The sequence below is a fragment of the Ursus arctos genome, unplaced genomic scaffold (genome assembly GCF_023065955.2).
Source record: "Ursus arctos isolate Adak ecotype North America unplaced genomic scaffold, UrsArc2.0 scaffold_4, whole genome shotgun sequence".
Classification (NCBI taxonomy): domain Eukaryota; kingdom Metazoa; phylum Chordata; class Mammalia; order Carnivora; family Ursidae; genus Ursus; species Ursus arctos.
In genome coordinates this window covers 2,092,425-2,344,437 of record NW_026623056.1, presented here as the reverse complement: position 1 = coordinate 2,344,437, position 252,013 = coordinate 2,092,425, and the positions used below count along the sequence as shown (strand labels likewise).

General features: G+C 38.3%; 2 protein-coding genes and 1 long non-coding RNA gene across 4 annotated transcripts; all 3 read left to right on the top strand.

The window, feature by feature from the left end:
* The first annotated feature begins 29,188 nt into the window (after positions 1-29,188).
* WDR49 (WD repeat domain 49) lies at positions 29,189-153,442 on the top strand. Its single transcript, XM_026499147.4, has 19 exons — positions 29,189-29,265; positions 29,587-29,810; positions 49,717-50,157; positions 57,142-57,318; positions 58,493-58,667; positions 68,740-68,907; positions 70,560-70,708; positions 82,519-82,752; positions 98,685-98,849; positions 102,080-102,195; positions 113,051-113,181; positions 115,490-115,588; positions 117,220-117,384; positions 119,461-119,648; positions 120,665-120,862; positions 124,434-124,615; positions 132,702-132,811; positions 135,470-135,616; positions 151,506-153,442. The coding sequence occupies exons 2-19, from the start codon at positions 29,652-29,654 to the stop codon at positions 151,634-151,636; spliced, it is 3,135 nt and encodes a 1,044-aa protein (XP_026354932.2). The 5' UTR covers positions 29,189-29,265; positions 29,587-29,651; the 3' UTR covers positions 151,637-153,442.
* A 490-nt stretch (positions 153,443-153,932) lies between these two features.
* On the top strand, positions 153,933-189,726 carry SERPINI2 (serpin family I member 2). The gene is made up of 9 exons (XM_026499157.4): positions 153,933-157,696; positions 159,461-159,715; positions 164,822-165,052; positions 166,415-166,609; positions 166,692-166,884; positions 178,570-178,667; positions 182,548-182,634; positions 185,634-185,723; positions 189,463-189,726. The coding sequence occupies exons 2-9, from the start codon at positions 159,469-159,471 to the stop codon at positions 189,537-189,539; spliced, it is 1,218 nt and encodes a 405-aa protein (XP_026354942.1). The 5' UTR covers positions 153,933-157,696; positions 159,461-159,468; the 3' UTR covers positions 189,540-189,726.
* Positions 189,727-189,777: 51 nt separating this feature from the next.
* Positions 189,778-210,361, top strand: LOC123001076 (uncharacterized). 2 transcript variants are annotated; one of them, XR_006409605.3, is made up of 4 exons: positions 189,778-192,127; positions 193,889-194,042; positions 203,233-203,323; positions 210,139-210,361. It is a non-coding gene; the product is annotated as an uncharacterized LOC123001076 (long non-coding RNA). The 2 variants fall into 2 exon arrangements; XR_008957307.1 differs by lacking the exon at positions 189,778-192,127 and having other exon boundaries at positions 192,665-194,042.
* Positions 210,362-252,013: the final 41,652 nt, after the last annotated feature.

Here is a 252,013-nt window from a genome sequence, read left to right as displayed (position 1 = left end):
ATACAGACTAATACTATCTTCCCTCCGATTGTCTTGACCTCTTTAACAGAACTCACCAGTTAACCAGCCATATCCCAAATCATCTGTTTTTATAAGCCATCTATCTTTCCATTTCACTCCAGTATCTCTGGCTTCCGTTTTTATGAAGTTTACCAGAAAGTTTACTCCGAAGGAAGGTTTGTTCTCAGGATAATGCTGTTTCTTACATAATCCTAATGGGTCCACGTTTGGATCAGTGAGGAGAAGGCGAGTATGGTCCCAGTCAGATGCATCTCCAGAGAACAGAAAGAAAAGGAAGAGGAGACATTTGTTGAGCACCCTTCTCTGTGTCAAGTGCTAGATACGTTTATTTAATTTAATTCTCTTAACAGTCCCATGAATAAACTATCTGCCTTACAAGTGAGGAAACTGGCTAAGGGAACTTAGGTTACGAAGCTGGTAACTTCTGGCACCAGGATTTGAATTCTGTGTTTACCTCCATGCTCTTTCCACTGATCTGTACTTCATCCATTGCTGAAAACACACCTTGTTTAGAATTCTAATTCCCTAACACCAAACTGACAAAACTCCCCTTGTCCAGAGGGAAATGAGAAGAATTAGGACAATGTGATGAGTTTTTTCTTAAATATAAATTTATACATTTTATTTTATTTTTAAATAATTTATTTATTTGACAGGGAGACAGAGAGCCAGTGAGAGAGGGAACACAAGCAAGGGGAGTGGGAGAGGAAGAAGCAGGCTTCCAGTGGCGCAGGGAGCCCAATGTGGGGCTCGATCCCGGGACCCTGGGATCATGCCCTGAGCTGAAGGCAGACGCTTAATGACTGAGCCACCCAGGTGCCCCCTAAATTTATGCATTTTAAAGGACCATTATTTTTTGGGGTATGACTACTAAATTTTGGATATTTAAAATGCTGCTTCTCGCACTTTTTTTTTTAAGTAAAATGATATAATAGTTGATGGAATTTTTTTTTAATGATTGCAGTTTAATAAGCTTGTTAGCAAAACATGAGGTTCACAAACCAATATCAGTTCCTCCTAATTTTTTTTTAACTTTCTATGTGGAAATGATTTAAAATTTACTGAAAATTGGCAAGAATTAAGACTAATACAAAGAACACTAATAAATCTTTTACCCAGATTTCCCTGTTTTTTAAACCTTACCATTTTTGTTTTTATCATTTGGTTGTTCATTTGCCCTCAAGTCCCCTCTACTCTGGATCATTTCCATGACCCCCTTTGTCTTTTATGGCATTGATATGACATGTTTTTGGAGAATGCAGTCTTTTGTTCCCCTCCCCTCTTTAATAGAAAGTTCCTCATTTGGGGTTTTTGCATTAGATTCAGATTAGGCATTCTTGGAATACTGCATCGGTGATACTGTCATCAGAGCATCACATCTGGAGGCACAGAGTGTCTGCTCCTCATTGGTGATGTTAATTTTGGTCACCTGGTCAAGGTGTTTTTCAGTTTCTCCAATATATAGTTATTGTTTTTTACTTTGTGTCTAATAAACAATCTGAAGAAGACTCTTTAAGTCCACGCTATAACATCAAAATTTTCCACCAGGATTTAGCAGCCTTTGGTGATTTTTGCTTCTCAGTCTTTGCTAGTTGCAAAATGCTGGTATTTCTGACTCCGGCGTTGCATCCTCCTCTGTTTGACACTCAGCATTCTACTGTCAGCAGGAACCCTTTCTCCCCCAGCCCTCCATTCATTCGTCTACACCTGTGTGTGTACAGTTTTATATTTACTATTGTTTTGGACTCTTGGTTGTCTATTTTTTCAGTGGCTTATAATTCATTACTTCGGTGCTTAAATGGTCTTAAATTTGCTCAGTAGGAGCTCCTTCAATCTGGCTCCTATGTCCTTGTGGCATCCGTTTTAGTTTTATTTATTTATTTATTTATTTAGCACATTCTCTTAAAGATGTTCCAGGATCTGGAATCAGCAGTTTCTCCAAGAAACCCTGGTGAATGATATTAGACCCACAGATCTGGTTGCTGATGTCATCTGCTTCTAGGCCTGTTCAGCAGACAGAATTAGGAAATGTGCATGTACGTCCGTAAACACATAAATATGCATGTGCCGTGTACATTTTACATGTGCTTATATACACATTGTGTTTGATTTCAGAAGTTCACACTAACACCTGCAATTTCAGTCCATCCTCAGGGGTCTTTTCTTGACTTCCACATTCCATATTTCTATGTCTCTTGTTTTTTCAGAATTCTGGCACAAGTCAGTTTTCTCACTTGGTCAATCCTGTATTACATCTAAAATAGTTCTTAGATTTGCTTTTGCCCATGTCACTGTAAAAAACACCTAACGGCTTGTTTGCAGTCTGTCCCTACCTGTACTCTGCCCCATAATAAGGATATATAATTACATTCTGTGTTCATAAACTACTTGGGTTAATTCTTTTTTCTCTCACTGTGATTATGTTATTTATTTGAAATAAATTGGATTCATTTGTTTCAGTTTTTTTCCAAGTTGAAGGTCCCCCCTACACACATACCTCACATCCTTGTTGATTTAATTTTTAAAATACATGAAATACTACATGTTTCTAAATACATGTTTTTAAAAGTCATATAACTATACCAAAGGTTTACTGCGAAGTGTTACTCTCTCATATCCCTTTTGCCCCATTCCCTTCATAGGTATCCAACTTCAGTTTCCCCCCCGCCCCAATGCTTCTTTTCATGAAGAAACATAATAAAGGTATTTTCTTACCTCCTCTCCCCCCTTTTCTTAAAATAAAGGTAGCATACATATAGAGAGATCAGCCCTTTTGCCCGAGACTGAAGTTTCTCGGGGTATGGAACTTTTAGTGCTGAAACTGGGATAGTTGGGCAAACTGGGAGGGCTGGCCATTCCATATATTTGCCTTCTAAAAAAACACAACTCATTGATGCATATTGTACATATTATAAAATTCACATATATCCGTAAAATTACTGAGGTACAATTTCACAAAATTCACTCATTTTAAAGAATTGTGCAACTTGACCAAAATCCAGTTTTAGAACATTTTCATCATTCCAGTAAACTTTCTCATGCCTGGTTACAGTTAATGTGTGTTCCCACCACACCCTGCCTCCTCCCCTGTTCCAGGCAACTACTAGTTAGTTTCTGTCTCTATAGATTTTCCTTTTCTGGACATTTCATATAAATAGAATCATACAGTAGGATCTTTTGAGTCTGGCTTCTTTTGCTTAGTATGTTTTTATGTTCATCCATGTCCTTGCATGTGTCAGCATTTCTATCAGTATTCTTACTGCTTAATAGTATTCCATTATATGAACTCCTGTTTTACTTATTCATTTAATGGCTAATGGACATCTGGGTTGCTTCCTTTTCGGCCCTGAGGCGTAATGCTGCCAAGATCATTCATGTGCAAGTCTTTTTGTTGACATGGGTTTTCATTTCTTTTGGGTAAATACCTAACAGTGGAATTGTTGGGTTGTGGGATTAATTTGTATTTAACTTTTTAAGAAACTGTCTTACTGTTTACCGAGTGACTGTACCACTTTACATTCCCACCAGCAATATATGAAGGTTCCTGTTTTTCCACATCCTAACATTTGTTAATTAATTTTTTTATTATAGACGTTCTTATAGATACAAAGGGGTATTTCATGGTTTAAATTTGCCCTGATGACAAAGTTGAGCATCTTTTCATGTGCCCCCCCATCTCCCTGTTGTGGCCTAGCGTTCCACTATGTGGATGTACGTACTTTATCCAATCAGTCTGCTATGCTTGGGCATTCAAGTAGTTCAGTGTTTTGCAAAATTACAGATAATGTTTCAAGGAATGATCGTACGCATTTCTCTTTTGTTTGATGTATACCTTCAGGGTAGATTCCCAGAAGTGGGATTACTAAGTCAAAAGACATATGCATATGTACTTTTATTACATATTGCCAAATTCTTTTCTGTAAAGGTTGTGGTAATTCACATTCCAGCAGGAATGTATGAGACGTTCTGTTTCCCCAAAACTTCAATATATTGTCAAATTTTTGAGTTTTTCCAATCTGAAAAGTGAGAAATGGTATCTCATTGTAGCTTTGATTTGCTTTCCCCACAATGAGTGAAGTTAAATATCTTTCATGTTTAAGGACCATTTTTATATCTTTTTTCATGATTTTGAGTTTGCTCATGCCTTTTTTTTAATCATGCAAACATTATTTTTTATGTAGACAAATTTAACAATTCCTCCATGAAACCATCTGGGATTGGTTCTTTTTTGTGGAGTAATTCTTTGGTAACTTTATTTCTTGTATGCGAATTATTTTTGTAAGCTTTCTATCTTTACGGGAATCAGTTTGTTAAACCATATTTTTCTAAGAAAGTATTCTCTAGATTTTCATATATATTTCATTTGAAGTGGCATCTTTTATGTTTAGTTTTTTTTTCCTCTGTATCAATAGCTATTTGTTGTTACTTCTGTATATATGCACTCTCTCCCCTTTATTTTCTTTATTAAACTAGCAAATGTTTTGTCTATGTTGCTTTCATTTTTCCAGGACTCTATGCATTAATTTGACTGTTTTTCTGTTCTCTACCTCTTTAATGTTGATTTTTAAAATTTTTTAATTTCTGCTCTTGTGTTTATCATTTTTTTCCTTGGGTTTTATTTTACGTTGTTATTTCCCTAGCTCTTTCAGTTGGGAATGCAACTAATTTTTATTTTTTATTGATGTAGGTATTTAGTGCTATGAACTTTTCTTGTGATCACTGCTTAGAATATAATCCTACAGTTGTACTTATTGTCATTAATTTTCAGAAATTCTGTAATTTTTGTTTCTATTCCCTATTTTGCCCGACTTGTTTATTGCAGTATCTTTAATTTTTAAGTGGAAGAGCCTTTTTGGTTACATTTTTAATTTCTATTTTTATTGCAGTGTGATTGGCAAGTATTATTTGTAATAACTTCATAGGACCTGCTGATATTTTCTTTGTGCCCTAATACATGATCAAATTTTTGCATATCCATATGATGTTTCATGTATACTTGAGAAGATTTTATGTTCTCTATTATTAGGATATAATATTCAATATATATCCAAAAATTCACCTTATGTTGTTTAGTTCTTGTATATTCCTACATTTTTTTTGTTTACTTGACCTGTCTTGTCTGTGTTAAAGTCTCTGTTAGTAGTGTTTCTGTTTCTTCTTGCATCCCTTGTAGTATTTGTTTCATGTAGGTGATTGCTATGTTATTTGTTTTGTAGATATTCATACCTGTTACATCCTAAATGTGAAATGTGGATTTTAACATTATAAGTGTTCTTTTTGTTTAGTGTAATCCTTTTTGAAATTGTCTTTTGACCTTGAGTTAAACCCATTCCCATTTATTGGTATGACTGTGAATGTTTGGATTTAATTCTGTTATTTGTTACAGTTTTTGCATGTATTATGGTATAATTACTATGTATCTTTTTCTACTTGGTGTGCCCTCTTGGCTTTTGAAAAAAAAAATTCCTTTTGGCATTTAGGAAAGTTTATATTTTTATTCTAGTTATGGCTTTATATTAATATTTTGTAGGATTTTCAATCCCCTTTTTTCTTACTTAAACTTTTACTATCTGGGTATCAGTTCTGGATCCCGTCCTTTAACTTTTACCTATTACTAAATGAGAGTCATTGTTCTTTTTTTACATTCCCCTTTTTATCTCCCTAAGTCGGCTCCATGTCCAGCGTGGAGCCCAATGTGGGGTTTGAACTCACAGCCCTGAGATGAAGGCCTATGCTGAGATCAAGAGCCAGACGCCTAACTGACCGAGCCACTCAGGCACCCCATCCCTTTCCCATTTTTTAATAGTATTTTTTCTTCTTTATCAAAACATAGAAAATGATCTAAATTCTACAATTAAATATATGAAATGCTTCTGATGAGTCCTTTTGCCTAACTTTTCTCAACCATCTATTTGTTGGATGAAGCTCATCCTCTCAATGCTTTTATCTTAGACAATTATATAGTATTACACTATAATACTACTATAATAGTATATTAGTATTATATTACACATTTATCTAGTATTCTCTGATTTTTTCTGGGTTCAACATTATTTTCCTTTTATTCTTGGTACTTAAAGGATATCTTGGTTGCATATAATATCCTTAGTTAATGTTTTCTTAAGTTTTTTGAAAATGTAGCTTCACTGTTGTCTTGCTCTGTATGTTGTTGTTTGGGGTTTTGGTGTGTTGTTTTGTTTTGAGAAGTCTGTTATCAGTCTAATTCTCTTGTCTTTATTTCACTTTGGGGGGCGGAGCTGGAAGCTCTGAGAATTTTTTATTTTCAGAGTCTAATAGTTTTATTAGAATATGTATCGGAGTTGATCGTTCCAGGTCAGTTTTCCTGGTGTGCCCTTTCTATGTGCAGATTGAGGTCTTTTATTTCTGGAAAGTTTTCTTGGATTACAGTTTTAAACATTAATCATATTGCATTGTTTTTGTCCTTCTGGGACATCAATTAAACATATGGTGGATGCTCTTTGCCTGACTTCCATTTCAACTACTTTCTCTATGATTTTTTGTTACTTCCTTATTTAATTTTTATTTGCATTTTTTTCCCCTGTTTTTCTACAAGATAACTTTATTAAATTTTTATCCAAGTCTGTTCTCCCTTGAGCACCTTGCAATTAATCTGGTATAATTTTGCTTTTTTCTGTTTCTGCATTCAACCAACTCTCATTTTATCTCTTTCTCCCTATTTTTGTACATTTCTGTTCATAGTACTTGTACTTCTAATTCAGTCTAGTTTTTTTCTTATACCATACGCTTACTTGATATTTTATTTTGTTGGGGTGTGCTGGTACAGTTTTCTTTAGCTTCTGGGTTTCCTCTTTGGAGGGAGTGGGATTTTTAGTAGCAGAAATGAATTGTGTTGATGTTGGGGAAAGAGAAAGCTAGAGTGCCTTGTTTCTTTTTTTATTACCACCAGATACTTCATTTTCTTTGAAATATTTTGTTTCCTTCTCCTGCCTCATTCTTCTGTGGATGCAATGCTTTACCAAAGCTGCCACTTCCAATCCTGCCTCTTCTGTGCAACAAGTGTTGTGAACCATCTATCAAGCACCCATCTGTGTTCAGAATTTTGTCATTTAATGTTGTAGTTTCTAAGGATGTTTACCTTTGCTGTTCCTAACTCCTCTGTTTCTTTCTATTCCATTTCACAGAATCTCTTAAACTTCCCCTTACTTGTTCTCCTCACAGGCTTGCCGTCAGCAGAAGAGAAGTGGGATTCTGTTGGAATTGGTCTCTGCTTACAGGTCATTTGAATGTTGCAGTGTTCTCTGTTTCCTAGTAATGCTAAAAATTGAAATCACTTCAGGTCTAACTTACTCTCCTTGTTGAATTTATCATTTCATTTAGGAGGCCAAGGGAATATTTAGAATCAGACAGCCACCATTGTTCTCCAAACCTGGAGTGTCCTTTTCCAGTTTTTAAAATAATTTTGCTAGTTTGTGAAACCTGAACTTCCCAAGACCTGTGGATTAAAAGACTGGGTCTTAGAAGTAAATCATTCACTCTGTGTTTTCCACTGGGACAGATTCAACAGAAAGCTGTTGCTTCTTCTCAGTTTTTCCTGTCCCCTTTGCCCATAAGCAGCACTAGTAGGAAAGCAGCTCTGTTTTCCTCTTTTCCCTAGTCTTGCTACTCTTGCTGTTAACCTGCAGGCTAACTTGGGATACAAATTTCTGTTCCGAGAAAGTCCTAAGTGGCATACTCATGTTGCTTAAATGGAACATGTGGGCTTTAAAATGTAGGCTTTAAATTATGAAATAATGTGACTAAGTTCAATGATTTTCCAGTCATCCAATGAACTATGCATAATACCAATTGTGGTAAGAGATGTATAGTAAGCATTTTGAGTAAAATTTAGGGTTATGAATGATGTCTAAACTCACTGGCTGCCATAACACAATACCATAAACTGCATGGTTTAAACAACAAAAATGTATTTTTTCACAGGTCTGGAGGCTGGAAGTCCAGGATCAGGGTGCCAGCGTGGTCAGGTTCCAGTGAGAAGGTTTTTCCTGGCTGCTTTCTCACTGTGTTCTCACCTGGGAGAGAGGGAGACCAAGTGTTGTCTGGTAGCTTTTATAAGGGCACTGATCTCATCATGAAGGCCCTGCCCTCATGACTTCATCTAAACTTAATTATCTCCTAAAGGTCCCATCTCCAAATGCCATCACATTAGGGCTGCAACATAGGAAATGTGGATGACACAATCCAGTCTATAGGTCCACTCAAGATACTGCCTGGCAGTCTGGAGTATGGGATTCAAGATTTGTGGGGCAAGCAAATCTGGTACCTGTGGTTGAATGGAAGAGTATTCTTGAAAACAACAAAACTAAGTTGTATTGTTGATATTATCATGTGATAAAATGGAGACCAGTCCCACAAAGAATTGAGCAAGAGAGCACAAGGAGATACCAGCCAAAAGAAATGGTGAGTACCCATTAATGAAGTGCTATAAGAGCAGGGTAACATCGCAAAGGAAAACTGTGAAAGATGAAGGTCTACTACTAGTATACTAGTTATTCCTGAAAAGGTCCCACCAGAGGGAAAAACAAAAACCAAAACAAAACAACGGACTCAAACATGCATATATAGGGATTCCTTATTTCCAGCATGTTATACTTTATTAGAAGACTCTTCGTAAGTGGAAATTACATTGTAAATTTTATCTTCATAACATTTATGAGTGGAATAACTCTTCTTCATACTAGCTGTGTGACCTTATATAAATCATAACTTCCTGAACTTCAGTTTCCTCTTCTGTAAAATTTGGGGACACTTAAGAGACCCCCCAAAAAATTAGCCCCCCCCCCATTTCTTTTGCCCTCTTTTAAGCCTTGGTTCCCTCATTGCTTTCTCCCCTCCAGGAGATGATGGGATGGAAGATGGGCAGTAGGACTTTGTATTAGGGTTCTCCAGAGAAATGGAATCAATAGGTTTTAGATATATATAAAACCTACTATTGATTCTGTGTGTGTGTGTGCACGCACGCATGTGTGATTTATTATAAGAAATTGCCTCATTTGCTTATGGAGGCTGGCAAATCCCAAGATCTGCAGGATGAGTTGGGCAGGCTAGAGACCCAGGAGAGTCTATGGCTTAGTTCCAGTTTGAGTTGGAAGGCCTGAGAACCAGAACTTTGGTGCAGTTCTGGTCCGAGGACAAGAAAAAAAGTTAATGGGAAGGCCATCAAGTAGGAGAGAATTCTTTCTCAGGGAGGGTTAGATTTTTTGTTCTGGTCAGGCCTTCGACTGATTGCATGAGACCCACCCACGCTACAGAAGCAATCTGCTTTATGTAGTCTATGATTCAAATATTAATCTCAAAAAAAAAAAAAAAAAAAAAAACCTTGAATGCATCCAAAAGTACACAAAAGCACCCAAAAGAATGTTTGACCAATTAGCTGGGCAATCCCTGGTCCACTCAAGCTCACGCACAAATACAACCATCACAGGCTGTAAGGAGGTTACAAGTCCATGGAGGGGAAAAAGAAAAACCACAAGAATGTAATGAATTTCAGCTACAAGACTTCATAAAGAAAGAAATTAGGGGAAAACATCCTGGAGGAGGAATCCAAACATTACCTTAAAATTGTATCAAAATCTTCCACTCAGCATGAAATAATTTATTTGTTACTGTTTTGTAAAGATGTTAAATAAGAAAGCAAACAGTGCTTCAGGAAAGGTGGCCCTTCACCTGGGCACCTTGCCTGGGTAGCGACAAATTATCAATAGGACATGATTCCAAAGGAAATTTGAAAAAGAAGAAATTACACAGATTAAATTCTAAATGGAATTAAGATTTCTATGATGGTGAAAATGGCTGAAAACTGCTCAATTTCTCCTACTTTCTTGATTGGCATTTTTATCTGACCTTTTTATAATGTTTGTGCATTTCTCTTTTCTATTAAGCTTTTTTCAAAAATTGTTTTAGAGAGTTTTTATGATTTTGACAGTTTGACATTTATATTCCAAGCAAAATGCTAAGCTTTTTCAAGCATGTATACTAAGGTCTTGGAGAAAATAAACCCAGTCATTTGATACCACTGCAGGGAAATAGCAGTCATCTTTCTAAATCAAATCAGCTATTCATGAGCTTATTTAATACCTCATTGTATTCTGTAATTAACCTACAGTGTCTGGTTTTGCGAGTATGAATAGGAATTTATTCTCTGCCAACCACTCTACTCACTTATTTCTTATCTTTCCCCTTTTTCGCTGGTCCTCACAAGTGCTAGATGAGTCATCTTGGTGTCCTCCGGACTCCTCTTCTGAGGGAAACTGCCCCACCATGGTCACTGCTGCATCATGTGGACATTCAGGACAGGATAAAGAGAAGAGGGAAGGCTCTTTCTGTCAGCCTTCCCAGCTACGCTGACTGGAATAGGGGCAGCAATCTTGTCCAAGGACTGAATTTCTGGTGATGGCCTTTGAGATAGCCCATCTATAGTATGGCTCTGTTCAATCATGATGAGCTGGGTCGCTTCAGATGTTTGCTCCCAATTCTAAACTGAATAATTCTACAAATTGGTTGACAGTGGGAAAGGAAGCTGAAAGTATATAGGGAGCTATAATGCAGAAGGTGCACGCATGAGCCAACATTAGGAGGAAGCAGAAACCATGGGTAAAGATGAGGTAAAGAAAATTGATCAGAGGGGTAAGTTGTCAGCTTATAGTGAAAAAGTAGAGTGTAGAAATACAAAAGAAACCGCTGGTGAGTTGCTCAAGTTACATTTAGATGAAAATTCAATTGATTGTTATTGAGATAAAATAATCTAATTCCAGGCCCTTGTTTGGATCCAGAATGACCTTCCATCAAACCTGGCTGTGCTGTAATTCCTTACTTCTAAGCACGCAATCTCCCTCTCTCCCCCCATGCCCTCCACTACATAACAAACTCCCATCACTTGGCTATCTAAGTAAGTTTGTTTTTATAACCCAAAGAGCCCGCCCTGCATTGCCTCATGGTAGTGATGGGGTAACTCTATTCATGGAGTATCATTTTCCTAATGCCAAAACACTCTATGTATTCTCTTATTTTCTCCATTTCCCCAAATATGTGCCACCCACCTTATCTTTGCTGATAATTTACCAGTAAAATGAAGGAAAGGAGAGAGAAAAAGGAGGTGGACAGTGTCTAAATTCATTCCTGTTCATTCTGGGGTTGAGCGCAGTTCTCAGTGACACATCTCCCCTGGCTAATCCAAATTTTCTTATAATTTAGGAAAGAACGATCCCAAAAATGCTACCCATAACTAACTAATAAAAGACAGCTAGATTTTTTATTTGTTTGTTTTCCACTTTTTTTTTTCCTTAGAGAAAAAAACACGCGACAGAACTTCTCTGTTCCCAGGTAATAGGAACAGCAACAAGGAACAGCAATCTTTACCTATTTGCTTGCTGCTTTGTGTTCAAAATACAAAAGGCAGAGAAACAGAGGAAAAATGATTTCAGATGTCGCTTTCCTATGAGTAGTGGTCAGAATGCTGATCTACGTTGATCCCCCGTCTTCATCTCCCTTCTTTCCCTCCTCCCCAAATACAAAACACCTAAGACAACACACTCCAGCATACATGGCCGGTTCTTAACTGGACATGTCACTTAGCTAGTTCTCAAAACCTGGGTCCAAACAAGTCAAACACTGCACTTATTTTTTTTTTAAGATTTTATTTATTTATTTATTTGACAGAGAGAGAGAGACAGCCAGCGAGAGAGGGAACACAAGCAGGGGGAGTGGGAGAGGAAAAAGCAGGCTCCCAGCGGAGGAGCCCGATGTGGGGCTCGATCCCAGAACTCCAAGATCACGCCCTGAGCCGAAGGCAGACGCTTAACGACTGCGCCACTCAGGCACCCCAAACACTGCACTTATTACTGCTTCTAACCTTGCCTATTCTCTAGTATTTTCTAACAAGACAAATGTTATCTTCCTAGTTGTTTATATCTGTTAGGAATGTGTAAAGTTAAAGGTAACAAAACTCTAATGTTTAAATAGGTTTGTTTTTTTTTTAAGATTTTATGTATTTATTTAAGAGACAGATAATGAGAGAGAGCATGAGCAGCAGGCAGGGGGCAGGCAGAGGGAGAAGCAGACTCCCTGCTGAACAAAGAGCCTGATGCAGGGCTGGATCCCAGGACCCTGGGATCATGACCTGAGCCAAAGGTACATGCTTTACCAACTGAACTACCCAGGCGCCCCTTTCTGTTTTTATATAACAAAAAATCTTGAATAAGACAGTTGCTGATGTTGGTTAAGTGGCTCAGGTATTGATTTTCTGGGATTTTTATAGTCCTTTTCCCTTAGCCATTGCAGTCATCATGTGGACATTCAGGACAGGATAAAGAGAAGAGGGAAGACCTTTCCTGTTTTATATAAAGCAAAAGGCTTTCTAGTGCCCCAACAGTGTTCCACTTATAGTTTCATAGTCTTGAATTGTGTCATTGTCATTTCTGCCTGTAAGGGAGTTTGGGAAGTCAGATTGTCTTTCCTGATGTTGGGCACGATGTTCTTCTGTATGTAATGGGGGTTCTATTCACAAGGCAGAGGCAGGAAAAAGATGTTGGAGAGGAAACCCAAGTTGCTTGCAAGACAGCTAGAAGAAGAATGTTAATGGCTCGTTTAGTAGCCTTTTTGAGCCTCAGAAACGCCTTGGCATGGGATCTTTTGTAAACTTGCCCTTGCCCCGTTAACTCTGGCAATTATAAGGAGTTTACATACACCGGAATGAAGGAAAATGAGACTCTGACCAAGGACATGGTTCAAGCACCTATACTTCACTGTTGCAAATGATTATAGCGAATGACCCCCACTCAGAAGCAAGCAATGTTAGGAGATGCAGACTCCACTGGCGAGGGGGCACTGTCACGGGTGCCTGAGTGGAGAGGAGGGGTGCTATGCTAGGTGACCCCCACCTGTAAAAGCTGCACTGACCCCAGAGCCAGTGGCTTCCCTGAGTGAGGCTGTCCTCAGAAACTCCACTGGGCATCAGTGGTGCTTCACCTGCTTGAGCTCAAATCCCGAAATTTTCACCGTTCTTTTACTTTTAGCTTGAACACAATGTGAAGCTACACTACCTGCAAGAATAGTGCAATAATATCTACGTGTGTGTGTGTCTAGTTGTCATATAATATATATGATCACTGTTGTTGAGTACAGGCAAGAATAGTGCAATAATATCTACGTGTGTGTGTAGTTGTCATATAATATATATGACCACTGTTGTTGAGTACAGGCAAGAATAGTGCAGTAATATCTATGTGTGTGTGTAGTTGTCATATAATATATATGACCACTGTTGTTGAGTACAGGCAAGAATAGTGCAATAATATCTACGTGTGTGTGTGTGTGTAGTTGTTATATAATATATATGACCACTGTTGTTGGGTACAGGCAAGAATAGTGCAATAATATCTACATGTGTGTGTGTCTAGTTGTCATATAATATATATGACCACTGTTGTTGAGTACAGGCAAGAATAGTGCAGTAATATCTACGTGTGTGTGTAGTTGTCATATAATATATATGACCACTGTTGTTGAGTACAGGCAAGAATAGTGCAATAATATCTACGTGTGTGTGTGTGTGTGTGTGTGTGTGTAGTTGTTATATAATATATATGACCACTGTTGTTGAGTATAGCACTGTATAATCTGTATTGATTCGTCTATCTCACCCTGCTAGACCAAGCTATGTGAGAGTAGGTCTGTCTTTGTCACTTTATATCAGCAGTGCTGAACACTGCTTGGGACCCAGTATCACTGCATGGAAGTCAATGATTAGGTGAATAAACAACTATACTTCAACTGTATTCTTGTCACAGAATCCATTGGCCATTACTAAGTGCGAAAATCTCCACTGGTAATCCTACAAGAGAAGCTGGTCGTGCAGGAGTCGGGTCTGGCAGGTGCAGACATGGTTGATGGACGGACCCATTAGCTGATCCATATGATGTTTTCATGGTCATCATTTTTTAAAAAAGTACTTACTGCTAGTGTGAATCTAGTATTATTACCTAGAATATAGCATCTTTTCTTTTCCTGGGAAGCCCATAGCATTCTTACCCTTTCTCCTCCCCCCTTTTTAACTGAGTACTAGAAAGGACTTTTACAGATCATGTGATTTAATCTTTTAATTTTACTGATGAAGATTCTGAAACCAGAGAAGTTGAATAACTTCCCCAAGGTCATAGAGCTGGTGATTGTCATAAATTTGCATCATTTTCCCCTTGAGACCTGACTCACTTCCCTAATGTAGCATCCTGCTTGGTAAGTTTGTGTGCTAGACCATTACCACTGTTGCATTTTCTCATAGGGATGAACACTTTTCTGAGCTAAGTCCCTGCACCACACACACACACACACACACATACACACACACACCTGAGGTGGCTATGAAAACACATAATCAGCACTCCTGCCATCTGCTTAACACATGTGTAACTCCCTGCCTCATTCAAGAGTGTATTTTTAATGTTTTTCTTTAAAGGACCTCATGTTTTTCAGACATTGGCAAAAATTAATCTTGAAAATTACAAAATCAAAATATGTTGAGTAAATTAAGATCCATTTTCTCTGACAGCATTTGGTCTAGGCGATGATTGCAAAACTCCATCTGCATTTTGTAAGATGACTTCTCTGTGAGTACACTCGCAACAACTTGATTTAGGAGTGTACTTCCGATATTAATTTGACTATTGCCACTCCTGCCATGGAGAAATAGAGCCCCCCGGTCTTTAGGGCTCTTCATCAGAGCCACCATGTTTGGGAGCACTGTGCTCTGTGGGAAATGTTTATTGAGGCAGGGTTTTCTCTTGGGATCCCAGCTTTCAATCTTTTAAAGTACAGTTTGTCTCAGAACTTTGCTTTTTATAAGTTTTGAATTCCTTTTTATTGCCTTTTTTTCCCTTTTGCTTTCCTAGGCAGAATTTCTCAGAGTAAACAAAGGTGAAGTGGCAGCATTTTTCATAGTAGTATGGATTTTTTTACGGGTTTTTGCTGTTGTTGTGATCAGTGGAGGATTGGCCCAGGAAAAAAGAATGTATGAAACAGATAAAAAAATATCTATTAAATGCCAATTAATTCCTTTTTCTTTCAGCTCCTTTTTATTAAAACATTCACTCAATAAATATTTATTTGGCGCTATGTGCCAAGCAAGCTAGCTGTGCTAGGTGCTCAGTAAGTATGTTATTAGAATGATTGTATTTACATTTTATATTAGTTTAATAATAATAATGAGCATGGTAACAGCATGCATGTCTATACATAAACTGTCTTTCTTGCATTTCGACATCTCATCTGAACCTCAAAGCAAGTGTTTGAATTGGGCATGTAGCAATTGTTGTCTCCACTTAGGACTGTAGAAACGGAAGCCCAAAAAAGATAAATGCCCAGAGTTACATGAATCTGGGCAGGGACGCATGAAAATCCAAGTTTCCTGACCCTGACCTTGGAGCTATTGTCCTATTGTATTGCATACCTTTTGGAGATATTTTCATCTCCAGATTTCACGAACTCTGCCACCCCACTGTGCGGTCAGTGCTCACCCAAAGCACTACAGCCATAACCCTCCCTTGCGAGGCAGCTTGTATGAGAAGCTCCCAGTCTCACACTCTCACATGTCTCCTCTCTCAGTCTCTGTCTCTGTCTCCCTTGTATATGTGTGTGCACGTGCATATGTAGTATTAAGCCATTCAGAGAATACGTAGTGAATTAGAATCCACTTACCTTCTAGAAAAAAGTTTTTAATGCTTTATACAAAAACACCTAATTCTGGGGATTTGGGCACTTGAATTGTCTAAGAAGGTCACATTATGACACACAATTGTTACACTGCTTTAGTTATGGGAAAAAGTTATTTCTGTTATTATTAAAAATAGATTCAGACAGTGCCAAACAGACCAGGTCTTCTTAGAGAAAACTTTGGTAGTTGCCATTAGCAATCCTAAGGCAGAAAATATTTTTTTCAAAGTGTTTAAAAAAAAAAAACCACACACACACGCACACGCACGCACACACTAATTGCATTTAATAACTAATCTTGAAAAAAAATTGATAGGTCATTGTTCTCTCTGGGATGAATTTAGATGTAAGAACATCTTAGAAGCGATGAAAACAATTATAGAATCTTGGCTTCCATACAAAATATCATAATGTGGATAATTTTGCTTCATTCTGTTTTACAGTTACAATATTCTATTCCCTTCATGAGCTCCTGCCTGGAGTTTGCAGGGAATTTGCCTTCCTCTGACTGTGTACTAATATTAATGCTAATTCATGTGCATAATGTTTTTATAATTTATATACAGCTTTGACCATATTATCTCATTTTAACCTTAAAACAATTCCGCGATAAACCATATTGCTATCTTTATTTTGAGTCATTACTCAATTTGGCCCAGGATAATAGGGCCTGAAAATGAGAGAACCAAGACCTGACCATGATATTCTGACTCCAAACTCTAAACTCCTTTAACTTCATTACCTAGTGTGTGCTTTCCATTTCCCCACTTTTTACACATCTCAGATCCCAAACTGGCTTCGAATTTACCCTGGTGTTTAGCAGATCGCTCTGCATAGGGTTTTACACATAAAAGGATCTGGGTTTTCAGTTCCAGCTGTGCTACTTCTTTGCTGGGTGATCTTAGATAAGTTATTTAATCATCTGAAGATGGAGTCTCAGCTGCTTCATCTGTAAGATGGTGACCGTAACAGTGCCCACATCATAGGATACCAAAGTAAATTAAATGAAATCATTGATGTGAAGTCTTAGCAGAGACCATCTCATGGTATTATTAGATTATGCGATTTACAAATTGTGTACGGTTAGGCAAGATACTTAATCTAGCTCCATCATCATTAAAAAAGATTGGGAAAATATTAAGTATTTGCAGGGCTATCATGAGTAACGTTTGTGTAAGGGCCTAAGAGTCTTTAGAACGCAATAATTTTTCATTTTCAACCTACCTGATTTCTGTCTTTCTTCAAGGAGAAAATCAATAAATGTTTACTGGATTTCCAGTCACTTCTTTCATGCAATGATTTCATGACTATGTTTTAGTGGTTCTATACAGGGATGCAAGTGTTCGATATCAAGGCGACTTTGACAAACTGTTCTAAGGCTCCTAGGAGAATAAACTGCAGTGTCCTCTCGGAGAGGTAACAGAAAGGAATTTGGTAGCCTAGTTCAGAGTCATCACCCAGAAAGTGGCTCCCCACTGAAAGCCCCGCTAACAAACAGCCCGCAGGTACTTTGGGCATGGACTTGGAATTTCAAGAAGGATTTGTTAAAGCAAAAGGTGTTCAAGAGTGATTAACTGTCAGGAACACCCATCAGAATTTGCATAAAAAGATTGAACTTGAGAATATTTTTTTAAAAGATTTTATTTATTTGAGAGAGACAGAGAGGGAGAGAAAGGGAAAGAGAGAGAGGGCATGAACTGGGGGGAGGGGCGGAGGGAGAGGGGGAAGTAGGGTCTCCACTGAGAATGGAGCTTGACTCTGGGCTGGATCCCAGGACCCTGGGATCATGACCTGAGCCGAATGTAGACACTTAACAGATTGAGCCACCCGGGCACTCTTTGAACTTGAGAATATTATTAAACAGTGATTTTCAATATCCAGTTCAGTGGATCCTATGTGTCTACTGATAACAAGAAAATCACGTGGTAGAAGGCATGTTTTCAAATGGTAGAAATACTTGTCGTTAGAATTGTTTTTAGAATTAGAATTAATTTTACATTCCACTCTCACATATTTTTACATTTGGCTGCCACTGCTTGCTTCGACCAGAACTTAACCTTACAATATGCAATGTATTGCAAAATTATATATTTAGTTATTTTAGGATATCGTTATTTTGTGAATTCTCAGTGTTCAAACACTTGGACAGTCTGAGAAGTGCTGTTATGAAAATACAGTTTTGTTACTTTGGACATCGGTCAGCAGATCAACAAAGGCAAACATTACGTTGCCTAAAGTTAACCGAAGATCTGCTTTCTCAAAAGGTAGGGTTAATTTAAAACCAATATTTACTGTTACTTGTGTCTCTGAGCAATGGTGGGTGTGTCTCATTCATCATTGCTCTTCTGGTGCCCAGAGCAGTGTCTGGGACAGAGTAGAGTCTCCACACATTTCCACCTTACATAGAAATTATATGTATAAAAATGCTCTGTTTCGAAAGTGCTTAAATGGTTTTTCTAAGTGCTTTGAGGATCCAATCTTAAATTTTGTTTCCCTCATTCATTTTATTTTTCATAGAATTCTTCCTGTGTTTCTGGTTCAATGCCACCTATCCCCAGGACCTGTCCCTGAAAACTCAAAGCTATTGGTGAAGTTCACATTCTGCCCATTCCATTTTATAAATGAGCACACAGGACTGTACTATTGTGTGGTGTATGCAAAGCTCGGTGTTGGTATTAGCTCACTAGAGCGTTAGTGAGGGATCACCTTTGTTCTCAGGGAGTTAATGTAGTAGGAGACAGAGATACACAGACAGCTAATTACACTGCAAAGCAGAAAGAAAAAGTGCTGTGCTTAAAGTATAAACAAAATGCTGTGGTTGCAGAGTGGAAGGAGTAATTAATTCAAACTGGGAATCAGGAACAAGGAAGGAAAGAAACTAATATGTATTGAGGCCTTAAAAGTAGCCCAAGGCAAGCCTAGTGCTTTCCCTCTGGCTCTGGCAGGGGGCTGTGTTTAAACTGAGCTATGGGGTGTTTGGACCCTGGGGCCATGTTGGGAAGACCTGGGTTCAAGAAGCAAGGATACCAGGGTTCACCCTTCTGCTGTCCCTCAGGAACAGGGACTGGGACAGCCGTGGCTTGGGAGGGTTAGGTGGAAAACTGGGTTGGTAAGGGAAAGCTGCTTTCTGTTACGGTGCGGAGCTGGAGGGAGAATTCTAGGCAAAGATGAAGCATGTCAGGAAGAACGGGCTTCAGTGTGAGGGGAGAGCAAACAAAGGAAGGGGAATTGGAGGAAAGACGAGGCCCACGTTTACACGGGTGGGTACAAATTATGGGGTGGACAGAGGAATTATGATAAGGACACTGAGGGATGCGTGTTCAGCGGGGAGAATGATTCGTGCCAAGGTTCCAAAGGAAGCACAGGCCAGTGGATGCAGGACCATGCTCTGTCCTTTCTCCTGAGTGAGCCGTCCCCCCCTCACCCCGCCCCCGGTGCTGGTGAGTGTCGGCGGGTCCCTACAGGGGAAGGGAGCCAGGGTCCCCTAGTCTCCTGACTAAACCATCCCCTCCTGGAGAGCACAGACTGTCTTCATCGCTGCACATTGCCCCCTAGAGCCCGCTATTGCGCTGGCCACGTGGCAGGTTTTTACGCGATCGTAATTGATTCATGGCAAACAAGAAGGTAAATTTCAGCAGAGTCAAGAGGCGAGTTATGGATTTTACAGTGCTGTGGAAGTTTAACCCGAACATTAACCGCACAGTTACAAAGAAGGTTAAAACCATTTAAGACTTTACGATCAAGAATTATTCCTAACGCCGTAATTTTACATAAAGAAAACTGTGTCAATTGATTAACTTCTGCAGTAATTTATTAGCTGCTCGTTAGACTTTCCTGTTTTGACTAATGAAAACGTTTAGAGCTGCATCTTTGTGGAAGCTAAGTAGGCCACGCACTTCGACCGTCTTAGAATAATTAGAGAATTTTTGCATCATTAGCCAGTGGGACACCTACTTCTCCCGGTACAGCTTCAGAAAATGGTTTTTCTGTTTCCTCAGCCTTCCCTCATTAGTATCTCTTCCTGAACAAAGCCCAACTCTTCAGAATATCACTATAAAATATTTTACAAACATTTATGGGACTGATTCAGCTGCTCTGAACTATTATCAATTTTCTAATTAGGATGGTAAAAAGACCTGTTTTGTTCCTCTGTGAGATAACTTAGAGGAATTTATATTAGGGCTTCAAAACATTTTCCTAACTTACGTGAAAGTCTAAATCAGGAAAGGCAAATGCGTGGTAAACATGCCCCCCTTTGCCCTTCCGTGCCTGTGATCCGTGTCTGTAATCTGTAATGCCACTCTTTTCCTATGACTTCAGAATCCTCTCAACACGGTGCTGTAAACAGCAAGAGGTTGGGATTGGCATGAAAGATGATCCAGCCAGGTAATTGCTCCCAAAGCCTGTAAACCCCTCAGGTGCAGGCGCCAGGTCCCATTCAGGACATGACATACAGTAGGTTCTTAATAAATGGTTTTTGGAATGAACTGTGGGCAGAGAGATGGATAAATTAAATGGACGCGTGAATGACCTTTCTTTTTTTTTTTTTTTTTTAAACTATTACAGGAGTGCCCATAGGATGCTTCTGATGAGGGAACGGAAGCCAAGCTGAAGACAAAGCAGAAACTGACGCCCTGCAACACCCCCCCCCCCCCCACCATAGGATGTATGTGACATTCCTCAGGCACTCCTGGCTGCCCTAAAGGACAAAGAAATAGTTAACCTATAGATACCACAATCCTGCAAGACTTAAGTCTCCCTCAGTTTACAAATGTCTTAGCAGTTTACAAGAGCAGAAGGATTTCTACCAATAACCTAGCTTCCGGAAGGGAATGTAGATACAATTAAATGTCCTTGTAATCTGCAGGCTCCAGGAAGTTCCCAACTATCTTCATGTTAACGCCTTGCTAGAGGGAAAAACAGCCTTAACTTGATAATGGCAAGGCCTCTGGTATCCTGTGAATCTTCTTTAACATATGAAAGTATTTTCTCAACCTCCCTTTTTTCATTACCTCCCCCAACCCCATAGTATATAATCAGCTACCCCTCACAACCCAGGGCAGCAGCTCTTTCTGCCCACGGGTCCTGTCCCCGTGCTTTAATAAACCACCAATTTTGCACGAAAGACACCTCAAGAGTTCTTTCTTGGTCACTGGCTCTGGACTCCACCCCACTGAACTTCATGTGTATTCCGTGTCCTCAATATTTGGCGCCCAACGTGGGGCTTTTGTCTTTACATCCAGACTCTGAGCTTCGGTGCAAAATTGGTGAGTACTTTCCCCTTCTCCTCCTTTACTCTCCTTTCTGGGGCTCTTCAAGGAGTACGGTCTTATTGCAACACTTTCATGCCAACTGCTCAGACCACAATCCTCTAGCCCATGGCTATTCTATGGGGAGGAAAAGGCCTGCCTTTTGGCTGGAAGTTAGTACCCTGGCCGGGATGGTAGTAAGACCCAGAAACTTGATGCCCTGTCTTTACTGCTGTCCTTATACAAAGTCATCTGTCTTGGGCACGGGGCAGCCACCTAAGTGACTAGCACGGCTGCCAATCTTAAGACCCCCGTGTGAGGTTTCCTCCTGATGGATCTAATGTGATCCCCTCCACATCCCTGGTCTAGTCACTTCTGGCCGCGGGACCTCCACTCGGAGCTGGCCGAAACCAGTACCCGATGGAATTACAACCCAACCGGGGACCGTTTCCTAGGGAAGCTGGCTGTAAGGACCACATGTGTTGGAATGTCGCTTAGACCATGATGGATTTCTGTCTTTACTGTTTTCCGTCAATGTCCTTTACTAATTACTTAGGCTACAAAATTTGGTAATTCCCCCTTGTTAAACTTTTCTAGTTTTCTCCATGGGTTAAAAACAGCTGGTTCTTCAAGGCAAGGTCAAATACTTTCAAGGCAAGGCAAAATAAGGTGTGACCTTCATGTCACAACCTTCAAGGCATAGTATTTCAGTCCATTCACCAGGCACCCATCGGCAGCCTAGGATGTGATGGGGTAGGGGAGGAACACCAGCATCCTTCCTATGGGCCTTTTACGGCAGGAATGCCTTCACGGGAAGGCAGGATTGTGATCAATAGTGATGTCTTGTTTGAGGGATGCCTCCAGTCACTTTTGACACACAGGAACCTCTGACATACCCTGCGTGGGATGCCACCCAGGAGTCGGGGGGGATTTGGTAATGGACTTTCTTTACTTTTCTGAGCGTGGCCTCAATAGGCTGCTTCTTCGGTTCCCAAGGACTCTCCCTTGGGGTGCCTTCTAACCCATTGGAAACAATTCGGATTGCAAAATTTAGGAAAGTACTGAGCTCCTGTAACACTGCATGGCCTCAATGGGATCTATCAGTTAGATCTCTTTGGTAAGGAACAGAGCAAATGGACCTAGGGTACCTTCATTGCTCGTACCTAGGCCTTCATTGCTCTACACCAGGACCCCGACCTAAGGGCCTCTTGAAGAATGTGTTTGCCCGAGTGGGTCAACTAGTAAACTCTCTCCTGACATATTGGATGATAATTATCTAAATAGGCTTCCTCCGTGTAAACCCAGGTTGCTGGAGGAAACACAGGCCATCCCACGCAAAGGGGACTCTTGACTCTCTCCTTTCTCACTGTTCCTTCTAACAGATGTGGGGGCTTCTCCCTCACTCATTTCCTCGGTTAATGGCTATAACTGGAGCCAACTGTGGTTAGTCTACCCCGGGACAGGGACTTCAAGGAATATTCCAAAGCAGCTGCCGAAACTCCCTTTGTTTCAGGGAAATTCCCTGTCTTCTCTGGCCCGACATGGACTGCCTATTCCCCCTTGTTGGCGGGAAAACATGGCGTCTGCTCCTGTTGTAGCTGAAGCTGAGTTCTAAAACCGGGAACGCTTTCTCTGCCTTCTGGCAGCACTTTGTCTCCTCTGTCTCCCCCTCCTCCTTCTTTCTGCACCACCTGGGGTGCAGCCTACAAAACTGGCTTCTGTACCATCCTCGGTGCCTCAGGCACCATGGCTCCTCCTTCCCTCACCATCAAGGAGTGAGGAAGAGCACCCCCTGGACTTAACACCTTGCACTCCAGGTTTCCCCACCAGTGTCTCAGGTAAAGATTGACAATGGGGAGGATCTAGGTGGAACGTAATTCAGTATTTAAGTTAAGCTTGTTGGTTTAATTAAGATAGACATGTCTTTAAGTTATCAGCACTAAATGTGAAACTTTTATTCTATCAAGGTTTACTAAAGGCCAAACTTGTGTTACCTCTGTTGTGAGTTGTTAGTAAAAATATGGCTAAAATGATGGTTAATTGTCTCAAAGTTTTCATGGGTAATTGTTAAACTTGCTTTCAAAGTCTTCAGTAACCTGAATCTTTATTGCTTGGATGGTAAATGGGATTGAATTCGTTGGACATCTAGGTCCTTTTAAAATAGGAAACAGTGCTAAAGCATTGAGTACTGGATGTAGGTTTGTGCTTTTGACTACTTATTGCAAAGAAACTAAGGATATTTAAATCTGTTGGTTAACATGTTTTGTGCTTAGTTGATTCATAAATTTGCCATCTAAATGTTTTGGTGTAACAGTTCACAGTTGGCTACTACTTAGTTTTCACTGGAGACTAAGGTTTCTAAGAAAATGCTACTAAATGTAATGAAGGCTGATGGAAATAAGGGAAACAACTCTGTATGTAGAAAAGTAGGAGATATGTAAGAAGGGTAAGGAGAATAAGGAATGCATTTTTTGTTGAAGGTAATATTGGCCCAAATAAGATGGCTGTTTGGAAAGATAGATAAAACCTGAATGCAAAAGATAGTTGTAGAAGGTTGATGACGGGATAACTTTGGAATGGAATTTTATGTGTGGTCAAGATGGATTAAGATTGAAATGAATGGATTTTTAAAGTACAGTGGTATGATACATAAGTCTGCTTTCTCTCTGTTTAGAAAGACAAAGGTTTCTTGAATTGTTCATCTGCTCTGGACAAGAAAATGTAAACAGTTTTTCTTTGTCCAGAAAACAAAGTTTCTATGTTTTGTCATTAACAGGTCTTTGCAATCACTTAGTTAAAACTTCTCAGTATTAAAGGAGCTAAGTTTTGCTAACGACTGTAGAACCCTACATATTTGCCTTTCAAATCTCTTATTGTCACCTTCGTTAAATAAAAATCGTTTTGTAGTGATCCGTAATCCTATTCAGGCATGTGCTATAATTTTAAGGTTTTAACAAACTTTACCAAGATTTAAATTGTAAATGAAGTCTCTTTAACTCCTTGGCCTTTTTCTTTGGTATGCTAGGTTACTCTGGAAGCACTGTTAAACAAATGATAAGCCCTAGGTTACATTTGGGTAAATAGTGTAATTATTGTAGAGATAATCTACAATTCCTAAAGTTTTAATAAAGGTCATCATCACTCTATTCTGGCTATGGAAGTGTTATGTGTCACAGAAGTAACCTGACTTCCTTGCCAGCTATATTGTAAACTCTCATCTCATCAGACCTCAAACCATGTCCATTCTGCATTTTTGTTATTTATAATTGTTCTTATTGTCTTGCAAAATGAGTTTCATCTTCAAGGAAATTCATGTAAAGGACTTTAGGACAGATACAAGTTTTCAATATCTTCATAGAATCCTAAAACTGAAATGGGTAAGAATTTCCAGAACTAACTAAAGCTGCATTCAAACAAAACAAGAATTAGTAACATGGGACCAAATTAACTAAAAGATTATAGTGTTGTGACTCTTGTTTAAAACATTCCTGGTTCTCTAATGTTTGCTCTTCCAGATTGAGGAAACTTTCTCTTAAGACATCAGTGATATACAGAAATAATAATAATGCAAATTAAAGCATTTAACATTTCTCTCTACCTGAACCCTCCGAGATTAAAAAGGTCTCAGTAAGTATTCTTTCTACCATGGCAATCATAATCATTTGCATAAGTTCAATAAGTATTGTTCTCCTTGTAACAGGACACCATTGGAAACACTGGTTATTTTACCAAGGCTTTGACTGGAATGTCATATTTGAGAGACATGCATAGACTCAGATATGACCAAACAGCTTTCAGGAACTAAGGTTGACTTTATGAAACCTGGAGCCATAAAGCCCCTGGAAATGGCCTGATACCTGGCTTACAGAGTTCCCAGCAGCCTCACCAGGTGAGTAAAGAATGTCACTTCCTGGCAGGTGCAGGAACCTCAGGCTACTTTGGAGACCTCGTGGAGAGGAATCTGCCCAAAACTACAGGTATCACAGGCATGTCTGATGGCAAGTACTTGGCTTGGCTTCTGGCCTGGAAAGGCTACTAGAAGTTCAACCTGGAGATTCCTTATAAAAGTTCCAGCAAAGCAGATTCTAAAAGATTTATGTGATCAGTCACTATTCTTGCTGAGCTTATGTAAATAATTATGCCAAGTTTGTTAAAATTGGACTTGTTTTGTAAACAAATTAGTCCTGATTTGGCTATCTCAAAATGAGGGTTATTTAGAGAGAAAAATTATGTTTAAATAACCCACCTTTGTGGATGTTAAATTCTAGATCTGATTATCCTTAAATGTTTGCTTCAGCTAGACAACTTGAGGTAAACTTAAGAGAAATAGCCTTTTTCTATTTCTACACAATAGCTCATGTATAGATAATCTTCATGCTTTCTATTCTACGGGGCTAACAACAGGACCCCATGGGCATATAATTAATTATTTGAACAACTGGGAAATAAGATTGATTCCCCAGCAAAGCTATCACCTTGATCAATTCTCTGTGGCTGGGAAGATGAAATCATTCCTTAAAAGCCAGAGCATACCCCACTCCATAGGGTTAACTATGGGCTTGTGGAGATAATGGATGACCCCACTTTCCTTGTGACTGGACTGGTTGATGACTTGGGGATGACTTTATCTCTTGACAAGCCTTCTCCCCACTCACCAGTGATTCCTTGTTAAGATATTAAGGCTAGACCTCAAACAAAGAAGGCTTCTTAATGCTTTCATCCCACATAGTTATATTTATCCTGGAAGCCACTGCTATGGATGTACAATTATAAGGAGAGGCTTTAGCCGAGCATACAACAGCCCTCCTGGTAAAAGGAGCCTCAAACTCACTCTGGGACAGTCCCTTACTGTAGTGACTTCATGTCAGGTCCAAGACCAAAAGCCACCAATGGATGATGGGATGCCGACTTATTAAATACCAGACTATGCTTACAGGTGCACCTGAAATAATGCTTAAAACCTGTCAGAGTTTAAATCCAGCTACCCTTAAGCCTGGACCTGACCATTGTACTTCTATAGAGCATAACCGTTCAGAGGTTATTGATCTTGTCTATTCTAGTTGACCAGATTTAAGGTGTCCCTATTGAAAATACAGAGGACAATTGGTTCACCAATGGTAACAGTTTCATGGAAAAGAGGGATAAGAAAAACTGGGTATGTTACAGTCAAGTCTAACTCAAGACTGTTGAGGTGAAAGCCCTGTCTGCCCCCCAAAACAGAATTAATAGCACCCACCTGTTCTTTGCAATTGGCAAAAGCCTTAAAAACATTTATATTGACTTCAAATATATTTTCCTGGTCCTCCATGCTCACGGTGCAATTTGGAAGAAAAGGAGATTATTATCAAGCCATAACTCCCCAATCAAATAGGGGCCTGAAATCATTGCACATATGGCCCTCCAAAACCAAGTATCCCTTGAAAGCGTGACTGCAGTTCAAGGAGGCCCAGTGTTATATGACTGGCTCCTGGCTGGGACCCGATGGCTATGCAGCTTTAACCTGGGGCCATGGCTTCCCCTGGACTGGATAGTCCGCTGTACTCTGGGTTTTGCCTGGATGCATGGATACATTATTAAAACCATCACCAGCGTTTCAAATTTAAAACCATAGAGGGGGCGCCTGGGTGGCACAGTGGTTGAGCGTCTGCCTTCGGCTCAGGGCACGATCCCGGCATTCTGGGATCGAGCCCCACATCGGGCTCCTCCGCTATGAGCCTGCTTCTTCCTCTCCCACTCCCCCTGCTTGTGTTCCCTCTCTCGCTGGCTGTCTCTCTCTCTGTCGAATAAATAAATAAAATCTTAAAAAAAAAAAAAATAAATAAAAATAAAAAATAAATAAAACCATAGTGGACATGTTCTGTGTCTCATTGGTATGACCACCTAGCATCTATCTTTGTTACCTTTTTGAGACTGGAGAATATTGTTTGGCACATGGAAACTCTTACGTACATGGTCAAAGCCCTAAATGACACTCAAAATAGCATTTCTCTATTAAATGCTAGGGTAATACAAATATGTAAAGCTGCTTTAAGAAACAGGATGATATTAGATGTTTTTAACTGCTACATAAGGTGAAACTTGCGCTAGCATAAAAACAGAATACTGTGTATACAGTCCAGATTACCACGAAACATATCTGGGTTTCTACCTGACAAATCAATGCTCGAACTGGTGCTTTAAATGATCTCTTTCCTTTAGTGATTGTTTTAAACTCCTGGACTGAAGGAAAATTATCAAAGGTCAACTATCAAAGATCTTTTATTCAGATCTCTCTCTCTCTCCTTAAATGTTAACCTTATTTTGTCATTTCCAGGGTCTCCCTTCCTAGTGCCAAGACTCCTTCACTGCCATAACTTCCAGCTAACAGATAATCCCTTCTACTCAAGATGTTGTCCGTGTTGGATTCAGCTGCTTCCCCTTCCATAACTCTGCTATACATTCCCAACTGAACAATACTGACCCATGGGTAGGGACATCTCTACGCCCCTATCCAGCAGGAAGATGTTACAGAAGATAAGACCTTCCACCTTCAACAACCTTAAAGATTTAAGGGTCAAAATAGTTCAGGAGGGAAATGATGAGGGAACAGAAGGCAAGCTGAAGACAAAGCAGAAACGGATGCCCTGCAAACCCCCCCCCCCCCCCCATGGGATGTATGTGACATTCCTCAGGCACCCCTGGCTGCCCTAAAGGACAAAGAAATAGTTAACCTATAGACACCACAATCCTGCAAGACTTAAGTCTCCCTCAGTTTACAAATGTCTTAGCAGTTTACAAGAACAGAAGGATTTCTACCAATAACCTAGCTTCCGGAAGGGAATGTAGATACAATTAAGTGTCCTTGTAATCTGCAGGCTCCAGGAAGTTCCCAACTATCTTCATGTTAATGCCTTACTAGAGGGAAAAGCAACCTTAACTTGACAATGGCAAGGCCTCTGGTATTTTAGGAGTCTTCTTTAACATATGAAAGTATTTCTCAACCTCCCTTTTCCTTACTTCCCCCAACCCCATAGTATATAATCAGCCACTCCTCACAACCCGGGGCAGCAACTCTTTCTGCTCACGGGTCCTGTCCCTGTGCTTTAATAAACCACCAATTTTGCACGAAAGACACCTCAAGAGTTCTTTCTTGGTCATCGGCTCCGGACTCCACGCCACTGAACCTCACGTGTGTTCCGTCACCTCATTAGCTTCCTTCTCTGCGTTGTAGGGAATGTACTGTGCATCACCAAGGGTCTTGTGAACACGAGCCCATAGAATGATAGAGCTGGAAGAGACCTTAGAAAATACGGGGGGACACCTTTTTCGTTTTACAAAGATGACCCTAAGGTGCAGAGAGCACGCATCCCGAGAGCAGTCTGTGAAGCTTGGGAGCCACGCTGCCGTATGTCAGGCCTTATGAGCTCTGTGGCTTCGGGCGTTCTCTTTGCCTCTTCGTCTATAAAGTGGGGACAGTGATCTTGTCTGCTTTTGAGGGTTACTGTAAAGCTTAATAAGAAAAAGAATGCAAAATGCTTAGTGTAGTGCCTAGCACATGGTAAATACTCAAAAACCCCCAAAAAACAAAAAAAAACCACCGAGTTAACTTTTCTCTCTTTTTTTCTTCCCTTTCATTAATATTAGCTGAATCAGTGATGGTACTGTGCATGGTTTTATTAAAAGTTTATCACGTTATGATGTGGTTTTCCCCCTTATATTCAATGAATTGAACAACGTCCCCATTTTAGATACATAGAAACTAAGACAAAGAGCAGAAAGGAACAGATTCTTATTAATGAAGAATGAAATGTTTCCTATGTGGAAAACATACAATTCCAGAATGTCATTCTCTCTCTCTCTCTCTCTTTTTTTTTTTTTTGGCTAATTCCCTTATTTCATAATATATAACATGCTTCATAAAAAATATATTTATAAAACTTGCCTTTAAATAATATAGCAATGAAGTTTAATTAAAATAAGTGAGGTGAATGGTCCTTTTAAAAAAACCCAACATTCACGTCACATATTCAGACCTTCAGGTCAGTAATTAGTTGGGGGGTGGGGGTTGGTGCTGGTGAAGGAAAAGTTTTAGTTGGCTTGACTTTGGTTGCCAGGAAACATACAAAGGCAGCAGGAACAGATGAAAACAAAGAATTGCACATTGCTGGGAAGGTGGCCTTCAGAGGCAAGCCCTTTACTGGGACAGAAGCCCTTACAGCTGCGTCATACAAGAAAATGGAGTTTAAAACCCCAACATGTTAATAGAAACAAGGTTAGCCAAAGAGATTTTGAGAAGTTGCTTTTCTAATGCATTTAAAATGAGATTTAGAAGCTGTGTTCTGCCATCAGTTGGTATAAACATGGGGGAAGCTTCATGCATTTTTAATCAAGCCAGATTAAACACAATGTAAGGAGGGTGTTTTAAAAGGATTCGACTGTAGATTTTGAAAGTAAACTGTGGAATTAAAGAAGGGTGGGGGTCGAGGGCTTTTATTCCTTACCTCTAGGCTCAAACATTTTGCCTCCTCATTGTCTGCCTTGTAATGTGCTTTCATTTTGAAATTCTGTTGCTAAACTGGGTTTCTTTTCAAAGGCACCTGTTGAAGGGAAAAAAAGCGTCCAAGTAGTTGAACGCAGCTGAAAAGAGGTGAAGCCGTTATGAGTTACCAGGATGCACTTGAGTTGAACGAGGCGCCCCAGCCCGGGTCAGAGAGCCCCGGGAGAGCAGGAGCTGCCACAGACCAAGACCCCTGCTCAGCCCTGCTTGAAAATCAACTCAGTGTGGGCGACTTTCTCAAAATACAGAGTGCCTTTGAGGTAAGCCTTAATCTTCTTTACTGGAGAGTTTGAATTGTTCATGAAGACTGGGGTGAAACAGGTTTTTCTCTTAAAATTGTTGATAGAGTCAATGGTTCAAACAGGGAATTGAATCGGTTGGACTTGCATTTAATACCAGAGTGACTTTATCCCTCAGTTCTTTGGGCCAAATAATATGACTTAGTTTGCAGTTGCTGCTGTTGGATATCATTGCCATTAAGGAAGGATGAATTCTTGGACGAAATTTTCCTTAGAGATTACCACAGTGCCGGAAACCCGGAAGTTATGGTTGTGCGTGGGGAACGCGGGATCTCTAAGGTGACTCCCAGTACAACTGTCCTTGCATGGGGCACTCAAGGAGAACGCTGGGGATGCAAATAGGCAGTTTGCAAACAGTCTCCCCTGCCTCACTCCAAGTGACACAGCTCCTTTTCAAAGCTAATTTTGGCAATTCGCTGTCCCAAGATCCTGGGCGAAGGACCAGTCTCCCACTTTTTTGGGTAAATACTGGGGCAATGCCAATCAACACGAAATTTAAAGTTCTCCTTTTAATTCTATATATAAAACAGGCCTTAGGAATTTTACCTATAAATGAATAACTTCTCTCTATCTTAATTAATTTGGAATTCTGCAGCTATGCACAGTAAACAGCATACATCAGAATGATTTTTAGTTTCTCACGCGGATAGGAAGAAGTGCTCTTTGGTGCAGCAGAATTTAGGTGGACATGAGCCGCCATGCTTTCTACTTCATTATGTTTGCTAAAATATGGTCTCAGGACTTCAGAAGATCCTCTGAGGGTGCTTGGGAATATCCACATTAATTTGAAACAGACATACAACATTTTGGAATACCACCTCGAAATTAATAAAGCATGATGAAATGAACAATTATATCCATCTGTAATTGGCATAAATTTTAATCTTTATCTCTCCCCCCCAAAAGTTGCTAACTACTGAAAAAGTCTGCCAATGTCCTGTTTTGCATAATAAGTTAGATTCTACCTGTAATAATAAATTAACATCTCACGTATATCAATCATTCCTTTATAATATAATCTAACCTATTTAGTAGCAAAGACATGCTCTGCCCTATGCTTTTCTCATTTTAATTGTCATATTTCTGCTATTCATCCAACCCCATTTGTCCGCAAAATTTCAGTGCTGCTCATGTCCAACGCCCCAAATGAATTTGGCATATTTTGATAGACATAGCAAACATTTTGACAGCTTGAGGACATTCAGAGCCACGTGACAGCAGACTATGACAGCTTTGATTCTGGAATGAACAGAAATGTGGCGGTTTGTTCTGCTAAGAACACAAAGAATCTGAATTCTAGGGCCTGTTAGGAGAGTCGACATTATAAAGGCGATATGTTAGAGAGTGAAACTGCTACAGAAGTTAGGGTGGGTGTTCTCTTCAAACCACTGATCAGCCTGGAGTGAACCCAGTGAAATGGGGTAATCAATCGCAAGAGTTGTTGGTTTTTTATTTTTTGTTTTTGGGTTTTGTGGGTTTTTTGTTTTGTTCTGTTTTTCGTTTTTGTTTTTTACTTTAAATGTTTCAAAGACTGGATCACTTATTTTGAAATTACCAGTTGGAAAAGCAGGTATTACAGAGGGAGAATAGATTGCAATTCGGAGCTTGCATGAACCTAGAAAAATCTAATGACAGTTTTTAAAAAAGGAATTGAGCTTTGCAGACATACTTTCCAGAGAAAATGACGTCTGTCCATTTTTAACAGGCTCAACAGACACAGAATAGAATAACCCAATGGCAAATGTTTGGCCAGGACTAAAAGTTAGGCCCTTGAGACAATATGATTTCCAAGCCCAGCGTGGAGACCTAGAGAAGAATGATACACGAGATGGTTTCAGTGGAGTTCAGTCCATCTGTCATGAGTGTTAGGCCCACAGGCCACAGGTGTAGATTTCTGTAAAAGGAAAAATCGCCCTCAGTCGCTGTCCTGCAACACGGACTCCAAAGGCAGTGATTTGTACTCCAATCACTAAAGACATGCTCTTGGAAATGCCCAGATTCTGGCAATAGATCACTTTATGTCTTACCTTGTTTTTGGTACCCAGATTGCTTATTTGGGGCCAAAGAGTTGTCATATATAAAGTCCATATCCTTAATTGAAAAATGGGAAGTTGGGTCTTTGAATTGTGTACTGAATGTGTCACATATGTTTCCAAATGAAACGCACATACCATATAAATCTTAGTAGCAACATTTGGGAATAAAGCAAGGAATGCTTACATTTATCGTAGGATGGTATAAATGACTTGGAATCACCGTTTAAGCTCTAGGAATCAGATTTCTTGGATTTAAATCCCAGTTTTGCCTTTACAATGTGTCTATGTGCAAATCCGTCAGGCTCTTTACGCCTCAGTTTCCTTTATTTCTAATGTGGGGATAATAAGGTTGTGATGAAGATTCAATACAATGGTATCTGGAAAATACTCAGAAGAATGCTTGACACAGAATAAGTGCTCAGTTAACGTAGGTATTATATATTCAGTGAGTAGAGGTTGAACCACATGGCCTCTAACATTCTCTTGATTCTAACTCATACATTTCCTAAAGGAAATTAAACTTTGAATAACACAACTATGCTTCTGCATTCCTTTTAGTTGTGCTAGGAAGTGGAAGCAATGAGTTGCAAAGACAAATTCATTTAGAAGAGTACAAAGGGTTCATTTTTCTTTCTCCTACTTCCTATTTTATTAGCATTCGAAAGCTTTTGATTGATGTCTTGATCCTCATCTTTATCTTTTTTTTAAGAGTTTATTTATTTATTTGAGAGAGAGAGAGAGAATGAGAGAGAGAGAGGGGTATGAGAGGGGGGAGAGTCAGAGACAGAAGCAGACTCCCTGCTGAGCAGGGAGCCTGATGTGGGACTCTATCCTGGGACTCCAGGATCATGACCTGAGCTGAAGGCAGTCGCTTAACCAATTGAGCCACCCAGGCGCCCCATCTTTATCTTTTTTTTTTTTTTCTTCATTTTTTTACATCTTACTTTATTTTGTTTTAAATTAATCCTTATCTTTGGAATGAAGAAATTACCTGGGTAGAAGTACTAGAAAAGTAATTTGTGGATTTCATTTTCTTTCAAGTGATGGTATCCAAAAAGCCTTATATCAACTTGAGGGCACTGAAACTTGTATTATTCATAGAATTGTAAAATGGTTGTTACTCAAACTTTCCTGTTGCACTTGTAATGCTTAGAGAAATAACATGGTCTCTGGACATTCATATTATTTTGATGTCAACCATATTTTACATTTTCTTAAATACTTCAAAAGCTAGCTATTATTTAAAGAAAGATGGCTATGGTTTGATGATGTTATAGGAATGCCTATAGGTGGAAATTCTGCCCAAAGGAAATGGAGTTTTGGAAAATCCCCATTGGGACCTGTCATATATTGAGTTTCTTCTGAGAATCTGGCTATGTAGGTTTCTGAGCATTTCTTTCCTTGAATTCTCCATTGTTGATCTCTGCATGCCAGGGCTTTCTGTTCTTTGGTCCTGGGTGCCTTGCTATCTATTTGGCTTGGGACTGTAGTTTGTCTACACTGTTGGACTCACTGGGTTGGGTCCTGACCTACTTCCAACAGCAACTGTGTCTGTATATCATCTCCTGAAATATCTGTTCTGGCTAAGGTTGGGCCCAGAGCCAGGGGCTAGCCCTACCATCTACTTCACGCTGCCATTTGCCCAAGCCCTACTAAATCTTTAGCTTAAATAGCTAGAAATGATATTTAAACCACAGGCAAAAGGGGAGCTATTTATGCTCAAAGTAGGAAGGGCCAAAACATTGATAAAGGCAGAGCAAAAATTCCAGCAGGAAGTCCCCAGAGAAGTTCAGGGAGGATCTCAGAACAAACTATCTTGTGAGTAAATAGAATCTACATGATACACTTATGCTAACTTAGTCTGAAAAGCCTAGAGAAGTTCAGGAGGCAAATCTGTAGTTCTGAAAATTGTGCTCGAGATGTAATAAAATGACTAAATCCACAGAATTTATGATATCCTCATGCTTGATTGTACTTATGAAATTCCCAAGAACCTGCCTATAGACAGATTGTACAGCAGAGCCCATGAATGATGCTTCCTTGCTCCCACAGGACAAAGCTGAGACCCTGCCAGGCAGACTCCAAGGGAATACAAAAAGTCAGATTTAGTTCTTTCCTACCTTTCTCTTATTTATTTGTCCTTCTTTCTGAACTGTCAGGATTTCTCCCAGTTCATTAAGGCTCCAGTCTTCTCTGAGCCTTCTCAATGCTCATTGTATCTTCACTAGTAAGGTCCCCAAACAGACAGGTGTTCCAGAAATATTCTTGTCTCTTATTTCTTTCTTTTCTATTCCAGGCGTTACCATCCCAACACAAATAAAATCTCCTATTTTTGTTTAATTCCCTTTCCTCAGAACCATTAGATTTTGCTTGCCTCTGATAAAATATGAGACAGTCCATGAAGATCATTTAATATTTTTTTTAGGTAAAACTGATAGTTAAAAACTGTTATCCAATAAAGTCCCAAATTAGAAAATCTATATTTTTATAGGGTGTGGAAACTGTGTAAAAAAAATATAATAGCTCATACATGATAGAGGTTTATTTCTTGCTCCTATAAAGTAGAAAGTAGATATTTCTAATTGGCGGGCAGCTCCAAGTAAGGATTCAGGTGTCCAGGCTCTTTCCCTCTCCCACCTTCCATGATTGCCAAGCATCAAGCTAGTAGCAGGAGGGAGAGCATGAAGGAGCACGTGGGGAAGGGTTTTGTGAGCCCAGCTCACATTCCGACTGCAGGGACAACCGAAAGTGTACATGGGTGTCTGCCCAGAACACAGTCTCATCCATGATCCTAAGCATTTAATGGTAGGGCAAGTTCTATCTCACCTAATAAACCAACATGCCTCATTTCATAGATGAAGGAGAATCATGTGCCTAACAATGTTTTGTGTTTTGCCTTAACTGCCAGGAAGTTTAAATGTAGTGTTCAATTGATACCACTATCGTTAACGTAGATTTTTCTGGAACAATTAATTATCTGCTATTTTCATTATATGACTCCTGTTCTTTTATCTTTGCTTTTTCGGTTCAACCGCCTCAGTACCTTCATTGTAGCTGAACTAAAACTCTCTCTAGAAATCAGTGGAGGCAAAAATGATGAATAAAAATTTATTATCTTTCAAGTATGGTTAAGATTTTACAAAGCACTTCTGTAGGTATCCTGTTATTTGATCCTCTCACCAGCCTGGAATGTAGGCGGGGTAGACATTTTTATTTTCCATTTACACACAAGGAGAATGAAGCTCAAAAATACTTTATTGAATTACCCCATGGGGCAGAGCCAGGGCCCAGGGACAGACTGTCAATGTTCCAGCCCATTGTATGGCACGGCTCCCACTGGCTGCAAGGCAACCTCTCTTTGGAAAGTTGCTTTAAGGAACGGGAATCCAGTAGGATAAGGACTTCATTAACAAAACGAGCATGTGAAGTTGACAGCACACAGGCGCTCTGCCCTGGTAACTTGGAATTACTGTGCAATCAGCAGATAATCAACAGCTCCTACAATAAAATCAATGCAGAGAAAAGGTGGAAGAAAGAAAGGAAAAGATAAGAATAATCTATTGCTTTTTTTATTATCTTTTCCTTTCTAAGGGCATCTCAGTGGAGGCTTATGAGAAGGTAAACAGGTAAAGCTCCATCTGTAAGTCTTATATAGTACCTGCTCAGTCCGTTCATGCCTGTTAAACAAAGGCAGCCGGTCAGAGCATGTCTCACCCCAGCTCTCTTAGTGGGATCAAAAACCCCATTTTTGATGACAGCAGAAAATCAGCAAAGTCCCCCCCCCCCCCCCCAGGCATTCAGGTGATAGCACGAAGCAAACCCGATACCACTGCAGCTTGCACAATTGGGGATGACAGAGATTCTTTGGCGGTTTTGTCGGACTTGCTAGCATTCATGGTTGAGGTTAGCAAACAATGTCACCACCAAAACACAAGTGAGGAGGTTGTGTGTCAACACATATGAAAAACTGCTCTTCTTGAGCACTACTGACTCTGTGCTGAATTTTGTGACAAGTTCTAACAGCCTCGTGCCCTTTCCAATTTTCTCTGTGTGCTTTTTGGAGCAGGTGCTTATAAAAATTGATCTGGATCAGAGAGGGTGATGAAGAGTGCTTTAGGTGAACAAATACTTTAACCTTGAGCTTGGCCGGGTCGGGAGCAGAGAAAGCAACCAAAACACTTGTGACAAGGGTGAGGGAAAGACAGCAGAATGTCTGTCGGCTATTCATTTGTAGTGTGTCAACTTTGCCAGACCTGTAGACCAAGGGCATGGCCTACTTTTTCAAATTTCCTGAGACTTAAAAAAAAGAAACATGAAGAAAACAGACAACTAAAGAACTGTAATTTGTGCCATTTTGGCTGCACATTTGTCATTTGTTGCCAGGTATAGCACACTCAGTGATGACAGAAGACCCCACCAGCTCCACTGCTAGAAATAAGAAGCCTCTGGATTATCCCCCTTCATGATTTCCAACTTTCCCCCAAGGCTCTGGCTTCACACCTCCACAAGTCCCTCAGGGTCTTTTCCTGCTTCATCGTGTCTTCCCACCATTTCATGGATATGACCTTTATTAAATCTGGACTCTCTGGGCACCAGAGTTCTCTGCTGAGGACTACCAAGGACACTCTTTTCCTCTACTCTTCCACCATCCATGTGTGCATGCATTCTTCCCTAATCAACACTTCTGAGATCAGACCTGCATTGTCCAATATGGTGACCATGAGCCACAGGTGGTTATTTGTTTATTTATTAAAAAGATTTTCTTTCTTTCTTTATTTGAGAGAGAGAGCAGGGGGAGGAGAAGAGGGGGCAAGAATCTCAAGCAGACTCCACACTAAGTGCAGAGGCTAATGCAGGGTTCAATCTCAGGACCCTGAGATCATGACCTGAGCCAAAATCAAGAGTTGGACCTTCACCAAATAAGACATCCACATGTGGTTATTTAAATTAAAGTGAAATAAAATAAGAATTTAATAAAATAAAAGATTCAGTTGCTCACAGGCACCAGCCACATTTAAAGTACTCAGTAGCCACATGTGGTTAGTAGCTATCATATTGGACTGTTAAGATTATAGAACGTTTTCATCACTGCGGAAAGTCCTATTGGACAATGCTGTTTTGTTTGGACCTTTTTCATGGTATCCTACTAATCTGTTCCACTTCCTCATTTCTGACCACATTTATACGGTCTAGGGGTTTCTCTCTCTGTACACCTGCTAGACCTTAGAGCCTGGAAGCCAAAGTGATTCTTGGCCCTAGAGATACCGGAAAATATTTTCCTTCACTCTCGTCTAAAACTTATTTTTCTACATTCTTCCCTAGTACTGTAAAGAATACGTAACATCTGTTCTTTCAGGGGAACTCTTACCTTCTCATCCAATCCGGTCCCACCTCCCCACAAGTGTTTAGTCTGGATTTATTGTTCCGTCATGACGGTCATATTTTAGTTATTTGAATGATTTAACAGTATTTCTGTTTTAGGACTTATCAAGTCCTGGGCTCGGCATGGAATATTCCTGCCCCCACCCCACAATTTCCCAGCAAACTCCTACTTCATATTTCAATACTATTCTCTCAAGAACGTCTTCTCTCACCAGCCAGGCTAGATTAGCACCTTACCAGGCTTCTGTTCACACTTAACTGTAGCTTCTTGCATGTTCTGTTGCTCTCATTGCAGATGTCCTAAGTATGAGGCTGTTATTTGTTTAAAGCCAAGTAGAAGGCTCAGGCAGGCAGAGAGAAGTCAGATGAGATCCACAGATTCGAGAGAGTGGAGACCATGGGTGCAGCTGAGATATCTGGAGGAGAGAGCAGAGTGCCTAAGACCGAGCTTAGGAAAATTTTTCAAGGGGGTAGAGAAACAACTGGAGTGGATACAATAAATAAAGAAGCAGGGTTATTTCTTGGAAATAGAAGGGAGAGAAAAAGAGATTATAGCCAGTGAAATACAATTTCACTCATCCTTATGATTCCTATTTAACAGTGCCTTTAGTTATTAAAGCGAAGTTAGAAGGAATATACTATTCTCATTGTAAAAAATCAAGTCACACATCAAAGTCCCCTTTATCATTGTTCTGCTACCTGCTCTCATGTTGCATCTTTCCAGTGTATTTTTATTCATTTCTACCCATAAATGCACATACACATATCACATCAAGTTCTATTCTACATAGACTATGTTTACATATTTTATCATATTTTATGCATTCAAGGAAAAATGCCGCTGACCATGTGAAAAGACCCTCAAACTTATTAGGAATTTGATTCGAAACTTTAATAAAAAAAGACCTTTTTCATTCATCATCTTGGCAAAGATTAAAAAGATTACTAATCTATATTGTTGGCGAAGAATCTGGGAAATGGGTACTATTGTCGAGACTGTGAATTGTCAAAGCTTTTTTTTGGTAGGCAATTTTCTAGAATGTATCAAACGTAAAATGTATCAAATGTGTCCTTTTTGAAGGAACAATTCCAATTTGATGTGCTATCCTAAATACTGACATGTGCAGAAAAAATATCTGTATAAGAATACCCACCGTAACATTGTCAGCAAAGTGGACTATTTAAAACAGCCCAAATATTTGTCAATAAGTGGATGGATAAATAAACTATGGTATGTGCCTACTACTCAGCTATTAAAAAGAATAAGTCAGGCATATAAAATTGTCAGATTTAGTGTTCAGTGAAAAAAAAGGAAAATCGCAGAACAGTGCATAATCATATTCTAAAATGAAAAATGTGTGTATTTGTGTGTATCAAGGTCTCAATTACGGGAAAATAGAACTGCGCTTGTAGCTGGGTAAGGCAGAACAAATGGCTCCGTGGGCACCTTATCTGTACCATAATTCAGTGCAAAGATAAATGTCATTAAAATGTCAGTATATCTTAATAACCTACAAATTTCGTGGTGCTGCTCTAAATGTGTGTCTAACAATGCTGAATTTAAATAATGCTGAATTTAAAAGCAGTGCTTTTAATAAATACTTTGATCCTCTACTAAGTAGTGCTTCTCCATCAACTTCCTTTCACTGGGTTTTAGCGTTAAGAGAGAGACTTAGAGAACTAGTTTATTGCCTTCATTTTACAGGCAGGGAAATAAAAGTCTAAATGAAGGCATTTGTCCAGCTCCATCTGAGTTTTGGGCAGAGCCAGACCATTGCTCAGAGTGGTCTGATAACCATTTTTGTCCCTTTTCTCATCGTGAACAACCCTAAACTTTACTTGGAATTCTTTCTGATTTTCCCACATTTTATACAGTATTATTCTATAACTTGACCATTGTTCATTATTCTGGCCTCCTTCTCAAACTGCAGTTATTAGTAAAACAGATGAACATCTCTTCTGCAACATGGAAGAGCATATTAAAAATATATTCATTCATTTCCTCATTCTAGCAACAGGCACTTATTGATGTCTATCCTGTGGTGGTTGAAAACCACTTAGACTCGGGCCTTCCCTCACAGAAGGGTATGCCAGCAAGTGAACTCGCAGTTACTCTGTTAACTGCTTAGTGCTCTGAGGAAAAGAACAATGTTGGGGGAACACATTGCTTGCATTTGGGAGGGACCTCCTGGAAGACTTCCTGGAGGAAGTAACATCCAAGCTACCATCTGAGGGAAGGGTATCACTGTGGCAGGTAAATGTGAGTTGGGAGAAAAGTTTTATTTATTTATTTATTTATTTATTTTAAGGTTTTATTTATTTATTTGAGGGGGGGGACAGAGTGCGAGAGAGAAGGAGAGAGAGGGAGAGAACGAGCAGGCGGAGGGGCAGAGGGAGAAGCAGAGTCCCCTCTGAGCAGGGAGCCTGACATGGGGCTCAATCCCAGGAGCCTGGGATCATGACCTGAGCTAAAGGCAGATGCCCAACCACGTGAGCCACCCAAGTGCCCAAAGGGAGATTAGTTTTCTGGACAGAGGATATGAAGTGCGAAGTTTGGTTGGGCAGAAGTAGTATGGTGCTTGAGGGCGTCCATTTGCCTGTCTTTGTTAGTCAGTAATTTTTAACTCCATTCAGACTGGCGAGCTCTTGAATCGTTGATATCATACTGTAAATAAAAATTAAAACTGACTAAAATTCATTGAAGCAAGAAAAAAAAAAAGGCTATATGAACCTCGGCTGGCAGACTAGGTCTCCTGTTCCGTAGTTCAGTCTCTCATGAAAGTTCACTGGTAGGTGAACATCGCAGGGGATGATTTAAACTGATGCAGCCGTTTCGAAATAGCATACCTAATCTTCTGCTCCAGAAGACGTTCACAGGGTGTGACAGCAAAAGCTAATACATATTCATAACCGATAGGCTTCGGAACCAAGGGAAATTGAGGCCAGCGTAACAGAACGAAGCATGAGAAAGCAGCATGTTAATTTTAAATTTAATTATAGAGATAGGGGGAAAGGATGCATTTTGATAGTGTATACTCATTCAGCTGTCATGGAACATTACCCAAAAATCATGCCAAATATTTGACAGAAGAAATATTATTTTGGGTAAAATGCTTGGTAAAACTAGCAGGTCCTGAGGAAAACAAGATTCTGAAACTCTATTAGAAACTATTTTTCATGTAGAGGAAAAAAAAAAAGCATTGCAGAATGCTAATGATATGAAAGAAAAAAATAAAAAGCTTTCAAACTAAGGAAAGGTTTCTGGTCCATGAAAGACTTCTGTTTATGGAATGCTTTTGACATGCATATATGCTAAATTCAGTTTGAAATTAGGGAAGAGTAATTAGTGTGATTCTTGTCTTCCTATCACTTTTGGTAACCCGAAACCATGTGTCATTCACTGTAACCAGCACACGGAGGCTCTCTACCGAAGTGTATTTGAAGAGCACAGCCTTGATGCTGAGTGCTTAAAATAGTGTTTGGCATGGAGCAGTCACTTAATAAATATTTGTTGAGTGAATGAATAAATAAGCCTACCCCATTCTACCTTGTGTGGTGTATGGGCTTAATATATATTTATTAAAGAGATCAGTGGATGGATAGATGGATGGATGGGTGAAAGTATCCCTCTAAGTGGCTTACAACTCATAATTTGACATTAATTTTCAGGATCTGGAAGCACATACTCACCAGTGAATGAGGGCAGTGAACTCTGGGCCAGTGACATGTTAACCCACTCTTTGCTTTGGCGTGGGAGAAAATCCCTAGATTTCTGAGCAAATTGGAATGTTGTCTCTCCATAGTTTTTAACTGGGACTTGCAGTCTTGTCTTGGGCAAGTCCTTATTTACAGAGTAGAGAAAAAAGGAGAAAAACTTTCTTTCCTCATTTCATCATAAACTATTGCTATTGGAAAAAATTACGGAAAAAACAAACATGAAGAGCATTCCTAAAAGTTGGCAGAATTTAAAAGAATTAGGTGTCAGCTTCAAGAATGTATTGCTGTGTTTTGCCTGCAAGTATGTAAATGTTTAGGCTTACTAGAATTCTTTTTCTAGCAACCAATTGGTGAGTCTTAGGAGGAGTGAGCTCTGTGAGGGTTTTGGGTATAGGCAATCTCATACTTTGTTGATGGAGATGTAAATTTGTACAGCCTTTTGCAGGAGGATTTGGCAAGACCTATCAAAAACCTTAAGAATGTTTAAATTCTGACTCAGCAATTCTGTTTCTAGGGAATTTCCCTCAGGAAGTAATTGGACAAGTGAACAAAGATGTATGTATTGGGATGTTTGTTGCAGGGCTGTTTATAGAGAACAGCAAAGCACTGGGAATGATTGGAATTTTTGATAAGGGGGCCATAAATTGCATGTCTTTTCCACAGCATATTGTGTAGCCATTAAAAATGATGGTAAAGACCAATATATATTGTACGAGGCACACCTTCACAGTTTGATGGAAGAGGAAAATGCAGCATCCAAAGATAATGTATATCATGACACCATTTGAAAAAATAATACACAGGTATTTCTTTTTCTGCCCAGAAAAAGTCTGACCTGTTGATGGCATTATGGAGGATTTTAAATTTCGGCTTATAGATTTTTTTTTTTAAAGATTTTATTTATTTATTTATTTGACAGAGATAGAGACAGCCTGTGAGGAGGGAACACAAGCAGGGGGAATGGGAGAGGAAGAAGCAGGCTCATAGCAGAGGAGCCTGATGCGGGGCTGGATCCCACAACTCCGGGATCACGCCCTGAGCCGAAGGCAGACGCTTAACCGCTGTGCCACCCAGGCGCCCCTCGGCTTATAGATTTTGTATTTTCTACACCAAATTTTTATGAATTATTTTGTGCAAAAAAGTAATTTTAAAAATGTGTTGGCACACTTAGACATTGCTAATTGAAGTTACATGATCTCAGTTTAAAAAAAGGTGGTCAAGTTTCTTGCAAAGGGTATATTTTTGAAGGTTTGCACTTAGGTTTCATGCTTAGTTTTCACAGAAGGTACAGCGAAATCTAAATCTTACAAATCTCAAAGGCTGAAGGGACTTGTACAAAGTCCATGCCTTTTTTTTTTTTTAAGATAGCTTATGAGAACTGACTATATCTGCGAAAAATGGTTTCTAGGCAAAAGGAAACGATTTTTAGAATATTCTTTGAAAGGTTTTCAGAAAGACAGGAAGATTTTCTAAATATCTAAAGTTGTGTCCACTGAGATAATCAATCAGACTTTCCGAGTGTATTAGCTTTTTTGCAAGAACAATTGGAAGCAATACTGGGTTATTTTATTGCTCCATAGTTAAATAGACATAGCAAAATAAATGTACAAACATTATCTTCAAAGGACTGAATGAGAATATGTTTTCTATTAGATAATACACTGTTCACTTGGGGCACCTGGGTGGCACAGCGGTTAAGCGTCTGCCTTCGGCTCAGGGCGTGATCCCGGCGTTATGGGATCGAGCCCCACATCAGGCTCCTCTGCTATGAGCCTGCTTCTTCCTCTCCCACTCCCCCTGCTTGTGTTCCCTCTCTCGCTGGCTGTCTCTATCTCTGTCAAATAAATAAATAAAATCTTTAAAAAAAATTACACTGTTCTCTTTTATTATAAGAGAAGTTCTAAGAGATGCTGGGCTACTAATTTTTACCTCCAAAAGACCAGAGAATCTTGACTAAAAGAAGTGAAAGAGTATACTTTCAAACGCTGTCAGGAGTTTTTGTTTGGAAAGTCTGCATTCAAATTGGAACAGATTATCTATGGGAAGAAGGTTATATTAAAGCCATACTTCTTACTAAAGTCAAATTAAATTTTCAATTGAAGGGACCAAGAATTAATTATTTTATGCTTATGTTTTATAATGAAATCAAATTTCCTAAATTCTTAATATTTCCCTAGCTATACTAAATATATGCTTGTGAATCTAGCTTGCTGAGGATGTGACTTCAACAATAATAACTTAAAGTTGGAATAAATTTGTTTAATGTAAAGATGGCCTTATATGCAGATTATCTTATTGTACCCTAATATAAACCCTGAATATTATTATGACTGACTTATGGTCACCCAAATATTATGGAGTGAATTTAGGCATAATATCCAGATGTTAACTAAATTGGCATTAATTTTAGATATACATGTATACTTACATATACATGTATTTTTCTTCCAAAGTAAGTTATTTTGCTACTCAGTACTGAATCTAATACAGGTTGAGAGTTTATCTCAACTAAATCATGGTATAGGCAAGCTCATTTTTAGACTGAGGGACTCCTTTATCTTTCTTCCTGTGGAGATACCTTCTGCTGAGAAGTCCAGGATAGAAACCTCCGGCTCAGCAAACATTCATCAAGGAGCAGAAGTGGCTCACAAGGACCAAATGTGGGTCTTGTCTGTATGAAAGGGTCTTGGTCTCTGGAAACGGGTAGGTAAACTTTACTTTCACTGAGCTCACTTAGAACCATTTTCTATCTGAGGAAGAGCCGTTGAAACCGTGCGTACAGTTGCTATTTCATATGAAGCCCAAAACTAGCCTCTGCTGCCATGATGGCCACGGGCGGAGAAACGGAGAGCTTCCGTTATCCTGTTAGTAGAGTCTCCTTCACGTTCTTTGGACCCACTGAGAAGCCTCTTAGAAGGTCTAGTTAGCAACTAGCCACCCCGGACAGAGAGGACCAATTTACTAAAATTAGTAATTATGTACACTTCCAAATCCTTACACACACACACACACACACACACACACACACACACTCATATCAACAAATGAATTTAGCTAAATCCTTAGAGACGAGTCATTGCTAACATGAGGACATTGTATATATAGTCCTTCTATTATTTAAACTAGTTAGCAGGGAATTAACATTTATTGAGTATAATAAATGTGTTATACTCACCTTAAGTTATGCTGTGTGGTTCACATAAATTATCAGCTAATCCTGATAACAGCCCTAACAGTTAGTTATCATTATCCCTATTTGGAGGCGGAATAACTGAGGCTGAGGCTGAGAGCTCCATCCGCACAACCACACAATAGTCCCGCCGCAGTGCGTCATGTGTATAATACAATGAAATGTGTGAATCAGTTCTGGTCCCAGAACCTAAGTGGGAGCCATTGATCAAATGAGCATTAACTGTGCGGTCAAAGTTAATACATTTGTGCTTTTAAGTTTGCGTGAAAGAACACATACTTTCATTGTACATTGAGTTAATTTGTTAAAGCTGGAGTGTAATAGAATTAATAAACACAAACCACATACTGATCAAGGTATAATGCTTCTTGAAACACGTTAGAAATTTTTAGTAAAAGCAAATTCCTAAATTTTAAGCAAAGGTATGGCAAAAACTGGTTTTATTTTCAAACTTAAATCAGTGAACAGTCAATAATAGAACTGTCCGGTGTATTATGTAATTGCTCGTTTCTGTCAAATTTCGTAAATCTTCTCCCAGTGCATATTGGCATTATCAATGTGCAGAAAATTATAAATTTGATAATGTATGTTACTTTGGGAAAGAAAGTCTGTTGTCATCTTTGTTTATGGTCTACTTGCAATTCCATATTCTAGAATATAACAAAAACTTATTTTGGTATTTATCAGTCAAAACAATTTCCTGTTCTTAGAAGTAAAAAAAAAAATCACTAATTCATAGGAAGAAAATACTCGATTCAGCTTTAAAATGTTTTATACATAAGATAATAACATAAATATAAGAGGTTGATTGATATCATTATGTAACAGTTTTAAAGTAAAAGATCAACATTGACTTAGTGTTTAGAAACATTTTGCAGTTTGGCTCAAATGGAGTGTTTTTACGATCAGATTTCTTTCTCCACACTTAAAATCTGGGTCACTGAAAAATTTCCATCTCTCTAAACTTTTTGGACTAAAAATAATTTAACAAAGAAAAGAATGATGGACTTCTGAGTAGTTCAAAGGGCTAGATACCAATTATTTCTCAGAAAGTTCATTTAATTAATTAAAAGCCTAGACTAAATTCTATTAAACACTTGATTACTTAGTTTTTGCACACATAATACTTCAGTTCACCTTTTTTTTTTCAATTAAGACTTTACATTTTTAGAGTAGTTTTAGACTCACAACGTATTAAGGGGCAGATACAGAGATTACTTATATATCCTCTTCCCTGACACGTGCACAGCCTCCCCTGTTATCCGCATCCCCACCAGAGGGTGCACTTGTTCCCGTCGATGAACCTACATTGACACCTCACAGTCACCCAAAGTCCACACTTTATGTTAGGACTACTCTTAGTCTCGTCCATTCTGTGGGGTTTGGACAAGAGCATAATGACATATACCCACCATTATGGTGTCATACAGGGCAGCTTCACTGCCCTGGAAACCCTCTGGGCTCGGCCTATTCACCCTCCCCCACTCTAACCCCTGCCAACCACTGAACCTTTCACTGTTTCTGTGGTTTTGCCTTTTCTAGAATTTCGTGTAGCTGGAATCATACCATGCAACCTTTTCAGATTGTCTTTTTTCATTTAGTGGTATGCATTTAAGGTCCCTCCAGGTCTTTACATGGCTTAATAGCTCATTTCTTTTTAGCGCTGTACTATTCTATTCTGTGGATATACCACAGTTTATTTATTCATTCACCTCTGAAGGACATCAACTTTATGCTTCCAAGTATTGGCAATTATGATAAAGCTCCTATAAACATCCGTGTGCAGGTTTTTGTCTGAAAACCGAAGTTTTCAGTTCATTTGGGTTAATACCAAGGAGCATGATTGCTGGATCAGGTAATAAGAGTATGTTCAGTTTTCTAAGAAACCACCAAACTGTCTTCCAGAGAGGCTGTATGATGTTACATTCCCATCAGCAATGCGTGAGAGTTCCTGTTCTAGATCCTGTCGGCATTTGCTCTTGTCAGTGTCCCAGAATTTTGGCCATTCCAATAGGGTGTGTAGGGACACCTTGCTGTTTTGATTTGCATTTCCCTGATGACATATGATGTGGAGCTTCTTTTCATATGCTTTTTGCATATCTGTATATCTTCTTTTGTGAGGTATGAATTAAGGCCTTTGGCCCATTTTTAAATTGGATTGTTTTCTTATTGTTAAATTTTAAAAATATATTCTGGGTGAGTTCTTTATCAGATACATCTTTTGAAAATACTTTCTCCCAGTCTATGGATTTTCTCTCATTCATTTGACATTATATTTTGTAGAGCAGAAGTTCTTAATTTTAGTGAAGTCCAGATTTTTTTTAAGATTATTTATTTATTTATTTGACAGAGAGAGAGACAGCCAGCGAGAGAGGGAACACAAGCAGGGGGAGTGGGAGAGGAAGAAGCAGGCTCCCAGCAGAGCTGGAAGCCCGATGCGGGGCTCGGTCCCAGGACTCTGGGATCACGCCCCGGGTGGAAGGCAGCTGCTTGACGTCTGAGCCGCCCAGGTGCCCCGAGTGAAGTCCAGATTATTAGTTCTTTCTCTTGTGCATAGCACCTTTGGTGCTACAGCTAAAAAGTCATCACCAAACTGAAGGTCATCGAGGTTTGATTCTAGGTAATTGGCTAGGAGTTTTAGAGTTTTGTGTCTTACGTTTAGGTCTGTGATCCATTTTAAGTTAATTTTTGTGAAGGATGTAAGGTTTGTGTCTAGATTCATTTTTTTATCGTGTGGCTGTCCAGTTATTCCAGCACCACTTGTTGAAAATACTATTTTTTCTCTACTGTATTACCTTGGACCTTTGTCAGAGATCTATTGACTAAATTTATGTGGGTCTATTTTGGGCTCTCTGTTCCATTGATCTCTTTGTCTATTCTTATGCCAATACCACACCGTTTGGGTACTTACTATAGCTTTACAGTAAGTCTGGAAGTCAGGTAGAGTTAGTTCTCCAACTTTGTTCTTGCCCTTCAATATTGTGTTAGTTCATCTGGGTCTTTGACTTCTCCATATACACTTTAGAATCAGTTTGTTGATATCTGCAAAATAACTTGCTGGGATTTTGATTGGAATTGCAAGGAATCTATAGATTATTTTGGGAAGAACTGAGATCTTGGCAGTATTGAGTCTTCCTATCTATAAGCGTGGACTATGTTTTCATTTATCTAGCTCTTCTTGATTTCATTGATTGGAGTTTTGTAGTTTACTTCATAAAGATCTTATGCATATTTTGTTAGATTTATATGCATTTCATTTTTCTGGATGCTGTGATAAATGGTATTGTGGTTTTAATTTCAAATTCCACTTACTGGTTGCTGGTATATAGCAAAGCAATTGACTTTTGCATGTTAACCTTGTATCTTGTGGTCTTGCTGTAATTATTATGAGTTCCAGGAGTTTATTTGTTGATTCTTTCAGGTTTTCTACATAGATGATCGTGCTACCTGTAAACAAAAACAGTTTTATTTCTTTTCCAGTCTGTATGCCTTTTATTTCCTTGCTGCATTAGCTAGAACTTTCATTATGATGTTAAAAAGCTATTGTGAGAGGAAGCATCCTTGTCTTGTACCAGATCTTAGTAGGAAAGCTTCCAGTGTCTCACCATTGAGTATGATGTTAAATGTATATTTTTGGGGTAGATATTCTTTAATAAGTTAAGGAAGTTCCCCCTCTATTCTTAGTTTACTGGGAGTTTTTATCATGAATGGGCATTGAATTTTGTCAAATACTTTTTCTTCATCTATTGATATGTCAGTTAATTTTACAAACAATTTTCTTGTGGCTGATATTGGTATACTCACTTTACAGATGGGGAAATTAACTCTCAGCAGTGAAGTAACTTGCCAGTAGTTCTCACAATTACTGGTGGAAGTAGGGTTAAACGTACAATGATATGACTCGCTCTACAGTATGCTGTCTCCTGGTGCTTACTATCAATCCTGACTCCTTGGCTCCAAGGTAGTAGGAAGAGTAGATTCTCTCATCATGAATCTCACCAAACCAAATAGCCTATTAAAATAGTAAAAGATATACTTAGTTGAAATATTGTTTCAAATAATATTTTTAAAAATTTTTAAAAGATTTTATTTATTTGTCAGAGAGAGAAAGAGCATAAGCAGGGGAACGGCAGGCAGAGGGAGAAGCAGGCTCCCTGTGGAGCAAAGAGCCCAATGTGAAACTCAATCCCAGGACCCCGGGATCATGACCTGAGCAGAAGGCGGACACAACCAACTGAGCCACCTTCAAAGGCATCCCTCAAAGAATAATAATATTAACAATACGGTATTCTCATTATGCACAGATTTTGTATTTGTGAGTTTGCCTACTTGCTGAAATTTATTTGTAACCTCTAATTAATACTGGAGATGCTTTCATGGTCATTCGCAGACATGGACAGAGGGGCCAAAGATTTCAGCCTCTGATGTACGTATTCCAGGCTGAGGTCAGACAACGTGACACTCTGCCTTTTTATTCTAGCTCTCATACTGCAAACAAGTATCCTATTTGCTGTCTACATAGTGCCAAGTTCTTTATGCGTTTTGTGTCTTTGTTGGTGATTTCACTGTTTAAAAATCGCCCCCAAGTGTGGTGGTAAAGTTCTGTTTAGTGTCCTTAAGTGCAAGAAGACACTGAGGTGCCTTACGGAGAAAACACGTGTGTTAGATAAGCTTTATTCAGCTGGTAAATGAATCCAATATTAGTAAATTAACTATATATATTAAATTAAGTGTCTTTCCATGGAAACACACAAAACAAATTATGAATTGATCAAGTGATGAAAGTATTGTGACCAGAGGCTCATAGAAACATGACTCTGTGTTTCCTCTCAAAACTGTGGTCCAGTATCTGCTAATTTAGTATTGGCAAAGACTTTATAGGGCATATGTAAGACTAATAACAAAAATCAACCATATATGGTTTCACTGTCATGGCATATTTGTAATGGTGTATTTATAGAAGTGGACTTCTTGCTTTTGGATTAGTTTCAGTGTCATATAATTTTACTGGCTGTGCTATACTCTGTCCACCCATCATCTGTGAACCACTATACTAGTTTCCTACTGATGTTACACCAAATTACCACAAACTTAGTAACTTCAAACACACAAATTCATGATCTTACTTTGGAGGTCGAAGTCCAAAATGGGTTGTGCTGGGCTCAAGTCAGGGTGTTGTCAGGATCGCCTGCCTTCTGGAGGCTCTAGTGGAGACTGCTGCCCTGCCTTTTCTTGCTTCTGGAGGTGTATGCATTCCTTGGAATATGGCTCCACATTACTCCGCCTGCTGCTTCCATCATTATATAAGTCTCTGCCTCCCTTTTCCAGTTATAAGGATATTTGTTCTTAAACATGTCAGCTTGTAGCCTTGTCAGTTATGTGCTCCCCAGTCCCAATTAATATATAGTCCTGTTATAGAGTAAAAGACATTTGTCTTTGCATCTTGGAATATTTGCTGATTAGGTCCATATTTGGGGATGGGACGGTGCTCTGGTATTTATGGATGGTTTCACTATTGTCTTGTTTTTATTCTTATTTCTAGCCCTCAGAGCCATGTCAAACCATTTGCATGTCCAAAGAAGAGTTTATGCAAAGGATGACAAAGATTGTTGGTTGGGGCACAAAAGAAGAATATGGGGAATTCTTCGACAGAGTAGATGTGGCCCAAGATGGCTTCATTAACTGGGACAAGCTGACTTCATTTATGCTGTCAGCCCTTTACGAGAAAGACGAACGAGCAAAGGCAACTGTGGTTCCCCAGTGGAAAGACCTTGAATTCCTCCCAGTGAAACACAAGGACACCATTCAAAAAGTAATTTTCTTAAAAAGTTCAAGTCGTTATCTGACCATCAGTAAGGAAGGTTTATTAGGAATCTGGGGAGAGAATTTAAAGCTGCAAGAAACCCTTCCCATCACTTCAGATGCCACCAAGCTTAAACACCTGTGGGTGACAAGTCTGGTTTCTCTGGAAAATGTAAACAAGGTACCAAGTCTTCATAAATAAATTTACTACTTTATTTTTTTTAAGATTTTTTAATTTGTTTATTGGAGAGAGATAGAAAAAGAGAGAGAGATATCACTAGTGGGGTGGGGAGCAGAGGGAGAGGCAGACTTCCTGCTGAGCAGGGAGCCCAATGCAGGACTCGATCCCAGGACCCTGGGATCATGACCTAAGCTGAAGGCAGATGCTTAACTGACTGAGTCACCCAGGCACCCTAAATTTACTACTTTAAAAGGGGGAAATTGATGAGACAGGGCTCCTGGTCACTATCAAGTGTAACACTGGCAGTGGCAGAGAGCTGTAGTAGCCCTCTGTGCCTCTCCTCTGACATGGAGGGAATGCAAGTGGAGCCAAGTGGGCTACTCGATTTCCCAAACTGTTTTCTTGGGCACCTTTAAAGGACACAGCTGATGGTGACTCAGATTCTTGGCTCTGTCCCGAATGTGGCCATGCTGCATTGCTGGCTCGTAAGATGTTTCCGACTCTATAGTCTATAGTAGAATCATGGGCCCATATGCAGAGCTGAGAGGCTGTAACAATGTGTGGCACAGCTCAATACAGTTACAAGGAATGCTTATCTGATTTTAACCACTGTTCTAGCCAGTTTCCTAATTATGATGGGGAGGGCCCCCTAAGTACAAATACCCTTATGTGACTCGACCTATAAGTAAGATAACACATTGAAAGGAAAATCAGTTTGTGAGGGAAGGATGAAGAAGCTTAAAGAATCCATATTCTTAGTATTTTATATTAAGCAGATGGCAAACTTTTTATGAAAATTCTTAAATGCACACACAGGCAGAGATAATAGTGTTAAGAACCAATATTTACCCTTAACCATTTCCAATTCACAGCCAATCTAGTTTTATCTATATCTCCCCACTTTTGAAACCTAAGTAATGTAATTATTTAATCTGTAAATATTTCGTCTTTCTAAAAAGTCTCCCTTTTAGCATAACCATAATACTGCTATCACATTTAATATCAATTATAATAATTCCTTACTATCATCAAATATTCAGTCATGTACATATTTTCCTGTCTTATAATTTTTAATAGTCTGTTAATTCCTTGTTTAATAGTTTGTTTGAATCAGGATCTGAATAAGGTCCAGACCACCGTGAATTGTTGATTGGTCTCTTTTGATCTACATGTTTTTCTCCACCTCTTCTGTATTGCTCCATTGTTTTGTTCTTGCTGTTGCTGTTTTTGTTAAAGAAACTAGGTATTTGTCCTTTAGAGTTTCCCGCAGTCTGGATTTTGTGGACTGTATTTAGATAGAGTTGTTGAACATGTCCACTTGTTCCCCATATTTCTGGTATATTGGTAGTCGGATCTAAAGACTTGATCAGTTTTAGAATTGTTTGTTCTGGAATACAGGTTCCTCAGTTGGTAGGCACAAAATGCCTGTTCTCTCTCTTCTTGGGACATTAACAGTTACCACTGATTATTCCTTGATCTATCAGTTTATTTAGGGGTTACAAGATGATGACGACATTCTACGTTCATCATTTCCTCTTTATAAAGTGAAATACCTCTATAGAAAGAAATTCCCCTTGTTAATTATTTAGCCATAATGTAGTACAAATCATAGACCAAAGACAGGATAAATGACTAATTCTTTACTTTTATTTACCAGCATTCAAAATCCTCTAAAGATGAAAAATGAGTACCAGTATCATTACAAACTCATGAGTTTAAGCAATTTGATTTCTTTCAGTCCACTGAGTTATCAATCCATCCTTAAAATTGTACCATCTTTGGACACCAGGATGAATACAAGTTAGCTTCTGAGTCTTTTCTGATATAAAGTGTATTAGTCTTTGAAAGCTTCTTTGCTTTCTGGTATGACAAAATGTTCCAGAATCATCTTGCATATTTATTATGCCAGATCTAGAATCAGCCATTTCTCCAAAGACCCAGGTTCTTTTTAGTGGCAAATGGTATGCTCTGATGCCTGGAACATAAAGAATCATCATCATCATTTGCTTCCTATGTGACATGCCTTACTCTATTAATCTTCTCAAGATCAGCATAAGGTGGGTATCATTCCCACTTTAGGAATGAGAGACTAGGCAAGGAGAGGTGGAATTTGCCCCCAGTCACATAGGATGTAATCAGTGTTGCAAGATTTGTAAACAGAGGCAGCTTGGTTTCAGAACCTGTTTCAGAGTCTTTGCTGCCTCTGGAATAGTAGCTGATGTCGTATCCAGTTCCTTCTTTCTAAGGATCTGGTGTTAATAATGTTAACTGTATTGATTAAAACATAGTTCAAGTCCAGATTTTCTTTTATATCTGTGTGCAGCATTCTATTATTATCATGTAATATTTGTGTTGTTATATTGTGTGATGATTATGTGGCATTGTTTCTTCTTTCCAGGACTGATGATGAAATCTTAGCCTTTTTCCTTTGCACTTAGTCAACATGGAAGTTTTAAAAATGTTGCTTTTTTCTTCTTTTCTCAAACAGCTTTATTGAGGTATAATTACACAAAATGTACTGCACATATTAAAAGTACCCAAGTGGATAGATTTTTAATGCGTTTAGATACTGTGAAAAATCAACAGTACAATGAAGATAATGAACATATTCATCTTCCTTAAAAGTTTCCTTGTGCTCTTTTGAAGTCCCCTGTTCAACTCCTCCCATCTCTCTTTGTCGGGTAGCAACTAATATGCTCACTGTCACTATACAATAGTTAGCATTTTCTAGAGTTTTATATAATTGACATCAAACAGTGTGTACTCTTTTTGGTCTGACTTCTTTAGCTTGGCTTGGATTTTGAGATACATCTGTAGTTCAGCAATGTGGCAGGATACAAAATCAATGTGCAGAAATCAGTTACTTTTCTATATACTAACAATGTAACTGTAGAAAGAGAAATTAAGGAATCAATTGCATTCACAATAGCAACAAAAACCATAAGATACCTAGGAATAAACCTAACCAAAGAGGTAAATGATCTATACTCTAGAAACTACAGAACACTTAACGAAAGAAATTGAGAAAGATACAAAAAGGTGGAAAAACATTCCATGCTCATGGATTAGAAGAATGAACATTGTTAAAATGTCTGTCCTGCCCAGAGCAATTTACACTTTCAATGCGATCCCTTTTAAAATACCATTGGCATTTTTCAAAGAGCTGGAACAAACAATCCTAAAATTTGTATGGAACCAGAAAAAGACCCTGAATTGCCAAGGGAATGATGAAAAAGAAAAACTAAGCTGGGGGCATCACATTGCCTGACTTAAAGCTATATTACAAGGTTGTTATCACTAAGACAGCATGGTATTGGCACAAAAACAGACACATAGACCAATGGAACAGAATAGAAACTCCAGAAATGGACCCTCAACTCTATGGTCAACTAATCTTTGACAAATCAGGAAAAAAATATCCAATGGAAATAAGACAGTCTCTTCAATAAGTGGTGCTGGGAAAATTGGACAGCTACATATAGAAGAATGAAACTGGACCATTCCCTTACATCATACACAAAGATAAACTCAAGATGGATGAAATACCTCAATGTGAGACAGGAATCCATCAAAATCCTAGAGGAGAACATAGGCAGCAACCTCTTCGACATCAGCCACAGTAACTTCTTTCAAGAAACATTTCCAAACGCAAGGGAAACAAAAGCAAAAATGGACTTTTGGGACTTCCTCAAGATAAAAAGCTTCTGCACAGTGAAGGAAGCAGTCAACAAAACTAAGAGGCAACACACGTAATGGGAGAAAATATTTGCAAATGACACTACAGATAAAGGGCTGATATCCAAGATCTATAAAGAACTTCTCAAACTCAACACTCAGAAAACAAATAACCCAGTCAAAAAGTGGACAGAAGACATGAACAGACACTTCTCCAAAAAAGACATACAAATGGCTAACAAACGCACGAAAAATTGCCAGTATCACTAACCATCAGGGAAATACAAAGCAAAACCACAATGAGAGATCACCTTACACCAGTTAGAATGGCAAAAATTAACAAAACAGGAAACAACAAATGTTGGCAAGGATGTGGAGAAAGGGGAACCCCCTTACACTGTTGGTGAGAATGCAAGCTGGTACAGCCATTCTGGAAAACAGTATGGAGGTTCCTCAAGATGTTAAAAATAGAGCTACTCTACGACTCAGAAATTTCACTGCTAGGTATTTACTCCAAAGATACAGATGTAGTGAAAAGAAGGGGCACATGCATCCCAATGTTCATAGCAGCAATGTCCACAATAGCTAAACTCTGGAAGGAGCCGAGACATCCTTCAATAGATGAATGGATAAAGAAGATGTGATCCATATATACAATGAAATATTACTCAGCCATCAGAAAGGATGAATATCCACCATTTGCATCGACATGGATGGAACTGGAGGAGATTATGCTAAGTGAAATAAGTCAAGCAGAGAAAGACAATTATCATATGGTATCACTCATATGTGGAACATAAAGCAATAGCACGAAGGACCGTAGGGGAAGGGAGGGAAATCTGAAGGGGGAGAAATCAGAGAGGGAGATGAACCATGAGAGACTATGGACCCCCGGAAACGAATTGAGGGTCTCAGAGGGGAGGTGACTGGGGGAGGGGGTAACAGGGTGATGGGTATTAAGGAGGGCAAGTGTTGTGATGAGCACTGGGTGTTATATGTAACTAATGAATCATTGAACACTACATCAAAAACTAATGATGTACTATACAGTGGCTTACTGAACATAATAAAAAAGTAGTTTATCTTTTTATTGTTGTGTGATATTTCATAGTGTGGATATAGCACATCCTTACCAATATTTGGTATAATCAGGGTTTCTTTTTCCCCTCTTAATTTTAGCCATTTTAAAAGGTTTATATTTTTTATCTTATTGTGGTTTGAATTCACATTTCCTTAATGACTAATAATATTGAGCATATCTTCATATGTTGATTTGCTACCTATATATCCTCTTTGGTGAAGTGTCTGTTCTAATCTTTTGCCCATTTCGTTGTTGTATTTATTTTGTTGAGTTTTGAGGCTTCTTTATATATTCTGGAGATATACATTTATCAGATGGATAATTTACAAATACTGTATCACAGCACGTGTTTTGTTGTTTTGTCTTTGTGTTCCTAACACTGCTTTTGGTAATATCATTTTCAGATTGTACATTAGTAGTGTATAGAAATAAAATAGATTTTTTTTTAAAGATTTTATTTATTTATTTGACAGAGATAGAGACAGCCAGCAAGAGAGGGAACACAAGCAGGGGGAGTGGGAGAGGAAGAAGCAGGCTCATAGTGGAGGAGCCCGATGTGGGGCTCGATCCCAGAACGCTGGGATCACGCCCTAAGCCGAAGGCAGACGCTTAACCGCTGTGCCACCCAGGCGCCCCAGAAATAAAATAGATTTTAAGAAAATGATCTTATATCCTGCAACTTCACTGAAGCCATTTATTGGTTTTGATCATTTTTTGTTGTTGTTATTGTTATCTTTTAGGATTTTCCATGTTTAAGCTCATGTCATCTACTCATAAAGATAGTCTAACTTCTTCCTTCCCAATCTGGATGCTTTTATTTCTTTTTCTTGTCTAATTTCCCTTCCTGGAAATTCCAGTGTGGTATGAATAGCAGTGGTGAGAGTGAACATCCTCATCACATTCTTGATCTTAAGAAGAATACATTCAATTTTCCACCATTAAGTATGATAGCAGCTATGTGATTTTTTTGTATATATCAGGTTGAAGAAGTTTCCTTCTCTTCCTGGTTTATTGAGCATTTTTTTTTCATGAAAATGTGTTGGATTTTGTCTAATACATTTTTTGGTATGTATTGAGATATTCATATAGTTTTTGTCCTTTATTTTATTAACATAGAATATTACATTGATATTTGTACGTTAAAGTAGCCTTGCATTCTGGTATAAATATTGCTTGGTCATGGTATGTAATTTTTTTATACGTTGTTGGATTCTCTTTGCTAGTGTTTAATTGAAGATTTTTACATCTATATTCATTAGGGAGATAAAGTTGCAGTATTATTGTGATGTCTTTGTGTGGTTTTGGTAATGAGATAGTACTGGTTTCATCAAGTGATTCGGGCAGTATTCCCTCCACTTTTTTTTTTTTTTTTTGGATGAGTTTGAGAAACATTGGTGTTAATTCTTCAAATGTTTGGTCGCATTTATTAGTGAAATCATCTGGGCATGGGATTTTCTTTGTGAGAATTTTGTTTTGATTCCTAATTCAGTTGTTTTACTTACTATTTGTCAGCTGAGATTCTGTATTTGGTTCTGAGTTAGTTTAGGTAATATTTTTGTCTCCAGGAATTTGTCTTGGCATCTCATCTAGGCTATCTACTTTGCTGGCCTTCCATTGGTTATGATATTCTCTTATAATCCCCTTTTATTTCTATCAGGCATTAGTAGTGTACTCTTTTATTTCTTATTTTCGTAATATGTATTTTCACTCTTTTTTTTTTAAATCTTGGGGTAGTTTAGCTATAGTTTTATCAATTTTATCACCAAATTTATTTACCCTTTTAAAAATGGTTTTGGGATTTTATCTGACTTGTGAAGCTACTTAACAGAGTTTTTATCAACTGATTTTTATGAAAGCCTCTGCTTGCTTTGTAAAACATTGTTTGTAAAGCTTCTGGCATGACCGTGTGATGCTGTCGCCCTCTGTCTTTGTTTTTTCTATGTGATTAATCATCTCATCTCCCATGGATGGAAGAGGTTGGCAGGTGTGTGAAGTGGGGATACAGAAGAAAGTATGTTCAAATGCCTTTAATGGGAAGAATTTTTTTCTTGGCTAGTGTCCAAAGTTAGAATAAAGTACACTAGTGCCACCATGCTATGTTTCTGTAATACTTAGTGACCCTCAGGGAACAGTGTCTGCTTTGGTGCTAAGATTTGCATGTCTCCTTTGTATACCGATTTCACTAAATTCATCAGAAATGCTTTCGGATTTTCTGTTTGCTACTTTAGATAGCAGTGGCTTTTACGAGTAAAGAGATTTGTTTCTATGATCTGCTGTCCAAAGGAGGATTTCCTTGTCAATATAAACTCCAAGGCCTGAAAGGAACGCCAATTTGTATGGAATATTGGTATGACCCCCTTGATGCCAACGAATCAGTTCTTTCTTTTGGGGACATAACTGGAAAGGTAAGTGAGGAAAGGAAAGATTGAACTATGGATTTATTTTAGTTTTTTTCTTTTTTTCTTTTTTATAATAAGTTTTTATTATGTTATGTTAGTCACCATACAGTACATCCCTGGTTTTTGATGTAAAGTTCGATGATTCATTAGTTACGTATAACACCCAGTGCACCATGCAATACGTGCCCTCCTTACTACCCATCACCAGTCTATCCCATTCCCCCACCCCCTCCCCTCTGAGGCCCTCAGTTTGTTTCTCAGAGTCCATAGTCTCTCATGTTTCATTCCCCCTTCTGTTTACTATGGATTTAATCATCAAACTGTAGCTTGGTATAGAAATAGAATACAAAGAGGGTGACCTCTGAACTTACAGATTATAAGGCCACACATACTGGACATAGAAAAGATGGATTAGGTCACAGTTCCTTTTCTTGCTTACAAAGACAATCTTCATGTGGTTTTCTTGCCAATTATTAAATGCCTAAAGTTATCTCTTACAACTCTTTCAGATTAATTATACTGGTTTTCATTCACAAGCCTCCTCTGTAACAGCCTCCTGGGCAGTGCTTAGTTCCTGTGTCATGTAACAGCGGGATAGATGCATTCGTGAGGATAGCACACAAACCCAGACATTGGATACGATGATTTGTCTTCCTATGACATTCCACCCACCTGCTGCAAGAGTATTACGTGCTGAATGACACAAGAATATGCCCACGAACACTGAAGTAGTCTGATTTGAACAATTTCCTTTCCTACTCGTGAAAGCTTTGCATTCTTTGTGTGTTTAATAACAAGTGTATCATAAAAGCAAATAATGAGCTGCCCTTGGTAATTTCTTTACCAACATGGTCATTGTTCTGTCTTTTACTATAACTGCCTGCATCCTTTAAATAATATTGGGGAAATTCCCATTAATTCAATAGCTATTCCTTAATAATCCTTTAAAAAATATTTTATTTATTTATTTGACCGAGAGCACAAGCAGAGAGAGAAGCAGGCTCCCCGCTGATGCAGGACTCGATCCCACGATCCCGGGATCATGGCCTGTGCTGAAGGCAGATGCTTAACCAACTGAGCCACCCAGGCATCCCTATTCCTTATTAATCTTAAGGAACATCAAATCTTTGGCAACAATTACACCGTCCATGTGTGTTTTCCTTTCAACATCTCTCTTAAGGTTCAGGCAGTTGCTTTCACGACGGCCTTGATTTCCCTGTTTGAGCGTCCTGGAAGTGCACATGAAGATGCAGAAGCCACGGTGACCATCAGCTGGGCAGAGCTGCGCTCTGGCTCTCACAGGTGCTGCTGCACATTAGAGCACAATCTTCATCACGGAGACTGGGTCAGGCAAGGTACTGAAGTTGAGCAGTAATGAAGGAGATGGCCACCTTCAACTGCTACATTTATCTTCTTTGATGAAAATGTTTCCCACAAACTGTTAGTCTCAAAACCAGTAATTGGTTCTCTGGAGGTTTTGGCCTGGACTGTCTGTTAGCTTCTGCACACTAGCAGGAATTTCTTTCTTTTCTTTCCTTCTAAAATGTAATGCAATTAATTCAGGGGAACTGTGCACTCAAGACATCTCAAGAGAAGAAAGAATATGGTCACAGAATCCATTTAACTCCAACCCAACTCTGATCCTAAAAATCTCCTCTAGTCACATCCAGGGCTACTCAGAGAACGTAACAAGTTCCCTCAAAACCACTCCTTTGTTTTCTTCATGTTTTCATGAAAGTATATTAGTTTGACCATCTTCAAAATGGATCTTCTTAATTTTCTTCTTTTCCCCCTCTTTGCTGATATGACTGAGTTCCTCTGATGTAAAGTACTTGAGCAGTCTGTGTGATAGGACTATGCTATAAAACAGCATCTATGGAAAGCCACAACTTTCTTAAAACCTTGTCACCAGTGAGTTTGCTAGTTTCACAATATATCTAATTTTTACAAAATTTGCATATGATGGTTCAAGATCCACATGTGCAATACTTGCTCTGATGTCTCTTTTGGTCCAGATGCTAAAGACTATGGTCATTTTTTCACTTCTAAATTGCTACATTCAATTACTCCCATTGAAAGGAATGGAAACTAACAAGCTCTTTGACTGTTATGTCATAGGTCTATTCCTCATATACTTTGAAGGGGAGACAGTCAAATGGACCCAGCTAATAGTTTTAGCCTCTTTGGGGTATTTGTATTTTTTTTCTTCAATATAAATCTTATCATGCCTTTGGTACCTTCTGCCCATTCCTTAATTCTGGAATGATATTGAATGTGGGAAAAACAAAAGATCGTATTTTTTGGTTTTCTACTATGTGTCACAGGTACAAAATTATGTGTTATGTTTGCATAACATGGAAACAAGAATCACAGTACTAGGAACTGTACAGAGCTATTGCAGCTTCTTCCAAACAAGCATGGTAATTGAAGTATGGTTGACACACAGTGTTGCATTAGTTTCAGGTGTACAATATAGCAATTCCACAGTCTGTATGTTATACCGTGTTTGCCACAAGTATAGCTACCATCTGCTACCATATAATGCTATTACAGTATCTTTGACTTTACTCCCTATGCCGTGCCTTTCATTCCCATGATTTATTCATTCTGTAACTGGAAGTCTGTATTTCCCACTCCCTTTCATCCATTTTGTCCATCCCCCACCCTCAGCAAGCATCAGTTTGTTCTCTGTCCTTATGGGTCTCTTTTTGCTTTTTTTTGTTTATTTATTCATTTGTTTTGTTTTTTAGATTCCACATATAAGTGAAATCGTGTGGTATTTGTCTTTCCCTGTCTGATTTATTTCACTTAGCATAATATCCTTTAGGTCCATTTATGTTGTTGCAAATTAGAAGCTCTCATTCTTTTTTATGGCTGAGTAATAGTCCAGTGTGTGTGTGTGTGTGTGTGTGTGTGTGTGTGTGTGTATGTATATACACCACATCTTCTTTATTTTCCATATCTTGTCTATTGTAAATAATGCAATAACATAGAAGGGCATATATCTTTTTGAATGAGTGCTTTTGGGTTTTTTAGGATAAATACCTAAGAGTAGAATTACTGGATCATGGTATTTCTATTTTAATTTTCTGAGAAACCTCCACAGTGGCTACACAATCTACATTCCCACCAACAATGCATGAGGGTTCCTTTTTCTCTATATCCTCACCAACATTTGTTATTTATTTTCTTTTTGATTCTATCCATTCAGACAGGTGTAAGGTGATATCTCTTGTGGGTTTGATTTACATTTCCCTGATGATTAGAGATGTTGAGCATCTTCTCATGTGTCTATTGGCCATCTGTATATCTTCTTTGGAAAAATAACTATTCATGTCCCCTGCCCATTTTTTTTTAAGATTTGATTTATTTATTTGACAGAGAGAGAAACAACCAGTGAGAGAGGGAACACAAGCAGGGGGAGCGGGAGAGGAAGAAGCAGGCTCCCAGGGGAGCAGGGAGTGCAATGCGGGCCTTGATCCCAGGACCCTGGGATCATGCCCTGAGCCGAAGGCAGATGCTTAACGACTGAGCCACCCAGGTGCCCCCTGCCCATTTTTTAATTGGATTATTAATATTTTTTTGCATTGATTTATATAAGTTCTTTATATATTTTGGATACTAATCCCTTTTTGGTTATATCATTTGCAAATATCTTCTTCCATTCAGTAGGATGCCTTTTCATTTTGTTGATGGTTTCCTTTGCTGTGAAAAAGCCTTTTATTTTGGTGCAGGTCCAGTAGGTTATTTTTACAAGTATGATATTTTACTACATAAAACAAAAACTAGATAGACTATAGTAATAAAGTAATAGCTTTTAAAAATCTACTTGTAGTAGGCTTCCTGAAGTTTGGTGTATTATTTGAGTTCCATGACCTTAAATTAATAAGAATATGTACAGAGAAGTAGCTAACAGAATTCTGTTTAAATTTGATATTATTTTCTCTGAATATGAAATACTAAATACAAAATACTCTCTTCATACTCAGAGAATGAAAAGTTCCTACTCTAGACCCTGTCATAGTTTCGTTTAAACCTCTCCAAAATCAGCTGTGCTGTAAAGTAACCACTTATAAGTCTGTTAAGTCTGTAAAGGTGCAAGACAAGGATTTTTCTATAGGTCCATGTGAAGTCATTGCTCATCATGTTTCCAAAGTATCATTCTGATCTTTGGTTCCCTCGTCTACTGACAAAAGAACATGGGAACTTAGTTTAGTATCAGCACTATAATTCATGTTTATGACCAAAAAAATCCAACTTTGGAGTCTGGCTTCTAAATCACTGCAATTAGGAATTGGTTACAGAAAAGTTTTACATGTAAAAGCAATATCAAGGATCTTTGCTGTCTAATTTGGATTACATTTTCCTTAGCTCTGTGAATCAAAACTCATTATAATTAAGTGAATAATTTTTAGAAAAATAGCTGAAAAATATATTTATTTTAGTCAGTTTGAACTGCAGACTTAATGTGTCAATCAAACAACAATTATTTATCTTTTATGTGATTTAAAACTGTCTTAGGCATTGGAGACTGTAGAAGAAAGATTAATTATAACTCTCAAGCTTAGTATATGAACAAGAATTAACATAAAATAATTTATTAGAGCATTGTACAATAGTATTGAAAATTAACTACTAAACCATATAAGCAAGATATTAACTCCCATAGTAATGCTTAAGCAGCAAATTTATGAGGAAAAGCTTTGAGGGTGGGTGGTGCTACTTGAAGGATGGGTAGATGGAGGGAAAGAGGGAGGGCATGGTGAACATGAGTAAAGGAAGACAAGCAGACCTAATGATGGGGTGAGAGATGGACATGAATAGGTCAGAGGCTGAGTATTGAGGAAATAAATGTGAATAGGTCTAATAGGGACACATGTTGGAAATCTTGGTGGCTTGCCCAGTTTACACTTGCTGGAAAGTGAAACAGTGAAGTACTGAAGGTTTCTGAGGACACTTGGAAAGACCTGATGCACACAGTATTTAGGAAAGATTTGTTTGGTAGTTCTGTCTGGTGTAGGTTAGAGGACAAAGAATGAAGCTACAATCAGACTGGTCAATTAGAAGGCTTTTGATTATGAGAAAGTAGAAGTGATAAAGCAAGGAAAAAAATAAGCAACCTTCTGAAACAGGAATCTTCAAGGACTTGAGGTCTGAAAATGTGGAATGATGAGTCATTTTAGAATGTCCTACAAAGACATCAGTTTCCAGGTGAGGAATGTTCTATTTGCAGATCACAGATGCCCTCTTGGGCCCAAAGTTCAGATTCTTCTCCACTCACCTTCTCAATGTGGACTCTCTCTGAAGGATCCCTTATTCTTGGATAACCCAGATCCTGCCACCAAAGAAGAGTCCTTCTTGCCAGTGTCGTTCCTGAAACTTCCCTTCCCTTTACCAAACTCCTTATTCTGCTGCTGCTTCAATATGATTCCGATGGACTTTTCCTCGCATGATCTGCAGGGTTCTCAATTTGGGCTATGCTCCTGGCTTCTTAAGAATCTTGCTTTCAGATGCTGCTCAATCTGTGAAACAGTCCTAAAAATTTCTGTACCTACATTAGAACTTTTGTTCTGTCATAACTCTTTCAAACCCAGAGGAAATGTGGATGCCTCACATGCAAACCACATGTATACGTAAACTGAGAACTAAAACAAGCTTCTTAGGGCATACAATATGTCCTTTATTCTCCTTAGTGTCTGCTCTAACACGTGGTACAATGCTTTGTCAAATTTTCCCTTTCTCACTGATTTTAAGCAATTTCCTTGTGATGTGCTCCAGTTTTCTTGGTGTGTGTGTGTGTGTGTGTGTGTTTATGCTGCTTGGAATTCATTGAGATTCTTGGATATATGGCTCTGTAGTTTTCATTAAATTTGGAAATTTTTCTATTGTTATTTTTTCCAAGATTTTCTGTCCCCCCCCACTTTTTGGGGGGGACTCTCATTATATGTATCTTAGATGTTTCATATTATCCTACAAGTTATGGAGGCTTTATACATTTTTATTCAGTCTTTAAAAAATTTATTTTAAATCACTGTGTTTTAGGTTAGCTAGATTTTATTTCCATGTCTCCAAGTTCCTGTTTCTTTTCTTCTGAGATGTTGCAAAGTGGTTTCAAAGGATGAGGCTGCCTCTCTGGTTCCCGTGGGGCAGACTGCCTCAACCTACCTCCTACGGGGTGAGGGCTCTGCAGAGAGTCGTGGTTGGCCACACTCAGAGGAGTCAGGAGAGCAGTGGGTCACCTCAGAGAGCCACATGGGTGGGGTCACTGCCACAGTATGGACCACCCACCAAGCCACAGGGGTAACATTGCCATTCCAGTGGATTTGAAAGACAGAGCATCAAGCCAGAAAGGATTATTCTTGGCTGTTCAATGTAGTTCTCCCTGTTAGACTTTGTATTTCCTTGGTATCTATTACCCCTTTCTTCTTTCCTATTTCTCCCTTTTGGAATGGGAATGCCTATTACATGCGTGTTCCACCACTTTTGGGGAAGCACACAACTTGTTTGATTTTCTAAGTTCACAGCTTGGAAAGGAATTTTCCTCAGGATGAATTGTATCCCAAGTCTTACCAGTATCTGATTTAGATGAGACTTTAAACTAAGACTTTAGAGTTGATGCTGGAATGAGTTAAGACTTTTGAGAATATTAGGATGTAATTTGCATTTGAGAAAGGCATGGATGGGAGAAGGGCAGAATGTTATGGACCAAATGTTTGTGTCTCCTCCCAAATTCATATGTTGAAATTCTAACCCCCATACGATGGTATTAGAAGATAGTCCTTTGGGAGGTGGTTAGGTCTGGAGAGTTTAGCTCTCATGAATAGGATTCATGTCTAATAAGAGACCCCAGAGAGTCTCTCACTTTTTCTCCATGTGAGGACACAGCAAGAATTAGGCCATCTATGAACCAGGAAATGGGCCCTTACCAGACACACTCTCAGCACCTTGATCTTGGACTTTCTTTTTTTTCCTTTTTTTTTTTTTTTAAATATTTTATTTATTTATTTTGACAGAGAGACAGCCAGCGAGAGAGGAAACACAAGCACGGGGAGTGGGAGAGGAAGAAGCAGGCTCCCAGCCTCAGAGCCTGATGTGGGGCTCGATCCCAGAATGCCAGGATCACGCCCTGAGCCAAAGGCAGGCACTTAACGACTGTGCCACCCAGGCGCCCCGATCTTGGACTTTCTGTCTCCAAAACTGTGAAAAACAAATGTCTGTTGTTAAGCCACCCAGTCTGTTTTATTATAGCAGCCCGAACAGACTAAGACCTTGGATAAATACTATTGAAAAATATTGCAAAATGAAAGAGAAATATCAAAAGAAATCCTACTAAATATTGGTAGATACAAAATTTTTTTTAAATAGGGGGTTATTTATGGTTAAAAAAGTGCGGTAAAAAAATTACAAATAATGTACAGTTTAGTAGTCCTATATGAATGGATATTGACGAAAATGAATAAAAAAGATAATTTAAAAGGAGAAAGTACAGAGTATAGAAAGGTAAAGAGTCTTTATAGATTTTCTCTTATTTCCAATTATATATATTTATATATATTTTTAAAGATTTTTTAAATTTATTCTACAGGATAGAGACAGCCAGCGAGAGAGGGAACACAAGCAGGGGGAGTGGGAGAGGAGGCTCCCAGCCTCGGAGCCTGATGTGGGGCTCGATCCCAGAACGCCGGGATCATTCCCTCAGCCGAAGGCAGATGCTTAACCGCTGTGCCACCCAGGAACCCCTCTTATTTCCAATTATAGATTTGAAGCTCAAAGTACCTCTGGAAGGAGGACCCATTTCAGTCCCAACCAGTGAATGAATGCCCGTTCTCAGATTTAGCAATCGAAATTAGAAGTTTAAATACAACTTTTTTGTTTGTTTGCAGCTCAGTTATTTCCGGATGAGGAGAAGGAAAGAAATGTTGAAATGAAGAAGCAGAGAGAAAGAGGAGGGCAGGCTGGAGTCAAAAATAGAACAGTGGGCTTAGTAGTGAGTATGCTCCCTGGTCCACAAGGCTGTTCCTACTGGGAATAAGCAACCAATGGTTGCTTTCATTTGATTTTTTTTTTCTTTTTTACCCCAGCAACATGAATTGATATTCTTAGAACTCCTCAAGAAATATTTTGGCTGATTTTATTCTTAGTGTGAGGAAAGAATATACAATTGAGGAAAGAAAGAAATACATGAGCACGTAAGGTAATAATGTTTCATAGAAGCTAAGGATAAAATATTTATAAAGCTGAAATGTCAAAGGAAAAACTTAGTTTCAAACATGAGAGTATTAAGTTACTGGTTTAAGATAGGGTTCAGATTCCTTATTTAAAACTTTGAAGGAGAAATGTTTTCATCTCGTCTGAGTGGTTTTGTGTCATATTTTAATAGAGAAATAATTATATTCTGAAATGCTTATGAAGTAACGACAGATTTTATGCAATAGTGGCAAGACATAAGTGTCTTGAATCTCAGAGGAGTTTTCCCTTTTTTGGTCCCAGATAATTGCATCCTCATATAGACAACACCATTGGAAACCTTGGGTACTATAGACTGGAAGTGTAGCTTCTGAAAAAGTGAGCACTAAATTGTCAATAAAAAAAACCATTGATTTATTATTATTATTATTATTATTATTATTACGTTGAAAGGTGTTTGTCCCCTTTGTTTGACCACTGCTAAAAGAAAGTACAAAATAGTTTAGACTGATACTCAAATCAGTAATTGCTGCACTAATTAATGGAGGTGTGCCAGAGAATTTAGAATACAGAGCCCAGGTTGCATTTCCTTTGGAAACCTTCACAATTGATAGAGATTAAGTTTGGAAGAGAAGCTACATTTAGTATCTTGTTGTGCCTTGTTCCACTTCCCTGCATCTAAATTAGTCCAGAAAAAAGATGGTGCATCCCTGAGTTAGCTAGAACACCATGTCCTTCCTACCAGTTCTCTCGCTGTGTTTAAAACAGTTGAAATCAGCTTTGAGCTGGTGGCCTTGGTTTGAAGAAAGAGGTCTCTTCCTGCAGCTTGTTTAACAGCATGGTGGAAGGTGAGGATTCATTTGTATCATGAACACGGGTCGAATCAGTATTTTGAGAAGTCATTAAATTAACTGCATTATTATTTTTTAATGTGCTTAGCAGTGGGGAATTAGGTGCATTTTGATTTTTTAAAATGAAATAGATAGGGTTATTCTCTCTCTCCTTCTTGAAATGGTAGTTGCTCAGAATATAGAAGGCCGTGTGGGGGCCTCAGAGGATGAGACTCCAACTTCGAAATAAGAAACGCAACAGAAAACAAATGCCCTCAAGCAAAAGAACATCAAGAAAGTTCAAGATAAGGTGTTTTCCAAAATCATACAACTCATAAAGTAAAAAAGCTTAGAAAATGATCACAAGAATTCCTAGTTAGAAATGGCCCAATTTGGGGGTGCCGGGGTGGCTTGGTTGAGCATCTGCCTTTGGCTCAGTTCATGGTCCCGGGGTTCTGGGATCGAGCCCAACATTGGACTGTGCTCAGTGGAAAGTCTGCTTCTCCCTCTCACAGAGGGAGCTCTGTGCTCTCTCTCGTTCTCTCAAATAAATTAATTAATTAAATTAAATCTGAAAGAAAGAAAGAAAGAAAGAAAGAAAGAAAGAAGAAAGAAAAAGGGGCCAATTTTCTACTCTGCTCCAGCTTCTACCTGTTGGCAGGTGATACAAAGCAGCCTCATTCTAGCTTATTCCAACTTCGCCTAACAGCATTACTTACTCAGTTTTCAGGTATCACTTTTCATTTTCAAATCACTTTTCCCACATTAACTAATTGCCATTACACGGGGTCGTTTCGACAGCACAAATGAGGACAGGGATCAGTGGCAGTTCCCTTAATGCCTTTTTTATGACTAAGTGGCAAAGAGCGGAAACACGGAAAGTGAGCATCTTAATGGACAGACATGATCAGGTTGTCTTTTTTTCCTCTCAAAATATTATCTAAAAGTAATTTAAAAAATACTTTACCAATCTTCAAACTCACTGAGTTTTAAAAACAAATCGTTTATTTTTCAGTTCTGCTCATTCCCTTGCTTGATATTTTAAAAACTTCTTCATTATAACCTATCATTTCCTTTGCTGTCTTCAAGAAGTGAGGAACACATTTTTATTTATCAGATAATTTTATTTTAAGGAAATGGCTTTAACGTCACCTCTTCTTACTCAGGCATTCTCAGGAACTCTGACATTCCACAATCTAATCAGATACAAGTTATATCTTGGTCTAGAAATAAAGTGTGAATTGTTGAGCCTCCGATATGTAACACTACAGGCCCATAAATGTCACTCGGTAGCCTGCGGAGTCAAATCTAAAAGCAATACTTTGAATTCCAGAGCAGAATGTAGTTCTTTATATGTTTCTCTTTATAGCCTCGAAACTGAAGATTATAGTTGGATATAATGTGGGAACACATGACAAAGTAATTTTCTGGGTGGAAATACTTTATTTTGGTTGCACTATAATATTATAAAATTTCCATGGATTTGAAGATATAATTACAGTATTGTTATACACTTTAGATTTTATAATATTGCTTCATTAAGTCAAGTTACAATAACCCTCAGCATTTTCTGTAAACAAAAGGAATATTTTCAGTGAGGTTGCTTCCTATAAGAACAATTGTCATCAGATTTTAGACCGTTGGTACTTCCCGTAAAGTAGCAGCAGGGGAGTAGAGGTGCTCAGGGAACTTTATGGCCCAGAAATTAATTGCTCCCTATTGAGGCTCAGACGACTCACCTTTATAGGATCTGATCAGTTCTTAGGTTTGTTCTCCCTTCCTTCCTCTCTCTCTCTTTCTCTTTGAAAGAAAGACAGATGAGAGAAAAGAATGGAGAGAAAACAAGGAGGATATATGAATACTGTTCCTAGAGGATAAGAGCTATTTGCCTTTCGGAGCCAGTGAGTCTGATAGAAATGGAAAGATCCTCCTGACAAAAGGCAGCAAGATCTGGCAATCCCACTCTAACATTCTAGACCAGTCATGACTTAAATAAACCATGGTTTCGGCATAAGTTGGACCTTGGGGAGCAGCAGATGGCTGGTAAGCTCCTGTTTGCCTGCTTCAAACCCAGGAGGAAGAACCTAGGAATCTGGCCAATTACTCATCTTTATTCTCCAGAATCCCATATGATTATTGTGACTAATGTTGTTTCCTGCCATGTGTTCCAACTGAAAAAAATTTCAAGGTATCCTGAGATTGGGTAAAATGTCTGAATGCAGACTTAGCTGTAACTTCTCATTGTAAATTCTTTCATGGAGGGGGGGGAGCATTCAGAATGAGGTATTCCCCACATGTCAGGCTGAGTGATCATAATTTGGGTTTCATTTTTGACTTCAGGTATTAAAACAGTTTTATTTTGCTCATGTGTTGTGAGAAACCAACGAAAGATCTTTTCTTTTTTTATCAGTTACTTACAATGCATCTTTAGATGCTATCATTTCCAGTACAACCAGCAATTCAAACACTGTGGTGCTGGCTTGGAGAGAGAAATCAAAAAAACATCTTAAAATGACATCCTTCAACGTCGCCGAAGGCATTCATGCTTTTGATTACCACTCTCAGCTCAATTTAATTGGTATGTAAAATAAATCATGATAACTACGAGGGCCTCATAAATAGTCTGGGATACATGTTGGTATGCAGGGAGCCTCTCCACCTTGTTGCTTTATTGCCGGGGAGACCGACTTAAACAGCTCACATTTTATTGCCCGAGAATGTCTAATAATGATGCATTATGACGTGCGGCACCTAGGAACTACTACATTGGGGTGAAAATATGAGAAAGCGCCCCAATGCTTTCATGAGTGTTTTTATTAGAATCTGTGGGGGTGTAAGGTGATATAGAAGCAGAAGACAGTTTTTGTGCGGTGTCTGCTCTTCTGCCATCTCTCTGACCCCACCAAATGCTCTGCCTGCTGCTGCCGCCACGCTACAGCGCATGCGCCTGCCACAGCGGCAACCTGTAGGCCGCTTTTCCCCTTTCAGAATACAGCCTCCAGTGCTTTTTGAACATTTTCAGATTGTCTGAATTTTAGTTTAAAATGAGAGTTTCTTGTTTGGATATAAAAGAGTACATGTTACCTGAAGAAATAATCTGTAAAATTTTTAGACGTTAACTATTTAAATAAGATATATGACATTTTGAAAGCTGATAATTTGGTATATAATATCTCTATATATGTGTATATATTCAAACATTGTAAAAAAAAGGTGAGATATTAAAAATTAATAGAGTAGTGACAGAGAATGAACATACATGGCCTTTGGAATGGGTCATATTAATATAAGCCTAATTCAATAATTATCATTCATAGAGTACTGATACCAGCTAGGAGGCTGAGTCTCTAAAATCCCTACTGATCATGGCTGACAGTCATGGTAAAAGATACTTCAGATATGAACTCATGAATATGCCAGTATCCACCTTTCAGGGAGAATTGTAGACTTATTAGAGAAGGCTGGGTTAGCCAACTGAGTTTGAAAGGACTCAAATATCAACCATTCCATTGATTCATTGATTACTTAGCCCCCTGACACTGATCACTTCTTTATACCTAGCATAGTGCTGGAAAAATAAGAGGGAATGAGCTTAGCTCTACATTTGGCCCTCAGCAAGAAAGACAAAGAGCTCTCTACAGAGTTTCCACAGACCTGAAGACCCACTGTACCCCCCCCCACTCTTGATGCACTCCCTCAGTAAAACCAGTTCATGATCAAAAAAATCTTATTCTCTCAGAGTAGGTTAAAGGTATAATTCTGCTGTTTGTGTGCTTGTAAATACTGAATTATTTATATGGTGGTGGAAATAATTTGTTTCCATATACTTTCTCATTAATTTGGAGACTTTAAATATTGTTTTAGTTCTTGCTCACTCCTAGGAGTACTGTAACTTGGTCCACATTCCTAGGTTGTGCTAGCCGGAGTGGGAAAACATCAAGACTGGGAAGCAGGATTTTGTGCCCTCCTGGTTGGGCTGCTGGTTGCCTCCTAAACGGCACGTTATTGTCCTGTCACCTCACGTTCACTCCTTCCATGTCAGCCATTTCCAGTGATAGAACTCATGCCCCATTAGCTTGACACGGTCTTCCTTCCTTCAAGGCAGGGTGCATTAGTGCTCAGACGCATTTAACAACCCCCAGATAGGTGACACATATTCATTTCAAAAAGGAAATTGTATGGGTTGTTCATGTTACTAAAACCACTTTTCCCCCTTCTAATTCTGATTAGCAACTGCTGGCATCAACAATAAAGTTTGTCTTTGGAACCCCTATGTTGTCTCTAAGCCAGTTGGTGTCCTTTGGGGTCATTCAGCCAGTGTAATAGCTGTCCAATTCTTTGCTGCAAGAAAACAACTCTTCAGCTTCTCCAAAGATAAAGTAAGTAACATTGTACATTTAATTTATTTAGTTCTGCCTCCTCAGTTCCTACCTAAATCTATCTGTGGACCTGAATTCCTCTGAGGGATGGGTGGATTTTTAAAATACACTGGCTAACTACTATGGCTTTGGAAATCTATATTAGAAAAGATATTTATGGTAACTTTAGCATAGTCCTGGACAACTGAGCGAAGTATTTCATTAAAAAACTTTTAAACCATATACTCATGGATTTAATCCTTATAACTGCATTCTCAAAAGATCACATCTTGAGAGTTTCCAAAGTTCTCACTAATTCAATAGAGCAAACAAGTGGAGATGAGGAAGTGTTGCTTGGTAATGGTAGGATATGGAAGAGGCATAGCTAATTAGCTATTTTTGTTTTGATATTGAGGAAACTCAGAAATCAAAGTTAATCTGAAGACTATCAAGTATATTAACATTTCAATTATGTATATCAGTCCATTTCTCTTTGGAGACATTTATGGGATATTTTAAATATGGTGGAAAAAAACATGGTGCCAGAACCAGGCAGTCCATGTCAAATCCTGACCACATTATTTACTACCATATCTCCTTAGGAAAACTTCTTAATCTCTAACAATCTTGTCACTTGTTTCTATGTAAAACTTTCATTTTCCTTAATGCCTGATTTTATAGATCCAGGTAACGTGATAGATTTCAAGACATTTGGTTGTGAGAGAAGAAGGTTGAGCAATAGGCTTACTGAGGACAGGCTCTGAGACTTTCAGTGAATCTGACTTTTTATTTTATTCTAAAATGATACATGTATATGTAAAAGTTAAATAGAAACTCATCTTCGGGGCGCCTGGGTGGCACAGCGGTTAAGCGTCTGCCTTCAGCTCAGGGCGTGATCCCGGCGTTACGGGATCGAGCCCCACATCAGGCTCCTCCGCTATGAGCCTACTTCTTCCTCTCCCACTCCCCCTGCTTGTGTTCCCTCTCTCGCTGGCTGTCTCTATCTCTGTCAAATAAATAAAATCTTTAAAAAAAAAAAAAAAAAGAAACTCATCTTCAACTCCTTAACTCTACCCCACCCACAAGTCCTGCCAAACTTGCTTATTTTACTGACTTACCTATTGTATAAATCTTCTCCTCTCTCAGCTGCCACTGCTCAAATAAAAAACTCATCTTCTTTTGCCCAAAATTTTGCAAGGCTTTTCTAACCTGTCTCCCTACTTTCAGATTGGTCTGACTCTAATCTATCCCTTTTCCTGCTAATGAAGTAGTTTGTAAAAAAAACTTTTAGCACTTCATCTAATCCTCAGTCTAAATATCAACTCCAGAATTCTTAAACTTTTGTACAAAGCCCTCCCCCAGTCTGTTACCCCTACTTTATTTCCTGCTTTTCTCTTTTGTTCATTTAATCCTCCAGCCATATCGCACCATTGGCTGTTCCCGCCATGCTGCCTTATGGCTCTGCAGTGTGCTCTTCCTTCTGCCTTTGGTTCCCTCTCCTTGATGATCAACTGGCAAATGCCTGTTTATCTTCAAAGTTTCAGACTTTTTGTAATCTTTCACACAGACCTAGGTGTTTCCTTCTTTTCACTCCAGTTGCACCTGTGTGTCTCTCATCAGAACATGTAACCTGTTGTATTAAAATTGTTAGTTTGCTTCCTTAAGCAGGGGTAGTATCTTTTCAGCTGGTGTACTTTTTTTTTTTTTTAAAGATTTTTATTTATTTGACAGAGAGAGAGACAGCCAGCGAGAGAGGGAACACAGGCAGGGGGAGTGGGAGAGGAAGAAGGCGGCTCCCAGTGGAGTAGCCTGATGTGGGGCTCGATCCCAGGACTCTGGGATCACGCCCTGAGCCTAAGGCAGATGCTTAACGACTGCGCCACCCAGGTGCCCCCATAGGCCTGAATTTTTGCCTGCTGCATAGTAACTCATAGTATAGGTAGTCATAACTTCATTATCAATCACCTGTTGATCATAAAAGATATTTCTAATTTTTTACCTTTATAAACCATCTTTCCTTCCTTCCCTCCCTCTCTCTCTCTCTCACACACACACACGCACACACGCACAAATGCACAGACATGCACACACATCTTTAAGACCTCATGTGTTAATTTCTTTGTGATAAGTTCCTAGAGATAAGTTCCTAGAAGTGATGCTATTGGGTTAACAGGGATGCACTTCTTTTTTTTTTTTTAATTTAAATTCAACTAGCCAACATATAGTACATCATTAGTTTCATATGTAAAGTTCAGTAATTCATCAGTTGCGTATAATACCCAGTGCTCATCACATCACGTGCCCTCCTTAATGCCCATCACCCAGTTACCCCATCCCCCTGCCCACCTCCCCTCCAGTAACCCTCAGTTTCTTTCCCATAGTTAAGAGTCTCTCATGGTTTGTCTCCCTTTCTGATTTCTTCCCATTCCATTTTCCCTCCCTTCTCCTGTGACCCTCTGCACAATTTCTTATGTTCCACATATGAGTGAAACCATATGATAATTGTCTTTCTCTGCTTGACTTATTTCACTCAGCATGATACCGTCCAGTTCCATCCACGTTGATGTAAATGATAAGGTTTCATCCTTTCTGATGGCTGAATAATATTCTTTTGTATACATACACCACATCTTTATCCATTCATCTGCTGGTGGACATCTCTGCCCTTTCCATAGTTTGGCTATTGTGGACATTGCTGCTGTAAACACTGGGGTGCAGGTGCCCCTTTGGATTACTACATCTGTATCCTTGGGGTAAATACCCAGTAATGCAATTGCTAGGGAATGCACTTCTTGAAGAACTTTTTAAGATATTGCTGATTTAGATCTAGAAACATTGTACCCATTGGTATACTCATCAGAGGTGTGTAAAGGTGCTTGTTTCCCCACAGTCTTGTCAATAATGGATACTATTAATGTGTTCACTTTTTTGTGTGTGAGCCTGACGGATAAAAAATTAGGATGAGTTTCTTTTTCAGATTTATTTATATTCATATATTTATTGTTTTTTGGTGCATTATCTGATCATGCCCTTTCTTATTAACTCTCTTTTTCTTATTGATTTGTAGTAGTTTGAAAAATATTTTGATTATTTTTATTATAGATGATGCCAATATTTTACTTATTTCAAGCATATATCTTTTAACTTGGTGTTCTTTTTCTCATTCAAAAGTTTGTTTTTTTTTTAAAGATTTTATGTATTTATTTGTCAGAGAGAGAGAGAGAGCACAAGCAGGGGGAGTGGCAGGCAGAGGCAGAGGGAGAGGGAGAAGCAGGCTCCCTGCTCAGCAGGGAGCCTGATGCGGGGCTCAATCCCAGGACCCTGGGATCATGACCTAAGCCAAAAGCAGACACTTAACCCACTGAGCCACCCTGGCATCCCCTCATTCAAAAGTTTTTCTTTTTCTTTTTCTTTTTTTTTTTTTTAACAGAAGTCTTTAATTTTTATGAAGTTGAGTCTAAGAAATGATTTTCTTTAAGGCTCTAGATTTTGTATCTATATTAGGAATGTCTTTTACACTTCATTTTTATAAAAGTCTTTATTTCTGCTAATAGTTTTTCTGTTTTTGAATATAGTTTGCATTTACCTTTGTGGTTTATTTTGTGTAAAGTTTTTTTTTCTACAGATGGATATCCGAGATTATTTTTTGAATTTGTCTCTCACTGATTTGAAATGCTATTTGTTATCATTTGAATTACCATATATATATTTATATATGAATTTATTTCTGGGTGTTTTATTCTTTCCATCAGTCTGTCTTTTCCTACATAATATATCATTTAACCAGCGTAACTTTATTGTATGTATGTATATATATATTTTTAAAGATTATTTTATTTATTTGTTTGAGAAAGAAAGACAGAACATAAGCCTGGCAGAGGGGAGGGAAAAGGGAGAGGCAGAGGGAAAGGGAAAAGCAGACTCTCTGTTGAGCAGGGAACCTGATGTGGGACTCGATCCCAGGCCCTGGGATCATGACCTGAGCTGAAGGCAGACGCTTAACCGACTGAGCCACCTAGGCATCCTGTATTTTGATACTGAGCATTTTCTACTTCTTGTTTTCTTCTTTTAATTTTAACTATCTTCTACATTTTATCCTTTATAAACCAAGTAAATTTCAGGATCAGTATTCATGCTTCATGAAAAAACATACTAGTGTTTGAGTTGAAATTTCATTGAATATGATGATATTTGACATCTTTAATTAAAAATGCTGAGAAACCACACCCTGTATTTCTCCATTTATTCATTATTTTAGCTGTCTTTTGGAAAAATTTCATGCACAAATTTCTTTCCCATTCCTTGTTCAGGTTTTTCCTATTTTTTTTTTTTGAGGCAACTTATCATATTCTTGACTTTAATGTGAGTGTTTCTAATCAGGGTGGGCCCACTTTCTATATAACCCATTCACTGAGTTTTAAATTTTAATATAGTTTTTTGTTTTTGTTTTTGTTTTTTTTTCTAAAACACTTTTTTTTAACTGCCTGGTAGTTTTGGATAGTCTTTTGGTGCTTACTCATTTTGGGATTTTTTATTTCTAGCTCTTTAATTTCAATTTCATTATTATATGTTCTTATCTAATAATTATAGTGATCTGGAGTCCTTAGAGATCTAAATCTGATATTTGCTATTCTGGTGGTTCTCCCTCATGGTGACTTGTTTCCTTTTTATGTCTATCTTTTATTGTCACCTCATTTTTCGTTGTTGCTAAAGTATAGGCACCCTGAGGAACTAAACGGAAGATGCTTTCCTCCAGAGATTTCTGTTTGTTTCTGAAGGTGGAAATGAGGGAAACTGCTGTCCTGAGGCGACTACTCTCCTTTTCTGTTGTCCATTTCACTGAACAGTCTCACCTCAGTACCTCTACTTTGCTGATGGTCCAAGGCTTAGGTTCCTGCTTGTAGTCTCTTCATTTGTGCCTACTGTTCACTGTTTCTATTTTAAGTTTGCTTCTTTTTCCCTCTTTTTTCTTTTGGACCTGTAGAGATTGTCCCCAATCCCTGAAGACCCAGCAAGACAACAGAAATTATGTTTTATTCAGAGTTGTGTTTCTTTGAAGCACAAAAGCCCCCTATGAAAACCTAGTCTGCAATGATACTTAAACCAGAATTCCCTTGTTCTATCTGGTTTTCAGTTATTTCCTTCAAAGTTGTTGTTAGTATAAATCTTGAGGGGAGAGAGAGAGAGAGAGAGAGAGAGAGAAAGAGAGAAAGAAAGAAAGAAAGAAAGAAAGAGAAAAATTTAAAGTGTTTAAGTTTACTTTGTAAAACAAAATAGGAATGGTGGTCTTTGAAAAGCAAAATTAGAAAACTTTTTTTTGAAGACTAAGACAAAGTCTGTTTTTTAGTGTTAGGTGAGTAATGACAATGGCAAAAAATCAGTTTAATTGAAATTGTTTTGGTTTCCCAAGTAAACTTTTGTTCTGAAAAGGAGAGCACCTGAAATAATATGTTGGTATTAGTTAAGTCTATTAAACTTGAGTTTATTAAACTTAAATTTGTTGAACTGGGGCATCAGTGAGATTTTTGCAGAACAATTCATAGTGCTAGAAAATGTTTTGAATCTTTCAAGTTCAGTGATAGAGTACACAAACAGACACTTAATAGAAATCTGAGTCTTACAGCTGTATATCTTCTGTCATTCTTGTTGAAAAGAATGTAAAAAGAAACAGAGAAGATAATGGTTATGGTAACAATTTAAAGATGGTTAGCATAAGAGAAGATTTTAATTTCCAGCCAATATTTTAGGTTGGACTTCAGTTTTGGAAAAAAAAAATTGGTAAAAATATTTCTTAAAGGAAGCTCTGTTCTATGATTTTATGATAAAAAACATTATCTGAGCTATACAGTAGAATACTTTTGCTTGCATATATCATGTCAAACAAAATTGCCTTTAAGCGTTCACTGATGATGCTTTTGTGGATTATCCAAAGGCTTAAATTCTAAAGAAATAGACTTGTTAATACATAAAGGAGTATTCAGGAGACCCAGTTCCATCAGTTCCTGTTATCCTATCATCTGCAAGTAGGCTATCCATTTTTACGGATTACCCCGGAGAGCTGAGCTGCTGCACTGCTGTCCTCAAAATCCCCTAGTGATACATACTCTCTCTCTCTCTTGTTCTTATTTCATTTTGTATCTATCCCCTACAGGGTGGCTGGAGTTAGTAGTAAATGTTTGATGAAACCAAACCAGTCTCACTGATAGTCATCTGAGTCCGTTTTCTACTTTTCCTTAATTTTATATCATTATTAGGATACTATGAATCTTTTTTTCCCTCCTACTCTGTATTAAACTTGGACGAGTTGCCAATGTATAAATAATGCTGATTTGGTTTTACAAAGGGCACTGAAAACAGATTCTCTATCTATCCATACATCTATCCATGTATTTACCCATCCATGAAGTTACCTGTTTACAAATATAATAGTTATAGGATAAAATAACAGTTTAATTTATGTATTTTCCTGTTGTTTAGAGTAGTTTTATTAGGTCTATGTGAAATGATTCTGTCTCTTGAAGGGAGCAGGAAAAAATGATTTTTCTTTTCAAAGATTTTATTTATTTACTTGAGAGAGCAAAGGCACAAGCAGGAGGGAAGAGCAGGGTCCCACTGAGCAGGGAGCCGGATGTGGGGCTTCATCCCAGGACCCTGGGATCATGACCTGAGCTGAAAGCAGACACTTAACCAACTGAGCCACCCAGGTGCCCCATGGGAGCAGGAAAAAATTCTTCAGTGAAATTAGACTGAGAACATTGTGGTTTCTCTAGTCCAATCTTCATAGTGCCCTTTTCTAAATTTGTTTGAATTGTTGTTTTGGAATCTATAGATAATGGCTTGAACAACTTTAGTACATTCTAGACAGAACTGACAGAATTTCAGAGCTGACAGGGGCCCCGTTGGGAGAAAGGTGAAGAAATGGACAGGTAAAATCACATACCTAAGCTGACAGATCTGAGTAATATTAAAATGAGGATCCATGTGTCTGGTCTCAGTCCACTGATTTTTAGTTCTAATGTATATGAATAATCCTGCATTATTAAATAGTAACAGTTGAAGCAAGGTAAAGATTAAGCAAAAGAATATATGCCTTCATCATTATGCGAATAGCTAAATTTTGTCTTTATATTAAATCATAACCTTAGGTGCTCTTTCTCCTAATATAAAAATGGTGATGAAATAGAAAGCCCCCAACCATGCCATTTCAAGAACTAGACTTAGGAAGGCTGAGCTTGGACAGACATCACAAGTTCTGAGGTATCATGATGAAAACAGAGTGTACAGTTTAGATCAAAATTTGTGGAAAATATAAATTAAAAAGTATCAATTGTTCAGTTGTGATTTTTAAGCTTAGGTGTTTGTCAGTTAATTTTTCCTACTAAGAATAAAGAAAACCTTGCTAGGAAATCTGGAATGAAAATCGACATTAAATATACTTCTTTCTGAACTGTGGCCTAATTCTATCCCAGAAGTCAACTTGAATATCAAAGAGAAGAACCCATTCTTCTCAAATACTAACTAGATATTTAAGTTACATTTTGTCAAAGGACTTGATTAATAAAACTGAATTAATGTGAGGTATTTTTCATGATTAAAAGGATAAAGACTGATTAGGAAAGAAGGGGAATACAGTTATCTGGTTTAAAGGCAAGCCACATGATATTACTAATTAAGCTGAGAAAAAGATTTCTTGTTCAAGGATATTAGCATTGACCTTAAAACCATGTAGACAAGTCAAGATACAATGCAAAGGAAATGTTTGGGAAATTAAAAAAAAAAAAAATGCTGATGCCTAAGCCCCATCCTTAGATATTCTGATTTAATAGGCCTGGCAAAAGGACCCAAACAGGTGATTTCGAAGGCACTGTAGGTGTTTCTAATGTCAAGGGTAAGAACCACTCAAATAGAATGTGGTAATGTAGAAAAAATTGAAAAACATGTGGGAGGTCACGTAGTGTAACATGATTTCTAGGTGAGTGCCGGAACACTGTTTTGCGCATTGATGTTAACATATCTATGTTGTTGCTTTCATCCTCAGCCAAGAGAAAAATTAGAGAATTAAAGATAGAGGGGACTTAATGGGATCAGAGATCACTAATTAAGAGATTTAGGGTTCTTTGAAGGAAGAAGGGAAAGCAGAACAAAAAAACATAATTTTAAGAAAAAGTAATAAACATGCACATTTTGATAAAAAACATATTTCTAGTTTTAATTGCTAATAGCAAGAACTAACCTCTTGTAGACTAGAGGTTATTGCTCATCTATTTTTAATTTTTCATTTAATTTATGTGACTCTATGTCAATAAAATATTAAAGGCAATATAAATTATTTGAACAACATGATGGAAAATGATTCTGTGGAAATTATAGTCCATTAATACTGTTGAGTTATTATTAATCTATATTCAGCTATGCCCCAGATTATTATTCTGACATGAAGTTAGTTTCTACTTTTTAGAAGGCAGTCCTTACTAAACAAGATAGGATTCTCAACAATGAAGGTACGACTATCATAAACAATATGAGTGTTGGAAAATGATCTAGATGTGTCTAATCTTGCAGCTTTCACATTCAAAATAACAGTGTATCAATTCTATTTATACTTAGGACACACTAAAAAATATTTACAAGTCTTAGTTCTTGTAGAATTTATATTTTTGAGGAAAAGCATTCTGGAGAGTTGCCAGAATGTTTTAAATAAAAACAATTTAGTAATGTTTAAGAACCAGAATGAGTTCTGTAATGAAAAATTCTTGGCAAAAAACCCAATTTACTTCATAAATATATATTCTTGGGGTTAGAAGGATTGTTAACGTTGTTTATCTGGCAGGGGTTGACTAGGTTATTTTAAGTTTGTTATAATTTTGGTAAATGGAGAGGTTACCCTATACATTAAGCATAATTATTTCTACAAGATGTTTGAAAAAGTTTCATAAAATGTCATTGTGGATTATATAAGATCTGCAATTGGGCGAATAACCATGCAGAAGTGAGGCAAGATTTTATGGGGTTCCGTATTCTTGGACTTTATCCAAGCTAATGGTCTCCATCAACGAGCTGGATAAAGACATAGTTATTAGGTGAGCCAAAATCTTCAACAAATTCAAAAAATACCTATTGAACACCTACCGTGTCTCATGGGATACGTGGACAAATCAGGGAGGAATTGTCAAAATAATTGAATTAGGATTCAGATTATATTGTCATATTTTGAAACTTTGAATCCAAAGTAGGAAAATCCTGGTCTTGGCTTAATACATCAGATTTCTGAAGGTAGGATCGTAGATGTCTGGCTTGATTATTTGTTCATCGGGATTAATATTTAGAGTTTTGCACAGTCAGAATCTCAAGGTAAGCAAGATTCATGATGGAGTGACTTAATCATAATGCAAAAATAAATGGTTTAAAGAAGTCACAGAACCTCTAACAGTGGTTAGAACACTCCTGAAATATTGACTCCATTCTGAGCAACCATGGTTAACATAGATAGATCCTTGAGGAACTTCAAGTGTCCATCTTATGTTTTGATGAGTAGAGAGATACTGTCTTAAATTAATAATGCAGTAATTAATGTACAAGTATATTATTTTAAAGTATCACAACCAATAGGACCAGAAGAAAAAATTTAGATTGGGAGGAATGAAAAGGGAGAAAAAATATAAGTAACCTCTTTTCTTTCAAAGGAGAGAGTCATTTGGTCAATATATGATATGTTACACACATACACATGTTTGATCAATATATTCTATGCACATGCACACACACATACACTATTACTTGGTGTTATGGAGAAATCTATAACTCAGAAAGGTTAAAGAAGGCTGTCGCCAAATACATAAAAAAATAAAAAATAATTAAAAAGGCTGTCTCTGGAGTAGAGTAGGACCTAGGGTTGAGGGGGTGGGTTGAGAATAAAGCCCTCCAGTGCTATTGGATTTTAGACTGTGGACATATGAAGCTATGGTTTTAAAAGTAAACGATATTTGAATGATCCTCTCCTGGAGAGAAAGTGCAAACAGAGTGAGAGAATCAAGAGCCTGCCATGGTGGAGTGAGTTCTCATGGTAAGATGGTTGAAGGAACTGGGATCATTTGCCCTGGACAAGGGGTGGAAGAAGAGGCTTATGTGGATGTAGGAAAAGAGGGCAGAATCAAGAGGCAGGAGAGGATGTCTTTGGCAGAAAATACTTAATCATTACCGTAGGGATTTCTATCCTGTGGATTCCCAGGATCTGTACATAGGTATGAGGGCTGTGCGTGTCTATGTTTATGAAAAAATTAGATGGAAAATTGTGTACATACATGGGTATATGCATTTAGGAGGGGATAGACCATCATTTTGGACACATTTTATTTTCCCAAGAGAGTATACAATTTAAAATACGTTAAGACCTGCAGGGTTGCCTGCCTTCTGGAGTTATAAACACTCATTTAAACAGAGACCATTTTTTATACATAATTGAGAAATCATTCTTACATTGGATAAGATACACTAGTTTACTTGAAAAAACCTTCTCTGCTCTTAGGTTCTAATATTTATACAATGAAAACATAATAAAGTGCATCTAATAAAAGTATTTATTGAACACTTACTACATGCTGGTCATCATGCTAAATGCTTGACATAGGGGTCTGGTTCAAACTTCATAGCATCGGATGAGGTAGGTTCTACATCAAAACCTCAGAGAGGCAAAGAAACTTGCTAGAGTTGGCCCTACAGTAGGAGACAGAACCAAGATTAGAACTCAAGAAGCCTAGCTCTAGAGCTTGCCTGCTAGCATCTTTTGGAGGGATTTTTCACTGTCTTCCTTTTGACTCTCCCTCACTGCCCATGTTAATTTCATACCACGGCTGATCACAGCAACATGTGCACCTGCAAAGGTGCTCTTCCTGTTTTCTTCAATTGTCTCATGCCATTAGCATGTCGTTCTTGTGTCTTATTGTCTATGTTTGAATAAGAATCTAATGTCTGAGATTTACGTGAACTTGATTTCACTTAATACCAAGTCTTTTATTTCACACACATACATTATATATGTATATATGTAATATGTATATAATATATATTTTATACTATATAGTGATATAGTCATGTGTGTATATATATAGAGAGAGTATAATATATATTATATATATTAGAGAGACCGGATTACTTTTCTGTTGCTAATGTGACAAATAACCACAAACTCAGTGGCTTAAAACAACACAAATGTATTTGTGTTCTGTAGGTTAGAATTCCAGCATGGGTCTCACTGAGCTAAAATCAAGGTGTTGGCAGGGCTCCTCCTTTTTGGAAGCTCTGGGGGACAGTCCCTTTCCTTGCCTTTTCTAGCTTCTTTGGCACATGGCCCCCTTCCTCCATCTTCAAAGCTAGCGATACTAGAGTCCTTCTCACATCCCATCACTCTAATCTTCCTTATGATTATGTCAGACTCACCCACAGCATCCAGAGTAATGTCTCTTAAAGTCCCTAATTGATCACATCTGGAAAATCCCTTTTGCCATGCAAAAGAGCATACACACTGCAGGGATAAGGACACAGACCTCTGGGGTGACTATTACCCTGCCTACCACAAGCACTCGCTAAATACAGTACTCTTCGGGGGACTGAAACAAAACACAGTCCTTCCCTGGGGAAGATTACAATGAGAAGACATTTAAATGGATAAGGAGATACAAGAAAACTATGTGCCATGACAGAAGTATGCACAATTATAGCACCGTGGAGGAAACAACCATCTGCCTGGGGTACAGCGTGAACCAGAAATAATTTTGGCTAAAATATGGCAATTGTTCTTGACATGTTCATATGACTTGATCACTTTTATCCAGGTTTTGAGACTCTGGGATATTCAGCACCAGCTGGCCATCCAGAGGATAGCTTGTTCTTTCCCCAAAAGTCAGGACTTCAGATGTCTCTTCCACTTTGATGAAGCCCATGGACGACTTTTCATCTCATTTAATAACCAGCTCGCGTTGTTGGCAATGAAAAGCGAGGCCAGCACAAGGGTGAAGAGCCACAGGGAAGCAGTCACTTGTGTTCTTTACAATTCGGTCTTGAAGCAGGTAATGATGCTTTTCTGTCACTCTCCTGACAAGTCCCCGTGTCCAGAGTCTCGTTCCTTTAATTCGACCTAAGGCAACTAAGGACAAATACAGAAAAAAAAAAAAATTGTGGGAAAGCAACGATTTAATAGCCATGTGCTTTTCTGCAATGATGTGTGTTCAGGTGGGTTTGAAGAGTGATTTCATTTTCAGCCAGTGACCACAGCGGCACAGATAGAGTTATAAGGAATTACAATACGCCAGCAAAAACAAACAAAACATGTAATGTAATTGAACTTCTGTTTGTTACTCGCTAGTTTGGGTCTTGATGCCAAATGCCAGTGAACCTGGTTGTAAAATTCTATTTTATGAACGCCATCCTCCTGTATCCCCGTGGAAAGTTCTAAAATATGCATGAAATGTAATTAGCAGAGATCCATTTTGCCAGCGTATTTTACACCAGTGGCTCGCAGTGGCAGCCCGGAATGTATTCATAATAAAATGATTCAGTTAAATGTGGTACCACTTGGTATGCAGCACGAGTGTTGTTTGTCTCCCCACCACCTTAATGACACTTTGCAGCCCCTGCTTGTGCGAGCGCTACCTGAATGTCAATGAAGAAGCCGCAGCTCCCCTGGAGCACAGACCACAGGCCTGTTCAGAGGACGGGGAGGGCCGGCGCCTGGTGTCTGGAGGGAGAGGCACCGTGGAGCTTAGCCCGCTGCAGTGATCACGTCAGGACTGGCAGTCACTGCACAGCAGGAGCCGAGCAGAGAGCCCGTATCCAGCTCGCGGCCAATTAAACAATCACGCCGACCCCTGCTTCCCTTCCCTTCTGCAGAAGCTTCTGCATTCGCGCAGAAATGAGTAGTTCGGTTTTTGTGCGAGGGCTGGAAAGCGCTTTGTTAGTAATGAGTACTGTGTCATGTCACTACTTCAAACACTCTGTTTTCTGGTTATTCTAGGAGATAAAAATCCTTTACGAAACAATCCATTTTGAATTCCATCTGTGGGGAACAGTCCGCCATAAATGTTCTATTGAACTTGATGAAGGCAACCAGTTAATTGGGCTCCCTGGTGGCCAACCGAGAGATGTATTTATTTCCAGGAGAACATTTTGCTAATTGAGAGTTGCAGAGTTAAGAAGCTGGGTTTGTGTGTAGATGTTAAGATCCTATGTCGTCTGGCCATTAGAGCAATAGTCCATGAGGAATTCAGGAAACGGGACACAAAGATGTGGAATCTTCCATTTGGGACATGAAGTTCAAGCTAAGCTAACGCGAACATAAGCAAGTTACAGGGAACAATAAAATATGCACATACACTATAGGCTGTAGGAAGCATCACTGTGCAACGGAGCTGGGTATTTGCACCTCTACTTATTTTTGCCGCTAAGCGTATAAATAATTAAAAGCGTTAATATGTATATAAAGTACATAGAGCTGTTCATTTCATACATAAGTGTTTCCTAACTATGAGTGGCTAAGCTATAGAGAAGCACTTTAACATTGTATTACATTTATAACTATAAAAATGTATTGCAGTTAAGAACAAAGAAACCATCACCCACAGTGCCATCCGCCAGTGATAATTTATCATTTCAGAGTAATTAGACAAAGCAAATAAAGCCGTTTTGAACAAGTCCAGATGCCAGGAACGAGGAAGCAGATTCATCCACTGTAGTTTCTTCGTCCCCATAGCTCAGGGAGACTCCGGTCCTGGCCGTCTTCTTGGTGCTCATTGCAGGCAGGTACTCATTACGGGGCTGACGGATGAAAGAAGGGAAGGCAGACACGAGACTAACAAAGGTAAAATGGAATCCAGTAAAAGGCAGTAGAGATAAGAGCAAAGTGCTGTCCATGGCAGGTGATCAGTTCTACCTGGGGCTGGAGGTGGGTGACAGACTAGAGCCCGGAAGTCTTGTAGCGGGATTCTCTAGAAGGAGAAGGGAGTAGTTCCAGACAGAAGATACAGCGCGAGCACCTCCAAAAAGACTTGAGCACTCACAGTACATTTTTTTTTTTAACATGGAGAGGATTTATTCTGGTGTTTGGAAGTACCTAGCAAATGTTGTGGGAGTTGAGGCAGTAAAGGGAGCCGAGAGCCAGATTGGGAATGTCGTTCACTGAGTAGACCATGGTCTGGTCTTGGAAAAATAAAGCATGGACTTGAGGTTAAAACAACAATTTTCACAGTGTGATCTCAGACTCCTGCAGAATCTGTAAGATCAAAACTATTTTCATCATATTATTAATTCGTTGTTTGCTTTTGTCACTCTTATTGTCTCAAGAGTGTACCGTGGAGTTTTCTAGAGGCTACGCGGCAAGTGATGACATCACTGCTCTAATGGCTAAAGGAATATATGCTCTTGTATTCCTGTGTTTTCACAGTTGCTCAGTTTAGATTTGCAGTATGGTAGGTATGTAGTCTATCTGTCCCTGTCTCTCTCTCTCTCTCCCCCACATAAACGGAAGCTATTTGGATTCTTCAGTAATTTTTAAGAATATAAAGAAATCCCAAGATCAAAAGTTGTGAGAACCGCTGAGTTAGATCGGAGTTCAGATGTTGGGCAGATAGCTTATCATTTCTAAGCTTCAGTTTATTGACTCTTAAATATGTGTGTGTGTGGTGGCTGGGGTGGTGGGAAGCATAGACATGAAAATGGTAACAGCATGGATCCTTCCAGCATTGCCTTGCTGTGGCCTGCCTCTCGGAAGCAGTCCTCCTTCCTCCCATATGGCCAGACTTAGCAAGGCTCCCCCGGCCCCCCATACCTCTCAGGTTAAATGTTGGTGTTCCATGACACTTCTTTTCTTATTAACTCTTGATGTTCCTTAATCTTTCTTTTCACCATGTGTCATGTGAAAGCAGAGGTTAGAAAGAGTTAGGATGGGGGGGGACCTGGAATTGGGCTTTGTCCAGGAACGCCCCTGCCCCTTCTCACCTCAACCCTTGCAATTCCTGCTCATAGATACTCGGTTCCAGAGCCCATCTTTGGTCCTCTCAGCTCCTGAAGTCTCCAGGGACATGCCACACTTACCTCTCTCCTCTTAGAGTATTGCTTACATTTCTAGTTATTTTCTACTCAGACACTTAATTCTCATTTTTCTCTCCTCCTATGTTTTTGCTGTAAGGGAAAGATCCTTATTTTCCACTTCTATATTTTCCTACAACTCCTTAGGCTCTCCCGAGTATCAGATACATGCTCAGTTGCTAGGTTTGCTGAATTATCACCACTTCTCATTCCAAGTTCAAAAGGAATCCATGCTTCTTCAGTCCACTGGTTATCTGGTTTGGTGTCTTTTTGGTAGACTTTGTCTTTGTCTGAGTTTAATGAAAATCTTCCTTTCTGTTGTTGTCATTTTAACATGTTGCCGACACTTTATTGTTATTGCATTCTGTTTGGACTTCGGTGGAGACCCCACATCATCGCTCTGTAACAGCAACTTGGTGCCCTCTGTGACTTTTACCTTCCTGCCTTTTGGTATATCCCCGCACCCTCATCTAAGAAAGTGATGTTAAGCCCCACAAAATCTTTTAAAAGAAACCACATGATTTCTTCACCCAGCAAAGCGTGCCCTCACAGCTAGCAGCAGAACAAGTTGGGACAGGATGAAGGAGTCCCTGGAATGCCTAATTTTGAAGGAATCAAAGAAACTCAATATCCTGGGGGCAGTTGTAATGAACTGTCTTTGCAATGAGTTCTTAAATGAAGCTTTTATTAAAAACCCATGAAGGTTAGGAAACTTTAAAAAATGTATTTGTAGGTATCCTATAAACTGGAATAGATAAAATTTCTGAGTTATCCTTATGGCTCTCATCTTAATGATGTGGGTTTATGTGTTTCTGTAAAATAGATAATGTTTCAGTCTGTCTTGCATCTAGGACATATTTATTGTCAGACTAGATATTTAGGCGTCATGCATTTTGGCAGATAATGATATTAACCATTTTTATTTAAATAACTTAGTTTTATAAAACACTATGTGCTTATTATAAGAAATTAAAACCATGCAATAAACTTAAGGAACTAAATATTGAGGAGATATCATCAACACGTTCTAAATATCTCTCTGTGCATATAATATTTTATATAAATATGGTTCTGTAAACTTTTTTTTATTCTATGATATATTGGAATAAAAAACATATATATTGGAATATATTTCCTTGTACCTAAATGTAGATCTACTTCATCATTTTTAAAAAGCACAGTATCCCATTGTACATGCGTATCCTAATTTACTGATCCATTTGCCTTGAGAATTTTGCTATTATGAATTTTTTTGTACATAAATATATTCACACTCATGACTTTATCTCTCTAGGGTAAGATCTTAGGAATGCATTTCTAGGTTAAAATATATGCATATTAGATAATTTGATACACAAATTGCCTCCCAGAATCTTACCATTTTACCCAATCTCTAAGAGTAAACATATTAATCACATGCATAGTTACATAAAGAGACATGTCAGCAGCTGCCTGGCTGCCTCCAGCAGGACCCCTGAGGTCATTGGTGAGGTTCCCATAATCCGGCATGGGATGTCGACTTTGCAAATTTGAAGGCTAGACCTTCTTCACTTTAGCCAGAGTGGTGCTGTTTCTTGGAGACCAACTCTCACACTATCACAGCAAACATCAAGCCAGATCATTCATTAAAAATGGGGCTGGGCTATAATTTTCTAGTGACTGTGCATCTCCTGTCCTCTTTTCTGCACACCAGTTTTTGGGAATTGAGATATTTGAGAATCTAACCAATTCAATTGGTAGTTCCCTTGGTAATTGTAAATCTAAGCAAAGGGAAGTGGACAAGCTTGAGGGAAATTTATCTCCACCTTACAAGACATTATACCTCTTTAGTGCTTGTATTTAGGGCAAAATCAATGAGTTTCTCTTTTGAACAGAACTGGATGGACACTAATGAAAACTTTCTCTTTGCCTGCCTTATTTGCTGGGCTCCAAGTGACCTTCCTTTTATTAACACAGCTTTTCTTCAGCGGTCGGCTCAAGGCTGTACTTGGTTACATGTCAATCCTGAGGCCATGAGCTCTGGTCGCTTGTTGGAGACGTGGGAAGTACCCTAGTCTTAGGGTTACTCCAAAACACACACATGCACACACATGTGCACACATACACACACACACACACACACACACACGTGAATATTTAAATGTGATTAGCTGGGAAGGAATAATGCATTTCAATGTTATAAGACTCAAAAGGACAAAAGGGTACACAGTGAAAATTTCCTCTTACCCATCTTTACCTACTCGTCTTCCTTCCCTGGAGGCAACCAGTTTTTATGACTTTCAGGAGCCCCCTTTCGGGGCTATTCTATTCATACAGAGGTACATATGTAGACTTGCTTTTAAATATGGATATGTATGATTCTTAATATTTAAGAACTGATATTATTTTAAATGTTTTTTACACAAATGATAGCATATTATGTAGAGAAACACTGTTCTGTACTATAGATTTTTCACCTAACAATCCAGCCTACAGATCATCTTACCTCATTACCTGAAGATTATCCTCTTTCTTTTTTATAGCTGCACAGTGTTCCATTACATGGGTGTACCAAAGTTTATTAGTTTAGATTGATTTCAGCATTTTATATGACAAATAACGTAGTAGTTTTTAACCTTAAACACACAACTTTTAGCCTGAGTCAGGAAATATCTGTAGAATAAATTCCTAAAACTGAAATTATTGGGTCAGAGAGTATTTATGTCTGTAACCTTGATGGATATTGTCCAATATTCTCCATAAAGTTGCATGAAATCCAACAGAAGAGTAGGAGAGGACCCTTTCTTCAGCCTCTCTCATCACCACAGTCTCGGCCTTTTTTTTTTTTTTTTTTAACAATTTTTTTTTAAGAGCACTTTTAGGTTCACAGCAAAATTGAGTAGAAAGTATGGAAATACCCCATATACCCTGTCCTCCCATATGCATCCCCTCCTCCATTATCCACATCCCCCACCAGAGTGGTACATTTGTTGCAGTTGATGAACCTCCATTGACACATCATTGTCACCAAATATAAGCACAGTTTACATTAGGGTCATTCTTGGTGTGATACATTCTGTGAGTTTAGGCAAATGTATGATCACATGCATCCACCATTATAGCATACAGCCTTTTCAGATCGTCTTCTATCACTCAGGAATATGCGTTTATGTCTCCTCTGTGTATTTTAATGGCTAGAGAGCTCAGTTTTTGAAATGTTGAATGGTATTCCATTGGGTGGATGTGCCACCATTTATTTATCCATTCATCTACTGAAGGACATCTTGGTTGCTTCCAAGTATTGGCCGTTGTGAATAAAGCTTCTATAAACATCCATGAACAGGCTTTCATGTGGACATAGGTTTTCTACTCCTTTGGGTAAATATAAAGAAGCATGATTGTTGGATCGAATGGTAAGAATATGTTTCGTTTTGTAAAAAAAAAAAAAAAATGTCAGTTGCCCTCTAAGGTGGCTGTACCTGTCTGCTTTCACACCAGCAATGAATGAACGTTCCTACTGCTCTACGTCCTCAGCAGCATTTGATGTTGTCAGTGTTCCAGATCGAGGTCATTGGGAGAGACGCATAGTATCACGTAATTATTTTACTATTTCCCCAAGGACGTCATGTGGAGCATCTTTTCATATGGTTATCTGCCATTTGTTTATGTTCTTTGGTGAGGTGTCTGTTACGTTCTTTGGCCCATTTTTTAAATTGGGTTGTTTTATTGTTGCATTTTCAGGGTTTTTTGTATATTTTGGATAACAGTGCTTCATCATACATGTCTTTTGAAAATAATTTCTCCCAGTCTGTGGTTTATCTTTTCATTCTCTTGACAGTGTCTTTTGCAGAGCAGAAAATTTTAAATTTAACGAAGTCTAGCTTATCAATGACTTCTTTCTTGGACCATACCTTCAGTGTTTTATCTAAAAAGTCACTGTCAAATCCAAGGTCATTTAAATTTCCTCCTATATTTTTAGGTCTGTGATTCATTTTGTTGATTTTTGTGAAGGGTGTAAGGTCTGTGTCTAGAGTCATCTTTGTACATGTTGATGTCAGGTTGTTCCAGCACCATTTGTTGAAAAGACTACTCTTTTCTATTATATTGCTTTATCTTCTTCGTCAGAGATCAGTTGACTCTATTTATGCGCATCTGTTTGGGGGCCTCTCTATTCTGTTCCATTGATCTAGCCGTCTATTCTTATGCCAATATTACACTGTCTTTATTGCAGCTTTATGGCAAATCATGAAGTTGGTAGTGTCAGTCTTCCAATTTTGTTCTTTTCCTATAATATTGTGTTAGCTTATCTGGGTCTTTGGCTTCTTCATATGAACTTTAGAATTGTCTTGTCAATATCCACAAAATAACTTTCTGGGATTTTTATTTGCATTGCATGGAATTTTTGATTAAGTTGGGGAGAACTGAGATCTTGACAGTATTGAGTCTTCCTATCCACAGTACATGGAATATCTCCCTTTATTTAGTTCTTTGATTTCATTTATCAGAGTTTTATACTTTATGTCATATAAACCTTATTCATTTCTCTAAGATTATACTTAGCCTAAGTATTTAATTTCTGTGGATGCTAATATAAATGGTATTTAGTTTTATTTTCAAATTCTACTTTTCATTGCTGCTATATAGGAAACGGATTGACTTTTGTATATTAACCTTGTATCCTGCAATCTTGCTGTAATCACTTATTAGTTCCAGGAGTTTTTTGTTGAGTCTTTCGTATTTTCTACATAGAGCATCATATTGTCTGCTAACAGACAGTTTATTTCTTCCTTTCTAATCTTTATACTGTTTATTTCCTTTACTTGTATAATTATATTAGATGAAGTTTCTGTATGATATTGAAAAAGGGTGATGAGAGGTAACATCTTTGCCTTTTACCTGATCTTAGTAGGGAAGCTTCACATTTCTCACCATTAAGTATGATATTAGCTGTAAGTTTTTGGAAATACTCTATCAAATGGAGGAAAAATCTCTTCTATTACTAGTTTACTGATAATTTTTATCTCAATAGATGTTGGATTTTGTCAAATGCTCTTTCTGCATCTATTAATATGATCACATGATTTTTCTTTTTTAGCCTGTTAATATGATGGATTGCAATTAATTGATTTTCAGATGTGAAGCACCCTTGCATACCTGGGATATATATCACTTGGTTATGCTGTATGAGTCATTTTATGCATTGTTGAATTTGATTTGCTATTTTGTTTAATATTTGTGTATCTATGTTCATGAGACATATTGGACTGTAGTTTTCTTTTCTGTAATGTTTTCATTTGGTTTTGGTATCGGGTTAATACTGGCCTCATAGAATGAGTCAGGAAGTATTCTCTCTGTTTCTATCCTCTGAACAAGATTGTAGTAAATTAGTATCATTTCTTCCTTAAATGTTTCATAGAATTTACCAATGAACTCATACAGTCTGGTGCTTTCTGTTTTGGGACATTATTAACTATTGATTTAATTTTTTTCATTGATATAGGCCTATTTGGACTTGTCTTACGTCTATTTCTTCTTGTGTGAGTTTTGGAAGATTGTGTCTTTTTTTTTTTTCTTTCCATATGTTCATCTGTTTTGTTTCTTAAATTCCACGTATGAGTAAAATTATATGATATTTGTCTATCACTCACTGACTTATTTAGCTTAGTATAATATCCTCTAGCTCCATCCACATTCTTTTTAATGGCTGAGTAATATCCCATTATATCTATCATCTATCTATCTATCTATATCTATCTATCTATCTATCTATCTATCTATCTATCTATCTATCTAGATATCTATCTCACATCTTCTTTGTCCATTCATCAGTGGATGGCTTTTTCCACAGTTTGGCTGTTGTTGATAATGCTGTTATGAATATTGGGCTGCGTGTATTCCTTTGAATCAGTATATTTGTATCCTTTGAGTAAATCCTAGTAGTGCAATTGCCGGATCCTAGGTTAGTTGTAGTTTTAACTTTTTGAGGAATCACCATACTGTTTTCCAGAGTGGCTGCACCAGTTTGCATTCCCACCAACAGTGTAAGAAGGTTTGCTATTCCTGCATCCTCGGCAAAATCTGTTGTTGTCCTGCTCAAATGTAATTCTTATCTTTGTTCCTTTGAAGGAAGTTATCTTTCTCCCCTGGTTTCTCTCAAGATGTCATCTTTGACTCTGATACGCCTACGTGTCATTATTTTTGCATTTATCTTTCTTTGTGTCATGTGAGCTTCCTGGATCTGTGATTTGGTACCTGTTACTAACTTGGGAAAATTCTCAGTCATTATCATTTCAAGTATTTCTTCTGTTCCTTTTTTCTTCTCCTAGTAGTACTCTCATTGTGTGAATGTTATACCTTTTGTAGTTGTCCCACAGTTCCTGGATAATGTTTGCTTTGTTTTGTTTTCAGTCTTTGTCCTCTTTGCTTTTCAGTTTTTGAGTTTTCTACTGATATACCCTCAAGCTCAAAGATTCTTTCCTCAGCCAAGTTCAGTCTAGTAGTAAGCCCAACAAAGGCTTGCTTCATTTCTGATCTCTAGATCTCTTTTTGGTTCTTTCTAAGAATTTCTATCTCTCTGCTTATGTTACCCATCTGTTCTCACATGCTATCTTTAACCATTAGAGCCTTTTGCATGTTAAAAAATCATAGTTATTTTAAATTTCTGATCTGATGATTCCAATATCCCTGCCATGTCTGAATCTGATGCTTGCTTTCTTTCTTCAAACTGTGTTTTTGACTTTTAGTATGTTTTGTAATTTTTTTCTTGATAGTGGGACATAAGGAACCAGGCAAAAGGAACTGCTGTAACAGGCCTTTAGAAATGTGGTGGTGAGGTGTGGGGGCAGAGAAGAATTCTATAGTCCTATCATTAGGTCTCAGTCTTTTATGAGCCTGTGCCTCTGGACTGTGAACTTGACATCTGCTTTTTTTAAATTAATTTTTTTTCACATATGTTTCTCAGTTGTCCCCCACACTTACGTCCAAAAGGAAGACTACAGTCAGCTAGAATTTGGTATTTTCCTTCCTCAGATCAGGTAAGCACTGATAAAACCCCAGCACGTGAGGCCCTGCTTCTCTTGAGGGCAAACCTTGTTAAGAACAGAGTTACTCTAATGTATTTTGAAATAATTTCTTTCCTTCTGCCTCTGCCAGAGGCAGAAGGGGATTTTCCTCCAATCTTACAGTAAAAATCTGGCCGTTAATGTCAAAATAAAACTCATAAAATTGTGGGGACCCCCTATGACTGGCTCCCCCAGGCATTTTTAACTCTTGGGCTTCTCCGCTTGGAGCCTCCAGCAATTCGTCAGTTATAGTGGTGGTTTTCCTCTCTTGGCACTATTTCCCATGGGGTTTCCAATTCCTGAGTTCCTGCTATGGTAAATTGTAATTTTTTCTATTTGCCTGTTGATCTCTTCAATTCTGGGAGTAGCAATTTGCCCTGCGACCTCATTTCTATTGATCAAAGAAGTGCTGTCATTTATTTTAGTTTGCTTAGCTTTTTTACTTATGGTTAGGATGAGTGACTTCTGAGCATGAAGAACTGGGACCTGGATGTCCAATGCAGTCTCAACTACTTTTTGAAGGAGTATTTTCTCAGTTATTTGTTTAGAATGAAGGAAGCGTTGAGGTTTTAGAGTCAGAGTTCCCAATACTTTGCATTGAGCAAGTGATTTTAACTTCTCTAAACCAGAGTTTTCTTATCTATAAAATAAGGATTATAATATCCCCCTTGTAGATTTTCTGTAAAGGACAGAGGATATTGTATATAAAGATGCACGGAACAAAGCAGTAGTAAAAGCTAAATAAATGTTAGCTAAAAAGGGGGAAGTGATGTTTTTCTGACTTCGCCCCTAGTTCTTGGAGGTGGGGAGTGTTTTGAATGCCTGTGTAACAACCGCAGGTGGTCACAGCCTGCGGCCCCTCCCGTCACTCACACTGCCTAGGATTGCTGATCTCCTAGCTGGTCCCTGCATGTCCAAAGGAAAATTACCTTAGGGCCTTTGTATTGCTGTTTCTTTTGCCTACAACTTTCTTCACTTAGGTATCTGCATGGCTCCCTCCTTTACCTTAATCATGTCTTTCCTCAAATGATTCCTCAAGGAGGCTTTGTCAGAGCCCCCAGCTTTGTGGTCCCTCCCAGTGATCACCACCTCTGCCTCAGTTACAGTTTTCTCCATAATGCTATCACCACTAGACTATATCTATCTATATAGCTATACAGCTTTTCCTCTTTTTATTTTCTCATCTGGCTGCATCAGGAGTTTTTCACTGCTGAATCCCCAACACCCAGATCCTGTGTCTTGCATATCGTAGGTGTTCAATAAAATCAAGGCATTGATTTACAAGAGCAAACTACAAATTAACCTAAAAGAGGTACTAAATAAGATTTATAAGTGGAGAATGGCTGCCTTAAAATATTTGAACCCTTTTTCTGTACCAGGACTTAGATGTACTTACTGAGATGTAACTTCTAGAGTTTGATAGAAATAAAACAGGTAACCTGCTTTATATTATGGGGCCACAAACACAGAAACATCTGAAAAATAGAACTATAAACAGCAATTAAATCAAATGTCCTCATCCCTTAGTAGCCAGCAAAATCCGCTGCTGTAATTTTTTATTTCCCTTCTTGCTTAGACCTAGGACTTGAAATGTATATCAAGACAACTAAAATGCCTCCTGTTGTTGAACTACAAGAAAACAATTAGGGGATGTGGATACAGCCTCACATCTCTTAGAATTGTCTCATTGGCTGTGACAGCTTCAGATGAGAGAGATAAAAAGACCCATATATTCCTAAATGGTTATTAACTCGGGTACATAAGGCAGAGAACAGCGGTTTGCTCCTGAGTCCCACTTGCACTGGAGTGATTAAGGTACTGTCATTTCTGCTCTGCAGACTGCCGGGGCCCTGTTCTCATCCGCTGAGGTCTCACCTGATAAGAAGCAGCCAGGAATGAACTGAAAACTTGAAAAGATTTGGTATCATCAAAATCTGTCATATAAATATGATGCCAATACTCATTCCTGGGCTCTATTCCTGAGAAAATCACAGCTTGCTAAAAATAAAGTCCCCACCATCCTGTAGTCAAACCACTTCCTTCACCTGCCAAGTGATGTTAAATGCACTCCTCTTTCACCAAACTTTGAAAGTCTTTTCACCTGCCTTGCTCTTCTTGTATTCTGACGTTGTCATAATGACAGAAGTCTGGTTCATGCTGGTGGTGTGTTTGTGACATGGTCAGTCCTCGTTTTTCAGCACATTGTCTTCCCCAAGACTGCACCTTAAGGCAGATGGCCATAGAATGAAATGCAACCAGCTCTACACTGTTGTCATTATTGATTCAGATTTCATGAGAAATTGTGAGATGGCAGAGAAAGGTGCTAAAAACTGATGAATAGCATGTTGGGGCTCAGCCAGGTGATCAAAGGAGGAAGAGTTTTGCTGCAAAGCAGCAAAATGTGAAAGTTACTAATTCTTGATTGAATGTCTACAACAGATAAAAGTGGGGCAGTCGATGATTAGATGCTTTGTAATGTGGACAATGCCAGTGTTGAACAAGTAAACAGGTCTTTTCCTTGAACACTGGTCTCATTGTACTTTGCTCTTTTCTGATTGTTTGTTTTTGTCAGGGAATGCCCATCTTTTAGTACTGAAATACCTAACATAAGTTCTCAATAATACTTTTTGAATAGAAACAGTAAAACTCTCACAACCTTTAACCTTTTCTTTAAAAAACACCATCCAAATTTTCACTATGCTTGGAAAATTGTGTTTCCACGATTTTGTTTTTAATGAATACAATTCAAATTCCTAAGTAATTATGTGAGAAATTCACAGGTCTGTTATAATTTGAAACTTCAGTGTACATCTACAATCTGCTTTCTAAAATTATAATTGTCTATATTTGCTGTCATAGTTGAAAGAAAACAATATATTAAATATTTTTCTTAAATTGGTTTGGATATGAAAAGTGCCATCACCCAAAATAGAGAGTCAGACAAATAAAGCTTAAATAGACTGGTAACACTAGTTAACTTTTATGGCTTATTTATTTTATACCATGTACAGTGCTTTACAAATATTAGCTTATTTAAACCTCTTAAAAATGGTTTGAGGTAGTTACTGCGATTCTCTCTGGTTCATAAGGGAGGGAACTGAAGCTTAGAGACATTAAGTGATGAGCCCAAGGTCAAACAACTGACCTTCAAATGCTGGCATCCTGTCTTCAGACTCAGTGCTCCTACCAGGCATGTTGCAGAAATCAAAGCAAATAGAAACACAGTCAGTACCTGAGGTGATAATTGAAGAGATAGGGCACATTATTTCAAGATTCACGCCATTTTGTCCTAGAAATTATACTATTGTTGAACAATGGTAATTAAATATTTAAGCTACTTTTGATTTCAGGAGGGAAAATGTGTAACGTACGTAGAGTTTTACATCATTTAAGAAGTTGTTTGATTCGGAGTTGTAATTTCAGGGGAAAAAAGGCTACAAGAGATCACGTGTTCACAATCAGTTCTTTGCTGAGCATAAATGTGGCAAAATCGTGGCCCTTTTATTTCCCAGTCTCTCCTCTCCTTTTTACCACTGAACTGCTGTTTCAGGTGAACGTCTCTTACCTGGACCATCACAGCAGCCCCCACATGGTCTTCCTACAACCCCAGTTTGTTCTCCACGCTACTGCCGGGAGTGCCTTCACAAACCCATGAACAAAAAATGCCGTATCACCCCCCTCCTCATCCAGAACAATGATCGCTGTGAACTTTGAGTCATACGCTCTGCTGCCCATCCAATGAAAGCTAAGGTCCCTATCGCAGTAAGAACTTCATACACATGACTCATTATTCTCTAACATTGCTCTTTTTTAACACTTAATTCAGTTAATTCACATACAACATGATATTAGTTTCAGGTGTATAATATATTGCTTCAACAATTCCATACGGCACCCAGTGTTTATCACAACAAGTGCTCTCCTTAATCCCCATTGCCTCGTCCACGCCTCCCCCCACTCACCTCCCCTCTGGTAACCATGGGTCTGTTCTCTATAGTTAAGAACTCTAGCATTGCTCTTCAGGGATTCCACTATCTGTCAGAGCTTGCTGCCTCTGCCAGAGCTCACCTGGCATTCCACCATTTACCTCATCATCTGCACTCTGGCTCCATTACACTACATATTGTTTCTCGTGCTTAGGATATTCTCCAAGTTCTCTCTTCTAAGCACATTCTTAATTATCTGGGATACTATGCTGGATTGTAGAAAGCCTTATGATGTGTCTGTCCTAGACAGCCCATGATTTAAACCTCGTTATATAAGCTTAGGAACAGTGCTTAGCTGATTAGAATCTCAATTTCATCGCTGGTAGAATGAGGGTGATAACGTTATTTATTTTACAGGGTTTTTATAAAGATCAAGTAAGATAGTGTGAAGGGCTTGGCATCCAATAAATACATGTTCCTATCTTCAATCGCAGATTGGCCCTCCTCACCTTTCATTCCCCATCCCCCATCCCAGTGAGAAGATTTTGGATATTCCTCTCTGTGCCCCTGCCGCAACCAGGGGGGAGACCTCTAAACTTATAGGATTGTTTGGCCTTTATCTGTTTCTTGTCTGTTTCCTTACCTAGACTGATAGTTCTCAACCCAGGCTGCAGACTTAAGTAAGCCGGGCAGCTCATTAAAAAATGCTCCTTCTTAGTTCAGTTAAATGAGAGTCTCTGATCTGGTATACAGTCACGGTTTATAAAGTTCCCCAGGTGATTTTAATATTCAAGCCTGGACTATAGATTCCTTCAGAGCAGGGATTCGTTAGTGAATCCCTGCTGTCCTCACGGAGCTGGGCGTGGAGTGGACATTCAGTGCGTGCCCAAAAGACGAATGAATGCATGCACGCACTTGTGATGGCTGGCTCTCCAGGCCTTCTGAATATACATTCGATAAACTGGAACCCATTTAATTACAAAAATGCGATGCCCAAATTAGCATACAATTGATAAATTTACATTTATACAATGGTAATCAGTACCTATGCAGTTAAAGACATGATTTAAGTTTTCTCAAAGTCTAGATGTTGCTTCAGGCAATTTCCTATCTACTTATTTGTGGGTTCAGTATTTTTGCTTGCTTGCTTTTCATTCTTTTGGGTCCCAAAGTCAAATGGATGAGGTGATTTTAACTTCCCAAAGGGTGCCTAAATACCTGGAACTGAAATTAGCAGTTTACTTGCCACCATAAAATTTCTTACTGTCCGGCTACTATATATAATCCTATCCCTTCTAGCGTTTGTTTTGTTGCCTTCCTCTTGGAGTGTATATGCAGATTTATATTTAACCTTCCCGTGTTCTTTGTTTTTAGTGGCCCATCAATAATTGTGTTTTTAGCTGTAAAAATATATACAGCACCTTCAGAGAGGAGGAAGAAAGGGGCTAATGGCATTGAAAGTAATAGCTCTATCAATTTGTTAAAATTAACTTTTTTCCCCATAATGTCGGGTAGTGCTTTCTTTTCTGAATGCTAAATGGAAGGTGAAATATAGTAAAATGCTTCTTTTCATATAGTAAATAGTGTCAGAGCACCATGACTAATAAAATCAGCTTTCTCATTAAAATGCAGTAGATTTTTAAGTTTATTTTCAGTAGGATTTGATTTCAGGATGGCCTCTGGACAGTCAGCTGAATGGTGGGTAAGGGAAGTAGATGCCTGTCTTTGCTGGTAAAGAGAATCATGACTTCATTACCTCAGTTCTGGCTTAGGAATTGAAATATTATCAGCTTAACAAAAAGAAAGGAAACACATCACAAATATGTCTCTAACTATTATGGATTGGGGAGGGATCTCAGTCATGGAAATTCACAGGTTAGATATTTTTATTGAAATAAAAATGGTGGATTCTGGGACTATATTTAATTTCTTTACGAGGTTATTTTATCTTAGGTAATCAGCTCGGACGTGGGATCTACTGTTTCTTTCTGGATGATAGACACTGGGCAGAAAATCAAACAGTTTACTGGTTGCCATGGCAATGCAGAAATCAGCACTATGGCCCTTGATGCAAATGAGACACGGCTTTTGACTGGCAGCACAGATGGGACCATAAAGGTGAGAAACAGTGATGCTTTTCTATCCAGATACGAGGAGGCTGAAATACTATGTGAGGAGACACAGCTCTAGCTATATTTGTTTTTGCCTTTTTGGCCATGCAAGAGGAAACATGAGGCGAGAAGACTTAAATAACTCACACCATTTAATAACAAAGCTGTTAGGGAAAAAAAAAAAAAACCAAACCTCTGTGGAACAATGAATAAATGATTTTTCTGAATAAATTATTTAAAATAAAAAACACAACTTGGCTTACTTATTTCAGAAAGCCTGTTCCAGTGTTCTGGATAGAGGACTACTTTGGGGAATAAGAAGTCCGAATAATTTTCCTATGCTTCAGCTAATATCTCTAGTTTTCTTCTTCTCAGTTTATAAAATGAGAAATCAGGGCAACCAAGAAAACTTTTTAAAATAGCATAGATGCACATTTGGGGGCAAATGAATATTTTAAAATCAACCCATGTTATAATTTGCACTTTCTTGTGAAGGAAAGTGAGACAGTAAAGAAGGATCATAGGCAGAACAATCATCATTTTATCTATTATCATTCTAAACAGTATTTAATACTTCCACTTTTCTTGTTTTGTAACTATTACTAATTTCTTCTGGGAGAAACGTGCTATTATGCTTTGCAAAAATTATCAAATATTCATGCAAAGCTTAGATATTTGCTATCTGAAATCATGCCCACCAGTGAATCCTCTCTACTCCCCTCAACTCTGAGACTACTGACAGTCTTTGACTGAAGATGGCTTGTGACACTTAGAGGCAACAGAAGGCAGTTTCTCAGAATAAGCTTTGAATGGTTCTCAAACTTCTGTCATAACTAGAATCAGAGGGTATCAGTGAGGTATGTCTTCCATGATGGGGTGTATGATGCATGCCAGTAGGCTGCAAGGGAGGGTAATAGAAAGTTCTCTGGATATGTGGGTAGAACATGATGAAAGTTGGAGGCAAGAATTCCAGGGGATTTCAGGCTGGCCAGTGTCAGTGTGACGTAGGTGCAATGGCGGGTTGCAGTGAGAATCTCTGGAAAGCAACAGAGCTGGGCCTCTGGGAAGGTTAAATGACATGAGGTAAGGACTGGGAGCTTGGGTTTCAGTAACTTAGTTTACAGAATTGATAAGATGTATGAAGGTAATGGGACAATTCCAATCTCAGTAGTCAAGGTGGAATAAAACAGGAATAATTTTAGCTGGAGTTTTAGACAGGCTTAGGCAAAAGAAGCAAGTGAGTATCCCACTGACTGGTCCTGGGATTACGAGACTGAACTGAGAAATGAGATGAGTAGCCTAGGTTCCTTTTACCCCTTTCTTGGAAAGTAACCGGTTATAGAGTCCAGAGTAGGGCAGACATGCAGATGTTGCTAAAAGCTTGCAGACTATCCCAGTTAAGGGACTTAGTTGGACCTGGGGACAATCAAATCTTTACAATACCTATTTGTGGGTATTATTTTAAGTGGGTTTGATAAGAGCTGCGTTTAGAGGAAAACAAAGTGACATGGGTAAAGAGCATGTGTACCCGTCAACATCTCAGCTCAAGCCTTGCATCGTCGAAGTTGATGTGAATTTAGTAGTATTATCGCAGCTTTTGAAGGTATATTTGTCTTTATCATAATAGCACAACAGAATTCTGAAATTTGGCAACCTTTAGGTAAGATGCATAAATCAGGGTTGAGCTGCTCATATTCTGTGAAGAGACAAGAATGAATGACATTTTCCAATCTCATTTATAATTTAGAATCCAAAACCAGTACCTATGTCATCCAAGATTTAAAAGTATTGCCCTATTTATCACGGTTTTGAAGTATCTGATTTTTAATTAATTAATGTTTTGAATAATTAATGTAATCATACAATAAAATTTGAAATATCAAAGAGTTACACAGTGGGAAGAAAGTTTCTTTTTCACCTCTGTTCACAGCTCCTCCCTTGCAGCTACCACTGTTACTGATTTCTCGTGCATCCTTTTAGCGAAAGGGCAGCATTTTCTTCTTAAGGGCAGCCCAAGATCTATGTTGTTCTGCATTTTGCATTTTTCTATCGTGGACATTGAGTCACATGAATGCATACAATAATAATAATGTTAGCTAACTTTTATTGCATGCTTACTAAGAACGAGGTACTATTCTAAGCACTTTATACATACACACCCGTAAATGCACACCCCCACCCCATCCCCCCACATATATCTCTATATACTTGGTACTATTATTATGCCAGTTTTATGAGGAGGAAACTAAAGCCCAAGGAAATAAAGCAAATTGCTTAAGGTTCCATAGCTGGTTCAGTTTTGGCAGAGCTTAGAAATATAGAAATGACATATTCTTAATGGCTACTGTATATGCTACTGTATAGATAGTCCATATTCTGACTGTTTAGTCCCTTATTATTGAGCAACTGGTTTGATTTAGGTATTTAGCTTCTATAAACAATGCTTCAGGAGTATAAAAATATTCAAAATATGTCATTTCACAGGTGTAAGCGCCTCTGTGAGGTGATTTTCTAGAAGTTAAAAGTCGAAGGGAGTCTACTCAATGGGTATATGCAATTTAATTTTGATAGTGCCCACTGCTCTTTGTGGATGATGCACCAACAATGTGTCACTACAGGGCTTAGGTTTAACTGCTGGTGACCTAATGATGTTCTGTTGTAAAGTTCACCCATTGGGCCTGGGTCCTCACCACCTGCCCGAGGAGGTAAACTCCCAAGTGCTTGTTCCTCTGGAGGGCTGGGTCTGGCATCCACTATCAACAGGACATTTTACCGGAGAAGATGGGAAACCTATCCATAAGGACTGTGTTTCAGGCTCTGTATTAGATGTTTAATCCTCCAGATGTCTCGGAGGACTAAGTGTCCTGTGTCATAAATGAGGAAACTGAAATTTAGAGACATACACTTAGAGAAAGAAGCAGGATTTCAGCAGACTCCAAAATGTGGCTTTGCATGATTTTATAGTCTTCCCCTCAAAAATACTTACTCCTTTAAAGCCTTTCAATCAGCTATCATTAGAATAGATTGATCGGGTTACAAGTAGAATAACAAAAGTAATGGGTAAATTTAAACGGTGAGAGGATTTTCTTAATTATGACATACTCTAAGTGATTCAGCCGTAGTCCAGGATATAAACACAGAAGTGTAAAACAATCCTATTACACTGTGTTATTTTACTCACTGAAGAAGACATTTTCTGTTCTTGTCTCAAAGGTGACTTAAATTTTTCTCTTAAAGGTATGGGACTTCAGTGGATACTGTCACCACACACTAAATGTTGGGCGAGAGGGAGCTGTGGATATTTCACAGATCCTGGTTCTGAAGAAGACGATACTGGTTACAGGCTGGGAGAGGTATGACGTGCTTCATGCGAAACTGCAGGAAGGCAAAAGGAGAATGTTTTTCTTTGAATCAGAATCTAAAAGATAAAAGAACATAGAAATCTTGACTGATTCTGAGTCATTAACTTGCTGGTGAGCTACGTGAGTGAAAACTGGTCCGATTGACTCAATGCTTAGTAACGAAAACATTATAAGATCACGTAGCTCAAGCAGCTTTGAGAGGTGTTCGAAGGCTTTCTTCTGGCTTTTGGAATCTTTTTCTTTAACCATTCCAGACAGGGACACAATACCACTTCCTGAGTACTAACTCCAAAAGTCTCCTAAATTTTATGGTCAATAAATTCCTGATGTATAAATTATATTCTTTCAACTATAAAGGAAACTGATTTCTTCCTCTCTTGTTAACTTGTTTTAAATTACAGCAAAGAGGGAAATAGACCACGGGATTCTGTATTAGCACTTCCTTCATATCAGTACAGATGGAGGCCTTTCACGGCCTGCTTACTGTTCTCGAGGAGCAATTCTTCCATTTCATTATAAGGAAAATTACTTCTCTTTCTTTTTCTCCTGAGAGAACCAAGGGATCATAAACAGGACCTTTTCTATGGCATTGTATAAGCACTAGGAAAATTAAAGTGTGATATTTGCAGAAAATACATTGTCCATGAATTCAACAGTTCACAAAATATGGCTCTAATAGGTAATTTGCCCAACATTATTCACTATGGAATTTTGATCTTAATGATTTGAAGCTAGGATCCAAATCAGATTTTATACCTAGAAAATTAGCAGTATATATTTGGGGACTTTTATTGATCACAGGAAAGGCTTTTCCTTCTAATGCAAATGTGCATACGCAGACTAGAAAACATAATGCCACTTACAGCTCAGTTTTCAGGGGTAGTTTGACTATTAGGAAAGAAAGTATAATCCAGATTTTTCTACTTGATATCAAGAACGAATTGAGTAATCCTCACCTTTGAAAGACAAGGCTTCTTCACATCCTAGGAACAATCATGATCCATTAATGACTTATCTCTCAACAGACTATGGCCTAAGTATTTCTATAATTAGTCTGTGGCAATAAGTCAGTTTAATTCTCAAATATTACGGCATGGTAGATGTGAAGTATACAGCTGGTCCAACTTAAATTTTGAACATAACAAAAAAGAATTTTAAGAATTCATCAGTGTAAGTCAAAAGTTTGGAGACACTGTTTTCTTAATTATATTTTTAAGATATCCATAGTTAGAAATTAGCATCAAAGGTAAGGCTTTTTTGATTGCTTATGCAAGTCAGTTTTAAAAGATGAAATGAGTAGAGTCCTTTAGAAGTGGTTTAAAGGAACACCTGGGGCGCCTGGCTGGTTCAGTCCATAGAGTGTGCAACTCTTGATCTCTGGCTAGCGAGTTCAAGCCCCCACATTAGGCATAGAGTGAAAAGAAGGAGGGAGGGAGGGTGGACGGAAAGGAACACCTGATGTTCTGCTCTCTCTGGATGGGTGGTGGTGACTTTCGATAATCTTAGGGAGTTTTGGGAAGACTGAAATGAGAGAAGGAACAGTTACCACTCCTTCCATCTTTCCCCATCTTTTCCATCTTCCACAATGTTGTCAGGATTTGGATCTCTACTTAGAACTGAAAGTTGAAGGAATGCATCCTCAATTGTATTATTTCGCTTTTATATTGGTAGATTTAAAAAGTTTATTTCTGGGGTGCCTGGGTGGTTCAGTCAGGTGAGCCACTGACTTTGGCTCAGGTCATGATCTTAGGGTCCTGGGATCGAGCCCTGGCATCTGGGAGTCTGCTTGTTCCTCTCCTTCTGACCCTCCCTCCCCCTGCTCGTGAACGCGCGCACAGGCACTCTCTTTTTCTCTCAAATAAATAATCTTAAAAAAATTATATTTCCTAAGTCAAAGCCCTTATGTTAGGGCAGATTTTACCAGAATTTGGCAGGGTCCTTTATATCAGGAGGCATTTAACAAAGTAGCAAGAGGACAGGTCAACTGGTTATAGTGGGGGAAGGATGGTCCATTAAGCCAATTCTTTAAGAGTTTAGTGATTAGAGAAGAAATAGCTGGAAGATTGACAGCTTATTAAGCTTTCTTTAAAACCTAGAGGGAGGTTGTTTAAGTTAAGCTATAGGTTTAACTTCAGGCCCTACCTAAAAAAGAGATTGGTTTGATAATTTTGCCGAGGATAAGGTAGATAGTACATTTATTGAGTAAGGTACCTAAATATGCACCTGATTTATTTTATTTCAAGTGCTTTGTAACAATAGGCCCTTCACATACATTACCTAACTTAATCCTTAGCTTCATTTGAAAGGTAGGCAATATTTTATAGATATCTCAGTCTTTATCGTCAACTCTTATCTCTCTAAGCTCACTTATCCATTTGCTTTCTGGACATGTCTGCCTGCAATCTCAAATTCAACATATTTTAAACTGAATTTATTACTTTTTCCCTCCTCAAACCCCGCTTTCTTCCTCTTAGCTTCAGAGCTTTGGTTAACAGCGGGAGATCCGAATATCCACCTTGGTTTTTCCTTCTCATTTAACATCACAAACAAGTAGTGTTACCTATTTTATATTCTAAACATTTCTCAAACCTGTTCCTATTGCTACTACAACTATATCATTCAGGGCATCATTTCTACCTGGATGAATGTCATAGTCTTCCAATTTGTCCTTTTCTCTAGTAATGCCCCCATTTTATTTCTTAAATAGATTCTGCACATTTTACCTATAATAATTTCTACAGTGCATTCTATCTATGTCACTTCCATGTTTAACCCCTTTCAGACTGTCTATAAAATACTTTGAAGCTCCCTCTGGTCTGGATCTATTCTTAGTATCATTCTTACCCATTCGTGGATATATTCTAGTAATCTCTACACCCAATGTGGGGCTCGAACCCATGACCCCAAGATGCATAGTTGATCACTCTTCTGACTGAGCCAGCCAGGTGCCCACTTGGGTACTTTTCAAACTCAAATATAGGAACCTGCTATCAGGGCGTTCCCATGTAAACCATACTGTTCATACTCCCTTGCCTTTATTCTCTCCCCTTCTCTAGAAATCCCTCTCCAAACATTGTTCCTGTGGCTGTTATCCCTGTTTCAGGTCTTGTTCATTCATGTTCTCCACCAGGACATCTCTCTTTACTCCCAGGGTAGAAATATGCCCCCTATTTGTCTTTGTGCTATCTAGCTTCCTGTACTTTATTTAACACAGAACTTGGGGTGCCTGGGTGGCTCAGTTGTTAAGCGTCTTCCTTCGGCTCGGGTCATGATCCCAGGGTCCTGGGATGGAGCCCCACATCAGGCTCCTCTGCTGGGAGCCTGTCTCTTCCTCTCCCACTCCCCCTGCTTGTGTTCCTCTCTTGCTGGCTGTCTCTCTCTCTTTCAAATAAATAAAATCTTAAAAAACAAAAACAAAACAAAAAACGCAGAACTAGATTATAGCATTTAACGTGTGTGTGTGTGTGTGTGTGTGTGTGTGTGTGGTGTCTGATTCTTAGTGGATGCTCAATGATATTTGTTGAATGACTTAATTAATGTTTATTAGATAACAGGAAATCTGGGAATTAGATTAATTACTCATGGTCACACTCTGGATAAGAAGTAAGCAGGATAGTTATTCAAGTCTATTCTCTCTTTACAGTAAACCAGGAATGTAAATATCACCAGTCCTCTTTCACAAGCAAGAAGATGCGGCTTGAGAAAATGAGTGGTCTGGCCAACATTACAAAGCTAGTAGGCAGCTGAATTGGAATTCCCGTGCCAAAGTCCACGCTCTTTTCACCATTCCTGAGTTACAAATGCAGTCATTAAGTCATAGGAGACCAACTATATTCTCTTTAACAAGTAATCTGATTGAATAGGTTGGTTATGTCAATCAAAGCTAGGGAATCAGTTTTGTGTGTTTGAAGAAACACATAAAAAACACGTTTTATCAATGAGTACTGGGTGTTATATGCAACTGACGAAACACTAAATTCTACCCCTGAAACTAATAATATGCTACATGTTAACTAAATTAATTTAAATTAAAAAATTTTAGAAAAATATGTTTTAAATTAAAATGAACTTTAAAAAAAATGGGGCGCCTGGGTGGCACAGTCGTTAAGCGTCTGCCTTTGGCTCAGGGTGTGATCCCGGCATTCTGGGATCGAGCCCCACATCAGGCTCTTCTGCTGGGAGCCTGCTTCTTCCTCTCCCACTCCCCCTGCTTGTGTTCCCTCTCTCGCTGGCTGTCTCTGTCTCTGTCAAATAAATAAATAAAATCTTATAAAATAAATAAATAAAAAATAAAAAAAAATTAACACCTCAAAGTTTGAGCTTACTATTATTTTTCCTTTATCCTTCCCACAAATATTTTTAAACTGCACCTAGGTAGAAAGCACTGAGTTAGGAACTACGGTGGACTGAATATGAAGAAGCATGATCTTGCTCTCATGGCCATCAGATTCTAATTGGGGAGTCAACTCACACAAGGCAGGATATGATAAATGCCACTGTGAAATGGTCCTAAGCAAAACCTGAATTCTCGAGCCCATGTTCTAGAAATGCATTCATTAATATCTAGAGAATATGTCAAATCTGTTAAAAAGAAGAAACCCCAAATTCAGAACTTCTAGAAACATGTTTCTTACCATTTTAAGCAAAATATATTTAGAGACAAAGTTGTGAATTGACATAGGGTCAATTACGTAATGCCTGGTTAAATACCTGGTCATATTTACATTGGTAAAATTAAATGAATAGATGATCAATTAACTTTGCATTTGCATGTAATATGTATAGTTCTGATAAAATGAAGTAAATAATCATAGTAGTTTAAGATTTTATCCTGCCCTAAAATTCTATGATTCTATACTTTATAAAAATAGGCTCAGGCTTTTAGTTTTTCCCACTGTATTTCTTTCCTTCCTGTTAAAAGAAAAACCTCTATTTATGAAGGTTTTATCTCTGTAAAATAACTAGACTTATACAAATATAAAAAAGAGAATCTTTTGTATAAGTTCAAGTGATTCTGAAAGATTATTGATTGCATCTTTCACAAAGCTCTGTAAAAGTAGGTGCTCAGTAAATAGCTGTTGATATAACCTGATTTCTAAAAGTATTTTTAAGTGAAATTAGATTAGGGATTTGAAGTTCCTCAACAATAAAACGTACCTATCACAAGATATTAAATTCTTAATAATTGCTTTACTAAGGAACTATAATTCTGTGTGACTCACTTGGTTTCTATTATTAGAATGAGAACCAGAATGAACATTTCCAAAGTGTAACTTACTCTGAATAACCATGTTGGAAGTCAGGAGGGGGAAATAACTTTTATTTGGAATTTCATAAATAATCCTCAAATCTAATTTTATGATGGCTTTGGGGTACAAAATTTGACTCCAAGAATTTTAGGAAAAAAAAAAAATGAAGTGATTTATATTGAACTCATTCTCTGCCTTTGAGATACCTTTTTTAAGCCTAAAAAGCACAACGGACTGAACAAGGATAGATTCTTATGATAATTGGACAAACATCACATGAACAATTAGCCTCTGAGGGAACAAATAGTTGATTGTATTCTTTTGTTCTCTCCATGGCAATGACTACATGATAAGTTCCGGTAGAAGTTATTTTCCCAGTTTATTCATCCTAAAAAAAAAAAGTTGTTTTTTTAAACATTTTTTTCTCTTTTGTACTTTTTTTGTACTTGACAGGTGAATTAATTTTTTCTCACAGAATTGGTCATTATATCTACATTCTGAGCAAGAGATCTGATCATCTTCACAGATGACACAGTGACTCAGGATCTCAGATGGGAAGTGTGGAATGGAGCTAGTAAACTCCTTCAATGTCAAGAGAACAAATCTCTCAGACTCCTAAAATGCCTTAAAATTGGCTCATTCTGCACTTCAATTTAACTCTTGGCAAAAGTACAAACTTAAAAAAAAGTTATCTTTGAAATGGACAAAGTGAGAAATACAGTGTGGATTCTTAAGGTATTTTAAGGATAACTGTCATTTCAGTTGAAAGTTTCAGGTTAGGTTTTTAAGGGAATGATGGCAGCTAATTAGTTTCTCAACATTTTGACACACAAGGTCAAATATCGGAAGGGATAGTTTTTATACCATCTTATGGAAAGCATTTTGTGCCTTTGACTCGTATTACCTAAATATATCTAGTTAAAATGGGTATCTTGGCAAAAAGACATTTGACATTGATTTTTGACTGAGAGATAATAGAAGAGATATGGGGTTGACCTCTTCCCTCTCACTCCCACCTCACTCCATCCCCAAAGGGTAATCTCTTCAACCAAACTTACCATTTGGTAAAGAAAAAATTAAAAATATATGCGTGTAAAGCTCTTATGAGATTCGTGGCAAATTCAGAATTTCAAAGTACCTTATTTATAGTATCTTACCTTGCTAAGCCTCATATTAATATTATTAAAAGAATATTAGTATTAAAATTATTGATTTTTTAAAGAAAGAATAATCCATATATCAATTCCACAAATATTTATTAAATGCCCATTATGTGCTAGGTACTATTCTAAGCACTGCTGATACAGAAAGGAAATAAACAAAGTCTCTGCTCTCCTAGAGCTTATTTTTGGTAGTGGAGACAGTAAATAAACAAGTAAATATAGACCACAATATCACCTAATGATAAGTGTAATAAGGAGAAATGATGTAGGGTGAGGGATGAGAGACTCAAGAGGGAGCGTTTTCACTTTATCTTTTAATTTAAATCAAGTTTTATTCTGATTGAAAAATCCAAGTAAGTAAGTAATAGTGCTCCCCTCCTCAAATTTTCTTTTCTTTTATTTATTGAAGTATATTTAACACTACTCAGTGCTCCTCACGATAAATGTACTCTTAATCCCCTTCACCTATTTTGCCCATCCGCCCACCAATTTCCCTTTTAGCAATTACTAGTTTGTTCTCTATATTTAAGAGCCTTTTTGGGGTTTGTGTCTTTTTTTCTTTGTTCATTTATTTTGTTTCTTCCACATATGAGTGGAGTCATATGGTATTTGTTTTTCTCTGACTGACTTATTTCACTTAGCATTATACCCTTCAGATCTATCCATGTAGTTGCAAATGACAGGATTTCATTCTTTTTTCATTCTTCTTTCATTCTTTATTCATTCTCTTTTTATGTGTGTGTGTGTGTGTGTGTGTGTATCCTTTTTATCCACATTTGCTTCATCCATTCACTTATGGATGGACACTTGTGCTACTTCCATATCTTGGCAGTTGTAAATAGTGCTGCAATAAACATAGGGGTGCATATATCTTTTTGAGTTAGTGTTTTCATTTTCTTGGATAATATCCAGTAGTGGAATTACTAGATCATATGGTAATTCTATTTTTAATTATTTGAAAAACCTCGATACTGTTTTCTACAATGGCTACTTTCTACAGTGGCTGCACCAATATACATTCTTACCAACAGTGCATGGGTGCTCTTTTTTCTTTATGTCCTCTCCAACACTTGTTATTTCTTGTGTTTTTAGCCATTCTGACAAGTGCGAGGTGTTATATAACTGGTGGTGGTGGTGGTGGTGGTGGTGGTGGTGGTGGTGATTGTTTTAAACTAGGTTCCACACCCAGTGTGGAGCCCAACACAGGGCTTGAACTTATAACCCTGAGATCAAGACCTGAACTGAGATCAAGAATTAGACACTCAACCAAGTGAGCCACCCAGTGGTTTGGATTTACATTTCCTTGATGATTAGTGATACTAGACATCTTTCTAAGTGTCTGTTTTCTTTGGACAAATGTCTATTCATATCCTCTATTTTTTAGTTGAATTATTTGGGGATTTTTTGGTGTTGAGTTGCATAAATTCTTTATATATTTTGTATATATATTTTTTTAAGATTTTTTATTTATTTATTTGACAGAGACAGAGACAGCCAGCGAGAGAGGGAACACAAGCAGGGGGAGTGGGAGAGGAAGAAGCAGGCTCCCAGCAGAGGAGCCTGATGTGGGGCTCGATCCCAGAACGCCAGGATCACGCCCTGAGCCAAAGGCAGACGCTTAACGACTGCACCACCCAGGCGCCCCAATATATATATTTTGTATATTAACCGTCAACGGAGAGTCTTTAGATAGGCTGGTCACAGAAGGCTCAGTTAAGGAGGTGACATTTGGACAGAGAATTTTTCATTTATTGACAATTATTAATTGAATACCCTCTATAAGCAGGTCACAATGATTGTTATTATGGGGTTACAGAATAAGACAAGATCCCTGGTTTCTAAGAATTTATAATCTAGCAGAGGAGTGTAACTGTATATATTTATTATATATATGTGAGCAGTGTGAGAGAGGAGAAGAAGGAAATATGTCTTTCAAGTCTAGTTCTTAAGGAAGCCTACCAAAACAAGATGGGCCTTAGAGAATGGGTGTATGGATAGATAGATGTCGGACTGTATGTGAAAGGAAGTCCATAGAGGGATGGATGAGCACATCATGAATGAAAACAAAGCAGCTAAAAATGTGAAGGGTGCTTAGAGAACAATAAAGGTATCATTTGTGTTGAACAAGAAAGCGTGCTTCAGAAACTTAGCCTCTGAATACCTCTAGCAGTTCAGAAACAGCTCCTATAAGCAAGAAATTTATTTGAGGCCTTGTATTCTACCTTTTAAATCCAGGTGAATTTTGCATTCTATTATATAAATTCATCTATCCTATTTTAAAATAAAAATATTGTCCCCAAACTCTTTAAATAAAATTAACACTTAGGAAGATGAACCATATTTACCCTATGGCTTCCAGTTGTTCTGTCAAATATTCACCTGGGCATTTATATTTTACTTTGAATATCAAGGGTGGAAGAATAGAGAGAACTAATTCTAAAAAAGTAGATTGGACCCAAATAGTATTGGGTCTTGAATAATAAGCCTGCATGTTTAAAATATGCCGTGTAGAGAATGGAAAACTAATAAACGTTTTTTAATGAGGCACTAGACTTATATTTGACCAAGCTGTTTTCTCTGCCTAGAGTGCCTTCCTCTTCCAAATCCACTCACCTGCTATGGTCCAGTTCAAAAATGACCCCTCACTCAACCTTCTGTGATTTCTATAGCGGGGCTTCCTTGGCAATTAATCAGTACTTCCGTGGCATTTACCACATTTCACTTTTTATTTTAAGTATTTAAGTATTTTTTTAAGTATTTTAGCTTTAAAAAGTTTTATTTTAGTCATTTTATGCTCATAGCTCTATCTCCTGCAGTACCTGAATATGGACTTCCACATGGAAACAAAAAAAATGTTTGCGAAATGAATATAGATGAAAAGCCCCCAAATGGAATGATTAATCTAGTGGCAGAGTAAAACATGTGCTAGAGGTGGGTAGACTAAAGACAATGACATTGGTTAAGAGGCTGTTACAATCATTCAGCGATGAGGTAGTGAGCACAGAACTAGGAAGCTGTCATTGGCTGTTTAAACTAAAAAGGAAGGAATGAGTATGGTAACATATCCCAGAGGGGAAATCTAAGTATTTGATGTGACCAAGCAAGAGAACACACAGGAAGGTGGACTGCTGGTCTGGCAACCAAATTAGGGAATTTAGGACTGAGGCCTGGTGTGGATGGAAGATGAAAACTTCTGATTTCTTGATATGTTGCTGATGGTGACATTATACAGAATGACCACCCGGCAAGTGGGAACTTCTCAACACTGGGGAAAGTTATGAATGTAGATAAATTTAGGAACCATTTTCATAGACGCGAGATTACAATTTGTGGTGGTAGATAGAATCCCTGAATGAGCCCATTTGAGTAGGAGAAAGGAAGAGAGGAATGACAGTAAGGAGTGTCTATATTGAAAGAAGGGAATAAAGAAGGGAAAAGAAAATAGAGAATGGGGAATAAAAGATCAGGGAGGCAGGAAGAGAAGCAGTATATACTGGAAAGAAAAGAATTTTCAGGAGTGGAAAGCCACATCCTTCAGAGAGTGAAGAGTTACAGTGATGGAGCAATTTGGAGACCTTTGGGGTGGTGGGTACAGAAGCAAGGTTTCGGGTAGATGAAGAGAGAGTGAGGGTGAAGACACCACGCCTGTGGTTACTAACGCTCACTGGAGATGTGTACGTCTCTAGAAGGAGAGAGAGGCTTAGTACAGTCCGGTAGCCAGAACTTCAAACATCAAGTGGAAACAAGGTGGTATTGATGCCTCACAATCTAATGTTCAGGCTCTTCCCTTCCCTACCAGGCCCCAGGCGTTTTGTTTCCTGCCCATTCTGGCCTGTCAAATTCACAGTAGTGCTCCAAGATAGTGGTCTTTTTAAAACTATTATTTCTGCTCAAAATGTGTCTGTCCAGAGTCCTATTCCTTTGCAGTGGCATTTTCCAAGTGTGTTTCACAAACTATAGCTCTTCGTGATGCTATCTGACATAGGACTCTGCGGTCAGGTAAGTCCGGAAAATGCCACAGGGCATGTTAACATGTGAACTACTCTAGAATCTCTAATGAAAAGAAACCTTACTAATTTTGTTTAAACTACCAAATATTATCTCTTCACAGACTCATCTCCTTTTTTATTGTTACTGTCAAAAAACTCTTAGTAGTTCTATGGTACCTGTATGGGGAAACTTTGCTTTAGAGGCTTGGTGATAGATAATTAATCTGATAAATGCATACATGTTTGGTGTTAATGGCTATGAGAGGATAATTAACTTTCTAATATTAAATATTCATAATGTACCAGGGAATTCAAAGAGAAAATAATTTTTTTAAAAAAAGTTTAATGTGGGAGGTTCAGGATTACGGATGACAAGCGCATACTGGTGACTCAAGATCTTTATCATGTTTGGATCCACAGCTAAATTCGACTTCCTTTTTACTAGGGCTATCACTGTGTTTCGACTGCAAAACTGCAATCAATTCTTCATCCAGCCTGAAAAATGGAAAGAAGGAATCCAGCACCGTGATGATATCTTGTGTGCGGCATTTTTACCTCCACAAACTCTTGTTACAGGTTAATGGAACCTTCTCTGGACAATCAGGGATGAACGTTTGGTTTCTTTTGGCCTAGTCACTTTTATTTATTTTTATTTTTTTATTTTTTAAAGATTTTATTTATTTATTTATTTATTTATTTATTCGACAGAGATAGAGACAGCCAGCGAGAGAGGGAACATAAGCAGGGGGAGTGGGAGAGGAAGAAGCAGGCTCATAGCAGAGGAGCCTGATGTGGGGCTTGATCCCATAACGCTGGGATCACGCCCTGAGCCGAAGGCAGACGCTTAATGGCTGTGCCACCCGGGCACCCCCCTAGTCACTTTTAAAAAGGCTTTTTTGAACTGCAAAATGGATAGATTTCTGGAAGAATTAGCCTTTGCACTGATATTTACTCTTGGTCCTTACATCTAGGGTGGCACGTTCGTGGTTAGGACTGTCAGCTCTGGAGCAAGGCTGCAGATCCTGGTGCCACCACCATCCAATGCCTCATATTGAACAAGTTATTTAAACTGTCCGTCATAGCTTTCTTTGGTTAATAACAATAATATATCAATATCTTGGTCTATAGTGAAGATTGAGTAAGATAATCTGTGTAAGGGCTTAATAGAGTGCTTGACACACAGTGAGCTTATCAGTAAATGTTAGCTTTTATTTTTATTGTCTTTTTCCCTGAAACAGCATTAGGGGTGATGGGAACAAGTCATACTTCTGTGACACTCAGATGTTTCATAATGGAAGCATACTAACCCTGTGGCACAATTTAGTCTAAGTAATTTTGGTTGAAGACTGGCCTCACAAAATGCCTACAAATCCAAGACCTTATAAGGATGCATGGGCATGCTTTGATGTGACATATGAAAGAGGATCAGAAACTGTTGTATCATTTCTGGCCAAAGAAAACAGTTTATAAAGATAGATTGCGCCATGAAATTAGAGAGTCCATATTTTGACAGCCTAAGTTGTTTTTTTCATAGAACTCAAAATGTCATCAATTAAGAGGAATGAAAACTTACAGGAAAAGAACTGGGATATCTGTGGAGTGTTACAATAGAGGGTTTGCAGCTCTGTGTGCACTTACGTCTCCACTGTCTTCAGGAATTACCTCATTCCAGTAGGGCCAACTCTGCAGTTGAATTTGCTTTATAGCTGCTGAAAGCCCACCCCTGCAGGGAGTATCACATACTGAAATGTGATGGAGACAAAGTAGAACGCTGCATCTTGGTTATTGCAAAAGTGTCATAAGATACCTTTGTAACTGGTGGATAGACGATTTCTTTATCAACTTGCATCCCACCAGTCCTATCTGAACGTGTTTGATCAGGCACTTTACAACCTGAGCATTTCAAAATTGTAGGAGCAGATGGCTACTCCTGTGTACAGCTAATCCATGCAAATCAATCTTCCTTGGCCAATTTTTGAGTACACAGGTTGCTCTTTCCAGAACAATACAGAGTTTAGTATGTATTACCCTCTTCTTTCTCCAAATCCCAAGAAAGTTTCCGTCCTTATTTCCACTCAAATTCAGCTCTTCCCTTCTGCTCTTCACTCGACACTGACACTCTGCTCAATGAGGAGCTCCCCTGGTCTCGCTACGGAGAGCAGCAGGCTGGGCATGCACCGCTCCTCCCCAGGACAGGCTCGGTCGGACCGAGTCTCACTGTTTGGGCTTTTCTGTATTCTCTGTGATGAGCAGTAGGGAAGGACTTTCTATAGGGAAAATTTTAGAATTGGAGAAAGCATTATTCAATAAAGAATATAGGAGGGAGGGAATGAAAAGAACACACACACACACACACACAAGACCAGACGTGGGAAACAGAAACCAAGAAGGATTTGATTTGCTCGCCCTCAATAATAAAAAAAGTGTAATTATTACGAACATTTCTTCAGTTCTTTTAATATGGTAGGCACTATTCTAAGTACTTTCCATTCTTCACAATGCTATAAAATAAATATAATTTTAACCTGGTTTTATAGGTGAGGAAATTGTGGCCTCAGGTAGTTAAATAGCCAGTAGGTGGCAGAGCTGGGAATCAAACTCAAGTTGTTCAATCGCAAAGCCCTTATTCTGAATGCCTTATTACTATAAAATAAAAAGATATGACAGTAATTTCTATCACATTGAATATACGGGTACATGATGAGGATTGTAAGTTCTAAAGTTTAATAAATACTAGTTATTATTGTTCATGTTTCCAAAAATACAGAGTACCTACTATGTGCCAGATTCTGAGTAAGGTATTCACGAATACTGACTTCTCATTGCTGCTGCTCATGTTTTCCAACATCCTGGCAATTTATGTTCTCCATTCGGGCTCATATAGGGAGTTATGATGGAGAAATCATCGTGTGGAACAACAGCACAGAGAACGCTCGCTATGTCCTTCACCCTGATTATCAGAGGCTACTAAAATCAAAATCGGGTGAGTGCAAGTTTGAAACTAAAATAATGTGGCTGAGTCAAACCACAGTCGGCCTCGTTCTTTATTCATGCACCTGACGCAGCCCACTCCTAAATTATAGATGATTGGCTCTAAGCGCCAGGGATTAGTGAGACCGTTGTCTTGTCAAAGTGACTAAAAAGAACCTTGAGATTTACTTGGCTTAGCAAATTCTCCATGGCGCGCTGTTGCTTGTCTTTATGCCACATCAGCTTTTCTGAATTACTGACAGCAGGCAGCAGGCCTCTCGTCTCCATCCAGTTTAGTTTTTGCCAATAAACCTCACCAAATTGCCTTTGAGTGAAGCTTGGTACCCCTCGGTAGGAAGAGAGGAGCTCGTGTTCACTTGATTCGCCGCTCAGCCTCAGTCTAGAGCTTGTATTAAATATTATGCCACCTGGAAATCTTAAATTATTTCTTGCTTTCGAAACCTGTGAGGAGCATGAGATGGGAGTATATTGTATTTTATGGGAGTTTAGCAGAGCCCATGAATATTTTATACGTAAGCAAAATGTCTTGACAATTGCCTTTCACATTTTATTTCAGTTTCCTCAGATACTGAAGATTTTTCCTTAGGATTATTTATTTAGGTAATGAATATGTCATTCTTCACGGCCCAGTGAGGTTCTGTTGTCTCAACTGGATAAACTCACACAGCTGAATTGGACCGTAGGAAAGAACAGGTCATCCGATAATAGCTTTTTTGTGTGAAAGTTGAGAGGGAGTAATTTGTTAAGAGTACGCCCTTAGAGATTCCAGGCTTACTTACCTGCAGGCACAAAGCTCTGGCCTGCTGTATATATGAAGAGCTAGCCGTTAGGGTTCATTTGAACCCTCCATGGAAAGGGTGGAATGCTGCCTCTTCCTTTATATTGGCCTGCAGGAGAGTGACATCTTGCTCTTACAGCAAGCCCAGTTGTGGCTCCGATTAAAACCACAGAGAGGTAGAGAAGAAAGAAAAGTGGATAATATCAAACTTCTAAAAGGCAGGAGAGGCATCGCTAGAGATGTCTTGCTTTGAGATTTTGAAGATCCCCCTGTGTAGATTTTTTATAACAATGTGCAGACTATTCATAGATTCTGAATATCCCCAGTTCTTATTAGTGGGGCCAGGAGATGATGTCATATGATAATTGAAGGGCCCCTGGGAATGTCCTCTCCAGAGTATCTCACTAGCAAATAATATTGCTGCTAAAAATGATCATTTAAGTATATTTAAATAGTCATTATAACTCACGTTCCTTATATGATTTGCAAGATTAATATTAATGATTAATAGGCTGAAAATGTAATGGCATTAGAATCACATTTGTCTGGAACATATCAGGATTTCTAAGATGTTAACAGTGACAACAAAATGAAGTCCCTATTAATTCATATCAAGAGAAACACAGTGTGTATGTAATACACAAAAGAAAAATGGAATCGAATGGTTCTTCAAGTTGGCTTTGAAGCAGTGAGTAGCAGAAGGTCCGATGGATGTTGACTGGAAGCCTAATGTGAGACTTGATGGAGTCACCGGAGACGGTAATGGAGGCAGGCCTGTTGGTTTTCATAAGCACTCAACTGAAAAGCAGATGTTTCTCTTCATTAAGGTACCCAGTCCATCACAGATACAGAGCCTCAAGAGCTTTTCAGCGCTGGGAGGAGCTGCTCCACCTGCCCCGGCACAAACCAGGCTACCCTGGGAGCCCACTCCTTGGAGACCCACACTGAGGGCAGTAATGCTGTTGTGGGGCTCTGCTTCCTTGAAGCAAGAAAAGCCACTGCAGAGACAGGTACCATATACATTTCCATTCTGACTGTGGATTGATATATTTGTAAAACTGTGGGAAAGGGAGCAATGAGGGCAGTTTAATTTCTGTGTAGGTCTTGTAGAGCTTGACCCGGGGAGCTAACAGTCCGTGCTGGGTCATGGGAGGCCACAGGCCACACCAACTAAGGTCAGGGTTCAGGAGGGAGGGTCCAGGAGCAGGAGCCAGACTTGACCCCACCAGCGACTTACACAGTGCTGCACAGGTCAGGATCAGAGTGGAGAAAACTCTGGCAAACTATTTGCTATGGGTCACAATCAGAATTGGGGTGCCAGCTGTGGCATAAAGAGGTTTGGCAGGGTAGAGGGCACAGCAAGATATATGCTTCAAATGTATGCACCAAGGCTTAGGACTGCCTGCGCCAGAAGGGTAGAGTCGACTACGCTGGCACCTAGTATCCAAATGGGCTGGGAGAAAACAGGGAGAAACTTAGAGATGGGGGCAGTAGCAAAATTGTAAAGAACTGCTGATCCCAGATCAAGAGAGCCCCCTTTCTTTCTTTCTCCCTTCCTTCCTTCCTTCCTTCCTTCCTTCCTTCCTTCCTTCCTTCCTTCCTTCCTCCCTCCCTCCCTCCCTCCCTCCCTCCCCCCCTCCCTCCCTCCCTCCCTCCCTCCCTTCCTTCCTCCCTTCCTTCCTCTTTTTTGCAATGGTTTGGGTATCATTACCTGTTATGCATACTTTCCAGAATAAGTCAGAGTCCTGGTTAGTGCTTCGGCTGCATGTATGCCAAGACTGGTGCCACCAGATCACTTACTGTAGCCACTTGATATTATGTAGATGAAATAACCATTTGCTTAATTTCTGCCTTGTTTTCAATGGCTATGTTAGCATGGTGTTGACACTGCCTGTATCTTCCCCAAATAAAAATCTGCTTTTGAGAATAAGGCATATTGTTTTACCTTTCATCTAAAAAAATGTGTTTTAAAGTATTTTTTCTTAATATGAACAGTCTAGACATATAGGTGTTATATGTGTGAAAAAAAAATACCCGAACTGCGTTTTCCATATTTACTTTCCCACTTTCAATTTGCACATAGAAGATCCGCATGATTTTTGTATAAAAATTTCCAACATTAAAACTCAATAAAGGTATACCTTTACAGAGTTTTAGAAACCTTGTGGAGTATTTAGAATAGACTTTGAAACGGTTAGATTCTAAAACTTTCTATTTTCTAGAACTCCCTTCTGCTCACAAAATGAACTATTATCCTGAAATTGCTCTCATTTCCTCAACACTAATTCTTCTTAATGTTATCAGTATTCCCAAATTGTTTCCACTGAAGCGGCTACAAGCCATTATTTCTACCTTAAACAGATATGATTGTTAATCGGCAGTACATTTGTGAAGTAAATTGAAAGTCATCTACAGATTTATCAAATAATAATAGGAACTTGGTCACAGAAGGATAATTTAGGTAGAGTGCTTCTACAAAGCATATAAAAATAGAAAATGAAAAGGTGAGTTCTAGGCCTATGAACCAAAAAAGTGTTCCATAAGGGCTCTCAATGAATTCTTGATGAAAAACTAAAAACAAGCTCATAAATAGAATCCTAAGCGTGATGCTACGTAGAGAAATTAAAAGCTATGCTGCTATAACCACATATATGAACCCAGCTCCATGCAGGAGGAATTTTACTTCTTTGGTATATGTGTCCAATGGGTTATTAAGAAAGATGGGTTTTTGTAATTAGAATATCATCATAATATTGAAATTAATACTTTATAAGTTTATTTGGAGCAACAAATTAATTCTATCTAACTTTAAAAACCCAATTATATTGAAATAATGAAGGACAGGGAATTCAATGTAATGGAACATCTTGCATTTCCAATCTCATTTTATACTCAACACAAACTAGTAAGGTTATCATAGCATTATCTCCATTTTATATTTGAGAGAGTCAAAGTGCTGGAAATTGGTATCAGGGCTACCTAGGTCTCCGATATCCATATGCTTTCGACACGGCAAGCCACTGAGGACATTTTTTTCTGGTCTTTGTTGCCACATTTTCCTAATTACGTGTTGTCTTACACGTTAGGAGGAGCTAACCTGGTGTCATGTGGAGGATCTGGGTATGTCAGATTCTGGAATACATTTAAGAAGCAACTTCTGGCTGAATTCTTGGCTCATGGTGGAGTTGGATCCATTATTATGTCTACTGATAGGTCAAACCGATACCTCGCCACAGGAGATCTGGATGGACAGCTGAAAATTTGGGTTATAGAAGTAAATTGAAAGTATTCTCATCTCTTTATTAATTTTGATTTCCTTGTGTTGCAGACAACTATGAATCTTTTCTTATCTATCTCCTAGATAAGGGAAGACATGATCACTCCGAGTATTTTAAAGAAAATATCTACATGTATTGGGCAGAGACATCTCTTAAATAATTTATGGAGAAAAACAGATTGTTCTCAATATGAAAATCTCAAGTCAGGGGTGCCTAGGTAGCTTAGTCAGTTGACATGCCGACTCTGGGGTTCAGCTCACGTCATGATCTCATGGGTAGTGAGATCCAGCCCCACGTTGTCAGGCTCTGTGCTCAGTGGGTAGTCTGCTTGAGATTCTCCCTCTCCCTCTGCCCATCTCTCCACTTGCACTCCTGCTCTCTTCCCCTCTCAATATATATATATATACACACACATATATACATACATATATGTATATGTATGTATACGTAATCAAGTCAAAGTCATTCACCAAATTTAGAAATGCAGTGTTGTCAGTAAGGTATTGCAGCATTGTTTGAGCATAAATAATTAGGATATTCCTTATTTGAAATGAGACTATAAACCTAATTTAAACAGAGCACTGGCCCTTCATCCAACATTATTATCATCCTGAATTAGTTTGGGATTTTTGTGTCAGTGATTACCTGCTCAATTTCCTAATAATATTATAAAATTGTGGAATATGCAGCTATCTACACACGATAAAATTCATCTCTCTCAAATAACAGACTTTACTGTTCATTCTTTTTGCTTTTCATTCTTCCCCTCCCTTCTTCTTTTCGTTCTGCTTCTTGAGTTAGGCAAATCAGTTAGAAAGCTTTTTTTGACACTTAATACGATTTTTCTATACTCTGTTATCATGAACTATTCTTTTGCATTTGGAGAACAGAATATTGTACCCGAATATACCTTTTTTCATTTCCGTATCAGACATTTTAAGAAAAAGTGTTATTTCACCTCAATAATTTAATATTTGGACTTTTTAGAATGCTGGCATTTCTTTTCATTCAGGAGTACTGTCTTAATTCCAGTAAGAGCAAAATCACCCAGGCCCCAGCTCTGATACGATCATTCCGCCCTCATGAAGACCAGATAAGTTCCTTAGCAATGTGTCAGCTGGGTGGCCGCTTACTGATTATCTCCTCGTCTGCGGACTGCAGCATTTGTGTGACTGACGTCTACAGTGCTCCTGTCTGGATCTTTGGTCAGGTAGAAATATTGCTTCTTTATTATTCTAGTATTTACTTGACATTTAGTATGAACTTGGGCTGATTTCTATTTGAATCTCGTCAGCTGTTAATGTTCATCAGTCATGAAAGAACTGACTCCCATTTCTGGAGCTATAGCTCTAGGCGTCTCTTGTCCTGTTTACCATTAACCATGACAGTTCATCAAGCGGAAGACTCTGGGGACATGGGAAGATGGCGGCTCTGTGCAGCTCAAAATGCCTCAGGATTTCTGAGAAAAATTTCTCCTTTAAAACTCCTTCAATTTCAACATCTAGTAAAAACACAGTGTGGATAAAATTACCATGTTATTCTTAAACAGGTAGAGGATAATGACTGTCAAGTAATAATCAAATATAGAAAATTTTAGAAAAAAAAACCAAAAAACTTCCTGTTCATTGTCTGATTTACTCCTGCCCAAATAACAACAGCCAACATTTGCTGAATTTTTCCTGTATGGCTAGGGCCCTGTTCTATGGTCTCCACATGAATTATCTCATGTAATCACAATTCCTCATCCCATGAGGGAGGAGCTCATCATTATTCCCATTTTACAAATGGGAAAACAGAGGCACAGAAAGTTTGAATCAATCTCCGGAGCTCACAAAGGCTAATACATAGGAGAGTTTGGTTTTTAACTCAAGCTGGCTCATTTCAGAGCTCATGCTTTTAACCCTTCCTCCCATGGACTAAGTTACCATTTATACCTGTCTATTAAGAGAAATGGAAGTAGGGGACATGATAGAAAGAAAAATATTCATGATCTCACATTTATTTTATTTTTTCCATTTGTTTTCATGGGAACTCTGTTCTTGTTCCCTTTGTGATCTGAAGGACAAAATATCAGTTTGATCTGTTTCAACCACTACTGTGGAGGCATGGTGGCATGAGGTCAGACTGGTGGCATGAGGTTGGGCTGCAACCTCAATTTCAGTCTGACTGGTTGACTTGGTTCTACTTGGCAGACTCCCTTGCCATTCAGGCCATGAGAACACAGCAACTATCTTCATGTTGGAAGACAAAGTGTTGTTGCTCTATTTTTGAATTGTTTTGATGATGTCAACCTGTCCTGAAAGAATTTTATACAACCCTATGGGATGCAAAGGGCATCGATAAATCAGAAAATAATCTGGGGTGGTGGGCTCATGTTTGGCTGGGTAATACAGGACTCTCAAGGTAGCACTCAGGAGCTGTACAGTCTCTTCTGCTCTGTAAATAAGGCAAGTGCTAGACTTTTCTCAGTCGGGAAAAAGAGCCTCTGAGTGGTAACTCACATAGGTGTGTGTGTAGATGTGGTGAATGAGGCAGAGGACCACAGCTGGCATTCTGAGCACAAAATGAGTTGGAAAGATGCTTCTGTAAGTGAAGAAGTTAATGTAATGCTGAATTGCTGTATGGCCATGCCTCATGGGCTCTGGGGAGTTGAAGTGGAGGTTAGAATGACAGGTAAAGAAACAGAGCATCATCAAGTGGGTGACATCTGGAGGCTAAGTTCCTTAGAGGCAGCTGAAGCAAGAAATAGCAGCATTCTAGGTGTGGGTGCCATATTGTGCCCACCAAACAGTAGTTGCGGCTAAATTTTATTTTAATTAAGAAGCGTGTGCTAGTAAAACTGTTCATTTTTATGCCTTTGGTATTTGTCCTTAGCTGTTTTGTAAAGTCTTTGTATTTTGAAGGATTTTAGCCTTAAAAAGCCTGTGTGAAAATAGTTTGGTCTTTTCCCCTTATGTTCAAGACAGGAAAAAGAGCTCCCAGAGCTGGAATAGTCTTAGAGAGTAAAGGCTGGCAAACCTGGGGACAGCTGGGTTTTCTAGTTTTTTCTGCTTGATATTCTCCCCCCGCCAAGGACTTACTTTGATCAAGCTGCCTTGAATGTAGGTGCTGCTGGTCCCAGAGGTGGGGTTGGGGTGAGGGGAAGAGAGAGGAGGGGGAAAGGAAGAGAATATGTTAGTAGATACTGGAAAATAGCAGCGGTGAATGTCCTTCTCATGGTGTATAAGAAGAGACGCTCTTTTAGAGAAAGAACAGAAGGATATGGAAGGCAGATGGTAATACATAGATAAGAAGGAGAAGAGACACAATTAGTAAACATAATTCGGATCAGAACAATTTTTGCTAAGCAAACTTGATGTGTTCAGTGTCGTGACTTTTGCTTTACATTTGAATGTTGTATTTGTCCTTTAGTTGAATTAATTCTTGTCTGGCAGCTATAAAAACAGGAGGAAAAGCAATAATGTATTTTAATTTCCTACATTAAGACTTAATTTTCTAATCACATGCAGTCAGATTAAAGTATTTAAAATGTAGCGCCATGTGATTCAATATATTTCATGAATGAAGTTATTTTTTAAATAAGTGTAAATAATTTTTATAACATAGCTATGGATCTGAGGTTGGTTTTCAAGTTAGATTCTTTTAAAAGTTAGAGTGTGGTATGTCTATTTCTGGAGTTGGAAAAATGGGGGTGGAGGTGATTTATCCATGGAGATATCCTTGTCCCAGGAAACTATCAGATGATTGTGCTATCGAAATAAATTAGGTGATGCATGCACGTGTTCAGGGCTCCTCCTTCAGTCGCATTGGGCAGAGTGTGGTCACCGGCACGTCTCCTCCTGGTCCTCTGGGGGCCCGTGTTGTGGGTTGTGCTTATTCACCCAATGTTAAAATTTGACTTAGTTGCCAATATTTAAACATTAAGGATTTCATATAAGATCCAGATTTCCTGCTTCTCTTGAAAAAGAACACGTCAGTCCCTGAGAGTAACTATAAAATGGATTCTAATTCACTGTAGTCCCCACCTTGCCCTAGTGCCAGCGAACGCTGGGGCTGAACTTCATTTGCTATTTATCACCTTAGAGGAGGCTTGGTTCATTCGTTGACTTGATCTTCCCAGCTCCTGTAGGCATTTTCCTCTGTAATTCCTTCTGCCAAGATTAGCAGTTTGTAGGCCAGTCAGATATCCTAGGCATGTCAAACTCCCTCATATCACACAGGCTGTATTCCCTCATCCATTCCTGTGTATATGATGGGAATTGACATAAGACAAGGACGTTGGTTCTGTATTTCAAATATAAAAAAATGTCAATGAGAGCTTCTGCTAGATATTAAGAATTGTAGTCAAGTTTTGTGAAAACTATTATGTAACGCATATTGACAGTGAAAAATGCTCAATGATTTGATTGTTTTTTGAGACTTTTTAAGGAAGTTAGATGCAAAGAAAGTAGTTGTATGAAAAATTAACTGATAATCATTCAGCAGAAGTTTTGTTTCTAGTAAATATACTTCTTGTTATTCAAGATTTTAAAGTGGGAATATCGATTTTTTGAAGTTCATTATCTTTTCAGAGAATCTGGGTTTCTTATGACACTTACTACTTTCTACCTTTATTAAAGTTACATATAAATGTCTCATCTCCCTTATAAAACTGTAAGGTCTTTGAAGAACCATGTTTCATTTATTTTTTTGTGTGTACCCAGGACTTTAGTTAGTAGTGTATCACATAAATGTTCAGAGAAAATAAATGTCACGAAAATAAAATAAGTCTCTTTTTTCAGGCAAAGCATTGGCAGACTGAAAATTGTTTTTCCCTTTCTAAAAGAGATACTAACTTAATGAAAAGTGAGATTCAAGAAGAAAGTGTAAGGGAAATTCCTTTACTTCCTAAGGAGGAATCATGTTTAGACCTACCAGAACATTCTCTACTTGATAAGAAAAACAAAGATGAAACCAGATACAAGTAAGTAGTTTTAAATGTTACCTGGATGTCAACTGGAGTCAAGATAAGACCTACCAAGATTGGCCCAAACTTCCTTCTGTGCTCGTGGAACATGCAGTGACTACTTCCAGGGTGTGTGTGGTGGAGGGAGAATTCATATTCTCAGGGTTATTATACCTAGTTCAATTTCTTGCTTCCATTGAATTCTTGATTTGTACTCAGGATCTTCTAGTCTTCTGTTTCTGCTCCATCATCAACCTAATTGTGCAAATTAGCCCCTTTCCTCAAAAACAATATACTATATATGTGTATGTATGTATGTATGTATCTATCTATCTATCTATCTATCTCAAAATGTATGTCAGATTTACTCCTGGTTTTGGTAGGGTGCACAGGGGTTTATATGACAAAAGTTCAAAGAGCTTAACTTTGATATTAGTTATGACTCTTCTTTGAACTCCTCACCTTTTCTTCATTGTAAATGAAGCCCTTTCTTCTCTTCACCTGACTCTGCTAGATCCCATTCTTCTCTTCCTCTTTCTCTCTAATGTCAGGCAGTTTCAGTTATTTCTTTTCATTAACCCATGCTTTCATAATATTGTAAAAGATCTTATTTATTTATTTATTTATTTATTTATTTATTTATTTATTTATTTGAGGAGGGGGCGCTAGTGAGGAGTGGGGTGGAGGGGAGGGACAAGCAGACTCTGCACTGAGCACGGAGCCCCACCTGGCACAACCCCAGGACACTGAGATCCTCAACTGAGCTGAAATCAAGAGTCTTACATTTACCTGATTGAGCTACCCAGGCACCCCTCTCATAATTTCATCTTTCATGCTCAACAACTATTGTTTTAGAGAGGATGATTTTATTCATTGTATTTTCTCCGATAAAAATGAAATTTTTTTTTACCATGTGCATAATATTACTTGTGGGGGTTTATAGAAAAATTGCACAGAAAGTACAGAGAAAATACATACCCTACTCCCATCCCACACAGTGTCTCCCATTAGTGTGATGTATCTGTTACAATTTATGCACTAATATTGATACTTTATGAATAGCTAAAGTGCATGGTTTACATTAAGGAGGTTGATGGAAGTTTCTCTCATGACTACACTCAGGGACCTCTGTGCTGCCCATTTCTAAATTAATGTACCCTTTGGCCAATCTCCTGTGGCTCAACCCCACTAACTGGGGTTACCTATGGTGATACACATCCAGTGTGTTTCCATTACAGTCTCTCACAATGGTAGGCCCCCCTCTTGTACAACTTCTCCTAAGTCAACTTCAGCTTGGCCCATAGGAAGCTCACACATTCTTACCGCACCAGCTGCTGCCTGGTTGCCCCTTCTTGCCCTACTCACGTGGTAGCTCCAGTCACAGCTTTTTGCCTGTAGACTTTTTCAGGTATTGATGAGTCACTGATCCATTCTGTCCCTCTAATGGTTACCCCCATGGGGCATACACTAAACTCTGACTGGTCCATGCAAGAAGAAGCTAGAAGTGAAGGGGAAGCTTCCTTCCTCTCCCAGGGCAGTGGGGCTAAATGCGTACCTACATCTCTCTCCTCTCTTACCGCATCTTTGGTCTGTTTGTATCGTGGAGTGCTGGCAGGCCTGGGTGTTGGCAGGTTTGTTGTAGAGCTATCTCCTTGTCCTGCACAAAGAATCTAGCACCTTACTCTGAAATATCAGAATAACTTTTGTCTCTTAATTAATGAGTTATTTTGCTTTCAGACTTTTTAGACCTCTGCAGACAGGGAGATAGAAGGAAAAAAAAATCCCCTTTTAAACATCCTGTTACACTAAATTACACTTTGGTATTTGTTCTTCCATTTCCTTGAATTATGGCTTGCTGAAATGTCAAGTGGCATTTTACTTTCAGGCAGAAGGATCTTTTCAATTTAGAAATATAGCATGACCAATCCTGTACAATAATAGAATGCTGGGAATGGAAAGATTTTAGACATGAGAAACGGCCCCCACCCAGCCACCCAACTCAATTTTACAGATGAGGAACTGAAGTTACCCCAGGGTAACACAGATTGAGCGTTGTTTCTCTTCCTGTCACGCTCCTAGCAGAACGAAGGCAAGTATCATCACACATTCTCATTTAAAAGTATTTCAGCTAATATACTAATTTCCTGTTCCTTATGACACACTCAATTATTTTTTTAAATCAGCTTTTCCTTTGAAATTTCCAGCAGTAAGAAGCTAAGTTGCCTCTATTACACTGCATCTTTTCAAACAACAATACATCAAAAAATGCCTGTGATCTTTAAAATTTCTGCTTTATCTAATTCAGATGACTGAATTGAAATAATTTTAGGACTTTATAGTAAGCAGATAGTACAGAATAGTGTCACTTTGGAATTATTGAACTAATTGAGAGAAAAAGGTGAAAAACGTATTCTCAGAATTGGCTTGCCAGGTACATCCTTCACTTTTCCTAGGAACACGACCAGGGATCCTCTGTGGAAAACATACCAGTGCAATGTAATTATCAGTTGGAAAATGTCCTCCGTGGCCTCCATCCAATACTGAAGAGACTACTGATGATTTTCTCCTTAAGAGAATATTATTCTCAAGGACGTGCCCTATTCCTAATCAGATTGGTAAATACAAGGAGGGAATCTTGCCAGTTCCGGTCCATTTGCAAAAATATTTTTAAAAATACATGAAAGAATTTAAGGGAACTAAAGAGAGAAAAGCACAGCTGGTGAGTCTGTGTGCAGGTGGGGATATGTTCGGAGGGAGGCAAAACAGTAAGAAAGATGGAGATGCAAAAAGGAAAAGCCAATCGAACGTGGAAGAAGCAGGAAAAATAAAGGGAAAAATCAAATGCTTTAAAGCTATATTCTCATCTTAACTCCCAAGATCCTCTCTCCAGGATAAAAATCTTGGCATATATTATCTTCTGGCTTATACATAAATAACAGGTTTCCATAGCGCTTAAGGTATTGTACAATATTATGTGTGAGAAGTGGGTAGGTGGTAAAATGTCATTTTCAATTTAAGTCCTGGGGAGATGAAGGTGAATATAGAATTTAAGAGAGTAGTAGAAAGTCCTAATGCTAAGTTAGCGTTGATAAAGAGAAACGGATTTCCACCTTCCTAAGATTCTGCAAAAGTGAAAAAAAAAAAAAAAGGAAGAAATAAATGAAAGGGTAAAATAGGTAAAAAACAAAACAAAACAAAACAAAACCAAACCACGGACATGCATTTTTCTTCATTTATAGCAATGTTTGACTTCTAGGCTCATTCGAAATTATTCTTATCTGGAAAAGATAAAGATGAAATGAATAACTCAGACAATAGAACTTTAGAGTATTTCTTTACTGCAAAAATAGTACATGTTTTTAAGGAGAAGTTTTGGATGTACAAACAAGAAAGAAGGAAAAAGATGAAAAATCACCTGTTGTAAAACTGGTGCTGACCCTAAGGCATTTCCAGTTCCAGGCAAATAAGCAAATAAACAAATGTACATCTTATGAAAACAAAGCCTTACATATATAGGTTATAACCTGTTTTATCATTCAAAATATACACAGGGAGTCCATTTCTGTGCGAATTAACAGGAGTGGCCACAGACATCCACATCTCTGCTGACACCGGAGGAACTTAGGAGTTTTGTACCCATTTCCTTTCTTTCAAGCATTCAGACTGTTTACAGATGTTATCTGGGAAAACATTTCTTAAACGCCTTCATGCACACATGTTAGAAGACCCAACGGCATTCATCATGAGAATAAATTCGTCAAAATGAAGTTGCCGAGTCCCAAGTTTCAAAGGCCTTTGGGTCTTCTTGCTAAGTTGCTGTTCCCCCACCAGCAGTGCATAGAAACTGCTGCCTCAGAACCAACACTGGATGTTGTCATTGTCCTAAAACTGTTGCCATGGTATCTCATCATTGTTTTCAGTTGAATTTTTTAATTATTTGTGAGAGTGATCCTTTTTCCCCCACGTTTATTAACCTTTAACAGTTTAATAATGAACTTGAAAGAGGTATTAGACTCAACCAATTCCTGTCACATCCTTCAGAGAAGCACATCCCAGACTCTTCTTCAATAATTCCTATGGGATGCACTCACCATCTTAAAGATGGCCTTCTCTGTTATTGAACCAGTCTTTATTATGGAATGACTCTCATGTTAAGTCAAATCTATCCATGTGTAGAACTCTCTCTCAGTGATCTTCATTCTTATTCTGGGGCAACAAAGAGCAAGTCTACTCTACCTTCTGTTATCTGACACTTTTCACTTTGGCTGCCATTTCAAAAGTGGGGAAAGGGTTAATGATCAGACACCAGGATAAAAGAATCAGATGGGAAATGAAATAGAAATTTCCATTAATTTCTCAGTAAGTTTGTATAAGACAGAAGGCACCCTTAAAATTGATGTTTCTTAGACATGAGATATTATTATGCTGTTCTAAATTCCTTATTATGGTTAGGAGGGAATTGATATTTAATATTATTTATATGCTGTTGATTACCTAATTATCCTGCCAGTAGATCTTCTGTGAGAAATTAAATTAGAAAAATTATGGACAGCTATATAAGAAAAAATACACAAAACATTAAAATCACATTTTAAATTAGGCCTTTTATGACATAAAATGCTTGGAGGATTGACAGTCTACTTTTGCCAACAATCTGTGGCAATAATCATCTTTTGCCCATGTATAACAAATGAAAGCAAATGAAAGTCTACTCAATTTTTAAAGTTTAAGTCTTAAAAATACTAGTACAGCAAGCTATTATTTTTGAAAGTACCACCTCTCATTTTTTGTCTCCTCATTCTGATAGTTCCCAAGAGTATTAGGGCTGGCCATAGAGGATGATGGAACTCCCTACTTTGAGTGGGAAATATTTTCTTATTCTTGCTTAAAGTGATAGTAGGCAGTACTTACTGAGCTCCTACCGTATTCCAGGCTCTAAGGTCTTTACGTGTTTACCTCATTTAATTGTCCCTGTAATCTTTGGCGATGGTTATAATTAACATCCCCGTCTCATGACTAGGAGAGCAAGGCAGAAAGAAGTTAAACGATTTGCCCAATGTCAGCCCACCAGCAAGAGATAAACCAGAGATCCCAAAGCAGGCCTTCTGGCTCCAGAGCCAGTGCACTTTGTCACCACTCCATACTGCCTACCCAACAAGCATCATGTGACAATATGGAAAAGTTATTGGTTTCTGAGTCAAGTGATGAAACATTTTGTCAGATACCTGCTATGCATAAGCCACTACTCTAGACGCTTTTGCTTTCCTTTAATGCCTGCTAGGGCACTTGGGGACTTGTCACATATCATCTTTCCCTCTTCCTATATCCTGAACCAAGAGATGGGAGATCAGTTAGAGCCTTTCTCTCTCATAGAATTGATGGCAAGGCTGCCAGAGCCCATAGTTGGTCCTCTTCTGGCATCACCATATAAGACCTTTTTGCAAAGTTTTAACTCCAAGCCCTTTATTACATTATTCTGCATTTTTATCTTCATCCATTAGGAATATTGGAATTTGGGGAATATTCACCTCTTTCCAGTTGTGTGTGCATTTTCATAGTAACCATTTCCCCAAATGTCACATATCTATGGAAAGGAAGCAATAAGTTAGGCTTTGCATATGAAGTTGATCCTGCTATCTAGTGGTTCATAGAACTGCCCTGAGGTTAGAGCTTTGTGACTATGGCTGTCCTTCTGTGGCAGTCTGAGATCTCAGTCGTACAATTTAGTGTGATTCCCAGGATAGTCTTTCCTACCTTATGCCTACCCCTTTCCCTCTGTGGATTTAACTCTTTAGTGGAGATAGGCAAAGTGATTTTAGTATCGCTGAATGAGAGAGCCTAGAAAGCAAATAGCCTGAAAGCAGGAAAGAGGTTAGAGTGACTTGGGAAAATAAAGGTATGTTGTTATCTAGTCCAAAGTTAGACCTCCCTACTTTTAGGCCTCCTGCAACAGTTTGTACCTCAGTTTAAAACAGTAATACTTTTTTGGGGGGAAAATAGTATTAACCTAATGACTATAAGGCATAACTGTACTACACTCTACCCTTCCTGTACCTACCACCAACATCTTATTGTTACAGATTCTCTTACTATCTTAAAATGACTCTCTAAGGATGCCATTGTTGTGGTTTTCCAAGCCCAGAAAGTGGCTAAATAATATGTTCTGATTCCTGAGGGATTGCACATTGTGAGGGAAGCATTCCAGTGTGCTTTGGGGGAAAAATGCCACCTGCTTCAGTCTTTGGATGCCAAATATTCCCTTTTAAAAAAAATCTATAATTCCAAATAATTTATGTGGATACTTCACCCAATCAAGGAAATAGAACTTAACTCCCATTACCCTCCCCCCCCCCAAGCACAGGCTTGGAAACTTGCTTCTGGAGGGTAGTATATGGAAAAGAAGGGAAAAGTAACTTTACAGGGCAGAAGCTTGGCAAACATAACCTTGGCCAATGGTAAGGTTAACATCAACAGTGATAAGGCAGGTTGATAACATGTACCCTTGATAAAATGTAATGAGAATAGCACTTCATCTCCTTTGACTTCCTCCCAACAACCCGTAACCCCCCATCTAACCCTAAGAAAAACATCAGATAAACCCAAATTGAAGGGCATTCTACAAAAATATCTGACAAGTATTCCTCAAAACTGTCAAGGTCATAAAAAACCAGGAAAGTCTGAGAAACTGTCAGAAACCAGAGGAAGCTAAGGAGTCAGAAAGCTAAATATAATGTGATTTCTTGGGACAGAAAAGAGGACATTAGGAAAATCCTAATAAAATATTGAGTTTAGTTAATAGTCATGTACCAATACTGGCTTCTTAGTTGTGATAAACGGTAATGTAAGATGTTAACAATAGGGACAGCTGGGTGAGGGATAGAGCAGAACTCTGTGCTACGCTATCTTCACAACCTTTCTGTAAATATAAAATAACTCTAAAATGAAAAGTTTATTTATGTATAAAAAAGCAATCAATAAATTGCTACTTAAAGCTATATAAATAGCACACAATATTAACTTTGAGATACATAGACTTAATTTCACTTGTATTGATATTTTAAACTCTTGAGTTTGGGAAATACAGTCCAAATAGAGCAGAGGGAAAGGAAGGAGGGAAATGAAACATTTATTGAACAGCATTATTCATTAGACACATCGCCAAACAGCCATCCATCTCCTCTCCTTCGAAACCACAGTGAGAATCTCATTGTGCAGAGCAGGAAATTGGGGCTGAAGAGTATAGGAAACCTCTCCAGGTTCTCCAGCTACTCCGGAGGCAGCAGAAATGAGAATAAAAGGGGGTGAGAGAGCAGTCAGCAGGAGGGCTAACAGATGCAAGGAAGGGAGGCGTCAGGGAGAGGGCAGGCCCCAGGGCTCCCGGCAATTGTGTGAAAAATGGGTGTGTTTTCTGACCTGAGGCCTCCAAGAGAATAAAACGATTTTGGGAAACACAGCTTGTCTCCATAGAGGTAGAGGTCTATACAGTGAATGTTAAATATGGTGGAGACCATTTCCTGTTTTCTGACAGGAATTATGTACAACTAAATAATGATTTCACTCCCTGTGTTTTATTGAAAACATTTTTTCCATGGATTCAAGCTAATCTAAAGTTTTCCTATAGATTCATATGACAAGCCTCAAAAATATTGAACTTTTTTTTTGCATTTTGGATACCGTAAGTGAAGATCCAGGCCTCATACTGGATAAGGTTTTGCCATGTACCACCGGTTAGCCCATATAATTTATACACAGGGCAAGAATGGCATGTGCTTCTGTGAAATTTTCTTCTGCATAATTTTTTCTCTGACCTTCTGGTTGCTATGGGAATCTTTGCTTAACTAGCCTCTTGGCCTCTCTGGCTCTTACCCTTTTATATAATCACCTGGCTAACAGCCATTTTATTCAAAGATATGGCTTGATTAGTATAAACAAATGTCATCACTTGGGCCCACGATATAGAGGGTCTTTTTATTTGTCTGGTTGGGTTTGTTTGTTTGTTTGTTTGTTTGTTTTTGTCAAAGTAAGATATGTATTTAAAGCCTGAAAGTGCTGATTTGTCCTTTGTGGCTGATATTTTATTTTGTCATGTATTATTTTCTTCCAGTGTCAGACCATCAGAAGTCATAAATTTAGGTATAAAATATAAGGAAAGAAATATCTTTAAGAAAAAAACAAGTAACCTTTACAGTGGTGAAGGTATAGAAAAATCATCCAGTAAGTAATCACTCTTGACATATTTTTATAGTGTTATTATTTTATAGATTGGTATGAATATGATAAAAAGGTACTCTGTGTGCCAGGAATGCTGGTATTCCTTAATAAATGTGAAGGTAAGATCCTGTGATCTCTATTTAACAAAGGAGGAAAGTGAGGCTCAGAGACATCAATGATCTGTCCAAGACTGCACAGGATATGAATGGCAGGAGTAGAAGATCTAAGCCAGAAAACACACATAAAGCGCTCATTATAGTTTCCAAAATAGGGTTGCCGCAGAACGTCAATTCTCTCCCGTAAGTATATAAGAGATGAAAATGAATAAAAACTATCTTTGCTCTAAGGATGCCCAATATGAGTTTAGTTTGGGCTAACCAGAAAAAGAATTATAAAAAAAAGTAATTGAAATAAAAGAATTGTTATCATACTGAAGGGTATTGTTTAGAAGTGTAGCAGGAGGGGCACCTGGGTGGCTCCGTTGGTTAAGCATTTGACTCTTGGTTTCAGCTCAGGTCACGATCTCAGGGTCATGAGATCCAGCCCTGAGTCAGGCTCACTGGGGAGTCTGCTTGAGGATTCTCTCCCTCTACTCCTACACACACACACACACACACACACACACACACTCTCTCTCTCTCTCTCAAATAAATAAATCTTAAAAAACAGAAGTATAGTGAGAATAATTTCCAAAACTCCATCATATGAAAATATTTCACTCACTGCCAATCTTGTTTAAACTTATGTCCAAGGGGTAGCTGTAGTTTCATAGAGCAGATACATTACTTTTAGAATTTCTACTGAAATTTTGCTGCCAAAATGTACATCATTATTTAATATTCAATGCACATTTATAAACTAATCTACTCCATAGGCTTTTTGTCAGGATTACATGAGATGATATGTGTAAAGTACTTGTAACAGTGCCTGGCATATTATAGAAACTTGAGATAATTACTAATTACTAATGTTGTTGTTATTATTATTACTATTATACCTTGGAGCACGACCTTTGGAGTGAAACATACTTGAGCTTAAGTTCAAGATCTGCTATTTACTAGATAGGTAAATTCAGGCAAGTTATTAAAGTATCTTGAGCCTCAGTTTCTTCATCTGGCAGATGGGCATAATGATTTCTCGTTTGGTTTGACATAACACGTTGATTCTTAAAGTATGTCCCATGGCCGGCAGCATGAACATCACCTGGAGCTTAGAAATGTACATTCTGGGGCCGGATCCCTAGCCTACGAAATCAGAAATGGGAGGGATGTATAGCAGCTTGTGCTTTAACAAGCCCTCCAGGTGCTTGCAGGGCCTGGTTACATTTGGGAGCCACCGACAGCTCAGGACTCGGCCCATAGCGAGTGCTGAATATGTACTGGTTCCCTTTTCTTAGATACTGAGCCGCCACGATGACAAAAGCACAGTTCTACCTTTGCAGCGCTAACAAATCAAACAAACATAAAATCACATCTTGAGTGAAGCTTTCTCCATTTATCCCATGAAGCAAAAAGAAAATTTTTTCCCGTCGTCTATCGTCCAAGACTTCGCTTTTAAGTGCATGAACAATGATGAGGGAACAGAAGGCAAGCTGAGGACAAAGCAGAAACTGACGCCCTGCAACCCCCCCCCATGGGATGTATGTGACATTCCTCAGGCACTCCTGGCTGCCCTAAAGGACAAAGAAACAGTTAACCTATAGACACCACAATCCTACAAGACTTGAGTCTCCCTCAGTTTACAAATGTCTTAGCAGTTTACAAGAACAGAAGGATTTCTACTAATAACCTAGCTTCCAGAAGAGAATGTAGATACAATTAAATGTCCTTGTAATCTGCAGGCTCCAGGAAGTTCCCAACTATCTTCATGTTAATGCCTTGCTAGAGGGGAAAACAGCCTGAACTTGATAATGGCAAGGCCTCCGGTATCTTGTGAATCTTCTTTAACATATGAAAGTATTTTCTCAACCTCTCTTTTTCCTTACCTCCCCCAACCCCCTGGTATATAATCAGCCGCCCCTCACAGCCCGGGGCAGCAGCGCTTTCTGCTCACAGGTCCTGTCCCCGCGCTTTAATAAACCACCAATTTTGCACCAAAGACGCCTCAAGAATTCTTCCTTGGTCGTGGGCTCCGGACCCCACCCCACTGAACCTCGCGAGTATTCCGTGTCCTTATCAAACAAAGCAGCTTTCCTTTCCATCATCTCATTGTGGGCATCTGCAGTAAGATAGCACAGCTCTGGTTTACATGTTAGCGAAATTAAAAAGTACCTGCAAATTCAAAATTTCAGATACATGGTGAAATGCTAAAAACAAGATTCCATCTTACGAAAGATTCCATTTCCTGGTAGATAAAAGAGAAACTGGAGCTTTTCCAAAACTGCAGAATCCACATTTTCAAGGGAAAGTAGCAAAAGAATACAAAATAAAAAATAAATGAAAGGGGAGCCTTGAGTTCCTTTTGGTCCCCTTGAATCAAAGGGCCGTGGATTTATCAGGAACAGCTGTGTTTATAGGGTTTGCTGATCACTGCAGCTGTAGCAGCTGAGGAACAGGAAGGTTAAATTTTAAAAAGTGAACTTGGAAATGTGCTAGCTCCTTCCGAGGAATTAATGACACTGTACGTTTTTCCTAGCGTCTCCTAAAACCTACTGTTTCGAAGGTGCATTTAGGTCGTTAAGCATCGGAGCCCTGAAAGACCTTCCCGAAGTGGAGAAACCAGCCTTTCTTCTAGACCCGGAGAAGTACTTCAGGGAAGAGCCAGAGGAGGAATGTTCCCAAATTCCAGAGCTTCCATCGCTCTCTGAAAGTAAGTCCTCAGCCTCCATCCCCTTCAGCCTTCTCTCCCCATTACACTCAAACGCTCAAAAAAAAAAAAAAAAAAAAAAAAAAAAAAAAAAAAAAAAACCCAACATCGGAGAGCATGGAAGTAACATGTTTGCCTTGTAGGCTGCCGTGAAAGGAAGCGTGGTTTGACTGTTAAGATTTATAGCTCAGCTGCTGATCCGTGCTCTCAAAAAGGGCAGCCAACAGGCTGGAATACATTATAAGAATATTTTTATTTTGTCACTTTTCTGAAGTCAGAATGCCATGAATATATATTATGAGCCTGCCATGGATGAGAACCCCTTCCCCCAAATAATCTTCATTTGCAAAACTGATGCCAGAGACAGAGCTATCCTAAGACTGCTTGAGAGCAGAGTCTCTGACAAACTGGTTTTTGTTCTTTTCGGTTGGAACACTATAGAGGCTACTTCATGTGCATTGTATCAGAGACTCCCAGCTGCAGTGCTAGGCTTAGATAATGAAAGGACAAGAAAGCTTAGCTTAGAAAAACAGAAGTGAATGATCTCTGAAGATTCAGAAACAAGGTGTGCAAAAGAATGCTCTCTTTTTCAGACGGTTATAGGCTTCCAAGCTGCTAAGAGTTTGAAGAACAGTGTCTGTACAGAAATCCTACCCACGTGGTGGGGCCCTACGGGAGTGCAGGAAGCCCAGCCTGACTCTCAGTGAGGCACTCGGAGAGCATATGGACACTGCAGGGAGCTCATTTAAAATAATTAATGAAAAGTGCATATTTCCAACTTGTCACAGTCAAAAGATCAGAACTGCACTCGAACCATCTGAGATCTGTGGTTTTTAAACTTTTTAGATCCTCTGAGATGAGGGTTCAACATCATGCTTGAGAAATAATAACCCTTGCAGGAGGGAGGCCTTTCTCTGTGTCCACGCTGCAGGAAGTTGCAGCCTCACGTCTTGCCTGGTTCCCTGTGGGAAAGGAGAACAGCTGGTCAACTTTTTTTTTTTTTTTAAATTCCACTTGTGAGCAAGGTACAGCTGTCATTCCTCATTGCCGTAGTTTCCAGTCTAATTATTATCAGCTTCCTTTTGCCCTTACTCAAGAGTTTTTCTTTCTAAACTTATAATCATTTATTTGGTCTCATGAGGGTCATCTAATGGTTTCTGCTCATTTCTTTTAAAACCATGAGTCCATAAATTCCGGGGCTCTACATAACCATTTGTGCATCTGACACGGCTTTCAGTCTATCATCCTGGTATTTTTTTTCCCCAGGATGATTCATCTTTTAAGAATAAAAATGGGAAGTACTTGTCTTATGCTCCTGAGTCACAGACAGAAGAGAATCTAGGAAACAGACAGTAAAAAAATGATCCACTTAGCCAGGACAAAGTGTAAAGACAGTAGAGACATAGGGACGCCTGGGTGACTCAGTCGGGTAAGCGCCTGCCTTCAGCTCAGGTTACAATCTTGGGGTCCTGGGATCGAGCCCTGTGTCGGGCTCCATGCTCAGCGGGGAGTCTGCTTCTCTCTCTCCCTCTGCCCCTCCCCACCCCTTTCTCTCTCTCTCTTTCTGTCTCAAATAAATAAATAAAATGTTAAAAAAAAAGACAGTAGGGACATAGAACACACACAGGGGAGGAAACCAAGATGGAGCGATCAGAACTGAGGGAAGAGAAATAGAAGACAGGGAGTACCCAAACGCTGGGGAGCAAGAAAGTGGGAGAGGTCAGCAGTGTGGGCAGCAAACGCCTCTCCTCAGAGGTGCAAGCTCCTGTGAGCAGCCTTGTACAGTCTGCAGCAGGAGAACTCTTCCTCATGGGTAGGTGGTCGTGCGTGGGGGGAGCTGGGGGGTAGATGGCTGGATGGACATACCTAAAATACGCTAACACATTTTCAAAGAAATTTTTTTCTCCTGGATTTTACAATATAATTTTTTCCTGTAATTTTCACAGTTTTTTTTTAAAATACGTTTTTCTCTCCTTTTTCTTTTTTTATTTTCTTCTTCAGCTTTTCATCCTTTGCTCTCTTTTCAGTATTTCCACTTACCTGCCTTCTCTGCAAGTGAAAATAGTTCTTTTTTTTAAAGTTCCACCAATATAAGGGAGAGATAGATGCAGACTTTGAGGACAATGGAATGCATGACATGTGACACCATGTTCCATGGACGCACCAAGGGAGAAGCCAGATGAACTGTGGCTGGGGCATAGGAAGCAATGCAGAGTGGTGGTCACACACTTAGGAAGGGCAAGAGTCCACAGGACGAAGGAGGAGGAAGAGACATCAAGATCAAGGAAACAGTGTAAGGAAAGGCACATTGGGGATGAAGTAGGGCAGACGTCCACATCATTCCAAGTTGGCTACACTGGGAGACTTTAGGTAAGTGAGTCTGACACACATGAGTAGAGTTTAGAATGTGTTGAGTTTGAGATACTGGTTTGCTTTTTAGAAGTAAAGGTCTTGAGGATGGCAGAGGACTGTAACAGGCTTTGTATAATATCCTAGAGTCTTCAACTAGCAGATACTGCAATAATGTTTGCTCACTTAGGTGTCTGGCCTTTTCTGAGGTAGATACGGAATGCCTCGGTGCACAGGCTGGCCCCTGTGCTGGAGGCTGGAGACAAAGAGTTAACGTGGAGAGGCCCAGCCTTCAAAGATCTTGAAGACTAGTTGGCAAAATAGGTAAGGAAATGAATAATTACGTTTTACACCAAGGGCTATGATAGAGAAATGCACTAGCTATCATGGGACCACATGGAGATTCATAGATGGTTTTTGGGGAGAAACCTGATGAGGTCAAGCTAGATACTAAAAATCAAGTTGCTATTAGGTAAGAAAAAAAGGGGGATGATATTTCTGGCAAAGGAGTAACTTATGCAAATGTTAGGTGGTACAAGTAACAAGTGCTAAGGGAGCTATTTGTAGTTCCAAGTGGCTAGGTTCTAGAAGGGGCATGACGAGAATTCAGACTAGGCAGGTAAATGGGGGACAGATCATGGAGCACCTGGGGTACTATGCTAAAGACCTTGGCATTTATTTTATCAGAAACGAGGACCCATTGGAATGTTTCAGTCAAGTATTTTGAATAATTCCATTTCATCCTTCTATTAATTCTTCTGTTTTTATATTTCTTTGTATTATTCTTTTAGTGATTGCTCCAGAGTTTTCAGTACTCTTTTCTGTGCCCTTTATTTCTTCTTGTAATAGTAGGCTTCTACCAGGATTATTTTTCTTCGGTCTGAAGAATGTCCTGCAGTATTTCTTATAATGTGGATTGGCTGGTGAGTAATTTCCCCAGCTTTTATGTGTCTGAAAAATGCACTTATTTCATTTTGGCTTTGGAAGGATATTGTCACTGGGTTTAAAACCCTAAACAGCAGTGTTGGTTTTTTTTTCGTTCTTTCAGCTTTTTAAAGATAGTGTCCCATTGTTTCCTTGCACCCATAATTCCTGTTTAAAATTCAGATCTTAATATTGTTGTGGCTTCTTTGAATGTAGTTTCTTCTTTTTTAATCTGGCTCCTTTAAAGATTTTTCTCTTTATCCTTAGTTTTGAGCAGTTTTATCATGATGGATAGAAATACACATTTCTCAGTATTTACATTGCTTGGGGTTGATAGGAATTCTCAACCAAATCTTTTTTCAATTTTGAACAATTCTCAGCCATTATCTTTTTGAATATTGTTTCTTTCCAATTCTCACTTTCCTGTCCTTTTGGGATTGCAAATCTGCATGTATTAGACATTCTTTTTATCGTAAACGTTTCTTACATTCTTCTCTTCTTTCCATTTTATTTTCCTCTCTGGGCTTTATTTTAGGTACTTTATATTGACTTGCCTTTGCATTCACTAAGCCTGTCTTTGCCAGTCTGCTCTTAAACTCATGTGATCAGTTCCCAATTTCAGATTTCACATATATATATTTTTTCAGTTCTAGATTGCCATTTGAACCTCTTTTTATATAGCTTTTAATTTTCAGTTGAAATTATTCATGTTTTTATCCATTTCATCCAAATTTTCTGTTTTCTTTAATATGTTTATAATAGTAATTTTAAAGCTCTGGCCTGCTAACATCAATATCTGAGTGATCTTGGGGTCTGCTTCTACTGCCTATTTTCTCCTCTTGGTTATCAGTCACTTTTCCCTTCTTCATTACGAGTCTTGTAATTTTTGTACATTTTTTAATTGTATGACAGAAATTACATATATAAGATCTATAGATACTGAAATTAATGTTATTTTCTCCCAGAGATAGTTTACCCTTTCCTTAATCGTGCAGAGAACAGGAAGGGCAGATCACGTTAATTCAATTGGGAATTGAGCTTGGTCAGTGCTTGGTTACAGCTTTAGTTAGATTTAGTCTACCTCTGATTTCAAATATCTGTTTTAAGCTTCTTCTTTTATTGGTATATCGTCTCCTAAGTACTGCAAGATTACAGGAAACATTACTTTGCCTCTCCAGTCCAATCCACAGTCTCCATCACCCTAGTATCTTATGGGGAATACTGGCCATAGTCATGGAATTTCTCTAGATTCCACTATATCACACCAACGCACAGTCATCAAAACTCTGCTGATTTTGCTTTCCCTTAGAAAAGTCTCTTTGTCTATGGCAATCCTGTTTCTTAGCAATGCCCAGACACCAAGAAAAGCTAATACTTTTCCAAGAAACTGACAATAGTAGGAAAGAAAGACAGAGTGGTAAATGAAGAACAAGTATAGGTATGTTTCAGAGTTTATGTTCTTGTTAAGTTCATTTTCTTGTTCTGATTTTAGATGTAATATATGGGTATTACAGAAAGTTGGCTATTAGGAAGTAAAGAGAACTCTAAAGAACACAGGAATATCAGATCTTAAGAACAGCCACTACACCCTCAGACCTGAGAGAGACCAGGGAAGATGCCCATCGCAGCGAGGGCGGATACCCAGACCTCACGGGAGAGGGCTTATCCCTGTCTCACTGGATGGGGAGGTGGCAGAGCTGCCACAGGTGGAACGTGCCAAAATTCTGCTCTCGGGTGACATGGGAAGCTGTCCACAGGGAGGTGCTGCCTCTCCGAACTCACTACAATGCCACCAAAAGAGTACAGGGGAGGCTGTTCACAGGGAGGAGTCACGCTGGCAGACCTCTGCTTACCTCTTGGGGTAAGCAGGAAAGCCATTGACCAGGTGGTGCCAGACAGATGACAAGGGAGGCTGCTAGTTCTGGGCTCTGGAGTAGCCATGCTTGCATCGTGGGTGTCTGGAGCTGGAAAAGCTTCCGTGCGGACTTGGTGCTGGGGGAATCATGCTGTAGGAGTGTAGTGCTGGAGAACTGGCACTGCATGAGCATGGTGAGGGGAGCACCCACTTGCAAGAGAAACCCACCTCTCCAGTGTCCCTCTAGAGTGCTCTCGTGAGGACTCTATGGGCATCGTATTAGTTAGCATCCTCATAATGTTGCTATGAACATTAAGGGAAATAGTTTTGGTGAAGCCCTTAGCATACGCCCTGAGACCTAATAAGAATTTGATACATTTTCTTTATTGATAATATTTTATTGTTATTTTTCCATTATTATTCCACTAAATACCTGTATGATATAGAAGTTATTATTGTCCTGATTTTCTGTAAAAGGAGTCTGAGGCATAAGCTCTGGCGTAGACATAAAGCGTTTAAATAACTTACCAAGTCTCACATAGCTAGTAAGAGGTGGGCTCTACATGAGAAGTGTCCATGTTATTCAGTTGTCCTGTTAATATTTCTAGGTGTCATCTCCCTTGTTCAAATAGTGTTCAAATCATATTCTCTAGGCAGCCTATTCTTTTTTTTAAATTCAATTGGCCAACATATAGCACATCATTAGTTTCAGATGTAGAGTTCAGTTATTCATCAATTGCGTATAACACCTAGTGCTCATCACATCATGTGCCCTCCTTAATGCCCGTCACCCAGTTACCCCAACTTACCCCCCCACTTTCCTTCCAGCAACCCTCAATTTGTTCTCTATAGTTGAGAGTCTCTCATGGTTTGTCTTATGCCAAGTGAAATAAGTCAGTCAGAGAAAGACAATTAACATATGGTTTCATTCATATGTGGAATATAAGAAATAGAGGATCATAGGGGAAAGGAGGGAAAACTGAATGGGAAGGAATCACACAGGCAGCTTATTCTTATGCTTATTTCTGAAATCAGCCATTTTACTATAATATTACCCAATTTTATCACTTTCATTGAAAATTGTCCATCTCCTTTTCAGGTCAGTGGATTTGAAAAAAAATGTTATTGCAAAAGAGCACTTAAAAAAAATCTCGATCACCAACATATCCCCCCTCCACACTTTCATTCCAATAGTCTACCTTAAATCTTTGTGCTGCATTTTACACACACTCCTGCAATCCCCACAGTTACAGTGTGCAGAAGGTTATTTGGCAATCGTACGATGAGGGGCATTCTGCCAGACTTACTTTCAATATTCTAAACTATCACTTTGGAACTCAGGACAATTTTCAAACACTCCATAATCCCCTGGTGACTTTTTAGTCTTACCTACTGGGTTTTTAATGTCCTTTTGTATTCTCTTTCTTTTCCTTTCAAGTTGAAACATCTTTCGTACTGTCTCTTTAGCTTCCAAGTTTTTCCCTGTGGGTTCTCAAACAGCTTGAAACCCCTCTTTGATATGCCTTATTCAAAAACCTGGTGAGGACTTAGAAGTGTCTCTGGGTCAGGTTTCGCCAACAAATTCCCTAGAACCCATTCACACTGTATCTTTAAAATCTTTAAAATTTCCAGTGTAGAGAAAATGCTGCATTAGTGGTACCTCAGGTGTCTTGTTTCATTCTTGTTGTTGTTGTTGTTCTGTCAGAGACAAAATGAATGGGACAATTTAAGAGACGATTTTATTGCAGGCTATTGCATGGGAAGAGTATTTGTTAAAGAGGAACTCTCAAACAAAAGGAAGGAAGCGGGCCTGAGGGTTATAGAGGCAGGTTCATGAATCCATGAGTCTTACTAGACTTCTGGGGAAGGGTACAGAGGGTCTTTTCTCAGAGTATGAGAGCAGAGTCGTCCTGTTTTCTGTCTCCAAAACACAAAAGAGTAGAGGAATTTCTTAACGGTTTCTTCTTTCCAGGAGTACAGGGTTCAGGTAAAGTTCAACATTGTCAGTCCCCCCATTTTTGTTCAAGAGGAAGGAACATTGCTCATCATGGAACAACCCAGAGATGATCATAAACCTCCTGGGGGACAAAGCAGGGTCTCAGAAGTGGTCTCTCAAGGATTCCTGTTGGTGTTGCTTCTGTAAAACCAGTTGAATCATATATTGTGAGTTGGTGACAAAGGTCAGTTGTTCTGGGTCCTAGAGATCCTGAGAGAAAAGGACAGCTGCAGGTGGTGTAGGGTCTAGATAGGGATTTAGGCTGTCAAGTTTTGGTTCTCAGTTTTAGTCAGGCATGAGAAGAACTGGGAAAGTTACTTTGGCGTATTGTAGTCAGATACTGAAGGAAACTGGAAGAATTGCAAATCTGTAAGAATTGACAATTTGTTCATGTTAATAATCTCCAGTCCAGTCTGCAGGTCGGTTCCAAAACTGGTGCTTCCAAAGAAGGGGAGGAAGTCAATTAAATGAGACAGAGTTTGTGTCTCCATTGGTAACCTGCGTTTTACAAAGAGGGGCAAAATAATTTAAAAATGGTGGATATGACAATTCGTGATTTTCATTGCAACACAAAATTCTCTGTATAGTTCTTAAACTATAGGTGAAAATATGCACGTAGACTTTTAGTAAAATCTAACATACTGTATCTTTGCTTTAGAATATAATCTTAAATCTAGTACCAATAAAGAAAGAAAATCACTGATATTTATGGAAAAGTTCTTACTGGAACAAAGAATTAAAATATGAAAAGAAAGCATGTATAGATATATTCATTTTAAGTAAGAAATGAGAGATTGTTACATGTGATACACTCCAGGAAATTTTAGATAACTAAAGAATGAGCATAAAACAGATACCTTCAAAGTGTAATTCCTTCCTATTATTTTTATCTTTATATGATAGCACTAAATCATCTTGAAAGTCACACACACACCAAAATTTGTATCCTACAATACAGACATTATTAATATGTGAAAAACAGTTTTTAAAAGGTTCAACAGATGTTCCACATATGTCATCAGGGAAATGTAAAGTAAAACAACAATGAGATGTCACTGCTCACCTATTAGAATGGCCAAAATCCAGAACACTGACAACACCAAATGCTGGTAAGGATGTGGAACAACAGGAACCCTCATTCATTGCTGGTGGGAGTGCAAAATGGTACAGCTACTTTGGAAGACAGTTGGCAGTTTCTTACAAAAAAAAACATACCGTTACCATATAATCCAACAATCATGCTTCTTGGTATTTCAACAAAGGAGTTGAAAACTTATGTTCACACAAAAGCCTGTGCATGGATGTTTAAAGCAATTTTATTCATAATTGCCCAAACTTGGAAGCAACTAAGATGGCCTTCAATAAGGGAATGTATAAATAAATTGTGGTACAACCAGATAATGGAATATTATTCAGCATGAAAAAAAATGAGCTATTAAGCCATGAAAAGGCATGTGGAGGAATCTTAAATGATTTCACCTATTAACCTGAAAAAGGACATACTGATGATTCCAACTATATGACATTTTGGAAAAGTCAAAACTATGGTAAAAAGATCAGTGGTTGCCAGAGAAGAGGAGAAGAGATAAATAGGAAGAGCACAGAGGATTTTTTGGGGACAGTGAAAATACTCTGTATGACCTTACAGTGAGGGATATATGCCATTACTCTTTTGTCCAAACCTATCAAATGTATACCACTAGTAGTGAACCTGTAGGTAAACTATGTACTTTAGGCAATTATGATAAGTCAATGTAGATTCATCCTTTGGAAAGATAAACCATTCTTGTTAGCGATGTTGATAAAGGGAGAGGCTATGCATGTGTGGGGGCAGGGGATATATGGGAAATCTTTGTACCTTCTTTTCAATTTTGTTTTAAACCTGAAACTGCTCTTAAAAAATTGAGTCTTTATCCCTGTGTAAAGCCCAAACAAATTAAAATCTGAAATTTAAAAAAAAAAAAATGAGTCTTTAAAAAAAAAAGTTCAACAGGTTCTGAACCACAATTTTTTATGAGTTATATGAAGACTGTTAAAGCATTTTGACCAGTCCTCAACACCTTGCCAACAACTTGTTGCTTTGCTACCTGATTGTTACTCAGTGATGGCTGAAAGTGAATGACAGCTTGGTAATACTGCTCTAGAGTCTAGATTCAGGAATTAGAAACTTGGTGCCACGATATGGGCAGTGGATAATAGCATGGGTACCACCTGGGATCATGTCAGAAAAGTAGCATCACAGCCCCCAACTCAGATCTTTTGAATCAGAATCTGCATTTTAACAAGATTTCTGGGTGATTCTTATGCACATCAAATTTTGAGAACCACTTATCTAGAGGACTTAGAATAGGATAGAGGATGTGAATTAGAAAGTTTTCAGAATACTGTATATTCACTGACGAACAACAGCTGGTCATTGCAGTGCTATATTTAGATGGCCATCAAGTCCTTTCTTGCTAGGGCGCCTTTGTGAGGTTTTTGCCTCTATTGTTTGTTACAGTTGGTTGCTAATCAGGGGACAAGGGAAGCATCAGATGACAAAAGATTAACTTTGCTTTATTAAGTTCACTGAATCATTTTATTTCTGTGAAAATGTTTTAATAGCTTCATGACCACCATGTCTTTCATTTTCATTACTTTTTAAACACCTTTTAGATATCATTATAACAAACCTTGTTGGGCAGCCAGCTATAGAACCAAGTAATGAATGCATAAATGTATTTTCCCAGGTAGGAAATAGTATGTGTAAATGGTTATCAATAACACTAAATGTTGATTTTTAAGGGCTGTGATAAGTGGGTGGATATATGCATATATGACATGGAGAACCACCTTTCTTTCACCATTACAGAGCCCTCAGGTCTCTGGAATGCAAGAATTCCAAAGTTTGAGAACTGAGCCTCCCCCTTCGTCTTCCTGGAGGTATCTTCATTCATTTGTTCATTTATTCAACAAATATATTTTTTGAACACCTCCCATGTACCATATGCAGTTCTGGGTGCTATGGGTATATGAGGTATAATGACAGATGAAGTCTTTCCTTTTATTGAATTTGTCACCCAGGGAAGAGACAGATAATAAATAAGTATGAAAAGATAATTTTGGATGGTGATATTAATAAAAGGTGTGAAGAAACTAAAGCACAATAATGTAATAAGCATGACTAGGGGAGCATCAGTGAAGGTCCCTCTGATTTTTTATTTGAATCCTGAAAGATAAGAAAGCAGTCTCATGAAGTATTAGGGGCAGAATATTCCAAGGAGAGTGTCCAGAAGTGTAAAGCTACTGAGTTGGGAATAGGGTTGACATGTTCTGGGGCCAGAAATAGTTATTGTTGCTGGGGTAGTGTGAGAGAGATGGAGACTGGTACAAGATGAGGTTGGAAGGGGGATAGGGATTAGATCATATGGGGTGGTGTAGCCTGGACAAAGAATTTGGGTTTAAGTGAAGGGAAGACTTTAGAGGCCATATACATTAGCTGTTACTAGCCCTTCTAAGTGAACTACTATCCAAGATTATAAGTTGTTGGTCCAGAAAGCAAAAAGTTTGAGACTTTTTCCCACCTATGTGGGAATTGAGAGGGCTTTAAGATAAACTGTATACTTGAATAAAAAGAAATTTTCTTTACAAGGAATATCCAACAGACTCTAGTCACAAACTGCCAGAACCTTGACGCACCAGTTTGTCTCAATGAGAACACTTTGCCCTCCACGATTGTCTTGAGATAAACGATGTACTTTATGGCAAGTGTATCAGTCAGGGTTCAGGGAAGCAGAGTCAGCAGGACCATATACTGAAATTTATGACAAGGAATTTGCTTATAGGATTGTGGGGGCTGGCTAAGCAAGTCCAAAATGAGTAGAGCCGAGTCAGGAAGGGAAAATCATGGGCAGACTGGGCACAGGCTAAAGCTGTGGTCCACAGGCAGTCAGGAAAGGACAGGATGAAATTCCATGGATACAGGCAAAAACTATCATCCAGTGGTGGAATTTTCTCCCTCTCTTCTGGAAGCCTTAGTCCTGCTTTTAAGGCCTTCCAACTGATTAAGTCTGGCTCACCCAGATTATCCAGAATAATCTCTTTTACTTAAAGTCCATTGATTAGGGACTTTAATTACATCTGCAAAAATCCCTTCAGAGAAACACCTAGATTAATGTTTGATTGAACAACTGGGAACTGTAGCCTTACCAGTTAATACTTCAAGAAAGCAAGTTATCACAGCAAGTTTAAAGACATCCCTTTATAATCTTAAACTAGCTCAATAAACGGTTAATGGTCTCTTAGATGTATCACACAATCATTGCAGACTCACTCACATTATCGTGTGACAACATTATGCCATTAACCTAGCAGATGCTGTTATTCTGAATAGTAAGATGAATTGATTACCATTATCCGTTTAGAAGGTGTTAGGTTAATGACATCATTTTTGTGGCATAAAAGAGTTTGCCGATGAAGCCAAGAAGGTTGCTTAATGGGCCTCATCTCTTGTGAGTATTAGTAGCTGCTGGGAGTTTTAGTGTTCCAGGGGAAAAGTAGAAGCCAGACTGCAAGTAGGAAGTATTTCTGGGTACACATTTCAGGTGCTGTTCCTAAACGAGACCTCAGAAGAAAAGGATGCAACACTACAAAACCCCGGTAGTTTGCTGAGATTGATTTTCTCACCCTGAATAAATAGCTACTTTATAAATAATTATATATTTGTAACATATATATATATTTTTTTTTTTTTGAGAGCTCCCCACATTGTAAGCTTTGGGCCCAGGAAACAGGGATCTACCCCTGTATATGAATTTTTATTATCTTTTTTTTAACTCAAAAAAATTATTCAGGTAAGACTGCCTCTCTTTAGATCTACAATGGCCTATCCATTAGTTATTGGTTTCACTGTCCTGAAACACAGTCACTTATGATGAAAATGCCTCATCTAGCTGAGACCTATCTCAGTAAAACAGACGGGGTTTATTTCAAAAGGAACATGCTCGCTTTCACAGTGGATCTCAGGAGAGCCGTAAGGCATTCAGAATGCCTGGTGATTCTCAAATGCTCATCTGCGATCATACGGGACAGAATCAACTGCTAATGTACAGAAATCCATAGACCTTGTACTGCTGGTATTAGGCAAATGCAAAGTATTTTCATTTGTAGCTTTACTTAAGAGTTAGTTCCAGGTTTATTCATTTTTGTCCTATTGCTGGAAAACAAAATACACACTAATCAAATATTAGAACTTATAAGAAATTATCCAGTGAGAAGTCTCCCTCCCTTCCACGATATGGGCTTGTCCAGTTCTCAGTATCATCTATTTCTGGCACCCCCTTCCCCGAGTTCCTGTGTATCCTCTGAGGGTTTCTGTATGCATTGATGATTTTAGATGTTGACCTCTGCTTTCTTTGGGTTTGGATTTGCCTGATATGCTTTTGCAATCCTTCTCTTTCAAATTCTTGGAATCGCTTCATTTTAGATGTGTGTTGGGTTTTGCTTTTGATCCAACTAAAAAAATCTTTTTTTTTAATCATGAAATTGGGCACATTTAAATTTATCAATATATTAGATATTTTGGTTTTGTATTTCTTATACTCTTTTATGCCATGTATTGTTTATATATTTTTTTAAAATTTTCACTGGATCTATAATTTTTTTGTTGTTTCTATTTCAGGAGGGTGTTATATATTGTTCTAATGGTACCTTTATACTCATAAGTTTATATAATTCTTCTAGGCCTTCAGTTTTCTAGACAGTAACTATTATATTCATGCTGACTGATGATAAAGTGAGCATGTTTCTTCATTCCTCTCCTCCTCTTCTACTACCTTATTTTTTCAATCTTTGAGCTTATTTTATTTTGTTAAATTTACTTCTACAGCTATTACTTGACTTGTTGGTTTAAGTCTTTTGCCTCTTAGTTGTCACTGATTTATCATCAATGAAGCTTCTTCTCCCTTACCCCTCCAGTTTTTGTTAATTGTATCATTTCTACATTAACAGGCATGTGGCTTCTACCTTCTGTTTTCTTATCCTAAACTTTGTATTATTTTAATCTCACTTCTACATTTAAAAATATTCAGGGCTCACCACTAAATCTTTTTCTAAATTTTTGTCAGTCATTTATCAGTTTATTTTGTCGTAATTTTCTCAAAAAGTTCTCTTAGAAACAATAGTCCCTAAATTCCCCCCATGTTGAAACTATTTGTAACTTTTAGTTTTGCGGCACAGCTTGGGCGTGTATCATATCCACACCTCACACGTTCTTCCCTTGATCTCCTTGTTGCTCCACAGTCTTCTGGTATCGATCGTTACCATGAAGATAGCTAATATAAGATATCCATTTCTCTCCTTTTGAGCGACTTGATCATTTTGTCTGGCTGTCAAATGATTCTCTTTGAAGTCCAATAATTTACCTAAGATAAGCTTTGTTTGACTATGCTGATTCTGTTCCTACTGATGCCACGGTATGTCCTTTCTGTTTGTGTCAGAATGTCTCTAATGTGAGGAAAACCGTATATGATGCCTTCAAACATTTGTTCCGCTCTGGTGTGCTTTCCTAAGGACTCCTCTGATTGCTGTGTTTGTTGGATCTATTTCTTTCTTAGTATCACTTTCCTCTCTCATGTCTTCTCTTACTTTTCATCTTGTTATATTTGATTCTCTCATCTGTGAACTCTGCTCCCCATTATGTTACCCCATAGCCTAGTCTCACTTGAGAGATTTTTCCTGAGTTCTGCCAGCTCGCTTTCCTCACTTCCTGTTACGCCATTTCCTGACTCCTTTCACTTCTGCTCTGTGAGCTTTCTTTACAGAGGTAAGTGCTCTTTCAAGTTTTAAAATTTAATTCGTGACAAAGTGCTCAGTACCAATATATATCTGGCCAATGGCAACGTTTTTCTGGTGGTTGTCTGTGTATTGATTAATTCTGCTCTTTTTAAAATTTGTTTTGTTTGTTTCTAATTTTTATAGTCCTCTGTGCCCCTGCTATGCCAGTTTTTAAATTTTTATTTCTTCTCTTATTTAGTCGTAATGAGTTGGGTTTTTTAGACTTGAAATTTGTAGTAGGTCCCTAGGTGAGAGCTTGTTCTGTGGGATCAGAATGGCCTTCAGTTTTTACAACTACAGGGGCAGACTGTTTTTAGCAAAAAAATGGCTCATATGCACGATTCTGTGTGTAGCCCTGCTTCATCTGTTCCTCTGAACACAGCGAGGTGTTGTGGAGGGCTTCTGCTTCCAGCCTGGTTCACCTCTGCTTACATCCATACATATGAATGAGAGATAAAGCATTTGTACTGAGAGCCCCTCACCTTTAGTGAGTGTCTTTTTGCTAGAACTTTCTGAGACGCTGTTGCTGCTGGCCTTCTTACACTTTCCATACTCATCACTTTATCTTGCGTACCTTCTGCCCAGTGTCAGCTCTTGCACTGCCCTTCTTCATGTTTTGCAGGCCGCAGGTGACCTATATCTTTGGGCTTTACTCACACGGGGTCTGTTTGCCAAATTATATTTCTCTCATTTTCCTGGTTGTTCTTGTATAATACCTGAGAGAAAAAGGGGAAAGATACTGACTTATACAATCATGTTTGTATGGGAAACGGAGAGGGTTTGTTTTTTTTTGTTTTTGTTTTTCAGTCCAAATATATAAAGATGGCATGATACTGTGAAGTTGTTCAACGTTTATGTAGTGTATGTCATATTCCTTGGTCTTGGCATTTAAAGTGTTCCTTTGTCTTGCTCCAATTCATTCTCTCTATATTTAAACTTTGGTCATATTAGTACTGAATTATTCAGAATTATCCAAATAGTAGCTCTTGTTTCTCCACACTTTTATTTACTTGTTCCCTCTAGTTGACATTTCCTTTCCCCCTTGCCAACTCGTCCTCACATCCGTGGTCCTTATTATCAATTAAAATCCTACCTGGACTTAAATATCTACCTCAAATACTGTCTGATTCTTAAAGCTTTTCCTCTGATCTCTGCATATTCTTAGAATCTCGATATGTTTCACCACAATTTCTGTTGCTCATATTTTCTTAGAACAGTACCTTATTGTACTTGATATTTTGGTTATTTGGGCATTATTCCTACTTCCTACCAGTTGGAAGAAAGCCTGCGACTTAGTCATATTTGTGCCCTATTTATGCCTGAGCATAGAACATTGTGCATAATATACATTCAGTAAACATTTGTTGAAATGATAAAATTAAGCAAAAGGCCAAAATTATTTTCTTGAATGCATGGCACAATTTCCTCCTACTTCTCACTGATGCATAATATAGCCACTCATGGGGATAATTGGGCTCTTTTTTTTCTGAAGCCACAGATCCCTGCAGATCAAAGTATCTTACAAGGACGTGATTGCAGATGCACTTGTTTAGTCATGCAGACAGTCAAACTGTGTTTTGATTATTTTAATTGTCTTATTTCAATACAGAATAATTTGTTCTTGGCTTTTTATGAGTCTTTGATAGCTGTTAAGTAGATTAAAAAAGCAAAAATGGAAAACACAAGCTTCTTTAGTCTTCTACTGTGAAATGGTGGATCTCTATCATGGTATAAACACATTGATAGAACAAACTCTGTTAAAATTTAACTTTTTATTTTAAATTGAAGAAAAAGAAATAGCAGGAGCATCAGAGAAAATTCCCCCACATACGCTCTTGGTTTTAGAAACACAAATTTTTGGATGAATTGAAATGAGAATTTTCTCCCCACTATTTCATTTAATTGGGTCTCTTACCAAGTATAATTTCCATGTCATTTTCTTCATCATTTTGTAGCTTTGAAAGCTGTGTTTGATGAGAAAAACCTGTTCCCCAAAGAAATTCTGGATCGGGAACGAAGAGCCAAGCAATTATGTCAAGAAACAAGTAGTGAAGTGAAGATAAAAAGAAATAAGAAGCAATTATGATTGAAAGAGAAATAAATATTTCATTGTCACATGAGGCATGAGTACAGAATGCAGATAAGGAATCAAGAATTCTGTGTCTTTCTTTTACTTTATATTTAAAATTCAGGAAGTTTTGTTTTCAGACAATGTCTTAGTGCTGTCTTTATCCATCACCTTTCACTTTCTGTGTATTCTTAATAAAAGATAGATTGGACTAAAGAGGGGGCAATAACAACTGGCATCGTTTATTCCCAAGTGGTTTTATGTAAAAATGTACATTTTCAGAACAATGTATTCTAACCAGTGCACTTCTGGTTGCTTTGATAGACAAATATTTTTGGTTAATTTTTATTGTAAAAGCTACCTTGAAGTTAAATATGAAAAACACTAACAGTGACTATCTACAAACTAACTGAGAAAGCCATTTCCATGTATTTACACACTTTCTAGTTTCTTTTATTTAATTTTTAAAAAAGATTTAATTTATTTCCTTAGAGCATGAGGGTGATGGCGGAGAGGCGGAGGGAGAGGGAGAAGCAGGTTCCTCCCTGAGCAGGAAGCCCAGGGCGGGGCTCGATCCCATGATGCTGAGATCATGACCTGAGCCCAAGGCAGATGCTCAACCAACGGAGCCACCCAGACACCCTGCTAGTTTCTTTTACATGATTCTGATAATGCAGTTAGACCTTGTCAGTTACAGCCGTTCCTCTTCATTCTCACAGTCTTACGTCCATTCTTCCATGTACTTACTGAGAAATTACTGCATATATTCTACTCCTATATTTTGTTTTACCATTTTCTCAAGTGGCATAGCACAACAAAAGAGTTATTGGCCTTGGAAATTAAAAAATCAAAGAGCCTGGGGCTATATATAGACTCTATGTAGAAGCTCAGGTAGGAAATGTTTGGTTCTGAAACACAATGCCTCACTTTTTTGACCCATTTTTCTTCATAAATATCATCATCTACCAGGTAACCAATATTCTTATGCTGATTTATCTATTGTGTTCTGTAGGAGTAATTAATAAATTCATTCATATAACTTTAATTATTTACTACACATTTGCATTTTAAAGAGTTCTTGCAAAAATATTGGTATTTTAAGAAGAATTTTGCAATAACACACACAAGTAAATGAAATAACAATATATAGGATCCTTCTCTGTTCAGTAACTGCGAAACTTCATTGTGTTTAAGCCTCCCAAGAATCATATATCTATTATAGGGTTAAAACCTGAGATTTGGATCCATTAGAAGAATGCCCAAGTGTCTATGGCAGAGTTGAGATTGGAGCCTGGGTCTGTTTTACTCCAAAGACCATGGTTCTGCACTTCAACTTTCTCTTAACTTCTTTTTATTAGTATAAAGTCAATGGAATGAACTCCAGCAATAGAATTTCTAGCATCAGTGAAGCAAATGTTTTAGTTGGTGGAGAGGATGAAAGAGGAAAGGCTTTCAGAAGACACTGCCTATTCCAGCTACATTTAGGTGCCTCCTGGTCAGTCATCATGACTTCTACGCATACTGCTTTTCTCTCCCTTTGAATGGCAATCACATATGGGAAAGATACAAAAGAAATATGTATTTGCACGCATCAATCAACAAATGTTGGAGAATGTTATCAGCCTGATAAAGGCTCTGGAAACCATGTTGCAGAGGAACAGGTAAAGAAACGGGGAAGTCTGGCATAAGAAAGAGAGTTCATGGGAGATACAACCTATTCTCAAATATTTCAAAGCTGGCATGAAGAAAAAGAGTAGAAGTTGAACCAACGGACACAATTTTAAGGAGACAGATTCTAGAATTTCTTCCTAATACCTACTAAAACAGAAAGAGATGTCTTATCTTCCCTCTCCTTCCCATCTTGGTGCAGAGGAATTGGTGGTAGGCCTGCTGCATGTCTATGAAAAGAAGGAGGAGGAACTGAAAGATCCAGCAGAGATATGCTCACTGGATCCAAGAGACTGGGACTGGGAGGTGGGAGGGGAATTTAGGTGGTAGAAAGGCAGACAAGGTAAGTGGAAGAGATGGCCAGCATAGTAGGGAGGTTGGTTACATTGAGCAAATCAATATTGAGTAAGTAAATGAATAAATCAGTGAATATATTGAGGATGAGAGGCAAGTATCTCACTTTTATAGAAGGTATTTATAAAATTTCAAAGGAGGAAAACTAGAAAGAACCCGGAGATCTTAGATTGGGTTTAGAGATACCAATGTGAATTCGTAGTTGTGAATAGAGAGACAGAGAGAGAGACACAGACAGAGACAGAGAAAGGGAGGGAGGGAGGGAGGAAGGAAGAAAAAGGAAAAAAAATAAGAAAAAGGAGGGAGGGAGGAAGGAAGGAATGGTTAAGAGTGATTAAAAAATTATTTTTGCAGCTTGCTCTCAAATGATTCAGAAAATACTAATTATAATGTATGTGTGTATGCACACACATATACCACATATATATATCTAATACATGTATATAATGTATATGAGATTTTATATTTTTTCTATCTGTATGAGAGGAAGAGGGAGAGAAAGATTAGATATTGGATTGAGCACATATATGTGGTGGAATGTTAACAATTGGGGAAACACAGAAGAAGAGAGGGAGACGGTAGTTCTTTATATTATACCAGCAATTTTTCTGTAAATTTGAAAGTATTTCAAAGTAAATTATTTTTTAAAAATGAAAAAGGTTGCCTTGGGACAAAGGATTTCTTGAGACGCTCTAGCAGAAGCTGAGTAACTCTCACAGGGGTATTGCAGAAAATTCTTGCACTGGTTGGGAGGTTTGATTAGATAATCCATCATTTCGAACTTAGAGCATATGATTTATGAATCATAGATGGATGACAGTACAGTGGAGTGAAATTTGAGCCACAGTTTCAGAAATTTAAAGGAATATTAAAATGTTAAAGAGATGTAATATGGGTACCAAATACTTTGCATAGGGTCTACCCCCCATCCATATAACCACCCATCCATCTGTTCATTCATCCATTCATCCATCCATCTGCCCAGCCAACTATTTAAGACATGTGTAAGGGACTGTTATAGACACCAGGTATACACATATCAATTGAATACACTTCTCCTGCCATCAGCTTTCTGGAGTGAAGGCACATAAAATGCAGTGGTTTAGTAAGCAAAGTTGAATGAACTCACTAGTTTTTCTGGTATGAATTGGAAATTCTTTTACTAGATATATTTTACTTTTTTTATCCTTAGAAATGACTTCGTTTGAAATGATCAGTCTGAAATTGTCTCGTTCATATAATAGGCTTCTCTTTGTAGCCTACCACGCGTGCAAGGCCCTGTGCTGTGTGTAACCCTAATCCCATCTTTAATTAACGTCAGGGCCTCTTCCGGGAAAGGAATTAAGAGGAGCTGTCTCACAAGTAAATTTAATGAGAATAGGACTTTTAAAGGTATGAAAGTCTCTTTTAATGTTACTGTTTCTAATAGTTTGGAACAAAAATGCACACAAAAGGAAAAAATAAAAGGACATTTAGCTATTATGTCTTACTCTTCTAGCTTCTAGCTTCTAATTGTGCTAGGCAGGTAGCAGGGTCTTGCCTATCAAATGTTAATAGAACTTCATAAGCTATTTCTTAAATTAACACTTAGGTTCAATTATTTAAGATCCATTTTTCTACAGTGAGAAGGACTTGCCACATTAAAATAAAATGTGCCAGAATTTTCACTAGACTACTTTGTTTGTAGTGTGTAGATTTACACTGAATATAAATTTAACCTGTTATCTTTTCAGAACATTTTCCTCTTATCACAAAAATATATGGAGCAAACTGACAGGGAAAAAATGCTGAAATTAATCCATGCTCAAACAGAGGAATTAGCTTTTAAGTCCTTTGTTAATGAGAATGTTTACTTGTATGCTTTTAAAGTTTGGAATTATATACATTTTTACTTAAAAAAAAACCTACAAAATGCTAAGAAAGATGATGATATTGAACCCGTAACCTCTTGCTATTATTTTTATACATATTCCCAGATTTGTTTTTTACAGTGGGAAAGTGATGGTGCTCAAATTTATACCAAGACACTTTGGCTCTCACTAATGAATATATATGTATATATATGAAAATATATCCCTAATGCTTTAGGGATAAAATAGAGTTGTAGGAGGAACAGATTTGTGAAAGTATTTAAAAAGTCTGCGGTAATATTTTATGGACAATTGTGGTATCCTTATTGTCTATTAAAAGAGCTTAAACCAGGGAGGAGAAATTCATAGCCATTCTTTTTTACTCCCCAAGAGACAGGAAAATGTACATTCCGCTTGAACTGCTCTAACATAAGGTCCTTACAGAACAACTTCATTAAATGATCTTACTAAGACAGAGTGTCTGTCTCTGTCACTGGAAGGTAAAGTAATGGCCTGTTCCTGGGTAAATCACATTATGATCTGAGTAATATGGAGAAATAATAATTTGGTAGCCAAGGGTACTTGTGATGGATGTTTCCTGGTGTCACTACAGGGGTAGAAAAGCATTGATTGAATGACAGTCCTGGACATTCAGACTTATTATTTATGAATTGCACAGTAGAATAAGAAGAAAGATTGTGCTCTTGAGCTGCATAACTCTCCTTGGAAAATGATCTCTAATAGTGTTAAGTTAAAGCTGGAAATGAGTTTGCATATGTTAGAGCCAGTAATAGTGTTATAACCCAAGATTTAGAAAACATTTAGAGATGTGTAGATGGGCAATTAAGAATTTTAGTGAATTAGGAGATTACGGCCCATAGCGACCATCGGGGCTGTCAGTGAGCTCTAACTATGTCTAGGACATTGAAAGAGGTTAACAGCGTTCTTGAAAAAGTTTTTCTAATGAATTCCTTTGAAAGGTATCTACATTCATTTTATTTCTTTTTTGTAAATTTATCAGAAATAACTACATTTAGCTATCAATAGGGAATATTTGTTTAAAGTAACTGGAACAGATTTTCCATTTTTCTTCTCAGACGTGGCTGATGAATAATACAATCTATTTAATATCTGATTGCCATCGAGGTGATTGATTGGAACTAGAATGAGATCAAAATCCATTCAATTATGCACCCATTTTTTAATAATGAACTGTTGGTAGAGAAAACCACGTAAAAGTTTAAAAGCATATATAAGTAACACCGATGTTTATTATCAAATTACCTGTTTAATAGTATTGTCTTCATATAATTTAGAAAATCAATAATCGTAATCTCGTCTTTGTGTTCAACATAGAGAGTGTATTTCTCAATATCCACTCTCTTTCCCAAGGATTAAAATGTAACCACAGGAAACTCCTGTGACAATTGTGTAATTTGATGAATTGTTGAGAACTCTGTAAATGCAGCAGCAATTTGTCTCTGCATTCTGGGCTTGATTTAGCTTTATCCTTTTCCTCATAGGCATTCTGAAATAGTTATGATGGCATACTCTGGTAATCTGAAGTGCGAGTCCTATGAGAAATAAAAAGAACTAATTATTAGCAAATTTACAAGCCCTGGTACATTCTTCCAAATTCTGTTTCTACTTACCATAAAAGAAGTGGAGTAATGGACGAAATAGTATAAGCTTAATGATTTTTTTAAAAAACGATTATGATTTGCTCTCTCAATTCTTGCCAGTTGCATCATTGATCATTAACCTGATCATGTTAGTCCTTTTATACAAATGTAGTGAACACCTGCTTTGTGTTTAGAGGAATTAATCATACAATGCTCAAGATAAATAAAGCTGGCCTTGACCGATCGGTATTTTATGTACTAAGGTTTCCCAGCAGGCACATTTCAGTTATTACAGTGAATAATTAGAAGTGAATTTGGGGTAAGTACCTTAAAATTAAATAGCTTTTGAATGAAGTACATATTCAGTAATATTGATTATGAGTGTTTAATAGAGTGGGGGAATGGCATTTCAATTCACTTTGATACAGATATTATTTAAATTTATCAAATTAACACATTACTTTTATTCTCCTTAAATGATGTCATTATAAATTTGATGGTCAAATTCTTATAGGACTACTCATCATGTTTAGTTCACCAGTACTTCATGCTTTCTAATGAAATAGGATCCAAAACCCAATGAGGTAAGTGAATTTTTAAGACCTTTTTTTTGTTGTGAACGTATAATTTATTAAGTGCCTAGAAATTTTTTGGGAGAATTGGATGCTCAAATAATGTAAATTTTAGCTATTAAGATTATTAATAATAATGAGAGGATACCCCTCAGATTCCACTATGAGGGAAAATTATATCCTTCATAATATTATTTATTATTATTCTGATACAAACCAAATACATAAAGATGTGCCTAATGAATTGCCACTTGATGACTTAAAAGTACTAATAACATTTTGACTACTTATATGTCTACAAACTGATATTTCTAATCAGACATCTTCTGAGATATTGAATATATTAGAAATTGATACACGGAAATTTATTTTACATATAAAACTTCTTTTATGCACTGGCTTCTCCTATTGTTTCATAGCCACTCACAACTTTATGTACTAATTTAATCCTCAATAAAACATTTGTTTGATAGTATACATTTATATTTGCAGTTTACCAAAACAATTGTGTTTTTTTAAACAATTTTTTATTGCATTTTGAGGTCTTTTTCCTTTGCAAATGGTATATCTAAACAAACAGGATTTAACTACAAACATTAGAAAGCAATTTGAAGTAGCTGGCTAATGACTCCATGTCTTAGTTTTAGAGACTATTTCACTGTTAGTAACCTTTATATGTTATAGTCACTCTTAATCCATTTATGGGTCATGATGACCCTCCTAATAGTCTGTAAAACACTTTAGAAATAGAGTTCTTCATTTTTTAAGGCTAACAATACATTGTTCTGGAGGCTTTCATCTCTACCCCAAATGAAGTTATTTCCTAGTAACCTATTAAACTAGGAGTTATTAAGGGTTACTAAAATGTATTTTTTGTAAGGTAAAATTAGTGTTACTAAAATTTGTAAGGATTTCAGAGTCAATATTTCATGAAGTCTGTGGTAATATTGCAAAACTCATTCTCCAGATGTAGTGAGATGGCTGAATTTCCTGCGCTTTTAGTGGCAAGCATTTTAATAGGATGTCATTAGCGTTGTGAATTGTCCAAAGTGTTCAATTAAATTGCTCTCTTATATGTGTTAATTTGTCAAATTATTCTTTGATTTTTTAAAAAGTTGCTTTCTTCTTTTGTTATTGTTGTACCAATTATACTTGATTGTAATTGTGTTTCTTTACAATTTTTCTGAGTTTGTTTCTCCTCACTTTGAAAAAAAGTACGAGGTGGATTTGGGGGTATTTCGCCCTCCAGAAGTGAGATTTTGTAAAGTGTGAAAATTCCTACTGCAAAGACTTTGCCAGATTACTCAAACTGATTTAGAATACATTAACTTTCTAATTGTAGGTTCAAAACCACACTAGAGTGTCTTCCTTTTCTATTCCATTTCTCTTTTGATCTACTAACCATTTTAGATTAGAGTGGACAGAACATTCCCTTGATTAAGAGTTAGAGGTGACCCATTTAAAATCATGGGAAAAATAGGAAAAAGTATTATACAGCTACTTAGAGATAGTATTGTTTATTGATAGTGTTCCAGAATTACAATTTCTCCTTTGATTTTAGAGGCCTGCTTTATATTTTGGACCAGTTCGTGAAGGAATATAAAAATGCCATTAGCAAAGGGCTTATTTCTCCCAATAGATGTTGCTTTGTCTGAAACCTGGCATGAGAATCTTCTTACAATAGTCTGTTCTAATAGGTAGAAATCTTTCTGTTGGAACTTACTATGGTAAACTCTGATTATTTTGAAAAATAACAAATTTTGAATTAATGTGCAGAGGTCAAAATGGATAAGATCTTGTTGTGGAGTCTCCTATTGATTTTTTCTGGAAGTCAAGCCTCAAGACCATTGGCTCAGAGAAATATCGAATTTGCAGTGGATCTTTATCAAGCTATTTGTTTATCTCATAAGAACAACATTATATTTTCCCCCCTTGGAACAACGTTGGGTCTTGGGATGGTGCAACTGGGAGCAAAAGGAAAAGCGCAACAGCAGATAAGACAAACGTTAAAACTTCAAGAAACTTCAGCTGGTGAGATTCTTACATATGCTTGTTTATGCTGGATAAGATCTGGCCAAATTTATTTTGCAAATTAGAGAGAAGCTCAGTGTCTCAGAATTTAAATACATGGAAAATATTATCAAAAGCATAAACTTAAAATAAAATGGAGAATTTTAAATAATATTCATTTTAACTGTTTTCTAATGAAAATGTTACAAAAGAATGTATTATTTTTAATATAGATATTTTTGTACAGATATAAAACTGTGAGTATGCCAGTATGTTTTCCCCTGGCCTGTTTTAGCCAGTTTTAATTGATTTTACGTTGTGTGTGCATGAGTGTGTGTATGTTTGTTTGTTAGTTTGTTTATTCTTCCACTCTCACTATGTTGTGATCATATTCTCATATCAGCTTCAGAATATAGTTCTTCCTTGTTGCATTTTATTGCCTCTTGTGGAAATACTTAACCTCTCTTTAGTAGGCTGTTTCCAGTATTTCTCTTACAAAAATGCTGCCGTGAGCCTCCTCACCCAGAAGTCTTTGTGTGCATCTCTCATTATTTTATTAGCTTTTTAAAATTAGCCTTCTAATTAAAATTTAAATTTTTCAACTAATTGAGACCAAGAAAAAGCGGTAATGTATACATACATTTTAAAAGCTTGTTTGGTTAATAGGTTTTAAAGAAAATCTTTTTTAAAAAGCACTTGTATAACCTATCTGAGGCCTTTTTGTGTATGAAGGGTTGTTGTCTTGGAGTTGCCCAAAGGCCTATCTGAGATACTGTGTAGAAGCTTTAGTGCTGGCATCCTGTTTGAAAGGGTAGTTTTTGGGGCACCTAGGTGGCTCATTCAGTTAAGCGCCTGCCTTCGGCTCAGGTCATGATCTCGGGGTCCTGGGATCGGCCCTGCGTTGGCCCCCACATCAGGCTCAGTGTTCAGCAGCGAGTCTGCTTGTCCCTCTGCCCCTCCCCTCCTTGGTGCTCTCTCTCTCTCTCTCTCAAGTAGATAAATAAAATCTTTAAAAGGAAAGAAAGAAAAAGAAAGGGTAGTTGTCCATCTCTCTGGCTCAACCATGTTCTCAATTTCCATAATAATTTTAATTTTAAACTTTTACATCACTCTCAGGTAATATGTCCTAACCATCAGCAGAAATTTCCAGATTTTTGATGTGGAAGTTTAATCACTATAACTAACTTCAGTATGTTTGCCTCAGAACAGAGTAATTATATTTAGGGATTTGTTTTTCTTTTTCAGAAGGTCTTATTTGCTTTGTCTTAAATAAAGGCAATTTTATGTAGAAAACAAGTTAGTGACGGTGAAGTTAATTGCAAGAATTTTCCTTTGTGAATAATGTAAAATGAAGCCACTATGTACCAGATTTAGTCTTGACTGTCTATATTAATTTCAGCAAATCCCACTACACAGTCCCAGAAACATTTAAATCACACAATACTGCTTTGAAAAGTAATAGAGCATTTATAAAGATATGTAAAATTGATTCTATGATAAATTAGCAAAATTAGAGCCTCCGAAATCTAAATTACTCTACATGGATATATCTTGTAGAGAAACACAGAAATCTTAACAACTCTGGATTGTGAATGTAATGCTAATCACAGTAATAATGAGGATGACACTATCAATCATACACACACACACACACACACACACACACACACACATACACATATGGCGTAGCAGTCCCTGTTTCTGTGCTTGGTGTCCACTATCTCACTTAATCTTCACAGTTACTCTGTGAGGTAGACATAACCCTGCTGCTTAGATAAGGATATGGAGGCAAAGAAAGGTTCAGCAAATTGTCCAGAATGAATTTCAAAAATGGTTCAGTCAGAGTTATAGATCATAAGGACAATATATTATGTTTTCCTCGGGAGAATATATATATATAGACAACTAAACATTAGTATGTTAACACATGTAACAAAATCTACCAAAGCAGCTTTCTATTATGCTTTGTTAAGGGAGAGAGAGAAGGACACAGATGGAAGATCATTGCAAAAGGAAAAGGAAGACAAGCCAAAGAGAGAGAAAATATGAAAAATAAACTCTGGAAAATAAAAAAGAGGAGGGAATTAAGGAATAAAGAACAGGGAGACAGAGATAAGTTAGGGAACAGAGTGGAAGAGGGCAAGGAAATGGAGAAAAGGCCCAGAGGGTCTGGAGAAAGAAGAGCAAAATGGTGTTAAGGGGGATAAACGAACGGTATGACACGTCAGGAGGTGGTGCCTGGTAGGGCCATATTGGAACACAAGACAAAAGGAAAATCACTAGAGATGATCCTGTCTGTCTTTAACAATTTTTATTTTGTTCCTCATAGATTTCTTTGCATTAAAATTGATTTTTAAAAAAATGTATTACAGTAAAATATTATCTTGATTATGGAGTTCGTTGGCATCTCCTTAAATTTTATGCCCAAAGTAAGTGTCTCATTGACTCATCTTAGTCCTGGCCCTGCTTTCCATTCCCAATGATTATCCAAGGTGCTATCGGTTCAATTAGTCCGTATTTTACGTTTCCTGCTATCAGGTTGTTTTATGTGAACACCTGCCTTGTTCCACAGATGGGCATACAGCAACTGGGATCCTATCCCCACAGGGCTCTCGGTGTCCTCAGTACTTCTTCCCCCCACTGTCAAAACATCTGCTCAGAATTTATATTATCCAGTCTACTGAGCATCTGATAATGCTCCATTTTTGCTTTGGCTCTAATATGCTGTTTACTAATCAAAGACTAACGGAGATGCTTCCTTATTCCAAGAGTGTTGCGGAAAGACAACTAGCCATGAATTCCAATCCTAGCTCTGCAACCAAATAACCTTACGATATGGCACCTCTCAAGTTATTGTATCTGTCTGGATTTTAGATTCCTCACTATCAAAAGAGGAGTTTGAATAAGTGATTTATATGGATATTTCAGCTTAAAAAATCTATAATCCTGTGACTGCCTTTGTTTTCATCTTTGGATCTCTCACATTTCACATACAATTGGCCTTTGGGCCTTAATTGCAGGAGAAGTAAACATGTACTGAATTTTGGAACATTTTCTGGAGGTCTAGTACAATCAAACCAAAAGTTATGTTCACCCCATGACCTGCAGGTTTTCTATGGCTCTGTTTTAGGAAATGAAATAAATTTATTCTCATAGCTTATTAGGAGCCATGTATACATACTCTTTTTGATCTGTGCTAAAAGAGGTTATTAATCTATAAATTAAATCAAATTTATAAGGCAGATAACTTTATATTCTCCTCCAAACTTGTGCTACTTGATGACATTTTTCATTGACTTCTGAGTCCAGTGATTTATCAAAGGGCAACTGACTGTTTGTCACACAGTCTTAGACCTTAAGTACTTGACATAAATCTATTTGCTCTGACGAATGAGTTGGAACTATTTTTCTCCCCCTTTCCTTTTTCTCCCCCATTCCTTTAAAGATGCTCATAAATTATAAATTTCTGAAGATTAGTTTCAAATTCTGCCTCTTCGTTTCTGACCTTATTTAATTCTTTTGAAAACACTCACATGCCTTCCCTCAGAAAGTCTCCTCGTAGCCTCCCATTTATTGAGATATTTCCCTCAGCTTCAAATAGCAAATGATTGCCTCTAAAATCATTACAGACACAAGTAATATAGACTAACCTTCTTCCCCTCCTTATGTAAGAATTCTAAGATTGTAAAGACTTACTGAAATTCTTCAAATCCACCCATAGGGCAGTAAGTTCTTATGGCTAAGATTGTTTATGTCTATATCTATATCCCCAAGAATGGAGAATCATGGAGTTTGAAATATAGTGAAACATACTTGCCAGAGCCTCTGGTATGGTTATGTGGGTTGTACCTGCACAAGAGCAGGGAGGACAAGGAGACAAGTGGGGACTGAAATGTAGGCTCCACTCAGCTGGACCAGATATGAGGCCATGGGGCTGTAGCCCTCCCCCTCCCCCACCAGTGAGGGAACCTATTCTTATTTGCACAAAGATGCCTATAGCTGCTAGCTCTCCAATAAAGTGTACACACACACATACACACGCACGTGTGCATTTACACACACGCACACACAGATGCCTTATTTCCAATGGACAACTCAAGGCCAGTTCTCACTAAAAGTTTTCTCTCTTTATTCAGTGGATATCTTCTAATGACGAACCATGTATGTTTTCTTCAATAGAGATTCATTGAATATACTCAACTTTTAAGTTATGAAAGTGGTATCTTTAGTATTTAGCCCAAAATATACCAACGGCCCTGAAAGAAGCTTTGATTTGAAATACAGTTCCTAGACTTAATGATTGAGTCCCAGGATTAAGACAGAAAGGAATGCAAAGCATCAATACCTTTGGTCATGGGTAGGAGGCCCCTGAACAAGGATCAAAGCTGAATTCTCTCCTAGGCACATATACCTTCCCAACAGCAGTGTGGTCAGAATGAGCCGACAATAAATAATAGGCCAACAGTGATTCTTAGCTGACTCTGGTGGCCTCATTTGGCTAGTGCAATAGTTGGAATGGTTAAAGATCTTTATTGTTGATGTAGACAGCCAAAGTATATACATTCATGAACCTGAAAAAATAGGCAATTCTGATTCTTGCACATCTCTAGAGCTGATTATAGGGGTTACCTCATAAATTTTAAAACTTGGACAGGTGCCATCGCTCACAAGAGAGCAATTCTTAAGCCGAAATAAAAGCAATATTGAAAAGGAATTGCTCAGCACTGTCATCCCTCCATCAGTATTCATTAGTATTCTCCGTCCATAAATATCGCATGTTATGCACACAATGAGGTTCTAAAGATAAATTTCCAACAAGTAAGAATGAGCTAAATTTGACTATAAAAAAGGAATTTCCTTCAGCCTGTTTAAATGCACATTCTTGTTTTTGACAAATTTCAAATTTACACGGACATTCTTTCTTCCTATATAAGAACTGAGTTCTTTATAAAATGCATATTCTATGAAGATAAATGCTTAAAATATTTATACTAACTCAGAAAGGACCGTTAGTTATACCTAAGGGTGCAAAAAATGGTGATATGAATCAGCGCTTAGAAGGAAAGCTGGAAAGCTGTTGTTTTTATGTTGTTCAATATGTCAGTATACATTATAATTATTTTTTAGGAGAAGAATTTTCTGTGCTGAAGTCATTTTTCTCTGCCATCTCAGAGAAAAAGCAAGAATTTACATTTAATCTTGCCAATGCCCTCTACCTTCAAGAAGGATTCACTGTGAAAGAACAGTATCTCCATAGCAACAAGGAATTTTTTCAGAGTGCCATAAAACTGGTGGATTTTCAGGATGCAAAGACTTCTGCAGAGACAATAAGTACCTGGGTAGAAAGCAAAACAGATGGTAAAGTTTCCCATTTTCATAAACTCATTATTTGCCATTGTATTCACGGTTTTTAATATCCTAAAGAATGGTTGATATTTTCCTACTAAATTATGGCTCAGAGGGATTTCCCATTTTGCTTCCGTGTTATTCAAATTAATACTAAATTGTAAAACTGAGATAGACCATAAGCTCCTTTGAAAAGCATACAGATTTTTTGAGAGACACATATTCATAGAATTTTTAATGGAAAACCTTTAATAATAATTTTTGTTTAAGCATAGGTTTTTAATCTATGGCAGCAGAAACAATATCTTGGGCCAGGTAAAAATTAAATCTGTCAACCTCAAGTGCCTTCTTTCCCACATATTACTGTAAATAATTAACACATCTTAGTTGGATGGGTTAATGTTTAATAAGAAATGTTGATAGTCCCATCATAAGCATGATAATCTAAACTTTAATTTCAATACAAGCTAGCCAAAATTCCTCAGGGGCCAAGGAGTGATACAGTAGAAAGAACACAAGCTTAAAGTCATTCAGATCTGAACTCAAGTCCTACCCAGTTCTAAGCTATGCCCTACCTAAAATGAGGATACTATTAAAACATTTCAGGATTATTGGAATGTGGGTGAAATAACCAACATATATCAGGTCCTCGTTTAACAGTAGTTTGTTTCTTTGTTCATTCATTCTGCTATAAAAAATTATGATGGCATAAGTGGCTATCATATTCTTTTTAGGAAGCCTCATACAGGGAGGTGTAGTTGAGAATATAAGATGGGTGTTTTGAGCAGTGTTCACAGGAAAGTATCGTTAACAGGACACATCATGAACATCCCTAGACAGCTTCATGGCACTCAGTCATGATTTATCTCTTAACTGGAATAGCCAGTGGACATAGAAATAGCAGTCTGGTTGTTTAGAAGAAGAAAATCGTGCTAGGAACTCCATTCTTGTCCCTTGCCCAGTGGTCAGTGGCATTAGCCATGGGAGTAGAAGGTTTGAGCGTACCATTAATTTATTAATTCTGATTGACCTGCTGGAGAAACTTGAAATAAAGTTTTCAAAACATCAGTAAAGATGCAGGAAGAGATATTCAGTTTTTGTTCTTCCTGGTTGAAAAACAATTTACACAAATGATCTGGCTGAAGAGAGTCCATTAGTAGGTCTGTCCAGATTTGCCGCAGACAGTCTTGTATCTCCTGTTTCTTAGTGAGATCTGTTTGTACCTGTTTCTAGGTGAGATGTTTAGTAGTGCTCCTCTTTACTCTCAGAATTGCCATAAAGTACTCTGTTTGTAATTGATCTGCAAAAGAAATTTTTGTCCCACTGAACCACTATTGCATATCTCTTCCTGCTTCCTCTCCACCGGCATCACAGGGAAAATTAAAGACATGTTTTCAGGGGAAGACTTTGGTCCTCTGACTCGGCTTATCCTGGTGAATGCTGTTTATTTCAAGGGCGATTGGAAGCAGAAATTCACAAAAGAGAATACACAGTTGATGAATTTTACTAAGAAAGATGGTGCAGCGGTCAAAATCCCGATGATGAAGGCTCTTGTGAGAACAAAATACGGTAATATGAAAAATCACCCTCCAAAGCATGATTTGGGGAATTGCCAAGGATATTTATTTAATATTTTCTTTCTCTGTTCCAGGTTATTTTTCTGAATCCTCCATGAACTACCAGGTTTTGGAATTACCTTATAAAGGTGATGAGTTTAGTTTAATCGTCGTACTTCCTGCAGAAGATGTGAACATAGAAGAAATGGAAAAGCGAATTACTGCTCATCAAATCCTGAAATGGTTCTCCGAGATGCAAGAAGAGGAAGTGGAAGTAAGCCTCCCTAGGTTGGTAATGTCATTTTATTATTTGGTTCTTATGTTTTCACTTATGGAGGCATTTGAATAGCGGGCTGAAAGATAACAGATACTTGAAAAGGCTATTGACGGGAAGAAAAATGCATTTGGAAGTGTAGCTCCACTTTATGGATACAACGGCAAGTCCGAATATTGCCAGCAATGCTTTGCCATGAGGTGAACTGAATTTAAGGTCTCAATATTCTCTGAGATGGATGAAGAAATGTAAGTCTGCAAGCTAGAATGTTGAGATGAAAAGAAATTTTTTTCTTTTTATTATACAAACTTATCTTTCTCTAATTTTTTTCATAAATGGAATTTTAGGTATCTATCTTCTGTTACATTTCAGGAAAATAACCCCGCCCCCAACACTGAAGCTACCAGATAATTAAAAGATATGCTAAATCAGCTTTGACAGCTGGTGCTCTAATAGTCATTGAATGACGAGTAGGGAGTCCTACGGCCGGGTTTAGATGGTTGATACAGAATGGAAATTGCAAAGGCTTATCTCAGGGAACAATGATCGTAGACAGTAATTTCTTAATATCATACTTCTGGCAGACAGGAGAAACTTCAGAGTAAGTTGTGCCCATGTAACTCAATTCACACTCTGCCTCAACTTTTTTAAAGAAGCAGATGTTTAATTGATGATATTCTTTTTCATTTCTAAATTTTCCTGCAAACTCATGAAAGCCTGTGTGGTTTGTACACCCCTCTTCCAGCCCTTTTGTCACTTAAATCCCTTGGCTTTTTCTTCCTTTTCCACTTAGCTGGGATCTAGTCAGTCATTTCAATCATATTCCCACCAAGTATCTTTAATGCTTTTTGTTACTTGGTCTTCATCTTGCTTTAAGTTCTCCCTAATCGTCCTCAACTCCCAGTCTACTCATAAAGCCACTCCTGCTCCCCAGCTATTGAGTTTCCTAAGCAAAAACCAGAAAGCAGTCCCTTCTGGCCTCATTGAGGCTGGAGGTGGGGACTCATTTTTCTTCAACTTTCTTTTTGAATACTCACACACACCACACAGAAACTTGACTTCTATTCCCTAAGTGCTACTTTCAGTGGATTTCTCTTACTCTCAACATGTGTCTCAACTTCCTGTTCCTTAAAGAACACACATCATTAAGCAAACCTGCCTCTACCCTTCACCTCAAAATTTGTATACATCTTTGAAGATCTTCTTTTCTTTTACCTTCCTTGATATCCTGGAGAATGAGGTATCCTATGCCTTTCTCACCCTAACTCTAGGTTCCTGATTCTAATACTATTGACCATCCCCCTCTTGAAAATCTTGCATTCTTTAACCCCTGGAGCACTACTCGCTTCTGTTTATTTTTCTCTCCTCTGTAAAATTTTCCTGCTCCCTGACTTACATTTTTTTTTCTTTCTGTTCCCAACTAATGTTTACTAGAATTTCATCTTCAAAATTTTCTTCTTCTTACTCTCTTTTATTTGTCCCTTGTTCTTCATGTCTCTAAAATCTGAATCTCTGCCCCAAACTCTCTCCCAATTTCCCAGCATCTGTATATCTCTACCTGGATGTTTTTCAGTCTTTTAAAAAGTATTTTTCTTTTTCTTTCTTTTTTTTTTTTTTTTTTTTTTTGCTCCTACTACATGTGGAACATTGGAGATAAAATGATGTAACAGATAGTTTATCTTCTAATAACAGAAATATCAATTTGGGGATTGATAGTTTATTTTCAAAATTTCTCTCTTTTTCTTTTGGAAAGATCACTATTTGGGGTCAAAAACACTGAGTTTGAAAATTGTTCGTGCCATGTATTGTCAGTGGGGTCTTAGGAGAGTCACTTGACTGTCCTGAGTTATGGTTTATTAGTATAATATTGGAATAGTGATACTTGTAGCCAAGGTAGCCCTGGCATCATCGGCCCAGTTAACCAGTGCCTAGATAATATTGCAGAAGTCCCAAACTCAACTGGCAACAGGAAATACAGACTTTTGCCAGAACTCCCTTCTCCAACATTTTAGGAATCCCTGCAAGAATGCAGCGCAGCCCTCAGATCCATCCAGGCTTCTGCAGTCTGGACAGCTTTTCCAAACTGTTTGGTCTTATTATCAGCTTCTCCAAACTCTGGCCACACCACACTTCTCACACAACTTCTCTTACAGTTTGGACACAGACTTCTCTTTTAATTCCTCCAAGAAAAACAGTTATGGGTTGAATTCTGTCCCTCCTGATTCATATGTTGAAGTCCTAACCCCTCACTACCCCAAAATGTGAACTTTTCTGGAGACAGAGTCTTTACAGAGGTAATCAAATTGAAGTGAAGGCATTAGGGTGGGCCCTTACCCAGCGCAGCTGGAGTCCTTATACATAGCAGAAAGTTGGATACAGAGATAGACACAGCAGAAAGACTAAGTGAAGAGACAGAGGGAGAACATGGCCATCTACAAGCCAAGGAGAGGGGCCTGGAATGCACCTCTTTTTTTTTTTTTTTTAAGATTTTATTTATCTATTCAACAGAGAGAGAGACAGCCAGCGAGGGAGGGAACACAAGCAGGGGGAGTGGGAGAGGAAGAAGCAGGCTCAAAGCAGAAGAGTCTGATGTGGGGTTCGATCCCATAACGCCGGGATCACGCCCTGAGCCGAAGGCAGACGCTTAACTGCTGTGCCACCCAGGCACCCCTGGAATGCACCTCTTAGTCCTCAGAAGAACCAATGCTACCCACATCTTAATTTTTAGACCTCTAGCATCTGCAACTGTGAGACAATAAATTTCTGTTTTTTAAGCCACCTAGTTTACGGTAATTTGTTGAGGTAGCCCTTGGCAAGCTAACAGGAGTAAGAACAACTCCAGTGTTAAACCAAATTTTACTGAAAGCTTTATGTTAATAAAAGGAGCCTATAAGGTGGAAAGTCACTTAAAAACCATGTGCCAGGAATGAGTGTTCCTGGAGTTTAGGCCATTTCTTGTAACCAGGGAGTCTTCTCCTGTCCGTTGCTGTCCTGGTACCAGAACCCACCGTCACCCAAAGTCTTTTCTGTCTCCTTCCTACCCAGCATCCAGAGTCCTCCAACTTTTCCCAGCACAGAAAGAAGGTAACACACGTTTTTCTCCCATGGCCCTTAAGGCCATATTCCCAGTCATGATAAGAATCTATAGCAGCAGATTTTGACCCTCAGTAGAAACAGTTTCATATCGTCTAGAATAGATTATACCCTCATCATTTCAAACTTCATTATCTCCATCCCACTGGTTCTATTTGCATAATGAAAAATTCATTGTGTTGCTTTTCCCAAACAAATGAACACTGTCTTAAAGGTGAATTTGAATCTTTGGTGATATGAAAATAGAAATATTGGGGCGCCTGGGTGGCACAGCGGTTAAGCATCTGCTTTCGGCTCAGGGCATGATCCCGGCGTTATGGGACTGAGCCCCACATCAGGCTCTTCCGCTATGAGCCTGCTTCTTCCTCTCCCACTCCCCCTGCTTGTGTTCCCTCTCTTGCTGGCTGTCTCTATCTCTGTCGAATAAATAAAATCTTTAAAAAAAAAAAAAAGAAAGAAAATAGAAATATTAATTGGCAGTTGTACTCCCTTTTCTCAAACAAATTCCAGGCACCAAAGATTTTTTTAAAGTTTGGTGGCCATTTCAATTACGGTACTTCATTACACACTTCTATTCATAGCACAAAATCTACCAAATAGAAGGTGCTAAAAAAGTGATGGCTATTTTTCTTTCAAAAGTAATGGCTATTTTTCTTTCTCTGCTAAGATCACTGCCCAGGGAGCCTGGGTGGATCAGTCGGTTAAGTGTCTGCCTTCAGCTCAGGTCATGATCCCAGGGACCTGGAACCGAGTCCCACGTTCTGGCTCCCTGCTCAGCGGAGAGTCTGCTTCTCCCTCTGCCCCTCCCCTCTGCTCATGCTCTCCTCTCGTTCACTCTCTCTCTGACTCAAAATAAATAAATAAATTAATTAATTCATTAAAAAAAATCTTTAAGATCACTGCCCAGCCAATCCCAAAGTAGAAAGTCTTCCCTGACTTCTCAGTCTCTCTCCTGCTTATCCCCTCTGTCTGGCAGGCCCTTCCTTCTCTGTGGTGTCTAACCAGTAAACTCTCATTCACCCTTCAAGTGCCCTCGCAATTAACTTGCCAGTGTACTTTTCCCCAACATGCTCAGTTAGAATCAACCATTCCTTATCTTTAGTTCTAGAACACTTTATACAGATTTACATTATGGCTCTTATTACATTACATTTCCATCTCTTGATCACATTTTTGTCCATCCTACTAAGATGTGAGCTCTGGAACAGGGGGTTATGTCTTCTTCATTTTGGTTTCCATAGTCCCTAGGACATTTTATGGCACATTGTATGTGCTAAATGAATACTGTTGAATTAAATTACATAAATATTTCCAAAGAAAACAATTCTATGTTGTTTCCCTTTACCTAATTTTAGATACCTAAAAATCAGAATTCAACTTCCCGGTTACATTTTACTTCACCCCCTGTGAGGATCCTGATGAAACTTTCCCATACACGCAACATAATGAAAGATAAGACATCAACCATTTTCTTGGAAACCTCTCTAGAGAAATAAAAATGAGATTTTTAAATTCACAAGACTGAAAATTTTGTTATCAATTATTCAATCACATTAACACAATATTACATTTAAAATGTATTCACTTTTCACAAGAGGATGAGCCTTCCAATTTATTAAAAGAATGATTTCTTATGTATTAAGTTCACAAGCAATTTTAGTCCACCAGGACACATTTATTGAAATCAGTTTCCTGAACAGTAAGATCATGGATTGAAAATTCCGAAGTACATTTCCCCCTAAACGAATAATTTCCTTACAACAGAAAAATACCCATTTAAAATCTTAGTTCATTTATATCGGAAACCGGGGATGTACTGTATGGTGACTAACATAATATAATAAAAATCATTTAAAAAAATAATAAAAAAAAATAAAATCTTTGTTCAATACATAGAAGGAAAACTATACAGGCTGAGTAAATACTTTAGAGTGGACTGACAATTTTCGGTTTTATTACTCAATACTGTGGTTCTCTCATATCTGGGTAAATGCATTAGGCTTTCAAAATGATAACTAAAGATTTTGGTAAAACCAAACAGTTTAATCAGCTGTGTTAGTTTCCTAGGGCTTAAAACAACAGAGATTCGTTCTCACAATGCTGGAGGCTAGAAGTCCAAAAGCGAGGTGTCAGCAGGGCCATTCTCTCCGACCTGTGTGGAATCTTTCCTTGCCTCTCCTCAGCTTTCTGGTGGTGACCCATCATCTTTGGTGTTCCTCTGCTCGTGGACGCACCGCTTCAGTCTTTGCCTCTGTTGTCATGCGACCATCTCTTCACACAGCGTTCTCCTTTCTTATGAGGACACCAATCATATTGGTTTAAGGGCCCTCTCTATTCCAGTATGACCTTGGCCTAACTAATTACATCGGCAATGACCCTATTTCCAAATAAGGTCACATTATGAGGTACTGAGAGATAGGGATTTAACATATGAATTTGGGGAGCAAGGGGCACAATTCATTCTGTAACACCAGCTATACTAAATTCTGTTACTGTAAAACAAAATAAAAGCCTCTTTGGTAGCAAAATTTAGTGCATGCCAAAGAGAGAAAAATTAATCATAAGAATGCTTCTATATTAGTAACACTAGGAAGGAACATGTGAGTGACTATTTAGATTATGGTGACTGTTTAAGAAACATTTCTTCTTTCCCTTTGATGTAGGACTAGTTTAGAATCAAGACCAATAAGATATAGTCTAAAAATACTAGAGTGCTTTCTAGTGTTTATTATTTATAACATGGGCATTACCCGTAGCTAAAATAACCATGTTACTTTGTGTAAATGTAATATGGGATCCTACAAACATCTAGTGTCAAAATTCTTCAGGTTGAAGAGTCTGACACACACTTTCTATATATCATATCTTCTCTATATAAGAAACTCTGTGAGAACATGTTTTTATGATTATGTGTATGGGCAGAAGTGGTTATTTAACACATGCTAATAAGATAAATATAGAAGTAACTTTCATTCATATACCATTTTAACTTTGTAAAGCATTTCATTTAAAGTATTTTAATATGAGATGTTGTGGTTCTACAGTCTGACTTGGTTACATCTTGCATTTCACAGAGAAGGAAACTGAGTCACTCAAAAAGTGAATTGATCAACATTCAACTAAGTGTTGGGAGACAGAATTAGTTTCATGTCTACTGTCTTACAGCTTTATGCTCTTATTGGTTTGCTACTTCCTAGAAATTTTATCTCCCATTCAAAAGCACAGATCGATTGGGATCCCACTATGGACAAGGAACTGAAACAGATGCATAGTGATAGACATGCGCCCTACTGATAAGATGGTTACCACCTGGATGGAGTACTGCAAGATTTGCACAAGAAATTTATTAACAATATACAGCAGTAGACAGTAAATATTAAAAGAAAGTTACAATCAGTAAGCACTAGAAGTTTCGTGAAAAAAACAGAGAGGACAGGGAGCACCAGAAACTGGAATTGTAAACAAAGGCTTTATGGGAGAGGAAGAACTTGAACTGGGCTTTAAAAGAATCAAGAGGGTGAAGTCCCATATAGAAAGGTGAATTGCTGAAAATTTCCAAGGAGGATAGTGGAATGATAAAGGCAATGTTTTGGAGAGATAAATTTGGTAGTCACAATGCCTCTGTTCATGATGGATAACTTGTCTGAACCCTTTCCTCACTTCCTACCACCATCCCCATGTTTCCAGATAACTTCTCTTGGTCCTTAAAACCGAATTTGGGTTTTAGAAAGCTTTTCTGATCTTTCCATTCAAGATAACACAACACCTGGGGTGCCTGTGTGGCTCAGTCAGTTAAGCAGTTGCCTTCGGCTCAGGTCATGATCCTAGGGTCCTGGGAAAAAGCTCCGAGTTCGGCTCCCTGCTCAGCAGGAAGTCTGCTTCTCCCTCTCCTTCTGACTCACCCCTCCCCGCTGCTTGTGCTCTCACTCTCACTCTCTCTCGCTCTCTCTCTTACAAATGAATAAATAAAAAATCTTTTAAAAAAAGAAAAGCTTCCCTTTTCCCTGCTGGGAAAACTTCTCCTTGCACCTCCTGTTTATTTCTGCATAACAGTTAATTAACATTATTATTTACTCTTCCTCAATGGAAAATAAACTTCTTGAGGTCAGGGCTAAGCATATTTCCTTTCTGTGACCCCAGCACAAAGCATGAATCTGAAAAATGGTAGTTGTTCACTGAACGTTTGTTGCTCTAATCTGAAGAGTTGTGATGTTCAAGACGTGGGAAAGACTGAAGCCCAAAAGATCAGTTAAAAAACCACTGCAGAAATCTGGCACAAAGTAGGGAGTGTTTAAAGGGAACAGGCTCACTGGGAATAGTAAGGAATTGGTGAAATAGAAAGACATTTATTGGAGTATTGACTAACGAGATACGGGTTACAAAAAAAATAGATTGTTTGGAGGTTCTAAATTTGACTTACTAGGAAAATGAGAAGACTGTGATTTCATATTCTTTTGCGGCAGTCCTTAGCTGGGCACCTTCGACTTCTAGAGAGTTCTGTGGTAGACTCCAGAGAGTCCTTAAAGCCCTTGAAACTATTAGCAAGTTGATATATGTAAGATCTTATATGTATTTTCCTTGGGAGAGGCCTCGTAGTGGTCAATGAATTTTCAGTGGTCTGGGTCTTTAAATTTGTTAAATACTACAGTTCTATTCAAAAGTATAGTAATAACTAAACAATAGCCATAGTCTTTCTGGGAGGTATCATTTTCTAAAAATATTGACTGATGTGGCATCTCACAGTATCTTTAACAACTGTTGAAACAAGATCATGGAAAATAGAGCATAATATTGAAGACCAAGAGCTTTGCCACCTTTTTACTGTATAACTTTAAATAACTTACCTAAGATTTTTTTTTTAAGATTTTATTTATTTATTCGACAGAGATAGAGACAGCCAGTGAGAGAGGGAACACAAGCAGGGGGAGTGGGAGAGGAAGAAGCAGGCTCATAGCGGAGGAGCCTGGTGTGGGGCTCGATCCCGTAACGCCAGGATCACGCCCTGAGCTGAAGGCAGACGCTTAACTGCTGTGCCACCCAGGCGCCCCCTAAGATTTTTTTAAATTGTTAAATGGGACAGTGATAATATGTGCCTCATAGAGTTACTGTGAGGGTTACACGAAGTACTGTTTATAACATTTTTAATACTCGATATTATCTATTACTATTTGTTATTATTCTCAGTCAGTTTGAACATGTATTGAACATCTCTTACAGTGCCAACACTGTCCTGGATGCTGCACCACTTTACCATATCTGTACGGATGGGGTACAGACAGGTATTCAAACTGACTGAGAAGAGATGTTCAATACATGTTCAAACTGACTGAGAATAATAACAAATAGTTACAGTGCCAACACTGTCCTGGATGCTGCACCACTTTACCATATCTCATTTAACCCCCCAAATGTCTTTAACAGAGATCAGTTTCTGTATACACATTACGGATGGGGTACAGACAGGTAAATACCTTGGTTCCACAGCTAACACATGGCAGAGCCAACAGTGCAAAAGTCAGAAAACGGGGGTAGTGCAGGCAAGCAGGAGAGGGAGCACAGAACAGAGTGAGTGTCAGTGACACACTAGGCAGCAAGAAATGTGGAGCAGCGGTGCCGAAGAGACTTTGGAAAAGAGATAACACCTTCCATAGGACATGAAGTATGTTCTTACTGGGCTAGAACTCAATCCCAGGTTTGGCCAGCTTTGGATCTCTAAACAAGAGAATGTGAACTGTGTATGGGTGAGAGAAAGTGATCTCAGGGTAAATGAAGCTGGGTATGAGAATAGAAATGTCATGACCAGCTGCAGTAGTGATTACAAAGTGTTCACTTACTTTAACCTATTGGATACTGATACAACTCAGAGTCGAGTTTACATGAGACAGTGTCCAGATATGTTTCGTATGGGACAGAAAGCATTTTTAGTGCAGCCCTTGAGGCTGAGTTTTTCATACATAGACACGTTCAGATACAGACACATAGATACATACACACAAACACACTCGAGGTAATTGGTCAGAAAGTGACCAAAAACTACCACGTACTCATATAATAGTCTAGGTCCACCATTGTCCAGGATTGTGTTACATTTTTACCCTCATGGGCAGACCTAAGATTTGGTCTCGTTGGCTCTAAACCTGAACGTTCCAAGGATGACTTAAGCCCACTGAACCAAAACCGCGATTCTAAGTATTACGGATAGGGACCCCAAGGGAGACCCATCCAAGACTTCTTGTCAATAAACAAAAGTCCTGGGTATAAAGGGGAAGGATTGGGCAACACAAATCCACAAAAGGGCCTGCAGACCAGGAGTGGCTGCATCTTAAAATGGAAATTCTAAATTGTTTTCTTCATTTTCTGCACGTTACCTGTGTTAAGCCCCATACGGTGATTCTGTATGACAGTAAACTGTTAATAGATACTGTTTACATATGCTAAAACACTCATTTTATGATTACTTAATTGTTAATTGTCTATTCAGTCTTTTTGCTGCTTATTCCTTTATCTTTAGATATATTCTTTAGACAACTTTAGATGAGGGTAAAGGGAAAGGGGAAATGAACCACATCTAAAATAAATATTAAGACTCACAGAATTGGGAAGAGGCACATAATTAACACTGTACATATATTGATTGAGATTATGATTTCAAATTATATTTTGATTAGAAGGCAATGTGGGTTAGCATGTTAACTTTGACTTGAAATGAACCTGAATTTGAATCCCAGCTTTGTCTCTTATCCTGAACTTGAGCCTGGAAATCAGCCTCCTCAATCCTCCACTTTCTTAATTAATGGGAATAATGCTAACTTCCTTGGGTTTTTGTGAAGATTGAAAACTATAATCTGTATTAAGTGTCTAACACATGGAAGTACTACTTCACACCTGGCTATTCATGACTCCAGTAATTACGGATAATTAGAAATTGGCTGTAGATTATACTTTTATTAAATGGTTGAATGAGTTTCTATTGCTGTAGGTTTCACTGGACTATATTAGGAGCAGGACTGTAGCTTAATTGACTCTCCCCTGATAATTGGGCATTATTAAAAGTTGTAATAAGTCTTGCAGTATTCTTGTCATTATCCTAAAACTATTATGCTAAAAATAGCCAATTTTTAGGTGAACGAGAACATTTATTTTCCACCTTCTAGATGCCTACACTCCATTTAGTTGTTAAAAAGAGTGTGGTAATAAAAACAGGAAAAAAAATGGAAAGATTTCAAAACCATCAGCCTGAATTATCTTTCTTAGCTGGAAGTGAAAAGAAAGAAGTTGAAAACAGTGGCATAAAGCAAGCTGTTTTCTTTATCAGTAGATTTTAAGGCCCATGTTGTGTCTATCCTTGGGGCTCTGAATAAGTTAATATTTTCTGAAAGTACATAATATTTTACCAAGATATAATTCAGGCCCAGTAAATTTCTGCCATAGCATGTTCATTTTTTTTGAAGAATTACAATTAAAAAGCTTGTTCGGTATTTGGCAACTACAACAGTGATCTAATTGGACTGATTGCTCAAGCTAATTTCCAGCCCTGGGTATGGGCCTAGCTATTAGCTAAGCAAGGATCCTGTCCTTGACCAGCTTTGTCTGGAGAGCACAGGGGCAGGTGCCCATCAGTTCACAGACTGAGTTCCTTAGGCAGGACTTGTCCGGGAATTTCACTGATGGAAGAAATTTACAGAACTCCCCGTTCTTTTCTTTCGTGAAGTTTCCAACCTGGTTTTAAAATGCACATTGATGCTTCTGGCGTCTATAAAGTCAATAAGTACTAGCTTTTCTTTTTTCTTCCTTTTTAGTGAAATGGTCGACAGATTCAGTGTTCCGTTAACTTGGTGTCATAGATCAGCCTGTGAGACTCTTTGAGATTCTCTGGTTAGAGTCTTCAAGTCAGATAAATTGAGGTTTGAAGATTTGAGTGGAAGCTAGAGTCCTAACTTAAGGGCCTGCATAGGAAGTAGTGGCCAGCAACTTTTTTTCCCTCCTAAAATTTTTATCTTTTATTTTATTTAAAGAAATTTCGTTCCCTTTCTATCTTTCACCCCTCTTATGGGACCTATTGGGAAGATACTAGGTGTGTTGTAAATTGAAAGAAGTCACATCAGCTGTGACAATGGAAGGATAATAGATTATTAATGTCTCTCTGTGCTTCAGTAGCCAACAATCTTCTCCAAGGGTTGTTGGCTCCTCTTCCTCTCTTCCACAGTATTTTGGATGTACGCCAGGAACCATCTTTGATTTTGTGAAAAACAGAGTTTATACAGTTGCTGGAGGGAAACTTTACTTTTCTAGGGAAGGAGCCAAGCAATCGAAAGCTTAGAACCCTCACCCTGTTTTGTTAGATAATTATAACTTCAAAAAAATATAGTATTTTCTTCCCTCTTCCCACCAACCATTTATCTGGGAAGCAAGTTATTAGCAACTTCAGAACTGCTCCATGGTGCTGGGGGAAAATGGCATTATTATGAGGAAATGTAATTGGGATAATGAAAACAAAAGATTTCACATTGTAATCTCTTCCAAATCATCCATTTTGTAGCAAACATTTTGGTAGCAAATGTATACAGGTTTTCAAGAATTTTCCTCTTCATTTTTCTTTTTAACAGATTTCAAGTAGAACAAAAATTAGACTTCAAAGAAGCTTTGTATTCTTTGAATATAACTGAGATATTTAGTAGTGGCTGTGACCTTTCTGGAATAACAGGTAGTGTGATAAATAATTCTTATATTATTATGTTAATATGTTTTCTTAGTAGCTCTGTTAACTGACTGATCTGAAAGAGCATTCGGCCCCAGAAAATACATATACACACAGTGACTAAATGTCATAGTCATGTTGAGCTGTCTGTAAACAAGCACTTTATTTTGCATTTAAGTCATTTTCCTTAATGAAAGTCAGAAAGCGTTTTAGAATGTTAGATAAGCCTTCTAACCATGCTTGTAATAAAACTATGTAGGTAAAGTATTATACAGGCTTTTATTTCAGCCCTGTTTGGATTTCCTTATCTGAATAATGGGAATTACAACTTTGAGTCTCTCATCTACACGGAGCTAATAAAACTCTTATAAACCAATTTGCAAATGTTAATTTGGTAATATCGGAGCCCATGAAATAGGCAACCACAAGCTGCTGGGTGATGAACACAGTCTAGAAATTGTAATGCCACAGCTTGCAGATTGAGCTTGAGACTAACAACACATCTGAGGAGATGGAGGTTTTATGCTAACTCACACCTGGGAAGCTGCACGTGGCTGAGATGCTCGCTCACACAACAAAGCCCAAGATAGTCTTTTATTTTTTCTTGTCTTGGCAGTACCCACTAGTTCAAAAATAACTAACTAAAGAGAAAAAAATGGACAAAGAGGGCCAGGTTGTCCCAAGTTTCTTATCCTCTTTTAAATTAAGTCTTCTGTTTTCTATATATATTTTTAAAAAGAGTCCAACAATACAGCCTGTCTGTCTGATGGGGTTTTGTATCATTACATGGAAATATTGTGTATTTCTATATAAAATATCTGGGCTTTGGAGAAGTAGTCATTAATTTATTCACTCATCAATGATGTGGGTAAATGAATAGAATGAATGAGCTATCCTGGTGGAGGAGGTGGGTGGGGTACACTGGTGACAGATGTTCATTATTACCTTCACACATGATTTAGCTACTTGTTCTCACACTGATGGAGAGATCTGACTTCTCTGACAATTTCATCAGCATCAGGGATGAGGCAGTCAACGTTAAATACTGCAACAGTACGCTCTCTAAGTGTGCCCTGGAACACAGCCATCTCGCCAACCTAAAATCAACCAACCCATTTTTCAAGCACCTCTTCCTGTTAGCCTTCTTTCTGGCCTTCAGAAGCTCACTCACTATACATCAGACATTTCAAACAGCCACTCACTGTACAAATCCCCAGCAATCGGTAACTTCTATAAAATCTCCTTTTATAGGCAGATTTATCACAAAAATACCTCCAAAATGCTTTATAAGAGAATTTGTGTGAGAGAATAATTTTAAACAGGGAAAAACAAACATCCAACATTGTCTGCTCTTTCTCTTCTGAGGTGTCTATTTGAGTTGCTTTAACTACTTTGGTTCTATCTTCCTGCCAGGAATAAAATAGCCAGGGCCATCACTGGCACTACATCTGGTCATTAGGAGAACAGTAAATTCCCTACTATCCCTACTTATCCCCTATTTAGTAAACACTCTCTAAAAGCTACTATGAACCAGTCCAACACCAGTGCTGTGGGATATTTGCACAGGAGCTACCATCTTACACTCATGTAATTCACAAGCTTGAAAGAAATGTTTTCAGACAGTTACTTTTGGAAACTTGGAGATGAATATTTGACTTCACACTGCCATTACTTCTTGTGTTACCTTCAGTAAAATATTTAAGCTTTCTGAGCCTCCACTTTCTCATTTGATAAATGAGATAATAAATTGTAGTGGTGAAAATAAATGAAAGAGTGTATGTAAGTCACCTTGTTCCATATCTGGCACACAACAGATACTAAGTAAATGGTAGATATTTAAAAAAAAAACAAGTGGGTCAATGGCACATTAATATTTACTTGGACATCTTCTAGCAAAGCTATAGAAGGTTTCTTGTCCTCTTAATATGACAGAGACATGCTTGGAATTTTCATAGAAACGGAGAACAATTATTACAAACCTGAAGAAATCAGTGACTTTCTGGAGTCCAGACTCCTCATTCCAGTCTATTAGCTTTTCCCAAGATCAGAACCTCTTGGTGGTAAGACAGGATACATGAGACCAGAGGCTCAGTCTGATGGCCATGGAGTCAGTTGATCTGGTATCAGGGCTAAACTGGGTGAAATTCTCCACTGCACCCCAATATGCTTTTTGTTCTTCACTCTTGGCTTGGTATGGGTCTCTAGGTCAGCTACTCTGGGCTCCATATGTGAATCCTGTCTTACTCTAGGCAGTCCTTGGGAAAGAACATGCCTACTTGCCTAATCTCGTAACAGACCATTCTCTTGCATTTCAAGATGTGCATGCCCCCTCTTCTCCATCTTATTTGTTTCTGTCACTGAACATATTCATATCCATGATTTATTTGACAAATATTTATTGGAAGCCAACTACATGCCAGGCAGTTTTGCAAGGATGCATAAAATGGACAAAGTTCTGCTTCTAGTGAAGTTTACATCTGCTGATGAATAATTAGTAAGCAATTAGCTAATTAAATGGTGAGGTAATAGATGCTGTAAATTAACTAAAACAGCACCATGGAATAAATGGTGATTAGGTAATACAGGCAGAATTAGGGTGGGAAAGGAAGACTGGGTTGGGAAGTAATATTTTTGTTGGGACCTAAAGAACAAAGGAGCCAGTCAGGGAAGTTCTGGGGAAAGGGGTTTTAAGCAGAAGGAGAGTTAGGGCTAAGGCCTTGATACTTGACCTTGAGCTGGAGCTACTGGATGAGGAGAGGAGGGTAGCAGATGAGGGTAAGAGGTATTCAGAGGCCCAGACAGAGTGATCACAAGCAATTTGGAGTTTATTTTTAGAAAGCCATTTTTTATGCAAATATCCCTTTCATGACTTCTCTTTATCTTGCCTGAGGGGCTTTACTTTTCTGTGAGCTGCCAGAGCTGGTTCCCCTCTACTATAAGAAATTTCTTCCTGAATCCTTGTAAATCTGGTGGATTTGGTGGAGTCTGCCTGGTCACATCCGCTTTCTCTCCCAGGAGAAACAAAGCTCCTTTTTCTCCTTTCTCTTCAAGTTTCCAGGCCAATCATCTTTCCTCCACTTTCTGGACACCAGTGAACCCATGACCATGTTTCCATTGTCTCTTTGAGGCACACTGTCAGATCTGAGTGGTCCTGACACAGCGGGAATGGCTGATGGCTTCTGAACTCGCGGCTTCACTTCCCCCTTCTCAAGGAGACTATCCCTGCAGGTCACAAGATCAGAAACGCTTCACACATACAGCAGTTCCACCAAGGGGAGAAGAGAGGCATGTTCTCTCAGCTTGTATCCACACCGGAACAGAATGTTGTAAGACACTATCTTACACTGAGAAATTTGACAGGTTTTAAAGCATAGCTCTGAAGTGATTTTGTAACAGATGACACAAAAGCTCTTTAGACTTTCATAGCCTCACCAGTCTTGAAAGAAAGTAAATTTTATTTTAAAGTCAGATCAAAACTGAATACAGAATTTGAAAGGCAAGTCGGCTTTGAGGTTGAATCCATAGGGTGGGATTAATTCAAATCTATAAAGCCTTTTTCATCTTGTCTGTAGACCATAGCGAAGGGGGGCAAAATCTTCTGTCCGTACAAATATTGCACTTAGTGGGATACCTGATATGAGGCTTATCCCCTTCTATCTTTGCCTTTGTATCTGGGCTAAACTTGATCTCTCTCTAGGGGTCTCTGTATCATTTCCGCAAGAGCTTAACTAATTTCCACCTCTAGCAAATTAACTAACTTGGGAAGAATTTGTTTTTCTTGTTTTTTTCCCTTTTCTTTGTTCATCTGAAAATGTAATTAACATGGACCTAAGAAGTAATGGCTCTGAGTTCTAACCCTTAAATACGCTTTCCTGTTTTCCAACAGATTCAGCTGAAGTGTTTATTTCCCAAGTCATGCAACACGTTTTTTTTGAGATAAATGAAGATGGCAGTGAAGCTGCAACATCAACTGGTAGGACAAATGGTTTCACAACCAGCCAAGAGGAAAGACTAGGGGAAATGTACAGCGTTAGGGCGTTGGCATTTCTGCACGACTCTGATCTCCTGTTTCCTTCCTACTGTCCAGTACACTGTAGGAAGAAAAGAGAAATCGGTTATATAAGCTATTTTTGCCTCTCTGCAGCTGCTGCTTAATAAAAAAGGCCAGGGAAGGGATTTAATTAGGAGTTGATTTATTTGTAAATTGCATTTTACCTACCGATCAAGAGATAGGACCTGTGGAGGGAACTTTCTGTTCAAACATGAAATTATTGTTCAAGAATACTTACTCTTAGGTAATTGTTATTAATTTCCTTCTTCTATTACACCAAGTAGGTCTACTTCTCTAATACGGTTTTTGTCATTATACGCCTGTGGCTCTCAAAGTTAGTTGCCCATTAGAATCACCTGGAAAGCTTTTTGAAATCTTATGCCCAGTGTATCCCCCAAAATTAAATTAGTAAATAAATTAGTATCTCTGGAGGTGAAATCCAGACTCTAGCATTTTCTTACATTTCCCTAAGTGATTTCAATGTACATCCGAGGTTGAGAATCAGGGCTCCGCGGTGGCTTGCAGCCTGTCCTTGCTACTGCAAGTCGCGGGTAGTGCACAGACGAGCAGCGGCAGCACCCCTGGGAGCTTGTTAGAAATGCCAACGCTCAGGCGCAAGTCCAGACCTACTTAATCAGAATCTGTGTTCTCCAAGGCCTTTAGGTGATTTGTGAACCATTCCTTTATGATAGATTTCCTTGAATAAATGGCATTTTGAATAGCATCTATGGTGTATACAAGTAATCCTCAAAAAATAATTGGAGAAAATTTAATTAGAAATGCAAAAGCAACTTTAATGAATGTCCCATACGTCTATTTTAATTCTTCAGACTTCCGTAATTTTAGTCAGTGTGTAAAAGATATGCACCCTTAAGCTATCTTATTGATAAATTTCTATAAATGTATATCCGTGTTATTGATTTGTAGGTTAATTTGTAATACTATGTAGTGCCAATGGATTTTGGCATGTAGGTGGGTCACACTGGACTCCTGCTACCATTCTGTCATATCCCGAACGACTTGGCATTACTGTACTCAAGGAACATAGATTGGAGAGCATGGGTTACTTCAATCTTGGAGAAATAAAAAAGTTGCTTTGGATGAAGTTGTTGGCCTATGTAGACAGGTTTTCCAGCTGCTTTTACGTAAGAGTCCTTATAGATCATCATCTAATTCTCTCATTATATTGGTGAAGAAAGAGGCCTACGACATGAAGTGGTCATACTCTGATCGGGTTCTCTGACTACAGGTTCAGAGCTCTTTCTACTATCACCCACTACCTCTAATTTAAGTCTAGAGTTCTCTAGGGGGGTGTAACAATCATCAAGGGGTCAGCAGTGACCCTGATGTATGACAGGTCAGAATAGTTTTCAGTGTGAGTATTTGACTTTCAGGTGTCTGCTCAGTGGATGCTCAAGGACAAAAAATCTCAAGTGTTCACCCAAGTGAGAACGGGAATGACACTGACTATGATTTTTTGTATCCTCTCATCAATTCAAACATAAGTCTATATTCACCGGTAATTTGGGCATCGTAACCCTGATATTGCAGGTAGGAGAGGGCCATGCATTTTATATTACTAAGGTTATGCTTGATTCTGAAGGCAATCAGAATATGCCACCCCCAAATAAGCCACTTTGTCTGAAGGGTTGTTTTAAGCTGAAGAAAATGGAGAAACAGTACAGGGGGAAAAAAAGAGCTCTCTACTTTCCCCCGATCTGCCTAAAAGCAGGGCATAAATTTCCCTTGTGAAGGTGTCTCTCCTCCTCTCTCCCATATCAGAAGGAGAATAACCTTTATCACAAGAGATGAAAGTTGGCACTGAAATGAGTCTGCATGACAAACCTTACTAAATAACCCTCTTATACTATTAATTTTTCCTATATATTTACTTTCCCACAATTTATTGCCCCTTTTTTGGTCCAGTCAGGTCTCCACAATTTACTACCCTTTGTTAAAAAGGTAGATAAGCTCTAAAGCCTAACATTTTGGGGGATATTTACTTCTTTTCTGTGAAGCTCCTCTGGGGATATAGAATAAACCATTTCTTCTGTTAATATATCTTTTGTCAGTTTAATTTGCATACCCCAGTCACAAACAAAGAGCATAGAGGATACGTTATTTTTCATTCTCTACCATTATTTTTCAGTTCTGATCACTCCTGTTGCATTTTTAAAATGATTTTCCATGAGTCTGAAAAAGCTGTACAAAATCATTGCATTATTGGTAAAGGAAACATCTGAATTGAGTGTAGAAATATTTAATTTAAAAAGAAAAAGAAACCCAACCAATTAAGTTCATCCACTCTAAATGTTGGCAAATGCTACAATAGAGCCACATGACATAAATTATTATAGTAAATAGTTATTAAGGCAGTAAATCTCTTCTTCTAACCATATAATAAAAATCCCATAATCATTCACAGCACAAATCCTAAAAGCTCGGAGCCCACAGAATAATTTTGGAAAAGTTAAAAAAAATAAATAAATTTAAACTCAGATGTGATTACCACAAGCCTGAAGAATAGAAATGAAGTACAAACATATCTGGATAGGAATTAAGAGTTGAAAATTATAAGAATAAAGCATATAATGTAAATAAAAAGGGAGCAGAAAATTACTGTTTAAAAGGAGAAATTTTTCAACTGCTTTCACTAAATTGAATCTAGTATCTGACTTTCTTCTTCATTGAGCATAAATGTGAAGTTAGAATAATTTCATGAATAATCCAATATTTGTTCTTCTGCTCTTTGATTTTTAAATTTACTCCAGATTTCTCTGTATTTTGAAAATGGTTATTTTTCTACATGTTAACTCCTCAAATGAAATGACTTTTCCTGTCTACAAAAAGTATTATGGATATATTTTCTCTCCTCATCCTTTAATGTGCACATCTAAATAATTATTGTCTCTATTTCATAGGCATGCACATCCCTGTGATCATGAGTCTGGCTCAAAACCAATTTAGAGCAAATCATCCATTTCTGTTTATTGTGAAGAATAACCCAACAGGTATCTTTTCTAGTATTCTTTGGGGGAACTGCTTAAGTCAAACAGACCTAGTTCTAGTTGTTATTTGTAATCTGTACATCTGAGATCATTTATCCTTTCAATGTATTGAATCTATTTTCATTTCTCAATTTATTCTTTCAGTGACTATTTGGTGAGAGTGTCTTTTATAACAGGCATTGCATTTTAAGAGGTGACAGGGACCTAAAATAGGGCAGTAGTAGTAATAACTGCCAACACAGCTATTATTATATGCTAGTGATTTTAAATATCTATCTCTAAAGCTAACACCATTCCAACAGGTTAGCTATTTGACCAATAACAACACAAAAGCTCAGAGAGAGGTTATATAGTTTGTCTAAGGTCATACGGGTGGAAAGTGGCAGAGTGGAAATAGGACCTGTTTGGCTCAGAAGTCAACTGTCTGTGATGCCACAAGAGGAACAGAAATTGGAAGTTGCACAGTTGTGAAGGTCTCAGAGGTAGATTCCAAAAGAATAAGTGACCAGCTATAGCCTCTGAGTGGGACAGAGAGGTCAAAGATAATTACAAATCTCCAGTGTGGGAAGTTGGTGAAAGATGATGCAGTTAGCTACAAAAGGTAGAGGTAGGTGTGGATTGGACTGCATTTGACACAAAGGCAACATGTGGAGTGTTTGGCCACGTGCTCTACGCACAATATCAGTATCCCTAGAGACTGACAGTGTGAACCTGGGTGTCAGACTGGGCTCAAGTCCTAGCTCTGTTAACTAATGGTTGCAAGACAAGTCAATGATACTTCCTAAGCCATATTTTCTCCACCTCCTATTTAAACATAATTTTAATGCTCATCTCCTAGAGTTAAATAAAAGAATATATGAAGCCTGTAACACTATGCCTGGCATGTAGCGTTCATTATGAATAAATCAATAACTATAAAGGGGAATGATAGAATACATGAAGGAAAGAAGGAGAATGGAGAAGTTTCTCTGTATAAGTTGAGTTATTTGGAAAAGAGACATAGTTAATTTTAGATCTGAATCTGTTAGATTCGCTAATGGTACTGATATTATTGGCCCCCTGAAGGATATACCAGTCTCTCTTTTTAGGCTCCATGAAACCAACGCTGAGTGACACTTCTGAAAGTTACGTCTTGAAAACAATGAGATAGTTTTAGATTTGCTGAGATTGCATTAAGACAACTTCAATTCCAGCTGTGGATGTGTCAGTGTTAAAGGATAATCTGGTGTGTCATTAGGTCCATACATCCTTAATCTTTGGATAACTCTAATTTCTTACAATTAGTATGCAATTTTCGAGTATGGAGAATAGAAAGAAATGAAGCTGCATTGGACATCAAAGCACTAGGAAATAATGGCATTTAGAATAATGTTGTTTGACTCTCTATTTACCAAGTTGATGACCAAGGCCATGTAATTGCTACCAGTTAAACAGCAGTGAAAATTCTAATCCCAAAATAATCCATTTATTTATTTATCTGGGATAATGCTTAACTATCAGACCTTAATGACAATTTGTACTGTCTCATGATTTTTATTGTAATGAGACTTTCTAAACTAGGGTTACTCCTTTAAAGTATTGTTTAAAATGAATGGCTACTCATTTATCGGGGGCTGTAAGTTGTTGCCATATAAAATGTAGAATGAGCCATTATCTCAAGATGATACACATTCGGTGATTTATTTATTTTTCTCTCACAAATGAACTGAGAAAATCATTGCGATTGATGAAAATGGTGCCTTAGGATAGCATAGTAAACTACTAAGTAGCTTACTGCTTTACATAAAGTATAGTCATTGATGATTTCTGAAGTAAGAGGATGAATGATTTTAGATTTAGTATAATCAATTTTTATCAGATTTAAAATTTTCTTTCGGACAAACAGTCCTCTTGGGCAAAACCCAAACATTATTTGTATTTTTCTACCACGTTAGTTTTATATTTCAGTATATTTACCCAAAGCTCTTACTAAGCTGAACTTCCAAGGAAATGAAGAACATTTTTTTCTCCTTTTAGGCTGAGGGGGTAGGCCAGTGTTGGAGACTTTCAAAAGAAATTATGAAAGATGCTATATGAAATGTGCCATTTCTCAGAAAATGAGTCATGATTCTGAAACTGACAGTACTCCACACATTATAAAAAAAATAGTGTTTAAAACTCTTTATGGTTTTGGGTTGAAAGAAGAAGCAGACTGCAGGATGTCCATTAAGAAATCTTTCTTCTAGGCTATTGGCTTTGGTTATGCTAGTGTATTTTAATATTAGGAAGTAAAAGTTGCTTCTATCTGATGGAGTTGTTATACACATATATTTGTTAAATATGGAGGACACCTCTTTGACAAGGGCGAATGTAGAGGGAAAATGGAAACAATGATTTCTGCTTCAGCCTGCCTCTCTATCCAATGCTGTTATGTCCAGGGAGAGTTTACTAATCCATCCAATTTAGTGGAGAGTAGATTGGTGACTGCATAAGGACTCCATTCAAAATGTGGTTGGTACTCCTTGGTCAAAGAAATAGATTGAAAAGACTGGGACAAATGGCTTTTATATAATGTCCTACACTTCTGAGTGTTTAAAATTTTAAACTGTTGTCTTCAATTATGAGGTTAGTTTCCATAAAATTTTTCCCAAACAATTCCAATAAGCATTTTAATGCCATAGAATTATAAAGAGACAACAGTCATTACTGATTTCTATTGTGACCAAATGCGATATACATCCTGGGAAAGTTATTTATGGGTCCCTATCTATCTGAAAAACAGGAAAATTTGTTTTCTTTTTCTTGGAGTTATTTTGAGATTTCTGAGGCAAAGTATTATTGATTATAATCATAAAAAGAAAAAATTTGCTGGAGATTGTGTCTATTTCCACGTTATTGGCTCTTCTAGGAATATCTGTCTTTGGACTGAACAGTAAAGAGTTAATGAAAAAGGACTCTAATAATTATTTCAAATACATTGCAGTATAATTTTCATTAGCTTTAAATTATGTAAAATTTATTTGATCACTTTTGAAATTCACATTTATTACATATATCCATAAAGAACGTAAAAGTCAAGGCAACACTTGGCATTGATCCATTCAAGCCACTTCTCTTACCCTAGTTGAAAAGAAAGGTGAATGGATTTTGACACATCCTTTATTTCTGTTTTGTCCTCTAGTTCTTAGTTCCTTTTCACTCGCAAACACAGAATGGCTGGATTCGGGTTTTTACATTTCTGCTGTATACAATCACCTCAGTGAGGATTTGAAAGTACTAGCAATAGAAAATATTGTCTTTTGCAGTAAGCTTTGCTTCAGAGCTGAAGGAGGACATCTGAGAAGTTGCACTCTTAACCCTAAGGGCTGATGTAGCAGGCATAAAATGATGACTGCTAATGCCTTAAATTTTAACTCCACCATGTTCGTCACCATTTCATTACACTATGTTTGCCTGAGTCTCTATATTTAGAAGAACACCTCTCTGCCACTTTATTTTTGCCTTCTTATATGAAAAACAGGACTAATGCATTTTCCATGACAAGCTGTTGTCGGTGTTAATTTACTTCATAAATTAACAGAAAATGAATAATAATGATATAATTATGTATTTTAGACAAAGGAGAGGGTTTTGCTGTTAGACATTACCTATTTATCTTATACAGAAAAAAAGACTAAATGATCTGCTAAAATATTCTGAAAGACTAATTATTGTCAACTTTTTTCTCCAGAAATTCCTAGTTGTTTTTTTTTTCTTTTCTTAGAATCAATTTTGTTTATGGGAAGAGTGACAAATCCTGACACCCAAAAGATGAAGGGAAGAGATTTAGATTCACTGTGATTGAAAAGAACAGCCTCAGAATATAAGATGATTCCTGAAAAATTGTTGATTGGTGAAATAACATCATCGTGCAAGTATTTTCTACATATCTTTTTCTCTTTTAACTGTAACTGTATTAATCTGTACTGATATGGACGTGCATTAATGAATAAGTGAAATTATTAATAAATGAATTTATTAATTTAATGTTTTTGTTCCTTATGTTTTATAAAGTCTATATGAATCAAAAGCAGTGAACTTACATAAAATGTTACTATTAATATGTTAGAACAATCTTGTCTGAGATATTTTGATACCAAATTTCTATCTTAGCTATCAAAGCCTCTGTATTCCTAAAAAACTGGGCCATCTGACCCCCAGGCATAGCAGCATTATCCAGACCATGCAGAAGTAAGGTCAAGAGACAGAGTGGGCATGGTATGTGCCTCTCTGGGGGCCACTTAAGATACAGAGATCTAGTATCCATGACAGTAGATGAGCTTTGAGTATTTTACTAATCTTAATCTTTTGTTTTTATTTTAATTCCTGTTAGTTAACATACAATGTTATATTAATTTCAGATGTCAATATAGTGATTCAACACTTCCATACATCACCTGGTGCTCATCACGACAAGTGTACTCTTTAATCCCCATCACCTATTTCGTTCATCCCCCCCCACCTCCCCTCTGGTAACTGTCAGTCTGTTCTCTATAGTTATAAGTTGACTTCTTGGTTTGTTTGTCTCTCTCTCTCTTTTGATGAATGGATAAAGAAGATGTGATATATATATACATACAGTGAAATATTATTCAGCCATAAAGAGAATGAAATCTTGCCATTTGCTAGGACAGAAATAGAGCCAGGGAGTATCATGCCAAGTGAAATGAGTCAGAGAAAAAGAAATACCATATGATTTCACTCATATGTGGACTTTAAGAAACAAATGAGCAAAGGGAAAAATCTTAACTTAATCTTAACTCCATGTATTAACATTTAATATTTGCCATTGTTGTAATACCTTTTGGGACATATCTGTTTTCTGATTTATGCTTTAAACATGTATAAGAAAGTAAAATAATGAGAACCTTTAAAAGTTTTCCCATGCATGAAAGCGGCAGCTCAATTAGTGTGATTTAGGAAGCTGACCTTCCAAGATTTTATAACACTGAACTAAGAAAGTGTTAGAGCCAAGATTGTAATCTGTAAAGATTAAATGCAGAACCCTTTCTCTGAATACTTGGAAATGTCAGATCCAAATATTCAAAAGAATACTACATGATATAACATGTTTCACAGTTTTTCCATTTTCATGTTAATGATGTAGAGTATTCTTTGGTTGGTTTGTCTGGCAATTCTTAGCAGAGAATTTCATGATAATGGCTTCCCATTGTTGAGCTCTAATTATGTGTCACCCACTGAAGTATGCACTTTATCTACATTATGTTAAATATACTAAGAATCCTGTGGGATAATATTACCCACCTTCCAGACGAAAAAACTGAGGCTCAAAGACATCATATGAATTAGTCAAGAACACATAGCAGATAAATATGGTGATCATCACAGTATTTCCAAGTTTGAAGCCAAGACTATCTAAGAGAGAAGACTGTGACCATAATCCCTTCTACTTAAGTCCTTTTCTTATTTTAGGGAGGAGCAGGGGAGGAGAGAGAGAATCCTCAGGCAGACTCTCCACTGAGTGTGGAGCCTGACGCGAGGCTTGATCCTAGGACCCTGTGCTCATGACGTGAGCTGAAATCAAGAGTTGGCTGCTTAACTGACTGAGTCACCCAGGCACCCCCTGTGTAAATCATTTAAAGTAGTGCAAGTCCTCCCCTGAAACACTGTGCTGTCTAGTCTCCAAAGTTTAGATTTCTATCTTCAGAAAACCCTAGAACAATACTCAACACATTATGAAAACAACTTTATGATTAATTATGATTGCTTAAGACCATAACATAGTTGAAAGCAATATTCGTTTGTCTCGACGGCCGACTTGAGCTTACTCAGCTACAGCACAGCAAGAGCTGATCTGTATGTTAATGATACCGTAAGTTTGTTGCTCATCGTGGGACAGGTTTAAAAACGCGCTTCCTCCATTCCAGAAGAAGAGGAATGATAGGCTGTTAAGAGGATAGTAGTTTTATTCAGGTCTGTCCAAATTCCCATTTCCCTTGGATCGCCTGAGTCTTAGGATCCTTTTCCGCGTGTAACATGTGAGTGTACTCTGGAGATTTATTTATTCTCTCCACAAATATTGAGCTTCCACCATGATCCAGGCACGGCTGTAGAGACCAGGGATATACCAGTGAACAAATCTGACAGGGTCTCTGCCTTCGTGCAGCTGACACTTTACTGGTGGCAGAAGAACCATAACCCGGGAAACAATAAAACAGGATAAGTAATTAAGAAGGGTTTTATAAATGAGACAATATAAGAAGGAGACTGCCCAAGTTTCACTTTAAACAATTTTTTCATAATATGTTTCTCATATATTTGCTTTTCTTCACTATGATCTGCTAAATGCCTGCCTCAGTTTCCCTGCTATGGAGCCTGACTTTGCACCGACAGAAGTTTTTCTTCTCCGATTTCATGCTCTGCACCTGGTAGGTGTTACTTGCTTTGCAAAAGGAAAGCATTTAAGCTCCTCACATAAGAGAGGGTAGGAGTATCTGGGTGCTCAGCTCGTTAATCGTCTTCCGTGGCTTTGGTCATAATCCTGGAATCCTAGGATCCAGCCCAGTGTCAGGCTCCCTGCTCCCTTTCCCTCCACTCCTTCACCCCTGCTCGTGCTCTCTCTCTCAAATAAATAAATAAAAATCTTAAAAAAAAAAAAAAAAAGGAAGAGAGAATAGATTTCTGGAATGGGTTCAAGCTGAAAATCCCCCTACCCCTGTCCAAGAAACATAGCTGCCAAAGTACTTTCAAGATTAAAACCTTTAATCTTCACCTTCTGTAAAATTAACTAAGTAGTTATAGCTCCATATCACAAAGGATAAAAATTTCTGGAACATATTTATAAAAGATATATATATATATATATATATATATATATATATATATATATGAAATAAAATAAATAGGAAATAATTTCCTTTGCCAAGCTATATGAAATCTTTTAGATCACAACAGTACATAATCTATGTGGGATAAAAATATTGTCAAATAAATATCCTTTGAAAAAATCTAATCCATCATTCATATATCACATATACATTTTTTTTCCTCCTTGAGACAAAACGGCCATTAATGTACTAGTATTTTTTGGAAACTTTGGAAAGGGGTTTATTGACTTCACACAGTGAAAATTCATGGCATACTTCAGAGGAAGGATTCTGCTACATCAGACAGTGGGACCTAAGGGGTCAAAGACCGGAGATTTCTGTTTTGGGGTAAGGTTTATAGAATTTCCTGAATTGGGTAATAATGATCTGGAAATCTTGAAAGACACAGAGAAAAATTAGGCAGATTTCATTAGAAGTCAGTGGTTTGGACTTCTGGAAGTAAGATATTTTCTCATAGGAGGGCCTCGCACCATTGAGACACAGCCAGTGAGGGGCTGACTGCTGAGCTGTGTGGATCCTGAGACTGACTCTACATAGGCTGGAAGAGTCAGTGAAATATAATCTGTTTGCTTGTAAAAGCAGTTTCTCCCCCTGCATTTCTCTGTTTTTTTCTCCTTGTGTGATCAACTCTAAATAAAGTCTGAAGTTCTAGAGGCCAAAATCTTTTTTTTTTCTTTCTCTTTTTGATGCCTCGAGTGACCACCCTGATGGCATAAAGGAAGTGAAAGATGATACATTTTTCATGGCCTAAAATTGTATTTTTGGCTTGTCACCTCAATTCTCTGGGGCTTCGATGTCCTCACCAGTACACTGAAGGGTTGAAAAATCTTATTTTAAGTCTTTATTCTAAAGTCCTGTGTTTGTAAATCTTGGACTTCTCATCAAAGACACATTTCTGGAATAACGTCTTTTGAGTCACCATTATCCATAAGCAGTGTGTTTTCATAAAACCAAAAAAAATTCCAGGATGCACGTCTCACTCAGATCTTGGTCTATTACATTATCCTTAATGTATTTACAGTTGTCTTTTTATAGGTTTGAGATTCAATTTTTATTTTATTTTTTTTAAGATTTTATTTATTTATTTGACAGAGGGAGAGCAAGGGGAGTGGCAGGCAGAGGGAGAAGGAGAAGCGGACTCCCTACTTAGCAGAGAACCCAATGTGGGGCTCGATCCCAGGACCCTGGGATCATGACCTGAGCCAAAGGCAGACACTTAACCGACTGAGCCACCTAGGCATCCCTGAGATTCAGTTTTTTAAAACAGAATATATATATAAAGCAATTTTACTCTTGTGGCAGAGACTGCTATGTAGCGAAGATTTTTGACAATGGCTTCCTCAGGCTAAAGCTGCTGCTGGGCACTGGTGGCCTGGCTGGGGACATCATCTCACCGTCATTGTATTTGTCTGAGTGGAGCCCTGCATGAGTTCTCATTCATGGAATCGGAGTGCAGGTGAGTGCATCACTTGAGAGTCCAAATGATGAAGAAACAAGTGTCCCTCTTTCACTGCTCTCTTCCGTACAACTGAGACATCAGTGCTGAAGCTGTCAAATGCTGACCCTGGTACCTCTATTTAGAAGGTGACAGAGCCTCTGTTAGCCCAGGTGCCTCTGTCCCTGTGTGTCACAGATCCTCTCTTCTGCCAGAGCAACCAGGAACACCCACTGACATTTCACTGGGACGCGAGCAGGAGTTACAGTTTCACTGAAATTTAAGGGGTTGTTAGTGACCACAGTAAGTCGAGGTTGGGAGCAGCAGCAACAGCAACACAGACATAGCCAGCTGGAAGGCAGGAGAATTTGTCAAGCTGTGGCAATATTTGATAAAATGGTTGCCTGTAATAACTTCAGAAGTAGACCGTGTGCCTAGTGACCCCACAGCCAGCCAGAGACTACACTCACATCACTCGTGAACTTGGCCTGTTCTCACCACATAGCATATGGAGCAGAAATGCCATGTGTTACTTCTGGCTGCAGTGGGTACGAAGCAAGTTTGTCTACTTTTCTTTCTCTTTTGCCCACTCTGTCGTCTGTACATCAACTTGAAGGGGGACGGAAGCCTTACAAGGCATCTGGAAGATGGCAGAGGCTCCATCAGCCTGGGTTTCCGAGTGATTGCGTGGATTGCATCCATCCAATCCTCTGCTGCCAATGCTGACCAAGGATTCCCATGCTGGGCTCTCCTAGGAGCAAGAAATACACCATAGAGTGTTGGGCCGTAGGAACTAGGTAGCTAGTGCCTGGTAAAATAACACAACTATGTTCTTTTTTTTTCTTTTTTTAAAGATTTTATTTATTTATTTGACAGAGATAGAGACAGCCAGCGAGAGAGGGAACACAAGCAGGGGGAGTGGGAGAGGAAGAAGCAGGCTCAGCGGAGGAGCCTGATGTGGGGCTTGATCCCATAACGCCGGGATCACGCCCTGAGCCGAAGGCAGAAGCTTAACGACTGCGCCACCCAGGCGCCCCCACAACTATGTTCTTAATGCATGTTTTCCATGTATTAGCCTGTGGTGTATGTACTCCTCATCCTGGCGCCTGATACCTGGGAAGTCAAAGCTCGGAAATGCGATTGCAGTTTTCCTAATTCTGTGAAAGAACTTCAGGATTGATGTTCCAGTGTATTTTACCATGCAAATTGCTCAGCTTCATGAGAAAAATCTATCTTCACTAAAAGAGATGAGAGGATGTACAATTCAGAAAGCCCACTAATGGGGTGCTTTGTTGGCTGCCAGACAGCTGTCTTGATCGAGAATCTTTCTATCCATAAGAAAAAAAAAAGCAGCCTTTAACTTATAGTTACTCTGTGTGTGTACATGTGTGTGGGGGGGGCAGTGGAGGTATAAAGGTTGAGGGTATCATCTTTAAAGATTTGTCCTAAATAGACTTCTGACTGATATAAAAATTATACCTACTTGTAAGGGATAGGCTTGCTAATGATATTTAAGAGCATGTGCTCAATGCTCCACAGAAAATGACAGAAGAAAAACTGGTCTGAGGAGTTCTCAACAGGCATTTTTTTTCTCAACAAATTTTTCTTTTGGATTATATATGCATATTAACTTTGAATTACTTGGTTTGTCATAGCTTGTATCGCATTATTCATATTCTTGTATCCATGGAAGTATGCAGAGAAAAATTGGGGGCAATTAATTTTCTATTTGGTAACTAACAATTTATATTTATAGAGATCTTACTATCACTGAGTAGTGCATATACAATATCTTATATTATCTTATCTAATCTTCCTATCTCTGTCACACCCCTTATGAAATGAGAAATTTGGAACAAGAAGATGAAGGAACTTTGCTTAAGGGAACCCATGGAGTATAGACGGTAGAACTGGTGTCTGAATTCTGATGTTCTGACTCCAGAACCCCCGACTTTTTCCTTCTTTCTCTTTTAAAAAAATTTTTTTTATTATATTATGTTAGTCACCATACAGTACATCCCTGGTTTCTGATGTAAAGTTCGATGATTCATTAGTTGCGTATAACACCCAGTGCACCATGCAATACGTGCCCTCCTTACTACCCATCACCGGTCTACCCCATTCCCCCACCCCCCTCCCCTCTGTAGCCCTCAGTTTGTTTCTCATAGTCCATAGTCTCTCATGTTTCATTCCCCCTTCTGATTACCCCCCCTTTCTTTATCCCTTTCTTCCCCTACTGATCTTCCTAGTTCTTATGTTCCATAGATGAGAGAAACCATAAGATAATTGTCTTTCTCTGCTTGACTTCTTTCACTTAGCATTATTTCCTCCAGTGCTGTCCATGTTGCAGCAAATGTTGAGAATTTGTTCTTTCTGATAGCTGAATAATATTCCATTGTATATATGGACCACAACTTCTTAATCCAGTCATCTGTTGAAGGGCATCTCGGCTCCATCCACGATTTAGCTATTGTGGACATTGCTGCTATGAACATTGGGGTGCATATGGCCCTTCTCTTCACTACGTCTGTATCTTTGGGGTAAACACCCAGTAGTGCAATGGCTGGATCATAGGGTAGCTCAATTTTTACCTTTTTAAGGGACCTCCACACTGTTTTCCAGAGTGGCTGTACCAATCTGTATTCCCACCAACAATGTAGGAGGGATCCCCTTTCTCCACATCCTCTCCAACAATTGTTGTTTCTTGCCTTGTCTATTTTTGCTATTCTAACTGACATAACGTGGTATCTCAGTGTGGTTTTGATTTGAATTTCCCTGATGGCTAATGATTTTGAACGTTTTTTCATGTGTCTGTTAGCCATTTGTATGTCTATATTGGAAAAGTGTCTGTTCATATCTTCTGCCCATTTTTTGATTTGTTTATTTATTTCTTGTGTATTGAGTTTCAGAAGTTCTTTGTAGATCTTGGATACCAGTCCTTTATCTGTAGCGTCATTTGCAAATATATTCTCCCATTCCGTGGGCTGCCTCTTAGTTTTTTTGACTGTTTCCTTGATTGTGCAGAAGCTTTTGATCTTGATGAAGTCCCATAAATTCATTTTATCTTTTGTTTCTCTTGCCTTTGGAGATGTGTCATGAAAAAGGTTGCTTTGGCCGATGTCATATATAGGTTGCTGCCTATGTTCTCCTCTAGAATTTTGATGGATTCCTGTCTCACATCGAGGTCTTTCATCCATTTGGAGTTTATTTTTGTGTATGGTGTGAGAGAGTGGTCAAGTTTCATTCTTTTGCATGTAGCTGTCCAATTTTCCCAGCACCGTTTATTGAAGAGACTGTCTTTTTCACACCGGATGTTTTTTCCTGCTTTATCAAATATTAGTTGCCCAAAGAGCCGAGGGTCCATTTCTGGGTTATCTATTCTGTTCCGTTGGTCTATGTGTCTATTTTTGTGCCAGTACCATGCTGTCTTTGTGATCACAGCTTTGTAGTACAGCTCAAAATCCGGCATTGTGATGCCCCCAGCTTTGTTTTTCCTTTTCAACAGTTCCTTGGCGATTTGGGGCCTTTTCTGGTTCCACACAAATTTAAGGACTCTTTGTTCCAGTTCTTTGAAAAATGTCCTCGGTATTTTCATCGGGATAGCATTGAAAGTGTAGATAGCTCTGGTTAGCATGGACATTGTTACTATGTTAAGTCTTCCGATCCATGAGCATGGAATATTTTTCCATCTTTTTGTGTCTTCCTCAATGTCTTTCAAGATTGATTTATAGTTTCTAGAATATAGATCCTTTACATCTCTGGTTAAGTTAATTCCAAGGTAACGTATGGTTTTTGGTGCTATTGTAAATGGGATGGATTCCCTAATTTGTCTTTCTTCTGTCTCGTTATTCGTGTATAGAAATGCAACTGATTTCTGAGTATTGATTTTGTATCCAGCCACATTACTGAATTGCTCTATAACTTCTAATAGTTTGGGAGTGGCTTCTTTTGGGTTTTCCATATAGAGTATCATGTCATCTGTGAAGAGAGACATTTTGACTTCTTTCCAACTTGGATACCTTTGATCCCTTTTTGTTGTATGATTGCTGTTGCAAGGACTTCTAGTACTATGTTGAATAATAGTGGCGAGAGTGGGCATCTTTGTCGAGTTCCTGATCTTAAGGGAAAGGCTTCCAGCTTTTCCCCACTGAGAATAATAATTGCTGTAGGCTTTTCATAGATGGTTTTTATGAGATTGAGAAATGTACCCTCTATTTCTACACTCTGAAGGGCTTTAATCAGGAAAGGATGCTGTATTTCGTCAAATGCTTTTTCTGCATCAATTGAGAGGATCATATGGTTCCTGAGTCTTTTCTTATTGATATGATGTATCATGCTGATCGATTTGCGAATGTTCAACCACGCTTGCATCCCAGGTATGAATCCCACTTGGTCATGATGGATAATCCTTTTAATGTACTGCTCTATTCTATTGGCAAAGATCTTGTTGAGGATTTTGGCGTCCATATTCATTAGGGAAATCGGTCTGTAATTCTCCTTTTTGATGGGGTCTTTGCCTGGTTTGGGGATCAAGGTAATATTGGCCTCATAGAATGAGTTTGGTAGCTTTCCTTCTGTCTCTATTTTTTGAAAAGCTTTAGGAGAATAAGTATTATTTCTTCTTTGAATGTTTGGTAGAATTCCCTAGGAAAACCATCCAGGCCTGGAGTTTTGTTATTTGGAAGGTTGTTTATCACTGACTCAATCTCTTCATAATTAATTGGCCTGTTTAAAAAATCAATTTCTTCCTGTTTCAGTCTTGGCAGTTTATAGGTTTCCAGGAAGGCCTCCATATCTTCCAGATTGCTTAATTTATTGGCATATAGCTGTTGATAAAAGTTTCTAATAATCCTTCCAATTTCATTGGTGTTGGTTGTGACCTCTCCCTTTTCATTCATAATTTTATTAATTTGGGTCCATTCTCTTTTCTTTTGGATAAGTCTTGCCAGTGGTCTGTCAATTTTATTGATTCTCTCCAAGAACCAGCTTCTAGTCCTGTTGATCTGCTCTACTGTACTTCTGGTTTCTAATTCATTGATTTCTGCTCTAATTTTGGTCAACTGCTTCCTCGTGTGTGGATTAGGCCTGTCCCTCTGTTGCTGTTCCAGCTTCTTGAGGTGAGAATATAAAAACTGCATTTTAGATTTTTCTATTCTTTTGAGTGAGGGTTGGATGGCTATGTATTGTCCCCTTAGGACTGCCTTTGCAGTATCCCATAGGTTTTGGACTGTTGTGTTTTCATTCTCGTTGGTCTCCATAAATTGTTTAAATTGATTTTTGATTTCCTGGTTTATCGAGTCATTCCTGAGCAGGATGGTTCTTAGTGTTTGAGTTTCTTCCAAATTTTTCCTTGTGGTTGAGTTCCAATTTCAGAGCGTTGAGGTCTGAGAATATGCAGGGGATAATTTCAATCTTTTGGTATTGGTTGAGACCTGTTTTGTGTCCCAGAACATGGTCTATTCTTGAGAATGTTCCATGGGCATTAGAATAGAATGAGTATTCTTTGGTTCTGGGGTGTAGTGTTCTATATATATATAGAGGTCCAACTCATCGAGTATGCATTCAAAGCCTTTGATTCTTTGCTTAGTTTTTGCAAGGGTGTTCTGTCTATTTCTGATAGTGGGGTGTTGAGGTCCCCTACTATTAATGTATTTTTATCTATATGTCTCTTTATTGTGGTTAAGAGTTGGCTTGTGTATCTTGCTGCTCCCCTGTTGGGGGCATATATATTTATAATTGTCATATCCACTTGTTGGAGACATCCTTTAAGAATAATATAGTGCCCTTCTGTGTCTCTAACTATAGTCTTTAGTTTAAAATCCAATCTATCTGATATGAGAATTGCTACCCCAGCTTTCTTTTGAGGTCCATTTGCGTGAAAGATGGTACTCCATCCCTTTACTTTCACTCTGAATGTATCTTTGGGTTCAAAATGAGTCTCTTGTAGACAGCAAATGGATGGGTCATGTCTTTTTATCCAATCTGCAACCCTGTGGCATTCATGGGAGCATTTAGGCCATTTACACTGAGACTGATTATTGAGAGATATGATTTTAATGATGCCATGTTTCCAGTAAAGTCTTTGTTTCTATCGATTGTGACTTTCTGTTCTGTATCACTCTTGGGGCCTTTTTACTTTTATAGAACCCCCCTTAATATCTCCTGTAGGGCTGGTTTCGTGGTTACGAAATTGGTTAATGACTGGCGATTCTGGAAGATCTTTATTTCTCCATTAATTCTGAATGACAGCCTTGCTGTATAAAGGATCCTTGGCTGCACGTTTTTCTCTGAGAGAGTTTTAAAAACTCCCCCCCAACCCTTTCTCTCATTCCAGGTCTGTGTAGAGAGGTCTGACGTAATTCTGATACCTTTGCCTTGGTACATGAGAAATTTCTTTGCCCTGGCCACTTTCAATACTGTATCCTTGGATCTAATATTTGCGAATTGCACTATGACGTGATGTGGCGTAGGTTTGTCGTGGTCGAGCTTGGGAGGCGTCCTCTCTGCCTCTTGGACACGAATGTTTGTTTCCCTCACTAGATTAGGGACGTTTTCAGGTATAATTTGTTCAAATATCTCTTCTAGACCTCTGTTTTTCTCCACCCCCTTGGGGATGCCGATGATTCTGACATTGGATCGTTTCATTGAGTCAGTAATCTCCTGTAACCTACATTCGTGGGCGTGGATTTTTTTAAGTCCAGCTTCTATTTTCGTTTTTTCTTCTACTAACCCATCCTCCAATTCGCTAATACGTTCCTTTGCCTCATTCACCCTGGCCATCAGAGCCTCTAGTTTTGACTGCATTTGGCTCATCGAATTTTTAATTTCTGCCAGATTCACTCTCATTTCCACCCTTAGAGATTCTATATTCTCATTAACATTTTCGTTAATACTTTTTTCAAGTCTACACATCATCTTGACCATTGTTACTCTGAATTCCATTTCTGGTAATTTGGTTACATCCATATCCATTAGTTCTGTGGTAGAGGCCACAGACTCATTGTCTTTTCTTTGCTAGGGGGAATTCTCCTCGTCATTCTGATGAGGAGAGGTTGCGGGGTTGTCCAGAGCCCAAATTATTGACTGGGACCCAGGCTGTGTGCCTTTGTTTTATAGGGATCTTAGGGATGTGGGCTTCTCTTTAAAGATTTTATTTATTTATGTGGCAGAGAGACAACCAGCGAATGAGGGAACACAAGCAGGGGAGTGGGAGAGGAAGAAGCAGGCTCCCAGCAGAGGAGCCCGACAAGGGACTCCTTTCCGGACGCCGGGATCACACCCTGAGCCGAAGACAGGCGCTTAATGACTGCGCCGCCCAGGCGCTCCAGTATGTGGGCTTCTTGATTTTTCAGCCTGCCTTCTGGGGGAGGGGCCTGCCGCGCCAATACTCAGGCATCCCTGTTTGGGTAGAGTCTCCCTGTCTCCTGCAAGGGGCGATGGGGATGGGCACGCTGTGAGCCTGTATTTCCAGGCTTTTGTTCTCTGGCGGCTTTCCCTGGCGGTTTGCTGTGCCTCTTCTGTGAGTCAGAGCAGCAGTGGCTGAATCTCAGCCTCTGTCTCAGAACAGAGGGATTATGGACCGTTCTTCACTGATGTTCTGGCCACTTTAACTCTGTTATTGTTGGTGCTGCTCAACCCTGCAGCGTCCCGGGATGTGCACCCCACACCTGGCATCCCAGCCCTCACTTCCAGGGCTGGCGTGTCTCTGTCCTTTGTGTTTCTAACGCCGCCAGCCGCCCTGACGCCGGCACGCGCTTCCGGAGCTCCCGGTCTCAGTCTGGATCCAGTGAGCACACCGGAGCTCCGTTTCAGTCTGGTGGCGCGCGCTCCCCACTCACGGTCCCAGTCTGCTTTCTCGCAGGTGCCGGTCCGCGAGTCCGCCCGCTCCCCCATGCAGGTGGCTACCGCTTCCCGGCGCCCGAACGCGGCGGCTCCCTCCCCCTTCCATTTATCTTCCGATATCTGTGCGTGGTTTCATGGCTCCCCGCTTCGTACCTCAGTACTCAGCACTGGAGATGTTCGTTTGTAGAGATCCAGATGTATCTTCCTGCGTCTCAGGCTGATTCCATGGATGTTCCGGCTGGTCTGGTAGGCTTGACTCAGGGGACCGGCTGAAAAAGGGTTCCCCTACTCCTCCGCCATCTTAACTCCTCCTCCACACCCCCCGTCTTATTCACTAAGCCAGCAGTTCTCACTCTTTGATGTGCATCAAAATCACCTGGAGGGCTTGTTAAAACAGATTGTTGAGCTCCACCTCCAAAGTTTCTGATTTGGTAGGTCTTTGTTGTGTTCCGATTATTTGCTTACTAAGAAATTTCGTTTCAAGTGATGATGATGTTACCAGTCAGGGAACCATACCCTGAGAACCCCTGGAATACAGTATACTGCTTCTCTTCTGTGAAGAAGGTTCCTTTCCTATGCTCAGAATGATCTGATAAGCAATAAAATAGTAAAGAAGCTACCAGAGTACAACATTCAATGAGAAAAGAAGCCAATGAGAGAAGTTTACATTAAAAATCCAAATAAAGTGTGGCTTTAAAAAAATCCACCTGGGTGGCTCAGTCAGTTAAGCAGCCAGCTCTTGATTTTGGCTCAGGTCATGATCTCAGGGTCTTGGGATCAAGCCCCAAGTTGGCCTTTACCCTTAGCAGAGAATCTGCTTGAGATTCTCTCTCTCCCTCTCCTTTTGTCCTCCCCCACCCTGCTTGTGATCCCTCTCTCTCTCTCAAATAAATAAATACATTTAAAAAATCTGAATGAAAAAGGTAAGTGAATTATAAAGATGATGTCTCCTTATTGCATGAAGAATAAAAGCAAGACTCTGCAGCCAATATTCAGGGTCTTCCATAATTTAACCCCACATTTCTAGGTTAATCTTTACTCATTGGTGCTTGGTTATATAGCACATCTCCGATCTCTGTTTGGGTGAGTGACTGTTAAATCTGCTTCTTTTGCCTGGAAATGTTTTTTCTCCCCTCCTTCAAAATGCCTGTCAAAGCTCTAATTTTGCTTCAAGACCTAGTTCAAATATTTCCCTTTCTAAAAATGTCATCCAAGTTTCTCTCAATTGCTACTTCCTTCCACCAACACTCTCCCCCTATATCATAATAATTCTTTGTTTGAGCTGCTCATGTAACAGTGGGCTCAGGAAGAGTTGTGTATTTTTAATTGCACCATAATGAAGTCTTATTCATCTTTATGTTTCCCATAGGAACTAGGACTCTGCTGCATCCTGGCAGTTACTCAGTGAGGAGTCATCAAACTGAAATAAATAAAGAGCCTTGTTACAACCACCAATTCAGGTATGTTTGCCTTCTCAGTCTATACGAGGTCCCAAAAGCTGTAGATATTTGTATAAAGTAGGACATGTTTTAACTATAACAGTGACTAAGAAAAAGTGGCTTAAGGTGACAAAAGTTGATTTCTCTGTCAAGTAAAAGAAATTTGGAGGTTGTCGATCCATGGCTGAGATAGGGGTTCCACAGCTCTATGCCTATGGTGCTGTGTCTTAGCTCGGGCTGCTACAACACAGTATCATTGACTGAGTGAGTTAAACACATTTCATTCTCACAGTTCCAGAGGCTGGGAAATCCACAACAAGGCGTGACCTTGTTCTCTACCTGCTTTGCAGCAATTTGATTATAATGTGTTGTGATGTTGTTTTTGCTGTGTTTATCCTGCTGGCGGTTGTTGTCCTTATTGGACCTGTGGGCTAATAGTTAATATCGGATTTGGACATTTTTGGCCGTTATTCTTCAAAACGTTTTTCTTTCTTCTCCCCACTTCCTCTGGATTTGAATTAAAGGTATGGTAGATGGCATCACATCATTCCACAGGACACTGCAGTGTTGTTCATGTTTTTCTGTATGCGTTGGTTTGCATCTTTTCCATTGTAATGTGTTTGAGTTCTTTAATCTTTTCTTCTGCAGCATCTAATTCATTGAATTCCATCCAGTAAAATTTTCATTTTAGATATTATATTTTTTAGCACTAGCAGTTTCATTTTTATTTTATTTATTTATTTTTTTTAAGAATTTATTTATTTATTTGATAGAGAGAGAGACAGCCAGGGAGAGAAGGAAGGGGGTGTGGGAGAGGAAGAAGCAGGCTCCCACCAGAGGAGCCCAATGTGGGACTTGATCCCAGGACTCTGGGATCACTCCCTGAGCTGAAGGCAGATGCTTAGGACTGAGCCACCCAGGCGCCCTAACAGTTTCATTTTTAAAATGTCTTCCCTTTTCCTCCAAATTTTATTCAGGTTTAATTCTTAATATATTAATTTAAATTCTTGAATATATTTATAATAGCCATTTCAAGTCCTTGTCAGCTAAATCTATAATCACTGTTATTTTGGGGTCTGTTTTTCAATTGATTGATTCTCCTTTTATTTATAGGTCACATTTTCTGCTTTTTAAAATATGTAGCACTTTGATTGGATGCTGGGTATTGTTATTGTTGTCAGTATGTTGCTGTGATTCTGGACTTTGTTGTCTGCCTTTAAAGAGAATTGAGGGGTGCCTGGGTGACTCAGTCAGTTAAGCTTCTGACTCTTGGTTTTGGCTCAGGTCATGATCTCGGAGTCCTAGGATTGAGCCCATTCAGTGGGAAGTCTGGTTGCCTCCCCCTTCCTCTGCCCCTCCCCAGCTCACTATCTCTTTTTCTCTCTCTCTCTGTCTCTCTAAAATAAATAAAATAAAATTAATTAAATTTTAGAAATCTGCTTCCCTTTTTTTAAAAAAATAGAGTTGAGGTTTTTTTAGCAGCCATAAAATTACTTGCAGGTCAGATTGATCTTTTTAAAGCTAAAGACAGAAAATTCAGCTACATACAAAAAAATGGTAACATGGAAAAGAATATGATTTGTATATAAAAGATTTTAGTCTTGAAAGAACTTCTGGAAATTGCTGACCAATTGCTTTTTCTGCTGATTGTTAAAGTCAGTATAAATAGTTATTTATTTAGTTTTATATCCTCATTTTCTCACCTTGTCTCTACCTTGCCATCACTTCTTGGAAAAAAGGGGCAAAAACCTAGAATTCAGTAGTGAAAGTGTAGATACATTGCCCTATGGCCTTGTGCAATGATTTGCTGCAATCCAGGCAGCCTCCTTCTTAACTTGATTTCCTTTATATCACCTTGAAGTGTTATACAAGTGCATCCTAGAGACGAGAGCAAGGAGAAAACTTTAGATATCTTTGTAAATATTGAATTTGGCATAGCAATAATCATTTAGGAATAGACAGAATATGATAAGTGAATTCTGCTCTGGTACATTTTCTAAAGATTATAAGAGAGAACATTTTATTTGATCAAATTACCTAGAGATTGTTGAAGAAAGAATTTAAAAGTTGGGCTGTTTGAGCTTTCTCAGATATACCAAATCACAGCATATATTCTCATCATACATTCTCTTCCTTTTAGAGAAATTTGTGAAATTTTGTGATTTGAATTTTACTAGTATATTTATTTATATGTTAATTATGCCAGTGGGTTAGGATAAAACTATATCAAAACTGAAAAGTGCTAAAATAGTCCATTTCTATAGGTAGGCATTCAAAGGAAAAAATAATGCTAGTCATCTAAGACATTTAAGTAAAGTCAGTTACTAATTTACTCATTCTACCCAGGTGATGATGAAAAGTTAACAAAGCGGTCCACCATAGGGATTGATATTTAAACTTTTTCAGATTCAATTTAAATTTCCCCAAAGTATTTTATGTATCAGCAAATTTAAAATAGGAATGTGATTTCCCCTTCAGAAGTTATTGGTGTAGGATGCCCTAAATATGTGATTTTGGTTGGTTCAGTTAAAAACCACAACAAAAAGAGATTTTTTTTTTGTTAAAATATTTACTTTTTCTTGATTATTAGGTTAATATTACAATTGTATGGTACATGGCAGTACTTCTGCAAGTGGCTGAGACCCTATGACATCAAACTATTTTCATAATAATATTGTGAAGTTATTTGCCCATTTTACTCTAAGCCTCTCATGAGTGTACAGCAGAGCTTCCCAAAGCTGTAACATGTATGACATTGTGACAGAACGAATGCAGAGACAGAAGATTCTTCCTGTCTTCTATTAATCAAGGCATAAAAGAAATAGGAAAAATATAAAGAGATACTACCCTTGTCTGCAATGTTTTTTCAAATTGGAAAACATAGTTTTTAAAATAAAAATATATTATTTATGCGAACATGTAATAATTGTATTATTGCCACTTTAAAATGAATTAACATAAATATTTTTTAACTGCTCAGTTTTGTTTTCTAATATGGCAAATATCTAGCTCTTTGGTCTGCTAAACGATTAAGTGTGAAAAGGTTGCTTCAGACCCAAAAGTTTGAGAACCCTTACTGCATATTCATATAGGCCATGATGGCATAAGACAGTTAAACATTACCAAAAACAAAAGCAAAAACAAAACAAACCTCGAGACGACGAATGGGAGGGAGATGTGGCAGCATGAGTCTGGGAAAGCAGGAGGATACGACCCTGTGAAATAGTCACATCACAGTCAGAGATGTGCGCGATGTGGAGAACTGTTGCAAGAACAACAGCACCTCCCCAGGATCTTTCTCACACCAGAAAAGGGAACAGGATAGCTATAAAATCCTTTATATGACGACAAGACAGATGGACTATAGAACGGAATATAGGCATAGAATATAGCCACCAAGAATCAAGGCAAATTAAAAAAATACATGTGTGGATAATATCTGTGTGTGTGTGTGTGTGTGTGTGTGTGTGTGTGTGTGTGTGTGTGTGTATGAGGGAGTGTATATCCCCCTCCTGAGAGCATAGAAAATAGAAAATGGTTTTGAAGAGAACATGAATTAATAGAAAAGCAAAACTCATTTCTATTGTCCCAGTGTTTGCAGAGATCTTTGCAGTGTAAATGAGAAATTCAAGTAATGTTTAGTCGAGGCTCTTTGGCTAGAGAAACCCACCATGCTGAAACAGGAAAGAGGATTTATTTGAGGATACAAGGATATTTTGGTTAGCAAGGGAAAAATTGCAACCAAGTTTCAGGAGAGACCAGAACCTAGAAGTGACCAACATCAAGTCTGCTGGACGTTATTAAATTATTTTCCCTCCTTTTAAAACACTATGGTTTCTCATCTTTGCTTCTCTCTGGGATCCTGATAAATTCATTTGTCCTTGTAGATCGGTGGTTTTGCTGCTTCACGCATGTGGTTAAATAGGACTTACATAAGTTCCCATGTTTACAAGCCAAACCACCATCATTTTACCCCAATTCCAAATACTTAGAATAATCTGATTGGCCCAATTATTTTAGCTCTCAGAGAAGTTTCTTGTAAACTGGACAAACACTGCCTTTCACTGGAAATGAGATATGTAAATGTATCTAACAGACTTCTATTTATCTCTAGGTTACATTGTTACCAGTGTCCCTGCCAATCACGTGGGTAATCACAGCGCCTCCTGATTTTAGTACATAATCACCACAATTTTAGTAATCAGTGTAAAAACTCTTTTTTACTATCATTGTAGGTAATTGTTTTGGTAGAAATTTCCTGGACCATTCTCCTTATGAAACTTGAGGCTCCCTAAGCAACAGCTATGCTGTAATGAAATTTCTTTCTTTGGGCATGAGACTCTAACCTAAATTAATCAAAACCTATATACAAGTGGGTGCAACCTGAGAAAATAACTACGGATGTACAGAAGTGTGCAACGGAAACATAGAGTTGACTTTTAGCACCACGATCAATTTTTAGAATAGCATTTTTTCCAGAATGCTCTTTGTCGGAATGCCCCATCACTGTTGGTAATGTTAGAATGATACCCAATCGCATGCATGAAATGGAAGGGCTAAATGCCACTCTTCCCCTGCAGCCTGAGTCAGTGGGACACACACCATCTGGTCTGACAGCAGTGATGGACCTCTCCTGGAACAGCCAAAAAATAGAACTGTTTTCTTAATGCTGTGACCCACTCCCCTTGAATCCTACCTAGAGAATCCTACCTAGAGAATCCTACCTAGAGAACACCTGACCCTTTGGCCATGTACCATGTGTTTTATTCCTCTAGTTAATGGTAGACATTGGAACTAGATTTCAAGCTTGTCTGTGTCTTACAAGTACTGTCTTACATGTGTCTCTATGTAAGTACCCACTTAATTAAAGGGGAAAAAATAATTTCTATAGGTCCACTCTTGAGACTAGAAAGTTAGATCTTAATTAGGCTAATTTAGTAACTAGGGCAATATGACATGTGCTGCAGTTATAGTTCTTTTTATAAACAATTCATTTGAAATCCCCATTCTCAATGCTTATCATGGTTGTACCCAGAAATCATTTCTTCTAGTCTTTAGCAAATCCTAGGGACCAGATTTGATGTTATCAAACTCCCTGCCATCATCTAACATTGCTAACAACTGATGTACTCAAAAGGATACTTTCCCAAATGTTGAAATTGGGTGGCGGTATTAGGAAACAGGTCCAAAACCCAACTCCCAAATCTTTTCCTGGCTACCTACTGCTGCCCTAGATTCAATATCACCCTTAGAACCAGACAAGAGGGTTTGGGTCCTCTGTTCTAAACTTCCTCTGACCATGCTTTCTCTCCAATGATCTAAAAGTCTACAAAACCAAAGGGTGTGTCCATCCAAAGCTTGGGACTTTCTTCTAGACCAAGCTTTGGATATCTGAAATCCCAGAATTCACTTCCCAAACAGCCCAAGCCTACTTCCAACATTTGTGTAAGGCCTTCCTAGGGTGTGTTCTCTCTAGTAAATATTGCACAGCTAAAGGGCACACTCCAAGACCCAAGGAAAGACCAAAGGACTGGTGTTTGCAGGGACATAGATGGAACTTGGATTTACAGGTTGGGATGCAACCTGGCCTTCTCTAGAGTGGGATAGAAGCAGGAATGGAAGAGAAAGGAATGGGTTACCTCCTTTTGGACACAAGGTACTGCCTCTCTTTTGCTGCCATGTATTATTACAGAAACCCAATGAATTCAGGAATTCTAAATTCAAACCTGGCCTTTCAGGTTATTATGAGGGTTTATTTAATGAAACAGGAGAATAGATATTTTCTTTAAATTCTTGTCTTGATTTATAACTTTTAAATACTTAGACATATGGTATGTGGGCCTCCATTTGTATTCTTCCCAGGGACTAACAAATGTTAGAGGTCAGCATACCCAGATTCTTAGAAGTTTCTAGAAAAATGCAAACACTTTATTAATATATGACTTTTTGCCCTAACTCTCAAGTATTGGTTTGATAGGCTGAGCTGGACAGGAAGAGATAAAAGCAAAATCCTCTGGCAACTTAAACTGGAACCAGATTAGGAAGAGCAGTTTGTTTATGTCTCTCCCAAGCCCAGAGCTACATTTCATCTCTTCATATTCAATCTTCAAAAGCTAGAGAAGGTAAATCTAAAGAAATCCCTGACAAAGGAGAGTGGAGGATAAAGGGTTCACTCTAAGACTCAGAGAACATCAGACTAAAACAATCTATTCTAAGATTCCTGTATCTGAGACTGACCATGGGCCCTGATGGACATTTCCTCCATCTATATTGGCTGCAATTTCTTAGATATTACTTATATTTCTTGGGCATTTATTAGGGTAAAAAACTAAAGTTTGAATACTTTCTTCCATGACTCATTTTCCTGTACAATTAAGTCCAGAACAAACATCACTTTCAATCACCTGTTATAGACTGGTACGTAGACCTGGTAGACCAAATATACAACTGAAGTTAAGATTATTGTGCAGAGAGCAGACTGAGAAATGCTCTCAAGCAATGCCCTTTAGAGAATCATACTTTGAGGAGTTCAGTGTGTGCCCAGGTGTGCCCTAACTTACACAAACACAGCCTTCAACAGCGCACCAGGCAGAGCCAGGATTGCTCTTTCACAGCACTCAAGTAGCAGCATGAATGTTAAAAATGCAAATTTCTTATTATTCTTTATCTGGTAAATTAATCATGCAGTATTTTTTTTATTATTATTGTTAAACCTCTAGGTATCTCACCATTCATGGAATTTTATGACACCTAGTATGAGAGTACAGATCAACTGTCAGCAAAGTTTAGAATGTCAATATCATTCACCACTGATCAACTGCCATGTTTCCTGGCAGGTCGAAACACAGGAGCATAAGCCGTACGGTCTGTCTTCAAGCTTGATGTTATATCCAGCTATGCGGCAATGTAAGTGCTCATAAAGCCTAACCTTTGCAGGGTTCATCCTGTGTGTAAGCGGGTTAGGTGGCTGCCTCTGAGGTGTGATTTTTGAGGCTGCAAACCGTCCCTATTCCTGATATTTTCAAACATCAACTCTGCACCTACCATTGTATTAAAAATGCCTGCTAAATGCTAGAGCTACAAAGTCTTTGCTTTCCAAGTCATTAGTGCTATAAAAGTAGCAGACACGGTTGACTTGCCAAGGTGTGCAGAATTCTTGTAGGAAAGGTACTCCCTGTCGTGAAGTAACTAGGTCTCTTTGCTGCCTGTGTTAAAAAATGCAAATATGGAAGATAAAGCTCACTGGTTTATTCATATCTATATTAGTTAGGTAAAGGCTAAGCTGCTATTTAAAAAGTAGGTCCCAAACATAGTGGCTTCACCAGATCTGTCAGTTCTTCGGAAATGTCTTCATCTGCATGATCAAAGCTACATTGCAGATATGTCCATGTTCTGGCTCAAGGCAAGGGAAGAGCACATGTTGGGGGCAAGCCATTTTCTTTTAAACCAGTGATGTAGAAATTGCGCTTACCACTTCCTCTCATATTCTCTTGGTGATAACTAAGTCACATCCCAGAGATAGCAGCAAAGGAGGCTGGAAAATATAGTCATAGCTGGGTAACCACTTACCCAGTTTGAATTCTATCATATGGAAAAACAGGAGTATGGATTTTGATAGACAGCTAGCAGTCTCTACCACAGACGCATTCAAAACATAAGCATGTTCTGCACAGTCCACTCAATAAAGTAGGTATTGCTTTAGTAAAATCTTGAAGTTATGGATGTAAAACGGGAGTATTTTTAACAGGGAGAGATTGAATAAACACTCTGTTAGGCTAGTTGGGCCTGACTGTGAATTGGGTGTGGAGATGAGACTATGGTTGCCTCAGATAAGCTTAGAAATACTATGACGGATCCCCTTGGAACATTGTGGGGCTGGTAGTAGAGCAAGGTCAAGATCCTCCAGACCAGTCTGCTAGAACATCAGTAACTACAATACTCCCATACTCACTTTTTGCAACCATATTGTACCTATACTTGCCTCTCTGACTGGAAAATTCATTTAAGTATGGACATTACCTTTGGGAATTTCTTACATATAAAATTGTTTTAGCATTAATATCAGGAAAAAACATTTTATATTAATGTATTCACACTTGAGAGATTTCATGGTTATTTTTCCCCTTTTGATATCCTTATTTGGATTTTTTAAGAAAATTTTAAGATAGATAATGAAAATCATAAGAATACATTTATACTTAGTCATTCAAGATTTTTGAAATGCTTGTTGTTTCTGGGATTTGGTAGTTACGTGATGATCTGGCGCCACCCAGCAGACCAAGCGAACATTGACTTCTTTGCCTTCTCACAACACAGGGCTGACAGGAAAGCATTCCTGGTGGTGGACTGAGGCAAGTTTCTGCCAAAACAGCCTGTCCTCCCGTTCCTGTGTCACTAGACAGTCAGGCCATTCAGAAGTTACCAGAAGAGAAAACCGATCTTTTGAATTAGATTCTTATTTTTTAAATGCCAAGTTCTACACACAAAATTAGGATTTCTCCACTCTGTACAATTTCTATGTTCCCCCTTCTTTTCAGGAATAAAGTTGGGGTTTGGCTCTTCATTGCCACTCCTTATAGTACTTCCCACTCCTTTCACCTTCATTTCTACAGATCACAGTGCAGAACTGAGAGAACTCACTAATCTGCAAGGCAATCTGAATTGTAAAACATTTTCCTAGATATATGCATGGTACTCAAATTGGGGTTATCTTAAGAGAAACATTTTATGTAGGGGACTGGGATTTAGATTTCCCTATTATTTAACTCTTTTCCACACACCCATTCAATCTCATGAGTTCCCAGGAGAGTACCTCCATTGTATAAAGAAAGGTGTATTAAACCTTTCTGTTCTTTGTTATGAAAAATATAAGTAAGCTTTGCCCCAAATTGCCTTTAAGTGTTTATTGCATTCTTCTTTGTAAATGTATGCCTTTTCTAGACTCTTCATGCAGACAGCGCTGTTGATAAAAAAATATAGTATTAAGGGCTAATCTCTGAAGATGTCACTTAGGTTGAAAATCAACATAACTAAAGAAGCTATGATCATCTCTGCAGTTGGGAAGAGTTTATTGGTCACTTAAATTGGAGAAAGTGCCTACTGCATCTTTCTTATAGTTCATAGTAGACTTCTTAATTATTGGTGATACCAGTTATTGATTTCAAGTCAGGAGTTCCTATTCAGCTTAAAAGTCAAGATCCCTGAAAGAATAACTTATATTAACGTTTCTTCACCTGTATTTCTCATTCAGTCTTCGATTGAGTGCAATTGGGTTTCATCCCTTCTCTTCATGAAAGTCAATTCTGTTAGAGTGGGGAGAAATCTTCCATTTTCCGAATGCAAGGAATGTGCTTCAATCTTCACTTTCTTGAAGCATTTACCTCCCCTGGGTGCTATCCTCTTCTAATTAATTAGAAGAATTAATCTCTCTTCATGGTTTTCCTGACCAGCTTTTTCTGATTATTATCCTTTCCTTTCCTTCTTTTTTCCAACACAGTTTCCTCTTCCTCCGTAAACCCTTTCTGAGACAGAGTTGAAGGGTCTGTATTTGGCCTTATACTTGTCTCTTGGGATCTTTCAACCATTCCAATGACATCAGTCACTGTGACTATCTCTACCTGACCTCTTTCCTATCTTCAGACCCACATATTCAGTTGCTTACTGGACATTTCCAACAATGTCTTACAGACATCACAGAAGTATCCAAAGTGAATTCATTGCCTCTCCTCTCAGTTGTGATTCTCCTCCTTCACACTATTTTGATGAAAACGCCCATCCAGTCTACCAGCAAGAATCCTTGAAGATTCTAGGAGTCTTCCTATTGCCACCTCCCACTTGTACCAAGCATTTACCAGTTTCTATGAATTTTAGAAACTAAATATTTCTACAGTTTATTACTTTTCTCTACTCCCACTTCTTTCTTCATTAATTCAGGTCATCATCATCTCTTACTCAGTAATTGTAGTAATTACTAATCAATAGTCTTTCTGTCTCTATCTATCTTTCCCCCCTTCAAAACTTCTTTGACAATTCCATCAGAGTGAAAAATGCAAATCTGATCTTATTATTTCCATATTAAACAGTTGTTCTATTAATTAGTGGCAGAGGGATGTTGAAATTTCCTACCATAATTATAAATTCATCCATTTATTTTTGCAAAAATGTTAGTCTCCTGTGAATTTGTCTGTGTTTTGTTTGTTTCTATAAAGTTTTGCTCCACTTACTTTTAAGTTCCACTATTGGGAGCATGCATGTTTATTTATTTATTTTTTTAAAGATTTTATTTATTTGAGAGAGAGAGCACAAGCAGGCAGAAGGGCAGAGGGAGAGGAAGAAACAGACTCACCACTGAGCAGGGAGCCCCATGTGGGGCTCAATCTCAGGACCCTGGGATCATGACCTGAGCCAAAGTAAAGGCAGACACTTAACCAACTGGGCCCCCCAGGTCCCCTGGGAGCATGCAAGTTTAGACGAATTGGATAACTTTGGTTAATTGACCTGGTTATCATTATGAAAATTTCTCTTTATGTCTGGTAATTCCCCTTGTTTTGGTGTCTACATTATCAGATATTAATATAGTCATAATAACTTTCTTCCTATTGCGTTGTGCATGGATGGTATGTCTTTTTCCATCCTTGTACTTTCAACCTATCCATGTTGCATTTAAAATGCAATTCTTGTAGAGATCATATATTAGTATTAGTATTTTTTTAAACTATTACTAATTACTCTTAGTAATCATTTTTAATGCCTCTGACAGTATCACTTTTTATTTGGCATGTTTATTCCATTTACATTTAATGTAACTATTGATATGGTTTGCTTAATGTTTAACATCTTTTATTTTCCATTTGTTTTTTCTGTTTTTCTTTTGATCTTACTTTCTTGCTTTTAAAAAAATTAATCTAGGGGGTGCCTAGGTGGCTCAGTTGGTTAAGCATGATCCCAGGGTCCTAAGTAAGGAGCCTAATTTTCCCTCTTTCTTTGACCCCACACCCCACTCATGCTCTCTCTCTCTTTCTCTCAAATAAATAAATAATAAAATCTTTTAAAAAATTAATCTAGTATATTTTAGTGTTCTATTTTACCTAACCTGTTGGATTTTTATTTTATTTTTTTATTTTTCTAAGTAGTTGCTCTAGGTATTCATCTTTAACCTATCATATTTTACCTTAAATTAATGTTATTTCACTTCACATATAATGTAGGAAGCTCACAAAATTATAATCCACGTATCCCCATTTTATCATTTTTACAATTCTTATGTGTATTAGCATTACATCTTATAAATCCCATAATATAAATATTGTTTTGCTTTAAGTAGTCAGATGTTTTTCAAAGAAATCAGACGAGGAAAAATAATTAGCGGCATATTTGTTTCTTTATTTCCCATTTTCAACATTCTTCAATTCTTTCTGCAGATCTGCAATTCCAAATGGTATCATTTCTCTTCAGACTGAAGAACTTCTTTTAGCATTTCTTGTAGTGCAGGTCTGATGGCAAGAAATTCTCTCAGCTTTCATTTATTATGTATTTATTTATCTAAAAATGTATGTGATTTACCTTCATTTTTGAAGGCTATTTTTTGCTAGCTATAGGATTCTAAGCTGATTTTATATTCTGATTATTTTCTTTTAGTACCTTAAAGATATCAATCCATTGTGTCTGACTTGCAGTCCTTTTAATGAGATTGTTACTTCTTTCTGTGTGTTATACATTTTACTCTGGTTCTTTTTAGAAATTTTCTCTTTACATTTGGCTTTCAGTATTGTGACAGTGATATGCCTGGGTGCACTTCCTATGAATTTATTCTACTTGAGATTCTCTGAACTTCAAGGGGTTTTAGTTTATGTATTTTTAAACATATGAGGAACTATTTCAGTCATTATTTTGTAAGGTTTTTCTGTCCTGCCCCATTCTCTTTCCTATCTTTCTGGGACTCCAATTACATATATATTCGATGGCTTGATACTGTTCCACAGGTCAACTAATGTTTCTGTTTGGTGTATTTTTTGTCTTTTCTTTCTATGCTTTGCTTTTCAGAAAAGTGGGAATTGAAAAATAGTACTGTATTTTTTCTCCTCCAGAAACTTTCTTCTCTCAACTGTTGGCTATAGTGAGGAGGTCATTATTCACATTTTAGCAACAGTTCATTTGACTGGGACTGAGCTGCAGCTCACTTCTGATTAATGCAAGCCTCAACCTCCAGTTTCCTAGGGAACAGCTAGTCCCTTTGTTCTTACAAGGATTTGATGTGGAATTTCATGTACTCCCTTTTGGATTCCTCAATTTCAGGCATAGGGAGAATATGGGAGATGGGACAGATGATATGTTTTCTTACAGTTTATCAGTCCTGCCTTCACATCCATTTTTCTCAGTAAATTTGGGGTAGGGTAGAGAGGATTTGCTGTGTTGAGCAATTATTGTATTGATAGTCTTTCAAACTCCAAAATTTCCCACCTGCCTCCACTATTGCCAGTAGCTCAGCTAGCTTTGTGTCCACCCAGTTAAGTTCTGGGTCTTGAGAAGCCATCTGCTCTTCCTACATCCAGACCATCCAGGAATCACTATTCTCTTATGAAGGGCTCCTCTCTCTGGAAATCAGTTCATCAAGACTTTCATGTCTCCATTGTTCTTTGATAGTTCCACATAAGTGTGATTTTTATATCATCCATATTTTTTGGTGGTTCCATGGGTGTTAAGGTCTTTACTTGGAAGCAGAAAGTCCCTAGAGAACTTCTAAGTATTTTTTGAGACTCTATTCAAGTGCTACCTCTTAGAGGTCTTTACAGAACTTCTCATTTGAAACTAATTCTTCTTTTGTGGCTCCTATATTCAGTCCTATAGTATCAGCTGTGATTCTTTAGAGTACCTAGTTGTTTATACGATTTATCCTTCTGTAAGATCATAAAATGTTGGAGTCCACAGCCACATTTTGTTCATCCATTTAATGCCAATAAATAGTAGATTTTACCTCACAATAGATACATAATACAAATTTGTTGAATAGACCATATTTTCTATAGCCTTCCTGATCTCTAATATGCTGGGGGTTTGTTGTTGTTTGTTGGCTTGCTTTTTGTTGTTTTTCCCATCATATGAAATTCTCTTCCTTTCCTTTATCTAGGAAACTCCAGCTTATGCTTAAACATCCAGCTTTGTCAGGCTCTTTTTAGTTAGACCTTCCTCATCCTCTTTAAGAGCATTTACCACAATGTATGATAATTTTTATTATGTCCTCATCTCCAGCCCCAGAGTGCAAGCTATAGAAGATAGTAGAAAAACATAACTTAGTGTGGTTAAAAGAACATTGGCTTCAGTTTCAGATGAATTGGGGTTTATACAGACTGGGTTTGTGCTTAATAGTTTGGAAAATTTTAGCTAGTTTCTTAAGTTTGTTGAAACTGACCATGTACAATGCCTGACACGTAATTGACACCCTATAAATGGCACTTATTATCACTGTGTGGTATTAATGGAATATTTGTTGTTACAAAGTATTCACAAAATGTTGAGTGAGTGAGTGAATGAACAATAGTTGTAGTGATTTCATTAAACTTTCATCAGCTTTAGCTTTTTCTTGGATTATCTGTGTAAACTACTTCTTTCTTATATCTCAGATTTGTCATTTTTAACAGTTTAGCAATGGCTTTCAATTAATTGTTCCTAGATAAGTTTTGAATGAAGTCAAGTTGGCCTGTGATAATACCCTGCCTATTTAAGAAAAAATGTATTTATAATGTCATACATTCTCAAAATTTGCAAATATCAGATATCTAAAATTAAACCCTCTTTCATGTGCTATCATAATTCTTTAGACAAAAAAGAAGGGTTTGTAGTAAATACCAACCAGTCGTGATAATAAATGCTCTTTATATAATTGATATGTACATATTTCATAATATATTCACGAGGTGTAGAAAACATGTTCTAGCTAATACAACACGCACATCACAATTTATGGCCTATAGTTATAAAGTTCATAAAAATCCAGACCAACCATTTTTCTGAAGGATTGGGGATTTTTTATTTTCCATAGTAAAAGAGTATTATTGACTATGTTATCCAGTTCTTCAGAGAATCTTATTTTTTTATGTTTGTTGTAGACTGACAATAGTATATTTGGCAAGATAAAATTAATTTGCATTTCTCAGTTATAGTCAAGTCATTTCTTCGCTGTGATAAAATATTGAAAAGGAAAAAAAAAAAAACCAGTAAGACATCCTGACACATCTATACATTTCTGAAACATAAACAAAATGAAGAATTTGAGAGTCCACAAATCAATTTTTCACTGTAGATATTCATTATCTGCTCTCTTGCTTGACTGAACAGCTCTATGACTGAAAAAGAATTAGAGCTCATTCATTTTTTCCCCTTCTTGTAGCACATTCATGAAACAAAGTGCCAAGATGAAATAGGCACACTACCAACTTCCTAGATTTTTTTTCTCCTGTACCTCAGGATGCTACCAGCCCAAATATACTTTATTTATTTTCTCTCCAACCCCTGTGCCTGATTTTCCTCATCTGCAATTTGCAATTTGCTGAGCCTAAAGTCATTCTCATTTTACATGCAGCACAATCTTTTTTTTTTTTTTTGCCAGTGAGTTTGAGTTTAGTATTTTGAAAACCACATAAGATTCCCCCCTCCCCACACCACCAACAAACACTGCTGATTCAGCAAGGCATTTTTCCTCTTGAAAGGCAAAGCCATTTCTAGTGAAAGTTCCCCTAAAGATGATTTGTTTTTTCTTAGCCTTATAAGTTTTGTCATCGTCTGCATTTCTCTCAGCATAAAAGGCTCCCTCCTGCCTTTCCCTCTTATTTATTGGCCGCTGTACCAACAATAGTTTTCCTGGAAGCAGGGACATTTCTTTCCTTCTGACTTCTTGCTGGTCAACACAGCTCTCCACTTTGACATGTTACATTTGGGAATAAAATATTAATATATGAGGCTAGGTGGTGTTTCAAGAAAGATAAAGTAAGGAAATAACACATATTTGATCATTTTCCTATGCCATGGAAAAGTGTGTGTGTGTGCATATGTTGTAATGGGATAAGGAGTAATTTGTTCATTTTTAAAAGGGCATCATGGGCCATCCATATAGTCCATGTAAGGTGACTTGTGCATCTTTGCAAACCTAAGGCAGTCTCTTCCTTATGCAAATGAAATTTAGCAATTCAATTGGTTGCTGAAAAAAAAAAAAAAAACCCTGAAAAATGCAAAGGAATTGGAACCAGGGAACACAAGTGAGAAGTAGAAGGCGGTTATGGAAAGGAGCCAGATTTCTACCACTGAGAAATCTCTGTGCTTAACTAATATCTCATCAGTTCTGCAAGCCATAGCTGAGTTTTTCATGTTTATAAATGAGATACTCAAGGATTTAATGATTAGAAAAGAAAAAAAAAGGTAAACAGTGTTATGCTTATCATATGAGACTAGGGCACCATTCCTTTCTCCCTGGTCTTTACAACAACAACAAACAGATCTGACATTTATTGTGATATTTTATTTAAGTCCTGTGAAAAGCAGAGACAAATGGTGGTAGTTTAAATTTCCAAAGTAATTTTGCTATATCTCAGTTTTTATTACTCTTTGCTCTTAGGAAGAAAAGGGCAAGAAAAATTGTTAATGTAATTATTTTCCAATTAAAATGTTCATTGACAAAAACTTAAAGACTTTACTGTAACACCATCATTGTGTTTATTTTGAAAGAACTTTATCATTTGCACACTCTTATTCATAAATCATAAATATTTATAACATGACCAGGCATTCATGACTAGTTTCAACAAAGCAAAGCAAAACAAAATGAGCTGCTACTTCTTAATAATAAGTCAAATCTGAGTATAAAAATATAAAAAAAAAATCCCTGGGTTTATGAACCCCAATTTTACGTACTTGTTTGAAATTGTAGAAGAGTCTATTTCAATATCATTTTAGTATAAAAATAAATATAAGTAATATTCCTTTTTATATACATAAAATATATTTCAAATGTGATCAGATTAAGATTTTCTTGGAACTTAGTAGCCCATTTCTTCAAAATTTGGTTTATGGACTATCTGCCTCAGAATTATCTGGATCAGGGCTTCTTAAACCATGTGGGAAAAAGGTCTTTTTTATTTTATTTTTTTTCTTAATCTCTAGAGGACTGAAACTTTGTTGTATGTTCTGTGCAATGAGTCAGGTTCACTAATTATGGGGCTTAGATGTTGCACCAATGTCAGATTGTCCAGAAAGTTTCTAGTCCCTTAGTCCCATTATCTCTACTTCTTTCTTTCAGGAGGGTAACAAATAGTTTGCAAACCCACAGTCATCCTCAAAGCACACTTCAAATAGCACTGAGTTAGCAGGCTTATGAAAGTCTTAATCAGAATCTTGTGACGTGGATCTTAGGGATTGGCATGTCCCTAGGTGATATGTATGTATCCAAAAGTTTAAGCACCGTCACTTTTAGATAAATCCAAATATTGTCATTGCTCTCAATCACAAGCCCATGCAACTTAATGTCAATTATAATACTTTATAGAACAAAACAGTTTGTAACAGGGAATGTACTCCACAGCCAAGCATATGGTCTTCCCACAGTCTCTAACAGTTACTGTCTGGACACTGCATTCATTTTTCATCATCTGAAGACCCCTATTCTCTGTCCATTAGACATATTTGGCCTTTTTTTCTTCCTTGGCTTTCAAAGGATTACATCAGATGATTCATTTCTCCTACTTCTGCATTTCTTTTATATCTTTATTTATTTTTTACTGCTTATTCTGGCCATCAGCCTTGCTCCAAGTTCAATCTTATCATTCTTAAATTTTTACACTTCTTTCTTCCTCAGTGATTTTACCCCCTGTGATGACTTCCCTCTATCATCTGTGTATTAACAATTCCAGTGTTGTGATTTTAATCCAGTGTTTTTTCTACGACTCCACTCTGCCTATAAGGTTATCATCCTTTAAAGTCTTTTGTTCCTTTCATTGTTATCTGTGCCAGCCAGTGCTAACAGCCTTTTGGCTCATGCCTTGAAAATGGCCACATAAGCTACATTCTGTACAGTTTTGTGACATGCCATTCAGGTGTACGTCAAAGTGAATGTTGTCCCCTGGAGTTGTGCAGCGTGGTAGTCCTGATTCTCTCGACCACCCTGGCTTGCAGCCACGCAGACAGACTTACTTTACATGGTTTACATCGTCATTCATTTATACATTCAACAATCGAACGCAGTCGGAAGCAGCTGACACAGAGCCAGGGAAATCCATCTTGCCGCAGTCAGCTCTACTGCATGACGGTGTAGAATAGAGGACAAAGATGGATCTGAGGGCAAACAGACCCAGGCTTACCATGCCAGTTTACATCTATTCAGGAACTGTATTTTTGAATGGATTCGATTGGGCCCCCTTAAGCAGAAATTTTGCCAGGAAAGCAAGGAATTCTGAAATCATGCCATGGCAACTATCTTCCTCTTCAAGTAATCCCTGAGTAAGATATAAAAGTATAAAGCAAAACAAAGGAATACCTTATTTTAACTGAGGTCTGGACGCAAGCCTTAAAGTAGGACTCCAGTAAGTGAGGGTGAGCCATGCAGAGGCTCCTTTTATACCAAGTAAGCCAAACCCTCAAACCAAAATGGGCCACGTGGTTTCTCTCTTCATTTTATACTTTGGCATTCGTGCTTCCAAATTTGTAACTTCTAATATGTATGGACAAAAGGGCAAAATGAGCCAGAATCAAAGAGAAATATAAAGAAGAGTAAAGAAATTGTGTGCCCTGGGGTGCCTGGGTGGCTCAGTTGGTTGAGCAACGGATTCCTAGGTCATGGGATCAGTCCCGTGCTTGGGCTCTGTGCTCAGCAGGGCATCTGCTTGAAGATTGTCTCCCTCTGCTCCCTTAGTTCTCTCTCTCTCTCATAAATAAATAAACCTTGAAGAAGAAGAAGAAGAAAGAAGAAGAAGAAGAAGAAGAAGAAGAAGAAGAAGAAGAAGAAGAAGAAGAAGAAGGTGTGTGCCCTGGTATGAGATAGCTGGCTAAGGCTGCCTCCTGAGTGAGACTCAGGCCAGACCATATACCCATATACCTAGACTTAGCAATCATGTGGTGAAGGAAAGATGAGAGGATGGTAGGATCACCGTAAGGGAGCAGGCTCTGCCACTCCCCTCAGCCCAGCCTGTGCTGAGCAGAAGAGAAGGGAGAAGGGGGACCACCTAGAGCCATGTGTTGACTTTCAACCCTTTCAAATCCTTTTAAAACATGACTCGTCAGGGGCGCCTGGATGGCTCAGCGGTTAAGTGTCTGCCTTCAGCTCAGGGCGTGATCCTAGCGTTATGGGATCGAGCCCCACATCAGGCTCCTCCGCTATGAGCCTGCTTCTTCCTCTCCCACTCCCCCTGCTTGTGTTCCCTCTCTCGCTGGCTGTCTCTATCTCTGTCAAATAAATAAATAAAATCTTTAAAAAATAAAAATAAAAATAAATAAAACATGACTCGTCAGTCTTCTTCACTGTAGATATGGGGAAGGAAGTGCAGCTCTTTCTCTGCGCCAGAACAAAGGGGGCACAAAGAAAAAGAAGTCACAGTACCTGCTCTGAGGAAGCTCAAGGACACGCGTGAATGAAGGAAGCCGACCTGTAACTGTTCCTATTCCTGTCTACAGTGTCTGGCATGAGCATGGCATGTGCTTTAAAAATGTCACACATAGGTTAATTGATGTTGTCATCAAAATAAGAAAGTAAAAATCTTCCTACTTCTCCATGTTTATTATTACAGAAGCACATTGATGTATCATGCTATCCAGACCAAATATTAACCTAGAATTAGATACTTCAATATTTTAAGTGTATCTTTGTCAACATTACTTTGAGCAAAGGTGTCCAGCACAGAGTGTCCATGTATATCATTACAAAACTCACCAAGCATAGTGCTTGCTGCTCTTTCTTGTACGCGATCTTGTCTTCCCAACTCTGTATTGATTGAAATACCAATAACAGAATATATTACCCTTTGAAAATGTGAACTTAACTAGTGTTAAATGGTATTGTCTGAGCGATACTTTCATCATGTAGGAGTACGGAAAAAAGTTTGCTTAGAAACAATTTTCCAGGTTTCTTCTGATCCTAACAGTCTCTTTGCATTTCTTATATAGAATACAGATTCTCGGGACTCTTGGAGATGCTGAGTCAGTAGATCTGATGTGGGGACAGGAAATTGGAGTTTTTAACAAGTACCCCATGTGAGTCTTAAGACCAAGAAACACAAATTCTAATATTCTACAATCTATTGTAATCCCTTGGACCACAAAGAACATATCACTAATGGCTGCATCAGAGTTAATATTGCACTGAGAACAGAGAGGGTGTTCAGCACCGATTTAGTTGATCACTGGTGAGCGTTTGACAGATTCTCAACCTTCAATTCATATGCACAGTTTATAGCCAGTGGTGTTTGGATGATGACTTAGAGGTGAAAATGGATGATTAGAAAAAAAGATTATCATATGATTTCACTCATATGTGGAATTGAAGGAACAAAACAGATGAACATAGGGGAAGGGAAGGAAAAATAAAATAAGATGGAAACTGAGAGGGAGGCAAACCATAGTAGACACTGAACTCTGGGAAACAAACTGAGGGTTGTTGGAGGGGAGGGCAGTGGGGGAAGGGATAATCGGGTGATGGGCATTAAGGAGGGCACTTGATGGAGGGAGCACTGGGTGTTATATGCAACTGATGTATCACTAGATACTACCTCTGAAACTAATTTTTAAAAAGAAAGAAAAAAGTTATTGTGATTTTCAAAATATTTCACAGTTCACAAAGTATTTTTATTATGTGCTCTCTTTTGAACCTCACTGCAGCCTGATAAAGTTGTTAAAGCACTATTATTGATATTTTACAAATGTAAAATCATGGATGTTTAGAACTTGCTCACTTTTTCCTCAGCTACTGCATGTGGAATTAAGATTCCAATTCTGGTCTTCCCACGGTAGCAGGCTACTTTCCTGCCTGCCTGTTCTTATTGTAAACCCTGCACAAGAGAATTCACTACTTTGTTCCTGCACAAAAAGACCAGTATTGCAAGTGAAACCAGCTTGTGCCAAAATTGATAATTATCATATACAAAACATGAGACCAAAAGTGGAATATTCAAGATCATTATTCCTTCTTAAGAAAGGCTTTTAGTAATTTTTTTGAAATATTTTTTTAATTAAAGAGAGAGAGAAAATGAGTGGGGGGAGGGGCAAAGGAAGAAGAAGGAGCAGACTCCCCTCTGAGCAGGGAGGCAAATGCGGGGCTCCATCCCAGGGCCCCAGAATCATGACCTGAGCTGAAGGCACCTACTTAACCACTGAGCCACCCAAGCACTCTGATTTTAGTAATTTCTAATGACTTCAAGAAAATACCGTCTAGTCCAATCTATAAATCCTCATATCTCATCATTTTCCCACCACAATATTGACCTTCGTTCTTCTAAAGGACATAAGTAAATGGTGTACTTTTGAGAGGGTTGGGGAATGAATCCTAATGAGTCAGCAAGAAATTTTTAAGTGTTCCTTCAGAGGATGAATTGAAATTAGAGGGATAATTGAACTACCATTGCAGGTGCTTGTAAAATGTACAGATTCTTGAGGTCCACCTCAGAATGACTAAATCAGAATTTCTAGGATTGGGTCCTTTATGGGATGTATATGATACTTAGACCAGACTGCCAGAGAGAGCTTAACCTGATTGTGTATAAAGGTGTAAATCTTGGGGGCGCCTGGGTGGCACAGCGGTTAAGCGTCTGCCTTGGGCTCAGGGTGTGATCCCGGCGTTATGGGATCGAATTCCACATCGGGCTCCTCCACTGGGAGCCTGCTTCTTCCTCTCCCACTCCCCCTGCTTGTGTTCCCTCTCTCGCTGGCTGTATCTATCTCTGTCGAATAAATAAATAAAATCTTTAAAAAAAAAAAAGGTGTAAATCTTTTTTCAAGGAGCTAGTTCCCTAAGTATATGTCGAACTTGTGGCAACTTTCTGTAGTACCTATTAGAATGGATCAACATTAATGAAGAGTTGCTTGTTTGAGGCACATAGCATTTTGTCTCAGAGGAATTGGGGTATCAGATGCTTGCTTCTTGATGACAGAAAAAAACATGAGTTTGAGAAATGAAAGGACAGAGCAGCATTTTTTACCAAGTCAATTGTTATTTTGTAATTAATCTCAATCGTCTGCATATTTGGGGGAAAATAAGCAATGGTGTTCTTTGACAGGATTATTAAATCCTAAATTGTGTCCATTTGTATGTGGCTTGTATTTATACAATCAGAAAAGAAAATAACGTTCATGCCAACAATCTCCCAACAATTTCCAATGGGAATAAAATATTTTTAAAGTCTACAGATAGCAAATATTGCTCATCCATAAACTATATCAGGCCTGAAGGAAAAGTTAAAAAGAAAAAGTTGAGAAACACTTTGAAATGTTAAGTTATAGTACAACTCCACCCGATGGATTTCTGTTGAATTTCACTTGTATTGAGAAACACTATATATATATATATATATATAGGAGATGCCATCTGAATTTATATTTGATCACAATTGTGTAAAGATTAAACGAGTAGTGATATGGATAGAGAAAGGGCTGAAAGAAAATACATACATATACAAACAGCTTTTGATATGTGCAGAAAACTTGGGGTGAATATATTTTCTATATTTAAAATATTTTCCACATTTTCATCTGTTTGTCTATATATATCTTTATATACGTAAACTTAATAATGAAAAAGGTCAGCAAAATACATTTTTAAAAAGTAAGAAACATTTTATAAAGTGCCGATGGGCAGGTTTTTGGGGCTGTCTCCATGATAAAAAGGTTATGCTGTATCCTGTTTTTAATTGGTTGTGACTTGTAATCCAGTAGTTCAATAAAAACAGAAGTGAGATAATTGCATTTTACTTCCACCTTTTCCATTAACTTGGTTTGCTATTATGGGCAAATAATTTAATATCTCTACTTCGTTTTCTTCAGTGAAATGAAGACAACCACATTAACTTTTTTTTAAACTTTAGCATCAAGAATTAATTGAGGCAATGACTGGAAAGAATTGCTAGTACATGAAGAAAATATTCATTAATATTCTGCAAGATAATATCATTATTTCTTGGAGCAGTTTAGAAATACTAGCAACCTAAAACTTTTTTGTAAACTAAACCTAAATAAGTAATGCCAAAAAATAAACAAGATCTTGATAAAAATCAATAAAAATGGATAAAATAAGTAGCAATGGAGATTTGTTTACTTGAACATAAGAAATAATTGGATGTGCTTCATGAATCAGTTAAGCCTTAAGCTGCTAAAAAAAAAAAAATCACATACAGTGGCTTAAATAAGATAGAAGTCAATTTTTTTTTTTTAATGTAAGAGTCTAGAAATGGGCATCCAGACTGGTAGAGACACTATCACTAACATTCCATTGAATTATAAGAATTTAGTCATATAGTCACACCCAGCTTTAAGAGAGGCTTGGAAATGTAGTCCCTAAGTGGTTAACTCTATTATTAGGGAAAGGGGGTAAAAAGGTTTTACATTTTGTTGCTTTGTTTCAGGCTAAGTAGCATTCTGCTAGTTGTATTTATACTTAGCTTAGTTTTTGAAAACAGCTTGTGAAATGATTGCATCATTGGAAGGAAACCATATACTACATTTATTCCCTCATGATCTTATCCCATCCCATTGCTTTAAATTATACCATATGTTGATGATTTTCAAATTTGTATTCCAAGCTTTGATCCTTGATGGAAATATACCAGAATGGTATAGTGAACAGTTCACTCATCCACCTACTTGGGCACCTAACATCTCAAATTTAGCATGTCAAGTCAGTTAATGGCACCGACATCCACCCAAAATCCAGAAGCCAAATTTGATTTTTTCTGTTCACATGAAGTCAATCCCTGACATTTCCATTTTGTCTTTCTTCCACTGGTAATAGAAACCCTGAGTTTTAGATAGGCACCTGGCATTTGAGTTACAGACTATTTTTCCAGCTTCCCTTGTAGTCAGATGTAGTCACATGACCAAGCTCTGTTTAATTGGATAAAGACGGAAGCCATACATGTACTTTCCAGGTCATGCTCATAAAAGAAGTGATGGCAAATAGAACTCTCATATTGCACACAAATGTTTAAGGCAGCTTTATTCATAACAGAGAAAAACTAGACAAAACTGTCCATTAAAAGATGAATGTATAAATGAATTGTGGTATACCTATTCAATGGACTAGTTCCCCTCCTCCCATACTTTCCACCACATTACTAAAGGCCTTACAGCAATTCCTTTTACCCAGTACATCATGTCCAGCTATCAAGGAAAAAAGTTACAAGATACTTAAAGGCAAAAAACATAGTTCTAAGAGACAAAGCAAATATCAGAACCAGACTCAGATATGCCAGGCATGTTTTGGAATGATTGGATTGATAACTTGAAACAACTATGATTAATATACTAAAGGCTTTAATGGATAAAATAGACATCATGCAAGAACAGATGGGCAATGTAAGCAGAGCAGCAGACATTCTAAGAAAGAACCAAAGAGAAATGCTAGGAATCAAATACGCTGTAGCAGAAGTGAAGGATGCCTTGATGAGCTTATTAGTGGACTGCATATGGTTGAGGAAAGAATCTCTGAGCATGAGGAAAGAATATCTCAATACAAACCTCTAAAATTGAAAAACAAATGGGTAAAAGACTGAAAAAACCCAAACAAACCCAGAACAGAATATCCAAGTGCTGTGGAGGTGCAAGATACACGTAATGGAATTAACAGAAGACAAAGGGGGGGGAGAAGAAATATTTGGAACAAGGGCAGAGAATTTCCCCAAATTAATGTCAGACACCAAACTACAGATCTAGGAAGCTCAGAGAATACCAAAGCAGAGTATATGCCAACAACCATATCCTAGGTATATCATTCTCAAATTACAGAAATCAAAGATAAAAAAAAAAACTTAAAAAAAGAAGGCAGGGGAAGAAAACACCTTACCTAGAGAGAAGTAAAGACAAGAATTATATTGATTTTCACTTACAAACTATGCAAGCTAGAAGAGAGTAAATAGTTAACGTGCTGAGAAAAAAAAAATCCCACCAACTTAGAATTCTAAAGAGTTTACCTACTTGTGATGAGCACTGGGTGTTATATGTAACTGATGGATCACTAAATTCTACTCCTGAAACTAATATTACACTATATGTTAACTAATTGGAATTTAAATAAAAACTTGAAACTAATTTAAAAAATCCTATGGAAAGAACTGTATGCTTAAAAAAAGTGTTTTTGTTTTTGTTTCTTTAGAATTATCCTTCAAGAAGGAAGGAGAAATAAAGAATTTTTCAGACAAACATTGGGGAACCTGTTTCTAGCAGGCTTGCCTTGAAATGTTAAAAGAATTTCTTTAGGAAGGAGGACAACGATATAGGCAAGAAACAGATCTATATATAACTTTCTATCTATTATCTATCTATCTATCTATCTATCTATCTATCTATCTATATATATATCTATAAATATATATCTATATCTATAAAGAAGAAGGAGAAGGAAAAAGTGAGGGTTGAAGAAAAACTTTTGTTTTTTTCTTATTCTTAATTGATTTAACAAATAACAGTTTGCTCAAAATGATAAAAGCAATGATTAAACAGTGAAAAGCAAGCATTTAACTTTGCAAACTTATTTATAGTATATATATGCTAATATATAAATGAAATGAATGACAGCAATGGTACCATGAAAGTGAGAGAAGAATTAAGATTGTTATTAGGAGGTACTTACACTACCCATCAAATGGCACAGTGTTATTTGAAAGTGGACTGAGATGAGTTATAATTGTGAACTACAAACACTAGGACAACTACTAAAATTTTTTTTAAAAAGGTATAACTGATATGCTAAGAAAGGAGAGAAAACGGAATCATATAAAATGCTCAATTAAAACTACAAAAAACAAAAAGTGGAAAACAAAAATAAGAGCGAAGAACAAGAGTAACAAATTTTAAGAAGTACCAAATGTTATAGATATTAATCGAACTATATTAATAATCACTTTGAATGTCAGTGGCCTAAATGTGCCAATTAAAAGACAGAGTGTCAGAGTGGCTTGAAAAACAAAATCTGGGTAGAGAGGAAGATGGTGGACATGGAGGAGGACCCTAGGCTTGCCCCATCCCATGAACACAACTAGATAATTATCAAATCATTCTAGATACCCCCAAAATCTACTTGAAGACTGAATCAACAAATTCCACAACTGAAGGGAGAGAAGAGGCCACAAAAAAGAAAGAGCAGGAAACATAACAGGCTTTTCTAATACACAGAAGAAGGCAGAGACTTAGACAAAATGCGAAGATGGAGGAATTTATCCCAAATGAAAGAACAAGGTAAGGCCACTGCTAGAGATCTAAGTGAAATAAGTGTAAGTAACATGACTGATGGAGAATTTAAAGCAACAATCAAAGGATACTCACTGGGCTTGAGAAAAGAATAGAAGACATCAGTGAGACCTTTCCCATAGAGATAAAATAGTTAAGAAAGAATCAATCAGAGATGACGAATGCAATGAATGATATTGGAAACAGGCTTAATGCAGTAACAGCAGGCTGGAAGAAGCAGAGTAACAAAATAATGACCTAACTCTCTTGCTTTGTTGGTGGGAATGCAAATTGATGTAGCCACTCTGGAAAACAGTACGGAGGTTCCTCAAAAAGTTAAAAATAGAACGACCCTAAGATCCAGCAATTGCACTCCTAGGTATTTACCCAAAGAATACAAAAATACTAATTCAAAAGGATACGCGCATCCTGATATTTATAGCAGCATTCTCTACAATAGCCAAATTATGGAAACAGCCGAAGTGTCCATCAACTGATGAATGGATAAGGAAGATGTGGTATATATAAATATAGAATGGAATATTACTCAGCCATAAAAATAATGAAATCTTGCCATTTGCAATGACATGGATGGAGCTAGACAGTATTATGCTAAATGAAATAAGTAAGTCAGAGAAGACAAGTACTACATGCTATCACTCATATGCAGAATTTAAGAAACAAAGCAAATGAAAAAAGAAGGGGAGGAGAAAAAGAGAAAGGCAAACCAAGAAACAGACTCTTAACTATAGAAAACAAACTGACGGTTACCAGAGGGTAGGTAGGTGGGATGATGGGTTAAATATTTGATGGAGATTAAAGAGGGCACTTGTTGCGATGAGCACCAAGTCTTGTATGGAAGAGTTGAATCATTATATGGTACCCCTGAAAGTAATAGTACATCATATGTTAACTAACTGGAATCAAAATAAAAACTTGAAACAAAAAAAGAAAAAAGAAAAAGCCCAACTATATATTGTCTAAAAGAAACCCACTTTAAATGTAAGGACACATACAGATTTAAAAGTAAATGGAGAAATACAAAACATGCTAACATTACTCAAAGGAAAGCAGGAGTGTTAAATTCAGACAGAGATGACTTCAGAGCAAGGAAAGGAGTCAGGACTAAAGAGGGGCATTATGTGATGATAAAAGGGTTAATTCTCCAAGAAGACATGACTCTTAACATTTATCTGCTTAACAACAGAGTGACAAATTATGTGAGGCAAATACTGATAGAACTGTAAGTCAAAACATGAATCCACTATTTGTTAGAGATTTCAACACCCCTCTATCAGAAATGGACAGATCCAGCAGGCAGAAAATCAATTAGGACATAATTGAACTTATCAACACCATCAATCAACTGGATATAAAGGACATCTATTGACTACTTTACCCAACAACAGCAGAATACACATTCTTCTGAAATCACATGGAATTTTCACCAAGATAGACTACATTCTAGGCTATAAAACACACATTAACAAATTTGAAAGAATAGAAATCATACAATGTCTGCTCTCAGACCACAGTGGAACTAAAAATCAATGAAGAATGATAGCTTAAAAAAATCCCCACATACTTGGAGTTTAAACAACACTTTTCCAAATGGCACATGGGTCAAAATAGAAATCTCAAGAGAAATGAAAAAAAATATTTTGGACTAAATGAAAAAGAAGACACAACTTATCAATATTTGCGGGATGCAGCAGTGCTTTGGGGGAAATTTATAACATTGAATGTATACCTTAGAAAAAAAAAGATCTAAAATCAGTCATCTCAGTTTCCTCCTTAGGAAACTAGAAAAATAAGATCAAATTAAATCCAAAGTAAGCAGAAGAAAAGAAATAATAAGAGAGCAGCAATCAATGAAATTGAAAACAGGAAATCAATAGAGAAGATCAATAAAACCAGTCGCTGGTTCTTTGAAATGATCAACAACATCAGTAGCTCTCTACCCAGGCTACCTAAAGAACAAAGAGAGGATACAGATTACTAATATCAGAAATGAAAGAGGGGAGGATCACTTCAGATCTACTGGACATTAAAAGAATAATCAGTGAATGCTATGAACAACTCTAGGTCCACAAATTTGATGACCTAGATGAAATAGACTAATCCCTTGAAAGATACAAAGTGCTAAAACATACAAGAAGAAATAGACTATCTGAATAGGCCTGTATATATTACATAAATGGAATCAATAATTAATAACCTTCAAAAACAGAAAGTACCGGGCCCAAAAGGATTCACTGGTGAATTCCACCAAACACTGAAGGAAGAAATTATACCAATCCTGTATGATCTTTTTCAGAAGATAGAAGCAGAGGGAACACTTCCTGATTCATTCTACGAGGCCAGCATTACCCTGATACCAAAACCAGACAAAAGCATAAAAAGAAAAGAAAACTACAAACCACTATCACATGAACATAGATGAAAACATTTTATCTTCAGTTCCATAACTACTGGGGGTTATCCTCTGATTCTCAGCCTCTCCTCTAATCGATTCCAAGTCCATTGATGAGTTTTCCAATATAAATATTGGCTCTTTTCACTTTCCTTTAATATTACTTCAAGATCAATGCCTAGGCCACTAGTATCTCATAGACTGTAGCAATATTCTCTTACTCTCCTTTTTGCCAGAGCAGGACTCCCTCTTCTTTTCTTCCCCCTTCTCTACTTCTCCCAAGCCCTTTTTGTGTTTCAGTAATGCTGGAAATTTTTAGATTCTTTAAACGTACCGTATTTTAACTCACTGTGGGGAAGTTTGCATATTCTTTTCTTTTTTTTTCTACCCAGAACATTCCCTAATCTCACCCACCCCCCAAAACAAGTCTGGAGCTCCTACTCAACCATCTGGGGCAAACCTAGATAGGACATCATTGGGCTAAGAAGCCTTTCTTGAGCCTCAACTGTTGGGTTAGTGTTCTTCCTCTATGCTCCCACAGTATCATGTTCTCACACAGTTTTAGCAGTTGTTATTCTGAATTCTTCTCTGTAGCTCACATCTAGACTATGTTTTTTCTGCAAAGACAGAATGCCATTCTGTCTTGTTTATGTTTGTAGCCATTATCTATCAAAGTACCTGTTATGTAGTAGGTCCTCCATGGGTATTCAGTGATTGTCCACAGCTTCCCAGAAGCTAACTACATTAGATGCATATGGTTTTCTGAGTTAATGTGAAGATGGGGACATAGATCATGTTAACTGAAAGTGAGCATAAGAATAGTAAATCTGGTTTGTTGTATAGTGGAGAGAGTTGTGACAGCTCCTTTGGAATGTTTTGGAAGCAACTTTTGCAAAGGTAAGGTTGTTATAAAATGTTTCACAAAATCTGATGAAAAATCTGCCCTTGGGGATCAGAACTGTAAGAGAATAAAGTTGATGAAAGAAAATTACTGTTAGACATCTCATGTCAAACAAGCCTTGTAACTCTTGTTTTGTGCCTCCCAGCTTGAGTGCATAAGAGAAAAATGCAAATTTTCCAAATGAAGTACAGCTAACAGTGCATAAATCTCAAGAAGACAGTAGGATACACTTATTAAAACTTGGCAAGGATCAGGAATGAATGACTTTTTCTCTGAAATGCCAGCTTTTTTCTTCTTAAGATTAGCTTTTCCCTAAAGCTACATCAATTATAAATAATTGTCTGCTAGCAAAACTGGCACAGCTAAACTTAAAACAAATAAACTAAGAAATTAAACTGATTAAAAAATAAACAAGAGATTTTAGCATTTTTTGAGAGAATGGGTTCAAAAGATGACTTTCCTATTTTACGTATGTAGGAATATTAATTTAAAATTATGAGAGACATAGATTAATATTCTGCTGTTTCAAAGAACTCTCTGAAAATCTACACTTTGGACTTGCTCTTTAAAGAAAGTTACTTTATATTACAATTCTTCTGGCAGTCATCTCAGTCAAGTTTCTTTGTTCTGAACAACCGAAACCAAGCTACACTACTTTAAGTTACAAAGGAGAATTTATTTTAAGGATACAGGGGTGTATCTTGAAACCCAAGGACTAGGCTATAGTTAGTCTTCAGGAAAAGGAAAGCCTCCAGATAATCTCCTCCTTTTCTGTCTTTTTCCCCCCTTTTTGTCTTTTCTTCTTTTCTTTCTTTCTGTGGTCCAAATGACAAAATATTGTGACCCTAAGAATCTCTCTCTCAGACTCAATTCCACATTCTTGCAAGAGAGAATCTGACTGGTCTAGTTTGGACTCCTGTCCAATAAACTGTTACAAGAGTGGGTTGGGCTGTGTGGGAAAACATGGCTGCCAAGGCTAACAGATTGCTGCCAGGCAAATGGAAGGAGATGAATAGCAGATTGTTGGTGTCCACCATGGTTGTTTATCAATCCTTGGGTGGAACCAAGGAATATTAACCTCATATTAAATTAGAGGGTATAGTAAAAAAAAATGAAAGAAAATAATGTTATGTTCAAATAAAGTGTCTTTCTAAGCCCCTCATCACAAATTCTAGCTTCACTTACTTTGGACCTGCTTACGTGAATTGCATGTAAACTCTTCTTTAATCTTTGGTTATTCTCCACATGCTGATGACACCCAAATATATACGACCAACCCCCATCACTTTCCAATAATTAGACCTATATTTTATCTTTTTTTTATTACTTTTTATTGCTTTCTCAGAAGTAAAACCTTCAAAACTGAACTACTTTCTTCACCATCTCCTTGGTTCCCACTCTGTGAACTGTTACTTATTCCTTGACAAGCGCCTGTCTTCAGTCTCCTAGTGCTGTTGCAGTTTAAGAAATCCCCTTGAATCTATCTCACTTGACCTGTGACCTCTTCATTGATTCGTTCTAGATTCACCATTTCTTTGACCAATATAACTGTATTTCAAAATTGACCCTTTGTCTTCTGCTTTTGCTCTATCCTCACATTGCCACCAGAGTGACCTTTGAAGGATGCTGCTAGAGGCATCCTAGATGATTATTTTCTGTCTCAAAACCAATTTGGGGGTTTCCATTATGAATAGGGTAATGTCTTGTCTGAGATGCTTTTAAATTTGACCACAGCACTGCTTTTTATCCTTATCTCTGTGTCATATATACTGAATGACCCAGAAATTCTGGCCATGCCACAAACATGTCCTGTTCCCGTATTTTGTGAATACGGTACTTGCTACCTTCCATATCAATTATTTGTAAACTCTCACATCCCTCAATAGACAGTGGGTTCCTCAAGGGCAGAGGAGTAGCCTTTGTTCCTCTGTATCCACATTAGGGCAGTGCCTGGGATAGAGCAGGTGTCAAGTAGGTGTGGGTTAAATGAAGCTGTGCCCGTCCAAAAAGCCCGTACATTTATTTCTCAACCGGGAAAGAACCACACACTACAGGAAGCAGAAATTTATCATATGCCCTGATGATTTTCCTCCACTTGTGAAACATCCGTAATTATTGCCTTGTGTTATGGAAATTTATTTGCTGAAGAATTCTGTGGCATTGGTGACAGCCAGAAATTACAAGGCTGAGAGAAATTATAAAAGGACAATGTCACCTCCTAACTACAAGTTTCTTCTTTTTCCTTCTTTAAGTTTAGCCCTTCAGAAGCACTTCAGTATATTTATATCACACTAATTTAGGTTTTTGTGAAATCTTTCTGTAATTTTATGTTGCCTCTAAAGCTCAGCTATCCTTGACAATTTGAAAAATCCCATCCATATGTAATAGGCTGTTAGATTCAGTGTCTGCCAAGGCATGAAGGAGTAGATGCTCCCTTTCAAAGTAAGGTTGCCTTGCAGGCCTTGTAAAGTGGAGATGGTAGAAAACTGGTTTTGCAGTCCTGACCTGACCAACTTCTACCTAGAGGAGTCTGAGGAGCCAAGAAGTAGAGTGAAGGTTGAGAGAGTCCTTCTGGAAAGCTGCTGGTAAGCTCTGTCCCATCTCCCTTCAAAGAGGAAGGCCTGGTACTATCAGAATATAATTTCAGTAGGTCTGAACATGATGTTCTATAAATATAAGAAAGTATATGTTCCACAGTGTATTTAATTCATGACAAAAGGAACCACCAGGGTGGTAAAGCTGGTTCGAAAAATTTTGAGAGGCTAACTATATGCAGACATTGACCAAAAATATTGGTATAAGATTTCTAGGTTAGATACCAAACTGATTGATGTATGACAGGGCAGTAAAACCCCAGCCTCTGGCATTATTTTATCTAAAAGACAGAACTTAGCTCCATATCTATATGCAAAGATATTGTTGAAAAAACCTACCAATTAACATGTAAGTTTACATAGCCTTATGCACGGAATAGTAAATGATAATCGCACAGAGGTGTATTTTCCTAGAAAATAAGGCGACCTTTGAGTGGGCTCTTAGAGGGGACATTGGAAGGATGTGTAATTATTCCTTTACCTTATTTCCAAGTTTTGGGCAACGTCTGTAAACAGTCCCTGACTGTCATTTGAAGCCTGGTGAGACATCCACTAGTGTGGTCCCTGCAACTGGGGAGCAGCAGACTGGTTTTTGACTTCCATTTGGGGAGTCGTAAGTGCAGCTGTTAGCTGGATGGCTGCTGGCTTACGAGCCGAAGAGAGGAGAGTATGCGGGCTGCCTTGCACACCCACAGGGTGGCAGGGCAAAGTATGCGAGAGGATTTCCTGTAGGTCAGACAGGGAACGTCAAAAATGTAAGAGAAAATGGGTCACTTAAAATTCTGTCCAGGCCAATCACCGAGACCCCAGAGAGAGAAGCAAGAATAATCACTTGACAGCTAGCAGCCCAGTAAGCAAGGGTGTTGGAGAATGCGTCACCCACAGCTAGAGGAATGTAGGTGGATGTCCTCAGGGGGGGGGGGGTGGTCTCTGCTGAATGGCCTGCTCTAAATGCCTGGCAGGCTCAGTACCAGTCCAGTTAGGACTTTTCTGCTTTAATCCTTCTCCTTTTCCATGATTTCAATGTAGGCAATTAATAAGACTGAAGCAAGAATGGATGAGGAGGAATGGAAACACAGGCTCTTTTAACAGGTCCTTGACTTCAGGCCTCCCTCCATTCAGAAGGCCCAATCACTGCGAAGGGAAAAAACTTAATACTAAATCACATGCAAAATTTTGACAATTATATGGAACTGGACATTTTTATTATTCATCTAAGAACTTTTATCACCTGTGAGTGACCAGAACATCCCCAGGCCTGTGCAATTTTCCTGTAGGCAGCAACCTACCAAGTACAAAAGAAGGTTACTTAATGAGTAGGACTTGCTTAATGTGTGTTTGTGTGTGTGTGTGTTTGTGTGTGTGTGTGTGTCTGCACGCGTGCACATGAGAGAGAATGTCTTTTTAAGCATGACCTTGTAGCTATCCCTTGAATTCAGTAAGTCTGTGTTCTCAGTTTCTTCAACGTGGGTAATTTTTATCTCTACATTGAACATCCCTACTTCAGAAAACTTGCGTTCCAATCTTGTCTTCGTACTGGCACAATGAAGCATGAATTTCCAAAACCCTCAGGAATACTGTGCTCCCGATATAGACGTGGTAAACTATTTGCAGAATTGCTGGTGTCAGTTAAATGCACTCTGCTTCAGCAGAGAGGAAATCCTATCTCTAGAGGTATCATTGTTTTTACATGTTTCATTTCATTTTGTCACTAATCACGGTTCTGAAAGACAAGCTCTTCATATTTTTCATTTTGCTATGTAACTTGGCATGGGTTTATTTTTTGGCTCTGCTTTGTTTTGCGTAACTGTGCATAAGCTAGGCTATTTCTCTAACTATAAGTAAGGTAATGTCCTTTTAATGCTTTTGAAAAGTGCCAGAATATTTTATACATTATTTTTATGAGTTTAATTTTACTATTGCACCAGTAAATGCATTTTAAGAATGGCTTTTTAAAGTAAAAATGTGCTGTACAGAAGTAATGAGAGGTTTTATGCAAAATCCTCGTATTGATTGGGCCTGAACTGAAGTTTGTTTACTCTTCCCTCTGTCTGGAATGTTCCTGGCCAGAATTGCCCATGCCTTCCTCTCTCCCTGCATTCTGGGACTTTCCTGACTATCTAACCTAAATTTGAATTCTTAATTATTTTCCATTTCTTTATTCTGCTTTATTTTTTTCAAAGCGCCTGATTATTTTTATTTATTGTCTTTCTGCCCCTATTAAAATATAAGTTTGCTAACAGGAAGGGCTATGTTTTCTTCACTGCAGTATTTTCAAGATGTAGAAGAGTGGACTTTCAATAAATATTTGTTGAATAAATGAATGAATGGATACACACTGAAAATATCTTTCCTGGTAATTTGAAGAGCATGTCTGGAAAACAGTTCTGCATAAGAGAATTCTTGTAGTATTCCATGTCCATTTGATACTTGTCATTGTACTAGATTTAAAGGAAGAATTTGGTGAATTTATACCACAAGCACTTAGATACCAATCACTGTACAGCACCACCACCATTTTTTTTTTTTTTTTTTTACCATTCATTAAGCACCAACTATGGGCCTGGCTTAGTGCTAAAGACTTAATATGCACCATTTCATTTACGCTTCCATGCTGAACTATGTATGGACTAAATATTATTATCTCATTTAACCGATTAAATCGGTTTTATATCTCACTCAAGCTCACACAATAGGTAAGTTGTGTCAGGACCAGGACTCAGACTCAGATCTGCCTTCATTTCAAAGTCCAGAATCATAGCCACAAGACTATCATTGTCTTTTCTTATCTATGCGAGTTAAGTCTGAACCTGCCAGGGGAAAACATTAAATGTGTTCTTAAATGACTATTGACAGACACATTAATGTGGAAAGCAATGGTGCAAAGGTTAGTATCTTAACCATAATAGTTGGGATTATTAGTCTAGTAACAAGATAGATAAAATGTGGATAAACAGATATTTTTTAGACCAACGGACTGAAGAACCAACCACACATCCTACTTGAAACATATAAAAACAGAGATTAAAATACACACACACAGTGGACACACACACTATAGCATATTTAGGAAGCAAAAAACAAGTTCACCACAGTTGACTGGAACAGAAAAGTTTGAGGGGCGCCTGGGTGGCTCAATCCTTAAGCGTCTGCCTTCGGCTCAGGGCGTGATCCTGGTGTTCTGGGATCAAGCCCCACATCATGCTCCTCCACTGGGAGCCTGTTTCTTCCTCTCCCGCTCCCCCTGCTTGTGTTCCTTCTCTCGCTGGCTGTTTCTCTCTGTCAAATAAATAAAATCTTAAAAAAAAAAGTTTGAGAAGCATGGGTTGATTATTTCTCTCTTATATAATATATATATATATATATATATATATATATAATGACTCACACATACCCATGGGTCATATATTTGGTATAAAGAAAAGAGGGTTCTTGAGACCTGAATTCTAGTGATTTTACCTATTGTGACCTTTGATAAGTGACTGAACAGAGCGTACTTGTGGGAGTTCTTAATTGCTTGGGTTAATTCTTCTTGGGTTTGCAATTTGCTAGCTTTGCAATTTTGAGTCATTATTCAAACTTTCTGTGCGTTAATTTTCTTAGATATAAATTGGGCCGTTATGAGTATGAATTAAATATTACAGATAAAACTTTTAGAATATTGCTGTGAATGTGGTAGGACCCCCTCCAGCAGAAAGCCTTTAGAGCCTGCTGAATTTCCCAGTGCTTTCTTTTCTGAGAAGATCTTTTCTCTCCTCTTCCCTGCGGTCCCTCTCCTCCCTCTCCTCTTTTTTACTTCTCTTCCCCTCTTCCCTCTTTCGGCGGGCTCCTTTGTGCCCTCTGCTGGTTAACAGCGGTAGGACCTAGCATTCTGGTTGCCGTGGGTACGGAGGTGACGCGGTAACCAAGGAGACCGAGGCGGAAGTTGTGGGTAGCTAGAGCCAGCGGCCCTGACTCCGGCGGCGGGGGTCTCCAGGTGCGTCGGCTGGCTGCAGAGGACGGTGCTCGGCGGAGGGCTTCGCAGTTGGCGGGGCAAGGCGCCCAGCAGGTCTGCGGTGGTGCGGGGAGCAGGGCGGGACGGCGGGAAAGCAGACTGAGTTGAGGGGGAGCTGGGGTTCCGGCCCAGTGGGTGTTTGCTGAGCCGCCGCCATGTGCCAGACACGGTACCAGGACCATGGACTGCCACACGCGGCATCAACCAGGAGTTCAAGCTTTTTTTCCCTATAAACAAAGAACTTCCGAGCCCATAATGCTAATGGAGTCATGAACTGAGAGTGAACCCGACAGGGAAACCAGGGGTTTGTCAATTGTACCCCCTCTACAACCTGACCTTTTCAAACGCCCGCCACCATCTGTTATCCTTTAAAGTCATTGGTGCCTGATGAAAACTTTGGTGCCTGACCAGTCATTACCACATCCCCTTTTGGAGCCTGCTTTCTACCTCGTTGGCCCCATGCGCCCGATATCTTATGGAAGCCATAAGTAAAAGTCATGGGGAGGGGTGGCAGATTCCTAAGAAATCTGAAGGTGTGGGAGTTTCTTCTTCTTCTTCTTCTTCTTCTTCTTCTTTTTACTGTTTTTTTTAATTATATTATGTTAGTCACCATACAGTACATCCCTGGTTTTTGATGCAAAGTTTGATGATTCATTAGTTGCGTATAACACCCAGTGCACCATGCAATACGTGCCCTCCTTACTACTCACCACCAGCCTATCCCATTCCCCCACCCCCTCCCCTCTGAAGCCCTCAGTTTGTTTCTCAGAGTCCATAGTCTCTCATGCTTCATTCCCCCTTCTGATTACCCCTCCTTTCTTTATCCCTTTCTTCCCCTACTGATCTTCCTAGTTCTTATGTTCCATAGATGAGAGAAATCATATAATTGTCTTTCTCTGCTTGACTAATTTCACTTAGCATTATCTCCTCCAGTGCCGTCCATGTTGCAGCAAATGTTGAGAACTCGTTCCTTCTGATAGCTGAGTAATATTCCATTGTATATATGGACCACAACTTTTTTTTTTCTATATTATTACTTTAATTCTTATATATAGTATACAATTGTTTAAAAATTAAACTGCATGCAAAAACGCTTTTCGAAGAGGATTTGATAAAACATATTCCTGTAATGTTGGCTGGATTAATCAAGCTTCGAGTCTATTAGTAAAATACTCTAAAAGCATTTAAAGGTACCACAAAAATAGCAACTATCAAATGCCTCAGCCATTACTCTAGGAGGCCTTTATATGCACTAGGCACTAGGTGAAACGGTACACGCCATATTTTATTTCATTCTTACAACTACACCATGAGAAAGGTGCTGCACTCACTTTAGAGAAGAGGATGCTAAGACATAAATAAGTTAAATATGTGGCCAAGGTCAGAGTCGTTGATAAAGCTGGGACTGGAACCTAGCCGTGATCTGACAGCCCTTGCTGCTCCTACCACTCATAGAATTCAGATGGTATAAACTCTTCCCGATTCCCCTAGTTCGGATCCTCACTCCTTTATGTTTAAAACATTTCATTTCAAGCTCTGCCATACAAATCCTCAGCCAAATCAGAGATCTAGTAGCATGTATTTATTTGCATTGTACTGAGAATGCAAATCTGTAGCATCTTCCCAGGAATGCAACACTTTTTTTTTTTTGGCCGTCTCCAGCTTTCTTTTTTTTTTTTTTAATTTTTTAAAATTATATTATGTTAGTCCATACAGTACAACCCTGGTTTCTGATGTAAAGTTCGATGATTCATTAGTTGCGTATAACACCCAGTGCACCATGCAATACATGCCCTCCTTACTACCCATCACCAGTCTATCGCATTCCCCCACACCCCTCCCCTCTGAAGCCCTCAGTTTGTTTCTCAGAGTCCATAGTCTCTCATCCTTCATTCCCCCTTCTGATTACCCCCCCTTTCTTTATCCCTTTCTTCCCCTACCGATCTTCCTAGTTCTTATGTTCCATAGATGAGAGAAACCATATGATACTTGTCTTTCCCTGCTTGACTTATTTCACTTAGCATTATCTCCTCCAGTGCCGTCCATGTTGCAGCAAATGTTGAGAACTCGTTCCTTCTGATAGCTGAGTAAAATTCCATTGTATATATGGACCACAACTTCTTAATCCAGTCATTGTTGAAGGGCATCTCGGCTCATTCCACGATTTAGCTATTGTGGACAATGCTGCTATGAACATTGGAGTGCATATGGCCCTTCTCTTCACTATGTCTGTATCTTTGGGGTAAATACCCAGTATTGCAATGGCTGGATCATAGGGTAGCTCAATTTTTACCTTTTTAAGGGACCTCCACACTGTTTTCCAGAGTGGCTGTACCAACCTGCATTCCCCCCAACAATGTAGGAGGGATCCCCTTTCTCCACATCCTCTCCAGCAATTGTTGTTTCTTGCCTTGTCAATTTTTGCCATTCTAACTGGCATAAGGTGGTATCTTAGTGTGGTTCAGATTTGAATTTCCCTGATAGCCAAAGATTTTGAACATTTTTTCATGTGTCTGTTCGCCATTTGTATGTCATCATTGGAAAAGTGTCTGTTCACATCTTCTGCCCATTTTATGATTTGTTTATTTGTTTCTCGCGTATTGAGTTTGAGAAGTTCTTTGTAGATCTTGGATACCAGTCTTTTATCTGTAGTATCATTTGCAAATATATTCTCCCATTCCATGGGCTGCCTCTTAGTTTTTTTGACTGTTTCCTTGGCTGTGCAGAAGATTTTTATCTTGATGATGTCCCACAAGTTCATTTTATCTTTTGTTTCTCTTGCCTTTGGAGATGTGTCATGAAAAAGGTTGCTTTGCCGTTGTCGTAGAGGTTGCTGCCTATGCTCTCCTCTAGGATTTTGACGGATTCCTGTCTCCCATCGAGGTCTTTCATCCATTTAGAGTTTATCTTTGTGTATGGTGTGAGAGAGTGGTCAAGTTTCATTCTTTTGCATGTAGCTGTCCAATTTTCCAAGCACCATTTACTGAAGAGACTGTCTTTTTTCCACCGGCTGTTTTTTCCTGCTTTATCAAAGATTAGTTGCCCAAAGAGCCGAGAGTCCATTTCTGGGTTCTCTATTCTGTTCCATTGGTCTATGTGTCTATTTTTGTGCCAGTACCATGCTGTCTTTGTGATCACAGCTTTGTAGTACAGCTCGAAATCCGGCATTGTGATGCCCCCAGCTTTGTTTTTCCTTTTCAACAGTTCCTTGGCGTTTCGGGGCCTTTTCTGGTTCCATACAAATTTAAGGGCTATTTGTGCCAGTTCTTTGAAAAATGTCATCGGTATTTTGATTGGGATAGCATTGAAAGTGTAGATTGCTCTGGGTAGCATGGACATTTTAACTATGTAAATTCTTCCGATCCATGAGCATGGAATATTTTTCCATCTTTTTGTGTCTTCCTCAATGTCTTTCAAGAGTGATTTATAGTTCCTAGAATAGAGATCCTTTACATCTCTGGTTAAGTTAATTCCAAGGTAACGTATGGTTTTTGGTGCTATTGTAAATGGGATGGGTTCCCTAATTTCTCTTTCTTCAGTCTCATTATTCGTGCAACTGATTTCTGAGCATTGATTTTGTATCCAGCCACATTACTGAATTGCTCTATAACTTCTAATAGTTTGGGCGTGGATTCTTTTGGGTTTTCCATATAGAGTATCATGTCTTCTGCAAAGAGAGATAGTTTGATTTCTTCTTTGCCAATTTGGATACCTTTTACCCCTTTTTGTTGTCTGATTGCTGTCGCAAGGACTTCTAGTACTATGTTGAATAATAGTGGCGAGAGTGGGCATCCTTGTCGTGTTCCTGATTTTAAGGGAAAGGCTTCCAGCTTTTCCCCATTGAGAATGATATTTGCTGTAGGCTTTTCATAGATGGTTTTTATGAGATTGAGGAATGTACCCTCTATCCCTACACTCTGAAGGGTTTTACTCAGGAAAGGATGCTGTATTTTGTCAAACGCTTTTTCTGCATCTATTGAGAGAATCATATGATTTTTGGCTTTTTTCTTTCTGTTAAAGTCTATAACAATGATAGATTTGCAATTGTTGTACCACCCTTGCATCCCAGGGATGAATCCCACTTGGTCATGATGGATAATCCTTTTAATGTACTGTTGGATTCTATTAGCCAGGATCTTGTTGAGGATTTTGGAACCCATATTCATTAGGGAAATCTTTCTGTAATTCTCCTTTTTGATGGGGTCTTTGACTGGTTTGGGGATCAAGGTAATATTGGCCTCATAGAATGAGTTTGGTAGCTTTCCTTCTGTCTCTATTTTTTTGAAATAGCTTTAGGAGAATAGGTATTATTTCTTCATTGAATGTTTGGTAGAATTCCCCAGGAAAACTGTCCGGGACTGGAGTTTTGTTTTCTGGAAGGTTGTTTATCACTGACTCAATCTCTTCATAATTAATTGGCCTGTTTAAAAAATCTATTTCTTCCTGTTTCAGTCTTGGTAGTTTATAGGTTTCCAGGAAGGCCTCCATCTCTTCCAGATTGCTTAATTTATTGGCATAAAGCTGTTGATAAAAGTTTCTAATGATCTTTACAATTTCATTGGTATTGCTTGTGACCTCTCCCTTTTCATTCATAATTTTATTAATTTGGGTCCTTTCTCTTTTCTTTTGGATAAGTCTTGCCAGTGGTCTGTCAATTTTTATTTACTCTTTCAGAGAACCAGCTTCTAGTTCTGTTGATCTGCTCTACTGTACTCCTGGTTTCTAATTCATTGATTTCTGCTCTAAAATTGGTCAACTGCTTCCTCGTGCGTGGATTAGGCCTGTCCCTCTGTTGCTGTTCCAGCTTCTTGAGGTGAGAATATAAAAACTGCATTTTAGATTTTTCTATTCTTTTGAGTGAAGGTTGGATGGCTATGTATTTCCCCCTTAGCAGTATCCCATTGGTTTTGGACCATTGTGTTTTCATTCTATTGGTCTCCATAAATTGTTTAAATTGATTTTTGATTTCCTGGTTTATCAAATCATTCTTGAACAGGAAGGTTCTTAGTCTCCAAGTGATTGAGTTTCTTCCAAATTTTTCCTTGTGGTTGAGTTCCAATTTCAAAGCGTTGTGGTCTGAGAATATGCAGGGAATAATTTCCGTCTTTTGGTATTGGTTGAGACCTTTTTTGTGACCCAGAACATGGTGTATTCTTGAGAATGTTCCATGGGCATTAGAATAGAATGAGTATTCTTTGGTTCTGGGGTGTAGTGTTCTATATATATCTTTGAGGTCCAACTCGTCGAGTATGGCATTCAAAGCCCTTGTTTCTTTGTCGATTTTTTGCATGGGCGTTCTGTCTATTTCTGATAGTGGAGTGTTGTGGTCCCCTACTATTAACGTATTTTTATCTATATGTCTTTTTATTGTGGTTAAGAGTTGGCTTGTGTATCTTGCTGCTCTCCTGTTGGGGCATATATATTTATAATTGTCATATCCACTTGTTGGAAACATCCTTTAAGAATAATATAGTGCCCTTCTGTGTCTCTACCTATAGTCTTTAGTTTAAAATCCAACCTGTCTGATATGGGAATTGCTACCCCAGCTTTCTTTTGAGGTCCATTGGCATGAAAGATGGTATTCCATGCCTTTACTTTCAGTCTGAATGCATCTTTAGGTTCAAAATGAGTCCCATGTAGACAGCAAATGGATGCGTCATGTCTTTTTATCCAATCTGCAACCCTGTGGTGTTTCATGGGAGCATTTAGGCCATTTACACTGAGACTGATTATTGAGAGATGTGATTTTAATGATGCCATGTTGCCAGTAAAGTCTTTGTTTCTATAGATTGTGACTTTCTGTCTGTATCACTCTTGGGGCCTTTTTACTTTTATAGAACCCCCCTTAATATCTCCTGTAGGGCTGGTTTTGTGGTTAGAAATTGGTCAATGACTGGCAATTCTGGAAGATCTTTATTTCTCCATCAATTCTGAATGACAGCCTTGCTGGATAAAGGATCCTTGGCTGCATGTTTTTCTCTGAAAGAGCTTTAAATATGGCCCCCCAACGCTTTCTCTCATTCCAGGTCTGTGTAGACAGGTCTGACGTAATTCTGATGCCTTTGCCTTGGTACGTGAGAATATTCTTTGTCCTGGCCACTTTCAATACTGTATCCTTGGATCTAATATTTGCTAAATGCACTATGACGTGACGTGGCATAGGTGTGTCATGGTTGAGCTTGGGAGTGGTCCTCTCTGCCTCTTGGACATGAATGCTTGTTTCCTTTGCTAGATTAGGGAAGTTTTCAGCTACAGTTGGTTCCAATATCTCTTCTAGACCTCTGTTTTTCTCCACCCCCTAGGGGATGCCGATGATTCTGACATTGGAACGTTTCATTGAGTCAGTAATCTCCCGTAACCTACATTCTTGAGATTAGATTTTTTTGAGCCCAGATTCTATTTTGCTTTCTCTTCTACTAACCCATCCTCTAATTTGCTGATACGTTCTTCTGCCTCATTCACCCTGGCCGTCAGAGCCTCTAGTTTTGACTGCGTTTGATTCATAGAATTTTTAATATCTGCCAGATTTGCTCTCATTTCTGCCCTTAGAGATTCTATATTCTCATTAACATTTTTGTTAATACTTTTTTCAAGTCTACACATCATCTTGACCATTGCTACTCTGAATTCCATTTCTGATAATTTGGTTATATCTATATCCATTAGTTCTGTGGCAGAGGCCACAGACTCATTGTCTTTTCTTTGCTGCGGGGGATTTCTCCTTCTCATCATTCTGATGAGGAGAGGTTGCAGGGTTGTCCAGAGCCCAAATTATTGACTGGGACCCAGGCAGTGCGCACTCATTATATAGGGATCTTAGGGATGTGGGCTTCTTGATTTTTCAGACTGCCTTCTGGGGGAGGGCCTGCCGTGCCGATATCAGGCAACCCTGTTTGGGTTGAGTCTCGGTGTCCCCTGCGAGGGGGCATGGGATGAATACACTGTGAGCTGGTATTTCCAGGCTTTTGTTCTCTGGCGGCTTTCCCTGGCAGTTTGCTGTGCCTCTTCTGAGAGTCAGAGCAGCAGTGGCCGCATCTCAGCCTCCGTCTCAGAACAGAGGGATCGTTGACCGTTCTCCACTGATGTTCTGGCCACTTTAACTTTGTTTCTGTTGGTGCTGCTCAACCCTGCAGCATCCCGGGATGTGTGCCCCACACCTGGCGTCCCAGCCCTCATTTCCAGGGCCGGCGCCTCTCTGTCCTTTGTGTTTCTAACACCGCCAGCCACCAGCCACCAGCCACCCCCCGCGTGCTCCGGAGCTCGCGGAGCTCGCGGAGCTCCCGGTCTCAGTCTGGTTCCACTGAGCACACTGGAGCTCTGTTTCAGTCTTGTCACGCGTGTCCCTGGCTCCCTGTCTCAGTCGGCTCTCTCCTGGGTGTCGGTCCGGGAGTCCGCCTGCTCCCCCGTGCAGGTGGCTACCGCTTCCCGGCGCCCGAACGCGGTGGCTCCCTCCCCCTTCCGTTTATCTTCCGATAGCTGTGCGTGGTTTCACAGCTCCCCGCTTCATACCTCAATACTCAGTGCTGGAGATGTTCATTTGTAGAGATCCAGATGTTTCTTCCTGTGTCTCATGCTGATTCCGTGGATGTTCAGGCTGGTCTGGTACCTATTCAACTCAACTCAGGCGACCAGCTGAAAAAGGGGTCCCCTAATCCTCCGCCATCTTAACTCCCTCCGGGAGTTTTTTCTTCTCTCCGCAAATCAGCATTAGAGGTGCTCATATATAGGTTCAGTTATATATATTTTTTTATAACCTTATTTTTTAAATCCAGCATTAGTTAAAACCAGAGTTAGTTAAGGAAGAAAGAAAGTCACATACATTTGAAGCTACACATATTAAAACTATGCAAACTGTATGCTTATGGAAAATGAAAACAAAAACAAGAACAAAAACGCCCCCACCTCCTCTAGCACCTTAATTTATAGGCTACTTAGAGGCCTGTCCTGACCTCCCATAGTATTTACAGTTGTGTTACAAATGTGTTTGAAAGTGCCTCGGTCTTCTGTGTATTTCCTTCAGAACGCTTAATACTTACCCCAGTAATTTTATTTGCTTCTTGATTTTTCCTGCTTTCTTCACCAAAGTGTAAGTTCCATGAGGTTTGATGCTATCCCTGTTTGGTTCACTTTGTTCTTCAGTGCTTACCAAAGAGGTGTTCCTATATTTGTTGAATGTTCATCAAAGTCTGGTAGGATACATAGAAAAAAAAAAAGACAAAAGTATTTGTTGAAGTGGCAAAGAGGGTGTGTTTGTTTAAATTTTTTTCATAAGGTTGTGCAATAAATTCAAAGCAGTAGGAAAAAACTAAATATTTAAAACTTAGCATATTATTACTGTCAGTACATTATGTGTAGGCCCTCTTTTAATTGCTGGAGATTCAAAGATCAATGGCATATTTGAGATGCTTAGGGAAGCAACATCTATAAAACCAAGGTGGCAAGAAATAACACAGGCAGCATGCAATAGCAAATGAGTGTGTTACACATGGTGCCCTTACAGAAGTTCACTTTTGATGGAAGAAATCTTCATGGTAGAGGTGGCCTTCCAACTGGGCACTGAATAGAATAACACTTGGTGAGCAGAGAAGTGGAAAATAATGTATAATGCTTGGAAGATTGGAATGCATAATTGAGGCTCTTAAGATACTGAACAGAGCAGCTGAGTAATTTTTTTTCTTCTGGGTATGGGGAAAAAATATAGAAAGAAAAATTTGTTACCATCTATTACATGGGAGCAATTTGACACCCCAAAGGTTTTCACCGGTGTTTAAATATATTGCTGTAAAATTTAGAAAGTGATCTAATGCCAAACAGTTCTTTCTCTAAATTTCCTTTTTATGACAGGTTAAGAGTGTGAAAGGGGGAAGAATAGGAATGATATGAATTAATCATTTTAAGTATGTAGGACAATATTTAGATTTCAAGACTTTAAAGGAGCTACCAGGACTGGGAATAAAACTGTACTTTCTGGCTTTGTCACTAATCTTGGACGGATGCCTTAATTTTCTCATTCCTGATATAGTCATAAATACCACTTACGCTAATAGTGGACTTTATGAGAATGGAGGGGATAGATACATATAAAAGGGCTTGGATTTCTGAAAGATGTGATTCATAAATTTAATGTTTTCATTGCTATTTGTAATCATATGAAATTTTCAGTTGATACAGAATTAATAATGATTGTATATTGATTTACTGTTGTGCCTTTAAAACATTTTTTTTAAGCTGTAGAGGAGTTTCTTTATAGTAGATCTGACCCAGAGGCTCATTATGTAAAATAGATGAAATCAGAGAAGCTGTGGTTTAAGAAAAGCCTTGATGCTCCCTCATTGCCTTCTCAAGGTAGTTTCTAAGGCTGCCCCTTCTGGGAACCCTGAGCTCTCTGGAGGTCCTTAAGGAGCCTCCTGATTTACAGGCCACAAGTTAGAGCCTTTTTGCTTGATATCCTGCAAATTAGGTGGGGGGGTGGAACTCTCATCATTTAATACATTGATAAACTGAGGCTCAGAGACCACTCTGACACAAAGGTCCTCTGAACTTAAACCTAGTATTTTTTAATATTACTTATCATTTTTTGTTGGCAAATACTTTAAAAAGATACCTCGCCCCTTGATATCGGAAAGCAAACTTTCTTAAGTGTTCCCAAGGGAACCTGCACAAGCAAGGTAAGAACTGGGTGACATGGGTACTGTTTAGTACCCTGAGGCAGTATTTATCAGATATGTTGGCTGGCTGACAGATTAAGTGCAGCTGAGAAGTCAATACCTGATTTAGTTTCATGGCCTGTGCTAGGAGAAAATGGCGTATATATATTTAGTAGGCCACTCAAGCACAAGACATTATGCTAGGGTTCATGTATTATCCAGTCTTTTCCTTGGATTTTTCAAAAGATATATATATATATAGTATCAGATAGTGAAAATATTAAAATATAATTCTTTTAAGAGTTTAAAACTACTATTTTTATTTAAATTCATTTTTTTAAAACATTTCTTTCTTGGGTCTCTAAGTACTATGGTAAACATGTTAATCCATCTAAAAGAGCTTGTTTTTGGATCTTAAACATATAAAGTAAGGAAAATTTCTTATTCGTTGGCTTTTAAGTTTTTGGGTCTAAGATGATCTGGGTCATTAGAATAACCAACTCATCTTAGATAAGTTCTCAGTTACAAAAATTGTCCCAACTTGGGTGCCTGGGTGGCTCAGTCAGTTAAGGATCTGCCTTCTGCTCAGGTCATGATCCTGGGGTCCTGGGATCAAGCCCCACATCTGGCTCCCTGCTCAGCGGGGAGTCTCCTCTTTGCTCTGCCCCTCTCTCCACTCTGTTCTACTCAGTGCCCCGTTGGAAGCCCACCTCTATCATGAGGAGAGAGAGAAGGCCCAAATCTTTTTTAAAAAACTGTCCATCTTGAAAACAGTGGTTTCCTAAATCTTCCATTCTGCCAATGGTGTCATGGCAAATTCTAGGAGACTAGGGCAACTCTTGATGAACGCTCTGAGTTTCTAGGATTATAAATCATCATAATTTCTTTGTTTCCATTCTGTGGTAGCCAGCCTTGATGCTTGGGCTGCATTCCCAGAATGGGAACTTACGTAGAAGGAGAATCAAACCATCATGGACCACATTAGGTCATATTATGTGTATATGTGTGGGGAAGAAAAAGTTTGGGGATGGAGAAATGATGCAGTCTAATAAATCAGGTAATGAGAAAATTTTTCAAATAAATATTAAAGTTTTGGTATTTAATTGTCAGGGAAAAATGGAGTCACCAAAGGACAGGTGGAACTACAAAGTTTGCATAATAGAGAGTTTATCTGTACTTCCCTGATTCCATTAAGTGACTAAAAGTTTTGTCCTTGCTATTCTTCCTGCTGACATTGTTATATCCTTGCTGTCCCAAGAAAGGTGACTAATTCTCTTTTGGTTTTACGAAAGGAAACAGGCAGAACAGCATGACTCACAATTATAATCTTCCTTTTTTCTTCATACAAGAAAATTGGCTTATGTGTGTGACTTGATAAAACATTTAACTGAGAAGAAGCCTTACTAATTGCATTCAGTGAAGTGAAGTGCCCCCGAATAAGACCATTTCTTGGTTAAATCACATTATCAGCAGAGCTATAAATCTGAATCATCTCATCCTAATGAAATTTATACTTTTTTTTAAATTCATCTCAGTCCTCGTGTATTAGTTCAGTTTTATGCGTATGTACGTATGCAGTTGACCCCTGAACAATGGGGGAATTAGGCACAGCAGCCCCCACACAGTTAAAAATCCACATATGACTTTCAATTTTTTGGGTAATGATAACAGTATGGAACTTTACATGAAAAACTTAGCCACAGTAGACTAGGGTCTAGCAGTTGGATTTCCAGGTTATAATCAAAAAGAGATACAGACTCTTTTTGAGTAGGATTATCCCTGGAGCTTTTTTTTTGAAGGTAGCTTTAAGTATGACAGAGGTTTTACCTACAAAGGGGTAGAAGATGCATCCACCCTTCCCCAAAGCAAACCAAATCTTCATTTCCAGTGGTATCTTTGGTTTTCTTTGACACTGATTTTAGCTTTGAGAGATAGGACTTGGTGCTTGAGTAAAGAATCTGAGTTAAATGTCCCTCGTAAGTATTTCCTTCTGTTGGAATGTTCCATGGTATTGTCATTGTGTGGCTTTCTCTTTCATTTTGAGTGCTTTGAAGGAAGACACTATGTCTTTTTTACCATTGTGACTCCATAAAGGAATCCAAAGGAGTAGCTAATTGTTTGTTTATTGAAGGCACAAATACACTTAGTCCTACGATACATCCACAACATGGCTTACAATATAAAATTATTTTGTATAATTCCATTTTGGAATTATCTTCAGGGAATATATTCCTTCAGAATTTTCTCCAAGGTAGTAAAAATCTATCCTTTCAGGCTAGATTTGATTTTTCGGAGGTAGAGTAACTTGAAACTAGATTTGAATGAACAAAGTAATTGCTCTTGTTGGACAATATCATTTTTAGTTTTAAGAGAGGCACAGCAAAGTAGATCTGTGTGTTTGTTGGGTATATGATGGACTCTACAGATGGTTTCAAAAGAGGCATTCTTTAAAAAAAATTTTTTTTTTATTTGAGAGAGAGCACAAGCAGGAGGAGCTGCAGAGAGAGGGAGAAGCAGGCTCCCCACTGAGCAGGGAGCCAGACATGGGGCTTGATCCCAGGACCCCGGGATCATGACTTGAGCTGAAGGAAGAGGCTTAACCAACTGAGCCACCCAGGTGCCCATCAAAAGAAGCATTCTAAAAATGTTTTGATCAGTGGTTGCATCATTGAAATTACAAGAGAGTGTCCCAAAGGAACAAAACTGATGAAGTGCTTATTTGATTATGTAGACTTTGATGTTACAATAGCCTTCCATTTGGTTACTCCCGTTCTGATGCCTTCCCTCCTTAGGTTTCTGAGCAAAGCTTCTAGATTATTTTCTGTTCTTCTGTCTAAACCTTTCAGGGACTCTCATTAGCTAGAGAATAAATTCCAAATGCCTTAACTTTGCATTTCAAGCCACTCATTATTGGCCCTCAGCCTATATTTCCAAGTGTATGCGTACTTTTTCCCCTCCATGTAACCTGCACATCAACCAAATGGAACCAGTCAAAAAGCTGTTCTTTCTCATAGTGTGGAGTGTTCATCCAGTCCATATCATCTTCTCCTCCTCCTCCTCCTCCTCCTCCTCCTCCTCCTTCTCTTCTTCTTCTTCCTCTTCCTCTTCCTTCTTCTTTCTTCTTTCTTCTTTCTTCTTTCTTCTCCCCCTTCCTCTCCCCCTCCCCCTCCCCCCCTCCTCCTCCTCCTTCTTCTTCTTCTTCATTTTTTAGTGAGGGGGAGAGGAAAAGGGAGCAAGAATCTGAAGCAGACTCCATGCCCAGCACAGAGCCCATCGTAGGGCTCCATCTCACAACGCTGAGATCATGACATGAGCTGAAATCAAGAGTTGGACACTTAACCAACAGGGCCACCCTGGCGCCCCCCCCCATATCTTCTTATATAAGCCCCCTTTCTTCTCAAAACCCCACTTTCAATGCTAGCCAGCTCGAATTCTCTCCTTTCTCTCACTTCTTACATTATTATTACATCTAGTTTTATGGACTTTATAATTTCTACCCTGTTTTATGGCTTTTATATTTAGGTCTTATAGGCTCTTTTTGACTCTTTGCCATTTGAGCCAGAAAACAAATCTCCCTGGGCCTTGATTCCTTCATGCCTCTCAGCCCAGTGCTTTGCATATAGCAGAGACTTAGTAAATATTTATGGGGGTTGTGAATACATAAGACCACATATATAAACCAACAATATCAAATGGTTTGGCCATTTAAGACTATAGACTCTATGGTAATGCCTCTTATATTTCTTTAAGAGCAT

Bases quoted from the DNA above. Each gene is read 5' to 3' on its own strand.
- WDR49 (XM_026499147.4), top strand. From the start codon at position 29,652: ATGAGTTACCAGGATGCACTTGAGTTGAACGAGGCGCCCCAGCCCGGG. The intron at 58,668-68,739 runs GTACTGAAGTTG...TTTTTTTATCAG, and splicing joins CGGAGACTGGGTCAGGCAAG to TTACTTACAATGCATCTTTA. The intron at 68,908-70,559 runs GTATGTAAAATA...AATTCTGATTAG, and splicing joins CTCTCAGCTCAATTTAATTG to CAACTGCTGGCATCAACAAT.
- SERPINI2 (XM_026499157.4), top strand. From the start codon at position 159,469: ATGGATAAGATCTTGTTGTGGAGTCTCCTATTGATTTTTTCTGGAAGT. The intron at 166,610-166,691 runs GTAATATGAAAA...TCTCTGTTCCAG, and splicing joins TCTTGTGAGAACAAAATACG to GTTATTTTTCTGAATCCTCC. The intron at 185,724-189,462 runs GTATCTTTTCTA...TTCTTTTCTTAG, and splicing joins TGTGAAGAATAACCCAACAG to AATCAATTTTGTTTATGGGA.